Source organism: Piliocolobus tephrosceles, chromosome 2 (genome assembly GCF_002776525.5).
Source record: "Piliocolobus tephrosceles isolate RC106 chromosome 2, ASM277652v3, whole genome shotgun sequence".
NCBI lineage: Eukaryota > Metazoa > Chordata > Mammalia > Primates > Cercopithecidae > Piliocolobus > Piliocolobus tephrosceles.
This window is the reverse complement of record NC_045435.1, coordinates 133,634,024-133,922,381: the sequence shown is the minus strand read 5'-3', so window position 1 is coordinate 133,922,381 and position 288,358 is coordinate 133,634,024. Positions and strand designations below refer to the sequence as shown.

The window sequence follows — 288,358 nt, the reverse complement described above, 5'->3', positions numbered from 1 at the left end:
CTTTGACAACTTTCCAAAATGAAAGTTATTTGAGGCAACTCTTGTGGGTGAAAAGTTATTGATACGGTAGAGTAAGATTATTAGGGACAGGTCTATATGACAAAAGGGGGAGTCTTTCCTAAAAAAGAAAACATAGGATGCTTCATTTCTACTTAATGGAACTTACGTTATGAGGGTCATTATGCTTGGATGATGTTCCTGATTATCTGAGACAGATATAGAAAAACTGTGCCGGACTTAAATAGTTTTCATTGAACATGCTGCCATAACTTAGATTATTCTTGGTTAAAAAATAAAAGTCACTTATTTCTAATTCTTAAAATTTATAATATATATTAATATAGCTAAAATTGTGTGTAATCAATAAAACCACTCTTATTTTTATTAAACTATGGCTTGTGTTTCTAGAAAAAAAAATAAAAAGGAAACATGAGCTCTTTTGGGTATTTTCTTTAGGAAATATGGAGCATGGCAGTCCTTTTGGTGGGAAATCATGCTTTGTGAGTAAAAAATATTTAATTTTTCTTAGGAAAATAAAAAGAGGGGATCTTTTCATTTGCATTTTATCTTGTCCATTGTCCTATAAACTTTAAGTTTCTAGGAAAAAAAATCTATACTGAAAAAGTCTAAAACATAGTAAAGTCCTTTTGCAGTGGACACATTACTCTGATAGCCACATCTAGTTCCCCCTTTCAGATTAACCTATGCTTCCCTTTTCCAACCTCAACATAAAAGAAATTCAGTTGACTAATACATTTTTTTTTCTTTTTCAAAAATACCCTTACAGGAAGAAATAACCCCTTGAAGTACTGTTCTGATTATCATGAAACATCACAGAGTTTTCTGTCCATGGCCTAGAAAAGTTAATTTTTAAAAGAAACTTTTGTAGAATGGATTGAGGAAATAGTTTTATCTGGTAAAAAGCATTGTTATCTAGCGTTCAATATAATATCCCTGTGGAGTAAGGTTTCATCAGAGAGTCTCAGCTAGAAAAAAAAAAAAAAAAAAAATAGAACATTTTCATTTGGAGGCCCCAAAATTGGATTTAGTGCTTTAGAAATAGATATAGACAGATGCATTTTCCAGCACGATGGTTTTCCAGATAATTTCTGAGGAAGCTTTCAGACCTAGGACTCCATTATCTAAATACTTTTAGATCTTGGGGATATTCGGGAAAGCAATAGCAACGTAGGGGCTAAAAACAAAAGACGCATGGAACATATTCTTTGGTTATGGTTTGACTGCCAGCATTCTGGCTGTGGGCTGGATGGTTTACCAAAGAGACTTATCAGTAATACAGCAAAAAGATAGATGGGTTTTACCAATGAGAGTTTTTCTTCTGAAACTTCAGAAATAAATGACTATATAGACATCTATATCTGTCTATATACATACAGTTTTTCCTAAAAATGGTTTCAGAAATACCTTAAATTTGTGTTTTTAATAAAGATAAAACTACAAAGAAATGGCATTTTTTCATCACCTTCTCCTTAGTTGCTTCCAGAATTAATGATTATAGGTTATTCCATGGCAGGGGATTAAAAATTTATAAGGCATGCAGCAAAAGTAATGGGGGACTAAGAAGGAAAAATGGTCACAATCAGCTTACAGTTAATAGTATTTAAATTACCATGTGTGTGTGTTTGTGTATGAGTGTGTCTGTGTATTTCCCCCTCTTCTACAGCTTCTCTTTCATACGGTTGCCATATAAACTGTGAGATTTAGAGGACTGAAACCCTTGAGATTCACAATGCTTACTGGGTTAAGACTGTGCTAAACTTATTCAAACTGCAGCTGGCAACTGTCCTTGGAGTTGCTGTCCTTGAAGTCACTGTTACAGAAGCCTGAAAAGGCAAGCCCTGAAAAATTAATGGAAATAGATATTTCCAAGTGATTTTAGTATAATAGTTACACTTTTTACTGTATTTGAAAGAATTACAATATGTCAAGGACAGAATATGAGTTTTGCACAGTTATCAAAATATGTTTTTGTATACACATATATGAAAATAGAAAAAAAAAATTCGTAAGACTTGAAATGAAGAGAAATAGTTACAGTCGGACATCACTAATGCCTGTAATCCCAGCACTTTCAGATCAAGAGGTAGGTGTTCGAGACCAGCCTGACCAACATGGTGAAATCCCTTCTCTACCAAAAATACAAAAATTAGCTGGGTGTGGTGGTGCACACCTGTAATCCCAGCTACTCAGGAGGCTGAGGCAGGAGAGCTATTTGAACTCAGGAAGCAAAGGTTGCAGTAAGCCAAGATCGCACCACTGCACTCCAGCCTAGCAACAGAACGAGACTCGATCTCAAAATATATATATATATAAAATATTAAAATAATAATAATTTATAACATTTAGTGTCTTGCTAAATGAGATTTTGGGCACCAGTTTAATCATTAGCTGAGTTTTTGAATGTGAATTTTCTTCAATACACTATTAACTTAACTTACCAAAGGATAAATTTCTGAATTATGTTCTACTTTCTTTCCTCTTTTACCTTGTATAGCCAGCATCTGTCCAAGTTCCACTTCTTCTATAAGCAAAACATTTTCCAAATCCACCAACATTTTCTGCACAATTCACAGGCTCCTTCCCGAGTTGAAACTTTTGTCACAGAATCAGGGATTCTTAGAATTTCAAGGATGTGAAATAACATCTAAATCAACCTGCGGTAGAAATCCCCTCTAGACTAGAGCATCTCTGACTGACAGCCACTCAGTCTCCACAGGAACAATTCTAATGAAAGGAGCAAGGGAACAAGACCTAGTTCATGTGAGGCCTCTGTTGCCTACTAACTGGAATGTAATATAATAATCAATTGATTATTATTTGTCAAATGAAAATAAAAACATCCCCCATTTACCTAGACCCTTATGTGAAAACTCTTTGTAACACACAAAAAATGCTGTGAAATGTGGTATTATGATTTAAGTCATTTTTTATTATTTCACCGTCAACCTACTCCACTTCTACTTATCTCTTATTATCCGTCTCTTCCCTAAAGCTTCACCTTGAACAATACAGAACAGTCCAACAGTCCACAAGTATTGTTGCCCCTGAACACCATGAATAGATAGATTGCCACATCAGTAACATTGGGCATAGCTTCAGCCTTAGTAAGGAATGATGCTATTAGATAATAATGATCTGTTAACTTCACAATCTTAATGGAACATTATAGATTGTGCCAATAAGTAGTAATCTCTTAGTTCCTAATTTCTTCCAGCTAGGCTCTACCCCTTTTATGACCAAATGCATGAATTTGAGATATGGTATGCTAAAACTGCTGCTGTAAAAGGTGTCCAGGCTACCATATCTTTGACTACTCTACCAAGGGCTGCTTAAGTTCCACAGTACTCCATTTTCTATAACATTCAAACCACATATAGTAGACATGTTCTTCCTAATCTCATATCCCCTTTTTTTTTTTTTTTTTCTGCAACAGACAGTTTGGTAGACCTTTGCTAGAAGATTTGTGGTCATTTTTTCACCCAACTTCAAATTCTAGCACTCTAATTGCCAGCATGTGTATATCCCTTGCTCCATAAAGCCTTCCCCATTGTCCATCACTATGCTCAATTCTCTCTGCACTCCCACAACATGATTTTCATCCCTTTGTCATAGCACTTACATTCTGTCTTACGCTGTAGTGAGCCATTTCTTTGCCTGTCTTTCCTAATGAGTCATATGTTTCTCGGATGCTTGACGATGTGATGAATGAATGAGGTGAAGAACAAATGAATCATTTAATAAATGACAATTGAAAGCATACTTCTGGTTTTTTTTCACTGCTGTTATATTTTAAATATTTTCTGTGTCCTCCAAATAGGGTAACATTCCTGATCCTGATTAATCAATCAAGAACTCTGAATTTATGTATTAATTATCATTTAATTTTATTTTAATATAGTATTTCAGAACAAATTCAATCTCAGAAAGAGCCTAAGGTTGTCGATTTTTTTATGTGGGAATATCACTCAAGACACTGTTGAAAAATAACCTTTATTCTGAAAATAGACTCTTGTTAAAGAGATATATGTTAATGCCATGTTTATCAGAATTAGAGCGTATGAGAGTTCATAGGATAAGTATAATGAATATGCCTGGATTATCAAACTTCATTGAAGATTTAGAAAAAAACACATTTATAACCAAATAAACCTGGAACAATTATATTTTTATATATTATGTTTTATATAATGTCTATAATAAAATAAACAGAGATAATAGAAGGGAAATTATATGTTATTTTTAAAATACCAAACATAAAAATATGACAATCCCTTCAGACTAACCTTCCAGGCTCTGCAAATTGGAATTCTTCATTTGTAGAACTTTGGTAGGAAACTGTATATCCAGAACATCCAGAACAAAGACAATCAAGATAGTTCTAAGAGCAAATGGATGACAAATAATTAGCACATGGAAATAAGCTGATACAATATACATGATTACACAAAAGTATCTTATCCTCTTTGCTATCAATTTGTTGTTCCTCTTGAATTTGAACCTAGGGTTGATTTATTCCATAGATTTATTTGCTCTCACTATGATGCAGGCACTCACCAGGCAATGGAAGTACAGGAATAAATATGACATGGTCTCTTACCTTAAGGAACAAGTCAGTGATGATGGATATGCATGCAAGTAGCACAGGGGTTATGATACAGTGAGGCCTAAGAAAGAAGGCAGTCAGAATAATCTTCCTGAAACAAATAGATATGCATTGTACTTTAGGATTTTTAAATTGAGCAAATATTAAAAAAAAAAAAAAACATAAATTCTAAAGTCAGCCTCAGAGATATCTTTTCCAAGTTTCCAACACTATCTGTATATTATAAATATTCAGTAGTTGATCTGTTGCAGACAAGATTCTCTAAAGATATTTGGACGTGACCTTCATTTATTTTGTGTTCTGGCAGCAGTAACAAAGCTTCGATAGTCACTAAGAACCCCTGGTTCCACTATAGAAGCAATGCTGGATTCTTAGAAAAGTCATGGACCATTGAGAGAAAGGATTTTTGAATACTTTAATGCTTCTTTTAAAGCCATGGCAACCATGAAACAATTGAAGAAATAGAATGTTTTGAATTCTTGACATCAAAAACAATTTTTAGTGTTATGAATTTGTACTTGAAGAACGCTTATACAATCCATTATATTGAAAGAGAAATACCACATTATATTTAAGATTATACTTAAGATATGATGACTCTAAAGTGGACAAAGCCTCCTTTGTCAGGAACACTGAATAATTTCAGCCTGAATCAGATTTTTTACATGCTTATAATTTGAAAGTATTTATAATATTCTGAAAAAACCATCAGTCACTAACACATTGAGAAATGTCGAGTTTTTCTAGATTTTACTCCATATCTTCATAGGAGCCATGAATGAATAAGACAAATGACTATACTTTTTTACTTCACTAGAAAAGAAAATCTGAACATTGTAGCCCTTGATTTTTACAGACCACGCCCAAAAACCTCAAAAAACTCTCTGAGCTGCTAAATACGTTTTGGGGGATTCACTATTCTATTTAGAAACATAAGTATTATGCTTTCGTAACTGAAGCTAAGAATAAATTCTCTTTCTGTACAACTTTTCTCTAGGCTATAATACCATACTGTTTAGTTCAGTGACCTTTCTTGGCATATTTATCCACATCTGATAGAGGATCTGAGTGAATTGCTAAGCAGAGCAAAAACAAAGGAAGAATTCATTGATCTTTAAAAACAGGAAAGAAAAGAAAAACACATATTTGTCTTTATAAGTGTTCTTATTTTCAACAGCTAACATGTATGTATGTCATTTAGCCTCATAATGAAATTATATATTACTCAGAGAACTATGTACAAATATTTTATTATTAATGATTTTGACATCACAAAGATTACTGTGTTATTACTGGAAAATCAATTGCTTAAAATAAATTTAGAAAATGATTCAGTCTAAAAATGATGGTGGTTACATCTAAACAAAATCTCTATGTACCGGTGAAAAATGAATCATAACTTCTAAGTCAAAGCTTATTGTTTTCCACTTCCCATATACACTCTGATAACAAGGTCAATTCTAGGAATGGAGTGGAAGGTCTGTCTCTATACTTAGTACTGCCATACATTGGGAAACAGACTTCAATACCATCACATTCATAGCAACTTTCTAAATCCAACTGAAAGAATCACCATCAAATCTGGACTTCTACATTTGCTGATTTCCTTGGTAGCACCAGCCATTATGAACACTGAGATTTTGTTCAATAGAAACCGACACTGGCAATTCAATAATAAGGACAACACTGTTAAAACACCAAAACTTTTGCTTTCTTTTTCTTTCCTTGTTATGTTTGTTTGCTCTGTTCCCCCATCACAACTCTCATCCTTAAACATGACCAATAATATTCTACTGTTGGTCACAAAGTAAACTATGACAAAGCCTGAAAAAAATTAACTCAAAATGGATACAATCCTGATTGCAGTCTTCTAAATCATGAACTCCTGGCAATGAGGGACGGTGTTACACTTATTATTGAATTGCCAGAGTCTAGCATGTAGTTTTAATAAATACATGTTTTTAGAATAAAACGTAACTAATGGCTAGTCATATCAATATAAAATATGAAGAATATCTCAAGTAATGAGTTAAGGTTTTAGTACATCCCTATCCTCTCAATTTCTACAGAACTTGTCTAAAAGCACATAAGAAATTTTGTGCTGCCTTGTATAGGAGATTTTTTTTCTTTCTTCTCTTCATTTTCTTTCAAAATCCCATGCATCCTATCCATTTAATGAGGCCATAAACAGCTAGAGAACTACAATCCTGACATGTTTTTCCTGTATTTCCAAACAAGTCATAAATTTCAGTAGATAAGTCCAGATTCATACACAATGTTCTACTTTCTACAGTTATTTTTATCATCATCATACTATTATCAATAATTTGAAAACATACCATAATGGCAATCCACTAACTAAATCTACTGAATCTACATACATGTTAGGACAAGATTAGTCAGGTTCTGATGATGTTAAAGATATCAGGTTAGAAAGAAGATTGTTAAGAGAATATTATGATAGCATAGTGACTTTTCCCCTCCACTCTCAACTTTAAGCTATTTGATTTTCCTGACCCAATGCCTCCTGGGATCTACAATTGAAGTTAGACCTTGGGCTTATCCTGGCATAAAAACTATTATGAAACTTTATCCAAGTGTCAAGCCAAGGTCAGGAATGAAAAGCGACAGGAACTGGGAAGAACTTGCCACTTAAGAGTTCCAAAAGTCAATTTGCCATCAGCTCCTTATGAATATGGCAGGTGTTCCTAGAAAAAGGAAATGGGAGAACTACTATAAATTTTCCTGCACCTGAAGTTTGGAAGGCACAAGAACACAATAACTAGAGGTTTTGCCAGGTACCTCAGCCGACAACAGATAGCCTTCCTGCCTTTGAAACTGAGGGCTACAGAGATAGAAACCTCTCTATGTTCCACCACCTCTGGAGCTCCCACAGTTTGACAGACTCCCCACAGCTAGAGCTGAGCTGTAATGAGTTAACAAAGAAAAAGCATAACCCATCTAAGAGACCATCAGCCAACAAAAATCATAGAACAAATTTACAGTGAAATAGAATTGCTGGACTGGAGAACAGACCCCTGCATAAGAAAATAATGAGAGTATCAAAAGAGATTCCAAAATTTGATGACTTCTCACTACTTCTACCACAATTACCATATTCCATGCAACCATTCTCTCCTGTCAGTGTTATTGCACTTGTCTCCTATTGCTCTTCCTATTATCTTTTCTCCACACAGATTGTTTTATTGGAAAAGCAAATCAGAGAGGAAGTTGTGTGGACTATTTTGACATCCAAGGTTTCATTTATGAATCTCCCAAAAACCTTCATAGAAACAGAGAGAGCAACTTGAAAAGCCAAAACAAAACCCCATGAATAGCATCTCTAACAAAACTAGGTAACAAGATATGCCAACAGATCTCAAAATATAAGGAGGTAGTAAAAACTTTGAAATCTCCATGCTGCATGGTGTTAGCATTTCTGTAAGAGGTAGTGGAGAGAAGACATGTGGTCTTTTGTTTGCTCTGAGAAGAGGAGAATTCTAAAATCAGGAAAAAGTATTCTCCAGAAAGTGTAGTGGATAAGTCTATAAACCACAGTGGAAACTTTTTAAATTCATGCTGAGTGAAGGTTATAATGGACTATGCTGTACTGGTGCTGGAGCAGTCTGGGTCTCAAAAACTCTTGACACTAACAAATCTGACTTCAAAACTTTACACTTAAGAAAAATTGCTGGTAGTAGGATATAAATTTAAAAACCTCAGTAAACATGGAAAGATAAAGAAAGAGGAGATCCATATAACAGTGGAAGAGAAAAACTGAATAATCCAATATCTAAAATTATAAGACCATATTTTAATAACTTTGCAAAATGGTGGAAGGAATGCTCTAACACCCTTGGTGTTATAAATCAATCTGGACTTGCTTATTTAATGTTGTTAGGGGTCAGCAAACTACAGCCTAATGGCCAAATGTGACCTGTGGCCAATTTTCTATGGCCCCACAAGATAAGATTGGAAAGAAGAAAAAGAAAAAAAAAAGGGGAGAAGTTGGGGGGGAAGCGGGAAATGAGAAGGAGTAGGAGGAAGAGGAGGAGAAAAGGGAAAAGGAGAGGAGGAAAAAAGAAAGATGAAGGAGAAGATGACAAAGATGAAGGAAGTGAAGGAGAAGGAGAAAGAAGAGGAGGAGAAAAAGAAAGGAGGAGGGAAAGGAGGGGAGGAGGAAGAAGGTAAAGGAGGAAGAGGGGAAGGAAAGGAAAGTGGAGGAGGAAGAGGAAAGGAAAGATGAGGAGGGGCGGGAGAAAAACGGGAAAGGAGAGAAGGAGGCAGAAACCTTATGTAGCCAACAAAACATAAAGTATTTACTATCTGGCCCTTTACACTAAAAGTTTGCCAGCCTCTACTCTAACAAAATTGAGATACAAATGCAATGTTGGCTACCTCTCACTCCTAAAAGTAGACAAAACTCATATCTTTAAAAAAAAAAAAAAAAAAAAGAAAAACTAGGCAATATAATTTTTTTCTGAAAAATTATATTGCAACAGGTTATTGCTCTGTTGCCCAGGTTCGAGTACAGTGTCACGGTCATAGCTCACTGCAGCCTTGAATTCCTGGGCTCAGGAGATCCTCTCTCCTCGGCCTCTGAAATCACTAGGACTATAGGTGTGCGTCATTGCAACCAGCTGATTTTTAAATCTTTTTAAAGAGACAGAGTCTCGCTGTGTTGCCCAGGTTGTATAATTATTTAATCAAGGTAAAAAGAAGTTGCTACAAAACCAGAGAGTAATAAACAGAATGATGTTCTTACATACTCAAAAAAACAGATTAAAAGTATAAGTAAACTATAATCTAATGTTTCCAAATGAGAATTTAAAAATTAAGAGAAGTATCAAAGTTATAAAAGAACAACAAAAGTTAGAATTTAAAAACTGAAAAACAAGATGGTAAGAAAAATGGAAGATGTAAAAAGAAAGGTAAAATAATATGGGAAGAATTATGAGAAAAGCAAAAAGTTATTTCAGAAATAAAGACTAAATTAGAATGAATACAAGTGTGAATAAATACAACAACTAATGACATAAGAGAATTATTTAAGAGAAATAGAAATAGAAAAGAGAAAAATTTAAAAAGAGGGTACAGGACATATGAGCTTATAGGACACAGTGAAAATTTTAACATCAATATAACAGGGGTCACAGAAGGAGCACTGAGAGAAAAAAGCAGGGGTCATATTTGAGTATACAGTGACCAAGGATGTTCTCAAATTGATGAACATCATCAAGCTGTAAACATAATAAGCACTGAGAAATTAAAGCAAAATAAATACAAAGAAACCCATTATAGTACATCATAGTAAACCTGCTAAATAAAAAGAAAAATATTTAGAAGCAGGCCAACAAAGAAAAACATGCCCATTACCTTCAAGGAAGGAAAAAGATTGACATTTGAATTTTTAAAGAAAGGAAACTATAAAAGTCAGAAGATGATGACATGATATTTAAGCTGCTGAAAGAAAAATAATTTAAACTTAGGTGAAATGATATTTTCTCTTTTTTTTGGAGATGGAGTCTGGCTCTTTTGCCCAGGCTGGAGTGCAGTGGCGTGATCTCGGCTTACTGCAAGCTCCGCCTCCCGGGCTCACGCCCATTCTCCTGCCTCAGCCTCCCGAGTAGCTGGGACTACAGGCGCCCGCCACCACGCCAGGCTAATTTTTTTTGTATTTTTAGTAGAGACGGGGTTTCACCGTGTCAGCCAGGATGGTCTCGATCTCCTGACCTGGTGATCTGCCTGCCTCGACTTCCCAAAGTGCCAGGATTACAGGCGTGAGCCACCGCGCCCAACTGTGAAATGATATTTTCAGTGAAGTCGAGTATGAGAGAATTAGTCATTAGCAGACTTGAACTAAAAGATAAACGAAAGGGAATTCTTTGTTCAGAAACAAAATGATCCCAGATGGAAGCAAAGGAATGAAGAAAGAAATGTAGAGCAACATAAAGGGCAAATATATGTATAAATTTAAATTAATAATAATAAATGTTTACTAGTTATAAAATGTATATAGAATTAAAATGTGTAACAGTGTAACACCAAAAGAGGCAGTACAATAAATGACTTTAGTTTCTAATCTTGTCAGAAAAATCATAGAAATAACAAATTATATTAGGCTAACAGTAAGACATGAATACCTGAAGTAAGGTTTAAGCTAACAACTAAAGAAAAAGTCAAGGATTGTATGACAAGTTAACAGAGAGGATAAGGGAGTAGTAAAATATATTTGATAAATCTAAAAAGTTTCAAGAAAGGAGGCAAAATGAGACATAAAACTAATGAGTCAATTAGAAAACAAGTAAAAAAGATCATATATAAAACCCAATGAATCAAAATTACACTAAATGTAAATTACATGCTTCCTTGCCTTACTAAATTCTAATAAAAATTAGTAGATTTTTAACTTGCTGGACAATGAAAAGACCATAGAACACTTTAACTCCATTTACATTCACCTCACCTGCTTTGGTACTGTTCTTGTGTATTTCAATGCCACCTGTGTGCAAGCGTGTGTGTGTGTCTCTCAGATAGTCACGATTCATTTTTAAATGTTTTAAATATTTAGTATTCATTTAGATTTATTCATGTATCTTCTTGCACGTACTGGGATAATTTTTCTTCTGCCTGAAGAACATCCCTTAGTATTTCCTTAAATGTATGTCTGCTGATAATGGATTCTCTGCCTTTTTTCCCAAAAATATTTTATATTACCTTCATTTTTGAAGGAAATTTTAACTTATTATAGAATTATAGGATGACAGTTATTTTTTCTCAGCACTTGAAAGATTTCAACCCACTCTCATTTATTTCTATTGAGAAATCAGCTGTCAGCCTTAGTGTTGCTCCTGTGAAGGTGAAGGTAATATATTTACCTTCTCGGGATGCTTTTAAGGTTTCCCTTTATTTGGGGTTTTGAGCAGTTTTACTATAGTGGTATGATGTTTTCTGCATTTATTCTGCTGAAAACTCACAGAAATTCTTGAGAAAATCTATGACATTATCTCTATAGTCAATTTTGAAAAATTCCTGGATATTAAATTTTCAAATACTGCTTTTGTCAAATTCTTTCTCCACTTACTTTCTTGAATTCCTACTTTACATATGTTACAAAATGTTATTATATCCATTACAGATATACATTGCTGTGTATTCTTCCTATCTCTGTAATCTAGCCTAATTATTTCTTCTGACTCATTTTCTAGTATACTAATTCTCTGTTCAAGTGAGTTAAATCTTGTATTAAGACCACTGCTTGATTTCTTAATTTTAATTATTGTATTTTTAAACTGGTTCTAGATTTTTCAATTAATTTTTTATAGTATTCAATTCTTGAATTTTTTCCCCTTGCCATTTTCTGGAATATATTAACAATAGCTATTTCAAAGTCAGTGTCTATTAATTCCAATATTCACATCTCCTGTGAATCTACTCTTGGGTTTTAAGATCAAAATTTAAATGTATATATCACATATCTCATATACATCATACAAGATAATTCACATATGTATAACAAAACCAAAAATATAGTATATGTATGTATTACTTTGTGCATGCTTAGTTTTTTTTATTGACTGACAGAAATTGCCTATAGTCAAAGGAAGACAAATTTAAGTCCTGAGTGATGTCATCCTCCACCAGAGAGTGTTACTTTTCCTTCTGGCAGACATTTGATAATGTCTTCATTCATTATCGTTAAGAGAGTAATGATAATATTCATTAATTCATTAAGAGATGACATTATTTCAAGGCTTGGCTTCAGTCATTTTGAGGCTCGGTCTTCTTTTGTCCACTTTATTTCTTTAGGGTCACAATGAAAAGCCTTGTGCGTTATTAGCACCTCATCTTTTCCTGGGTCCTAAACTCCAGTTTTGTTTTGTTTTACACAGCTATCTGGGAATGCCACAAGCTCTCCAGCCTTTCAACCTCTTGGCCACTGATTTCTTATCAGTTTAACTTCTCTGCTGCCACTTTAGAGTTGAAAATACTTGGAAAGAAAATGTAACATTTAACATTATGCTCACTTCTCTGAGCTTTCATTCTTTCCAGACTCTTAGCCTCTCAAGCCTCAATCCCTTCATAGCTCTCTGGTGCTATCAGATAAATGCTGTCTACATGAGTCTTTCTTTTTAGCTGCTTTCAGTGAGAGATTTGATCTATAACAAGCTAGTCTGCTATTACTGGAAGAAAAAGTTTGTTATAATAAATATTGATGTAAAAGAAAAATACATAGAATGAACCATAATGCAAAGAGACTAAAATCATCTCTTAAACACGATAAACTCTTACGTTGACAAATAAAATTGTCTCTGTTTTGAACACAATGGTAAACTAAAATAACTGTATCCTGCTAAAAACATCCAGAATCATGGATAAAATTTTAAAGATTTAAAAGATTTTTAATGGATTGCTGAGCTCACAATTAGGAAATTAAAATTTGCACATAACAGAAATGAAGTTCAAACTGATAATCAGAGGCATAAGATATGAGCTGTTGTCACAGCTCTCTCTCTCATGGTGATAGACTCATATCAGTCCAATAAATTAGAGGTTGGGTTTTAATGTCCACCTGAGGCAGTCAGTAAGGGCTATGACTCTTGCAAAATATAAAATTAAAACTGAGAATTTCACATAAAGTCTAAGCTACTCAATAAAATGATAGATATATAAAAATTCATTCACTGTAAAAGAGAAAATACAGCAAAACTCATCTACCTCTGCTGGGACTCTGAGTAGGAAAAAAACAAACATTTCTGCTAAACATCAAACTCCTGGTTTTGCATTAAGCTAAAAGATTAACATAAAAATCATCCTAGAACAGTTATAGCCTTTGAATATATAACAGAAACAATGCAAAATCAGTCATGGAAAATATTCCTGCAACTCAAGCTACAAAGAGTTTCCACAGGAAAAAAAAATTAAGCCCTACTGAAAATAAGCTCACACACACAAAAATTAAAAGCACAGTAGAAAAACAATTCCTGAGTGAAAGTGAGCAGATACAGCAAAAACAGTGGAGGTAAAGACACATGAACTTCATGTAAATTTTTTTAAAAATTAGAAAAGATATGAGTATTTTTTCAGCGATTAAATACCTAAAACAAGAAACAAAAATGTTAACAACAGTACAAAGCTTATGAAATAAACTGATTTTTAAAAACTGAGTAGAATTTTACAAATACAAAGGTAGACATTAAAATTAAAAACAAAATGGAAATGTTAAGTAAAAGATTAAACAGTTTAAAAATTAATAAAACTGAAGATAAAACTAAGGATAAAAAACAAGATAAAAAAGAGAAAGATAAAAGAAAAATAAATATATTATGAGATGGAGGAACAATGAAGATTAAACCCATAAATAGTAAGAATTCTGAAATTGATTAAAGTCATGTATCTTCATGTAGAAAAATTATAGTGTTCCAAGCAAAATAAAGCAAAATTAAATGAGCACCTAGACATATCTAATGCAAACTATGCAAAAAAAAGAAAGTCTTAAAAATTAGCAAAGAATAAAAAACAGATTATATTTTAAGAAACAATACTCAGACTAACAACAAAGAGGCAAGAAATCAATGAAGCGATATTTTCAAAGTGATGAGAGAAAATAAATGTCAACTTAAAATTTTAAACCAAGTAAAAATAAGTAAAGCAGGGCAGAAATATCATCCAAGAGTGGGGAAGACGAAGAGAAAGACATGGACACTGAGTAATGAATCTTACAATATTCAAACATACAAACACAGTTACCCTTACAGGAATAATGAAAGGCTGGAAATATTTTATATAGGTATAAAATAAAATAGTTTTTGAAATAAAAATACTAAGCTATCCCAACAATAACTAGAAGATAGATGCAAAAAGTTGGGAGAGAGAATAAATTAAAATATTCTAAGTATCTCCTCTGGGGAAGAGGTGAAAGAGAGTGAAGTAAAAGCATTACAAAAATCTCATCCAATTGGGTTTGTGAGACACTTACAGCTATATATAATCATTTGGTAAAGAGTTGGATCTCGTTTTTATATGATAGCTAGCTGTCTGTTCATGACCAAGAAAGGAAAAGTAATCATTGTGAAAATGCAGAAATAAAGTAGAAATTCCATATTAACAAGGAGAAAATAGAATAAATTGCAACTTGATCAGCCCAGCAAAAATAACAAAAAAGATATGGGACTTTGGAGAAAAATTAACCACAAGCATAAAGATAGAAGGAATAATCCAAGTAAATTAGTCATTACACTAAATGTGAACAAACTTAAAGCTATCATTAATCAGAGTGGGTTGAAAAAGGACAACCAAGCTATTTGTGGCTTCGAAGAAATACATGTAAAACAAAGTTATAAAGAAGGATTAAAAATAAAGGGTTAGCATGTTCTCACTTGTAAGTGGGAGCTGAACAATGAGAACACATGGATAGACACAGGGAGGGGTACAACACACACTGGGGCCTGCATGGGGTGAGCGGGTGGGGGAGGGAGACATCAGGATAAATAGCTAATGCATGTGGGGTTTAATACCCTAGTGATAGGTTGATAGGTGTAGCAAACCACTATGGCACATGTTTACCTATATAACCAACCTGCCCATCTGCACGTGTATCCTGGAACTTAAAATTAAATTAAATTTAACTTAAAGAAAACATAAAATTAAAATAAAATAAAGGATTAGGCAAAGAAAAGAAAAAAATACCAGGCAAAGGCAAACAAAATAGTAGAGGGAATAGAATACCAACAAAGTGAAATTTAAAATTAAAGCAATACATAGGATACAAAGAGATATTAAATCAGAATAGAAGAAACAATTTTTGAAGAAGCAATCAATATGCACAAAAAATAAAGCAGCTAATTACAGAAAGCAAAAATATTCCAAATGAAATAAGAATTTGATATGTAGACTGTTAAAATAAAACTCTACAATAGACTTCTTTCAAAATGAGATTAAGCTAGTCAAAAATTAAATAAATAGCATATTTCCAAATTAATGATTTAACTTGCTATAAAGAAAATCTTCTCAGAATAAAATCTAATTAAGTGAGAGACAAATTTTTAAAGAAAACTTTAAGTACTTTGGTATTAGGAAACATGCTTCTGGATAATGCTTCCATCAAGGAAAATATAAAGGTGATGACAAGCTATATAGACAACAATGAAAAGAGAACACAGTGAATAAGATAACATGCAAACATTTTTAGAATATAGGCATCTCTGTGGCAACAATTTTGTGTTTATGTGGTCCTAAGTCAGTGAACACAGTAAATGCTCAATAAATATCCACTGAATATACATCAAAACTAACAGGCCACAGTGAAAACAGTATTCAGGTGAAAACTGAAGGGACTTGGTAATCACCATCAGAAATTAGAAAAAGAATAATACATTTTTAAAAAAGGAGAAAGAAGAAATTAACAAGAGGAATCCTAAAATTATTTTTTTTCAAAATGAAAAAAGATCCAGAAGTTGGTTCCCTGAAAATATGAAAATCATTGATTAATTTCATCAAGAAAACAAAAGAGGAAAACATACTTATGAGTTTAGAAACTAGAGTCAAAGTGAGGTTCCATGGTGTAATTGTGAGCACTCTGAACTCTGAATGTAGAATAGAAATGTAACCACATGGATGATTCCACGAGGATCTAGAACTAGAAATACCATTAGACCCAGCCATCCCATTACTGGGTATATACCCAAAGGATTATAAATCATGCTGCTATAAAGACACATGCACACTTATGTTTATTGCGGCACTATTCACAATAGGAAAGATTAGGAATCAACCCAAATGTCCATCAGTGACACAGACTGGAGTAAGAAAATGTGGCACATATACACCATGGAATTCTATGCAGCCATGAAAAAGGATGAGTTTGTGTCCTTTGTAGGGACATGGATGCAGCTGGAAACCATCATTCTCAGCAAACTATCGCAAGGACAGAAAACCAAACACCGCATGTTCTCACTCATAGGTGGGAACTGAAAAATGAGATCTCTTGGACACAGGAAGGGGAACATCACACACAGGGGCCTATTGTGGGGAGGGGGGAGGGGGAGGGATAGCATTAGGAGATATACCTAATGTAAATGACGAGCTAATGGGTGCAGCACACCAACATCGCACATGTGTACATATGTAACAAATCTGCACATTGTGTACATGTACCCTAGAACTTAAAGCATAAAAAAAAAAAAAAAAAGAAAAGTAAAGGTCTGGTGGCAGAAACCCATTTGTTTGTGGGGATAGTAGGATACGTTTGGTCAGAATTAAAATGTACCTATGATAGGTGTTTAGTAAATATGTGGGAGTTTATGAAATTGTTCTTGAACAGTAGGTAGAATAGATTCAATGGGTCCATCAATACAGGATTCCTTGATTGCCTGAGGAATGTGAACTTTATCTATAAATTGACCACAAGGTCAAGATCAGAAAGGCAGGAAAATAAGAATGGAAAATAGATGGTGAAAAACTAGATTAGTTGTGACTGTTCACTTACATACTTACATTTGTATTGTTTGACTGGAATATGTTCCTGTTGATTTGTGGGGTAAATATTTACAATTAGAGTAAAACATTTACTCCTCTGCAAGAGACGGGCTATAAGATTATAAAAATACAAACTATTTGTCTGAATAGAAGCAGGGATGAGAACATGGTCTTCAAACAATAAAGGGCATTTTAATATGAAAAAAAGAAATATAACCACATAAAAGGAGAATGAAAATAATTATTAGAAAATATTATGTGTAACTCTATAACTTTAAATGTACACACTTCTGGAAAGGATGATATTCCTAGCAAAACTACAACCATTCACTTTGGCCTTAGGAAGAAATTTAAAAACCTGAATAGGCTTATTATAGTGAAGAAATTGGAAAGGTGGAAAAAGAACCCTTGTATTATTGGAAAAGGAATTTTATGAGATATCATTGACTGAGAAGCAACTTAATGATGATTATAATAATAATTAAGAAGAAAATGGGCAATTATGTAGTACTTTCCATTTACCAGGAATATATATTAACTGATTTTACTTCTCAATATCTGTGGGGTTAATCCTTTTATACTCTTATTACAGATGAAAAAATTAAAGCACAAAGAGCCCACACTCCCAGATTTGGTGAATGGTAAAGCTAAGATTTGAACCCAACATGGCTGACTACAAAGTTTGTTTTCTTAATCACTACACTATGTTGAGAATGTGGAAATGTGGTTTATAATGACTGCAGTTCTTGAAACAGTAATATACTGTTATACTTGCATATACTTACATATGTTTATATATATAAATATAACATGTTCATATAGAAATACACAAGCATTGAGGACAACGCAGAAGGGTGTATTGTATTCTCACTTTTTTACGGGACCCACATTATAAAGAAAAAAAAAACGCAGGAAGGGAAAAGACAAGCAAAACAGAAACAGAAAAATCAAAAGACAATAAAAAAAGCACGCATGCCATTAGTATCCAGGTAGTGGCCTTGAAATACAACTTCTCATTCTAAAAACACTAGGACTTCTTAGAGAAAAAGATGATGCCAAGTGGACCTGAAAAATGTACAAAATTATTATATATCGTCTTGATATACCCGTTAACGAAAACTACTAAGATCATGTCAAAAGGGCTCAAGAGCCAAGTTGAAGGGTCTCTCTCTGGCCACATATTAAAATATGCATAACATTTGGGGGATAATTTAAAACTTTACTAGCAGACATAAAGAAGATATAGATTTATAACTTTAAAAGGACCTAAATATAAATATAAATGAGGGAAAAGAGAGGGATATGGCAGATATATTGTTCTTTGAGAAATAAAACAAAATATTATAAAATAGCCAATTCTTACCAATAAATCAATCCATAGATTTGATGTACTTCCAAGCAAAACCAAACAAACTTTCCTATCTCACATTTATGGTGAAATTGTGATCCTATCAAATCAGGAAACAGAAAGGAATACTGCTATTATTTGAAGACAAACTTATTATCTACGTAGGAAATTAAAGAAAGTTTATTGACATGTTTTTATAAGTAATAAGAGAGCTTAGCAGAGTTATTAACTATAAGCTCAACATACAAAATCACTAGCCTTGCACACTATTAATAACAATTAGAGGCGTACCTGAGAGATCCTTCAGACTGTCAATAGCAATTAGAGGTATACCTGAGAGATCAGTGATCTTTGATGTTACTATTGCAATTGTTTTGGGGCACCACAAATTGCATCCACGTAAGATGATAAACTTAATTGATGAATGTTATGTGTGTTCTGATTGCTCCACCAACCAGTCATTCCCCTGTCTCTCTGCCTCCCCTTGAGCCTCCCTTCTGCTGAAACACAGTATTGAAATTAGACTGATTAATAACTCTTAATAGCCTTAGACGTTCAAGCAAAAGGAAGAGTTGCATGTCTTTCACTTTAAATTGATTGTGTTCAGCGAGAAAGGCATATCCAAAGCTGAGACAGGCCAAAAGCTAGGCTTCTTGTACCAAACAAGTAGCCAGGATGTAAATGCAAAAACGTTCTTGAAGGAAATTAAAAGTGCTACTCCAGTGAAAGCATGAATGAGAAAAAAGTAAAACAGCCTTATTGCTGATATGGGGAAAGTCTGAGCAGTATGAATAAAATATCAAACCAGCCATAACATACCCTGAAGCCAAATCTTAATCCAGAGCAAGGCCCTAACACTCTTCAATTTTATGAAAACTGAAAGAAGTGAGATAGCTGCAGAAGAAAAAATGAAAGTAAGCAGAAGTTGATTCATGAGATTTAAGAAGCTGTCTCCATAACATAAAAGTGTAAGGTGAAGCAGCAAGTGCTGATGTAGAAGCTGGAGCAAGTTACCCAGAGGATCTACTAAGATCACTGATGAAGGTGGCTACATTAAATAATACATTTTCAGTTTACATGAAGTAGCCTTATGTTGGTAGAAGATGCCATCTAGGGCTTTCATAGCTAGAGAAGAGAAGTCAATGCTTGGCTTGTGTTGATTCTGTTGTTAGGGGCTAATGCAGCTGGCAACTTCAAGTTGAAACCAATACTCACTTACCATTCCAAAAATCCTAAGGCCCTTAAGAACTATGCTAAATCTACTGTGCCTGCACTCTAGAAGTGGAACAACAAGGGCCAGATGACAGCACATCTATTTATAGCATAGCTTACTAAATAAAAAATTTTAAGCCCAGTGTGAGACCTACTGCTCAGAAAAAGATTTCTTTCAAAATATTATTGCTCATTGACAATGCACCTAGTCATTCAAGAGTTCTGATGGAGATGTATGAGACTAATTACGTTTTAATGCCTGCTAACACAACGTTCATTCTGCAGCCTATGAATCAAGAGGTAATTTTGACTTTCAAGTCATACGATTTTAAAAATGCATTTCATAAGGTTATAACTGCCATAGACAGTGATTCCTCTACTGGATCTGGGCAATGTAAATTCAAAACCTTCTGGAAAAGATTGACCATTGTAGATGCCATTAAGAACATTTGTGATTCATGAGAGGAGGTCGGAACATCAGCATTAACGGTAGTTTGGCAGAAGTTGATTCCAGCCCTCATGAATGACTTTGAGAGGTTCAAGACTTCAGTGGAGAAAGTAACTGCAGATGTGATGGAAATAGCAAAAGTTCTAGCATTACAAGTGGAGCCTGAAGATATGACTGAATTGCTGAAATCTCCTGATAAAATTTGAATGGATGAAGAGTTGCTTTTTATGGATGAGCAAAGATTTCTTGGAATAGAATCCACTACTGGTGAAGATGCTGTGAACATTGTTAAAATGACAACAAAGAACTTAGAATGTTACATAAACTTAGTTGATAAAGCAGCAGCAGGGCTTGAAAGGATTGATTCCAATTTGAAATAAATTCTACTGTGGGTAAAATTGACTCCAATTTGAAATAAGTTGTACTGTGGGTAAAATGCTATCAAACAGCAATGCAGACTACAGATAAATCTTTTATGAAAGCAAGAGTCAATAGATGAGGCAAATTTCATTGCTGTCTTATTTTAAGAAATTCCACGGCCACCCCAAAATTTCAGCAACCACCACCCTGATCAGTCAGCAGCCATCAACATCCAGGCAAGACCCTCTACCAACAAAACAAAATTACAACTCACAGAAGGCTCAGATGATTCTCAGCATTTTTTTTAGCAATAAATTGTCTTTTAATTAAGGTATTTACATTGTTTACTTAGATATAATGCTATGGTACACTTAATATACTACAGTATAGTATAAATATCACTTTTATATGTACTGGGAAACCAAAAAATGTGTGTACCTCACTTTGTTGAGATATTTGCTTTATTGTAACGTGGTTTGGAACTGAACCATCTCTCAGGTATGCCCAGAGAAAGTGTAATAAAATAAAGATTTAAAAGCTCTAAGGTATCTAGGGATGGATATAATAACATATATGTAGGAATTTTACTAAGAAAATATAAACATAATTGAAGGTTAGTTAAAAGACATATGAAATGAAGATAAATGAGCATGGATGGAAAAACTCTGAGAAAGACAATTTTCTATAAAGTAATTTAGAAAATCAATGTAATTTAATAAAAATTTCACCAGTGTTCTTTATGGAACTTGACACACTAATTCTAACATTTATATGCCTGAATAAATGGCTAAAATCACCAAGACACTTGAGAAACAGGAAGATGCCAGATACCAATACTGCTTTAGTTTATTAAAAACTGAAGAGTATATAACAGCAAAAGAATAGGCAAAATGGTCAAGAAAGCTGAAAAGGAGGCCTAAACATAGACTCAAATGTACAAACAACTGTAGAACAGGATAGAGAAGGCAAGGCACAAACTGGGGGAAAATATTTACAACATATAAAACATTAGTATACTTTTTAAAACTTGCAGGTTTGATTATAGACACTAAGTCAAAAAAAAATGCTTGCACAAATCAGTAGAGAAAACAAATAGAAAAGTTGGAAGATGATATAAAAAGATTATTCACAAAGAAAAAACTGAATGGAAAATAAGAATGAAAAGGTGTTTTAACTACCGAGAAAAGAAAAACAAAATACCCATCAGATTGATGAGAATTTTAGAGTCTATTAATCAAATGTTTGTGTAGCAGTGGGGAAACAGGAACACTTTCACAGGCAGGAGAGGAATAAATTAGACCAATCACTGAACAGAATACAGAAAGTGACCTCATGTTCCACATTCTAAGAAATGCTACCTGTGTTGAAGAAGAGCATCTCTGACATTTAATAAATAAGGTTCTATTTCAGGAATTATTCCATTCCTCCTTTGGTTAAGAAGACAGGGGAGTAGAGCGAGGAAAGAAACATTACGAACCTTCATCTTGTAAGAAATGTAATGTTCTTGATTTTACCCCTTCTTGTCATAAAAGCAAAAGAGGCTGCTTCCCTGCTCCAAGGCGAAATAAAGGAGGCAAACTCCAAGAAAAATCACTTAATAATATCAGGGTGCTAGCAAGAAGGGGAAAATGACAGTTCATACCCAAGCTGGTGGCCTGCTGAGCTGCAGAATTCTCATTCAGTCTTGGGATCATTGTAGGAGTGCAAGGGGATGGAGCATGGTGAAGGAGTTCTTGGGCTATGTTGATATATATCCCCTGGAGTTTGAGGGCATACATGATTAATGAGACTATTCTCTGCTTCTCACCTAAGTATTTCTGAAGGATGGAGGCTTGATAGGGTATTTGCAATGTAAGGGCAGGTAGGCACCATGATGTAGTATACTTGGAAATACAAGGATCAGGAGGAACCTATATTATGAAATCGTGTACAAGCAACTCAGTGGTCCCCATAGCAATGTGCATTGGAGAACAGAGCTTACAGAAAAGAGGTACGGCCAGCTAAGCGAGACGTTCTCTTTGAAAGGGATTTAGGATATTGACAACTAGTTGGGTTGAAAGTAGTCATGGCTACCTCTCTGGAACAGTCCTAGATGTCAGTGTGGCTGTGTAAGCTGCACACCAATCCAAAAAAAAAACCCCGTGATTACTTTTTATGTGTTTAACCCCACATAAATGAAGGCAACAAGCAGCAGGCAGAATTACAGTAACTCAATGAGACAAAGAACTCCTCAACCACCTGAGGAAACCAGTTATGTGAGAAGATCTCTGCTTTCACCCATCCTGTTTGTCCTGTCCTCAAAGATGGAGACCTAGAACAAGAGATAGGGAGGAAGTTGTACCAGGTAGATCACGCCCTGACCACTTCCACCTTGCCACTAAGATGTTAAGAGCAAAACAACAGACAATGCTGCCCTCTTCTCTACAAGTCCCTAGAGTCATATCTCTTCACTTTAATGGGGGAGTGGGATAATTCTGAACAGGATGTCATATTGAAGTTTTAACTGGCATGAAATAAGTTGTAATTACTGAAATTAACCAATAAGTTATGAGATCTACCCACAATACCATTAAGAAATCTACTATCCAGTGGGGGGAAAAAAAAGAGTCTAAGGAACAGAGTTGCAAGCATTGATTTAAAAAACAAACAAACAAACAAACAAACAAACACATGCTTGTAGCTGTCCAAGTTGTTATCCATTCAACAAAACAATTACAACTGCCAAGAAGGGAAATTTGTCAATATTTAGCAAAGTAGCCAATGGGCGTATGCAATCCTAGATAGGCTTTCCCACAAGTGCAGAAGGAGACATGAATGACATGAATGTTTATTGCACCAATATTTACTAAATGGCGAAAATTTGAAAATAATCTAAATGTTCATGAGAGGGGGATGAATAGTATATTGTGATGCATTAAAACAAATGAATATAATGCCACCATTAAAGTGGATACAGCTTTAAAATATGCTCAGTGAAAAAAAGAAAGTTGCAGAAAAATATATCAGCATATGAAACCAGTTATGTAAATTGTAAAAAATAGACAGGATAACAACTTCACATTTGTTTTGGACACATATGTATGCAATAAAAGCAAAATAAATATAAACTAATTGTATAGTAACATCACAATTATTGCTCCAGACAAAGAAGCACACACTGGGAAAAGAAAGGAGGTGACTTCAACTTTAATTTTCACCATCAAAAAATAAAAATGATCTGAAATGAATATGACAAAAGTCAACATAATTTAAAATTTGGAAATATACAAAATTGTGTATAATTATGTGTCAAACATTGTAATTTATAATCTCTCCCCGAGCCCTTTTCCACAGTCCTTTTCTCCTGTATGGTTCCACTTTCCTCAGAGGTGCCTAGTGGTGTGTCATTTCTCACCATTGCTTTCCAAAAGGAATCCAATATCTCCAATATCTGCCATTGGTATTTAGTGTAAATCAAAGAAGTTTATTACTCTCAGAACTATCTAATAATTGAATCTACATCCATGTGTACTTTTAAAACATTATAAATATCAAAGAACAGGTGGTTGCATCTTTTTAATTGCAGTGTTGTTTTTCTGAAAAGGTGCTTTTCCCCAGGCTCCTGAAATCACATCTGCTAAGCAGCATTTTCTATGCCTGTGTGCAATTCAAGTCCAGCTCAATGGAATGTAATTAACTTGAGTATTGTTTTAGTATTGATGTGAGAAACTTCCATAAAGAGATGCTGGTATTCGTGGCATCATATAGACCTTCATGAATGCATGTCTCAGTTCCCTAGATAAATAGGGTGCGCAAACACATAAAAAATCTTAGCTTTACTTAGAGGGTGGTCCAGAGGCTATATAGGCTATCTCTGTGTGATGTGCATGCTACTGAGCAGGATCTAAATTGTTGGCTCTTATGCATACAGACAAACTGCCACTGGCTAGAACAAAAAGCCCAATAACTTCCCTATTTGCAGCGGATTTAGATTTTTATCTCAGTTTGTTTTAAGTAACATTTCCTGTAATTTGAGATTCTTTTAATGAAGATAAACAACATTTTTGTAATAAAATAAGCAGTTTATCCACTGGCACATTCACTGGAAAGCTCCCAGAGGCAATTTCTTTTGGAAACTGCTTGATGAGTCTTCCCACTGCCAATACAGCTATAGAAAAAAAAAAAAAATTAAGAAAACTTGATATCATGACCTCAAATAATACAACAGAACATCCAATGCCTGTCATTCTTAAAATGTGGCAAAATAGACTTGATTGAAGCTCACCAGTTAACATTCCCAAAGCTATAAGGAAGAAGCTGATTACAAAATGAATTAGAAATTAAGGAAAATATTCATGTTAACACAGTAGTAAAGGCAGGAAAATGACAATTTATTATGTTGATTTTTGAAAAGAAATGTATGTATAGATTATTGATTGGGTATAAATATAGATATGTATTAAGATTAAATTTTTGCAAGTTTAGAAAAAAGAATTTTAGCTGGACATGGTGGCTCACGCCTATAATCCCAGCACTTTGGGAGGCCGAGGCGGGAGGATTACCTGAGGTCGGGAGTTTGAGACCAGCCAGACCAACATGGAGAAACCCCATCTCTACTAAAAATACAAAATTAGCTGGGCGTGGTGGCACATGCCTGTAATCCCAGCTACTTGGGAGGCTGAGGCAGGAGAATCGTTTGAACCTGGGAGCCAGAGGTTGTGGTGAGCCGAGATCGTGCCATTGCACTCCAGCCTGGGCAACAAGAGCGAAACTTCGTCTCAGAAAAAAAAAAAAAAAAAAAAAAAAATTTAAAAAAGAAGATGTATAGCATATCCTCAATTCTAAGATCTTTACAAATGTCACAGGAGATTAATAAATTTGATAGGTCTTTACAAGTATAATGAAAAATTTTAATACAAAATTACAATTTAGTATTGTACTTTATGAGGTAGCCAGAATAGTAAAAAGAAACATAGGCCCGGGCACAGGTGGCTTATGCCTGTAATCCCAGCACTTTGAGAGTCTGGGGAGGGCACATCACTTGAGGTCAGGAGTTCAAGACCAGCCTGGCAAACATGGTGAAACCCTGTCTCTACTAAAAATACAAAAATTTGCTGGGCATAGTGGCACGCACACCTGCAATCCCAGCTCCTCCAGAGGCTGAGGCAGGAGAATCCTTTGAACCCGGGAGGTGGAGGTTGCAGTGAGCCGAGATCGCACCACTGCACTCCAGTCTGGGCGACAGAGCGAGACTCCGTCTCAAACAACCACAATGAAAGAAACAACATTTTGAACACATTTATGCTTGGTTTATCAATGTTTGAGACACTAAAATGAGAACTAAAACGTAACTTTTTGGGATCTTTATATAATTAACTTTAAAACTTACAAAATAGTTGACACAGAAATGTTAATATTTCCTCTCCCTAGCCTTGGGAAAATTGGTTAGAAAAGATGACAATTGGAAAAAATAATAGAAATAGAACCTTTGATAATATCAGTTAAAATCGTAATCTTTATGTGAATCGTAATCTTTATGTAAAATCATTGTCTTTAAAGACGATTTATGTAATGTTTAATCATTAGCTCATTGTTTGCTGAGCTGGTGCTTCTCTTAGGAAACTGAAATAGTTCTGTTTAGACAAGACGAGTCATTTCCTTAATGCAGGCCAGTTTTATTTAATGATTAAATCGTGTTTTGTATCATTTTTTTTTTTTTCATTTTGTTCAAGATCTCAACTGCACAAAAGCCTGATACATTCAGGAAGAAGCAAAACAAAATTTTCAAAATTTACTCTTTTAGTCAGTTAACCAACTTTATTGAGGGCAGGCACTCAAATTATGTGCTAAGAATTGGAGATACAGCATGGATACTGCCCTGAGAGAGAACTTGGTACATATGGACTTCAGTAATTGCAAAGGTAGAAACACCATCTGATATTATTTCCAGGATCGATATATTTTAATGTATAGCTTCATTCAACTTGAGAAAGGATCTAATTTTAAAAAGTAATTAAGCTTCTCCATGTAACAATATCAGATTTGATATAATTTTACTATATTACTTCCTCTGTGGAAATTATTTGTGTAATGCATTTCAACATTTATTGAGTAGTATGATTATTTAGCATCTTCAACCTCAGTTTTCTAGCCTATGAAAGAAGCAGCTAACAGTATCTAATTGGTGGTTTGGGGAGGGTTAAATGAGATTATATCTATCAGCTTACCCTTACTTCAGACCTCAGTAGAAAAATATTTCCAGCATTATCCCAAAAGGGTTTATTTGCTCATAGTTAAACCAATCACCATCAAGAGGAATAGGATTATTCAGGTTTTAACTGTGATCTATGGGAGGAAAGGTAGAAACACAATTAAATCTCACTTTACCAGGAAGGCAGAAAATAGGAATGGATATTACAGGTTACTATTTGTGTGTGCCAGAGCAGTGATGACACTTTCATCAGATGGGCATATGGTAAAGGTTAGGGAAATCAAACCTAGAAAGGATACTCTGACCAAGGATCTCCTAGAGCATGAATTTATTTAAATAGGCAGGTAGTTAGGTAGATACAATTATAAGATGAGGTGACATGGAGCCCTCGATGCAAGTCTGAAATTCAGTAACCAGAATACAAGGCTTGGGAGAATTGATGAAAACACAGTTCCACTCTTCTAGAAATTAAGATAACTTTAAAGTAATTTATAGATTCAATGCTATTCCTATTAAACGAACAACATCATTTTTCAAATAATTTAAAAAAAAATCTAAAATTTATATGAAATCAAAAAATAGCCCAAAAAAATCCAAAGCAATCCTAAGCAAAAAGAATAATACTGGAGGCATCACACTGTCTGACTTCAGACTATACTACAGGTCTACAGTAATCAAAACAGCATGGTACTGGTAGAAAAAAACAGACACATAGACCAATGAAACAGAATGGAAAACTCAGAAATAAAGCCCCACGCTTGCAACCATCTGATCTTTGACAAAGTTGATAAAAATAAACAATAGAGAAGACTCCCTATTCAATAAATGGTGCTGGGATAACTGGCTATCCATATACAGAAGAATTAAACTGGTGATGGGTAACTCCTATCACAATGTATTGGTGATAGGATACACCTACCTATCACCATATAAAGTAATTAACTCTAGATGGATTAAAGACTCAAATGTAAAATCTCAAACTATAAAAGTCCTAGAAGAAATTTTAGGAAATATCCTCCTCAATAATGGCTTTGGCAAAGAATTTTTGGCTAAATCCTCAAAGGCAATTGTAACAAAAACAAAAATTGACACATAGGATCTAACTAAAGTAACAGGCTTCTGCACAGCAAAAGAAACTATCAAGGGAGTAAACAAACAACCTACGTAATGGGAGAAAATATTAGACCTATGCATCTGGCAGAGGTCTAATATCCAAAATCTATAAAGAACTTAAAAAAATCAACAAGCAAAGGCAAATAGCCCAATGAAAAAATGAGCAAAGAATATGAGCAGATACTTCTCAAAAGAAGACATATAAGTGGTAACAAACATGAAAAAATGCTCATTATCACTAATCATCAGAGAAATGCAAATTAACACCACAATGAGATACTATCTCACATCAGTCAGAATGGCTTCTGTTAAAGTCAAAAAATAACAGATGTTGGTAAGGCTGTGGAGAAAAGGGTACACTTACATACTGTTTGTGGGAATGTAAATTAGTTTAGCTGCTGTGGAGAACAGTTTGGAGATTTCTCAAAGAGCTAAGAGTTGAACTACCATTCGACCCAGCCATCCCATTACTTAGTATATATCCAAAGGAAAATAAATTGTTCTACTAAAAAGACACACACACGTGTTCATCACAGCATTACTCACAATAGCAAAGACTTGGAATCAACTTAGGTGCCCATCAACAGTGAACTGGATTTTTTAAAAAATGTAATACATATACATGATGGAATACTATGCAACTGTAAGAAAAAAAAGAATGAAATCTTCTTTTGCAGCACCATGGATGCGGCTGGAAGCCATTATCCTAAGTGAATTAACACAGAAACAGCAAAGCAAATACTGTAGGTTCTCACTTATAAGTGGGAGCTCAACACTGAGTACATATGCACGTAAAGATAGGAACAATAGACACTGGGGAATACAAGAGGTGGGAGGGAGGAAGTGGGAAAAGGGTTGCAAATCTACTTATTGTGAACTATGATCAATTCTTGGGTGATGGATTCATTCATACTCCAAATTTCAGCATCACACAATATAGCTTTGTAACAAACCTGCACTTGTACCCCTTGATTCTAAAATAAAAGTCGATGACTTTTGGATTGCAAATGTATGAAAATAAGTAAAAGTGATGTGACTGACATTACAGTATGTAAAATTGTGTCACAGAAAAATTATGTGAGTCCATCTCTTTTGGATAATACCCTGGAAGGAATGGGTTAACCCCTGGACTCTCAATCCTCTCTTCTAGTTACAGGAACACTTCAGTAAAACTTGGCCATTGGACAAATTTCTTGCAATATCAACTAAGAGTGTGTCTGATTTGAAATAAATGTCCCTGAGCATATGGTATCTGATTGTCAGGTTTGTCTATTATATAATCTGGTAAATTATGGACCACAGCTAAATTAAAGAATGAGAGCTAAATCCAAGGGGACTAGCAAAGTATTTAAATTGAAAATATCCAAGCCCCTAGGTCTGTCCTGTGCTGATATGACTCAAATGTCTGCCAGTTCTTATATGATGGAAACATATCTCATGTGGTAATAGTGATCATGAAACAGAATCTGGGAGCTTGTGGCCTCCATGACACTGTTTTTATGCATAAGTGTGTGCTCCATGTACTTTATTCTTTCTTAAAGTTAATAACATTTTGCTGAGTGAACCTATACAGCTTTATTAGACTGAAAATAATCTAAAACTAAAACCCACCCTGGTGTCCTTATAGACAATTAATATGGTCGTGAATAAAATGGCTGACTTGATGCTGAGCCAACTACTGAATGGATGTTCCTTGAAGTACTCCTAACTAGTAATAGCACAGGCTCCATGGTCTTGGGTAAGGATGAGCATTAAGATGAGGGGACAGGATTTAAGTGTCCCAGATTCAGGGTTTCAAGAGTAGGTTGACGAAGTGATATTAACAAACAGTAGGAAACTTTAATTCTTGTCATGTTTATATCTTCATGAATTAACACTTCAATGACAGGTGCCCTGAGAGAAGCCATGTTATTGTGTGAAATTAATTATGACCTCTTCTGGAGAAGCTACATAAAAGTACCTTTCTTGGCCAGGAGCGGTGGCTCACGCCTGTAATCCCAGCACTTTGGGAGGCCAAGGCGAGAGGATCACGAGGTCAGGAGATCGAGATCATCCTGGCGAACACAGCGAAACCCCGTCTCCCCGTCTCTACTAAAAATATAAAAAAATTAGCCAGGCGAGGTGGCGGGCGCCTGTAGTCCCAGCTACTCGGGAGGCTGAGGCAGGAGAATGGCGTGAACCCGGGAGGCGGAGCTTGCAGTGAGCCGAGATCACGCCACTGAACTCCAGCCTGGGCGACAGAACGAGACTACCGTCTCAAAAAAAAAAAAAAAAAAAAAAAAAATACCTTTCTTCTGTCGGTTTCACAATTGAGTAACTGCTTACTTCAAAATTTTCCATTTTTTCTGAAGGTATTAGTGATCGTATACTGACTCAGATAATTCTTACATTAACTAGCAGAGTTACAATATGCTGTTTGTTGAACAAAATAATAAAAATAAAATTACCATACTATCCAGCAATTTTACTTCTGCCTACCCAGACAAAAGAATTGAACTCTGGGACTCAAGAGATATTTTCACACCCATGTTCACACCAGCATTATTCACAATAGCCAAAAGGTGAACCCAACCCAAGTGTCTATCAACAGTTGTTCCATTTATCAACAGTTAAATGGACAAACAAAAAGCAGTATATACTGTCAAACTAACAGTTTGAGAAATAGGTTCTCTAAAGGAAAACTATATTTATTGGAAGTAGCATTGCAATGAGAATATGTGTGCCATGGTAAACTATGTGCATATTCAAAGAGGTTGAGGTAAGGGGAAGTTTTTAAAGGCAAAATAAAGACTACATAATTGTTTTGAGATAATTATTCTTGATTACAGTGATCAATAACAAAGATGGCATCAGTCCAAAGTTGGACAGACAGTACCTGGGCAGATGTTGTCACCCAAGTAATTTGTTGTAAGGTTGTGTGGCCTTTGTGCAAGGTTGTGGTATTTTGCAGTCTTGTGATAGTTCTTGTTATCAGGTATACATGCATGAGAACCCTCTCTTCATGGCCTTCACTGGCTCTGCTTGTCAGGGTTTTAACACAAGTGACTCCATTTTGATTCTGACAACTTTTGCAATACAGACAATGGAACATTACTCAGATTTAAAAAAGGATAAAATTTTAGCGTATGCTACAACTTGAATGAACCTTGAGGACATTATGCTAAATAAAATAAACCAGTCACGAAAGGACAAATACTTGTGTGTTGTGTGTGTGTGTGTGGTCATGTCATCTGCAACTGTGTGTATATAAGTTTCCTGGAGTAGGCAAATTTATAGAAAGAGTAGATTAGGCCTTACATTTAAGCTTTTAATCCATTTTGAGTTGGTTTTTGCAACTCAAAATGGTGAGATATAGAGGCCTACTTTCATTTTTCTGCATATGAATAGCCCATTTTCCCAGCACCATTTACTGAAGACTGTCCTTTCCCCAGGAACATACTGTATGCATATGTTTCCTGGAGTCAGCAGGGAATTTATATAGAGAAGAAGTAAATTGGTGATGTCCAGGGGCTGAGGGGAAAGAAAAATGTGGGACTATTTTTTAATGGGTACAGTTTTGCAAGATAAAAAGAGTTCTGGAGATGGGTGATGATGGTGGTTGCACAATAATGTAAACATACTTATGCCACTAAAATATGCATTTAAAAATAGTTAATTTGGTAAATTTTATGCTAAGAATATTTTACCACAATTAAAAACTTTTCATGGAAAAAAAATGCTGTTTCAATATTTCCCACCTCTTCAAATTTACAATCAAATTAAATACACTAAAGATTGGGCAGTTTCCAGAGAAATTTGGCAAGAGAAAGAAATAAAGGCCATCCAAATTGAAAAGAGAAAAGAGGGAGGTCAAATTGTCCCTGTTTGTAGATGACATGACCATTTACAGTATATAGAAAAGCCTAAAGATTTCACACAAAAAAAATAATTAAAACTAATAAATTCAGTAAAGTTACAGGATATAAAATCAATATACAAAAACAAGTAGTGTTTCTATAGGCCAATAGCAAAGTATCTGAAAAAAATCAATAAAGCAATCCCATTTACAATAGCTACAAAAAAATTAAACAGCAGGAAATAAATTGAACCAAGTAGGTAAAAAGGTCTAGACAATAAAACTATAAAACATTGATGAAAGAAATTGAAGATCACACAAATAAATGGAAAGATATTTTATGTTCATGAATTGGAAGAATTAATATTGTTAAAATGTTCATACTTCCCAAAGTGATTTACAGATTCAGTGTAATCTCTATCAAAATATCAATGACATTCTTCACAGAAAAAAATCCCAAAATTCATGTGGAAACACACAAGATCTCAAATAGCCAAAGTAATCTTGAGCAAAACAAACAAACAAACAAAAAATAAAGTTTAAGGCATTTTACTACCAGACTCCAAAATATTCTACAAAACTATAGTAACCAAAACAGCATAATGTAGGCATAAAAATAGACACATAGAACAAAATAGAGAACACAGAAATAAATCCACACACTTCACAATTACATTTTTTTTTTTTTAAAAAAGGTGCCAAACATTGGAGAAAGGACAGTCTTTAATAAATTGTGCTGGGAAAACTGGATATTCATATGCACAAAAATGAAACTAGGCTCCTATATCTTACTGTATGCAAAAACCAACTCAAAATGAATTAAAAGTGTAAATGTAAGACCCAATACTATGAAACTACTAGAAGAAAACAAAGGAAAATCCTTCATTACATTGGTCCAGGCAAGGAGATTTTTGGATAAGAACTCAAAAGTACAGGCAACAAAAGCAAAAATAGACAAATAGGATGACATCTAAAGAAAAAGCTTCTGCACAACTAAGGAAATAATCAACAGAGTAAAGAGACATCTCACAGAATGGAAGAAAATATTTGCAAAGTATGCATCTGGTAAGGAGTTAATATCTAGAATATAAATGAACTCAAAGAGGCAAGCAAATTGATTTATTTATTTGCTTCTGGGGCCAAAGGTCTTGAACAGATATTTATAAAGAAGATATATAGATAGACATTTATTTATTTATTCAGTGGTCATAGGACCTGAACAGATATTTATTAAAAAGGCATATAGATAGATGGCCAATAGATACATGAAAATTTGCTTGACATCACGATCATCAAGGAAATACAAATCAAAACTGCAACGAGATATCACCTCATCCCAACTAGAATGAGCATTAGCAAAAAAGCGGGGCTTCTCAAAATGTCTTCATCATGGATCACATTTTTTTAGTCTACAAATTTACTCACAGGATTGGGGCACAGGATACACATTGGGAATGTTGATCTAGCGGAAGCCACTTAATATTCTGTGGTTAGTATTCAAGTAATTTTTACTTTGTACAAAATAATGTGAAAATTTTAGCTTTATATCCCACACGTGAATTTCTCTTAGTATGAGGTGAAGGGCCTCAGAAATGTGCCAGAATTAGGTTCTAAAGGACTGGAGGCTGCCTGCTATTTACTGTGAAGTTGCTTCTATTGCTATAACTTAAACCTCCTCTGTCATTCTCAAGGATTTAGGAAACTCATTTTTGGCCACAAATGCAGTATTCAAAAGAGTATTTTCAGTGGAAATCCGTGAAAGATCTGGATTTCATATCTGTATCAAAGCAGTAACAAATAGCAAAAGCATGTGTAGAGTTGGCCATGGAGAAGACCATGAAAATATAAGAACAAAACTGGCGGCATCACACTACCCAACTTCAAATTATACTTCACTTCATCTGGTTTCCTTCCTCACATCATCTCACTGTTTCCTTTCTCCCTAGATTCTCTTTACCTCTCAAAAGAAAAAAGGATTCCCCTTATTTTGTCATGTAGAACAATAACCATTTTTATTTCATTATTCCTTAGGTTCCTGCTGAACCAGTGTTCTGAGGGGCCTTATCTTCCACCCCCAAGGGGTTTATATGCACATTAAACACACTGAAAACTGTTGGAAGTCCTGCACTAAGAAACCTGCTTAGCTCTAATGGTAGCTAACTCACCTGATGACGTAAACTTTTCTTCACAAAATGTCTTCTAATGTATGGAATACAGTTTAGGAAACTCTGGGCTAGATGATTTCTAAGGTCTTTTCTAATTGTGATGTTCTGAAATGTTATAAATCTTAAGCACCTATGTGATCAATGAGGAAACAACTGTGAGAGAATCAGCCCAATGCACGGCCAGAATCAGTGCTTTCCTAGGCAGAGTTGGAGCTTTCTTGCTAGAAGAGCCTTCTCAGATGACAACTGCCTCCACTCAGAGCTTTAAGCCATCTGGTCATTCTAAGAATGTGAGGCAGAAACCCTCAGAAACTAAGCAGCAATAAACAACAACAAAAAAGACAAGACAGACTTCCAAGTTGAAACTGAAAGCTTCCTGTAATGTACCTCCACTTTCATCTTCGCCAAGCCTGCTGAGACAGGGCTTTGCTATCTGAAAAATGTGTCCTTCCTCTTTCCTCTCTGTATTCCTCTACTCTGGGATTGCTGTGTTCTTTTGAGATAAGTTGCTTCCACTCCCCTCACCCTGCCCTGACACCCTGCAATACTCCACCTTTCAGGAATCCTCTTCTTCACGTTTGATACTTTTGACCAAAGGTGTTTGGTTATAGCCAAATTTTACAGCAACTCAGCAGTTTAGACAGTAGATGACTTTTACTGCTCCTCCTAACCTTGGCACCATGAAGTTGTTTGATTTTTCTTCTAGTAAAACATATTGATTAGCTAATTAAAGAAAAAAAAATTTAAATGAGAAATACTATTAGCACAATACACTTTTGAATATTGTCACCAAGGCACAGATCCACATACTTCATTTGAAAGTGTCTTGAAAAATACAAAGAATAATATAAATACAGTAAATCATTAGTATTTATTGCCACTTTCTATAGAACTATCCCTGCTTTACTTGGATATTTCAGATGTTGGAATAAATGCATGCTGAAGTTTCATTCCATCTCCTTTCAGATAAATTAATTCTGACTGATACAAATTGCTTTAGAAAATATAAGCTTTGGTGCATTGATTAATTTGTTTTGTGAATTCCAATACAATGTCCTAACCAGTGCATGTGAGAAAATAAGTTTTTCTTTATTGTAAGGATCATAAATCCCTTTGAAAATATGAAAAAGGGAAACTTTTCTACAGAGAGAAAATGTACCCTGTCAGTTAAGATAGAATTTGACAATGGAAAAAAGAAAACCAGACTAGTCACTTGAGCAAAGTAAGGGATTTTTCCCCCCAGAGTTAAGCAATATAGGACTGGTTATAACAGTTCCACAACACAAGCAGACCTGTGGCCTTTCACTTTTCTGCTCAGCAATCTTTAACAAGACATATGATCCACTTCCAACATGAATCTGTATTCCAGACAGGGAAAAAGGAAAGGATAGAGGGCAAAAGCTTTCTTCAGTTGAGTCAATTCCTTTTATCCAGTAACTTCTGCCTCTGTTCTACTGGCCAGAATGTGTCACATGTGTAGTCCTAGCTGCAAGGGAAGCAAGGGAAGCTGAGAAATGTGAATTTCTAGTGGGGTACATTGCTTCCCTCATACAAAATCCAACAGTGCCTGCCACATGTTCATATACAAAACATGAAACTCCTTTAGGAAGATTCCAAGTTAAGAATCATTGATTTAAAGACAAAGCACAAGTAACATTTTATTTATTCAAACTGTTTGTGATCTACATATTAGAAATTCATGTTTTAACATCCAAGGTAGTAAGACAATTGCTGCGTAAAATAGCCTAAAGTAGCAACTATTGAAGGCCACAGTTTCTATTAGATACATCATCTGTGATGCTGTTTCAGCAACATACAGATTATTTGACTCTACCAGAGACCTGATGAATTAGAATCTCTAGAGATGGCACTCACAGTTTTTCATGTGCATTGGTGGTTCTTGTACAAACTAAAGTTAGAGAACTATCAGCCTAGACTCAAAAGCCTGTGGAGGCCATGAAGTAACACAAATGAATCAACACATTGACAATATAGAATACAATAGGGAATGAGGAGGCCGTGGAACAAATGACCCAACTAATAGAGGCTAATACTACTTAGTGCCTACTATGGGCACCATGTGGCAAAGTGGACCTTTTCCAGTTCTTTAAATTTTTTCTCAAGGGAAGATGAACAACCGATTTTTATGTAAAATCTCCTGATTTTTAAACTCTAGGAACCAGCATTAAAATATTTAAAAGAAGTTTTTTTTCAATAAATGTTGCTAGAACAACTGGAAATGAACATGTAAAAAAACAATAAATCTAGGCACGAACCTTATACCTTGAACAAAAATTACTCTAAGCAGATAATAGACTTAAATGTAAAATGCAAAACTATAAAACTTCTAGAAAATAACATGGGAGAAAACCTAATGGACCTTGAGTATAATGATGACATTTTAGATACAACACCAAAGACATTATCTAGGAAAAAAAATGGATAAGCTGAACTTCATTAAAATTAAAAACTTCTACTCTGCAAAAGAAATGTATATGTACGTGTGTATCAAGAGAATGAGAATTCAAGAAACAGACTGGGAGAAAATGCAAATTACACATCTAATAAATAACTGTTATCCAAAATATACAAAGAGCTCTTAAAACTCAAAAATAAGCCAGACGCAGTGGCCCACGCCTGTAATACCTACACTTTGGGAGGCTGAGGCAGGTATATGATGAGGTCAGGAGTTTGAGACCAGCCTGGCCAAGATGGTGAAACCCTGTCTCTACTAAAAATACAAAAATCAGCCGGGCGCAGTGGCAGGCACGTGTAATCCCAGTTACTTGAGAGGCTGTGGCAGGAGAATCACTTGAACCCGGGAGGCGCACGTTGCAGTGAACTGAGATCGTGCCACTACACTCCAGCCTGGGTGACAGAGTGAGATTCTGTCTCAAAACAAAAAAATAACTCAACAATAAGAAAACAAACAACCCAGTTTAAAAATAGGCCAACGATATGAAAAGATATATTACCAACTAAGATACACAGACGGTAATTAAACAAATAAAAAGATGTTCAACTTCATATGTCATTAGAGAATTGGAAATAAATATAACAATGAGATATCACTACACATCATTAGAATGACTAAAAACAAAATACAACATTAATATGCTATTGGGATGTAGAGTAACAGGAATGCTCATTCATTGCTGATGAGAATTAAAAGTGGTACAGCCACTTTGGAAGGCAGTTCAGCAGTTTCTTACAAAAGTGAACATACTTTTACCATACAGTTCAACAACTGTGCTCCTTAGTGTTTGCCTAAAAAAGTTAAAAATTTATATGCCCACAAAAACATGAAAGGGATATTTATAGAAACTTTATTCACAATTGCCAAAACTTGGAAGCAACCAAGATGTACTTCAGTGAGTGAACAGATAAGCAAACTGTGGTACATGGAATAGTATTTAGTGCTAAAAGAAATGAACTATCAAGCATGAAAACACATGGAAAAAATTTAAATGCATATTATAAAGTGAAAAATGCCATTCTGAAAAGGCTACATACTGCATGATTCCAACTATATGGCATTTTGGAAAAGGCAAAATTATGGAGACAGTAAAAAGATCTGTGGTTGCTAGGGGTCAGTGGGGAGGGAGGTATGAATAGATAGTGCACAAAGAACTTTTAGGTCAGTAAAACTATTCTGTGTGAAGTGACTATAGCAGTAAACATCTGACAAAATCCATAGAATGTACAATACCAAGAGAAATCCCACTGTAAACTGTGGACTTTAGGTGATGATGGGTCAATAAAGGTTTGTCAATTGTAACAAATGTACCATTGTGAGGCCGGGTGTGGTGGCTCACGCCTGTAATCCCAACACTTTGAAAGGTGAAGGTCGGAGGATTGCTTGAACTTAGGAGTTTGAGACCAGCCTGAGCAAGATAGTGAGACCCCCATCTTTAAAAAGCAAAAACAAAAAACAAACATGCTAAGAAAAAAATAATGAAAAAATAATGTACAACTGTGGTGCAGGAAGTTGATAATGGGGGAGATTGTGTGTGTGTGAACACAGGGGTTACATGGCACATGGGAACTCTGTAATTTTCACTCAGTTTTCCTGTGAACAAAAATTTCTCTAAGAAATAAAGTTTATTTTAAAAAAATTAAAGGACTGTGTATGGGTAAATCAAAGGAGGCCTACAATTTGCCTGTTAACAACGTTTGTTTGTTTGTTTGTTTGTTTGTTTGTTTGTTTTGAGATAGAGTCTTGCTCTGTCACCTAGGCTGGAGTGCAGTGGCCTGATTTTGGCTCACTGCAACCTCCACCTCCTGGGTTTAAGCAATTCTCCCTGCCTCAGTCTCCCAGGTAGCTGGGATTACAGGTACCTGCCACCACACCTGGCTAACTTTTGTATTTTAGTAGAGGTGGGATTTTGCCATGTTGGCCAGGTTGGTCTCGAACTCTTGACCTCAAGTGATCTGCCCGCCTCAACCTCCCAAAGTCTTGGGATTACAGGCATAAACCACCACTCCCAGTCTGGCATTTTTTTTTTTTTTTTAATAAAAGAGATATTAGAGTTTATCTGGCTCAGGCCAGCTTTATAAATTAGAACATTTACACTCAAAAAAAGTAAATGATTTGACCATGATGGCGCAAGTAGTGTTGACAAAACCAGGCTAAGTGTTTAAACCACCAAACCTCCAATTTACTTTCTTATATAAACTTTACAGGCAGTAGCTCTCAAATGTTAGCTCTAAGAGAGATTATCATTCATTATCATTAGTGTAGTAGAAATATTGGTAATATTTTAAATTAAAATCTTAAGAAGCATGCCTTGCTTCCCATCAGTAAAATGCAGAATATCTCCCCACACACACCCTCTAACAAAATCAAGAAGAGATTAACAAATGTTTTAATTTAAAAATACAAATCTCTTCTCTAAGCCCAGCGAGGTAGCTAGCGCCTGTAATTCCAGCACTTTGGAAGCTGAGGTGGGTGGATCACCTGAGGTCAGGTGTTCAAAACCAACCTGATCAACATGGAGAAACCCCGTCTCTACTAAAAATACAAAAATTAGCCGGGCATGGTGGCCCGCATCTATAGTCCCAGCTACTCGGTAGGGTGAGACAGGAGAATCGCTTGAACCTGGGAGGCAGAGGTTACAGTGAGCTAAGATTGCACCACCGCACCCCAGTCTAGGCGACAGAGTGAGACTCCATCTCAAAACCAACAATAACAACAACAAAATACAAATCTCTAAAATACGTGGGCCAGGAACAGAACAGAAGCAGACACTAGGAGGCAGAACTGGTCCTGGAAACTACTGAGCTGTGGACTGTTAAGGGGAAAAGATACTGAGAGTTTTCTTGAGTAGTGAGTTCTGAGATTGCTGCATACCAGCCCTCTGTGAAACCAGGCATAGAAAGGAATTCTCTGGCCAAGAATTCAGCTTCAAAGAAGTTTGTAGCCATTGTCAAGGGCTGTGGTGGGAGCAGAGATAGCCACTTAGCAGACACCTGGGCTACGTCAATGTCAGACTAAATCTGAACCATCCCTCGCATCATCACAAGATAAGAGGCTTAACAAAAAGTGCAAACCACAGTTTCTCAGCCAGAAATTCAGGTGGAGGCAAACAAGCAAACAAACTGCAAGAGAAAAGGATGAATGTGAAATGCAAACAAAAACACCATTTTACAGATTAATGAATTAATTATCAGAGATGTTCCATATCTTGCTTAAAGTGCCTAAGTAGTGAATTCAGGATTCCAACCCCCAGAGAGTCTGATTGCTGAGCCTATGCTTTTTACCTCTATGGCGTACAGCCTCCCCAGTAAAAAAATTACCTGGTCTATAGAAAGTCTAACAATTTGATTAGCTGTTGTTTTTCACAGAGGCAATTTATTTATTTGTTCATGTAAACATTATGTATACTGCATTTCACAGATCTTTCTATGAGTTTCATAACACCTTCCCATGGGTAGCCCCTGTTTTGATTTCCCTCACCATAGATTAGTTTTGCCTATTTGTGGACTTCACATGAAAGAAATAATACAATTTGTAGTCTTTTGTGTCTGGTTTCTTTCACTCAATATAATGTTTTTAAGGTTCATCCATTCATCCATGTCATAGCACTATTAAGTTTGTTCTTTTTGAGTATTACTTTACGGTATGAATACCACAATTTGTTGATTCTTTTTTTGTTGTTGTTGATAGGCATTTAGGTTGTCTCCAGTTCTGGGCTATTACAAATAATGGTTATAGCACCTGAAAAAGGTGCTACATGACACCTTTATTCATATATAATGACACATAAACATACTTTTATGTGTCATTTTTCTGGACACATATTTTCATTTCTTTGGGACAAATACCTGGGAGTAAAATTGCTGGGTGCTAGGATAGTTACACAGTTAACTTGATAAAGAATTGCCAAGAGTTGTTCAGAGAGATGTTACTACTTTACATTCCTACCCTCATTGTTTCTATTGCTTTTCATCTTCAGCAACCACTTTAGCGGGGGCAAGATGACACTTCCTTGTGGCTTTAATTTGCATCTTCCTATGACTAATGATGCTAAGCAGTTTTTTTTGTGTATGCTTAATGGCTATTTCATATCTTCTTTTGTGAAGTTTCTGTTCAGATCTCTTGCCAAATATAATTGGGAGATTGCCTTCTTAACATTGAACTGTAGTTATTTATATATACTGAATACAAGTCCTGTGCCTGATATATGTGTTGCAAGTATCAGCTAGTCTATAGTTTACCTTTAATTTTCTTTTTATTTATTTATTTTTTATTGTACTAAGTTCTGGGGTATATGTGCAGAACATGCAGGTTTGTTATATAGGTATACACATGCCATGGTGGTTTGCTGCACCCATCAACCCATCATCTACATTAGGTATTTCTCCTAATGCTATCCCTCCCCTAGTCCCCCACCCCCTGACAGGCCCTGGTGTGTGATGTTCCCCTCCCTGTGCCCATGCATTCTCATTGATCAGCTCCCACTTATGAGTGAGGACATATGGTGTTTGGTTTTCTGTTCCTGTGTTAATTTGCTGAGAATGATGGTTTCCACCATCATCCATGTCCCTGCAAAGGACATGAACTCCTCCTTTTTTATGGGTGCATAGTATTCCATGGTGTATATGTGCCACATTTTCTTTATCCAGTCTATCATTGATGGGCATTTGGGTTGGTTTCAAGTCTTTGCTATTGTGAACAGTGCCACAATAAACATATGTGTGAATGTGTCAGTATGGTAGAATGATTTATAATCCTTTGGGTATATACCCAGTAATGACATTACTGGGTCAAATGGTGTCTTTTAAAAAGCAGAGGTTTTAAAATTTGTATTAAGTCCATTTTATTCATTTTCTTCTAGAATATTTATACTTTCAACTTTTATGTTTAAGTATACAATCCATATCAAAATAATGTCTGCAAATGGTGTGAGGTAATTAATTAAGATTAAGATTAATTTTCATGTGCTTATCCAGCATAATTTCCTGAAAACACTTTTCTTTCCTCATTGACAATTCAACATTTTTGTTGAAAACTTTATTGACCATATATGATGGGTTTGTTTCTGAACTCTATTCTGTTCTATTGACCTATTTTTCTATCCTTATACTAATATTACACTCTCTTAATTACCATCACTTCGTACTATGTCTTGAAGTCAAGTGGTGTAAGTCCTCCAATATTTTTCTTTTGCAAGACCATTTTACTTATTCTAGGTTTTTTTGTTTTAAATGAAGTTCAAAATCACATTGACAATGTTTACCCAAAAAAAGAGAAAAAGCCTGTTGCTATTTTAAAAGGGGTTGCATTGAGTTTAAATATCAAATTGGTAGAATTTACATCTTAAAAATATTGAACAGTCTCATTCATAAAAATGGGCTGAACTTCTATTTATTTTGATTTCCTGAAATTTCTCTTAGAAATATTTTTTAGTTTACTGTATAAAGTCATATATACTTTTATTAAGGTTATTCATAAGCATATAATATTTTGATGCTGTTGTAAAGCATGTTATTTTTGTTTTGTTTTTCAAATATTTGTTGCTAGTATATGGAAACACTAATATCTCCATTGTTCATCTGATTAAAATATTTTTTTCAGATTTACCATATGAATAAGATGATTTTAAAAGATAAAACAATAAATTTAACTCTGAAAGCTACAAACCATAATACAGTTTACATGAACATAAAATTGATTTTTCAGAGCTTATTTCCCACTACTGTCTTCATAAATTGACTCTTCATTTATAATAAAGCTATTTAAGGAACTGTACAGATAACATTAAAAATAAAAACTCTTAAATAATTTAACCAAATCTAGTCTTTTCTTTCTATTTCTAGGCTCTCTACTCTCAGCCTAACAACCAAACTTTCTCCTAGTAATGAATCCATGTTGAAAATTATGCTAGCTAATCCTGTAATTAGCTGTTCTTCCTTTTCTTCTCAAATCTCTGAAGTTCTACTTCCATAAGTATTCCTTTTCTTTTACAATATCTCTCCTCATGCACTGATTTTTTTTTCTTACTTTTAGTTTAACCTCTTCTCATGCACCAATTTTTTTTACTATTAATTTAATGATAATTAGATTTTGCTTTCCTTGAATGAACCTTCGTAAAGGTGGCTTCCTCTAGATCCCACCTTTTTAAAAATCTGCTTAAATCCAATGAATGAATGTATAAATGAAATAAATCTAGCTTCTACTCTCACAACTTTCTCTAAATTCTCTAATTAAAATCCCAGTCACCAAATTCAGTAATTCTTTCTCATCCTAACCTCTTTTTAAAAATTTTGCTGCATTTGACTCTTGACTTCTTCCTCCTTGATGTCTTCTGTGTTTGCTTTAATTGCTACCTTCTTTTCACCTTATTACGTTTTCATCAGATAGACCTGTTCGTTCCCTTCTTCCCACTCACTTATAATAGCCTCCTAAATCTCTCCTTTTGCACGTATTCCTCAAGAGTTCAGCCAATTTCCAAATTTAAATTTCTCTTAGGTCATACAGCACATGTGTGAATGCAAAACTGACAAAACTTCTAGGCACCAGATGCAACACTACAGATGCACAGACACTTTCCACCTTGGTGCAGATTTAAAAGATCTGCCCCTTCCTTGGACTTACTCAAGTGTAAAAGCTATTCACAGAAATCCTAGGAATGGTTCCCAATTTTTTAGCCAGGACACGATGCCTTATTTATTATAAAGAGTTCCTGTGAATACTCCAAGGTCATGTGGAATTTGACATGTCAAAAATCAAAGTTAGTTTTTCACACCCAAATTTCCTGTTATTTCAAATCCCAAGATCTCATAACCAGGCCCTCTAATACATACTCAACTTTCTAACATGTCCCTTCATTTTTTTTTCAGAGACCACCACACTAAGGCAAGACTCTACCATCTGATGACTTCACTATTTCAGTAGTATCTTGCTGGAAATGCTTATCTATTCAGTATCTTTACCTGATGACTACATTTGATTTCAAAATAAAGTCCACTAAAGGCTTACAAGCCTTTGCATGATCTGGCTCCCTCTTCCCTGTGTAACCTTAGTATTAGAATTAGTCTCCCTGACATTTCATAAACCTTATGCTTTCCCTTAACAGTCTATTAGCACTGTAATTAAACAACTGCTTATTTGTAAAATTATCTGTTTTATATTTGCCTCCAGCAGAATCACATGAAAGTAAGAAACACCTGTGAAAATGAGGATTGTGTCATCTCATTCAATCTTTATGTCTAGAACTTAGCACAGTATCTAGCACATAGTAGGCATATATATACATAGTAGGCTATATATAAAATAGAGAGAGAGTGAGAGAGAAATAAATACAAATACTAGAATAGCATCATTTTAAAAATCGAAAGTGTCTGGTTAAATATAGCATATACTGAAAAATCCATGAATAATAGAGGGCAAATTCTACCATGTAAACAGAGGAATAATTAGTAGCCATTGGTTATTCCCACGATTTTATAGAGGTCTGATTTCCTTAGAGAACATCATCAGTCATTGCTACTGTTACAGACCTTGTACTTCAGTATCTCGAAAAGAGAATACTCCCTAAAACTTATCATTTAACATTAACATTTTAACTAGTCCATCTCTCTTTATTAATGAGAGCTAGCACTGACACAAACAGCTAGAAGGAAGAAAGAGCTATTTTTAAATGAAACATGACTTTTATTCATCTGTTTAATATTTTAAAAGTTGAGATGGCAGAAAAACTAATAGAAATATACATGAACAGAGTATACAACAGTTTTTCTATTTGTACCAATGGAAGAGAAAATTAATATTGATTTATTATTTGTTACTAAGTGTAGAAACAGAAATGCCAGAGTTAAAACTTCCATAGTCCATTTCTAGTCAGATAGACCTCCACCATGCCCTTTCTGCTGTGACCTTTGGTTAACAGAACCTTTTTTTTTTTTTTTTTTTTTTTTTTGAGTCAGAGTCTTCCTCTTGTGACCCAGGCTGGAGTGCAGTGGCACAATCTCAGCTCACTGCAACCTCTGCCTCCTGGGTTCAAGTAATTCTCCTGTCTCAGCCTCCCGAGTAGCTGGGATTACAGGTGTGTGCCACCATACCTGGCTACTTTTTGTATTTTTAATAAAGACGGGATTTCACTATGTTGGTCAGGCTGGTCTCAAACTCCTGACCTCATGATCTGCCCACTTCGGCATCCCAAAGTCCTGGGATTACAGGCATGAGCCACCGCACCTGGCCAGTGGAACTTTTTTTAATGCAACTTCATTACTTACCGAGTAACTGTGCAACAACGTATCTGTGCCACAGTTTCCCCATCTGTAAAAGCAGGATGATACTAATAGTTAGCTTATATATAATGAGACAATGCATCTAGGACTTTTATCCCAGAATTTAGCACATAGAATCAATAATTACTGACTGTCATTATTGTTAACATGGAATATTTATGGGTAGAGATTTGACAAATTTCTTTGGCATCAAATTGCAGTGCCAATAGCCAGTTCTTTCAGAATATTTTTTTCCAGTTAAGGATAAAACTTTTTTGGTTTTTTTGAGACAGAGTCTCGCTCTGTCACCCAGGCTGGAGTGCAGTGGCATACTCTCGGCTCACTGCAACCTCCACCTCCCAGGTTCAAGCAATTCTCCTGCCTCAGTTTGCTGAGCAGCTGGGACTACAGGCGTGTGCCACCATTCCCAGCTAATTTTTGTATTTTTAGTAGAGATGGGTTTCACCATGCCGACCAGGCTGGTATTGAACTCCTGACCTCAGGTGATCCACCTGCCACAGCAACCCAAAGTCCTGGGATTACAGGGGTGAGCCACAACCAAGGATAAAATTTTTATCTACAATATAAACTCATCGGAACCATTTGCAAAATCATCATTTAGTCCTGTCCACACCAGTCACTGCCCATTTGCTTATTATGATCTTTCCTCAATGAGTTATCCAATTACTCACAATTTGCATTTTTTTGGCACTATAGTAAGTCCTCTACATTTGCAATCACCTTTATGCTACTCGTCATTCAAAGATGAATGACTGATATATGTCATCAGGACAACAAATATTTCTTCTCTTATACTTATTTTGCATACAATGCAATTGATCTAACTCCCAAGTCACTGTGGGATGCAAATTTTATACTGAGCATTTCTTTAGCACAGACATTTTCATCCTTGCTTCTTTGCCATGTTTTCCCTACAACGTGGACACCAGGTCAATATCTAACAGAATTATAAAGTATTTCCCCCTGTTAAAAGAACTTTCAGAAGGTACTCAAGCACAGCCAGTGCCAAGCACTAAGGAGACAACTCAAGAGGGAATGATATCTGCCTCTCCTCCTACTATGCTTATACCACCCATCCAAGCCAGAAATGGGAGACCCAACACCACCGGCCAGTGAAGATGACGTGTCAGCTCCAACTAGCTCTTTCCATGACAATCACATATATGGATCCCACTCCACAGCAGATGATATTCCAAAAAGAAGAACATGAGAAGAAGCAATCATTGAAGAAGCACCTGACCTTTGGCAATACCAAAGATGTTTCTAGGACTCAGCTCATTGGGAATGACATGGGGCAGCAATTCCTCAGAACTCACTGCCTGCCTCAGCAAGTACTATAAACCATCACATTTTCTAACAGTAAACTCGAAATGGAAGTTCGGAGGAAAATAGGAGCCCCTTCTTTCTGGAGTCCTTAAATAGGACAGGTTCACCCAAAAATATGACAGCAACAACATATAGAAATCTAGAATCGGGGGTATCCAAGAGAGACAACACAGTCATGGGTTCTTAGTTTCTGTTTCTGGTTGGGCCAGTAAAGCCCCTTTCTCATCCCTCTTTTCCGCTTATCATTAGAGATAGAAATTAAAAACCATGGTTTCAGGCTGCTAAAAGCCTAAAGTAAAACAAAACAACAAGAACAAAAGAAGGTGGGTTGGATAAGCTTGATAGATGTATTGTTTCCAGTATTTGGCCAGACTCACTTTTTCTCTTGTATTCCCTAACTCTCTGGTCTTTTCTGAATTCTGACTTTGGCTCCAATGGTCACCTTAGAAGAGCTTCACTAAGCGTGCATTTCAGACACACTCCCTGGCTGGATCCTCTGCAGTCATTTGATTATGACTTAGTGTTTGCTCACAGGTTTTAAATACTATTGATGGTAAAAGTTGCTTCTGCCTTCTTCCCAGGTTAGCACGTCTCAAGTAATTCTCCTCAAATTAAAGCGACCTAAATTTTTATATAATTTTAATTAAAAACCAAATATACACTTTTAAAAATATTTTCTTCTTAACTTTCAAATCTCTTTATAGCCCCTTTACAATTTTCATAAAGTAATTTAGAGCCAAACAGTTTTACAAGGCTTGTGGGGGAAAAATATTGTCTCTTTACTATCCCATTTCTTGCCCTACTTAAGCAACTATTTTAAACTCTTTCATAATTTTTAACTCTAAATAACAAGAATATTAGTTGCTTTTCAGTTTTATCCATTTTTCTATTGATTTCTAAATAATCAATAATTGTACAATTTTGAATAAGGATTTCAACTAACATTGTAATTAGAATAATAAGTTTTCTATGAGAAATTTTTGAACGGTTTTTATTACACAATAGAGTGATAGATTATAATTTAATCATTTTCTCTTCTGTTGGATATTTATTTCCAATGTAGAGGAGAGATGGCCCTACGTAAAGTAAAAATTAAAACACAATCCCGGTTTAGAAATCCAGGCGTCAAAGTGACATTAACATTCCCACAGAATGATGGTTATCCCCAATGTGACAATTCCTTTTGGGTTCTTGACAGATGAACACTGGTTTGAAGAACAGGGTTCCATGGAGTTATAAAACCTAACAACGCATTCCTAAGAACTAACACTCAGTGTTCCAGCTAGCTGGGAAATGAAATCCCTGGTGTCCTGCTGGAAAACAAAAGCAAAAATAACTAAAAAGATGGCCCACTGCTGAACAACCCTTTTCATATAATACCAATCAAAAGGCTTATGAAATTTAAGGTTTTCTATGTCAGCAGGAAGGCTGTAGAAGGTGATGAGTCATTTTGTCTAAAGCAATTCTTCATCATTTAGAACAGAATAAAAGTCATCTTAACACTGCCAGTCAGCTGCCCTGCCTTGACATCTGGACATGGATGTCCTACAGGGAGAACAGATGAGTGATGATGAAGATGACAAGCACTGGCATCACCACGAGTCTTGGGGAAAGGTCAGAAAGGCCAGAAGAGAAGCTGTGGCTTAAATAGCCATCACATGGCAGCTTTCACGTTCAGTCATTTTTAAACTTTTTCTTTTATTGTGAGAAGGATCTTTTACTACTCAAGTTTTAAAGAAGTGGTCATAATTCTTGTCATTGTTGGTATCTAGAACAATTTTCAATTTGCTAATTAAAAATTAAAATACACAATGCCATAAATGATAACAGTAGTGTCACTCAACAAGGACTGTAGAAATGCTTTCTCAGACTGCACACATAAGGTATTTTAAGTCTCAATGCCTTTGCATATCCTGTTCTGTCTGTGAGAGTCCTCCCTACTCCTCTCCAAGTCTCCAGTCTCCTTAGCCAGGGAAATACTTACCATTCAAGATGCAGGCTCCAACAATCTCCTCCCCAACAGCTTTACTAGGACCTAATTCTCTACTGCTCAACAGGCAGAAGCTGTTCTACACCTCCTTAGGGCACACAATGAGAATTCTGCCTTGCCTCTTGCCTGTGTTTCTATTCCCCAGCTGCCCTAGCTCACCCTTGTCCCAAGACCATTGTCGGTGTCTCCACAAGTTTTTCCCTCATCCCTGTGAATTTCTCTGAGAACCTCTCACCTTTGTGCTGGAGAGGGCCTAACCCAGAGACCTATTCTGGGAGGCCAAGTGGGATTTTCCTGCAGCATAGGTAAAGGTCCCACATTCTGAGCTCAGAGAACCACCAAAGGCTATGCCATCCTTCTCCTTTCAAGAACCACTTAGAAATGTCAGTTCAAAGACTATCCTAACCACCAAAACTCCACCCACATCCCAAGATATTTTAAGGAAAGGACTAAGGGAAAGAAGGCTACCCTTTTGAGTGCTTCAGGGTTTTTAAAAAGAGATTATTCCCATTGCCACACACCTACCCTCCCCACAGTGGTAGGAATGAAGAGGGGCTTCTTCTCCTTCCCAAAGCAAAGGAGGAGGAATCCCGGAGCATCAATACTAATATAACTTAAAATACAATTTTGGCTGGGAGCAGTGGCTCATGCCTGTAATTCCAACACTTTGGGAGGCCGAGGCTGGCAGATTACCTGAGATCAGGAGTTCAAGACCAGCCTGGCCAACATGGCGAAACCCCATGTCTACTAAAATACAAAAATTAGCCAGGCATGGTGGAGCATGCCTGTAATCTGAGCTACTCTGGAGGCTCAGGCAAGAGAACTGCTTGAACCTGGGAGGCAGAGGTTGCAGTGAGCCAAGATCGTGCCATTGCACTCCAGTCTGGGAAACAAAACAAGACTCCATCTCAATATATATATATATATATATATATATATCCATCTCAAATATATATATATAGATGTACACATCTATATATACATAAATAGAGAGAGAGAGAGAACAATATTATTTTCCTAATTTAGGCTCTTCTAGAAAACACATCTGAGCAAGAGCTCAAATGCAAAATTAATTTATTTGGGAGGTACAGGAAGTATTAGTAAGGGAGAGGAGAAATGCGAAAGGGAAGGGTGGGCAACTGGAGGTTAATCTGTCTGGGAAAATTCAGAGTCAATCTAAACCACATGTCTTAGAGTGTTCTTTAATGTGCAAGGGAGCTGGGACATTTATACACCAACTCCAGTGAGTAATACGTTGAAGACTGCCTACAGAGGAGGGTGGTAGTGTTAGTAGGCCAGCACTCTGAGCCTACTTCAGGTAACACATTGATGACAAACTAGATTATGGTAGCAAGAGAGAAGGCTCTCAGACAAAGACATACAGATGCTGAAAGTTAGACGATTGGCTTGGATGCACTAAGGTGGCAAGGACAAGGATATAGATGAAGCACTGAAAGTATCTGCTATGTTTATTATCATTTTGCCAGTAAATAGTAGCTGTACATCACACTTTATATTGCATATTATCTACTGCATATAGAACATCAGTTTAAGTACAAGGTTAATGCACATTAACACAGTGTGATTCTGGATAATCCCTTTTGGTCTGAGTTACAATGTATGTGTTATTAAGTACGTTATTAATTTTTTAACTTGCCTCACCAGATATTTTCAAGAGAGAGACTACATGGTGTGAAGCATGTATGGTGCCTAGTTGACTGGAATCTCACTAAGGATGTTATCCAGTAACTGAGCAGGAGTTCAATTTTTCTATATTCTAGCAGTGCTTAAACTGTACCTATTTAAAACTTTTAACTCTCAATATCCACTGACTTATTTTATTTGACTTCATCTTTCATATGGAATGACATTTATTTCAATGAGAGAGGAAATTGAATCATATATTCATGAATTTTTCAGATTCACAGCTAGTGACAGTTTAACCTAACATTCAAGACTCCTCTCCATTCAGTTTTCTTTCCATTTGTAAACCTCTTGAGTTCTTCCTTGACTTTCAGTTCTTAAAATTACCCAGAGCCCATGGATATCAGTACAACAGTAACATCGATGTATTGCTATTGCTTTAAAAATAATGTTTATTTTCTTGCCAAACTGATGTTCATTTGATGATATCTCCACAGAAACAATACACACATACAATTAGGATAAAGTGGAGGATCTATATTCACAAGTACATGATCTTCTAAGTTTCTTCAAAAACTTCTTTCAAAAAAGATCCATTACATTTTTAGAATAGGCTTTAGAGTCTTCTCTGGTAGTATAGAAGGTAATAATTTATTTTTATTTCCTGTGCTCTCAGATATCCCAATAATGGGAAAAACATGCTGTTACGAAACAAATGGAAAAATACTGTCTGTACTGAGAGCCATACAACAAGAATGATGGCATTAGGTAGGCTTTCATCTAACCAAATATATTGCTATATTCCTGAAAAGGGGAATTTGGGGGTGTGAGAAATGGAGAAAAATGCCCAGAGCGCAATACAGTCAACAAAAATTTTCCCTATGAGGAGTATTCTTTTTCCCTTTTTGTAGGGAGCTGGCACAAATATTTTGTGTGAATGTTTACTTTAATTGATTTTTGACATTTTGGAGTTTCTCACCTTAGAAGTACCAAAAGTTCACATTGGTTTTCTGTTTATAAACATATATTTCATTTAGCCCTCCATTTAGATGAATACAATGATGATTAATTGTTGTTTAGTAAGTGTATTAGTCAACTGGAGCTGCATAACAGAAAACCATAACTAGGTGGCTTAAACAATAGAAATTTATTTTACACAGTTCTGAAAGCTGACAAGTTCAATGTCAAGGTACTGACTGATTCAGTTCCCCAGTGAGGGCTTTCTCTTTCTAGTTCCCAGTTGGGTGCCTTCTCACTGTGTCCTCACATGACAGAGAGAGAGAGAGAGAGGGAGATTGAGACAACTCTGTTCTCTCCTTTTCCTTATAAATACACTAATCCCCTCATGGAAATCAGACCTATATTAGCTTGTTTGCATGCTACTAAAAAAAAGACATACCTGAGATTGGGTAATTTATGAAGGAAAGGGGTTTAAGTGACTCACAGTTCGGCATGTCTGGAAGACCTCAGGAAACTTACAATCATGGTGGAAAGGGAAGCAAACATGTCTTTCTTCACATGGTGACAGCAAGGAGAAGTGTGGTGTGAAGGGGGTAAAAGCCTTTTATAAAACCATCAGATCTCATGAGAACTTACTATAATGAGAATAGCAGCATAGGGGGACCCTCCCTCCATGATTCAATTACCTTCCACCAGGTCTCTCCTATAACACATGGTGATTACGGGAACTACAGTTCAAGATGAGATTTGGGTGGTAACACAGCCAAAACATATCACCATCTTGATGATGTTATCTAAATCTAATTACCTCCCAGAGACTCCATTCTCAAACACCATCACACTAGGGATTAGAGCTTCAACATAAGAATTTGGGGCTTCAACATATGACACACACACATTCAATTCATAACAGTAAGACTGGGACTCAAAAGAGTGATTCCTGGATAGTTATGTATTTTCCAGAATTTCAGGTATTACACATCTGAAAGAACAGTAACAAGCACCACAGAGAGTTATGAGGTGCGCGCGCGCACACACACACACACATATATAAAAATTTTATTTTACTTTAAGTTCTGGGATACATGTGCAGAACATGTAGTTTTGTTATATAGGTATACATGTGCCATGGTGGTTTGCTGCACCTATCAACTGCAAACCATGTAGGTTTTAAGTCCCACATGCATTATGTATTTGTCCTAATGCTCTCCCTCCTCTTGCTCCCCACCCTCCCATGGGTCCCTATGTGTGATATTCCCCTCCCTGTGTTCATATGTTCTCATTGTTCAACTGCCACTTGTAAGTGAGGATGTACAGTGTTTGGTTTCCTGTTCCTCTGTTAGTTTGCTGAGAATGATGGCTTCCAGCTTCATCCATGTCCCTGCAAAGGACATAAATTCATTCTTTTTGATGGCTGCGTAGTATTCCATTATGTATATGTGCCATATTTTCTTTATCCAGTCTATCATTTATGGGCATTTGGGTTGATTCCAAGTCTTTGCTATTGTAAGTAGTGCTGCAATAAACATACGTGTGCATGTGTCTTTATAGTAGAATGATTTTTAATCTTTTGGGTGTATACTCAGTAAAGGGTCAAATGGTATTTATGGTTCCAGATCCTTGAGGAATAGCAACACAGTCTTCCACAATGGTTAAACTAATTTACACTCCCATCAACAATGTAAAAGTGTTCCTATTTCTCCACAGCCTCGCCAGTATCTATTGTTTCCTGACTTTTTAATGATTGCCATTCTAACTGGAGTGAGATGGTATGGCATTGTGGTTTTGATTTGCATTTCTCTAATGACCAGTGATGACGAGCTTTTTTTCAAGTTTGCTGACTTCATAAATGTCTTCTTTTGAGAAGTGTCTGTTCTTATTCTTCACCTACTTTTTGATGGGCTTGTTTGTTTCTTGTAAATTTGTTTAAGTTCCTTGTAGATTCTGGATATTAGCCTTTTGTCAGATGGATAGATTGCAAAAATTTTCTCCAATTCTGTAGGTTGCCTGATCACTCTGATAATAGTTTCTTTTGCTGACAGAAGCTCTTTAGTTTAATTAAATCCCATTTGTCAGTTTTGACTTTTGTTTAAATTGCGTTTGGTGTTTTAGTCATGAAGTCTTATCCCATGCCTATATCCTGAATGGTATGGCTTATGTTTTTTTCTAGGGTTTTATGATTTTAGGTTTTACATTTAAGTATTTAGTCATCTTAAGTTAATTTTTGTATGAGGTGTAAGGAAGGGGTCCATTTTTTGTTTTCTGCATATGGCTAGCCAGTTTTCCCAGCACCATTTATTAAACAGGGAATCCTTTCCCCATTGCTTGATTTTGTCAGGTTTTTCAAAGATCAGATGGTTGTAGATGTGTGGTGTCATTTCTGTGTTCTCTGTTCTGTTCCATTAGTTCTTATATTTGTTTTGGTACCAGTATCATGCTATTTTGGTTACTGTAGTCTTGTAGTATAGTTTGAAGTCAGGTATCATAATGCCTCTAGCTTTGTTCTTTTTGCTCAGTATTGTCTTGGATATATGGGCTCTTTTTTGGATTCCATATGAAATTTAAAGTAGTTTTTTCTAACTCTGCAAAGAAAGTCAGTGGTAGCTTGATGGGAATAGCACTGAACCTATAAATTACTTCAGACAGTATGGCCATTTTCACAATATTGTATCTTCCTATCCATGAGCATGGAATTTTTTTTCAATTTGTTTGTGTCCTCTCTTATTTCCTTGAGCAATGGTTTGTAGTTCTCCTTGAAGAGGTCCTTCACGTCCCTTGTAAGTTGTGTTCCTAGATATTTTATTCTCTTTGTAGAAAATGTGAATGGGAGTTCACTCATGATTTGGCTCTCTGTTTATTATTGTTGTATAGGAATGCTTGTGATTTTTGCACATTGATTTTGTATCCTGAGACTTTGCTGAAATTGCTTATCAGCTTAAGCTGATACGATGGGGCTGAGACGATGGGATTTTCTCAATATACAATCATGTCATCTGCAAAGAGAGACACTCTGACTTCCTCTCTTCCTATTTGAATACACTTTATTTCTTTCTCTTGCCTGATTGCTCTGGCCAGAACTTCCAATACTACGTTGAATAGGAGTGGTGAGAGAGGGCAGCTTGTCTTGTGCCAGTTTTCAAAGGGAATGCTTCCAGCTTTTGCCTATTCAACCTGAAATTGGCTACGGGTTTGTAATGAACAGCTCTTATTATTTTGAAATATGTTCCATCAATACCTAGTTTATTGATACTTTTTAGCCTAAGGGATATTGAATTTTATAAAAAGCCTTTTCTGCACCTATTAAGATTATCATGTGGTTTTGTCACTGTTTCTGTTTATATGATGAATTATGTTTATTGATTTTTGTACGTGGAACCACCCTTGCATGCCAGGGATGAAGTCGGCTTGATTGTGGTGGATAAGCTTTTTGATGTGCTGCTGGATTCAGTTTGACAGTATTATATTGATGATTTTCGCATCAATGTTTATTAGGAATATTGCCCTAAAATTTTCTTTTTTGTTGTGTCTCTGCTAGGTTTTGTTATTAGGATGATGCTGATCTCATAAAATGAGTTAGGGAGGAGTCTCTCTTTTTCTATTGTTTGGAGTAGTTTCAGAAGGAATGGTACCAGCTCTTCTTTGTACCTCTGGTAGAATTCGGCTGTGAATCCAACTCGTCCTAAGCTTTTATTTCTTTATTTATTTTGGTTGGTAGGCTATCAATTACTGCCTCAATTTCAGAACTTGTTATTGGTCTATTCAGGGACTCAACTTCTTCCTGGTTTAATATTGGGAGAGTGTATGTGTCCAGGAATTTATCCATTTTTTCTAGATTTTCTAGCTATTTGAGTAGAGGTGTTTATAGTATTCTTTGATTGGTAGTTTGTATTTCTGTGGGATCAACAGTGATATCCCCTTTATCATTTCTTATTGTTTCTATTTGGTGCTTCTTTCTTTTCTTTTTTATTAATCTAGCTAGCAGTCTATTTTGTTAATCTTTTCAAAAACCCAGCTCCTGGATTCATTGATTTTTTGAAGGGTTTTTCTTGTGTTTGTCTCCCTCAGTTCTGCTCTGATCTTAGTTATTCTTGTCTTCTGCTAGCTTTAGAATTTGTTTGCTCTTGCTTCTCTAGTTCTTTTAATTGTGATATTAGGGTATTGATTTCAGATCTTTCCAGGTTTCACATATGGGCATTTAGTGCTATACATTTCCCTCTTAACACTGCCTTAGCTGTGTTCCAGAGATTCTGGTACATTGTGTCTCTGTTCTCATTGGTTTCAAATAACTTATTTTTTTTTCTGCCTTAATTTCATTATTTACCCAGTAGTCATTCAGGAGCACATTGTTCAATTTCCATGTAGTTGTGCAGTTTTGAGTGAGTTTCTTCATATGAGTTCTAATTTGATTACACTGTCGTCTGAGAGACTGTTTGTTATGACTTCTGTTCTTTCACATTTGTTGAGGTGTGTTTTACTTCCAATTATGTGGTCAATTTTAGAATAAGTGCTATATGGTGCTGAGAAGAATGTATATTCTGTTGATATGGGGTGGAGAGTTCTGTAGATGTCTATTAGGTCCACTTGGTCCAGAGTTGAGTTCAGGTCCTGAATGTCCTTGCTTATTTTCTGTCCTGTTGATGTGTCTAATATTGACGATGGAGTTTTGAAGTCTCCCAGTATTATTGTGTGGGAGTCTAAGTCTCTTCATAGGCTTCTAAGAACTTGTTTTATGAATCTGTGTGCTCCTGTATTGTGTGAAAATATATTTAGGATAGTTAGCTCTTCTTGTTGCATTGATCCCTTTACCATGCATAATGCCCTTTGTCTTTTTTGATTTTTGTTGGTTCAGAGACTAGGATTGCAACCCCTGCTTTTTTTTTTTCTTACCATTTGCTATTCCTCCATCCCTTTATTTTGAGCTTATGTGTGTCTTTCCACATGAGATGGGTCTCCCGAATACACCACATTGATGGGTCTTGATTCTTTACCCAATTTGCCAGGCTGTGTCTTTTAATTGGGGCATTTAGCCCATTTACATTTAAGGCTAATATTGTTATATGTGAATTTGATCCTGTCATCATGATGCTAGTTGGTTATTTTGCACATTAGTTGATGCACTTTCTTCAAAGTATCATTGGTCTTTATATTTTGATGTGTTTTTGCAGTGGCTGGTATTGGTTTTTCCTTTCCATATTTAGTGCTTCCTTTATGAGCTCTTGTAAAGTGGGTCTGGTGGTGACAAAATCCCTCAGCATTTGCTTGTCTGGAAAAGGTTTTATTTCTCCTTTGGTTAAGAAATTTAGTTCAGCTTGATATGAAACTTGGGGTTGAAAATTCTTTTCTTTAAGAACGTTGAATATTGGCCCCCACTCTCTTCTGGCTTCTAGGGTTTCTGCAGAGTGATCCACTGTTAGTCTGATGGGCTTCCCTTTGTAGATAACCTGACTTTTCTCTCTGCCTGCCTTTAACATTTTTTCCTTCATTTCAACCTTGGAGAATCTGATGCTATGTGTCTTGGGGTTGCTCTTCTCGAAGAGTATCTTAGTGGTGTTCTCTGTATTTCCTGAAATTGAATGTTGGCCTGTCTTGCTAGGTTGGGGAAGTTCTCCTGGATAATATCCTGAAGTGTGTTTTTCAACTTGGTTCCCTTCTCCATATCACTTTCAGGTACTCCAGTCAAACAGGTTCAGTCTTTTCACATAGTCCCATACTTCCTGGAGGCTTTGTTCCTTTTCACTCTTTTTTTCTAATCTTGTCTTCATGCCTTATTTCAATAAGTTGGTCTTCAATCTCTGATATCCTTTCTTCTACTTGATCAATTCGGCTATTGATACTTGCATATGCTTTGCAAAGTTCTTGTGCTGTGTCTTTCAGCTCCATCAGATCATTTTTTGTTCCTCTCTAAACTGGTTATTCTAGTTAGCAGTTCCTGTAACCTTTTATCCAGGTTCTTAGCTTTCTTCCATTGGGTTAGAACATGCTCCTTCAGCTCAGAGGATTTTGTTACTACCCACTTTCTGAAGCCTACTTTTGTGAATTCAACAATCTCATCCTCTGTTCAGTTTTGTGCCCTTGCTGGAGAGGAGCTGCGATCATTTGGAGAAGAAGAGGTATTCTGGTTTTTGGAATTTTCCTTATCTTCATGGATTTAACTACCTTTGATCTTTGAGGCTGATGGCCTTTGGATGGGGTTTTTGTGTGATGGTCCTATGTGTTGATGATGTTGTTGTTGCTTTCTGTTTGTTAATTTTTCTTCTAACAGGCCCCTCTTCTGCAGGTCTGCTGCAGTTTGCTGGAGGGTCTACTCCAGATCCTGTTCACCTGGGTATCACCAATGGAGGCTGCAGAACAGCAAAGATTATAGCCTGCTCCTTCACTGGAAGCTCCATCCCAAAGGGGTACTGGCCTGATGCCAGCCAGAGCTCTCCTGTAGGAAGGGTCTGTTGACCCTTGTTGGGAGGTCTCTCCCAGTCAGGAGGCATGGGGGTTGGGGACCCACTTAAAGAGTCAATCTGTCCCTTAGCAGAGCTCAAGCGCTGTGCTGGGAGATTCACCCTTGTCAGGATCAACTGCCCTCTTCAGAGCCAGCAGGCAGGAAAGACTAAATCCACTGAAGCTGTACCCACAGCTGCCCCTTCCCCCAGGTGCTCTATCCCAGGGAAATGAGAGCTTTATCTGTAAGCCCCTGACTGTGGCAGCTGCCTTTCCTTCAGAGATGCCCTGTCCAGTGAGGAGGAATCTAGAGAAGCAATCTGGACACAGCCTCTTTGCCACTGTGGTGAATTCTGCCCAGTCCAAACCTCCCAGTCTTCTTCAGCACTCTCAGGTGAAAATCGCCTACTTAAGCCTGAGTAATGGCAGATGCCCCTTCCCCCACCAAGCTCAATCGTCCCAGGGCGCCTTCAGAGGCCATGCTGACAGTGAGAATTTCAAGCCAGTGGTTCTTAATTTGCTGGGCTCCGTGGGAGCGGCACCTGCTGAGCAAGACCACTTGGCTCCCTGGCTTCAGCCCCTTTTCAGGGTAGTGAACGGTTCTGTCTTGCTGGGGTTTCAGGTGCCACTGGGGTACAAAAAAATTCCTGCAGCTAGCTTGGTATCTGCTCAAACAGCTGCCCAGTTTCGTGCTTGAAACCCATGGCCCTGGTGGTTTAGGCACGTGAGGGAATCTCCTGATCTACAAATTGCGAAAACCATGGGAAAAGTGTAGTATCCAGGCCAGGTAGCACAGTCCCTCAACGGCTTACCTTGGCTAGGGGCAGGAGATTCCCCAGCTCCTTGCAATTTCTGAGTGAAGCGACTCCCTACCCTGCTTCTGCTCACCCTCCTTGGTTTGTACCCACTGCCTAACCAGTCCCAGTGAGATGAACTGGGTACCCCAGTTGGAAATGCAGAAGTCGCCCGCCTTCTGCATTGGTATCGCAGGGAGCTGCAGACCAGAGCTGTTCCTTTCAGCCATCTTGGCCCGTCCTCCCTGAGGCACACATATTAATGTGTACAGATTCTTCTTAATATCTAGAAAGGAAATAAAATAATTGTTGAGAAGATTATCATTATGTCCATCAGAGATTTGTTTACAATATTAGAACATAATTTGAACATCTATATAAGAGTGGGACAGAATGGAAGTGTTTCTATCTTTAAAAATTGGAGCTGTTTTTGTGGTTTAGCTCGGGATAACCTCCTAATCAAGTTTGAAAGGCAGCTCACCATTATGTCTACAAAGTGTGAGTTTTCTGGGAACAATGTGGTAAATCATTCATCCAGCAAATATTGTTATGAGAAATAAAAGACACAATGGTGAATATTTTATGGTATTTGACTTCTTGGAGATTGAACTCAAATGAGGAAAGCGTTAAACTAAACAGACAAGTATAATGCAAAATAAGTAAAAGTATAATAAGTAGTGGGAATATATAAGAGGGAAAAATAAGTAGTGGGAATACATAAGAGGGACAACCAACCCAGATTTTGAGATTCAGGGAAGACTGGCAGTTGGTGGTGAGAGACATGGAAGAGCTATAAATATATTCCAGACAAGGGCACTGAGGCAAAGGAATGCACAGCACCTTCGGGAAACCAAAACTAGTTTGCTGGGCTGTACAGAAGTGAGTAAGGACTATAAATGCTAACAAATGGGCCAGTTAGGTGAGGACCTAACAAGTCATGTTAAGAAGTTGGAAATTTGTCTGAATATAATAATAATTAATTAAGGGAGCCTAAGGGAGAAAATTTCATAATCTTGTGCACATTTGAATGATCACTCTGGCTATGCCATGGATACTGTTCTTGGAAAATGTTAGACTTGTAGGCGTGGAAATTCTGAAGGGTGTTCTAGAAATAATTCAGATGAAAAAGAATGGTGACCTGAACTAGAGTAGTGATGGTGGGTGTGGGGAGAAATAAATGTAGTTGAGAGATATTGACAAAGTAGATTTTGTAGTCCCTAGTGATTGGTTGGCTGCCAGTAAGAAGGAGAAGAAATATTCAATACTTCTGGTCTGGGCAATTGGACAAGTACTATGCCACTTACTACAGATTGGAAATTGAGGAAGATGTGCAGTTTTGGTGTGTTAAGCCATTCCCTGTAAATAAGAGTAGTATTTACATAATAATATTTATCATTGTTTTAAATTGTCGCATATAATGTATATTTACAGGTAATGAATTCAAAGCTTAAAAACATTAAATATCTTGCCTAAGATTACATAGACCATAAATGATAACACTGGGACTGGGACCAGATATTATATGTTGAACACTTTTGCTTATTGCACTCTGCCTCCCTCCCCTAGAAATTGCATTAACTCATAGGAGGGATAATATCTTTAGCAGTAATATCACTGACTTCTGGAATGATGTTCTCATGACCTGAAAAGGACGATGTTACCTTCAAAGCTATTCAATTTACTCATCCAGCAAGGCAATTTCAACCCCCCAAAGTGTACTGTCTTCAATGGCATCTTCATTTTTAAAAATAACAACCTTGAAATAGCTTTTCTACTTTTCTCTTCAAAGTATTCCACAACTAAGTTGGAAATACAATTTTTTAAAAAAATTCAGAAGTAGGTTTTCTTCAGATACTTAAATTATCTTATTTTTGTGATTGTTGCATGACAAAAATATCATGAAGTCTGTTTCTCTGACTGTAGGTAAATCATTTACCATGGGCAGTTTTAATATATACCCTCTTCTGCAGCAATTTTCCCTATATTACTCTCTCAGCACCACAGAGGCTTTCTGACATCAATATCTAAAGAGGCTTTGCTCATATAAATCAAGTAAAATCTAATTTTCCCAAATTTGTAAGATAGTAACAAGTAATGGATACAATGTCTTCAGTCATCATTTTCTTTCACACAGTTTTATTAAACTTAGTATCGGCTACAAATTATCTATATCAAAATCTAGTAAAAGGGATTCTGGGAACATGGCATCAGCAACAAGCTTTGAATTCCTAGGTAAAAATAGACAGAAAAACTACAAAGAATCAACCATGGCAACATTAGGGAACAGACTATCCTCAGGAATGTCAAAAACACAAGCAGGTGAAGACAGACTATACAGCCACAAGACTTGATGATATTAACATTTGAGCAGGAAACACAAAGGAAAGAAACAGAGCATCTGATGGACCTGATAATAAGAAAAATCCGAAACAGCCAAAAACGAATCACTGGAAAGCACAGTGGGCTGATTTGGAAATAACTTAAAATTTGAAGAGGTTTTGCTTAACTCAAAGTTGGATGAATACAAGGAGTCCATGAGGGGAGCTAAGGGATTAGTTAAAAGTCTGGCCACTAAACCATGTGTATTCTTGCAATTGACTTGCCACATGGCTTCCCCTTCAGAGACTGCTCACATTCAGTAGCAACTCCTGGGAGCAGAATAAAAATCAAGTAGAGTATGTGAAACAGAGATGAAGAAAATAGAAGCTCCAGATAAAAGTGGGGAAGGGGAAGAGAGTCAAGAATTCTCAGAAAGCAAGTCACCATATTTTTGAACACTATGCAAAAACAGGAAAAGAATGAGCACTGGGAAGGTAGAAAGCCTATCTGAGCAAAACCTCCTTCCAAAATGGGAGGAAAACTAATTTCTCTTAAAAATGAGCAAAGACTAAATATTGAGGTTAAATCTCATATGAAGCTATTATAAGAAAACAAAATGAAAAAAAAGTGCGCAAAACAGTATCCTATTTTACACAGAGCTAAAAGATATTAATAAAACTATAAAAGAACAGTGAAAGAATAATGTAAATCAGTATCAGAAAAACCTCAGAGATAAAATGACAGTGCTCAAAAAGAAAAAAACATATATAAAATGAAGATTAAACCGGAGGGAATATAAAAATTAGTAAACACTGAGATGATGAGAAAATCACTTATGAGAACTACATGATGAAAAAAGGAAAAAAAAATTAAATCAAATAAACATGATAAAGATATTTAAAAATTTGAGAGAAAGTGATAAATATTTAAGACAGGTTTTTAAAATATGTACAAATAAAAGGCGTCTCTGAAGAGAAAAACCAAAGGGAATAGAACCAATACAAAAACTATAATTCAAACAAAACTTTCCTTAAATAAAATAAATTTGAATCTATATATTGAAAGAGCAGCCCCTATACTTGAGGTTATCACCTTAGAAAAACCAATACAAATCATATTCAAATAAAACTACTGGATTTTAATGAAAACAAAAAAAATTGACCATCTAGGCAAAAGAAATAAAAATAGCAAATGACTTACAGATATTACATCGTTAGCAGACTTTTCAAGTGTCACACTTTCTTTCACAACAAAATGGAGGATATTCTAGGAAAAAAATGTGAACCAATGATTTTAGATACAATTATCAACATGAAAGACTACAGTACTGTTTCCATAAGTCCTTACTAAGGAATATAGTAGAGAATGAACATCAGACAACCAAATGACTGAAGAGGATTAAACATGTAGAATATACAGTTACTTTTATAACTAAGGCTAAATGAGGGTTAGAAAAGAAAGACTGCAGTATGCATTGGTATAAAGTTCAAGCAATGTAGACATAGCATAACTCTAAAAAATGGTGGAGCATGGGAGGAGCATATGCAAACAGTATTTTAATTGTTCTTGCTAATTATGTTGAGGATGATAGTATAATAGTGTTATTTTAAGACAGATGTGTGCATGATGTAAGATAAAATAAATGGGCTATTCAAATTTTACTATCTCCTGTGCATTTGAGACTGATTATTTGTATAATTTAAATGAAGCTATGTGGAAATTCTGTAGTCTTGAATTTGAGTTGCAAATATCAGGATGAAGCCATGAGGAATTCTCTCTTTAAAAATTGTATATGTTTTCTGCTCACTAAGATGCCAAGAAATAGTGACCTACTCAGTAGCAATTAACATTCCTTGCACCCAGATTGTGGTCTTCAATTGTCATTTCCTAATAAAAGAAACCAGAGCTTCTTGAAAATGGGTTGATTCTAGGCTTGGGACAGGAAAGGCAATCTTGTCAAACCGTATAGTGAGCAAGTTCTCACAAATCTCTAGGATCGTGTTGAAAGGATTCAAGAGACCACTTGAAGATCACTGCCATTACCATCTCTAACATGAGAGACGAGCAGACACCATATGCCATCTGAAGGAACACACAACCACCTAGAGTTTTGCCAAAGGGATCCGATCTGAATTTAATTGAGCCTCTGGTTCCAGGTACCAATTTGCAAAGGACAGAGGTGCATGATGAAGTTTGCCATGAAAATGCAGTCAGCCAAATCTAGACAGTAGGAAACTCTGCAGGTCAAATGTCCTGGGTCTTTTTGCAGATGTAATGTTAGAAAGGTAGAGGGATGAAAGGGGAAACTGTGAATTAAAAGAGACTTAAAAAACACTTCAAATAAAGTTTTTTAATGACAAGACTAAACTATATTTTAAACTAGAGATTCACACCTCAGTGATAACATTGTAAATAAGGCAAAGTTATTACTTTAGAAGTTGAGATAGTGGTAGCCTTTGTGGGGGCCACACACATGAAGGGACATCTGGGAACGCTGGCAAAGTTTCTTAATTTGCTGATGATTGTAAGGATGTTTACTTTAATATTTCAAAAAGTTATCTGTTTGTAATGTTTTTCTATATCTGTATTTTATTTTAAAATAACATGTTTTTAAATTCAATATAATATGTAATGGATCTAAGAGAAATAATATATTTTATTATTGTAAATATTTAAAACACTTCCTTTTTTAAGATTTTTTAAATTCAAGGGTATATGTACAAGTGTGTTACATAGGTAAACGTGTGTCACGGGGAGTTATTGTGCAGATTATTTCATCACCCAGGTATTAAGCCTAGTACCCCCTAGTTGTTTTTCCTGATCCTCTCCCTCCTCCCACCCTCCATCCCCTGATAGGTCCAGTGTGTGTTGATCCCCTTGCTGTGTCCATGTGTTCTTATGATTAACTCCCTCTTAGTGAGAACATGCAGTATCTGGCTCTGTGTTTCTACATTTAGTTTGCTAAGCATAATGCCCTCAGCTCCATCCATGTCCCTGCAAAGGACATCATCTCATTCTTTTTATGGTTTCATAGTATTCCATGGTGTATATGTACCGCATATTCTTAATCCAGTCTATCATTGATGGGCATTTAGATTGATTCCATGTCTTTGTTATTGTGAATAGTCTGCAATGAACATATACCTGCATGTGTCTTTAGAATAGAATGATTTATATTCCTTCGGGTATATACCCAGTGATGGAATTGCTGGGTCAAATGGTATTTTTGCCTTTATGTCTTTGAGGAATCACCACACTGTCTTCCACAATGATTGAACAAATTTACACTCCCACCAACAGCGTGTAAGTGTTCCTTTTTCTCCACAACCTAACCAGCATCTGTTATTTTTTGACTTTTTAATAATAACTGTTCTGACTGGTGTGAGATGGTATTTCTTTGTGGTTTTGATTTACATTTCTCTAATGATCCGTGATGTTGAGCATTTTTTCATATGCTTATTGGCTGCATGTATGTCTTCTTTTGAGAAGTGTTTATTCATGTCCTTTGCCCAGTTTTTAATGGGGTTGTTAAAACATTTTCATACTGTAACTATGTTTCATATGATCCACAGAGACCTCTGTCACTCTAGTTTTGAATTAATCAATTATCTGACATTTGAGAACTACTGTAACCAGCAGTCACTGGTGTTTCCTCGCCTCATGTTGATATTCATAGAGCCTGGCAGACAGTAAATAGTCAATAATATCCATTGAAAGAATAATGGCTGCTTTTCAGATGGCATATTTGGTCTTGAATTTTAAATTGTTGTCTTTAAATAGACACTCCTTCATTTGCCAGCCTTTATAAAACGACTATGGTATAGGGAAGCCAGCCCATTCTTTGTAACATCACCATTAATCTGGGGACAATTCTATTTTTTAAAACAGAAATTCTAATCATTTGAATAATAAATATTAGCCTTTTTTGTATAAAAGTTTTTCTACAGAAATAACATTTATCTACTTTAATACTTTAATCTTTTAAAAAATATAAATAAGAAAGTAAAGAAATTGTATGTGACTTTGTATATTTTCATAAATATCAAGCCCTTAACATTGGCATTTTAAAAATTAAATTCTAGTTGGAGAATAGGGAGCAAAATGAAAGCAGTATTTCATTTATCCCAGGAAAATGTACATCAATATTTTGTAAAGTAAAAAAATAAAAACCAATATCAAAAGTTTAGGAAAAGATTGTGAGCTCATAGTTATTTGATGCTGAAAATGTAGGATCTATTTCAGGTATAGATTCATTTTTAATTATGACCTGAGATTCTTCCAGTAACTTTAATCAGGATTATTTAACTGCCTTCTGCAAATGTTTTCTCCCCTTTGCTCTTCCTCTTTAGAACTCTGGTTTCATTTTCTAAAGTGCAAAATCTATCTCTGTTTTCTAAATATGACTATTACATTTAGATCTTTAAAAAGAGAGCTATTTTGAGCTGTTACATTTGCTTTCCGAAATCATTAACTTTGTCTTGGACAGAAAACTCCGGAATAGGCCAAATGTCTAAAAAGTATTTATCCTTGATGTTTTTTTCCCTAAGAATTCAAAGCCATTTTTATTCAATGCCCTAGTTGGACCTATGTAATGTTTCCCTGATCAGTTCTATTTTGCTCTTTCTGGCACTGTTTGTTACTAACATTTGGCAAATTTATACCACTCTACCTAGAAATAGCCTGGAAAATGCAAAAAACATAAAGATATTATTAAATTGATAATCAAAACTTTGCTAGTTCTTCATTTTGCCCACAAAGTCATTTTTTTCATACCCTTGTGTTTGTGATCACCAACTATCACATCATCCCACGCAGAACTCAGTAAACAGTGATCCGTCAGAACAGGCAACAAATTTACTAACTTTTTAATTAGTATCATTAAATTAAAGCTATTAATGTTATCCAACCATGAAAACTGTAAGAAAATCTGGAGCTTAGAAATACACAAATGGTGTATATGTAGATAGCATTTATTTTATGTCATTACTTGGCATCATATAGATACAATGTGACGTGGGGGAGTGGGGCTGAATTCTGCACAACAATGGAACATATTTAATGGAAAAACTTACTCAGAAGTGCAGGTTCTCTGACACATATGTATACAATGACTAGAGAGGCAGAGGCCTATGGGCAACATTCACTTAAGGAGAACATTTAGAACAATGACACACCTAACAACGACAAATGGAGAGCGTTTTCAGATGTCTAGACCCAGCTCTGCTGCGTTGGGCCTTGCATAAATGTGTCTGAGCAAAGGAGGAAAGAGGGCTAAAATCCATCCCATGCTCTCTTCTCCAAGCTCACACCCTGGCATGGGACTGCCTATCTCAGCATGCCAGCTGATGGCCAAGCCATACTGTCCAAATAGTCACACTCATCAGAGGGATGCTAGTCCTTAACACTCACAAGCTTCTGTTTAGACCAGTGTTGGGCTTACCTCACATCCACCTTAGAACCACTGAATGAAAATATGCAGGAGTGGGCCCAGTCATTTTCCCGAGTCCTCTAGTGATCTCTAATGATGCTCCACGGCTTAGGGCGATTTTAGAAACAGGGTTATTTCTTGTACAGCATTCCTTCCATACATATGAATCAAAGTTTAGGCGTGAGAAGGCATGAGTCTTTCCAAGCTGAATGCTGTCTGGAAGCACTCTCTAAAGCCCCTCCCACTTTAGCTGTCTTTGTTTTCTTTGTCCCTCATGAAATATATAGCATATTTTGTGAAGAAGAAATTGAGTCTGTCCTGCATTGTATCCGCAGTGTCTAGCACAGTCCCTGGCGTGGATTCATTAGACGTTTCTGAATGAATATATGTATGAATGGACAAATGGGTAGTTTGATCATGGATGAATGAATAAATATTTTCTGCCAAACCAAATGTTTTCTATTAACTGCTTTCTCCTCATAATACATAGGTCAAATGCAGGAAGTGCAAAATCAACCCAATGATCATTTAAAAATCTAGTTGCTCTACCTTATGCTAGGTATACATATGATTAAACAGTTAATTTTATTTTCCCTCCATGGATTTCATAATAAACTGGTCATTTTGGCACTATATGGAAACAAATTACAACTTATAGAAATTATAACACTGAGAACGATCACGGAGAGGAAATGACAAAAATAACTTTCAGATATTGAGGCCAGGAGGATTTGGGGAGCACTTTATTTGGATAGTCTCAAATTTGCTTAAAATTGAAATTGCTGGTTCAGGGAAGATGGGTACAGAAGGAAGAAAAGAAAGAAAATTTGTCAGCTGATTTAATAGACTACAACAAAATTAAGTAAGATTTATGTTTCATGTTATCTAATACCATGAGTGGATTTCCCCAGGGAGCCATCAATCACCAGACTTAGGCTTGCATATAAATATATCCTACCAATGGTATAAATATGACTCTTGGCCTAGGTGACAGCAAGAGAAAATCAAGTGTTTATACTTAGAACTTTTTAAAATGTCCAGCGCCATCAGGTGCTACCTATATTTCCCTAATCTTGTTAATTTCCCTCTTCAAAATAAGCTTATTCATCTAGATTTCACAGGATTGTGTGTAAAAGAGACAAAACATGCCAGATATTTCAGAGCATAGAACAAACACAAAGTACATGTTAATTCTCAACCACTGTTTTACTAATTGTCATTGTTACTATTTTATAACACTAAGGGGGCATGGGTCTTTCAAATATAAAAGGAAGCCAACTACATGCTTCAGGAGGACTCAGAGGCAGAGAAATGAGAAGAGCCCATGTGGAATGTTAGGTGTGGAAACTTCAGAGAGAGTTGAGAAAAGCGTGGCTGATTACAATGTCAAAATTTCAGAGTTTAAACTTATAAACCTCCTTAAAATATTCACTTGTGTTTCACTCCCTTAAATCACAATTTCTGTCAATTTGTATTAGAATTTTTTTCATTCACTCTCTCTACTTAACCTCCTCTCTCCATTTTATTTCCTGAAGTATCCCTAATTGTACACCTCCCATGTACTTTATGAAAACAGTATCCTTTGACCCCACCACTGACCATAACACCCTTCATGTTCTTATTTTTCTCTTTATCCAGCTGAATATTGAAAGTTTATCTCTAGTATCACTCTCCCACTTAAACCATGAATTCCCTTACTCCTCTCTCCTCTCTTCCTTCACCTTCCTCTTTTATTTTCTCTTTTGAGACAGGGTCTCACTTTGTCACCCAGGCTGGAGTGTAGTGGCACTATCTCAGCTTACTGCAGCCTTGACCTCCTGGGCTCAAGCAATCTTCCCACTTTAGCCTCCCAAGTAGCTGGGACTACAGGTGTGCGCCATCATGCCTGGCTAATTTTTGTATTTTTGTAGAGAAGGGGTTTCACCACGTTGCCTAGGCTGGTCTTGAACTCCTGAGCTCCAGCGATCCACCTACCTCAGCATCCCAAAGTGCTGGGATTATAGTGGTGAGCCACTGTGCTCAGCCCACCTTCCTCTTTAGTAAAGGCCTAATTCTGGTTAGCTCAACTCTTTACTTACTCTGCACCTGTATTCAAGCAGCTGAACAGAGCAGAAGGAAGACTCACAACTGTGGTCTCTATTCAACTTTGAAAATACAAGTGGCTACCCAACACTGCCCTGCAATCTTGCTTCATTCTCCTAGTAAATTAGCTTTCTTCTTCTCTTAGAAAATTAATTCACACCTTCTTTCTTATACTCAAATTTTCATTATCTCTCTTGACACCCCCCATCCCCCACCTTTCTCACTTCCTCCTGATGACCTTGCCTTCTATTTCCCTCAGAAACTAGAAGCAATTAGCAAAAAAAATCTCCAATTTCCAGCACCAAATCTGCTAAAGTCTCTGCCTCTGTGCCCATGTTCTGTGCCTTCCTTCCTGTTACAACATGTGTTCTTAACCTTTCTGTGTGCCTTGATACCCTTTAGCAATCCGGTGAAGCCTGTAGACTCTTTTCAGAATAATGTTCTCAATGCGTAAAATGAAATGCCTAAGGATACAAGGGAGACTGATTTTATTTAAATTCAGTTATCTACATATTTTTAAACTGTGATTTAGTAACATGTGTACTTCTTTATTAATGTATAATATAAACTGACTTAGCAGGCAGCCTAATAGTTATCCGTTTTAATACAGTGAGCATATAGTTGAAGATATTTCCAACAGCTGTTATGTGATTTGAAAATATCTGTATTAGTAGCTAATTCTGATTTGTTGACAACATTTAATATTGAAGGAAATGTTAAATTTCAGTTGGAGATTAGTAAAAATAAAAATGTCATATTTTGCCCATTCAATTTCACAAACTTTATGTATTCTCTTTATGGGTTTCCCAGAAGTCAGTGGATCTCAGATTTAACATGCCAGATAAGGCCAACCCCTGTATTTGTGCATTAAATATCATTTCTGTAAAGTATTCATAGACAACTGTGTAAGAGTTACATTCCTGAAATAATTCCAATCTCCTTACCTGTCTATTTAATTATTATCATTGGCATACAACAGTTGTCTAATATCTTCCATCTCAAAGCAAACAAACAAACAAAAACATAAATATATAAAAATAATTCCTGTTTCCTTGGGCCCCTCACTTCTTTATTTCCTTTTATGATAAAACTACTCAAAGGGGCTTGTTAGAATCATTGGTTCTGGCTCCACTTTCTCATCTCTATTTCTCTTATGGAAGCTAAAATAAACTTTTCTAAAATATGAGTAATACATTAAAAAACTTTGATTAATCATGCTGAAGGAAAGACTACGTTTATTTTTTACTCCCTCGATCAGAAATGCTATTACCAAATTGTTGTTATATAAACAGAAAGTGGCTTACCAAATTAGTAACTTAAAAATCCAAAGTAGATGGAGGAAAAACATTATACCAAAGTCAAGCAGCTAATCAAATAGTATATTTTGAATTTTTAAAAAGTCTTTGTTGTATTTTGATTTTTTTTTGAAATTTGTTGGGATTTATTTCATTATACTAAATAAGTAATACAATTTGTACCTAACTTTTGTGTTAGTCCATTTTCATACTGTTGTGAAGAAATACCCAACACTGGGTAATCTATAAAGGAAAAGAGGTTTAATGGACTCACAGTTCCACATGGCTGTGGAGGTCCCATGATCATGGCAGAAGGCAAGAGAAGCATGTGCAGGGAAACTGCCCTTTATAAAGCCATCAGATCTCATGAGACTTATACACTATCATGAGAACAGCCTGGTATAAACCTGCCCCCATGATTCAGTTACTTCCCACCAGGTCCCTCCCACAAGGGGAAATTATGAGAGCTACAATTCAAAATGAGATTTGGGTGGGGACACAGCCAAATCATATCAACTTAGTATTCTTATTTAAGTGTTATTATGAAATTGTAAAAGTTTTAGTTCCCAAAAAATCTAGATTCATACCTAAGCAAAAGCAATATTTAAAGAGGTAATGGCTCGGAATATTTCAAAACTAATGGTGGACATCAATACATACATTCAGAAAGGCCAGCAAACCCTGAGCAGTATTAAAAACAAAGACAAAATAAAACACACAGCCATATTGCAGTGAAAGTATTTTTTAAAAAGCAAAGAAAGATACCTTAAGAGAATCTAAAGAGAAAGGACATGTTACTCTAATGCCAGAGTTTCTCAACCTCAACATGATTCACATTTGAGACTGGATAATTCCTTGTTGTAGAGGGATTGCAAGACATTTAGCATAATTCCTGTCTTCTGTGCACCCAATGTCAGTAACATATCCACCCACCAACTTGAAGCAACTGAAAATGTCTCCAGACAATCAAATATTCATTGGGGGGAAAAAAATCACACCTGGTTGAAACTCAGTATTCTAAAAAAGAGCAATAGTAGACTGACAACTGACTTTTCAACAAAAACAATAAAAACTGGGTGACAATGCAGTACTTAACAGGACTCTAACCAACCCTTTAACTTCCAGATTAACACAAAATATAGGAGTTAGAGAAACAAGTCAAATAATATCACAAACAAATCTATACATAGCCTTATCTCTTAAAAAACTCAACATCATAATAGAAAAGCTAGGTTGGGAGAGGTTGTTCTAAATTTTAAAGACAAGAGAACAAAAAGACGTAATAGCCAAATACAGTATGGATGTTGATTGAATTCTGATATGAAAAGAAAGCTATGAAAGAGTTTTGGGGACATTGGCAGAAATTTGAATTTCTGATATTTTATAGATATAGAAAATACCAGAAAAATGAGTCACATTTTTTAGATGTGATAATAGTATTATGCTCAAGAAAATGTCCTTATTCTTGGGATGTGAATAAAATATTTAAGGATGAAGTAGCATGATGTTGACAATCATTATTTTGAAATGGGTTGAAATAAAATATTAATAATATATATTTAACCACAAATATAGGTGCATATATATGTGAAAATGCTAACATTCTGTGCGATTAAATTTTTCATTAAAAACTTTTTAAAACTTCTGAAAAGATTTTCATACTAGACAACACATACATACATATGCATGCACACACAGCTAAATGTTATTTACAAGACAGACACATAAAATATAAAGATATGTAACAATTAAAATTAACAAAATGAAAAATTTTATGCCAGCAAACACTAATCAAGGAAAAGGAAGTGTATTTAAGTATTAGACCATGTATACTTTAAGGCAAAAAGAATTACTGCAGATGAAGATAGTTTATAACAAAATGTTCAATTCATCAAGAAGATGAAACATTTTAAAATTTCCATGACTATTGACAGAACTGCAAATACATTTAAAAATCCGTAATTAACATAAAAATTTCACACATCTGCCTCAATATTTGATTATACAAGAAGAGACAGGATCAGAAAAGATAAGAAAGATTTGAAAAACATGAATAACAAATATGGACAAACAAATATATATAGGACACAAAAACTAACAACTGCAGAAAACATTATTTTCAGGCATATTGCTTATCAAAATTGAACTTATGCTGAATCATAAGACAAATTTCAAAAAATTAAAATCTGGCTTCAGTGGAGTTAAGCTAGAAATCAATAACAAAAAGATAATAGAAAATACCTACATATTTGGAAATTAAAAAATACTAAATTACTCATGCATCAAATAATGAATTACAATAAAAATTAGAAAACACTTTTATCTGAATTATAACAAAATTATATGATAAACTAAATATCAATATTTATGTGATGCAGATAAAGAAGTGTTAAAGAAAATTTATAGCCTTAAATGCATAGATTAGAAAAGAAGGGTTGAAAATTAATGAACTAAGCATCTATCTCAAGATTAAGAGAATAAAAGCGAAAATAAACTCAAGGAAAAAAGAAGAAAGATAAGAGTAAAAATTTAAAATTTTTAAAAATACATATTAGAGGGAATTGACAAAGTCACAGCTTGATTACCTAAAACAACTAATAAGTTGGTAAAACCGGTGAATAAAATAATCAAAAATATACAAAAGAGACAACACATAAAACCAAGGAAATATTACTACAGATTCTTTAGACACTGAAAATATATGAGCATGTTATGAATTACTTTATGCTGATAAAATATTGAAAATTTAAGTAATATGAAAAAATTACAATAAACAGTATCTAACAATATGAATAAAGTAGAATTTTAAAATATAAATATTCTTGTGATTATTAAAGAAATTAAATCCATAACTTAAAACCTGTCTTAAATAAAACTCTAGGCCAAGGTAGCTTCCCTGGTGAATTTTTCTAAACCTGTAAGAAAGAGTAATAGTTATCCCTAATCTTACAAAAACCCTTAGAATATGGAAAAAGTGTCAGCACCATTCTGCTTGTTTTATAAAGCAATTATAATCTTGATACTACAACCGAACAAGAAAACCACAAGGAAAGAAAATCAAGTCCAACCTCATCCATGAACATAGACACAAAAATTCTAGCCAAGATGTTAACAAATCAAATTCAACAAACAGAAAATTAATGAAACATAATGAATAGATTTATACCAAGAAAGCAAGGTTAACACTTGAATATCAATTTGTATAATTCATCACACATTAACAAAATAAAGAAAAGTCATGTGATCTCAGCAAATACAGAGAAAAATGTTTTGTAGAATTTGATATCAATTTATAATCATTGCAAAGTACTCAGCAAGATAGAAGTTTCCTGAATAAGATTTTTTAAATACGAAAAATAATCTGTAAAATATTAAATAAGTTTGGTTAGGTTAATGAGTATGAGATCAACCTTCCAAAAACTCTTTTTTTTTTCCAGAGTAGCAGTAGGAACAATTTATAAAACAGTACCACTCACAATAGCATCAACAAGTATCACATAGGCCTCTTTGCTTCCATTTTCTGAGTGAGTGAAAGCCTAAGGAGCCCCAGAAGAAATGAGTAGGCAGAGACAAAAGTGGAGTAGAGAATGGCATGTGAGTTACAGAGGCGAGAAGGAGGTTGCAAGCATTAATGAGAAAGCGCCACATGCTAAAATTCAAACATGAGGTCCTGCAAAGATGAAGGTAGCTGTGGCAGTGTTTCCACTGACATTTTAGGTTATATTTCAAACACTTGAAATAAGAATAAATGCAAGTTTAGGAAATCAATATGCAAGGACAGGATTATACACAGCTGTGTAGTTTACAAAATCTCATGTATCAAAATATTGCACTGAGAAGCACCTTGTAAAAGTGGGGTTCACTTAGCTATAATATAGATACAATACAATTTACTCTTCTTTTTTATATGAGTTTTACAAACATTCAATCATGTAGCCATCACCACAAGATATAGCATCTTGCTATCACTCACAAAAGCTTCACTATGCTCATTTGTAGAAAATTCTCCCACTCCCCACCAACTCCTAGCCTTTGGCAAAGATTGATATATTTTTTGTTCTTATAGTTTAGTCTTTCACGAAATGTCATGTGCCTCTTTGCTTCCAGAAATATATTTTAAAAGAATGTAGATATTTCTAAAATACTTCAAAGAGGGTTCACTACAGCATCATTTTAATGAAATAATTTCTGATGGCTTCATATTCTAAGCACAATTCTAAGTAAAATTCCCATGCATATTATAGTCATGTTTATTAAATTAGACAAAACATAGCACTGATAAAAATTTATTAAAATAATTTAAGATACTTATATAGACTTTTCTGTGTGCAGATAGCCTTTTAAACACTTTAGAATTTCATTTCTATTACAGTTTCACATGTAATAACTCATTCAATCCAACAAAACTATAAGAAAATTACTATAATCCTCATTTTATGGATGAGAAAATTGACACTCAGACAAAACAATTTGCCCAAGGTCATATGGCTAGTAAGTGGCAAAACCAGAATTCAAACCCAGGCAAGTTGGTTCTATATCCATGCACCTAAAGAAAACAGAATATAATGTTCAACAGTAAAAAAAAAAAAAATAGATCATAGCAACCTGGAAGTGGAGGCTGACCTAGTCATGTACCTGTGTATGTACGCTAATGAATTAGATCCATCAAGTCATGGCACACTGCATATGGAAAGGAACTAAAAGCTCATCGTGCCAAATTCTCTCACATTGTCACTGAGGAAAGGCAGGTGCAAAGAAAAACAAAACTTTATCCCGTATCACTGTCTAATTTATTGTTAATTTGGCAGTAAAATACAGGCATTCTTTTCTAAGCCGTTTCAAAATATCCTGAATCACCTTGAAGCAGATGCTCCATGCCAGTTGTATGTCATGTGCAGTGGTCCTTTCTGAACACCCACCAGTGCCTTCATTCTCACAGACTCCATCTGAATAAAGGGACATGAGGCGCCTTACACATAGGTAGTTATGTTTTATTCCACGTGACCTTGCTAGTGCAGCATCTTTATATGACCAAGAAGACCTATGTGAGATATCTGTTATGAGAGCTGTACCTCACAGAGATACTCTGTAGATACTCTGTACTGAAGAGTGATTAGAATATCTAATCCAACCCTTAAACTCCCCAGGGGAATGCAAACGAGAGGCACAGACATAGTCAGCAGGCACAAAGAGGCACAAAGCCTGGAGTCACAGAGAGCAAAAGTAAAAAGCAGAAGTCACGAGGCACTAAATTTCATAAGGAGCCAAAGACTTGAGATTAAAAATGAGAATTGGTGTCAGAGGATCCAACAGGAATATGGAGGCACAGCTGAAAAAACTAAGTCAATAGGCTTAGACTGTACCAAGGTCAATGAGGTGGCTTTTATACTACAAGGCCAGGGTGCTCAAAGTGTGGACCCTGGTTGATCTAGCAACATGAAAATCACCTAGGAACCAATTAGAAATGCACATTTTCAGAGCCCATTGAGACTTACCGACTGTAAGACGGGGGGGACTAGGCAAACTGTGTTTTTAATAAGCACCTGGGTGATTCTGATACATCATTACAGTTTGAGAACTACTGTATTAGGTTAGTGACAGCATCCTACTCACCTACTGTACTAGGTCAGTGACAGTGGTCTCTATGACATCCCCTTCCCATTAGCAACTCCTGGATGGCTGCACAGATTGCTTTTCTTCTTCCTTACTTCCCCCTCAGTCCTTTAAAATAAATCCTGGAGTAACCCAACAGTTTTTGTTCCTTGCAGTAATCTAATTAACAACCAACTTCAAGTTATGGAGAACTACAAATAATCAATTTTAACGAATTGTTTGAAGTTCAATTATTCAAATTATGCTACTCTTTTGCATATTAATTTCTTCTTTCATTCATTAATTAATTTAATAAATATTTATTTCATACTTACCTACCATGTGCCACCAGTACCTAGCAGTGAACATACAAAAGTCCTTGTCTATAATGAAGAAATTAAAAAGTAAATTATGAAGTATGTCAGATGGTCATAAATGCTATGGGAAAAACAGTAAAGAAACAAGGAAGCAGGTAGAGAGTGCAGAGCAAGGTTTTGTGATTTTAAACAGGGTGGTAAGGAAGATATCTCTGCTAAGGCGACATTTGAGCTAAAACCTGAAGATACGTGGGAGCAAGCCTTGTGTTTTCCTGGGGTTAGGCCCTGTTGGAGGATTGTAGGAACAGCAAGGAGGCCAGTGTGGCTGGGATGAAGGAATGATGGGAAGAGCACTAGCCATAAAACCAGAGAGGCCAATGGGAGGCTAGATGTGTGACTTCACAAGTGGCTATAACCACGGGGTTTAATACATTCGTTTTGTAAGGCATGGATATTTTAGCTCTCTAATCACATAAACGTTGGGATTCTTCACTTAATAGGATAAACTACCCAGTCTTTTAACCTATGAAGTACAATCATGCCATTTGAGAGTGCCAGACTGACCTCCTAGCTTTACGATCATAACTCCAGGCTGACTCTGGCGAGAGAAATGCCAAAACAGCAGTCTAAATTATCTTAACTACTTTAACAGGGAGAATCAAAAAATAAATCTCTCTTCTGGTTCTCTGGAGACAGATGAATTCTGTGCAGCATTTTGAGTAAAGAGACTTTATCTGACATGAAAATGACTCCACAGAGAGAACCATTCTCTTTTGGATAAGATTTGCCATCAGGAATGAGTTGCTTTCTGAAGACCTTTTGTTACTGAACACATAGAAAGTTATATGAAAATGTTCAGCTTGATGTAGCTGCAAGACCTAAATTCACTGGAATAGACATGCATGAAAACAAGAGCGATTGTGGAGAGCACATGTCTTCATTGCAATGTCCCATATACTGGCAGTCAGCAATGAATACTATAAACAACAATGAATACAACAAACAACAGCTCTTCCCTGCCGCATGGAGCTCACATTACAGTATTGGGGGACTGGAACAAAAACAAAAAGCTCACATAAATGAAAAGAAGGTTAATTTTGGATTAATTTTAGATTGTTATGAGTGGTATAAAAAAGGTAGCAGGCAGGGAGTAACTGGCAGAGGCTCTGATTTCTACTTTCAATTAATTCTTTAGGGAAGCCCTGTCTGAGGAGATGACATTTAAGTTAAAACCTAAATGATGAGAAGTAGCCAGGCTTGCAAAAATTTGGGATCAAAAACAATTCAGATGGTTTATGATCCACAACAATCCTTAAGATTTCTATTGTGATCTATGGTTTTCATTTCTGTTTCACAAACATTAATTTTTTAATCCTCATAATAATACTGTGGAAAATATACAGTTGATATTAGAGAAATTAGGCTTCAGAGAGGTCAAAGGGTTTACCAAAGACAGGATTTGCAGATGGCTCCTTGGCAGCCATTCCTTCTTGACCCAGTTTGTTGTTACTGTGATTCCAAAGAAAATGAGTATTCTCAAGTCTGGAAACATCAGTATCATACACAGGATAGAAAACAAGAAAAAAATTGTATTTAGGTTTCAGTTATTTATAAAAGATACAAATAATTCATTTGCAATTGTTTATAGATTTTAACTGCTCTCTATTTTTCACTGAAGGGTTTTAGTTTCGGTCATCTAGATTTGAGGGTTTATAGTACTCTCTTATGCTAATTTTTGACTGCATTTCTCTCTAAATTTGAAGAACAATAGATAAATATCATTTTGTGAATGCCAAAAGTGTAGAATTTACTTTAAAAATTTTTAAGCATATATATTCCCCATATCTAGGAATTTTCAGAATAAATCTATGTACAATTTTCAAAATCTAGGGTTACCCAGGACAGAGATATAGTTGATGATCCAATGAGATTAGTAAAAGAGTTTTGAAATATATAACACAAACTATTATGCTCTATTATTTATATTGGTATTAAGAACTATATAAATATAAGTTTTTCTTCAATTCCTAGAGGCCTATACCACAGGAAAGACTATCTACATTTTTCCTAGGATTTCTTTACTCCCTAGTATTCTGACAACACCAACCATATAAATAAAAAGAATTTTTTTCTAGCTTTTCTGGAAATGTGTGGTTCTCTGTGTCATTTCACAAAGATAAATTTCAAGGAATAGGTGAAGAAATATTCTTGTCATCTTTTCATGAAGTGAGAAATTCTTTTTTTGTCTGATGGATCTCAGAAGTCTACAATAATATGCTTAGCTACTATACACTACAATTATGTGAAAATTATTGCTAAAATGTACTGAAACATGGTATTTTGAAAGTATAGGATAAAATATTTCCAGTTTAACATTAAAGCTAATTTTACCACATCAATCTACAGCAGTATATAATAAGCCGGTATATAACTTCTGGATTTTTTGAGAGTAAATCCTAGGCAATGACTTTGGGTCACAGCTCAAAGCAGGAAAACAGAAGGGTAATGGCAAACATTGGCACTGATAAAATTGAACAATAGATGCAAGTTGTGCTAATAATTATAGTATAATAAAAGATAGTATTTACTACTGGTTATAATGTGCTAGGTGCCAGGCTAAGCACCTTACTTACACTATCTTATTTAAGTCCAACAACTTTTAATGCAGTGACTACCAGAATTATTGTATCTATTTTATATATGAAATACTGATTTGCAAGAGATTAAGTTTACCCAAGATCACACATTTATTGAGTAGTAGAGCCAGGCTACCATTCAGAGAACTGTGAATATAAAGCTATCTTCTATAGTAATCTTATAATAATTCTGTGATTATATATATATATATATATATATATATATATATATGGCACATTTATATACTAGTACAACATTGTTCAACTGGCATCCTATAAATCCTATAAATCCTATAAATAATATCTCACATCAAAAAGATTTCATAACTGAATAACCTTAAGAAGGCCTGCATATTAAATCCCTTTCTTACAGATTCATAATGCATATTATTATATAAAGGCTCAGAGAATATCTACAGTAAAGAAATCTGTTTAACCAGCATTTTCCAAGATGTGTGTGTGTGTGTGTGTGTGTGTATGTGTGCTATATAATACTGCAAGAAATCCTGTGGGAAACATAATTGGAGAAAACACAGCACTAAGTATCTTTTTTACTAATATTCAGATACATTCATTCAGGATAAGAATTCAAATCTATGTAAGTGTAATTCAAAGCTTGTCATTAAAAAACAAACAAAAAAAGCTTCAGAAAATTTTCAACTGTTGTTTACCCACAGCTCTTGTTCCTATGTCACCCACTTCTCACTCACTGGCATACATGTGGAATGTATAATATTCTACAGGGAAAATTATAAAATTGGAAAAATGGGACAAGCTTATTGCTAAGTAATTTTAGTTTAATTTTCAAATCATGTGCTTATATATTTTCAGGTAATATATTCTTGCAAAGAAATGAGAAAGACCATTTAGGATTTGCATAACAGCTAGCTGATTACATGGCACTCAAGTATCTAAGGAGACAGAGCAGAGAGATTGGGCAGATAGGCTGAAAACAAATTTTGCTGTTCCTCATGTACAATACTAATATATTTGGATTTTATCCCATAGTATATACCAGAGGTAGGCAAATCTTTTTTGTAAAGAATAAGATAGTAAATATATTAGACTTTGTGGGCCATAAGGTCTCTGTGACAATACGTAATGCTGTCATCATAGTGCAAAAGTAGTTATAGACAATAGGTGAACAAAGAGATATCACTGTGTTCCAACAAAACTTCAAAAACATTTGGCAGGCTAGATTTGTCTCATAAGCTGCAGTTTGCCCCACTCCTCAGTCCTAGTGGAGATCTTTGTCTTTCAAAGTTTTACCAGAGGTCCAGCAGCAGCAGCAGCAAACTTAGAAATTTGGAATATCAGACTCCACTGCAGACTCACTAAATCTGAATCTGCAATTAACAAGGTCATCAGTTTAATTGTATGCATGCATTCAAGTTTGAGAAGCACAACTAAAAAACATGAAAGGGTTTGAAGCATGAGAATAACATAGACAGCTTTGTTCCATACGCAGTGTGAATTTTTCTGAATATTCCCCATCCCATGTTTTCCATATCTGCAAACTGTCTAAAGTATTCAAGCCTCAGCTTGAATCTAACTCACCCATGAAACCATTTGCCGCCAATCTGAAATAATTACTTCCTTATCTGACCTCTTGGAACACAAACGCATGTTTTATCGTGTAATTGTTTCTCTGAATTTTCATAGGTAATAATCTGTTCAAGCATAAGAATTATCTAAACATTTTTCTGTATTTCCGTCAAAACCTACCAATGCAACATTTGGAGTAAATAGTGTATTCCAAAAGGATCTGCCAGTTAAGTAATTGACCATTGTAATTTAGACTGGGGCTACAGAGTTGTTCATTGTGGCACTGGTATTGCCTTAGGAGAGCATAGTTTCATATCCCACAGAAGCCAATTACAAGGTGAATGTGGTGAAAAGCGCCTGTAGTCCCAGCTACTTAGGAGGCTGAGACAGGACAATTGCTTAAGCCTAAGAGTTCAGACCAGCAACATAATGAGACCCCTGTATCATTTTTTTAAAGCCAAATACATTTGGGCTGGGTAATTCTCTAAAAAGTACACCTCTAAGCCATGAGGTTTTTTTTTTTTTTTGGCTGCAAGAGGACTGGGTCAGAAAAACTGAATGGCTCAGAACAAACTGGTCTAAAGTTTGGAGGAAAAAAAAAAACACTCAGCAAGGGCATCATCTTTAAATATTTTCTCAACTCTTCCAAGTCGGATCTTCAGAAATATCCATCAAAACTTTGTTTTATCATATGAAGAGACTTGTACAGTTCCAAACCAAGGCTCAAAAAAGTAGACTCAGGCTGTATCAACCTGCAACAGTTGTGGTATTTGTAACATTCTCATAACCTTAACCAGGAACGGCATCCAGCCTCCCAGGCTCAGCTCTACTTCATTCCTAGTTCAGAGCCTAAATTATCTCCGGAGACCCTATTTACATAACCTTGGGTCACTCTGCAGAAAAATGAACTTGAGCTTTTAGTTCTCCAGGACAATCTCTAGTCTGGGAACACCCAAGACTCAGGGTACTTATTGACTCCCTGTCTCCAGACTGGGACCTTAGGATGGGGTAGAACATCTCAAGGTCCCTGCCTGGAGGAACATAAAGCCAAAAAAGGAAAAACTGAAAGAGAGACTGTCTAAGGGTGAAACCAGAATTAAGCTGAAAGACTGTCTGCTGCAAATGATCTGAATAGTTACAGAAGAGAGAAACCAGAACCATCAAAGCAAGCAAGCACATGTGATGGGAAGGTGGAAGGCACACCCAGGAGTGATTCACAGAGGTGTGGGAATGTGACTGCAGCTCTTCATGCTGTGCCAGAGACCTTGTTCTTACAAATACCCCACAAATTCAAAGCAGAATAGGAGTCTGTTCTAAGTTTCATATATTTTTCAACTTAGGACAGAGCCAAGTGCAGTGGCACATTCCTGTAATCCCAGTGGCACATTCCTATAATCCCTTGAGCTACTCAAGAAGCTGAGGTAGGAGTTTGAGACCTTGAGCTTGAGCCCAGGAGTTTGAGACCTGCCTGGGCAATATAGTGAGACCCCATCTTTAAACAAAACAAAATTTAAAACACACATACACAAAAGGAAGTTTTACAATACAGAAAATTGAAAGATGGCAGTCTATTTACCAGATGGCTTCTTTTACACAATGGACATCACAATATTGTTTTAAAATGTTTGCCTGAATGGTTTGGGGAAAGTTTAGATTTATTACCTTTGAAAAGGAAACAGCTTGAATATTCCCTTCCCTGGCCATCTAAGCCCTTCCCCAACCTCATCTAAAATGAGGATCGGCGCTAAAACATAGTGAAATCCCATTATAATTGCGGCCTGGAAGCCATAGTTCAATTTAATGCCTAAATATTATCAGGTTTTCTTGAAAGAAATCCCATTAAGGAGGCGTTAGAAAAGCAATGGGTTAGCATTCCAGAAATTGCCTATGAAAATGATACCATGAATTATAGTAATGGAATAAAAGTTAAGTTTGAGCACTTACAACAGGGCCTGGGGACTCCATACAGATGATTTCATTGTTTCCTTACAAAACCCTTTTAAGATAAGTGTCAATGCATTCCCCATTTTATAGATGAGGAAATTGAGGTGCCAATCCGACCCTCTGTTTTTAACCACCACACAAGATGGCACCGCACCATGCTGTGTGCTCAGCAGCCTGTAGACTCCTATCTTTGCAAGTGATCACTTGCCTGACATAAAAGACCATCATTATCAGTACAAAAATGTTTGAGACACTCTCATTTTATGAATAATGTTACTAAGATAAAATACTTTAAATGTACAAAGTTTTCAAATATTAATGACAGCATTTTTTCTTACAAATTCAGCCTTACGACTCCAAGTTTTTCTATTTTTATAGTGCACATAGGCCTAAGTGTTTCCCCAAATGTAACATGTCCATCAATTATCTTTAGATAGCTTTCTGTAAAAAGGAAACTAAAAGATTCCAATAATACCGAACTTAATTATCATACAGAGATTTATGGTATATTTCAGCATTTTGCCCCACACAGAATCTATGTGAATGTTTCAGACTGGAGTATGACAAAACCTCAATGAAAAATAAAGATGAATGTTCTGAAATGCAGCAATTAACTGACTTAAACATGGTAAATGATAACTAAAGAACCTCTTCAGAATGAAAACTTTTATGCTTGCTTTAAGAAATCCACAGAAAAAAACAGTTTACTAAAATATATGTAAGTCATGACCATTTTTAAGAGCATATGTGTCTTTACCATTTATTTAATTTTATCCTCCAGAAATGTGGAAACTATGAAATTCTCTATTTTTATTTATATATTTTTATTTACACATCTAGTTGCCAGAATTTAAAAAAATATTTTAAAATGATTCATTGTCCAATTCCTTTCAAATCAAACTCCCTTTAATTTTGTAATCCGTCTTTTACAACCTGTTTTGCTGTTTTCATAAACTCTAAATGCAAGAGGAACATAGACAACTTCAGAATTTTGATGATAAGGGTGTTATCAATAAATGTTAACCATTATTACTATCATTGAATGCCTTTAAGAATAAGCTAACCACAAATAATAATAATAATAACAAGATGTCCTTTTAGTAGGCGTAAGAAACCATTTTAACAAATGTTTCTTGAGGGCAATATGTCAGATGCTATTCTGAAAAGGAAGGTTACAAAGATAAATGGAACATGGTTACCTACCTTTCATGGAGCTTATAGTTGAATGGGGAAGAAAAACAAGCCCTCAAAAATCCCTTTTGGTGTAATGGAAACAGGTATAAGATTCAATAGGGATATAAAGCAAAGAGCAAATGGTTATCTTAAGGAAAAAGTGATGTTTGAGCTAAGTCTTAAAAACTAAACAGGTGTTCACAAGATGAGAAGGAGAATTGCAAACTGAAAGAAAAGTGTGGATAAGAATAAAGAAAGAGCAAAACAACCTGACATATTTAGGGAACAACTGATCAGTCAGGATGGCTAGAGAATAACAGTAGTCTACAAAGAAGACATAGATTTTTAGATTTAAAACATAGTTATGGTTTAGCTTTGAATTTGAATATGAAGACTTAGAAGTGGGACATCTAGGTATGAAAGCCTAGGAGGCAGTTGCATACAGGTTTCTAGCTGAAGGGAAATATTTGATTAGGAGATGCAGATTTCTCAATCATCAGCAATCAGTTGTCAATTGACATTCTGAAAATAGGTTAAGTCACCTGGAGAAAGTATATAGGATAGTTGAAAAAGAGGCCTATGTTAGAAACCTGGGAAACTAATACTTACGGGACAGTATAAAAGCACGAGATGGGGAAATAACAGTCAAAGTAGCAGTAAAATAATCAGGAAAGTGCACTATTTTAGAAGCGAAGACAGTTGAAAACAGGAACACTAGCACATGCCAATAGTCCCACCTGCTCAGAAGGCTGAGGCAGGAGGATCACTTGAGCCCAGGAGTTTGAGGCCAGGCTGGGCAACATAACAAGACTCCATCTCTAAAATAATAATAATGACAACAAAAATCATTAAATTGTTTTAGAAAGAAGCTAAAGCAATAAAGAGCTCAAGAAGAAGAGAATGGTCATTTGTGCCAAATTGCACAGAGATATCAACTCAGTGACCATGTAGAATATAGATGGTCAAAAGAAACTCATTTTAGTAGGCAAGAGGGTCAATAATCAATTAATACCAAAATTCCTATGACCATCAACTCTTGGTCAGTATAGTTTCCAAATATACACAATATACTTGCCAAATATCACAGAGCTAATGAGTGGTTGAGCAAGCATTTTATTCTGCAGTTTCCAGACCCCAAAGCCTGCTCGTGTACATTGAGTATGTGTAGTGGATTGAAGACATTTCTATTTTCTAACTCTTAGAACCTGTGGATATGACATTATTTAAAGAAAAGGTCTTTGCAGATGTGATTAAGAATCTCAAGATGAGATCATGCTGGATTCTCCAGGTAAGCCTTAAATTCAATGGCCACTGTCCTTATAGGCAACACATAGGCGATAGACACAGGGAGAAAGGGAGAAGGTCTTATAAAGGGAGAGGTAGAGACTGGAGTGAGACAGCCACAAGTCATTCTTTGGAACCATCAGAAGCTATAAGAGGCAAGGAAGAATTCTCCCCTGGAGACTTTGGAGAGAATACAGCCAGTCCTACACCTTCTTTCATACTTCGAGTGTCCAGAACTGTAAGAATATATTTCTGTTATTTTAAACCACCAAGCGTGTGGTAATGTGTTATGGTGGTCCTAGGAAATGAATACGGAGGGTAAAGCTCCCCTTAGCCAACAACCGGCACTCGCTAAGAAAAAGGAATTAGATGAATCACATAAAAAACTGTGAAATAAAAACTTCTAGATTATCGTTATTTAAAGGGCTATTACTATGCATATATTTTACAGAATCAAAGGCATTTGTTTCATTTGAACTTAATATCTATCACTGATGTAGCAAAATGTCATAATAAACCATCAAAACATGACTTTCAATTAAAACTTTTGATTACAACTTATAACAGAATGTTTTCTCCTAATATTTCAGTACCTTACAAAAGTAATCAACTGTGCCTTTTCTAGCAGATCTAATCAAGATTTTTCCAGAAAAAAAAAAAAATCATTGCATTCAACAACATTGAGATAGTCTAGCATCACATAAAACTGACTTTAGTTTGACTACTGGAAAATATATTGATGATCCAAATTAAGAAGTATTATGTGGTGATCCTCAACTAGTATTTTCCCAGTGAGCCAAATTCAAGATTTTTAGCCTACAAAGGAAAGAAATTTCATTTTTAATTTTTAAACATCAATATGTACGATTTTCTCAATGAGTCGCCAAAGATAATACAAATTTTTCACCAAAGACAATACAAATTTTTCTCCAAAGACATTTTATGGACTTCACATACTCATTTCTCAGATTAATAAAGGATAAATGATTTTTGCATTGTATAGTGACTTCATTTCCTTTTCTTATTTGACATTTTGACAGATCCTGCTTTTAGATACTATAACTCATTCAATATAATTGTGCTCTATTTTACAGCTTGCTACATTGTGTTTGAATAGTACATTAAGTATTGTGATCTGAAAACATTATGGAATAAATGTGAATGTATTAATTTAGTTAACAATGGCTCATGCAAAGTGCAGATAGTATTAAAATTGATGTTTTCTTTGACTGCTCATGACACATATATTATGGCAAATATAAAAGTAATTACTTACTTTGAAGGTTAGTCGTGTTATACTCGTATAAAACAACTAAGATAAATACCAGAAATGAGATTTTATTTTAATGCAAAGTACAGTAAATAGGAATAGGAAATGAGATTAGGGCATAAGAAATAAGTACCTTTTTAGGCTCTTAATGCAGTTTTGAGGTAATGCGTGTTAACGGAAATATTATGAACTTTGTACTCAAGCAAACATGATTCTCAGTTTCTGTTCCACCACTAACAGACTGAGTGATACAGTATGTAGTAATTAACCTCTCTGACATGTTACCCTGATCTGCATAACAGGAGAATATCTACTGCCTCTGGACCATTGTGAAGATTAAATCCAGTAAGTGACTAAGACATCTAATAGCAAATGACAGATAGCAAATGATCTTTCCATGATTGACAATGCTATTTTTGCATCTTTCTTTAGAGTGTGAAGTTTTAAAAGGACATTTGTATGACTTGAGAGTCTTCTTAGACATGAAATCATTTCTCAGTTACTCTTCTCAGACTCTGCTACCATTTCTTGAGAAATTTGACTTGTTACTTAAAGATTCTTTTATGGGGAATAAATCACGATTTTTAAACCTGTCTTAACTGGTTCTGTCATTATTATGTGACTTCATAATTTTTTCTAGGCAACTAAGCTCTAGCTCATCAGAGATATGCTATCCATGATGAATGAAGAGATAATATACCTAGGAAAATATTTGACCCATGTTTTACTTTTACCTGATGTAAGACAATGATAAAATTTTCTGTCCCTCCTTGGATATAGACAGGAATGTAACAAAACACTGGAGTATGATAATAGCCACAGTAGAATTAGACAGATTGAGCATCTCTCCTTTAAAACTGGTAACTAAGTTGAAAGATTTTAATTTAAAAGATTTCTTTTTTATGTGTTAAGAGTTATTCTTTAGAAATATCTGGGACCAGGAACAGTGGCTCACATCCATATTCCCAACACTCTGGGAGGCTGAGGCAGGAGGATCACTTGAGCCCAGGAGTTCAAGACCAGCCTAGGCAACATAATCAGACCTTGTCTCTACGCAACTTCAAAAAAAATTAACCAGGTATGGTGGCATGCACCTGTAGTCCCAACTAGCTTGGGAGACTGAGATGGTAGGATCACCTGAGCCCAGAAGATGGAGGCTGCAGTGAGCTATGATCATGCCACTACACTCCAGCCTGGGTGACAGGGTACCACTCTGTCTCAAAAAAAAAGAAAGAACAAAAAAATATATTTTTATATATACAATTATATGTTATTAGTCCAAAGATGGTATCTTTCTCCTTTCACAAAAACCTAGGGGAAATCTTCATGAGATCACCTTTTCAGACATATTACTGATTGTGAATCACACTATTGAGAAAATGTCAAACTCTTCTTTAAGAATAAGAAAGGACAAAGTTCTGCCTTGGGTGGGGCCTTGGGAGACTCTTCTGGGCGAGGAGTGAGGTGGGGTCAGCCCACCCTGTGCAGCAAGAAGCCTAGGCAGCGGGGAAGGATAATATTCATGGAGGAGGGCAGCTTAATGCCAAATAAACTACTCACAGACAGAATGAAGCTCAAAGGGGTCAGGAAGAAAGATGAGAAATTGTTCCAAGGCACTGTGTCTATACATAGAACTAAACATGTTAGGAGGATAGATGAGACTGAAAAGCTTCCAGTAAGAAGAGCCAGGGACCACCTGTGACATTATCTATGGAGATGAATGGAGCCACTGAATGTAATTCAGTCCAAAGATTACAATTAGCAGAGGTCATCACCACTCAATAGCTCACTTCCCAAATGCTGGTTTAAAATACAGTCCCCAGTAATATATTTCTTCTCCAAATATTTTTTGGCCACTTGTGTTGCAGGACTATCTATTATGTGACTTTATCAGTCACATTAAGCTGACCCTGAAACTTACCTTGACTAAAAAATAATTCACTGACAGTTTGGGTGCAGCAAACATGTAAAATGGGCCTAGAATATTACTTCTTATCACACCAAAGAGAGGAGGCAATTAAAGAATACAAATCCAGTCTAGATAATTGTTTTTATAAGAACTTGTTAGTATTTTTATGTTTCATGGTATGATTTTAACAAGCAATGTTTATCTTTGAAAAAGACAGTACATTCTAAAATATTTCCAGATGAAAAGCCATGGTATCTGGAATTTGCTTTAAAATAATCTAGAAGGAAGTGGTGGACCACAGATGAAACAAGCTTGACCATGAGCTAAGAATTGTTGAAGTTGGGTAATGGGGGTTCGTTATCCTCTTCTCTCTACTTTTATATGTATATAATTTTTCATAATAAAAACTGTTTTATTAAAAATCCTTGACCTTCACCTTATTGCCATTTAGTTGGGTTGACTTTTTATGGTTAGAATCACAATTCAAAGCTCATTAGAAGGTTATTACAAGGAAAGAATATTTCTATGACCATTGCCTCACAGAATAGACATGAGGTTACAAATAATAAACATAAAAAAATCCTAGCCATTTCCTTACACATCAAAGATGTCCAATAAATAGTGGTTATTATTATCATCTGTTTGACTAATATAGTCCAAAATGAGTACATCTGAAAATACAAACTGGAATCTTCCTAGAAATGTGGTAAATTGAAGTTATGCCAGAAGCTTCTCTCTCCACTCCTTGCCTCTGCCTCAGCTAGTAAAATTTGTTGACATGTATTGAGAGCTTACAATGTAGCGGGCACTGTTCTAATAGTCCTCATAATAACCATATGGAATTGCTACAGAGTTAGAAAAACTGAGGTACTGCTGACAGAGTAAGAATATGAAGAAATAGCTTGTGTTCCTAACCTTGGGTTAGATTGTCTCTCCTACATGAACACAACTGAAGAAACTAGAATATAGCTAAATGAAAGTAAAATTATTTCACAGTATGCTGAATTTGGATATTTTCCCAAAAACAACAACAAAAAGTAAACAACACTGAGGCTACCTTAGAATCATGTGTTGTCAGACAGTCAATCATAGTAATCCCATTTGCCTTGTCATGATTGGTTTAGGAATGGACCTACAAGGAAATTTTGGCCAATAATACATGACAGAAATCCTAGCGGTAAGATTTTGTAAATGGTGTTCTTTGATATTACAAAGGAAAATTAACTTTTCTACATTTAGACATTGTCTGGTGACATCTGGATGCATGGCAGCCATCTTGAGACCATGAGGTGAACCTAGCTCTTAGCTAAGTCTACACACTGCAGAAACTAGACGTCCAATAAAACAAGGTAAACCCTAGTTCTTTGATGGCATGTTGCACCACTGATTAACCAACCCTCGGCACTGTCATTTAGATCAGTTGACTTCAACCATTTTCTTCCTCACTTCCTCAGGTTTCAAAATTACAGGAGGGACCAGCCAATGGGCTTAGCTTGGGCCACATGCACACCCCTTAGGTCATGGAGAGTGGAACACCTCGAATGATATCATCATCATAATGCTGGCGTGCTTTACCACAGGTGGGAGAGCTGATTTTATCCTATGGTGAAAATAGGAAGCTTCTGCTTTTAGCCCAGTATGTGATTTTTATATGAAGATTCAGTATTTATACAGTAACATTGGCCTTTAATAAATTTAAGTTCATCCTAAATCCAAACTAAATTTATATGCAAATATTTAGATAATACATAATGGTGATTAACATTACAATCAGATAAAAATTTATTTAGGGTTTCAAATTGAGCTCTTTTAAAAATACATTACTATCTTCTTTACAATTTCAATTTGAGAATCTGTCTACTCCCCACAATTTATGTAAATGGAGTAAAATGTCACCATCAAAGTTACAGAATAATGTTTTGAATGATATGTCTATTACTGTCACAAATACACCTCATTAATGTAGGATCACAATGTAGTCTGCGATACCATTACAAAAAGTACCCGACTGTGATGAAAATCAAACCCTAAACATTTTAAATTATGTTTGCATAATAGCTTACAATATTTTGTTCTGGAAGAAATATTGACATTTTTAGATAGTTACGGTTTCAAAGCTCTTAATTTCTTTCAAAAAGCAGTCTGGGATGGGGCGCAGTGGCTCAAACCTGTCATCCCAGCACTTTGAGAGGCTGAGGCAGGCAGATCACCCGAGGTCAGGAGTTCAAGGCCAGCCTGACCAACACTGTGAAAACCTGTCTCTACTAAAATACAAAAATTAGCTGGGCCTGTAATCCCACCTACTCAGGAGGCTGAGATGGAAGAATCACTCGAACCCAGGAGACAGTGGCTGTAGTGAGCCGAGATCACGCCACTGCATACCAGCCTGGGTGGCTGAGAAAGACTGTCTCAAAAAAAAAATGCAGTCTGAGTGAAAAAATACCGCTACAGTGCCACTGTACTTTAGCCTGGGTGACGGAAGCAAGAAAGACCCTGTCTCAAATAAAACAAAAAGAAAAAAAAGAGCTGGAGGAACTTGGAGTAAATAACTTTAAAAATGCAACCCACTCACTCGGCAGATATTTATTGGACTCTTCTTTATCCCAAGTACCACAATAAATCCGTGGTATATAATGATAAGCAAGATACATTACCTTACCTCCCTCCACGGTGCAGAAAAGAATACTCCTGTCTAAATAACCACTGTAATAAATGCTATGTCAGAATTCTACACTCAATTCTGTGCAAGATGGAGGAGTGCCAAGGTTCCCTTGGGCACCAAGAAAGAATGAGCTGGAGGTGGAAACAATATGGATTAAGTAGTAGAAATGTAGTTTGACTATAAAATTCATGGAATTTCACACTTCAAATTAATAATTCAAACCTGTAGAACCACGGTTATATAATATACATATTTTTAGAAAGATAACTCTGGCAGCAATGTGGAAATGAATTAGCGTGGGGGTAAGACTGGAAACAAGAACACAGGGAGAAAGAAGTTTCAAGAGGGGAGATTTAGGACAGAGGCAAGTAACTGAAGAGGAGACTTGCATATGAGGATATTTAGAAGGTAGGATTCAGGGTATTTTGTGAGTGACTAGAAAGCAGAGGAATGGAGTAAGAAAGGAGGTTAGAACAGTGATTCTTAAATGGTACCTGGGACAGCAGCAGCAGCATCACCTGGGAAATGTTTGAAATAAAAACTTCTCAGGCCCCACCCTAGACTGTCTGAATCACAAACTACTGGTTTTCAAATATATATGCACCTTGGAATGACCTGGGCAGCTTAGAAAAAGAGTGTACTCATCCTAGAGATTCTGATTTAATCGGGCAGACTCTCTAATTGGGCAAAAAGGGGCTGGGATGTGGGAGACCTAAAATCTCAGAAAATCATTATTGAAACACTTTGATTGCCAAGCAGAAGAGTAAGGAAACTTCATCATCTCAAAAACGCTGCCAGAAAACGAAAGCATTATCTGAGGCTTAGTGGGCTTGGAATCAAGGCCAGCTCTGCCATTAGCTAGCTTCTAAGCTTGTGTGAGTCACTTAGCCTCTCTGAGCCTCAGTTTCCTCCTTTCCAAAATAAAGCACTGACTAATAATCTGAAAGGTTACTTGCAGTTCTTTGATTCTAACAGCAGATTGAAATTTTAAGCTCTTTCAAGGACAAATCAAACACTTTCTTTTAAATTCATTGAGCTATTGCAGGGACTCTATATCTCATTTGTGTGTAATAATACTGTCCACTCTTAAAATTCACTATGTGTTTAAGACTTTTATTTATAATAATAGAGACTGATACCCAGCTTAGGATAATTACCAACAAATTCAGCTAATGCACTAGATCAATTTATTTTTGACCTTGAGCCACCCAACTCAATTTTATAATAGCAAAACACTATGAAAATTCTAACAGTCACTAAAGGGTCATTGTGAAAACTAGCCTGAAAATATTGTAATGCCTATTTAATTCTTGAACAATTTATTAGGAAAATTTTAAAGGTTGCATCCATTATCTGAGTTATGATTTTTCCGTAAGCCTACAAAAAAACTCAGCTACTAACTCTGAGGTGGGTAGATAAGAATAATGAGTCACAAGACTATGACTTTTATGTTTAGATGCAATTGCACATATCACATTTAGGGATTTGTGTCAAACTTGGGTTTAGATGGTGACAACTTATTTCTCTATTTTGAATTGATTCACAAAACGTCAGAGCCCTCAAAAATAAATCTCTTTGCAAAAAGACATCAAGTTATTTGAGATTTTTACTACAAAATCTACTATGCCTCAGATATGCTATCTCTAACTGTTCTTAAATGAAATCTTAGTTGGCATAAAAGTTCATCATACCAGGACTCTTGATGGCTTCAGAGAAACACTTTATTAGATTCTAAAGCACTCAAGTCAAACCTCCAAAGAACAGGCTAACCTACAGAGTCTCCATAAATTTCTCATAGCCCAGCTACTACTAGGGCCATGAAAGACAGCCTCAGGCTTGGCACAGTGGCTCATGCCTGTAATTCCAGCACTTTGTGAGGCCGAGGCGGGAGGATGACGAAGTCAGCAGATCTCGCTAACACGGTGAAATCCCGTCTCTACTAAAAATACAGAAAATTAGCTGGGCGTGGTGGCGGGGGCCTGTAGTCCCAGCTACTCGGGAGGCTGAGGCTGAGGCAGGAGAATGACGTGAACCCGGGAGGCGGAGCTTGCAGTGAGCCGAGAATGCGCCACTGCACTCCAGCCTGGGCGACAGAGCAAGACTCCGTCTCAGAAAAAAAAAGACATAGCCTCAGAACCACAGAATTAAGACAGAAATTATTTATTCTGTTACCTTTAAAAGGATTATTTTTTCATGTTATTAAGATCTCTAAAGCACTGTAAAATATCATGTTCCTATCAATATTGACTTTAGATAAACATTCTCAACGTGAAATTAGTTCCCAGCAACTTAAAGTCAGTTCTTTATTTGGCATATAGTTAGGGCTTACCATTCCCAATGAAACATTCTTCACATTGAATATTTCTAACCAATGTAGAAGGTTCATGCTATCCATTAATTTATCAATATTTTTGCCTATCTACATGACAAATCTTTTGCACGGAAGTGAGAAATTTAACTATTAAATGAACTAGCTGAACACACATTTTTTTTTTTTTTGCGTTCCTAATCTCAGTCTTCTTTTATTAACCATTTTTTAGTTCTATTGAGGTATAACAGACAAATAAAATTTTTATGGATTAATAGTATACAATGCAATGTTTTGATATACTACATAGACATTGTGAAAAAAATTGACACAGTCAAGCTAATGACACATTGATTGATGCACATGGTTTCCATTTGTTTCTGTCATTAGAACATTTAAGATCTACTTTCTGAGCAAACTTCAAGTACATAATACTTTTTTTTATTTTTAATTTTCTAATTTCAATAGGTTTTAGGGGAAGAAGTGGTGTTTAGTTACATAAATAATTTCTTTAGTGGTGGCTTGTGAGATTTCGGCACACCAATCACCCGAGCAGTGTACCCTGTACCCAGTGCGTAGTCTTTTACCCTTCCCCAGTCCCCACCCTTTCCCCTAGCTCTCCGAAGTTCAATATATCATTCTTATGCCTTTGTGTCTCATAGCTTAGCTCCCACACGTGAGTGAGAACATACAGTGTTTGGTTTTCCATTCCTGAGTTACTTCACTTACAATAAGTGAAGTCTCCAATTTCATCCAGGTTGCTGCAAATGCCATTATTTTGTTCTTTATTATTGCTGAGTAGTATTCCATCATATATATATACCACAATTTCTTTATCCACTCATTGATTGATGGGCATTTGGACTGGTTCCACACTTTTGCAATTGCAAATTGTGCTGCTATAAACATGCGTGTGAACATACAGCATCTTAAAAAATGTTTTTTTAAATCTACTTGCAATTCTCATGAAGTCCTAAGAAAATTTTTTTATAAAAATGGCCTCTGAAAGAGAGTCAATTGCTCATGATGGTAATTAAACTGCAGAAGAGTCGTAGGCTGCCCAAAAACAGATAGTTCTTGACTGGAAAAAAATTCTATGGGGGAAATTACATACCATAGGAAGTTATTGTATTGTACATTCTGAATATTTTGGAGTATAGCTATTGCAAATGTTAAAGGTTTGTTGTCATATAAAAAAGACAAATAATAAAGAATCCTAAGGATTTGTTAAATCAACTACACTGTAGTAACAGTAAACAAGAATCCAGAGGCTGAGGCAGGAGAACGTCGTAAACCCAGGAGGCGGAGCTTGCAGTGCAGTGAGCTGAGATCCTGCCACCGCACTCCGGGCGACAGAGCCAGACTCCGCTCAAAAAAAAAAAAAAAAAAAAAAAAGAGCAAACAAGATCACAAGGTGAAATTACATAGTAAACTGTATCACTTTACAGATATTAAAAACGGTAGGAGCTACATAGATAAAAATAGTAAGATGCACCATGATTTTAAAATGCTAGGGTATAATAAAAGACAGAGACCATTTTGTAGTCCTGAGAAAACAAAAAATTCTAGGTACATTTTGCCTCTAGGCATTTATGTTTCCACAGGTTTCTAAAAGAGAATTCTGTTTGGAAGAACTAAATGAGAAACAAAATTAGAAGCATTAGGGGAGATGGAGAAAGAGAGAGAGAGAGAAATCAATCTAAACTAGAGAACTAGAAGATTTGTGTATTGCATGTGTTTAATTGTGGATAAGTGGAACTACAAAAAGAATATTTTGTAGTCTTGTGTCGTTCTTGTCTTTAAATAAACTGGTGGGAGTCGTACATTGGGTATTGGCTATGTCAACAGAAGAGTAAAACTCTTCTGGGGATATGTTTAAGAGACAAGGGTCTTTTGTTGGTTTTATTAATCAAATATTAACTAGCCTACAATTTTATTACTTTAATATGTGTCTCAAAGTCTAGTGGAATAATTTAAATCTAGGAATAGCTGCAATATCTCATTATTAAAAGCCTATATTTTTATTCCTAAGGAGGCATTACCTTCTTTAATGAGATTCAAGAAATGGATTCTAGAATTACAGAGTTTCAGAATTGGAAGAGGCCTTCAATGTCACTCAGTCTAACCTTCAACTGAAATCATGAATCATTTCTAAAACTTCCCAGGCCAATAAGAATCTAGGTGCTCTTTGACATTCCAATCATAGGAAATCTCACTACTTCAGGGGATTCTCATTTGAATTTCAGTGAGTTCTGGTCTTTTTTTTTTTTTTTTTTCATTCATGTATTCACTTTAAATCTATCCCTTTCTAATTTCCCTTAGTTCTAATTTTCCCATTTGGAGAATCAAAGACTAGATCTAAGTTCTCTATTCTGTTCCATAAGCCATAAGCCATTATCCTCAGCAAACTAATGCAAGAACAGAAAACTAAACACTGCATGTTCTCACTTATAAGTGGGAGCTGAACAATGAGAACACAGGGACGTAGGGAGGGGAACAACACTCACTGGGGCCTGTCAGGGGAGGGCAGTGGGAAAGAACATTTGGGAAAAGAACTAATGCATGCTAGGCTTAATACCTAGGTAATGGCTTGTTAGGTGCAGCAAACCACCATGGCACACATTTACCGATGTAAAAAACATGCACATCCTGCCTGAAACTTTTAAAAACTAAAATTAATTAATAAAAAACCATAAAAAAGAAATAAATCTAATATCATTTCTCTAATAAAAACTCCATAAATGTTCAGAGATAACTAGCACAAGTAGAACCCTTGGAAGAGACTCTAGTATGAAGTAACCACTCAATAAATGCAAGCTATTATTATTTTTATCATGAAAATCCCAATTTTTTTATTTCTCTGGGCTCTATAACTACTTTATTCAAAACCCCCTTATTTAGAATGTCTTAAAGACCTCTCTCTCTCTACCTCAACCTGACACCATGTTCAGGACACTCAAATTATTCGCAGAGAGTTTGAGAACCTCACATGAGGTGACAAGATGCTATGTTTTCATCTTTATTTTTTTTTTTTTGCTCTCCTTCCTTTTTTTTTTTTTTTTTTTTTACAAAGGCAGCTTAACTCAACCCAAAAAACAAATATTTGTTGAAAAAGTTATAATCTGTTCGTGACACTATACAGTCTAGTCTTCTTCCTACGTGGCTGTAAAAAGAGAAAATTATAATGTAGATTTTCCCTTACTCTTTTACAATCATTGTTTACAGAACTTTGATCCATTATCAATATACATTAAAATCCATTTTCATTCTTTATATTGTCATCAGTTGATACTATTCATCATCTTTAATGTCACTATAATATGTATATTATATTATATTGTAAACATTTATAACATATTATTTTTATAGGACAAATTCCATTACATCCAAAGCCTATAAAAAAAAGTTATTTCAGGATTCATTTTAGAATCCTCTAGGAAGACCCTAAAGATCTTCAGAACAATAAAATCCAATACAAAGAGAAGATTGGAGGAATCCTATTAAGAATTATGAACAATTTTTATTATAAAACTTGCCTAGTTCAGGCCACAACTTAGGCTCTTTGTTTTGACTTAAAGTAAATACATTCTCACATTCAAAATGGTTAACTTGGGCATTATAATCATTATCATCAAATTGTATTTTAAAATAGTTTTAAAGGGACTTCCAATCAAAGATTGTGAAAACGTAATTTTGCTCAGTTCTTCTCTACAAAATCAGCCATCCTTCCTTCCAAAAATAGAATTAAAAATAGAGACAACCTGTAATCCCAGCACTTCAGGAGGCCAAGGCGGGTGGATCATGAAGTCAGGAGATCAAGACCACCCTGGCTAACATGGTGAAATCCCGTCTCTACTAAAAATACAAAAAATTAGCCAGGCATGGTGGCGGGCGCCTGTAGTCCCAGATACTGGGGAGGCTGAGGCAGGAGAATGGCATGAACCCGGGAGGCAGAGCTTGTAGTGAGCCAAGATTGCACCACTGCACTCCAGCCTGGGCAACAGAGCGAGATACCGTCTCAAAAAAAAAAAAAATAGAGACAAAAAAACTCCATCAGAATTTTTTGGTGAATGTAATGGGAAGATGACAAAAGCAAGCATGTCTCTGTAGTTGTCCAGAAACAGACTTATTCAAAAGTCAGTGCCAAATGCTCTATCAAGAGGATATATCTTCTTTTCAAGTGCCTGTGAAGATTTCATAAAAACAAATCAAATATTAAACTATCAAGAGAACCTAAATTCATTCCAAAACTTAAAATAATAGGTCACCTTCTCTCATCCAATATAATAAAACCAGTAATTATGTTTAAAAAATATGAAAACATATCCTCCCACCTAGAAACCAGAAAAAAAATCTCTCTCAAATAATTTTAGGTCCAAGTGAAAAGCAGTCTAAATTGCACATAATTTTTGAAATACAGATTATGCAAGCAATATGACACCGCTACTTTCTCCTTCATCTGCCTCCTCCTGTGCTGCTCAGTCTGTGCAAATCTGATGCATGTTTTACGAGGAGGCACCTTAAAGAGACGTTGACGTTCACCATACCCAGGGAAGAGGCCAAGGAAGTAACCAAAGCTAACAACAGAAAATTATCCAGTTTTTAAGCAGAAAAAAATCGTATTGTGAGTGGAAAATTATGTCGTTGAGGTCAGAATATAATTCCAGATCGGCATTCAGTCATTCAGTGAAATAAATAAATTCACACAGTTAGAAATAAAAAAGCAATAATCATTTGAGCTCAAAAGAAAAGATGCTAGTTTACTCAATAACTGTTTTTCCATAGACAACAATAGAATCACGGTTGGAAAGTTACCATTTGGTTTCAGCACATACAGACTAACACTTCCATTCTCACTTCAAATCAGAACCCAGGGGATTCAGCTATAATGGAGTTCAGCTAAAATAAACAAATAAATATCCTCAAGCATCCACATTACTTCACAAGAACAAATGAGAATAACTAATGAAATATGCAATCCAAGTTAAAAAAAAAAAAGAATAATTTGACTTGTCAATATAAAGAGTTTTAAAAAATGAAAACTGAATTAGTAAATAATCCAGAAGCTGGTACTTTGAATAAAACAATAAAATACACTAACCACTGCAATCTAATCCAGAAAGAAAAATGCCAAAACACAAATATTCAAAAAGGAATTTAGAAGGAGAAAAATAGCTGAGATACAAAAAAAAATTGTAAGAATTGTTACAAAAAGCTTTTCCCAACTGTATGTAAATATATTTGAAAACCCAGAAGCAATGGATGATTTTCCCCCTTTCCCCTTTATTTCTATCCCTCATTGCTATTTCCCTTACACCTTAGGCATCTAATCTATTGTGTTTAATATATACACTGTTGTTCGCATGTGTACTTACAAAATATGAGTTAAGGTTTTAGTGTATTTCTAACATCTGTAAATAATACTGTGTCGTACATTTTCCTTTTCTTTCTTAAATTTTGCTTTTAAACAACCAGCTTTCTAAGATCCATCTATATTGCTCTGTGTACAAAGCACTAATGTTGTTTTTTTTTTTTATTTTGTTTTTCCTTTTTTTTTTTTTTTTTTTTTAATTTTGGCTAACACCAGTGCTTTTGACTGCTGTATGTTATCTGCCACATTTTATGTATCCTCTTTTCCAGTTATGGACACCCAGGTCACCTCAAGTTCACCACCCACATAACTAAAGTATAATGAACATCCTGTTACATGTCCACTTATTAATCCATAAAAAATTTCACGTTCCTACCAGGTTATAGGTATGGAATTAAGGAATTAATTTCCCTAAGGAGTGCTTTCCTAGAATGCATCACTCTATACTCCCGCCAGCAATCAAAAATGTTCCCATGTTTTCATAACCCTGTCAAATCTTGGCGTTATTCACCTTTCCTATTCTCGTTGGTCTAACAAGTGTAAAATGATATCTCATAATTGTTTTAATGTTTAGTTCTCTATTTTTAACTCCTCTTCACATACTTCTTGGCTTTTAGTATATCTTCTTTCATAAATTGCCTGTTGGTACACTTTTCTCATTTTTCCATCAGGACAGTTGTCCTCCTACTATTGATTTGGAGCTATTCCTTTCAATAGATGCTAATCATTTGTTTTTCTTCAGTTCTAGCAACTATAAAAATATTCTTTCCTTTTGTCACCTCTCCATAAACCTTGGGCATGGTATTTACTTTTCAGCAAAAATTCTAAATTTTGATGTAAAAAGCTTCATCAATATTATTGCTTTGTAGTTTGTGTTTTAAGGTTTAATAAATAAGATCTTCACTCTACCAAATTGCAAATAACTTTTTTTTTAATTTTCCTTTCTATGTTTAGGTCTTTAATCCATCTAAAATTACACTTCCTTGTGTTACAATGTCAGGAGCCATTTTTATTTTTCTCCATAAAGTAAGTCAGTTTTCCCATTATCACCTATCCTACAGCCTGTATTTCATGCGGTCATGCTTGAAATACAATAAGTTAAGTTGTCATATACATTCAGCCTGTCTCTGAACTGTCTTCTGCTGTATTGGTAGTTTATATGTTCTTGTATTAATACCATACTACCTTTACAACAATAGCTTTGTTGTATGTATTGTGGTTTTTTTATAAAACTGACTTAGCTTTTCATGGACTTCTATTTGTTCCAAGTAATTTAAGCTTACTGAACTTCTCAAGAAATTCAACTCGAATTTTTATGTGGATTGTATTTAGTATGTAGATATTTTTAGAAATAATTTATGTCATTTTAATACTAAGTCACTTTATCCAGAATCATGGAATCTCTCTATCTATTTAGATCATCTTCTATGCCTTTTTTATTAACGCTTTCAAGTTTTCTCTAAGTAGAGTTTGAGTGTTACTGGTTAAACTAATTCCTCAAATGCTTCATAACTTTTAGTGTTTCAAGGAATGAAATTATGAAAATAAGTATTTTATTAGATTTTTTAAGTTGTTTGTTCCTGCTACTGATTTTTTAAAATTGATCTTATACCTGACAATTGAATTCCCTTTGTAGCTGTTATAATGTATCTATAAATTCTCTGGGTACTTTTATGCTTACGATAATTTCATCTGTACATTATGATAATTTTTTATTTACATATATCCTTTTCAAACTCTGTTTGTATTTTTCCTCATAGCACTGGTAATATTATTAATGATATATTAAATAGCAATGCCAATAGTGGATAGCCTTGTCCTATTCCTGTGGGGAGACAATTCTCCATGGGTCTCTCATGTTTCTGCATGTTTTGCAAGAAAAGAAACCAACTGCCCTTTTTTCTAGATTCTCTTTTCAGTGCGGTTTGTATACTAAACAGCTTGGGAAGAAAAATAAACTATCTCCTTCCAAAATAAAGGGCAAATTTGTTTACAGCCTTGGAAGAAAGGGATAGTGTCTCCAGAGTAAGGGCCAGGTATTCTCATTATAAACTGCAATCAGGTGTCACTTAATGATAGGGATATGTTCTAAGAAATGTGTCCTCGGGCGATTTTGCCACTGGATTATGCTAGTATCATAGAGTGTGTTTACACAAACCTAGATAGTATAGCCCACTGCACATCTAGGCTAGATGGTTCAGCCTATTGCTCCTAGACTGCCAACCTGTACAGCATGTGACTATACATGTTACTGTACTGAATTCTGTAGGCAATTGTTAACACAATATTTGCCTAAATATTTGTGTATCTAAACATATCTAAACGTTAAAAAGATACAGTAAAATAGTGGTATAAAAGATAAAATGCTATGCTTCTACAGGGCATTTACCGTGAAAGAAGCTTGCAGGACTAAAAGTTGCTCTGGACGAGTTAGTGAATGAATGATGAGTGAATGTGAAGGCCTGGAACTTCACGATACACCATTGTAGACTTCATGTACACTGTACACCTAGGCTATACTAGATTTATTTTTAAAAATTATTTATTCAATAATAAATTAACCTTAGCTTTCTGTAAGTTTATAAACTTAAAATGTTTTTCACTCTGACTTTTTGTGATAACACGTAGCTTAAAATGCAAACACATTGTGCAGTTAAACAAAAATATTTTCTCTCTTTATATAGTTATTCTACAAACTTTTTATTTTTTTTTTTTACTTCTTAAATTTGTTTTTAAACTAAGATCCTACACATTAGCTTAGACCTACACAGGGTCACAGGGTCACAAGGTCAGGATCATCAATATCACGGCCTTCCATGTCCACAACTTGATCCACTGGAAGTTCTTCAGGGGAAATAACATGCATGGAATTGTGATCTCTTATGATGACAATGCCTTTTTCTGGATTACCTCCTGAAGGACCTGCCTGAGGCTATTTTACAGTTAACTTCTTTTTTGTTAGTGCAAGATGCAAAATCTAAAATAACAGTTAAAAGCATAGTACAGTATATATGTAAACTAGTAACAGTCATTTATCATTACTATCAAGTATTATGTCCTGCATGTAATTGTATGCACTAGACTTGTATAGGACTAGCAGCACAATAGGTTTGTTTACACTAGCTATTTATTAAAGAGACTTCCAAACAAAGATGGTGAAGACATAATTTTACCCAACTCTTCTCTACAAAATCAGCCATCCTTCCTTCCAAAAATAGAATTAGAAATAGAGAGAAAAACTCTAGCATCACTACAAACATGTGACTAATGCTACAGACATGTGACTAATGTGCTACAATGTTATGACAGCTACAGTGTCACTAGGCAACAGGAATTGTTCCACTCATATGGGGCCACCTTTCTATATACAGTCTGTCATTGACTGTTGACTGAAACTTCATTATGACCAAAATGTCTTTATGTGGCACATGACTGTATTTGCATTCTCTAAACTCAAGGTTCCTCTTCTCTAACATAACCCTTAAGGTATGTATGGATGTTACCTGACCCTCTGCACCTGTTCCTCTAGGAATTTGGGGTTGGGAAACTGGCAAAAGAAAATGATAGTATAAAAAGACTGCTGTTGCAGTCTTTTATTTCTGAACCAAGAATTCTATGTTTTTTGCCAAGAAACTGTAGCAAGCTCATTTATTAGCTTGGCAAGTTAGCTTGCAAAGGTAAACTGTACCAACATTTCTTTGAAATATCCCCCAACTGGCAAAAACACACATGTTCATCTGTGTTGGAATTAATAAATGAATTGTGGAAGGTTCATAAACTTAAATACTATACATCAAAGAGAAAGAACAAACCAGTATGTTCCAAAACATGAATACATTTTACAAGCATTATGTTGAACAAATGAAGCTAGACATACAAAATTACGTTATCATTCCAAGGAAACCTAATCAATAATACAGATTAAAAATCAGCATAGTGGTTGTGGGAGAAAAGGTAGTAACTAGAAGGAGAACAACACGGCTTCTTACACTCTGCTAATGTGTTTTTCTTCAAGGTTAGTTCACTCTGTGAAAACTTGTTGATTTGCACATTTATCATTTGCACACTTTTCTGTATTCATGCTATACTTCAATGGAATTCATTGAAAAATATTACTTCTTTGGATAAATCAACAGAAAATAATCTCTAGCACAGAAAAGAAAGTCATAAATAGACCTAATTCATATGGGAAATTATTATACCTGTATATTAAAGGTGTCATATCAAATCCATTGGGAAAATATAGAATACATAAAATTATGTTGGTGCAACTGAATAGCTTCTTGGGAAATAAAAATAAAATAATGTTCTTTTCTAAGTTCTTATGCCAAAATAAATTCAACAGGTAAAAATTTAAATGAAAAAGTGATAGCAAAGACTACTATCAATAAAAGAAAATAGCAAGTGTTGGCAAGGATGCAGAGAAATTTAAACCCTTATGTATTATTAGCAGGACTATAAAACGGTGCAAACACTATGAATAACAATATGATGATTCCTTTAAAAATTAAAAATAGAACTACTATGTGACCCAACAATTTCACTTCTAGGTATGTATCCAAAGAATTTAAAGCAGAATCTCACAGAGATATCTGCACATGAATTTTTATAGCATCGCTATTTACAATGACCAAGAGATGGAAGCAACCCAAATGTCCATCAACAGATAAACTGATAAACAAAATGTGATGCATACATACGATGGAACATTATTCAGCCTTGAGTATTTTTTTTTTTTTTTTATTTTGATGAGGCTGAGTCTCTCTCTGTTGCCCAGGCTGGAGTGCAGTGGCACGATCTCAGCGCACTGCAACCTCAGCCTTCCAGGTTCAAGCAATTCTCCTGCCTCAGTCTCTTAAGTAGCTAGAATTACAGTCATCCACCACTACACCCGGCTTTTTGTATTTTCAGTAGAGATGGGGTTTCACCATGTTGTCCAGGCTGGTCCTGAACTCCTGACCTCAAGTGATCCACCCGCCTCGGCCTCCCAAAGTGCTGGGATTACAGGAGTGAGCCACCGTGCCCGGCCCAGTTTTGTATATTTTGATGGTCTGATATTAGATTCATAAACATTTTTTATTGTTATGTATGCTTGTTATATTGACATTTTTATTAACATACAATGTCCTTTTTTGTCTCTTGCAAGCATTTTTTTGTTTAGTCTCTAATGTCTGGTATTACAATAATCTGCTCTCTTTTTTCTTGCTATTTGCATGAAATATCTTTTTCTATCCTTTCACTTTTACCTACTATGTCTTTGGCTCTAATGTGAGTCTCTTGTAGACAGCATTTGGGATTGTTTTGTAAAGCAAAATAAAAGGAAAAAACTAATACGTACTTCAGTGAGAAAATAATTAAATAAATTATAGTTTATCCATAAAATAAAACACAAAATAGTAATATAAAAATAATTAAGTGATATGATGCGGTCTCCAATGATATTTGATTCATGAAAGAACAAGATATTGAAACATATGTAAGTGTAGATTTCATTTGTGTGTGCACGTGAAACTGCCAATAGTCATAACTTCTGCAAGAAGAGAAGGTAGTGTTTTTTTGTACTTTTGTGACTGTTGTTTGCCATATTTTTAGTTACATTTAGCCTATTTTCAAGTCTGACTTAATGGCATTCATCTCAAATCTTTTTTGAAACAAATGAACTTTAAAATGTGTAATCTTTGTCTATTAACTTGTCTATATCCCTAACCTTTCTAGGCTGGCCATATTTCTTTAAATTCCAATGCCTTGACACAAGCACCAGAATACATCTGCTCGGACACCTCAAATTCAAGTCCACTATGTATTATCTTTCTTCCTTCCCTTTCCTCTCCTCTCCTCTCTCTCTCTCTCTCTCTGGTTTCCTCTTCCCTTTCTCTCCTCTCTTTTCATTGCAAAGCTTATTAACCTGAGCATCAAATGGAGAATTTAATTGTGTATATACAGTGACTTTTGTTATTCTGATCTGCTTTTCATCTGAGCTTTAAAAGTTCTTCAAGATAGATATTACTATGTTTATGATGATAGTGGAATTCAGCCATAGATTAAGTGACTTGTTGAAGGATTCAAGGAAATCCACAATGAGACATTTGGGTTATCAGATTCCAACTTTTCCACTACAGAAACTAGAGAAATGATATCACTTTTCACCTTTGCAGGACTCTTAGTTTTAAGCCCTCGTCATGTTTTTCTTTCATTCAAAAATTTTAAAAGTCCTTCATAAATGCTTCACTTCAAATGCACCTAAAGTTTGGGCATGGTGGCTCATGCCCCTGTAATCCCAGAACTTTGGAGGCCAAGGCAGACAGATCACTTCAGCCCAGGAGTTCAAGACCAGCCTGGGCAAGAGAGTGAGACCTCGTCTCTACACAAAAATCAAAAAACGAGGTGGGAGTATGGCTTGAGCTTGGGAGGTCGACGCCACAATGAGCCATGATTGCACCACTGCACTCCTGAATACACCAAACTAGGGGTATTTCTCACTACAGATCTTAAAGACACTTCCACCTTTGTGAGTAGACAAGGCATGAGGAAAATGAGGGAGATCAATTTAATTTCTAATTGTTACTGAATTGCAGTGAACAAATGATTTTGTTTGCGTGCTTTAACATCTCAAGTGCAGAGTTTGGACAAAACGGAACTTTTTCTTAGGAAACTAAAAGCTACTGCGGTAATTTTTGTAAGACCTTGGAGCTCAATGATACTAAATGAAAAGAAATAACAGGAGGCCATCTGCTGATTTAGGAACTGTAAAATGTGTATTGCCTCAAGAACTTCTCTTTGCTAGCAATCACTCTGATTTATTGAGGCTCACAGTATGTTTGGAAAGGCCAGAAATCCAGAAAATAGGGCAGAAAAATAAAGCACTTACCATCCTGTCCCTATAAGCCAGGGTTCTGTCTCTGAATAATCAGGTTCAATCCTAACCCCTTCGATTACCAGCAGTATGGCTATAGTTTGGTCATTTTACCTCTGCTTCAGTTCCTCTGTCTGGAAAATGGGGCTAAACCTAATACCCATATTATAAGATTGTGAAATTAAATTAGTTAATACATGTAAATAGCTTAGAAGAATGTCTAGCACGTTGTAAGAACTAAAATATTAGCCACTGATGTTGTTCCCATTAATGTTATTATTAATAATTATACATAATTTATGTATAAATATAACATATTTTATTACATAATATAGCATATTATTATGTATTTTAGAATAGACAGGGTATATGGACATGTCTAAATCTCACAAATGACCCAAATATTCTACCAATAAGAGAAAATTTTACATTGAAATGTTCCTCCTTCATATAAACCAAGAATCAACAAAATGTTTGTTGAAAAGGGCTTTCTTGTTCACATAGCACCTTTCAGAGCTACTCAGAGTTCAACTCTGTTGTTGTAGCTTGAATGCAGCCATTTAAGAAAAAGTAAATGAATGGATGCGACTGTGTTCTGATAAAACTTTATGTACAAAAACAGGTCATAGTTTGCCAGCCCCTAAAATAAACCGAGAAATCTTTCAAAGTCCTTGTTTTCACTTAGTGAGGAAAGCTTAGACTCAATAACACAGTTGCTTTTTGCTGAAAGGCATAAGATAAAATATATTTCCCATTACATGCTCCAGATATCACCTCAAGACAAGATAATGATCCTTAAAGGGTGCACAGAGTGCTCAGGTTAAAAAGTAAAGCTATAGCACTTAGCAAAATTACTTCCAGGGCCATGTATGTCATTCATTTTGCAAAGAATTGAAAAGAGCAACCATCTTTGAGAACACGGTTGATTAACTTTTGGTACTTAAAGCAAATGTTGAGCAATTGTAGGTGTAAAGAATGAGATATTTCTGAAAATGCTAAGAAAGGCATTATTTTAAAAGGAGCAATACCCCAATACATCCCGGTATGGGACAGAAATAATGAGAGTGCAGGGGATGGCACATAATCATCATGGATTAGCATAACATAAACCATGCAAGATGAAGAGAAAGGGACTATATCAGAACCGAAAACTATTCTCATAGCTACATAACAGCATTCACCAGCTATCTAATGAAAAAGAAACTAAAAATTAATGGCAGAACTCCCTTGCATATCATTTATAGTGATAGTAATTAACTCAGGATAATATTCTATTTTTGAAATACTGAGATGTTAAAAGAATTTCTTTGAAATCTTGTAACTCAAACGGACCTCATAATAAGGCACAAGGGTTCCCCTTGCATTACCTCATTACTAACTTAAGGCTTAGTCAACTTTTTTTTTTTTTTTTTTTTTTTTGCATCAGGATATTCTCATCCCAGGCATTAATTATTTAGTATATTGAGTCCCTTGGGATGAGAGGTTATTTTCAAAAAGAGGAATTTAAGGAAAGTGATAATATGAAAAATGATTAAACTGTAAGATTCACAAGAACAGGAACTACAATGTTCTGTTTACCACTAATGTACATTGTCTGATTGCTAAACACTCAAATAGTTGTTGAATAAATGAATGAATGAATGTTTATAGTATATTATTACACTTAGGATGGCAGTATGTTATTTATATTTTTATTCTGTGGGATGAGTTGAGTCATTCCCAATCCATTTAACAGCTTCACACAGCTCTATATAAAAGCTCTCCTCCAGATATGTTTATTATACGGCTAGGTAGAAGTTACATAACTACTATGGTTAAGATCCATGTCCAGAATGAGTATTATTAAAATTGAATAAACAACACCCACTAATGATAAAGCTTTTTCTCTCTAGGTCGTCTACTTTTATACATAAACACACATCTCTTTAACATTTTTGTGTCTTATCCATGGAATCAGTAAAAAAAAAAAAAAAAAAGTAGTTTCCCATTTGAGAGACCTTTAACACAATCCCCACAAATGTCAAGTACTGTCTTTGAACTGACAGCATATTAATCAGATTTCTAAAGATTATATTCACAAAAAAGTCTCTCTGACTTGGAGTCATGTGAAATTATGTCCTTAACTCATAGTTATTAGATAGTACTAAGATACTGTAGGTTTTGAATGATACAATGAAAAAGAAGAAAATAAATCACAACATTTGGGTTCTCCTATGATGCCAAATTGCTAGTCACCTTCTTGGAAAACTATCAGCTGAAGCAGAGTATGCATGTATTTTATATAATGCAGATATATATACAATTATATAAATTATAAATTTATATACTCATGTATTTGCATTGATAAGATATGAATTTTATTTATATGTTTTATGCATGAAATTAAATAATTTATGGATCTTTCACTTGAGATTTGTTGATAAGTTTGTAAGCATCTTATGCTAAGCCAGTACTCTAAAATGTTTTGGGTACATAGCACGCTATTTCTAAAAACAGAAAAAAAAAAAAAAAATACCTTCATGATTAACTTTATCTATGATGCTTTATTTATTTTTATAAAACAAACTAAACCATTTCATTTGGTCCTGTGGTAACTTTTTTGTTGTTAAAGCCCCACATTGCTAAGAATGTTATTTTATAATATTCAACTATAACTTTTTACACTATTTCCTAGTCTTTGAGGATTTTCAGATGTGATGCTCTGAGAATTTTTAGATATAGTGTGGACTTTTAGAGAAATAAATTGCCTGTAGTGCTTTGCAAAGATATAATTATATCAGGGCTTCATAAACTATGAGCCTAATGGAATTATTGCCATGTAATTTTCTGTAGGTTGTTTAAATTGTCTGCAATTTATTCCTGTAAAATTTCTGTAATTTAGCACTCTGTAGGTTGTTTAACAGTTTATAATGCTATATTATATATGGTCCATGTTTTAAAGTAGCCAAAGCAGCAGTGGGATAAAAATAAATGTCTTCACCTAAGCTGTACTGGCAGAACCATAATTTTTATTTAAATTAATGTAAATTTGCATTAACAAATTTAAAGACATAATTTACAATCATTGAAGATATAAAGTTCTATTATAGATGAGAGAGACGAACAAAGCTCACTCACAGGAACTGAGTAAGATTTTTTAAGGCACAAAGAATCTTCTTAGAAATCTTTCTTCATGGTCTCCTAAAAGTTATTTTGGTTATTTAAAATGCATTGAGAGTGATTTTTTTTCCCTCAGGAGGATATCTTAAAGAAAATGAAATTATGGCTCAGGAGAGGGTTTACAATTTTCAAGAAACTCTTAACTGATCCATAATAATGTTCATGAACTCAATTTACAAACCATCTTTTACCAACCTTTATGTTTTATAATATATATAATGCATTATAAATACATATATACATTTATAATACATATAATGCAGTATAAAACATTTATATATGTTATAGATACATATGTAATACATTATAAAATATAAAGCCTGGTAAAATATTGCAGAGTAAAATTTTATAAAATGAGACATTTCAAACATTCTTTGAAAGAAAGAAAAGCAGAAATGAAACTTTATGATTATCAACATCCATTGGAAGTGTTCCCAAGGATGGAGAACTAAAAGGGAGTTACTAGTAAATATGTATCTGTTGTGATTAAGAATACAGAACTAAACTACAATGTTAAAATCTGACTCCACCACTTAATAAATGTGTGACTTTGGACAAATCAATTAATCTCTCATGCCTCTGTTTTCTCACCTATGAAAGGGGAGCAATAATACATCTAACAATATTGGGATGAGCTAGGATATTATCCGGTATCAGTCAACTCCCCAAATTCAGTGATTTACACAATAAATTTTACCTCTCATTCATGCAAAACTTGCTTTAGGTTCATACAGATCTCCAGAGCAAGCCTTAATCTCTCAGTTGGCTCGGAGATTTCAGGCTGCTTGAATCTTATACTACCTTCATATAGACAGTTGCCTCCATGCTATCACTGAGAAGGAGAAATCAGGCAGACCCAAGCATTAGTTCTTGCTGGCTTCTACCTCTTATTAGATGACAATGATGATTATTGTAAAGTAGGCAGGAAATAAAATAGCGATAAGATTAACCTGAACTTAAAAATTATATCATTTAATTTTAGAACTGGAAAGGTCTCTAAAAATAATCCAGTCAAACCCCTCACTGTGCTTTGAATGTGTCCCCCAAAGCTCACGTGTTGAAAACTTAATACAAGTGCAAGAGTCTTGGAAAGTGGGGCCTAAAAAGAGATGATTCGATCACGAGGGTTCTGCTCTCATGAGTGAATTAATGCCACTACCTCAGGAGTGGGTTAGTTACAGAAGGTGGGCTTGTTATAAAAGTGAGACCATGTGCAGAGGCTCACGCCTAGAGTCCCAACACCTTAGGAGGCTGAGGTGGGTGAATCACTTGAGGCCAGCCTGGGCAACATAGTGAGGACCTTGCCTCTAAAAAAATACAAAAAAAACAAAACAAAACAAAACAACAACAACTCGGCATGGTTGCTTAAACCTGTAGTTCCAACTACTTGGAAGGCTGAGGCAGGAGAATCACTTGAGCCCAGGAGTTGGATGATGGTGCCACTGCACACCAACCTGGGTGACAGAGCAAGACCCTCGGTCTTTTAAAAAAAAAAGAAAGAAAAAAGAAGTGAGTTCAGCCCCCTCTGTCTCTCTCGCTTTCTCTCATGCTCTCTTGCCCTTCTACCTTCTACCATAGGATGATGCAGCAAGAAGGCCCTTACAAGATGCTGGCACCTTGATATTGAATTTCCCGGCCTTCAGAACTATGAGAAATAATATTTTTCTTTATAAATTTCACAGTTTGTGGTGTTCCGTTTTGGCAACCCAAAATTGACTAAGACGCCTCTTTATTTTACAGATGCAGAAACAGACACCCAGAGAAAGTACTAGAATTTTTGTCCTAGGTTACCTATCCTGCAATAGCAGAGTCTAAAGTTAAATTCAGATATCTTGACTAGCTCTCTCCTGGCTGCAGTTCTACTACCAACCTTTGGAAGTGTGCTAAACATTCTTGTTTCTTCTGTAATATCCTAAAGAACAGTACAATATGGTGATTAAGTATCTCTTATCCTAATTTATATTTAACGGAAAACCCAGAAATGATAGTAATAATAGAGGAAATGTTCTCAGACCTGAAATGTCACTACAGTAGCTATTATTAATTTCTATTCATTGCATATTAACAATCTGAAACTTACTGCCCAAACTAACTGAAAATGCAGGATTCAGTACCATATTGAAGGATAATATTTTTGCCATGGCAAGGAAGAATAAGGTTTGTGAGAAGAGGCAGAATGGCATGTCAAACTTGGAAGTCTTCAAAAATAAGATTTGTTTTTCATCATGCTTTCTGAATCAATGTTATTTTAAAATGAATGTATGCCCAACCTTTCTTTCTCACACAGCCCTACACAGTCTATACTATCAGCAGGGAGAGCTAGAGTGCTGAGCTAGCTGTTACATGTGGTTTTTGTTTCCATTTGCTGAGTGAGGGGGAAAATCAAACAATCAACATATCAAGATAAGTGAAATACCTGCTGTGTTTATTGAAGGGTGTGACTGGCAATGACTAATGCAATCATTTTCTACTTGAACAGATTCAGGTTCAAAATGATACTTCAGTTATTTCTAAAATGAAAAGAATGATTGCAGTTCCATTACTACTTCCAGTTATTAAATCATTGTTATATCAACTGTTTCCTTTCCCTTCCCCTGTTTCCATTTAGACCTCCAGCACTATGTGGGAGAATGCAACCATTTGGTCATGAGGCTGAGCTGAGAAGAATGCTACCCTACAGCATACTGGGAAATGCTGGACCAGAAGTACTTCTGTTAGTTACTTCTTTGCTAAATCACTCATCTTGCAAAATCGACCATTCAGAGATACAAACTATTGTATGTCCCAAATACTCTGTTTAAAAATGTAGGATGATCTTCCTTTTAGGCCCTGTATAATATCATCTGACTTTATGGATAGTTAGACATATCATTTTTTCGAATGACAGCCTGCTTACTTGATGCCATTGACAGAAAATAAATAGCTATAAATAAATGTCTAAAGCTAGTGTGACTCTATCCAAAGATTCTGCATAATCCCATTTAGAGTAATGAGGACTATAATGACAATCTTAAGTACACTAATTTTTTAAAAGAAATCTCCTTCATCTTATCCTTACACATAGCACTGATTATATTCTTCCTCCATTGGATTAAGAAGCAGGAAGTCTAGATAAGAATAAAAGCAGTCCCTTAGTTACTGGAATAGCTTAGACCTCTCACAGGTGATATTTGTAGTTCACTTCAAGCCTGAGCAAGTATTTGGACTAATTTTACATGTTGAAACCAAAGGGGAAGCTTAGCAAGAACATTGTTTCTTGCTTTGAAAGAGGTAGGCTAAGAGATATGTGTATCATTTTGTTCACACACTGAACTCCCCTCCCTTTTTTTCCTGCTTCTCTCCTGCTTGGAGCTGACTCCTCCTTCCTGCAGCTCTGAGGATCACAGGCTGATTGAAGAACACAGCAGTTCAGATGGAATTCTGTGCACAAGCTCCCTCTGACTGGCTCACGCTCGCCCTCTCTCTCTCTCTTTCTTTCTCTCTACCTTCAAAGCTGAAACCTACCTGACAATCTCTTGCCTTTGAGTCCAGCTCTGCAACCAAATGCATCATTTTACTGCTCTTAAAAGTGAACAGAGTTTGATTATCTCAAGCTACAAGCTGCTTTGCTCCATAAGAAGAACCCCAAAGGATCCAGACATCATTGGTTTTCAATGTACCTGAAGAGTTTTGTTTTGTTTTGTTTTGTTTTTTTCTTTCTTCCCTGAAACTTGATGGTGGGAAGGAGATTTTGCTTTGTTTTTAATTGGAATGTTGAAAAGTTGTTTGCTCGGATTTTTTTTTTCTTTTTTTTTTTTTTTAATGCTTGAAATGGAACCTAATTTTTAAATATAGCTTGAGTCAGATCTAAAGGAGACATGCCTGACCATTTGCTGCAGGACTGACCGGGAGAACATCTAGAGGGGAACTTGGTAGGAGAAATGAAATCTGATTTACAGCAGCCAGTCTTTCTTTTGAGAAAACTATCAGACTCATTGATAAGAGAAATTAAATATTGACCAAGGACAATGTCTTTATTTCTCAGTAACTTATCAACAAATGACTCTAGCCTGTGGAAAGAGAATCATAATTCTACGGACCTTTTAAATCCGCCAGGAACTCTGAATATCTATCTTTTTTGCTTGACATGTCTCCTGACTTTTGCAGCCTTGGTGGGCAGCATTTATTCACTAATTTCCCTGCTGAAGATGCAGAACAGAACTGTTGTGTCCATGCTTGTGGCTTCCTGGTCTGTGGATGATCTCATGAGCGTCCTGTCGGTGACCATCTTCATGTTTTTGCAGTGGCCAAACGAGGTCCCTGCTTACTTCCAATTTCTATGCACCACATCTGCCTTATTGTATTTATGCCAGGGCCTCTCTAGCAACTTGAAGGCGACTCTCCTAGTCTCTTACAACTTTTACACGATGCACAGAGCTGTAGGGAGCCAGACAGCCTCCAGAAGATCGGGCCAGGTGCTTGGCGTGGCGCTGACCGTGTGGACAGCCAGTCTGCTGCTCTCGGCGCTCCCGTTATGCGGCTGGGGCGCCTTCGTGCGCACGCCCTGGGGATGCCTGGTGGACTGCTCCAGTTCCTACGTGCTGCTCCTCTCTACCGTGTACGCTTTGGCCTTCGGACTCCTCGTGGTCCTCTCGGTCCCACTTACATACCGATTGCTGTGTTCTGAGGAGCCGCCGAGACTCCACGCCAACTACCAGGAAATTTCCCGTGGAGCTTCAACTCCTGGGACCCCTCCTACTGCGGGAAGAGTGGTTTCTCTGTCCCCAGAGGATGCTCCCGGCCCGAGTCTGCGGCGCTCTGGGGGATGCTCCCCGAGCTCAGACACCGTGTATGGACCGGGTGCGCCCGCTGCCGCTGGGGCTGGAGCCTGCAGGCGTGAGAACCGGGGGACTCTCTACCGCACCAGGAGCTTCACCGTGAGCGTAGCACAGAAGCGCTTCGCTTTGATCCTAGCACTTACAAAAGTCGTCCTTTGGCTGCCCATGATGGTAAAAGTGCATTTGCTCACAAAGCGCGAGTGTGGGTGCCAGACAGTGTAAATGAGTGTCGGGACCGGCGTCGCTGGTTTGGGGAGTCACCAAGAGACACACAGTGAAGTCCGCTTGCAAGTGTCTCTCGCTGGGTTTTAGAAATGCACTTAGAGGAAGGCAGTCCGGGATAGGGCTAGTTGGCCGCAAAACCTTTGCTACTAAATGCTTCTCCTTTCAAAAGTCAGGGGAGTAGAGATCGCTTTCCGTCGCGAGCGACTTAGCTTTCCATATTGGTGGTGGCCAAGGATATTGTCTCACACAGCAAAATCTGGGAGTATTCAGAAAAGGAGAGAGGGAATTAAAAGGTTTTTTCCCTTCAACCTTCTGTCATCCCTTTCTCGCCGTTCCCTTCCCGACTAGTAAGGACGACGCCCATCCTCAGCAGGGAGGGATAGAGGGGAGGAGAGATCAGTTGTGGAGGGAGAAGACAGGGGACAAAACAGGCTTTTGTCCCTCCTTCTAGGAGGAAGCCGATTAAAAGGTGGCAGAGTGGCGCCCCGCTGTGAGGAGCGCGCATGGGCGGAGGTGAGGGTCCAGGGAGGCGACAAAGACCATTCGGAGAACCAGACGCAGGTTTCCCGGACGCCTGTTTCCCAGCTAGCATCCTCCACGTTGTAGACTGTGCCTTTCTGGTGGAGTCTTGAATAGGCAGCGGGCGCAGACCCGGCACTCAAAAGCAGAAACTCCTCCCAATCCTGTGCTGTCTGGCGTAGCGGGGTGCATCCCGCCGTTCCCAAGAGCCCACCACCAAGGACAGGGCGCCAGCTCCGTAGCAGAGCTCCCCTCTCGCTGTCAATCAGGACAAGGAGCTGGAAAGGGAACTGAGGCAGCGTGCGTGGAGAAAAGGCTTGGGAAGTACAAAGTATAATTTTTGGTTAGATCTGAAGTTCTCTTGCCCTTGCAGATGCACATGGTGGTCCAGAACGTCGTGGGGTTTCAGAGCCTTCCCTTGGAGACATTCAGCTTTCTACTTACCCTGCTGGCCACCATTGTAACCCCAGTGTTTGTCTTGTCCAAACGCTGGACCCACTTGCCCTGTGGCTGCATCATCAACTGCAGGCAGAACGCATACGCAGTGGCATCCGATGGGAAAAAAAGTAAGTCCTCAACACCGCGGTGATTGGCAGCAATACTCCTTCAGTGACTTTCAGAAAAGTAGTCTATTAACAAAGCTGCCTCAGTAGGGAATGGAGAGTCCAAGGATAAATGTAAATGGTAAATAGTGAGAGGAAATTATGAAACAATCACTACCACAATTTGGGGGTAGATTTTAAATGAGGCTGGTTTTGAAAAACCCCATGAAGTGCTGTGGCACTGAATAATTATTTTAGGCAGGAAAAAAAAAAAAAAAAAGGAAAGACTAGAATTCATTTAGCACATCATGTCAACAAAGGCACTTAGACGATATATTCACCATATTGCCTAGTCCAGAATAGAAAACAAACTCCTCTCCCAAGTCTAGAATGAGATGCAGCATTGCCATAAGAAGCTTGAATTTGAAAAAGGATTATTAACCTTCTGAAAGGAGTTGACAACTTATTACACTATAACCCATTATTATGCAATCGAACAGTAAAGAAAGGCATTTTTGTTGTTTTACTGCTTGTATTCTTCCAGGGTTTTGGAAAGTTTTCAGAGTAAGGAATCAGAGTACTTGAAAACAGTTCCAAAACAAATTGCAAGTGTAGGCCTCTCTCTCTCTCTCTCTCTGTCACACACACACACACACACACACACACACACACACACGGGTGCCCTGGACCAAACACAAAAACAAACAAAACCCTCAGTTTAAAAAAAAAAGACACAAGTGACAGTTTGTTACTGTGTGTTCATGTATGAATCTAGCCAAGTTATTTACTTAAAGAAGATTCTGTGTTCTGAAGAGTACACTTAGAATGAGAGTGGAAAGTAGGTCCATTCCAGAACTCCCTACAGTGTCATTGTTTCCATATTCTAAGAGAGGAAAAGTGTTGAGGAGTGAGCTGTATACTTTGACTCTGTCAGGAAGAAAAAGGATATTATTGTATTATTCCAGACAGAATATAGGATGTTTTATCACTTAATAAATCTGAGAATGCATTAGTGTATGCTGCATTAACTGTCCTATTAATTGTCCTTTGCTCAGATCATGCAAGTATATTATTCTTTAACGGAGATGTAGGATAAATAAAAACAGTCTATCTTAGGCTATTTTAGGGTTGCAAAATCTAGAGAATATCAAAGTATACTCTGCAATCAATTAAATAACAAAGTTATTTGATGTAATTTGCCATGAACTGGCCATTTTTCTTATGTCATAATAATGGCATTTAAAATTTAGAATGTCTAGATATTTTTCAAATGACCAGAAAATTTTTTATTGTTAAGAATATCATTAAGTTTTATTAGTAGTAGATGACAGATGCATTTATCTTTAGAATAACCTTAGAACTTATAATAATGATGTGTCTCTAATATCCAGAGCAACAGTGACAGGGAAAATTAATAATAAACCCTTATGGACCACTTATAAAAACATGTAACATAAAGGAAACAATTCACAAGCCTCAAAACTCTAACATTCTAATAAATCTTAGCATTTTGCCACTGAACTAGTAAACTAGCCCAGTTTTGCGACATCTAAAATTGTGAGAGGGATGAGTCTAGTGTCAGTGAAAATGAAAAGTCTTAGTGACTTAGTTGAAAGCAGTCATTTTTAAGAAGTGGGGACCATCCATCTCAGAGCTGAAAACAAAGCAGACAACAGACTTATTCTTGTAAATGACCTATGAAATATTCTACTTTCTGTACTGCACAGACAGAAGAGTCTTACGGTAGGCTAGCAGAATCAACAGTCACACTCATATCACAGGTTTGAAATTAAAAATATGTCTTTTGAGATCAAAATAATGTTTTTTTCTAAAATTACCATTGCTTTTATTTGTGTTTGTTTTAAAATTCCAAAGAAGGACTTATATGAAGGCTTATAAAAAAGAAGCATGGCTTCACAAATAAAACATTATGATAAACTTTAGCTTAAGATACTTATAGTTCAAATGACTCCATTCCCCCCATAATCCAGGCTGTGATATCAGAACTTTCTGATAATAACAGTGATGTGTTTCTACTGTCTGAGAAGCCACCATCAATTTTTGCTATTGCTAGTATAACACAACAAAATTTTAAAACCCCAAACATAGCACATGCTTAGGTGGACCAGGTGGTTGGTCAGCTAGAGTATCTTAATTCTTCGATGGTACGAGTTTTATGTTTAAACTTTTTGTCCATAACAAACTAAGATTCCCTCTCTTTATATCCTTTATCAGTCAGCAAACTTCAGAAGCAAGGGAGAGAAAATATTTTTTCCCTAACATATTTATCATAGGTTAATTTTGAAGATGTAAATATAATTATAAAGCTCAACTTCACTAAATGGGAACTGAGAGATGTGCAACCAGAAAATGAATGTGAGCAGTGGAAAAATAATTTGCAGAAATAATAATCCTCTCCTGTTTCCAACAAGAATCTGTACTACTAGTGTCTCAAAAGTGTTTTTTTTTTTTTTTTTTTTTCAAATGCTTTTAACATAGAGGTCTGGGGCAGTAGACATATTGGTTGGATATAGCTTTCAGTCCCATTTTGTTTGCCTGACATGATGTTTTTTAAACAGTTAAATGTCACATACATTATATAAAAAATAGATTTTTGATCTTTATTTTCTGACAAAACAATAGTATCTGGTAAGTGATATTACTCTGAAGAATGATTTTTTTTACAAGTTGATATAATTACTCACATCTAAAATTGTAATTGGCAAGATGTGATTAAAAGCAGAAGATTAAAGCTAATTCAGGTTTTATCAAGGATTTTGGAAGAATAAAGATTTTGCTTTTAAGAACAAAAAGTTATATTTATTTTTAAGATGTTTAGTATAAATTTCAAAGGATTCTGGACAATATTCTGATGGTTTTTAAGTTTCTTGAAAATTATTAATCAATTAAAGATCTCTGACTTTCACAGACAGAAATACAAAATACAAAAAATACAAGAAAATACAAAATACACAAAATACAAAAAAAGTTTTTAAAACATCTCAACTATGTAATTTTTCAGTGAAATAAAACTATAGCACTGTCAAGGCCTTCCTCCTATAAAGAAATCAATATTATAAAGATACCACTTTTTTCAAATCATATTTTATTCGGCTAGCATCATGGAGTCAAGGCTAACCTAGCAAACCATTCCTATCTCATCAAGCATGATTCCTACAGGTTGTTCCATTCATTCATTCATTCGCTCACTCAATAAATAAATATTTATTAGGGAAAACATCACTACGTGTCTAGCACTGTGCCACATGTTCAATAAGGAACAGAAATTCCCAACAGAAATTCTGTTCAATAAGGAACAGAAATTCCATAAGGGTCATTCAGCGCATGACCCATGCGCTGAATTTGGTTCAAAGATCTAGTTTTTAACCAATGTTTATAGTTACTTATAACTAATTTTAATTATGGACCGAAATTTTAAGATCAGGATATTTTATATCAAATCTATGAACCTGGTTTGTCTGAAAAATTAGAATTCTTGACAACACAACTCCTAATCTCCCCACAAATGGCTGGAGCTGAGAATCCTGCTTTAGGTGGAGAAAGCGCTTTCCCATTTGTCTTTGTTAATAATTAATGTTAGCTAACTGGCCTCATAGACACTTTTTATTTTCTGCTTTTGGTTCATTAAAAAAAAAAAAAAAAACCTAGTCTTTACCCTCAAAGAACTTAGAAATGATTAGTTTTGACTCTGATTCTCATATTTTCTTCAACATAATTTTGAATATTAACTATATTAATGTATTTTTATAGGGATTCACCCCCTTACAACCAGCCTCTCATCTTATATTGTCAACTTTGTGATATTGTTATAACCTATTATCTCAACTTAAGTATCTCAGGTACATTAGTTACTTCAGGCAGAATTTGCCATTTAAGTGATAAGTCACTAACAAGAAATGTTTCATTGATTATACTGCACAATTATTGTATTTCCTCTGACTTAAAAACAGCACATTGTGTAACTCTGCTTCCATTAACATAATTCTTTCATGAGTCTGATTAGCAATAAAGCAATTTCAAATAAAGGCAAATAACTGCAATTCTGAAAACAGCTAGCTTTAAATTCAGATCATTTTACCTGTAAGTAATCTTCAGTAGCTTTTGTCTGTCACCCCCAGTTTTCTCCAGCGTAAAATAGAATCAATAAGATTTTTACTACGTAGGATTGTTGGTGTGTTAAATGAGATATTCGATGGGCAAAACGACTTCAGAATGTTCTATCGCATCCTGGTCTTTTGATAATCCTCCTTTCTTTTCATAACCTACCTCACACAGCCCTTTGTCCCTTGTGACATGGAGGTGAAGTCCCCATTAACACATTCTGCACACTCCTTCACAAACATTACTCATTTTTGCTTTATATATTTGAAATTACAATGTGCAACTAATAAAATTATAGTCATAGACATCAATTTTATCATGTTATATCACAAAATTGGGATTTTATGATAGCATTTGTCTTCTTAATGGCCTTGAATTGACAATTTGTCACTTTATATCTTTTTTGGAGAAAAATAGAAACCCATCAATAATTTAAACATCATTTTAGTTCCTTCACCTTTCACATTCTTAAAGCAAGTTAAACAGCATAACTTGATTTTACTTGACTACAGTACTAGAAAAGGTCAATACAAATATAAATGAGACAGTATATAAAATATGAACATCTATTTCTACTTTTATTTTTTCTTTGAATCAAAATTTTTCTTGTTTGTGTTCTGGCTCAAACAACAATGAATGATACTGATAAATTCTACTTTTCAGTCAACAGAATTGGTTTACAAATCTTAGATTCTGAGAAACATCTCAGTAATAGAATCTGCATATGAATGACACTAGGGTATATTGCAAAATGAATCAAATTTTACTAATTTTTATAGAACGCTTAAAACTTTTCATACATTTTTTTCTACCAAAGACAGCTAAATGTCTCACTATAAAACACAGAGCTATCAAAGTAGAAAATTTGTTTGAAACAAACCATGTTTTCACAGATGAAAGTAAAAACATTAAATTATATCTTGTCTACCACGTTAATATAACTTGATTCTTAATATGTAAAACTTATCTAGCATTTAATGACATTCAAAATAAAAATTGTATCACTTTCTGTTACTTTCTTGCTTTTTATTCTAAGACTTTGCATCACTCCACCAACTAATAGTACTTTCTTGCTTTTTATTCTAAGACTTTGCATCACTCCACCAACTAATAGTACTATAATTAGTATATCATCATATTTCACCTGATTTAAATCATAAAAATTTTATGCATTCCTGCTAAAATCTTGTAATAATCAGCTTTATAGACATTATAAAGTGCTTCATTTGTTAAAAATATGAATCCGCCTAATTTTTTACCGTTCAATTCACATTTACTTGTATCAGAAATGTACATGTTATTTTTTTAAATTTAAAAGCTACTTAGCAGCATGGTCAATTTTAAATGTTTGCATTTATAGACATACAAATGACAAAAATTATACACCAAAATATTTAAACAAGTTATATTTATTGGTGGTATTCTCAGCTGAATAACTCATGTAATATTAAGACTACTTAATAATTAATTTCTAGCAAAATAAAATTTATAAATAATATATCTTATCCCAAAATATAAGGAAATGTGCAAAATAATTGGTTAGTTAGACTAAGATAAGCTAAAACAATGTATTTGAGAATTTCCTAATGTATGGCTAAGTTTTTGTTATATAAGGCTTCTTTAGTGACCAAAAGAGTTTTTAAGATTGTATGTGTTTCAAAGACCCTCATTGTGTAAATGAGAAAAATTAGGCACAGGATAATATGATAATTTTGTGAAGCATAATTTCTTTGCATAATTGACAAAAAGTAAATGCAGATAGTTTTAAAACTTAAAATAATCAAGTTGAATGCACTGTCTATTTTTATTTGCTATATATAGCCAATGTAGTTTATATCTACCTTACTAGCCATAAACTGTTGTTTTTATTTTTACTCAGTCAAGAGGAAAGGCTTTGAATTCAATCTATCATTCCAAAAAAGTTATGGGATTTATAAAATAGCACATGAAGATTACTATGATGATGATGAAAATTCCATATTCTATCACAACCTGATGAACTATGAGTGTGAAACTACAAAAGACCCTCAGAGAGACAACCGTAACGTCTTCAATGCTATAAAAGTAGAAATCAGCACCACGCCCTCTCTGGACAGCTCCACACAAGGCGGCATCAACAAATGCATAAATACTGATATTACAGAAGCTAAACAGGATATCAACAACAAAAAGGGTGCGTTTTCTGACAAAACAGGAGGGAATATTCACTATGAAGAAACTACCTTTTCTGAAGGGCCAGAAAGAAGACTGTCTCATGAAGAGAGTCAGAAACCAGATATTTCAGACTGGGAGTGGTGTAGGAGTAAATCAGAAAGAACCCCTCGTCAGGTACAGTAAAAATTGTTCTTGCTGTTAAATTAAAGGTGATACTAAATGTGATAGCCATGAAAAACATTATCAGTTGTTTATTTTATTCAATCTAGTCCAACATTAACTTCACTTGCCTCAATTAATTTCCATGATATTTAATTTTATTTCAAGATGTCTTTTGAAGGACTTTTTAATTCTTTTAATCAGTTTAAAATCTATACATTTTATAATAGGAAGAGTTAAACAGGCTCTTTAAGAAGAGTAGGGCATTCTTTTTTAACCTCAAGAAACCTGCATAAATTCAGATTAGATTCTCAGAACTCACAGTTCAAATTAATTTAGTTTGTAGATTTTATTTTTCCCTCCTCCATTCCAAAGGTATCTCTTAAGTCTCCCAGGGAAGTTTTTTTTTTTTTTTTTTTTTTCCATGCAAAGGCAAATATTTATACAACTTGCAGTGAGAAGTGTTGTTCTGTTGAAAGTATATTAGGCAGCTTGCCTATCAGTCTTACTAGAACTAATCCCTCCAGTACCCAGCAGAAAAAAAATTATTCCAGAGTACATTCAGGTGAGCATTTGCAAGCCCTTATGAATGTTCCATCTCCTTAAATATGGAAGAATGGTTTTATAGTATTTAATAAAGCTAAAAGAATTCGCATTTGAATTTCTCGTCCTTTCCTAGATTTCAGCCTTCCTAAAATGGTGAGGGATCCTTCTTATTTATTGAAATGGCAGTGTGAAATTGATATGAGATTTTTTTCTTTCTCCAAGCTCTCATATGTGATAATTAAGTTGCCCTTGCTTTCCACACTATTGATTTTCTAGGAAAAAGGAGTCTTTTTTCTACATGAGTTAATGGAAATCAGAATCTACATGCACCTAATCTCTGGAATCAAAAGCATTATTTTAGAAATACACTGATAGGAATAATGTATTCATTGATCAAAAGTATGATCATATAACACGAACTATAAATATGAGCAGAATAATTTGAGATTTTCTTTATTCTCAGTAAGTAAAACTACTAGTCTCCTGATATCATTGTTTTTAAAGTGAGTTGAATAGTAAAAGGTGGTGTATAAAATATATTATAAGAGGAGATAGCCGGGCGCGGTGGCTCACGCCTGTAATCTCAGCACTTTGAAAGGTCAAGACAGGCGGATCACGAGGTCAGGAGATCGAGATCATCCTGGCTAACACGGTGAAACCCCGTCTCTACTAAAAATACAGAAAAATTAGCCGAGCATGGTGGCGGGCACCTGTAGTCCCAGCTACACGGGAGGCTGAGGCAGGAGAATGGCGGGAACCCGGGAGGCGGAGCTTGCAGTGAGCCGAGATCCCGCCACTCACTCCAGCCTGGGTGACAGAGCCAGACTCCGTCTCAAAAAAAAAAAAAAAAGAAGAGATAATTGTTCATATTGTTTAGAGATTAGAAATCAAAGGAAAATATCACTAAATATTTGTCATAAATTAAATAATACAGTAAAAGGTGGAGGCCAAAGAACACAACACTCCATATGTTTAGAAAAAATGTGTTTTCCCAGCTAAGAGGGGAATTCCGACACTTTCATCAATTTGCTCCTGAATAATCTAAACCTCTTAGTCTTGCACTTAGAAATTGTTTTAAGTTATGTTCATAATGAAGCAAGTGTGTGTGTGTGTCCATCCCAATAACTTGTAACTACCTTCAGTGCTAGTCACCTATATCATCCTCGTGATTACCCCTTACGGATTACAGCTATCTTGAATCTTACTCATATTTTTGTTACATTCTTTTATCACAAATGTATACTTCTAACATAATACATTGTTTAGCTTTGCTAATTTTGAGCCTTCTAAAGATGGTATCATGCTGTATATAGTCTTCTGGGGCCTGCTTTTGTTCATTTAACATTACTGAGTAGCTCAATTTTCTTATTTATTTCATCAAAACAGTTGGAATTATTATCTAAAATACCACAACTAAATGCCTTCATTTAAAAGCCTTGGTTATAGTTTGGAAAGTAGAGTCAAATAACTATAACTAGAACACGAATAATTGTAACTAGAATGTGAAAGAATCAGACACTGTTTGCACATAAGAATGATGAAGAAAAACTTACCCAGAATCTTCTTTAAATCAAAAATTAAAATGATTTATGTGAAGTATAAAACTTTGATCAATCCAGATATCTTTCAGCTATGAATATTGGCTTGTTAAATATAGATATTTAAACAACTGTAATGATCAAGTCTTTCAGGAAACTTCTCTGAAATGGTCACCATGAAAAATAATGATTAGAGGTAAGATGGATAATACAATATTCTGGAAAGGTAAAACTTTTTATTTCCAGGGACTAATTAAAATTAAATAAAATACTATCATAAATTTTAAAACAACAGGAAGAAATCCTAAACCGCAGATTGACGTTTTTTGTATAACCTTCCCTTAGTAAAAGTACCTGTGGTCTTTAAGGTTAGCCTCAAATATAAATACAAAATTTTAAATTAAAAAGTGTTACAAAATTACACGGAACATTTTAAAGCACAAAGTTTAAAATGTTCACATTGTAATTTCAAATGTTAGCAAAAAACGCATTTGGGACTGAAAACCTTATGAGAACTTTTCCTAAGACCAAAACAGCTTTTAATTCTTACCCTTTTCTTCAGCAGCAAATGTTACATGGAAGTGAATGATGACTTAGAAAGGACTTTCATTTTTATCTTTTTCTTCCCAGTGCCGTTTGTTGCTCTCAGCTATGTTAACATATGTATCTTATATAGTGATGCATTAAACTGTGTGGTAGACACTGCAGTTACTCTATAAAAACACTACTTCTTTTGATTGTTTTATGGTTGTACTTTCAAACATTTAGGCTCAATTTATCAATTTGTGTCTAATGGTACTACATTTAATAGTATGTGTTCTCGGGATTTTTTAAAAAAACGGATTTGATTTTAAACATATTTAGTGAGCTCTCCTTTATTTGTACAATATGCTTTGTTTAATTTTTTATTGAAGTTTATGTTAACAATTCTCAGTATATTTTCCTGGAAGTCCTGGTAGGAGTCAGACTATCATCACATCAAGGTTAAGGTGTAGAAATGATGGTAATAGAATGGCCTCAGTAGATTTAAATGTGATCCAATAAAATTTACAAGAATTGGAGGTATTCATAAGACTGAAATTCAATTTTAACCTGGTCACATAATTGCTTCTTTTTGAACACCTAATAAGTAGAAATCTAAGCAGTTTACCATTTTGAAAGTTCAGAAGGAATAGTCAGAAGTGTCAGAGATTTTTAGTTAGAAAGTCTTAATGCAATAGCCACTGGTATGACTCTTTCTGAAATGAAATGATAATTTTCTAGAACCCCAAATTTTGTCATCTATGAATAAAGAAAATTAGACTTATAAAATAATCAACTGGCCTGTGGGTGATCACTCTATTTTCTCTTTTAATACTAAGTTCATAAAATTACCTGGATTCCATTTTCTTTCCTTTTAATGTTCTGTTTTAGAGTTCCAGAAACTCACTCATTTATTTTTGTGAATCAAAAACATAGATATCCTGAAACTTTTAATCTCTTTACAATCCTATCATTATAGGATCTGTAAGGTACAAGGTCCTCCATTTTGCCAGTAGGATGTTTTAAAAACAGATTCTGAAACGTTCCCTCTCAAGTGAAAGACAAATCAGGGGGAGGTAATTGTGTTTAAATTTGCTACATAATCACTTAGCTTAAGGGATAAATAAGGCCAACAAGAACTAATTTTGATGTCGCCTGAGAATCAAGGAAATTTTATTTTCATTTTAAGGAAAATGTTTTAGCTGTCTAAAAACAGTTTTCTAAAGTTATGTTGTATCAGTTGTTAATAGAGTTTAGTAGCAGTATTGGTTTCTATAGTATTTTTAAAATATTACTGTTTATTTAAGTAATGTTCATAGGAAACTACAGAATCTAAAAGCTAGCTAGACTATTTTGAGTTATTTAGATCAGAGCCTCTCAGGCTTTAATGTGCATACTAGTCAAATGGGTATCTTATTAAAATGTGGATTTTGATTGATTAGGTATGAGATAGGATCCAAGATTCTCCATTCCTAATAAGCTTCCAGATGATTTCTGTACAAAACCAAGGTCCCACCTCAGACCTACAGAATCAAAATCCCGCAGTAGGCTAATATACACATTAAAAATTTAAAAGCACTGCTTTAGATTCTAATTGCTAGAGAATGGGCATGAGTTTGAAGTGCAGGGCAAAATTAATTCTTTCTGTTTAAGATATGACCCATTAAGTATAAAGCTGGAAGAAAATACACAATACACATATCTCTTCCCTCTTCCTAAAAACTGTGCATCTTTTCTTTTCACTTTAAAAAACAAACTATTTTTAAAATGAGGACAGCATATTGCTGTTTTCAGTGACACTATTAGCTTAAAATGAAGATGCCTAAACTTGTCTCTGAGTAATTTCTGACATTTTAACTGAAATGACCATACTAGAAAAAATGCACTTAAAACCTATTTATAGCCTCCACCTGATCATCTTAACAAAATGATCATCTGGAATATACTTTAATTTTGACTACATTCATTTGTTTGAAGTGCTTAGTTTATTACTCGCTGTTCAGAAATTTGAAAATTTGCTACACTGCCTAGTTTTTATAAAAGTATAAACTTTATTGTTTTTATAATTATTAAACTAACTTATAATTATTGTAGAAAATCCAGAAATTGCTGATAAGCAAAGAAAAAAACTCATTTCCACCTACCCAGAGTTAACCACTGTTTACATTTTGTTGTATAAAATATCACACTCTTTCTATGCATATATTTTTACTTTTGACAAAAACAAACAAACAAACAAAAACAGTCCTGCTGTATGTACTGCATGCGCTCTGCTTTTCTCCACTTAACAGCATAACTTTAACCTCAATTTAATTGTTTCATCCCTTTGTGCCATCATCTGGGAACCTAAGGGAATTTTATTCTAAACTACTTCAGTTATTTCATAGTACATTTTGTGATCCTCACAGCATGCATCATTTTGTCGCAATGAGTAAAAATAGCTCTAACTGCTCACGTTCTACAAATTCAAGGGAATTAGCATTGGATCAAAGCTTGCATTGAATCATGTAATTTACCTGTTAGCTAAGAATTCTGTTAACATTCTCATAAAAGTCTCCTGGCTTATGAAACCTAAAAGATTGTGTACTGAAATGACCCAGCTGTGGCTTAAATCTCTTCTTGATTACTCTCTACTTGAACTCAAGTAACTAGGAACTCACTATATTTTTAAAACTTTTTATTGTGAGCTAATACATGACCTACAAAACAGTTGCAAAAAATAGTACAGAGTTTCAATATATCTTAATTCAGTTCCCACTAATGTAAACATGTTACACTGTACAATGCAATTATCAAGAAATTAATAACTAATCTCTAAATTTTATTTCAGTTTTACCAATTGTCATCTTTCTGGTTCTGGATCTAATCCCTGATGATATATTGTACTTGTTTTTATGACTCCTTACTTCCAATTTGTAACAGTTTCTCACTCTTTCTTCATCTTGCATGATGTTTACTCTTTTGAAGACTACTAGCCAATTTCGTTTTTGTTTTTGGAATACCCCTCATTAGTAATTGTCTTATTTTTCAGTTGATAGAATTAAAGTCAAGAATATCACCAAAGTGATGTTTGTCTTTTCTAGTTCGTCATATCAAAAAGTACATGATGTTGATACATCTTATGATGGTGATGTTCCCTTCATAAAATTGGTGTCTGCCAGATTTCTCCATGTAAAGCTTCTATTTTTCCCCCTTGTGATTTTTAAGTGTCTTGCGGACAGATATTTTCAGGTTATGCAGATATTATGCTTCATATCACAACTTGCCCACTAACTTTAGCATGCACTGATGAATCTTACCTGCAACAGTTATTACGTAATGGTAATTTTCTATTTCTACCATTATTCTTTTTGTTTCATTCTTTGCATATTACGAATAAGGAGGTGGTAAACATTTTTATACATGATTCCTGATGCACATAAACACATTTAAAAATTTTTTTTATTTCAATAGTTTTTTTTTTTTTTTTTTTTTTTTTGATATCGAGTCTCTGTCACCCAGGCTGGAGTGCAGTGGCGCCATCTCGGCTCACTGCAAGCCCCACCTCCCGGGTTCACGCCATTCTCCTGCCTCAGCCTCCCGTGTAGCTGGGACTACAGGTGCCCGCCACCATGCTCGGCTAATTTTTCTGTATTTTTCGTAGAGACGGGGTTTCACCGTGTTAGCCAGGATGATCTCGATCTCCTGACCTCATGATCCGCCTGTCTTGACCTCTCAAAGTGCTGAGATTACAGGCGTGAGCCACTGCGCCCAGCCTATTTCAATGGGTTTTTAGAGAACCTGTGGTGTTTGGTTACAAAAGTTCTTTAGTGGTGATTTCTGAGATTGCGGTGCACCCATCACCCAAGTAGTGTACACTGTACCCAGTGTGTAGTCTTTTATCCCTAGCTAACCCCACCCTTTCTCCTGAGTCTCCAAAGCCCAACGTATCATTCTTACACTTTTGCATCCTCATGGCTCAACTCACACATATGAATGAGAATATATGATGTTTGATTTTTGATTCCTGAGTTGCTTCACTTAGAATAATAGTCTCTAATTCTATGCAGGTTGCTGTGAATGCCAATATTTTGTTCCTTTTTGTGGCTGAGTAGTATTCCATGTATATATACACCACAATTTCTTTATCAACTCGTTGATTGATAGGGTTTTGGGCTGGTTCCATATTTTTGTGATTACAAATTCTGCTGTGATAAACATGCATGTGTAGGTATGTTTTTCATATAATGACTTCTTTTCCTCTGGGTAGATACCTACTAGTGGGATTGCTGAATCAAATGGTATATCACTTTTAGTTCTTCAAGGAATTTCCACACTGTTTTCTATAGTAGTTGTACTAGTTTACATTACCACCAACAGTGTAAAAGTGTTCCCGTTTTACCACATCCCTGCCAACATCTATTATTTTTTAATTTTATAATTATGGCCATTCTTGCAAATGTGAGGTGGTATCACATTGTGATTTTGATTTGCATTTCCCTGATCATTAGTGATGTTGAGCATTTTTCTGTGTGCTTCTGGCCATTTGTATATCTTCTTTTGAGAATTGTCTATTCATATCCTTTGCCCACTTTTTGGTGGGATTGTTTATTCCTCAATGACCTATTTGAGTTCTTTGTAGATTCTAGATATCACTCTTTTGTCAGATGTATAGACTGTGAGGATTTTTTTCTCATGCTATGGCTTGTCTGTTAACTCTGCTGATTATTGCTTTCACTGTACAGAAGCTTTTTAGTTTACTGAAATCCCATCTGTTTATCTTCATTTTTGTTGCATTTGCTTTTATGTTCTTGGTCATTAAGACTTTACTAAGCCAATATCTAGAAGGGTTTTGCCAATTTTATCCTATAGGATATTTATGACTTCAGATCTTAGATTTAAGTTGTGATCCATCTTGAGTTGATTTTTGCATAAGGTGAAAGATGAGGATCCAGTTTCTTTCTTTTACATGTGACTTGCCAATTAGCCCAGCACCATTTGTTGAATAGGATGTCCTTTCCCCCACTTTATGTTTTTGTTTACTTTGTCAAAGATGAGTTAACTGTAAGTATTCGGTTTTATTTCTGGATTCTCTATTCTGTTCCATTGGTCTATGTGTCTGTTTTTATGCCAGTACCATAATATTTTGGTGACCATGGCCTTGCATTATAGTTTGAATTTGGGAAATGTAACTCCTCCAGATTTGTTCTTTTTGCTTAGTCTTGCTTTGGCTATGTGGGCTCTTTTTTGGTTCCACATGAATTTTAGGACTGTTTTTTCTAGTTCTGTGAAGGAATGATGGTGGTATTTTGATGGGAATTGCGTTGAATTTGTAGATTTCCTTTGGCAATAAGGTCATTTTCACAAAATTGATTACACCCATACATGAGCATGGGATGTGTGTCCATTTGTTTGTGTCATCTATGATCTCTTTCAGCAGTGTTTGGTAGTTTTCCTTGTCTTTCACCTCCAAGTATTTTATTGTTTTTGCAGCTGTTGTGAAAGGGGTTGAATTATTGGTTTGATTCTCAATTTGGTTGCTGCTGATGTGTAGCAGATCTACTGATTTGTGTACATTAATTTGTATCCTGAAACTTTGTGCATTTATTTACCAGTTCTAGGAGCATTTTGGATGAGTCGTTAGGGTTTTCCAGGATCATCGCAAACAGCAACAATTTGACTTCCTCTGTGCCAATTTGCCCTTTATTCCTTTCTCTTGTCTGATTGCTTGGCTAAGACTTCTATGTTGAATAGAAGTGATGAAAGAGGGTATCCTTGTCTTGTTCCACGTCTCAGGGCGTATGTTTTCTACTTTTCCCTGTTCAGTATAATGTTGGCTGTGGATTTGTCATAGATGGCTTTTATTACCTTAAGATATGTCCCTTCTATGCTGATTTTGCTGAGGGTTTTAATCATAAAGAGATACTGGGTTTTGTCAAATGCTTTTTCTGCATCTATTGAGATGATTATGTGATTTTTGTTTTTAATTCGGTTTGTGTGGTGTATTACATTTATGGACTTACATATGTAAAACCATTCCTGCATCCCTGGTATGAAACCCATTTGATCATGGTGGGTTCTCTTTTTGACATGCTGTTGGATTAAGTTAGCTAGTGCTTTGTTGAGGATTTTTGCATCTATGTTCATCAGGAATACTGGCCCATAGTTTTCTTTAGTTGTTATGTCCTTCCCTGGTGTTGATATTAGAGTGATACTGGCTTTGTAGAATGATTTTGGAAGAATTCTCTCTTTCTCTATCTTTTGGAATAGGGTCAACAGGATTGGTACCAATTTTTCTTTGGATGTCTGATAGAATTCAGCTGTGAATTCGTCTGGTCCTGGACTTTTTTTGGTTGGCAAATTTTTAATTACATTTTAATCTTGCTGCTTGTTATTGGTCTGTTTAAAGATTCTATATCTTCCTGGTTTAATCTAGAAGAGTTGTATAGTTCTGGGAATTTATTCGTCTCCTCTAGGTTATCTAGTTTATGTGCATAAAGGCATTCATATTAGCCTTGAATAATCTTCTGTATGTGTGTGGTATCAGCTGTAATATTTCCCATTTCCTTTGCAATTGAGCTTATTTGGATTTTCTCTCTTCTTTTCTTGATTAATCTCGCTAATGGTCTAGAGATTCTATTTATCTTTTCAAAGAACCACCTTTTTGTTTAATTTATCTTTTGTATTTTTGTTTGTTTGTTTGTTTGTTTCAATTTCATTTAGTTCTGCTCTGATATTTGTTATTTCTTTCTTTCTGCTGGGGTTGGGTTTGAATTGTTCTTGTTTCACCAGTTCCATGTCTATTTGTGTTCTTTCAGAATTTTTGGTGTAGGTATTTAATACTATAAACTTTGCTCTCAGCACCACTTTTGCTGTATCCCAGAGGTTTTGATAAGTTTTGTCACTATTATCATTCAGTTCAAAGAATTTTTAAATTTCTATCTTGATTTCATTTTTGACCCAATAGTCATTCGGGAGCAGGTTATTTAATTTCCATGTATTTGCCTGGTTTTCAGGCTTCCTTTTGGAGTTGATTTCCAATTTTATTCCACTGTGGTCTGAGAGAATACTTAATATAATTTCGATTTTCTTAAATTTACTGAGACTTGTTTTGTGGCCTATCATATGGTCTATCTTAGAGAATGTTCCATGTGCTGATGAATAGAATGTATATTCTATTGGGTAGAATGTTCTGTAAATATCTGTTAAGTCCATTTGTTCTAGGATACATTTTAAGTTCATTGTTTCTTTGTTGACTTTGCATCTTGATGACCTGTCTAGTGCTGTCTTTGGAGTATTAAAGTCCCCCACTGTTATTGTGCTGCCATCTGTCTCATTTCTTAGGTCTAGTGGTAATAGTTTTATAAATTTGGGAACTCCAGTGTTAGATGCATGTATATTTAGAATTGTGATATTTTCCTGTTACGCTAGTTCTTTTTTCATTGCACAATGTCCCTCTTTGTCTTTTTAAACTGCTGTTGCTTTACAGTTTGCTTGTCTGATGTAAGAATAGCTACTCTTGCTCACTTTTGGTGTCCACATGAATCCTAATGTGTTAGGTCAGTCTCCTGAACATGGCAGAAACTTGGTTAGTGAACTCTTATCCACTCTGCCATTCTGTATCTTGTAAGTGGAGCATTTACACCATTTACATTCAATGTTAGTATTGAGATGTGAGAAACTATTCTATCCTTCATGGTATTTGTTGCCTGAATACCTTGGTTTTTTTTCATTGTGTTATTGTTATACAGGTCCTATGAGATTTATGCTTTTAGGAGGTTCTGTTTTGGTGTACTTTGAGGATACGTTTCAATAGTTAGAGCTCATTTTAGCAGTTCTTGTAGTGCTGGCTTGGTAGTGGCAAATTCTCTCAGCATTTGTTTTTCTGAAAAGGACTGTGTCTTTCCTTCATTTATGAAGCTTAATTTCAATGGATACAAAATTCCTGGATGATGATTATTTTGTTTAAGGAGGCTAAAAGTAGGACCCCAATCCCTTCTAGGGTGTAGGATTTCTGCTGAGAAATCTGCTGTTAATCTGATAGGTTTTCCTTTGTAGGTTAACTGATGCTTTTGCCTCACAGTTCTCAAGATTATTTCCTTTGTCTTGACTTTTGGTAACCTGATGACTATGTTCCTAGGAGATGATCTTTTCACAGTGAATTTCCCAGGTGTTCTTTGAGTTTCTTGTATTTGGATGTTTAGATGTCTAGCAACACCGGGGAGGTTATCCTGGATTATTCCCTCAAATATGTTTTTCAAACTTTCAGATTTCTCTTTTTCCTCAGGAATACAATTTGTTCTTAGGTTTGGATGTTTAACTTAGTCCCAAACTTCTCGTAGGCTTTGTACATTTTTAAAAATTCTTTTTTCTTTGTCTTTGATGGATTTGGTTAATTGAAAAGTCTGTCTTTGAGCTCTGAAGGTTTTTCTTCTGCTTGTTCAATTCTATTGCTGAGACTTTCCAGTGCATTTTGCATTTCTCTGAGTGTGTACTTGATTTCCAGAAGTTGTGATTGTTTTTTCTTTATGCTTGCTATTTCACTGAAGAATTTTCCTTTCATATCCTGTATCATGTTTTTAATTTCTTGAAGTTGGACTTCACCTTTCTCTGGTGCCTCCTTGATTAGCTTATTAATCAACCTTCTGGATTATTTTTCTGGAAATTCAGATATTTCATCTTGGTTTGGTTCCACTGCTGGTGAGCTGGTATGATCTTTTCTGGGTGTTAAAGAAACTTGTTCTGTCATATTACCAGAATTGTTTTTCTGGTTCCTTCTCATTTGGGCAGACTATGTCAGAGGGAAGATCTGGAATTCAAGCACTGCTGTTCAGGTTCTTTTGTCCTATGGGGTGATTCCTTAATATGGTGTTCTCCTTCTTTCCCTAGGAATGGGGCTTCCAGAGAGCCAAACTGTAGTGATTGTTTTTGCTCTTCTGGGTCTCGTCACCCAGCAGAGATACTGGACTCCAGTCTGGTACTGGGGAGTATCTGCAAAGAGTCCTGTGATGTGATCATCTTCAGATCTTGCAGACATGGATACCAGCACCTCCTCCGGTGGAAGTAGCAGGGGTGTGAAGTGGACTCTGTGAGGGTCTTTGGTTGTGTTTTTGTTTAGTGTGCTGGTTTTGTGTTTGTTGACCTTCAGCCAGGAAGTGACACTTTCAAGAGTGCATCAGCTGCAGTCCTATAGGGAGGATGCAAACTTGCCCTAAGGACACCTGGTTAAATATTCAGGCCTCTCAGGTGGTGGGCGTGGCTATAGCGCTCCCAAGAGACTATTGCTTTTGCCTTGACTACCAAGGCAGGTAGAGAAAGACCACTAGGTGGTAGCAGGGATAGGCATGTCTGAGCTTAGCCTCTCCTTAGGCGGGGCTTGCTGCAGCTGCTGTGGTGGATGGGGGTGTGGTTCCCTGTCCAATGGAGTTATATTCCCAAGGAGAGGATTATGGCTACCAACGCTGAGTCACACAGATCACCAGGGAGGTGGGGGAAAGCCACCAGCCACAGGTCTCACTCCACTCCCAAATGCATCCCACAGTCCTAGAGGTCAGTCTCACTCCCACTGTGTCCCCCTAACAGCCTGGCATCTAATTTCCAGGCAGCCAGTGACCAGGCTGAGAACTTGCCTCAGACCACCAGCCTCCCTGATAAGAATGCAAGCTGACTCACAGGTTTTTGGCGTCCTAGGGAGCCTGCAGTGGTGATCCAATTCCTTCTAAGGATGTGTGAATTTTTTTGGCTTTCTTGGTATGTTCCTGCAGTAGTTCTCGGAACAAAAGGTCATGATGTGAGTCTCCACATGCTGCTCTGTCCATCTGAGTGGGAGCTGCAAGCTAGTCCTGCCTCCTATCTGCCATCTTCACAAGGTCTTCTACCATTCTTTCTATATTTAGTATGAGAATTCTACTATAAGGAAAAGCTATCTCTTCTCCTTCATTTACCTATTTATTTATTTATTTATTTATGTCAGTATGGACTCATAGATGTTTATTTTAACTTATAGATCATAAAACTGTACTATCATTTATTTTGTTACCCCCAACTATCCTATATTTGGCCATTGGGAGCTCTTTCATATTGGTATCTCTATCTATCCAACATGCCATAATCATTTTTTAACATTTTCTGACTTTCCGACAGCACGACATATTCCAGCATCATTGTGTATTTTCCTTAACCTTGCCTCAGAATCAACAGTTTTTCCAAGGAACCCTGATTCCTTTAACTGGAAAATAGTATTGAGAAGCCAAAATCTGGGTGCTAGATATGCTTATTGCCACTGAGGTATCTTGCTTCTAGCCCCTATCCTACAGAGCTGGGAAATTGTGTGTGTGTGTGTGTGTGTGTGTGTGTGTGTATGTGAAATAAATACACATGAACATATATATACACATGCTGGTGTGTTTATCTACATTTCTACATTAATTACTCTATATTAGTAATTTTAAAACGAGTTTATACTGATACCTCCAATTCCAATCAACTACTGCAGAGTTCTTTCAAGTCTTTCTTTTTTCTTATATACTTCCTTTCCTGACAGTGAAAAAACAGGCTCTTATTCACAAATATGTTTACTTTTTTGCCCAGTTCTGATATACACATAAAGAAATTTAGAATTGCTAACCCACACCCCTGTAGGAAAAAAATATTAAGAATATAATAATTATAAATGATTTTTACCTTTAGCTTACAGGTTACAGTCAAAACATTATCTTTCAAAGTTACTTAGATTAGTTCTTTGCTTTTCCATTTTTCCATTCCCTTCATTTTATGTTACATTTTTCATGATTTATATTTGACTATTGAAGCATGATTAGGTTTTCAAACATCAGAACGATATAAAACATGATGTAGTTTGGCTGTGTCTCCACCCAAATCTCGTTTTGAATTGTAGCTCCCATAATTCACACACATTATGGGAGGAACCCAGTGGGAGATCATTGAATCATGGGGACTGGTTTCCTCCATACTCTTCCCATGGTAGTGAATAAGTCTCACGAGATCTGATGGTTTCATAAGGGGAAAATCCTTTCACTTGGTTTTCATTCTCTCTTGCCTGCCACCATCTAAGACATTCTTTTCCCTGTCTGCCATGATTGTGAGGCCTTCCCAGTCATGTGGAACTGTGAATCCATAAAACCTTGTTTACCCAGTCTCAGGTATGTCTTTATCAGCAACATGAGAATGGACTAATACAAAAGGCATATAGGCTTCATTCATTTTTCTTCCCTGATTTTATTTTTCTCATTCTTTCCACCTTGTTCCTACATACCCTCTATAAGTAACCAATCATATAGTTTATGGTTTAACATTCCTGTATTTCTTTTTGCAAAACTGGGTAGATACATGTTTATCTTCTTATATTCTCTCTTCTCTTACATATAGATACGCTTCATGCTTTACTTTTTTCCTTAACAATAAATACTAGACATCACTACATATTAGTTCATAGACATCTTCCTCATGGCTGTGTAATAACCCAGTGTGAATATACCATAGTAAATTTAACTACTCTAGCTTGTTTCCAATATTTTACAGTAAAATCAGTACTGCAATGAGTAACTAACCTTGTATGTATGTATTTGTACATTGTTGGAGGTATAGTTTCAGGATAAATTCTTAGAATTAGAGTTTCTTGGTCAAATGATAAATGTAGTTTTGTTAGGAATTGCCAAATATCCCTCTAGAAGGATTATACCAGTTTCTACTCCTATCAGCAATGTATGGAGGAGGATCTTTTTTCCCACCACTTCAGTGACAATGTATATTATCATACTTTTAAACTTTTTCCAGCGTGATAGGAGAGAAATGATATCTCAGAGTTTTTAAAATTATAATTATCTAATTGTAAGTAAGCTTGAATAGTTTTTATATATTTAAGGGACTTCTTTTTCTCTATTATAAATTGTTATTATTTTTTCTGACTTTTATAGAGATTTCTTTTTCTTCATCTTCTAATTTTTAAGAATTCTTTACATATTAGAAATATTAGTTCTTCATCCATTATATACTATGTTACAAATATTTTTCATCATTTATCAGATGCCTTTTGATTTTTGTTTATGGTATTTTTTACCATGCACAATTTTGTGTTTGTTTATAAAAAAATTATCAATCTTTTTATTAATTGCATTTGAATTTTTTTAGTAATAGTTAGAACTACAGTTTAAAATGGAATTCACCCATGCTTGTTTCTAAGTACTTGTATGGCTTAATTATTTATATTTTGATCCCAGGTCCATTTGTATTTTATTTTTGTGGTATATATAAGATATGGGTATAATTATATGTTTTTTCCAAATGGTTGCTTACAATTACTAAAAAGTATTATTTATTTAAAGATCAATCATTACCCACAATGAGTTATCATCTTTATCTTACGCATTTCTATATCTACTTGGATCTATTTCTGGACTTTCTACTCTTTTTTTTTTTTTTGAGATGGAGTCTTTCTCTGTCACCCAAGCTGGAGTGCAATGGTTCAGTCTCAGTTTACTGCAGCCTCCACCTCCTGGGTTCAAGTGATTTTCCTGCTTCAGCCTCCTGAGTAGCTGGGACTATGGTGCAAACCACCATGCCCAGCTAATTTTTTGTGTTTTTAGTAGAGACAGGGTTTCACCATGTTAGCCAGACCTCAATCTCCTGACCTCATGATCCGCCCACCTTGGCCTTCCAAAGTGCAGGGATTACCAGTGTGAGCCACCGCACCTGGCCATATTCAATCTTTTTTGTCTTCAGTATAAACGAGGCTTTCTCTGTCATTGTACCCTCTCATTGGCTATTGTTTGTGTGTGTATTGAAGGTATTGATTTATGCCTGTAAATTTTATATCTGCCACATTACTGAATTCTTTTATTGTTTAAATTTATTTTATCATTATCAAAAATTTCTAGGCATAATATGATATCATCTGCAAATAAAAATTGCTTTACTGCTTCTTTATTAATTTATGCCTCTGTTTAATTTCCCTTGTCTGATTATATTGGCTAACACTCCTAAAACACTGTTGAATAGTAGAGGAGGTGGTAAGCATTCTTGCCTTTTTCCTGATAGCGGAAAGGTTTCTGATGTTTTCCTATTAAGAAAGATGACAACTCTCACTACTTTGTGAGGCAGCTAATTTAAATTTCTGCTGCTGCTGCTGCTGTTGCTGATGATGATAGCTAGCATTTATTGAACACTTGCTATGTTTCACATGAGGTTCTAAGTACTTTACATAAAAATTACTCACTTAGTAGTCACAGCAACACTATGTGGTTGGTACCGTTACTCATTTTTACAGATGAAAAAACTGAAGCACAGAGAAGTTAAACCTAAGGTCTATCAGAGCCTGTGAACAAACTTAGGTTATTTGATTCCAGAGACAGTCCATATGTTCACTACCATACACTGTTTCAGAGAGATAATTTTGATAGTTAGCAATCCTTTCTTACACTAAGTTTAAATCTATTCCCCTCACAATGGCAAATTGATATCACCTAGGGGATCTTTAAATATGTCACAATGTCACCCACAGAAGCTATGATTTAATTGGTCTGGAGTGAGATTTGGGTATTATTCTCTAAAACTCTGTGTGTGGATATTTAAAAAATAGACAACACAGAGCTTATATTTAGAGTATATAACTTATAAAGAACACCAATAGCACAAGAAAACACCAGGCAACCCAATAGTATGTGAGCAAAAGATTTAAACTGATACTTCATGTAAAAGGAAATTCAAATAATCATGGCTGTGTGTAAAGGTATACCATGTCATTAGTAATCAAGATATCTCAATTAAAGTAACAGTGAGTGACCACCGCACACCCACACAAATAATTCCGATTAAGCAGTCTGAAAATTTCAAGAGTTAATGAGAATATGGAAAAACGTAAACATATATAAACTGTTGGTAGGACAAATTGTTAAAACCACTTTGTAAAACAGGTTAGCAATATTTCCAAAAGTTAAATATGTCCATGCCTTATGCTTCAGCAATGACACTCTTAGTTACACATCCTAGAATTGCACTGTCCAATACACTAACCACTAGTCACATGTGGTTGTTTACATCTAAATAAATTAAACATTTTTTAAATTTAAAACTTAATTCCTCAGGTGCACTCACCAAAGCTCAAGTACTCAGTAATGAGATGTGGCTGGTGACTACTGTACTGAACAGCACCCAAATGGAAAGTGACCATCTTGCAGTTCTGTTGGACAGTGCCACCTAAATCATATTTACATACTGGCAGCCCTGTTTTTTTCATAGAGTTAGCATTTAGGAATAGACCAAAAGTCCATCAACATTAGAATACATTGTTGAATTATTTTACAATAGAATATCACATGCAGAATTATATTTTTTATGAAGCCAGTGAAGCTAAAACTTTGGGCAACTTGCTTGTGCTGTTCTCTTCCAAGGCTAGGAGGATCCCTATCAATGTGTTCATGGGGAAATATGTTTTCATAAGGTTAACAAAAAGAAGATTTCTGTCCTTTTTTAAAGAACAAAGCTAGGTAAGCTTTCAAGTCCCTTGAAATCTGGTTCTACCTCTATCTAAAAAAGAACAAAACAAACTAAAGCTAACAAAACATGAATGAGTTTTGAAAATATGATGACAGCAATGTAGCATAAAAAGAGCTGACACCCTCAAGCCCTTTTTGCCCATGCTACTGCCTAGCATAAAGTGTCCCATGTTGTACATTTGTCATCTGTTGTTTGGACCCAATTATGTCTTATCTCTGTTAAATTTCATCCTGCTTTCTTTAGTTTACTCTCCTGTAATTTCAATAGCCTTTTCGATGCTGTAAAAAATACTTTCAGATGCTGATCCTAAGATCTGGCTTCTATACTGTGATTCCAAAATTTGTGTCACCAAAGCTATGCTTCATGTTTCTATCCAAACAGTTGATTGCAGATCAAGACAGGGCCAAAGATAGAAGCCCTGCTGTACACCACTAGAAACAAGTCCTCTCAATCAGTTTGATTTATTTAAAAACACTGTTAATATTGGCTGGGCATGGTGGCTCATGCCTGTAATCTCAGCACTTTGGGAGGCCGAGGCGGGCAGATCACAAGTTCAGGAGATCGAGACCATCCTGGCTAACAATATGAAACCCTGTCTCTACTAAAAAAAAAAAAAAAAAAAATACAAAAAAATTAACCAGGCATGGTGGCTGGCGCCTGTAGTCCCAGCTACTCAGGAGGCTGAGTCAGGAGAATGGCATGAACCTGGGAGGTGGAGTTTACAGTGAGCCAAGATGGTGCCACTGGACTCCAGCCTGGGCAACAGAGCGAGACTCCATCAAAAAAAAAAAAAAAAAATCACTGTTAATATTGTGGGTTCCAATAGTTATAATTTCCCAGTTGCCCTTGCAGTTAATATATTTTTCCTCCCTCCTGTTCACAAGGATGCCATTAGGAAATTACAAAATGTTGTAATGGAATACTAACATAAAATTTTCAAAGGCATTTTTTTCATCTGCCATTAGTTTATTCAGTAAATATTTTTCATAGAAGCACTGTGGATATAAAGATATAAGCCTCCTGCTTTCAAGCTCCTCACAGGCATGTATGTGAAGAAGATTTTCAAACAATTAGCAGCACTTCAGTGAGAAAAAAAGTGTACAGGATATAGACAATGCACTTTACAGACCACAGAAGGTAGAGTGGTAAGTCCAGCAACATTAAGGAAGAAAGGAATTGATACACAAAGATTTAGTTGTCAAGAACTCATACTGTGTTTTGGTCTTACAGCTTTTTTTTCTTGGCTTTCAAACTCTGTCCTTTCATCTTAGAAAGATGGATCTTAGAAACTTTCATGGATCTTAGAAACTTTCTAGGAATTGATGTAAATATCACTTGTCTACTTTGTTGAATTCACTGCTTATTTATTTATTTATCTATTTATTTATTTATTTGAGACAGGGTCTCACTCTGCCATCTACGCTGGAATGCAGTGGTATGATCATAACTCGCCACAGCCTCCAACTCCTGGGTTCAAAAGATACCATGCCTTTGCCTCCTAGGTATTGAGATTACAGGTGTCAGCCATGGTAAAATTTCCCATTTTAAAAATTGAAAATATTTGCACAGTTTTAGTGTTCTCATTTGCTTTAAGGACATCAGCAACAACCATATTCATATAGAAACTTTTCACGCTAACTTTGAGTATAATTATTTTCAGAGAGAAATAATTCTACAGTATGCTTCATACTGTATGAAGCTACATAATGCTACAGAAATGCTTCTACAGTAGCAAGGATCTCTCATTATTTTTATTTTAAATTTGTCTTTCTTAATGTTCACAAATACTTTCTTAGTGCTTTAAGATTCATTTATAAAGGACACAGAAACAAATTAGAAGCTGAGGATATCAGCTTCTTCTTTACCATCCCTTAACTTGATGGCATTAGCTGCAAGAAGTGGGACTATTCCTTTTTTTGACCTTTTGATTTAACACAGGTTTCCAAAGACCTACTTTGTTGTTAGAGTATTTTTGCAAGCCATAGGTTATTATGTTTATTTAGACTTCTTAACATCAACCTTCCCATCTTTTGCAATGAGTAATTTACTGTATAAATCTCCCTCAGGCCTGACCTGATCTGCATTAATTTTAAAGATGAAATTTTCCTTTATCCCATAACTGGATCACTTATGATTATACAGCCAAAATTGCAGTCTTGACACTTATATGTGGGATTTTCTTTCCTGTTTTCTCCCCAAATTTGCCTTCTGAAAGTTTAAATATATCTAGCCAACTAAGTTCAGCATTCTTCTTCTGGATATCACATACTCTAGGAATTAATAGTTGTTTTTCTCCTTAGGTGTCCAACTCTTCTACTTTCACTAATTATTTCTCTCTTATTGATAAGAATTTTATTCTAAGAAACTGTTCCTTCTTGCTTCCTGTACTCTCTGTGAGATGAAACTGTTAGCAAGGCAAGGCAAAAAATATGCCATCTGATTTGCTTTATAATTTAATAGATCTCAGCAGAATCATTTGAAAACATTGCCTTGCTACTGAGCAAACACAGATTTGATTCTCTCTACCTTCATAAATAATCTCTGTTCAAGAGCCACCTTTTCTATACCTTAAGTTGTGATTTAGAAATCTTTATTTAGTTCAGTGGCACCATCTGCAAGGCCAGAAAAGTGTCAACACAAAAAGCAAATTAATACCACTTACTTACAATTATTAGTAATTTATAAGAGTCACCAATTTTAAGCAGTTATAGGAATTAAAAGATAAAAATTTCAGAAATCAGCTCATAGTTTTTTGCATTTCATAGCTTGAACCAGCTTTCTTCTCTCATGAATCATACATTAAGTGGTAAAACCAGGACTCAAACATATTTGTCATCCTGTGATACAACAAAAAATTCTATAGTATTTTAGTATAAAAGTCTAGTGTGTGTCCATTCATTTTGGAACAAACATTACTCTAGATAAAATGATCTTTAACATCCTTTGTTTTAATCACTAATTATCATGTGTTTTCACTTTAGTAATGGCTAGTCTCTTATGAAATGTCGCAGGCAGAGCACGGGCTTTGGAAACAGGCAGGCCTGAACTTTAAATCTCCTTCAAATATTTCAAGATTATCTATAACTCTTACCAACTGCATAAAACTTAATTCTGTAACCTTAGGAGGGTGGTTTTACAACTTTTGATTCATTGCAATAAAAATGAAGCGGAAATTACTCAGAGATGATGTCATGTAATTCAATAGAACATAGAACAGTGATATCAGGGCGTGCTCCAGGATTTCTACATAGAGAGAGCATCGGAATGACAATCTTGTGGAAGGAGTGTCTAGATAAATTATCTTAAAGTGCTTTGCATATAAACCTCCTTGATTTTCATTAGAGAACATGTTTATTGAAGTGGCTTTGAAACCACCAGTGAAGAATATTGAAAAGGATACTAAGACCCTCTTCAAGGTTGTCCATTGACACAACCACTACATATTATATGAAATATTACTTAAGGCAAAAAATATAATCTCTGATCCTTAGTAAGCTTATAAAACTATGAGGATTCAATTTTGTGATAATTTGTACGTAATTTCAAATACAATTATTGACACACGTACATGATAATAGTACAGAAGTACTAGTGAGAGAACCTTCAGATGTGCATGTATTTCATAGAGTAGGGGCTCTATAATATGCTGTGAACTGAATGAATAAATTTCAGTGAAAGCAATTGAGTATTTCAGGCTGAAGTGTGGAGGTGATTTAGGTGCTTTTAATAGAGTTGTTTCCTTGCTCTTTGGTAAAGAACCTCAAAGGATATCAAAGACTTCCTAATAATAGTGCACCAAAGATACCTCAGGCCATGCCTTCAAATATTTCTACAGTTTTAGATGACTAAATGGACCATCAATCTGTAGACCAGAGGAAAGTTGCTAACAGCTCTGAAAAGGCTGAGGGAATTTTGATTCCAATATGGAGACTTAAGTTCCACATTGAACTTAAAGTTCTATCTGGAACTCTAGGTTCAAAGTAGAATACAGAGTGATTAGAAAGAAGGATTACACGCTTAGACTAAGGATAAAGGTGATAGTTATGACACTAAGTGATGACTGACAATTTTTGAACATTTTGGGGGAAAGAAAGGTTATAACTGGCCGTCTTTATGTGAAAAATATTAATTTATAATAGCATTTGTTAGTTTTCTAATATTACATAAGTTTAAGGTTTATAGGAGAGTTGCAGTACTTTTTACAAAAGTATGAAGAAAAAATTATTGTAATCTGAATCTTTGACAAGATATTCACATTACAGGTATAAGCTCTGACTTGTCTTTAATGAGCCTGACCTCTGGAGAAGTACTTACTATAGGAATATATCATAAATCCAGCCAGTGGTGCTCAACCTCCTCCAGACGTTAAAACTTAAAATAAATACTAATACCAAGGCCCAACTTCTGAATTACCAAATGAGGATCCCAGCAGGTTGGTACTGGCATTTAGTGTTTCTTAAATTAATGATTCCAATGAACATCTTAGATTGAATAACACTAGTCTGCATTTTATAAATCTAAGTTATAACATAATGAGGGAAAAAGTGTTCCAATTTTAATTAGAGTTCTTCTCTTATGTTTATTGGAGTCACATTCAGCTCGATGAATAGGACGAGACATTATTTTGTACTTTAATTTGAGCAAATGGTGAAAATTAAGCAGAGTTGACTTGATCCAATCTTCCTGCTGTTTGCCAAGTCATCAAGCGGTGATAATCATGAGCATCCATGAACAAATGGTATTGGTTTCTCTGAGTCAGTTCCTACATTGATGAAATGAGTCATGGCCATTTTTAATTATTTAAGATCCAAGAGCACATATGGAAATAGTTGGGTTTTTGAACTTGTCATTTCAGCCAAATTTCAATTTTAGTAATTATTCTGCTTACCTCATTTCCCCATGATATTATAGGGTTGTTGTTGTTTCTTTCTTTTTAAATTGTATTCAAAGCTTCCTGTTCTCAGCTGTGTAAATTGAAAAACCACAATAGTTTCAATTCAGATGCAAATAGAAATAACCATTCTGAATGATCTATTTTATAGTTTAGGATAAAAGACCATTAAAATAAGCAAGAAAAATATCAGAGATAGAGAAAATTGACACAAGTTACTATAAGCAACTTTCTTCTCCAGTGAAACTTTTTTGTTTCAGAAAGTCAAGATATTGTCATTGCGAAACCTTGAAGAAAGCCTGGACCAGAAAAGGAAAAGTGGTTTCCCTAATCATTACCTTAATTGTTATTTGTGTAGTACTTAGCAGTGTGTAACAAACTTTCACATGCATTGCCTAATTTAATCCTCTTTCTAGATAGCCAGGGAAGATGTTTTCTTCTGCTTTGACAGATAGTTGAACTGAGATTAATATCCCAATGGTGTGTTGATAAATGTTTAATAACTGAAACTGGCACTGTGGGGAAAATGTGTGTGTGTATATATATATATATATATAAGCTTATACGACCTTTACTGATACAAAGGATGTGTAGCACATAATTTACAAATAATATTAACATAGATATTGCTTTGTATTGTAATTTCCATATAGCTACCTGATTCTCATAGAGTGCTTTGGTTGATTTTTACAAAAATCTTATAACCAGTGCCAACTTGTAGTTACAACTGACAATATAAATGTCGGTTAACATTTATATGTACTAATGAGTAAGATAAAAATTAAAGAACTAAGGTATATGCTAAACTCACTTGTCAACGATATAAATGATTTCTTTACTGAATCACACAGTAGTTTTCAAATACACAATTTCCCGTGCATCTCTTCCCAAGTCTGCATTCAATGATGTCACAGTAGTAGCTATAACTCAGCCATGGTGGGAGTATTTATAGCATGCAAGTCAGAAATTGCAAAAAATTAGGCAGCAACACAATATTGTATAGTATTTCCAACATACAGATAGAATAGATGGACATAGTCTCAAGAACATGAGTAATAACAAAATATATTAGAATAATTGGGAGTGATGAGTTTTGAGTATTTATTGCCTTTGTTTTTAATATAATTCAGTTTAAGCTTTTATAATTTATTTTTAATAATCAGCTTGCATGATTTCTAAAAATTGCATGAGCCAGTCTGAGTCAACTCTAGCTCACTCCTGACATAATCCATTCTTTAAGAAAATACAGCATAAAATGCATTCAAAAACAGCCAAAGTCTGATCATACAAGCCATAGTCCCTCCAAGCTGGCTGTCCTGAACTGCTCTTTCCCTCTCTGCCCTCTCTTAGAATGACCTTTTCTGACCCTTCTTAAAATCTGATTCTTGCTCTGTTTTTTTCATTTATGAGCCTGTCCTTTACCAGACACCTCACTTGAGAATTGGTTTAGGTATCTGGTCTTCCTAGTTTGACGCTCAACTTTCCCCAAGTAATAGGGGTTGGATTTGCTTCCATTTCAAATTCAAGCTCTAATTCAGCAACACTTCTCTCCTTCCTCTCAGCATATCCAAAAGACAGAAAAATCAGTGGGAAAGACACAAACACCCAAGTTTCAAGGCAGCATTATTTTAAGTTTTATACTCAAGGCCATATCTTCTGACTCAATGTTTAGTGCTCTTAAAAAAACAACAACAATGACAAAAAAAAAAAAAAGGAGATAACTAACACAAAAGACTACCTACTTTTTTTTTTAACCTCTATCTCCCTCACTACTCCAGTCTGATAGAAATGATTCATGAAGAGCTGAAGTGTTAAAAAGACAAAGGGAAGAGCAAAAGGAACTCACACCTACCAAGTTCTTACATACATAATAAAGTCTGATCTTAATATTTATATTCCTAAAAATATTTTGTTGATATCAAGCTTTATTTGTAATTGTGTTTTTTAGAATATTTCGTTTACATTTAGATATATTATAATTTAGATTTAAACTCCCTAAAAATGATACCCTACCAGATTATATAATGATTAATTTAAACTCTCTAAAAATGATACCCTACCAATGCTCTCATACTAAGTTACAACAAATTTAGATTTGTGGAGACTTTGAAGCAAAAGAAGAGTAACAAAGTCATCTAACTGCAGACGGAAACATTTTAAGCCTCTCATTGCTACAAGTTAAAAGTAATAAATCAAAAGAAAATGTATTTCAAGCAGATATATTTGTAATCAAGAATACTGTTGCTTTAGTAATGTCTTAAACAAAAATGAAAATTTCTTAATAATGGAAATAAAAAACATGTGAACTCTAGTATCCCTCAACAATTCGTTAGTTGCTTGAATTTGTTTCTTAAGTGTCTGTTACCTATCTTGTAAAATGAGAATAGTTATGTTGATCCCACAGTAAACAAACATTTCCTAATTTTAAAAATGGGAGTTGATCCAAATGAAAAATTTACATAATTTTATATGATTTGTAAGTTAAAATTCAACTAGGCAACATTTAAAAAAATTGCATGGAATAATATGTTCCAATGAAAATCTCAGAATTCAGACCGCCTCCATGCTTTTTAGACTTAAGTTCAAAACTAGACACACATTAGCATATTTATAATTCTTGATTGCTGTTTCCTCTATCTGAGCCTAAGGAATCAGGAAAAATATTGAATAGTCAAGAAATTATACACTTTCAAATATTAAATATTTTGAAGCCCCTGGGTGTGTTTTTTTATAAGGAAATCATATTTGGTTTGTTTGTTTGTTTAGGAGAGACAGGGTCTCCCTCTGTCACCCAGGCTGGAGTACAGGAGTACAGTGGCACAGTCATAGCTCACTGAAGCCTCCAACTTTTGGGCTCGAAGATCCTCCTACCTCAGACTCCTGAGCAGCTGGGACTACAGGCACACACCACCATGCCTGGCTAACGTTTATTTTATTTTTTAGAAACAGGGTCTTACTATGTTGCCCAAGCTGGGCTCCAGCTCCAAGGCTCAAGCAATCCTCTTTCCCTGGCCTCCCAAAGTGCTAGTGTTACAGGCATGGGCTGAAGCCCAAAAAGCAACTTTTAAATGATTTCCTGCTTTCCTACTATTTTTAAAATTATATATATATATGTAATTATATATATTGTGTTTTTAGAATCATATTGTGTTTACATTTAGATATATATATATATCAAGGTTTAGAAAACATTATCTTTAACTGGCAGAGTGTACGTGTTTTTTAACGTATTCATGGTTTTAATCTTGCTCTAGAAATTACAATAAAACTTGATTTTAAATATACTTCCCAAAATCTGCCTTCTTAACTTACTGCTCACCCAAGAATAAGTCAGTTCTTCTTAGATGTATTGCTCTTTGTTTTTTTTTTGTTTTTTTTTTGTTTTTTTTTTTGGTATCTCAATCTTCATATCTGTTCTGGTTTTCTACCAAGTTAGTATCCCAGTGCTCACTATTCTTTCTAAAATATTCTGATATTTAAAAATCCTTCCTCAATATAGTTTTTTACCTACATGAACTATAGACTTGTTCCATTAGTCTATAGGTCTGTCTTTATGCCCGTACTATACTGTTTAAATTACTATAGCCTTGTATTATATTTTGAAAATCAGGAAATGTGCTGCCTCCAGCTTTGCTCTTCCTTCTTAATATTGTTTTGGCTATTTGATGTTTTTTGTGATTCCATATGAATCTTAGAACTATTTTTTTTCTTTCTGTGAAAGATGTGATTGGGTTTTTTGGTAGAGATTGCATTGAATCTCTACATTGCTTTGGGTAACATAGACATTTTAACAATATTAAGTCTTCCAACACATAAACATGGGATATCTTCTCATTTGTTTATATTCTTTAATTTTTTGTCAGTGGTTTATAGGGTTGAGTATATTAGTCTTTCACCTCCTTAGTTAAGTCTATTCCTAAGTATTTTATTATTTTTGATGCTATTGTAAACAGGATTGTTTTCCTAATTTCCTTTTCAGATAGCTCATTGTTAGTATATAGAAACACAGCTGACTTTTGTATGTTGATTTTGCATCCTGCTGTATTACTGAGTTACTTATTAATTATAATACTTCTTTGGTAGAGTCTGTAGGGTTTTCTATATATAAGATCATGCCATCTGCAGGCATGGATAGCTTTAATTTTTTCTTTCTCACCTACATGCCTTTTTTTTTTTCTTGCCTAATTACTCTGGCCAGGATTTCTCTACTAGGCTGAATAAAAGTGGTGAGAGTGGGCATCCTTGCCTTGTTCCTGGTCTTAAAAAAAAACACTTTAAAAAACTCTTCACTATTGAGTGTAATGTTAGCTATGATAATCTCATGTATGGCCTTTTCATGTTAAGGTAATTTCTCTCTATTTCTAGCCTGTTGAGAGTTTTTAACATGAAAAGATGTTGAATTTTAACAAATGCTTTTTTTGCATCTATTAAGATCATGTGATTCTTATCTTTTATTGTGTCAATATGCTGCATTACCTTAATTGATTTTCATATGTTGAACCATACTTGCCTTCCAGGGATAAATTGTGCTGGTCATGGGTGTCTGATCCTCTTAGTAAGTTGTTGAATTTGGTTTGTCAGTATTTTCTTGAGGATTTTCCCATCTATGTTCATCAAGCATATTGGCCTGCAGTTTTCTTTTCTTCTGATATTTTTGTCTGGCTTTGGCATCAGGTAACACTGGCCTCATAAAATCAGATTGAAAGTGCTCCATCCTCCTCAATTCTTTAGAAGAGATTGAGAAGAACTGGCATTAATTCTTTTTTGAATGTTTGGTAGAATTCACTATTGAAGCTATTTGGTTCTAGGCTTTTCTTTGGTAGGAAGTTTTGGATTACTGTTTCAATCCTGCCACTGGGTCTAGGTCTGTTCAGATTTTCTGTTTCTTCATAACTCAGTCTTGGTAGGCTGTAAGTTTCTGACAATTTGTCTATCTCTTCCAGGTAATCCAATTTATTGTTGTATAGTTGCTCATAGTAGTTTCTTACAATCTTTTATTAACAGTTTGGTTCCATCAGTTGTAATGTCTCCTGTTTTATTTCTAATTGTATTTATTTGGGCCTTCCCTCTTTTTTTTTTAATCTGCTAGTGGTTTGTCTATTTTGTTTATTCTTTCAAAAAATAAACTCTTACTTTTGTCCATTTTCCTGTCACTTTTTTTATTCTCTTATTTCATTTACTTTTGTTCTAATCTTTATTATTTCCTTCATTCTGCTAACTTTGGCCTTAGTTTGTTCTTTTTCAGTTTCTTGAGACACAAAGTTAGGCTGATTATTTGAGTTTCCTGCTTTTTAAATATAGGCATTGATTGCTGTAAACTTCTTTCTTAGTACCTCTTTTGCTGCATCTCCTAAGTTCGGATATGTTGTTTTAGTTTGTTTGTTTGTTTGTTTTCATTTGTCTTAAGAGACTTTCTAATTTTCCTTTTGATTTCTTCTTTGACCCATTAGTTGTTCAAGAATGTATTTAATTGCCACATTTTCTAAGTTTTCCAGTTTTTCTTCAGTTACTGATTTCTAGTTTGATCTATTGTGATTGGAAAAGAGGAGAATGTATATTCTGATGCTGTTTAGTAAAATGTTTTGTATAGATCTGTTAGATTAATTTGATCTGTAGTGTTGTTCAGATCCTGTTTCCTCATTGATTTTTTTCAAATGTTATATTATTGAAAGTGAGATACTGAAGTCTCTCACAATCATCATATTATTTCTTTCTTTTATCAGTAATGTTAAATTTTTCATTGTATATTTAAGTGCTCTGATGTTGGATGTGTATACATTTATAGTTGTTATATCTTTTTGGTGAGTTTACCATTTTATCTTTGTATAATATCCTTCTTTGTCTCATGACAGTTTTTGACTTAAAGTCTATTTTGTCCAATATAAGTATAGCCAGTCTTTCTTTTGGTTAAAATTTGCAGCATAATTTGTTCCATCCCTTCACTTTCGGCCTATATGTGTCCTTAAATCTAAAGTAAATATTATGTAAACTTAATAGGTTGTCAAACTTAAGAAGTTTACATAAATTGATCCATCATAAGTTGCATCTTGGTCTTTTTCATCCGTTCAGATACACTATGTCTTTTGATTGAGTTTAATCCCTTTATATTTAAAGTAAGTAATGCACTTCGTTTTGATGGGCAAGTACTTACTATAACCAGGTTTTTTTTTACTACCTTGTAGTTGTTTCTTTCATCTTTTTTTCCTTGCTGTATTCTTTTGTATTTTGTTTTATTTTGTACTTTTTGCTTTACTTTGATTTCCTTCTCTTTTTTTATGGCTTTTCTGTATGTATTTTCTTTGTGGTTACCAAGAAGCTTGCATAAAACAACTCATAGTCATAACAGTTTATTCTAAGCTTTTGACAACTTCAACTGCATACAAAAGCTACAGTTGCTTCTCCCCCCACCCCTCCCACACATGTTATGTTCTTGACATCATGATTTATATCTTTTTATATTGTGTATCAATTAACATATTTTATGATTATAATTATTTCAGTACTTTTGACTTTTTTATATTATGATTAAAGGTTTACCCACTACCATTACAGTATTAGAGTATTTGTCTTTACATTTACCCTTACCAGCAAGTTTTATACTTTCATATATTTTATAATTGCTGTTTAGCTTCCTTTATTCCTTGAAGAATTTCCTTTAGCATTTCTTGTTAGGTATAGTAGTGATGAACTCCCACAGATTTTATTTGTGAAGAAAAGTCTTTATCTCTCCTTTATTTTTGAAGGATCATTTTTATCAGGTATAGTATTCTTAGCAGGGGTCTTTTCTTTCAGCACCTTGAATTTATTCTCTCTGCCTCCTCTGACCTGCAGTGTTTCTGCTGATAAATCTGTTGATAACCCCATGGAGATTTCCTTGTATGGAATGAGTCACTTTTCTCTTGCTGCTTTCAAATTTTCTCTTTGTCTTCAAATTTTGTCAATTTAATAATGTGTCTTACTGTGAATTTCTTTGGGTTTACTGTCTTTGAATTTGTGGAACATCCTTGATCTGGGTATTCATTTCCTTTCCCAGATTTGGGAAGTTTTCATTCATTATTTCTTTGAATACGCTTTCTGCCTCTTTATCTACATTTCATCTTCTTCTTACACTCTCAAAATGTGTGTATTAGTCCACTCAATGGCATCCTATAAGTCCCTTAGGCTTTCTTCATTATTTTTTCTCTTTGCTTTTCTAACTGGATAATTTCCAGTGACCTGTCTTGAATTTCACTGATTCTGTCTTCTGTTTGATCTAGTCTACTGTTGAACTTCTCTAGTTAATTTTTCAATTTGGTTATTTACTCTTCATCCCTATGAACTGTTTGGCATTTTCTTATATTTTCTATCTCTGTTGAAATTCTCCTTTTGTTTATATGCATTATTCTTCTGAACTCAGTGAGTACCTTTATAAGCATCCATTTGAATTTTCTATCAGGTAAATCATATCTCTGTTTTATTAGGGTTGATTCCTGGAAGATTATCACGTTGCTTTGTTTGGAACATATTTTCCTGTGTCTTTATTCTCGACTCTTTGTGTTTGTGTCCGCACATTAGACAAACTAGCCACCTCTCCTAGTCTTCATGGATTGACCTCTTACAGGAGAAGACTGTCACCAGTCAGACCAGCCAGAGATTCCAGGGGCCCCTCAAATCCTCATGCAACATAAAATTGTGGCCTTTGTTCTCACTGATCATCAGGCATCTAGAATATGCTAGGTCTCGTCAGAGTTCTGGGACAGGTAAGACAGACGTCAATGCCTCTGGCAGCCCTCAGCACAATCAGACTTTTGGAAGTATGTTCCAGTTATTTTCTTCCCTCACAAGGGAAAAGCTGGAGCTAAGGTTTTTTCCTACCCACTCACTTTGCATTGAGCAAGGGAGTGGGGCTATGGCATGTGTTAACTTACTATTTCAAACTATAGTCTCTGGTCTCAGCAGCTCCCAGGTAGCTATAATATGCCAGATTTCATTAGTCCTCTAAGGCAGGCAAGACAGGATTCAGTGCTTTCAGAACCCTACAAAAATATTAGAGCATTGGATTCATTGTCCTATTCTTTCTTACCCTTCCCATGGAGACACTGGGAGCTCTTTTGTTTGTTTCTGATTGCTTCCCTTGTGCTGAGCTAGGCTGCTTCATGTGTTAGCTTGCCATTTCAAAACACAGTCATTATTCTCAGTAGCCCCAGGTGGCCGGAGTGTTCCTGGTTCCATCAGCTCTCCAAGGTAAGTGAGACAGAAGCCAGCATGTCAGGTGGCCTCCAAAAAAAATTTAAATGCTGAATATATGGTCTTGTCCTTTTCTTCCATCCTCAGAGAGAAGCTGGGAGCTAGGATCTCCCCCAGTTGTATGGCACCATGACCATGCCAGGGGTAGGGCCCTTGGCAAGAGGGTATCCCTGTCTCTCTTGCTGGTTTTCATGTAGTTGATTTTACACTTGCTCCAGGATGCAGGAGACTTGTGACTAGTTTCTGGATTTCTCACAAAATAAATTAGTTTGTGCTTTATTATAGAATCATTGTTTCCATTGAGGAAAGAATGATCCAGGGCTTCTGTTCTACCATCTTGCTGACATTACTGAATGAATTTTCAAATCTTTGTATCTCCAAGATCCTAGTATGGCGCCTAGTGTGAAATTAATACTCCATAAGAATGAATGAATGAATGCTCTGGGGTTCAACCACTTTCTCCCATATTTCCCTACAAGTGATTTACCTTTCTATTGAACTTTGAGGAAATGCATTTGTTCTTCCTCCTCACCTGGATTAACTCCCATTCCCATTCAGGGGGAAGTGCTTTTATGCAAGACGCAGTGTTTCTTTGTGTGCGTGTGTGTGTGTTTTTTATATGTGTGAAATGTTTACCATAATCCTGGTTCTTCTAACAGTAGTCAATTTATCAGAAAGAATTCTGTTTTCTAGTGTCTGTGCCATGAATGATAAAGTTATGTGTTAGGATAGTCAACCTCTAGGACATACGGATAGACCGGAGTCAAGTTAAAGGCAATAGAGTCAAGTGGAATAGAGTTAGGGAATGTCGAGTAATGGATCACAGCCTGCCTGTCAGCTCCACACGCCTTGCTGGGAAGGAGGCAAGGACTATGCTTTCTGAATGCTGTTTCTAAGGTACCAGAAAATTACTCCTAAATTAGCCCTCAGGTAAAAGCACAATTGGAGGCTCAAGTATACAGAAACGGAGAAAAATGCAGAAATAGTAGCTTAGATAACAGTGGGAAGCTGCAGAGAAAGATAGACAGAGACAGAGGAAAAAAGATGTAGAGAAATTATTTGAATTCTCCTAACACACTTAGGAAAAGCAAAAGGAAAATTGGATTCCAAATTGGCACTTTTCCCACAAACAACAGTTCATAAGGGGGTGTATGTATATATACATATATACATATGTGTGTGTGTGTGTGTGTATATATATGTATGAATACTGCTGTTTACTTATCAATTTACAGTGTATTTTTCACGACTAATTTTACAGATGAAAAAACAGTAAATGTAAATGCACTATAAATGTAAGGTAACATAGATCAGTGGATTTTTCTAAATAACTCATTAACTAAAGCTTACTTTTCCAAAATAACCTGAAAAACCAGTGTTTTTAAAAGTATTTTATTAGAAACTATATAGTTCACATATCAAAATGCTTTCCTGCAAATCAAAATAGGCAAAAATGATTATTTCTTTATTTTAAATATCTCTGCACATTGAGGCAAGTTATAAAAATCAATGTCCCCACACATAAAAAAAAAAAAAAAAAAAAAAAAAGCTATGCTTAGGCTTGTTTTTCTTGCTGTTTGTCTTATTAATTTTTTCAGTTTTTTTAAGGTCATGCCATAGAGGTTCACAAGACGTGTACTGTTTAATAATAGAAACAGCACAGGTAGAGTAAAAATGTTTCCAGTTTTGATTTGTTTTGTTTTTCCTGAAGGTAGATTTTTTAGCACTCTAGAGAATGCCTGGAGCTTGCTTGATATAATGATAATAATGTACTCTCTAATAAGAAATCCTGGTTCTTTAGATGTGATCTCATTTATTTTTTACCATTCCCATGAGATGGAAGAAGGCACAGATTTGTGAAGTTTAATAAGACACCCAGAGATAGTAGATGATTGAACTAGGGAAATAATTTAGGCTTACTGACTCATACTCTACCAAAATTGAAGGAGACATGGGATCTGACCTATACTTGGCTCCAGACAGGTTTGAGCTTACGTCAGGTCACTGCATTTCAACCTCAGACACCTGAGAAGAATATGAGTATACTTGTGACATGGCCTATATTATTCACTCAACAAACATTCATTGAGCCCAAGGCTGGGTCTGAAACATTCAGAGCCAAATAAGACCAAGCCCTTGTTCTCAAGTAACTCAGAGATCAGAAGGAACGGGAGGGCACAGATAATGACAGTACCTCAAGAAAATTGAGTTCTACAGTTTGTGCAAAAGTGTTACAGGCACAGATAATCTTGCCAAAAGGAGAAGTGAAATCATTACAGCTTTCACCGTAAGCCTTGAAAGGAGTAATAGTTCACCCTGCAGAAAAGGTGGGAGGAAGAGAGTGTGTTCAACACCCAAAAGCTTGAAATGTCCAGGAACTTTTCGCATTTCTTTTCAGTATAAAATGCATATTCAAAAATTGTCATAATAGGTATTGTTTTATATATATTCAGTTAGTGGTTTTAAATGTTAACATATGTTGTAGCATAATCCTAGATTCTCTTGGCTATTTCCCTTAATAGGGAAAAAAGAAAGAAAGAAAGAAAAATATACTTTAGCTCCTTCTTCCAAAAAAGAAAGGCTGAATTTATCCCAGTTGAATAGGAGGGAAATACATACATTATTATAAAATTTTTAAAATATTGGCTCTTCTATTCAGACATATTTAACCTTATTATTGGAAATGGTTTTGTAAGAAAAAATTATAACAATAATTTTTAGCTATCCAAATCTTAACATCAGCTCTATGAGAATTCAATCCGCAGTGGTTTTGCTTCTTTTTTGTCCCTAATCTTATGTTTTCTTCAGCAATGTCTTTTACAGGAATAGCTTGTCCATAGAACACACAGTGTCTCTAAGGCAGGTTCTAGGTGAAATCAAAGAGTGGGAGGTGGTGTCTCCTGAGGGGATGACACATGTTGCCTGAAGGAATTGGTTTGCACTGCAAAGGGCTTCCTGTGCAGTAAAGAGATGAATACAAGCTCAACCTTGGAACTCTGATCTTCTCTTTTTAAATGTCTGCACAAACAACATTTTCTTACGACAACAGAGTCACACTATGAGACAGTGCCACCCACGTTCCTCAACAGAGTATGCCCTTGACATCAGGTATGAATCTCTGGTGGGAACTCATCAGGCTGAGTCTGTACTGTTGCAAACAAAGGTAGACAGACATTCTCGGGTCTTTAGAAATGATGTGTAGCTCTTTGCAATTGTGTAAGTTATAATTGCAGGTCTTTAGAGTCAGATCCAGGTACTTCAAAACTGGTATTGTCTAGTCCTGATTCACAACTATTGTTAGACCTCTTTTTGACTCTCAATTCCCTTGACTAAAAAGGAGGATGAAAACACTCACTTCACCAGATACTAAAGTAAAACAAGATAAAAGTATGAAATGTCCTTCAAATATTAGATATTTGTTGTTCATTAAATATGTATTTAATAATGTATTCATTCAACTAATATTTGTCACAAGTCATTAGTCATTTCCCTTACCTGTACCTGAAGAGACCGAGAGTTATAGAAATTCGTGAAAGTTATTGCACTGGAGATCTTTGAATGTGTGACTGTCCCTTATACGGCTCCTAAGAATGAAGTTCTTGTGTAGATGTGATTGTATAATAAAAACAAACAAACCAAAAAGAGTTTCCTTAAAGTCACGCAGCTGGTAAAAAGCCTAATCAACATTCTACCCAGAGTGTCAGACTCCAGTATTTACTTTCAACTCTGTTTTTGCCCTACTCACGCCCCAGGAGACAAGGCAGTAATTCACAAAGAGGACAATTATTGGTTTATTGGAATTTTACAAAGCATTTGTACTCAAGGGTGTTGTTCCTGTATGAAGAGTGCCTCTTCTGATTTTTAAGCTTCTTATTGTGAACAGCCATTACAAAAAGTATGAAAGCCCGCTCTGAATTTTCCAGCTCCAGAGAATTTGCGAAGATTGGAGATGAAAGCCAGGTGAAATAAACTCCAATTCCATCGTTCTGCCCTACAGCAGACATAGCATGAATTTCTTTTCAGCAAATTAGCTGAAAATCTAATCATATCTAGTTAAAAATATCTAAACACCAAGTCCCCAGGCACAAACAGATCCAAGTACAACACATAAGCTCAGCTATGCATTTCATACTTGTATCCTTTAGGAAACACACACATATCCTTTGAGAAACAGTATTTCTGAAGCACAGGTATGTACTCTACCACACACAAAAGATATTCATCAAAGGCTTTAGTTTATTTATATATCCATTTGGAGAAAGTCCATAGGAGTATTTGCCAGGAATGAAGATGAAGAAGAGGCAGCAATGATTCATATTTTGCCCTCTTCTGCCCAGGAGAAATATTGATAACTATTCTATAGTTGTTCCATAGCCAAAAACAGTGGTCATCCTGATGATAGAATTCCAATGACAAACCCTAAATTAGCTCTAACCTGGCACAGAATAATTATACCTAAGGGCACATAAACCCCAGAACTTTGGATGGCTTCCTTGTTGCTGGGTAGATTTTGGACTCTAGCTCTGGTTCTGGGACTGATTAATTGTGTAACAGTGAGCAGGCTCGTTGCCTGTGTTTTCTCATCTGAAAAATGAGGTATTTGAGAAAAACAGGAAGATTGAAACTAAATAGCCTCAGGTCTTTTTCAGCCCTAAAACGCTATTGTTTGTGATTATTTCATACATTGCACAGTCCCCAACTTCCACTTTGAAAAGCTTCTGTCTCCATAGTATTAGGGTTTTCCCCATCCCAGTCACATCAACACAACTTTTAGGCTTCCATGGTTACTATATAACTGTCTCAGTTGGTATTTTTCACTGATGTTGTTTAGAAGAGCTGTAGAGGAATGCACTTTGATTATCGGTGCAGTTATGGATGAGGCAAATAACCTTGGTCTTGAATAATTCTTTTTATGCTTGAGGTGTTCCTAATTGCTAAAGAGCCTGAACATATAGAAGCTATGAGAAAGTGTCTGTACTTTCACTTTATTAATAATAGCTATTTATAACTTTGCTTTTTGAGTTTAGTTTACTGAAAATAAGATCTCACCTGAGGCTTTATGTAAATGCCTGGGGCTTTTTAATCTTCACAGTTTTCTAAATCTCCTTTAACTTTCAGCAGTCTGAGTGCAAAGTACATTGTTCCAACGCAGTATCTTGTATGTAAATTTCTCTCATCTTGTCTTAGTTGGCAAGGGCTGTTATAACAAGATACCATAAATAAGCTTATAAATAGCTTATTTCCTCCAAATAGTTTATAAACAACAAAAATTTATTTCTCACAGTTCTGGAGGCTGGAAAGTCCAAGATCAAGGCACTGGCAAAGTCGGTGTCTGGTAAGGGTCTGCTTTTTGGTTTGGAGACAGCTGTCTTCTCACTGTGTCTTCACATGGTGGAGAAAGGACAAACAAGCTCTCTTGGGCTGTTTTACAAGGGCACTAATCCCACTCATGAGGGCTCTACCCTCATGACCTAATCACCTCTTAAAATGTCCCCCAGTACCATAACTTGGGGAGTTAAAGATCAACATACAAATTTTGGAGGGACACAAACATCCAGACCATAGCATCTCCTCAAATATCAAGGAATGATTGTAGTACCTCTGTTTTCCAAGCATATGCCTATGAACTCAAAACACTGGAAAATTTGCCACACACAGTATAAATCAGAACTCTGTCATGGAAGTGTCCATAAATGACTTGAAAAGAGTCTGCAAGTGTCCACATATGACTGTATCAAGTTAATGGGCTTTTTTTTTTTTTTAACTACTTCGATGTGGCCAGCAGTGTGCCCCATATTCACTGTGAAAGACTCACACAAAGTAATAAATAAAAATACTGCCTCCTTCCTAGGAAAGAAATCTATAGATTCAGGTGCCCCCAATCTCAGCCAAACCTTCCTTGAATCATTTCCTATAATGGAACTGCCCATGATTTCAAAGAAGCAGAGATGATATGTTAACTCTGAGATGGCTTAAATTTGGTCTGCTCAGTGAAATGTCTCGCCCTTATTCCTGTTTCCCCAGCTTCTGCCTTCCCCAGTTCTCCCACAGCTGGGTCAACTCATTTAATCTTCTACAGATCCAGCCTCACTATTTATTTTCAGAGCAATTTGGGTTTTAGCAGGATATAAATAAGTAGCCTCAAGTCCAATGTCTCCATTTATCTAGGCTTATTATAGCACCCCTTTTCCTGCAGGCTGGCCCCAGCGATGGGCACAGGCACCATGTCCTAGGCTGCCCTCGCTTCTTTCTCAATGAGAGCCATTCTGTATTGTTTCCAGATCTCACCACCCTCATCCCAGCCCTAATCCTGCCCCAGCAATTTCAGTCCACATTGAAAACAGACCAAGTCATCAAAAATCAGTTCCCTGAAGGAGCAATTTTTTGAATGACTAATTCCCTGAATGTAATGACTTTTCTAATGTGCCAACAATTTTGTTGAAACATTTATTTTGAGTATATTAAATTAATTTGGTTATATTCTTGTTGAGACTATATTGAAGACACACTTTGTTTAGATATGATTAAGAATGTATTCTTCTTGAATATATTAAATATGAATATTCTCATCAACCTATTCTTCAGGAACATACTCATAAGAAAACTAAATGACTCATGATCTTCAGCATTTAATAAATTTGAACATATTTAAAATACAGCTGAGTAAAATATATTAATTGAAGATATTCAAAAGGACTATTTTTCAGTATGAGATTTTGATAATTGAAAAATTTGATCAAGTGGTCATTTAACTTTTGACCCTTCAGTGAATTAGCTGTCTGCAAATTGACTTGTCAGTGTCATCTCGAGCCATCTGGGTGCTGTGTTCATACTTCTATACTTACCAGCAGCCTTCCTTGATTTCTGAGTGTTTCCCACACCATCCACCTTGGTTGAGCTCTGCTATATCTGGCCCCAGGTGTTGACTGGAGAATGTCATTCCCTGAAGTAGCTGATGTGACTGAAACACCATTGCTAGATAATTTGCCCTACTCAAATGGTGCCACATAGCTCTAAGACCCAACTCCTTCTCTTCCAATCTCCTGCTCAGCATCACTGGTGGATCTTGAGCTATGACAGAACCCATACCCTATGCTCTTCTACTTTCAAAACCCAGATTTTAAATGTCTTCTAGTCTCTCATAATCATGCAAAGGGGATAGGAAAACTTGAAAACTCTCAGGGATATATATTAAGATTGACTCACTATGTTGAAAAAAATCTCTGGTTTTTAGCAGACTATCTCTATTAGAAAAAGCCTTATCATTTAGGGTATGATAGAAGTAGTTGGGCAAGAAAGTGGATCATTTTTAGCATCTATTTGATGCATCTGCGTTAAGAATAATATTTTCCCTTACTTCCTGATAAAGACAAATATGTATTCCTAAACGATTTATGCTAGGAAGTAATCACATATTTTTTTAATAGTGCACATCACCAAATTCAATTTTGGGTATTATGACTTATCAACAAGGCTTTCCTGGTCTTTCATAAACAGACTTCAAATAATTACCTTTATTTCTTCAAATAGACCTAGATAAGTTGTTAGAATAGTTCCACCAAACATCCTAAAGTCTGTTTTACCTTGCAGATCCTCATCCTCACCACGGATATAATGACTTTATATTAAATATCTTAAACCAATTAGAGATTTCTGGTATGGTGTGAAACATTTCAAAATAATTATCAGTTATATATAAAAAAAAAAAAAAAAACTAAACCCTAACAACTTGGAGACTAACAGAGCTGTATTAATTTGTAAATACAGACATTAAAATAGTAAAACCTTATTTTTCTTGGCACACAAGAAAAATGCTAGTTTAAAAAGCTTGATTTCTCAGATAAAAGTATTGTAGTAATTGTTGAACTGCCACATGTGTAAGGTATAGTTATCAGAAAAGCAAGTATATAAGGAGCAAAAAGAACACATCAATTCTTTGGGTTATTTTCTGTTAGATTGCGACAACGTGATTGGAACAGACGAGTTCATGTGAATAGCAACAGGTGTTGGGGTCCAGTGAATACACCATGATGGTCTACAGTGAGCTTCTCCAAGGGTATCCATGTTTTATTCAGTATAAGAATTTTAGCCTGGAAAAAAAAATTCAATTGCATCTATCATGATGGCATGCTTAACTGCCTTTTGGAGGCTTTATTTATAATAATGGTTTTCTCAAACTGACTACATATTAGAATTATCTAATGATGTCCAGTTTCACATAGACTAATTAAGTTAAAAAATTCTGTGTGTGGAAACCCGATCTTTGTATTTTAAAAATTTTCTCCAAGAGATTCTGATGAGTATCTAGAGTAGGAAAACACTGGTTTTGAGCATAATATCTGCTGGATTCAAAAAGTAAAACAGCTATAGGAATTTTCCTTCAGCTATTTCTGCTAATGGAGCCTGGTCATTGGTTTTAATGCTCCTCCTTTGAAAATCCCATATCTGACATTGTCTTAGCTCAGAAGATACTGAGCTTGAATTTGCTTGGGACTTATTTGGACACCTGGTCTAATAGCAAGTGATTAAGTTAGTAGGTTTTCATTTAAAAAAATCTCTATATGAATAATGTAATCCTTAAATGTTTTTATAGTGTTGGATATTGGCAGTTTGAATTTAATTGATTTAGGGACAAAAAAATTGACCTTGAAATAATTTATAGGGCTGGGTACTGTGACTCATGCCTCTAATCCCAATACTTTGGGAGGCTGAGGCAGAAAGATCCACATAAATAATTTAGTGCAATCATATAAATGTAGGAATAGTGTAGAGGCAGTTCTGTTGCAAAATATGGTTTGTGCCTTTCTTGTTAACTTTGTTTTGTTATTTTCCTTATTTCTGTTAAATGACTGGGATAGCAGTGGGGATTAGGAGAGATGGACATCAATTCAAATAGTAGAGAAACCTTTACACCAAACAATAAGTTTTTGATTTTGAGGTTTTCTGCAGTGCAATATAATGCATGCAGTGAACTTCCTGGAAGCACAGTGAAAGCATCAAAGCTAGTTCCAGTCCACTGCACACCATCGATACTTGCAAGCTTAGCCAATGGGAAATTCTCAATCTCTCTCTCTCTCTCTCTCTCTCTCTCACACACACACACACACACACACACACACACACACAAATTTTGTCAGAGGTGTTAATGAATAAGAGCTAGCAAATATAAACTGTGTACCAAAACAAAATATATATGTATATTTATTCAATTGTCATATGAGCCTAATTATTCGATTCTCTAGACAATTAGAAGATTATTCTGGGTTTTGTTGGGGGAGTTGTTTATTTTTGTTTGCTTGCTTGCTGGTTTCTACCAAAAGATGAACAGAAAACACACATATACGTATATATCCCCAAATTTATCCTGTGCTTAAATCTTGTAAGAAAAAATACATAGAACTTACACTATCTGACTTCAAAACTTGCTATAAAAACATAGTAATTATGACAGTTCAGGACTGGCATAAAGATAGACACATAGACATAAATGAAACAGAATTAGAATCCAAAAATAAATTCTTACATTTATGGGCAGTTGGTTTTTGACAAAGATGCCAATTGAATAGGCAAAGTTTAGACTTTTCAACAAATGGTGCTGGGACACTTGGATATCATTATGCAAAAAACAAAAACAAAAACTTAGGCCCTTGCCTCATACCATACACAAAAATTAACTCAAAATAGGTCAAAGATTTAACTGCAAGAACTAACAAAACTTATAGAAGAAAATTTAGGAAAATATTACTGTGACCCTGCATTAGGAAAAGAGTTCTTAGATATGACACCAAAAGCACAATCCATAAAATAATAAATTGGTAAAGTTTAACATCAAAGTAAATAAATAAGTACATTTAATTTATAAAAGAATGTAAACAAATAACTTTGTGCTCCAAAAGACATCATTAAGAAAGTGTATAGATAAGCCACAAACTGGGAAAAAAAAAAAAAAAAAAAAAAAACCTTTGCAAGTGATATATCTATCTGATGAAGGACTTTTATATCCAGAATATATAAAGAACTCTTACAAACAAGACAACCTAATTTAGCCAGTTTTTAAAATGGAGAAAAGATTTGAACAGATATTTGATCAAAGATATAAGAATGGCTAATAATCACATAAAAAGATCCTCAAAATCATTAGACAAACAGAAATTAAAACCACAATGGGATACCACTACACACCCACAAAAATGGCTACAATCAAAAAGATATACAGCAATAAGTGTTGGTGAGGTTAAAAAATGAAACATGCATTGCTGGTGGGAATGTAAAATTCTAAATTTCTGTACAAACTATTGCATGACAGGTTTGGAAAACAAAGTTGTACAAACTAATTGGATAATAGTTGAGCAGCTTCCTTAAAACTTAGACATAAACTTATAACACAACCCAGCAATTCCACTCCTCTCATTCTACCAAAAAAAATTAAAAACATGTGTCCCTACAAAGGCAGCTACATGAATGGTTACAGCAACATTGTTCATAGCAGTCAAAGATTGTAAATAATCCAAATGTTCCTCAAGTAGAGAATGGATTAAAACTGTGGTATATAGTTCGGGCGTGGTGACTCACATCTGTAATCCCAGCACTTTGGGAGCCCGAGGTGGGCAGATCACTTGAGGCCAGGAGTTCAGTACCAGCCTGGCCAACATGGTGAAACCCCATCTCTACTGAAAATGCAAAAAATAATAATAATAAGCCAGGTGTGGTTGTGCACACATGTAATCCCAGCTACTCCAGTGGCTGATGCTCAAGGATCACGGGAATCTGGGAGGCAGAGGTTGCAGTGAGACAAAATCATGCCACTGTACTCAATCTGGGCAGTAGAGAGGACTCCATCTCAAAAAAAAAAAAAAGTGGTATATCAATAGACTGGGATCCCATTCAGCAATATAAAGAAATGAACTCCTGATATATCTTACCACATGAAAAACTTCAAAAACAGTATACAAAGTAAGAGAAGCCAGACCCAAAAGACTACATATTGTGTGATTTCTTTGATATAAATGTCCACAAAATTTAAATCTATATAACCAAAAGCATGTCAGGGATTATCAGGGCTGGGAAGTTGGAACCAGGAATTAACTAGAAATGGGCGTGAAGCAATTTCTGTGGGGTATAATGGAACTGTTTTAAAACTGGATTGTGGTGATGGTTTCACAACCTATAAATTTACTAAATATCATTGAATTGCACTCTTTACAATGAGTTAGTTTAGTGGAATTCAAATTATATTACAAAGAAGTTGTTAGTAAAAATAATTGCAGAGTGGGCCGGGCACAGTGGCTCACACCTGTAATCCCAATACTTTGGGAGGCCAAGGTGAAGAGATCACGTGAAGACAGGAGTTCAAGACTAGCCTGGCCAGATGGTGAAACACCGTCTCTACTAAAAATACAAAAATTAGCCAGAAATGGTGGCACACAGCTGTAATCCCAGCTACTCAGCTGTGCGCCACCTGAGTCCCAGCTACTTGCTTGAACCCAGGAGGTGGAGGTTGCTGTGAGCCAAGATCACACCACCGCACTCTAGCCTGGGTGACAGAATGAGACTCAATAATAATAACAATAATAATAATAATTGCAGAGCAGATCAAGATCTTCTAGCCCAAAGTTCACTGTCCAATATTAGCTTACAAAGACATGCTTTATAAATTTAAAGACAAAACATCCTTTGCCTAAAATCCCCTTTATTTAATATTCTTGTTAAAAGGCCACACTATCAAATATTCACTAAGTCATAACACATTTCTATTCCATTTACTTTAAAATTATGTTCCACTGCCAATTCACGTCTTTTTACTTTATAAATGCCTGCTATGATTTTCTACTCCCCTCTACCCCATGTATTTTATTGTTTGTTATGCTCTGTTTTTTTTTTTTTTTCTTTTTTAATTCAGGGCTACCAGTGCTAACACTAAAAGCTAACATTTTTGAAGTTTAGACTCTTCTAAAAACTTTACATGTTTGTTTTATATCATTATTTCACCTTACTTTATTTAATTCTCAAAATAATTCTATGATGTGGTCATTATCGTTATCTTTTTATTATGTAAAGGCAACTGAGGCACAAAGAAGTTACCTCACCACAAAGTGGTGAGGCCGAAATATGACTCCTCTACCCAACCTCTTAACCATTGAGCTGCACTGCCTCTCAGGAGCAATGCAAGAGAGGGAGTGTTTTGCATTTTATCTTCCCTATTATAATAGACATGTATGTTTTTAGACAAAGCTCTCCAAAACAGGAATGCCCTGTGAACTGTATTAATATACTGTTCCTTTTCTCCAGTTTCTCTAAGACAAAACATGAAATATGTGAACACATTATATGAATTTGTTTTCCATTCCTCCAGAATATTTGTTTGGTGCTGGTAACTGGAAAAAAATTGTAAATTCACGTACTATATGAATACACATACATGTACACACTTACAAATTTATTTGACTTCATTGTAGAACTTTGACATTAATCCCAATAACTAATCCCTTTATACACAGTGTTTCATCCTGACATACATTTAAGGAAGAACAACCTGAACAGGGAAAATTGACTTATATAGCACGTAGCTACTAGAGATGTCTTTTTAGAAACTGATTATTGATATATAGCAGAGAAACTTAAAATATCTTTAACTAACTTGAAGTCCTGACCATATGACTTCTTTACAAAAATGAGATAAGTACCGTGAGAGATGCTGCTTCCAGCAACTAAAGATTGAATTAAATAATTAATAAATACATGATAAAAACAGGAATACATTGTATACATTTTGTATTAACTAGAGTTTCCTAGAGAAACAGTAGATAAATGATAGATGATAGATAGATAGATAGATAGATAGATAGATAGATAGATAGATAGACTGATTAATAGATTCATTATAGAATTTGGCTCACATGATTATGGAGACTGAGAAGTCCCACAAATTTCTATTCAGAATATGAAGAAGCTGGAAAGCCAGTGTATAACTCAGTTCAAGTCAGAAGGCCTGAGAACCAGGGGAGCTGATGGTGTGAGTTCCAGTCCAAGGCCAATGGCCCTAAAAGCAGGAGCATGGATGTTAGAGAACAGGGAAAGATGGATGTTTCAGGTAAAACAGGGAGCAAATTTGTTTTCTATGGCTTTTTGTTCTATTTAGGCCCTCCGTGGATTGGATGATGCCTACCAGCATTGGTGAGAGCAATATTGCTTGCTGGGTCTACTGACTGAGATGCTCATCTCTTCTAGAAACACCCTCACAGACCACCCATACCCCCCAGAAAATAATGTGTTATCACCTATCTGAGGATCCCTTAGTCCAGTCAAGTTGACATATAAAATGATATACTTTCCATAATCAGGGACATGAACATCTGTCTGTTTTCAACGTAATTCATCTGTTAAAATGTTTGATAAGACTGACTGCAACTGGGGAATATGAGATATGAGAAAACATAATTTTATTTGTGATAAATTTCAGTATTAGGATTTATTCAGCATGTTAAAAGTTTACATTCTGGAACGTATAGTCCCCTGGTAAAAATAATGTTTTAGTTTCAATTTGGCAAAATAGCCTACAGGTACTTTGGACAGGAATTTATAGAGAGTTAATACCAACAAAAATGCCCTGTGGTAGGCTACGATGATGGTACTGAATAGAGTTCGATAGAGGAAATAGAGGGAAAAACTCTCTTTAAAAGATTACAGTCATTTGAATTAATACAACATGTACATAATGTAATGTTTTGACATGGAACTATTGAAGACGAAGGGTCCTCAAATCATTTGTTAAATTTTTTAAGGTAATGTTTCCTATTTAACCCAAATAAAATTTGATATTGACACAGTGTGCCTCTAGTAGGAAAAGGAGAGTAAAGGAAAAGAAAATGAAAGAAAAAGAAGCAAGTGATATTAAAAAGTGGCTCTTGGGTAAACATTTTAATTAGAATTTCATATTGAATATTTCTTAAGGAGCATATGAAATGTGAATTTTCAGGAAAAAACATCTGCCAAAAGCTACCATATAACTAATTCTAAATATTTATCTTTGCTCAAACTGTACCACGTTATATAGCTTGGAAGGCTAGTCAGAGGAAACAAGGCTAAGTAACTGTTAATAGCAGTCTGTTAGAAAGGATGGGTGTGTTATTGGAAATGCCAGTAGATTTGCTTAGCGCATTTCAAGTGTTTCTCTGAGGACCAAAGGCTGCCTCACTAATGATGGTATCAGAAAAGCACAAGGCAAGCCAGCAGTCAACTGCTTTTCAATCTTCTCTTGGTTCATAAGATTTGCCATGATTTCTTCTAATATATCTTCCTTTGGACCTATATCATGACCCAAATAAATTTAGCATACCAGTGTTCCTCTTCTTTGCTTTTTAAAAATCAGGATATTAACTTTTATGCATTTTGACTAACCCTAGTTTGAGTCTAAAACATCCCTCTGTTTCTGGATATTGTGAGGGACTAGAGAGCCCTCACTTCCACCTACCTACCATTTGGGGACCCTTGGGGAATATTAAAACTTTTGGACTGGGTGTGATCACTCATGCCTGTAATCACAGCACTTTGGGAGGCCAAGGTGGATGGATCACTTGAGTCCAGGAGTTTGATAGCAGTCTGGCTAACATGGCAAACCCCATCTCTACAAAAATACAAAAATGATCTGGGTGTCATGGAGCACACCTGTCATCTCAGTTACTCAGGAGGCTCAGGCACAAGAATCGCTTGAACTCGGGAGGCAGAAGTTGCAGTGAGCCAAGATTGTGCCACTGCACTCCAGCCTGGGCAACAGAAAGAGACTCTGTCTCAAAAAAAAAAAAAAAAAAAAAAGGAAGAAAATAGAAGAAAAAAAAGACTTTTGTTGGTCATTTAGATATATGATTGAGTTCTCAAACAGCTCATAAATTTCTTAAACTGGTCAGGAAAACAATAAGCACCCAAAAGATATTTTCTGTGGCTGCTTTTGTTGTTTTGTTTATTTTTGCCCTTTTTTGTTAGACACAAAAATCAAAATTTATTTTCCCCTTTTTCTTTCATTCATTAATTGAATGAACATTTATTAAGTGCCTACTATATGTCAGACCTGTATCAGGCACTGTGAATACAGCAATGAACAATCATCTACTCTATTCATGGTATATTAGCTTTACCTAAAATCTCACACACCATACTGGTGCAGAAGACTTGAGGTATAGAGGCCTGAACAAAGGAGTCCTGAGAGAAGTAGAAGACAGAGAATTCTAGATGCAACCCATGTATGTTCTTGTCTAAGCCATTTAAGTACAAGAAGGTAGAAAACAGGATGAGTTGTATCTCTTGTTCTAATCATGTCTATTCCTAAAATATATAAGCACCATATTTCCTTGAACAAAAACATCTACTGATTAGTTCTGACAAATACAAACAAATATAACAAGAGAGGATTTTATAAAATTGAAACTGTCAGATAAAACACAGACTATTTGATTAAAGTACTTGGCAATCAGTGATGAAAGCTCGTGGTTTCCTTTTAAAACTTTCCAAGTGCTTTTCAATGTAGGTTTCATCAGCCAGTCCCAGTATGGGCCCCTGGTAGTAAAGAATCTGTATGTTCATCTTTGCATTGATTCCATTGTAGTAGCCTAATTGCTTATCTTTTATTCCCTGCTCTTTCAGGGATCAATGAGCTTTTCAGTTCTTATCCTACCTGATATCTAAGCAGCATTTGACACTGTTCTACTCTGTCCTTGACTTTTATGACATAACACATTCCTAACAATCCTCTTACCTCTTTGGCTCACTTTTTCTCAGCCTCCTTTCTTGTCTCCTTTATCTCTGCCCATTCTTTAAATGTCCATGTTCCTTAGTACCCTCTTCTCATTTCACACAAACTCCTGATTCAATTTGATTTCAAATATATACCCAAATATTTACTGAAATATATATTCCAGAAAAAGTATCTCCTGAGCCCCATGCCCCAAGCCCAGTCTCCTGCTACTGAATTTCTAAAATTGGACATTCAATTTCACCACAATTTTAGCTTTACAACACTGAATGTGTTATCTTCTCCTGAACCCACTATCCCATCCTCCCAAACTTACTTCTCTTCTGTGTTTCCTATCTCTGAAAATAATACCCATCATCATTCAGTTGCCCAAGCCAGATACTTGGTCTACATTCTTAACTCCTCTTCCTCTGCCACAACTCACATCAAAGCAGTGACCAAATCCTACAACCTAGATATGTCTTGATATACCAATATCTCACTATAGCCACTATTTCTCATCTATCCTCATCACCATTCTCTCTCCATGACCTCCATACTGGTCCTCTGGCCTCTAGGTTTGAACCGCTTGCTCTGGTTTGAAAATAATGGTGTCTCCTTCAAAACTCATGTTGAAACTTAATCCCCAATACAACAACAGTAGTAACCTTTGGAAGGTGAATAAATCATGAAGGCTCTGCCCTTATGCAACTTTATAAAAGAACTCAGAGTTGAGGCCGGCGCAGTGGCTCACGCCTGTAATCCCAGCACTTTGGGAGGCCGAGGCGGGTGGATCACGAGGTCAGGAGACGTAGACCATCCTGGCTAGCGCGGTGAAACCCCGTCTCTACTAAAAATGCAAAACAATAGCCGGGAGTGGTGGCGGGTGCCTGTAGTCCCAGCTACTAGGGAGGCTGAGGCAGGAGAATGGCGTGAACCCGGGAGGTGGAGTTTGCAGCAGTGAGCCGAGATCACGCCACTGTACTCCAGCCTGGGCGATAGAGTGAAACTAAAAGAACTCAGAGTTGAAATGAGTGTCCTCTTGCCATTCCCTCCCTTCGGCCACCTAAGAACATATTATTCACCCCACTGGAGGATGTAGCAACAAGGTGCCATCTTAGAAGTGTAACGCCAAAGGTTCTCGCCTTAGCGGCAGCCCGCAGTAAAAAAAAGACATGGATCGGACCAAGAGAATAAAAGCTGTAGACTTTATTGAGTAGAGTGGCAGTACAAAGCTTCCACAGCGTGGAAGGGGTCCCAAGCCGGTAGCCAGTGTTAGATTTTTCAATTACCTTTAAACTCTTTAAGACGGGAAATATTTGCGTGCAGCAGGAAGATGTTACCAGAGGAGAAACAGAGACAATTAACATGTCTCAGATCTAGAGGAGAACCGGAATTGTAACTTAACTTTCATCTATTTTATAACCTTGCAGTGGCATGGCAAAGGACACAGGATCTCACAGGAGTTTACACATTGTATTTACAAGGAATTGGAATTGGGAGCATAGATAAGGTCTGCTGATCACAGAAAAATGGACTTTTAACATTCCTTTTAGTTTCAGGGGAGGGGGAAGGGAGAGAGGACACAGGGAAGCTTACAACAGAATGTTCGCTGTTTATAGCTTTCTTGGGGAAGAAAACAGAGGCACAAATTCTGATGTTAGGAATATTTTCAGCTTATATCTTCAGTATTATTCGTCCAGAACCAAAGTAAGTCCTGATGCAGGAAAGGAGTGAGTTTCACAGCTTTCTGAGCCCCTACTGGACCCAGGAAGCCCTCTCAGTCCCCCTCTAGATAGGACACCCCAACTCCTGTTGGGAACTGGGCGGCGGCCCTTCTGGCTACTTTCTGCTGATTAGGGGCGAAGAAGGGGCCCTGCAGTTGTGGTGTCCTCCAAAGACGAACTTTTTAAGTTAGTGAGGGTCCAACGGGTCAATCCAGGGGTCCACAGTAGAAGTCATCAGTTGAGCTCATTTGAGGTTCCATTTCTAACACCATTTGTAGCTTGATGGCCTCGATCCTGGAGGAAACAAATTTGACAAGGAAGTTAAAAATGCAAGGCCCAAAAGCGAGTAATAGTAGGATGGCTGTCGCGGGGCCTAGAAAGGGAAGCAGCCAAGGTATCCATTGGTTAACCATATTCCAGGACCCTGAGTGTTCAAGCTCCTTTTTTCTACTTTCTATTCATTCTTATTTATTTGACCTTTTCAGTAATGATTCCTGACTGGTTAACGAAATAGCCACATTCTTTTCCTAAGAAGAGGCAAGTTCCTCCTCTTTCAGCTGTTAATAAGTCTAGGGCTCTCCTGTTTTGAAGGACTACTGCAGCTACAGAATTAAGCTGGCTTTGTAGGGTCACTAGGGAGTTGGCAATTTGTTCCATGTCATCATTTAATTTTCGTGATAATTTATAATAAATTGGGTGGAGGAGGTTATGCCTCCAATTCCAGTCCCAAACCTGCCCAGTATTCCGGCTCCTACAGTAAAAGGGACAATAAGGGCTCGTGTGTGGCGAGATTGGGGTATAAGGAGAATTTGTAGCTCCTGTTCCGTATATATGGACATGGGAGGTGCTAGAAATGAAAAAAGCATAGTTCTTTCGGAGTGTCATTTAGGTATTGATAGGATGTGTTTTTATATAAATGAAAAAAACGCCTGAAGTTAGGTGAAACCTGAGGTTTTGCACTAGCCTCTACTGACTATTTGTTTTTTGTATTCCTAGGATTTGGGTGTTGCAAGGACTGTTACATTTTCTTACTAACCCTTGAGCTTTTAAATATCTAACAATATCCTGTAATCCTCTGAGAGCTTTAGGCCTTAAGGTATATTGCCTCTAATAAGGAAAAGTGGTGGGGTCTTTTAGCTTGATTTGGACAGGATGGGCATTCTTTGCCCTTCCAAATTGTCCTTTTAAGGCCCAGACCTCCAAGTTGATTCCTTCTTTAAGTAGGGGACAACAAATGGGTAATTTGTTCTCTATATTCCTGTAGATAATGGCCCCAGCTTTGGCTAATATGTCCCTCCCTAAAAAGGGTGTGGAACTTTTGGGCATAACAAGAAAGGCATGTGAAAAGAGCAAAGTCTCCTAATTGCAGCTGAGGAGGCAAGAGAAATACCTGGTTACAGGCTGTTCTAAGATTCCTCGGATAGTAATAGACTTTGAGGACAGTCGTTCAGGGCAGGAGATTAAAACTGAGAAGGCTGCGCCAGTGTTCAGAAGGAAGTCCACTTCCTGGCCTGTTAAGTCAACATTACCAGGGGCTCTGTGAGGGTGATGGCATGAGTTGGCACACAGATTGTACCACAGATTGTACCTGAGAGGTGCTAAGGAAGGGCAAAGCCTATCTGGGGGGCAATGGAGGAAATGCCTTAAGGCTTTTACTATTCACATGAAAATTACAGACCTGTCTTTAAATTGTCCTGATGTAGGCAACCATACCCTATGGTGCAGAACTGGCCCTTTAAAATAGCCATCGAAAGGCGACACATGCCTAAACCCTGGAAGGCACCATGAACGGGGATCTTCTGGACACCACCCCCAAAATTTAAGACTTCTAAATAGGGAATCTTGATTTTGCCTAGCGGGAATAACCTTGCTTGTGAGATGAGGAAAGAAGTCTTGCCGGTAGACATTAGGACCCAGGAGGCAGGGGTCAGAAGATGTGGCAGTCTCACACTCAGTAACCCTTGCAGGGGGAGTCTCTGGCGGGGCCATGGTCTCAACCAGGAAATCTGGGAGACTAGAATGTCTGCTTATAACTCCTGGGTGTACTTCGGGACCACCACGGAAAGTGAAAGAGTAGGAACTGGGTCCAGACTAACTAACGTTCCCAGGCCCGGAGGGTCGGGGGTTGTTAAGGAGCGCTTTTCCAGACTGCCTGACACCCGTGTCTTTAGTCCAGCAGCTGTGCTAATCGCCTTTAAGTGGCCAACAGGTGCCCACTTTAGCCTCCGAATTCTAAGGAAATACAGGACAGAATAGCAAGCAAAAGAGGTCCCATTGTACTCACTACCTGAGGATCTAGATGCCTTTCCTGGAGATCCTCCTGGCTGGCTCGCCACAATGTAACGCCAAAGGTTCTTGCCATAGCCACACCAAAGATTCGGTGAGGCAGCAACCCGTGGTGAGAAAGAGACACAGACAGGACCAAAGGAAAAAAAGCTGTAGACTTTATTGAGCAGAGTGACAGTACAAAGCTTCCACAGAGTGGAAGGGGTCCCTAGCAGGTAGCCAGTGTTAGATTTTTCAATTACCTTTTAAACTCTTTAAGGCGGGGAAATATATATGGCGGGAAGATGTTACCAGAGCGAGAAACAAAGACAATTAACATATCTCACATCTTGAGGAGAATCGGAATTGTAACTTAAGTTTTATTTACTTTATAACCTTGCAGCGGCATGACAAAGGAGACAGGATCTCACAGGACTTTACAAACTGTGTTTACAAGGAATTGGAATTGGGAGCATAGATAAGGTCTGCTGATCACAGAAAAACGGACTTTTAACATTCCTTTTAGTTTCAGGGGAGGGGGAAGGGAGAGAGGACACAGGGAAGCATACAACAAAATGTTTGCTGTTTATAGCTTTCTTGGGGAACAAAACAGAGTCACAAATTCTGATGTTAGGAATATTTTCAGCATATATCTTCAATATTATTTATTCAGGACCAAAGTAAGTCCTGATGCAGGAAAGGAGTGAGTTTCACAGCTTTCTGAGCCCCTATTCCACCCAGGAAGCCCAGCTGGAACCTTCTCTCAGAAGCCAAGTGTAGCCTCCAGCAGACACCAATCCTGCCAGAGCTTTGATCTTGAACTTTCCAGCCTCCAGAACAGTGAGCAATACATTTCTGTTCTTTATCCAGTCTCAGGTATTTTATTAAAGCAGCACAAATGAACTAAGATGGAAATTTGTTGACAATAAAACTAAATTATGTAAAATATTTAAAAGAGGTTTATTCTGAGCCAATATGAGTGACCATGTCCTGGGGAACAGTTTCAAGAAATCCTGAGAATGTGTGCCCAAAGTGGTGAAGTTACAGTTTGGTTTTACAGATTTTAGAGAGACAGAAGTCACAGACAAATATATATATCAATACATGTAAGGTATTGATTTGGTTTGGCCCAGAAAGGCAGGACATCTCAATGCCAGGGCTTACAGGTCATAGGTAGATTCAGAGATTTTCTGACCAGCAGTTGGTTGAAAGGAGTAAAGCTTTGTTTAAAGACTTGAAATCAGTGGAAAGACATTCTTGAGTTAAGGTAAGGGGAGTTGTGGAGACCAAAGTTCTTGTTATTCAGATGAAGCCTTATAGATAACAGACATCAGATAGAACAGATGTAAATGTCTCTTTTTGGACCTTAAAAGGTGTCAGACTCTTAGTTAATCTTTCCTAAATCAGGGAAAGGCCTGGCTGCATTCATGGAGATTGTCTGCTGGTGCAAATTTCCCCCACCAAAGGCAGCTTTGCAGGGCCATTTTAAATTATGTCACAGAAATGTATTTTGGAGTAAAGTATTTTGATTTCCTTCAGGGTCTGCTATCTGTCATGTAATGCTGTACCAGAGTAGGTTGGAATTTAATATCTTATTGCCTCAAAGAGGCAGGCTTATGATCTCTATTTTAATGTCAATGCTGGTCAGTTGTTCCTAAACTCCAACAGGAAGGGAGTATAATAAGGAGTGCCTGACCTCCCTTTTTGTCATGGCTGAGAATTTAGTTTTTCAGATTTCTCTGGGGTCTCTTTGGCCCAAAGAGGGTCTGGTCATTTGGTTGAGGGCTAGGATTTTATTGTTGGCTTACAAGTTGGTACCATAAGTAAGGTATTATTATAACAAATACCTGAAAATATGGAAACAGCTTTGGAACTAGATAATGGGTAGAGGCTTGACCAGTTTTTAAGTGCATGCTAGAAAAAGCCTAGATTGCTGTGAATGGAGCATTAAGGGTAATTCTGGTGAGGGTTCAGAAGAGAAAAGCTTCTGTGTTAGATATTATCTAGGTGGTCATGAACAGACTGTGGGTAGAAATGTGGAGAGAAAAGAGCATTTTGAAGACATCTTAGATGGAAATAAGTCATATCTTATTGGAAACTGAAGGAAAGGTCATCTTTGTTACAAAGTGGCAAAAAACTGGCTGAATTATGTTCATGTCCTAATCCTTTGTGGAAGGCAAAATTTAAGGGCCATGAACTAAGACATTTGGTGGAAGAAATCTCTAGGCAAAGTGTTCAGGGTAGTGCATGGTTTTTCTTAACCACTTATAGTAAAGTGTGAGAAGAGAAAAAATAGCTCAAGATGGAATTTACAATCCAAAGTAGAGCAGAAGGTAAAGATCTGGAAAACTTTCAGCTTGGTTATATAAAGAACAAAAGTATGGTTAAACAAGGAAAACTGAGGGTGTGGCCAAGCTACTTATTGATAGATAAAGAGATTAGTATGAATGGAGGGAAGCCAGATGCTGTTGATCAAAACAATGGAAGAATCATTCTGAAGGCATTTTGGAGATCTTTGAGACTGCCACTCCCATCACAGGCCAAGAATGACAGAGCCTTGAAGGCAGAAGTTTCAAAGGAGGGGCCCAGGGCACCTGTGGAACCTTGGGGCTTGCTGCCCAGGGCCACCTCAAGTCTCTCCTCCCCCATACTCTAGTGAACTGCTCCCAACTGTGGGGTTAAAAGGTGTCAACATTCATCATTGAAGTGGTGCTAAGATTGCAAGCATGCAAAGTACACAAGCTGTGGAGGCATTGCTACCTCCACCTAGATTTCAAAGGATGACTCAGAGAGTCTCAGGAGGCCAGGCAAAGAAATGCCACAGGAGCAGGGTGGCTGCAGAGAGTCTCCAGTAGAGCAATGCCTAGCAGAGTCATGGGGTGGGGCCACTGCAAAAAGTCCCCACCAGGGCAATGCCTAGCAGATCTGTGAAGGTGGAGTCACCACAGAGTCTCTACTCAGGCAATGTCTCACGAAGCTGTGGGAGTAAGGCTGCCCTGAAACTCCAGGACTCTAGAACTGCCAGAGTGCAATCCCAGCTTGCAGGCACCTGACTCCAACTTGTGAGAACTGCTACATGAGCAGCACCCAGCAAAGTCACAGGGGCGGGATCCCCCAGGGCCTTTGGAGCCCAACTTTAGTCTCAGTATGTCTATAAGACAGGAGATAGAGCCGAAAAAGATTATTCTCAAGCTTTGATATTCAACGTTGTTTTCCCTTTTTGGTTTTGGACTTACTTGAAATGTATTACTTCTTTCTTCTTGCCTATTTCTCCCTTTTGAGATGAAAATGTCTGTGTCATGCTTATCCCACCATCATATTTTGGAAATGGATAATTTGTTTGATTTCACAGGCTCATAGCTAAAGAGTAATTTGCCTGAGATGACTCATATCTTGAGGCTCACTCATATCTGATTTAGATAATATTTAGATAAGACTTTGGACTTAGACTTTAAAGTTGATTCTGAAACAAGTTAAGACTTTTGGGGGCTATTGGGATGGAATGATGTATTTTGTATGTGAGAAAAACATGAATTTTGAAGATCCAAGAGTGGAATGCTATGATTTAAATCAGATGTCTTCTCCAAAACTCATGTTGTAACTTAATGCCCAATGCAATAGTATTAAGAAGTATGACTTGTGAAAGGTGATTAGACCTGTGGATTCTGCCCTCGTGAATGAGACTGTTGCAGCTTTTTTACTCCAATAGTTCAGCAAGCAGGAGGGAGTGGCACCAGTGGCTTCGCCTCTTCACTCCTATACCTTGGTGAGTAGGAGGGAGTTTTGTGCCCAACAGCTTCACTTCTTCTCTCCTATTGTTTGTGAGAAGGAGAGAGAGTTATAGATTTTTTATTCCAACTGCCTGCCGCTCAGCATGGTTTCCATTCCTGCATTTCAGTGAATTCCAGGTTTTTGTCCCACAACGAAGAGGAATAAGGTACATGAACACTGGAGAGTGAGTAAGGCAGAGTAGACTTTTGTTGAGCCACAGAAAGAAAGCTCTCAGTGGGAGGGAGACCCAAAAGTGGGTTGCTGTCTGTGAGGCTGAGTCTGGGGTTTTTATGGGCTTAAAATAGGGGAATGCATGCTGATTTGTCCATGAGTGGTCTTGGAAAAAGTACCTTTGGATTGAAAAGGCATCATTCGAAGGAACCAATCAAGAGAGAGTGGGCAAGACAGGGATGGAAGTTCTCACTCCTATCATGGACTCTATCCAGAATTGGCAGTTTGGTTTTCAGGTTTTAGACTGTCTTTGGCTTGAAGGTTGGGTTATAATGGGGATTGCCCCTGTCTGCCTAAGGAATTTGTCTGTCTCCTGTCACTATCAGGATTAGCACCCTTATAAATGGGCTCAAGGTTGAAGAAAGCACACTCTTGCCTGTCACTTTTGCTATGAAAGGACACAGTGTTTGTCCCTCGGGAGGCTGCGGCAATGGGACAGCATCTTGGAAGCAGAGAGCACCCCTTACCAGACACTAATGCTAGAATCTTGATCTTGAACTTCCTAGCCTCCAGAACCAGGAGACCAATTATTCAAGACTGAATAATTTGTAAATTATTCAGTTTGTAGTATTTTGTTACAGCAGCAAAAGTGGACTAAGATAACCCTCTGATCTACACATCACAGCCCAGAATAAATTTGCAAAAATGTAATTTTTATCCTGTCAACTTTGTGCTTAGAACACTTTGGTAGTTCCTTTCCCCTTAAGGACAAGGTTGAAACTCCTTAATGTGGCTTAAGTGGTTGACTCCTGTGGTTTCATGTCTCCTCAACCTCCCCTTGAACTATTTGCTTCAGTTTCTAACCTATTATTTCCTTGAATATGTCATGCTCTTTCTTTCTACAAGACCTTTGCATCCTCTACCCAAATTCATCTTAGAGGATTCTTCAGAGAATATCTGCTAATGTGTATTATCAAGTGATCTCATGTGTAATCTTTTTCCAACAGAATATCTCTAAATAGCCCTGATATTTCTGCACTGAATCCTTAATACTGACCATTGATACATGGGTGGATCCAGGTTATATAGGACTTGAATAGTGTTTGTTTGGAAAAGACAACTGTAAGGAAAAGTATGCAAATCATGAATACAAAATTAGATACAAAAATTAATATTTATTTGCAATAAAAACAATAATAAGTGCATTGGTGCCTTGGAGATTCAGACACATTTTTTCTGAGATTCTGAGATCTCTTTAGACCATTTCCCAGATACACTTACAAATAATGCATTCAGATTGCAACCTGGCTTCCAGTCTTCACTCAGGGCACTGCCACTTTCAACAATAATCAGCATTCAGAGTTGCCCATGCATGTGATTGGTTGTGGAACTTAAACTTCTTTAGCTTCAAGATAAATGTTTCTTCCCACTGAAGTTCTGATATTTTAATAGTTTTTAAGTGTTTCAGCTAATACAAATGCTTATTGGCTTCTTTAGTTGTAATTCTGACTAAAACTTGGGATACAGGAGAATACGGAAATCTAGCAAGATATTTCTCCATGTCTTTTTTTGGGGTGTCAGTAAATTAACCAAGAAAGTGCTTGCTTCCATGTAACATCACAGCTCTCTCATCATTTTTAGGATATTCTAAGTCAAGTGGTTCTCAAATCTGGCTATATATGAAAATCATCTGGAGAACTCTTCACAAATATAAACTTTGGCTTCCAATTCTAAAATACTAAGTCAAAATCTCTCAAAGTAGAGACTATAAATGTATCTTTCTAATAAGCTCTGCTTGTATTTGTATGTGGTCAGTCCAGCACCAATCTAAGACTGGCATTTGGAAACAACATGTCTAAAGAATAAAGATTAGAGGTCTGGATCCGGGAAGAACAAATAGGCTCAATCAGTGCATTTAATGTTCCTCGAATACTTTTGTAATAAAGGGAATTATTGGTTCTAAGAAGCTGGATACCCAGATTCCTAGACTTCCACATTAGGATGGCCAATTTATTCTGAAACCCTAACAAGTTTTGGTAGAGAAAAGAAAAAAAGCACCCCATACTGGTCCAAATGTTTTGAAAACAAAAGCTTTGGAGTATCACAAATTTTCACCCTGTAAAATTAAAATATACATTAGTGCATATGATTGTCCTATCCACTATATAAACAGTGAATGTGAATTTAAACCAAAACTGAGAAAAATTTTAAAGGCAAATATCTTAGTAATTCCATCAATTGAAAAAGCACTATCTATCAGGTTACAAAGAAACATGTAGATTTTATTAGGACACATACTTTCATGTATTCCTGATGTTGTTAAAATGCGTATGCTATTCTCTCCCCAGGAATAAGAAGAGTAGTTGAATATGCCATTTTCACTTTCACAGAACTCATTTCCTCTGAAGGCAAGTGTCTAATTTCTGAAAAGTGCGCATATGAGTGATGTTCTACGTATAACTTCATCATTAGCATTCTTTTTATTTGAGATTCAATAATACCACTAGAATTTTCAGTTAATTTTTTCTAAAGAATCTTTGTAATAATGTATTTTAAAAAGAATTGCTTTAGTATCTTCTGTGTGGGATGGGAAGATTTTGGAGACCTTGTCTTCTAAATCAGGTTTAGAAAAGAATTTTCCACATACTATATTCTGTTACTATGTAAGTAGTGGTGAGAAAGAATACTTAAAAGTGGAAGAAAGAACAGGGCAGTCTTTTCATACTCCTTTAAGTTTAAGACTTGAAATTTTACTTTGTATTTTCTTCAAAAGAGAAATTAGTTGTGTTCAGTTTTGTCTTTAGAATAATTACTTTATTGTTTTTAATAAAAATAGCATTTGCTCATTATTTGTAAAATTCAAGCAGTACAAAAAACTACCAAGAAGAGAGAGGCTTCTAACCTAAAATTATACTACCCAGAAATTACCATAGGTCTCTATGCACATATGCAGAGAGAACAATGAATGGATGTTTGCCCAGACTGGAATTCCAGTTCTACCACTTATTGGCTGTTTGACCTTGAAAAAGATACTTAACATCTGTGCATCTCAATTTTCTCATCTGTAAAATGGAGATAACCGTAATACACACCTTCATCAAGGACATTCTTAAGTGAAATTGTTGGTTTATTTTTTACTTTATATGTGCGATGATTAGATATATAGTGGCTACCAAGAAAATGTGGTGCCACTGCCTTGATTCTTGTTAAACTGCCAGCAGTTTTACCACCATTGCTTTAGTACCTTTAGTAAAAATGTTAACATGGCGAAAATGACAAATAAAACCTTAATATAGTCATTAAAGTAGTTTTGGCCATACAGACCCCCTGAAACTGTTTGTAAGATGGATGTTGACCACAGATCCCCTGAAACTGCTTGCAGATCTCATTTTGAGAATCATTACTTTAAACCATCTCTTGGCAAAATGGAATCCCATTCATAGCCAGAATTCTCAGGTTTTTTTCAACTCGTCTTCTTTCTGGGCAACTGCTTACGGAAGTGGATGAATGTTTCGTTTCCGTTTGGTGGCCACCACTCTTAGAAGCTTTTGCATGAGACTGGACCCTTTCCTTATTTGCTTGCTGCTAGTGAATCTATGACTGTTCTCTTTCTTCATTTTACTGGATAAGAGAGATTCTGTGATTGGACTACCTTCCACCACCTTCATCCATAAATATTTTTGGGTTTTTAAATTAATTAAAATCATCATATTTTCTCTTCCGTTGATTAGGAATTTGTATCTACTAAGGTTTAGTCTAAGGAGCAAAAACACTATGGGTGTTGTGGGATAAGATATTTCATTTAGAATTGTGGAGAAAGTTGGAGAAGAAGAGGACTTGAAGAGAAGTTTGAGGATCAGAGACAAAGTTACCACTCAGTCCCCTTGAGAAACCAAGTATGTCTAGCCAACAAAGTAGGACCACAAAGGGGAAATCTGTGGAGAGGTCTATGAAAAGTTGTTGCCTCTGAATAACCACGACCTCTGTGTGCCCATAGCCAAGCATCTGGGGTGGATCGGAGGCTCTGTTGGTCAACAATAACAGTAGTCAAGAAAAGCTAGATGTGGAGCAGAAAGGCGTGATGACAATCTGGCCCCTGTCTGGTACTCTTCTTCTGTCTGTCTCTGATTCTGCCTATGAGAAGATTTTCAAATGGTTATGGCCATTGCTTTTTACACCTTCTAAATAGCATATAACTTCCTTTCTTGGCCGACTTCAATCTGGAGAGATACAAGAAAGAGACTTAGGGAAAATGTAATTAATTCCCAGCTTAGCTTCACTGACAAGAATACAAACTACCAGAGTATAATATGCCAGATGTTATGTTTTTAAGGCATAAATATTAAACTTATCAAATTATTTTCTAGATAAGAAGTATCACAGAATTTTCTAAAGAATGTCCCTTATTTTGCATGAAAAAAACTGAGAAGAAAATTCCATTGATTTAAATAATGCTATCCATATAGGCTCTATGGAGTTAAATGATTTTTTTCACAAGAGTTAAAACTATTAACATTATCATCATGTAGAAGTCATCCTTAATTTTCTATAACCTAAGGCACTTCTTGGTGCATGTTCTTTAGATATATTTCAATAGCAAAATGAAGCAGTAATGTATTCTTTCTATCACTAGAAAAGAGTTAACTATACATTATATATACAAACATGCACATGCAAATATATAAGACATGCACATATCTGTATATACTCATATCTACAGGATATTACATGGTCTCTTACCTGTATTCAAGCTTAATAAGTGTTTCCTATTGAAAGAGGATATAAATTAGAAGTGTATGCGCTTCATTAAATCATCCTTATAGGTGTTCTAGTTCATAAAGGTCTATGAAACACATAAACATTGGTTTATAATCTGCTTTCTTTTCTTTCTTGTTGTATCTTCCCACCTCAGACATTTTCATTATAGACTGTGTAGTGGCTTATATTTCATATGTTTGGGAAGGATACAAATATTCCCTCAACAACAATGCTTTATTGATAAATAAAGTTTCTTTTGAAGTGTCTCGGATCCATAATTTCTTTGGGGAAGTTTTTAAAGAAGGTTTTGTGATTTTAATTTTTTTCAGAAGAGATTTTATACTTAGATATTTTTCAAGGAAAAATAGTGCTTTCATTGAGGTTACTTTGCCAAAATAGTCACAGAATGTTGGAATAGGAAGAGATAAGAGATATGTTGGGGTTTATTTAGCTCAATTCTTTATAGATAATGAAACACAGATCTTTAATGAATACACTACTTGTTCATACAGGGTCATACAGCTATTTAGCGGAACAAGTGCTGTCTTTCATGGTCTCCTGAATGTCAGTAAAATGCTTTTTTTTTTTTTTTTTTTTCTTTGAGACAAAGTCTTGCTCTGTCACCCAGGCTGGAGTGCAGTGGTGCTCACTGCAACCTCAGCCTCCAGGGTTCAAACTATTCTTGTGCCTCAGCCTCCCAAATTGCTGGGATTAGAAGTATATACCACCATACCTGGCTAATTTTTTGTAATTTTTGTAGAGATGAGGTTTCTCCATATTGGCCAGGCTGGTTTCGAACTCCTGGCCTTAAGTGATCTGCCTGCCTCAACCTCCCAAAGTGCTGGGATTGGAGACATGAGGCACCTTGCTTGGCCAAAATGCTCTTTTCTTAAGAATACTTGATTGAGGAATATGTTACATAGCCTTTGATATAGTTTGATTATGTGTCCCCACCCAAATCTCACCTTGAATTATAAACCCCATGTGTGAAGGGAGGGACCAGGTGGAGGTAATTGAATCATGGGGGTGGATTCCCCCATGCTGTTCTTATGATAATGAGTGAGTTCCCACAAGAGCTGATAATTTTATAAGCATCTGGCATTTCCCTTGCTCTCACTCATTTCTCTTGCCTGTTGCCGTGTAAGATGTTGCCTGTTTCACCTTCTGCCATGATTGTAAGTTTCCTGAGGCATCCCATGCCATGCAGAACTGTGAGTCAATTAAATCTCTTCTCTTTATAAATTACCCAGTCTCAAGTATGTCTTCATAGCAGTGTGAAAATGGACGAACACAGCCCATAAGTCATCCACTTCAAGTGAATAAGTCAATGATTTCTAGTAAGTTTACCAACTTATACAAACATCACCATAAATCAGTTTTAAAACATTTTCATCACACCAGTAAGGTCCCAAGTGCCCATTTACTCTTATTCCCTGTCACTAGCTTCCTCTACCCTAGGACACTGCCTAGTGTATTTGCCTCTGTAAATTTGCTTTTTAGTTTGATGCTCTTTGTACCACAATATGATGTTTGATAAAAGTATTCTTGCCTTCCCTACTTACATGAATATCATCAATGTAAACTTTAACACCTTTTCTGGAGTATAGCAATCTTACAAAAGCATTGTATTTATCCTTTTAAACGGTCTTACAAATGAAAATATATCATTTCTGACCTAATTCTGGTTAATTACGTATGAGAAATTTTTTTCTTGCAAATATTTTTGTAGGGTATTTCTAACATCCAATCGAATGACTGCTTATCATTAAGATATAAAAAATTATTTCATTTCTTAGGATTCATTTATTCCTGATGAAATTTTGTTTTCTTGTAAAATAGAATCAGTGTATGCTTACTTTCAAGCTAGTTTATCTTCTTTTATTTTGTTAGAAAAACAGAAATAATGGATAAAATATGGAAATAAATTTGGATACACATCATATCTGATTTGAAATGCCCTTTTAGGAAATAAAACTAGAGATTTCATTTCTATTAGAACTGAGAATGGAGAACCCTGTCTAATAATTCCAAGAGCAACAGCACACTTAAATCCAAAATTCCCTAAGGATTTTTTGTAGCCTGTGATGATTGTACACACGGATTCACACAGGGCTAAAAAGTATGAATTCAAAATACGAGAATACAAATTCCCATAATAAGAAATAAAGTGGCGAGTCATGGTGTCTCACACCTGTAATTCCAGCACTTTGGGAGCCCAAGGCAGGCGGATCACAACGTCAGGAGTGAGACCAGCCTGACCAGTATGGTGAAACCCCATCTCTACTAAAAACACAAAGATTAGCTCGGACTGGTGGCACACACCTGTAATCCCAGCTACACAGGAGGCTGAGGCAGGAGAACCGCCTGAACCCAGGAGGCGGAGATTGCAGTGAGCCAAGATCGCGCCACTGCCCTCGAGCCAGAGTAAGACTCCATCTCAAAATAAATAAATTAATTAAATAAATAAATAAATAAATAACTTAAGTATTACAATATATTTATTTCAGAAGCTTATGTTTTGGCCATAAAATCAATGTAAAATGAGGTTTCATGCAGAAATTTGATCATTTTTCATCAGAATGGTTCATCATTTTCAATATCAGTATCATTTGAATAAAGCATTAGTCCCGGCTTCCTTCTACGCTGTCGCTGACTGCAGGTGGTTGTGGCCCCTGTGCCCGGAGGGAGGCAGTGGTGGCCAGTAATGCCTGGGAAACTCCATGGGGGGACATTATGGAGCTAGAAATACCCTCGGAGGAGTCTGAGAGCCAGAAGAAGGAGAGGCAAAAGGCATTTGTTGACCTCAATTTGTACCATACTCTTTGCTGAGCACCAAGGAGCTTAAACTAAGTAAGAAATGGTCTGGTCCCTGACCACAAGGAGCCTGTAGAGGAGTTGTGGCATCTTTCCTCCTCCTACCCCCCTTGCCCTCCAAAAATAAAAAGGGGGGCAAAGGAAAAAATTCCTGAAACACTCAGAGGATCACAAGATGCTGGAAAATGCACAGATAAAATTTTTACTGGAGACATTTGACCTGGAAAAAAGAAATCAGCTGAAGCGGCTAAGGTGGCAGTATTTGAAGGCTGACATTCAACAAAAGAATGAGACTTATTTTGTATAGCCTTAGGAAGTGTAATCTATCCCTCTGACCTTATCACTAAGAGCTCTATGGATATCGCAATTTTGGATAAGGGATTATAGACCTGTACTTCCCTTATAGGGTTGTTATGAAGATTTAAACAAGATAAACTGAAAACACATTACACAGTGCTGGAGCGACAGAAGGAAGTCAAAGCACCATTATAGACTCGGATGAGCAATCAAAAACAAGAGAAAATGGTGTTACAGATGACCTGGATGCTCCCAAGGCCAAAAAAGAAGGAAAAAAAAAAACCTAAAATGAAAGAAAAGCTAAATGGAGATACTGTAGAAGGATTTAATAGACTTTCAGATGAATTCTCTAAATCTCATAAGAAGAAAAGATCTACCAAATGGAAATACTGATGAATATGAAAAAAAATCAAAGTGAGTATCATCCTTAGATAGTTCTACTCATAAATCAAGTGATAATAAACTAGAGGAGACCTTAACACGTGAACAGGAAGAAGGAGCCTTCTCTTATTTCTATATTTCTGGAGAGACTATAAAGTTTCTGAAAGGTCAAGGGGTAACATATCTCTTTCCTATTCAAGTTAAGACCTTGTCCTGTATATGAAGGAAAAGATTTAATAGCTCAAGCATGGACAGGAACAGGAAAGACTTTTTTTTTTTTTTTTGCCATCCCCTTGATTGAAAGACTCCAAAGAAATTAAGAAACAATTTTTAAAAAGCTGCTCACCAAAGGTACTTGTTTTGGCTCCAACTAGGGAACTGGCAAACCAAGTAGCCAAAGACTTCAAAGATAAAACTAGGAAACTCAGCGTGGCGTGTTTTTATGATGGAACACTATATCAAAGCCCAATTAATCATATGCAAAATGGTATTGACATCTTGGTTGGAACCCCTGGTCATATCAAAAACCGTCTGCAGAGTGGCTGATTGGATCTTTCTAAACTGCACCATGTTATGCTTGATGAAGTGGATCAAATGTTAGATTCAGGTTTTGATGAGCAAGTTGAATATATGATTCACGAATCCTACAAAACTGATTCTGAAGACAATCCTCAGACTTTACTTTTTTCTGCAACTTGCCCACAGTGGGTATACAAAATTGCAAAAAAATTACATGAAATCCAGATATGAACAGGTTGACCTTGTTGGAAAAATGACTCAAAAGGCTGCAACTACTGTGGAATGCTTGGTCATTCAGTGTCATTGGTCTCAGAGGCCAGCAGTTATTGGAGATGTCCTTCAAGTCTACAGTGGGTCTGAGGGGAGGACTATTATTTTCTGTGAGAACAAGAAGAATGTAACTGAAATGGCCATGAATCCACATATAAAACAGAATGCCCAGTGTCTACATGGGGATATTGCACAGTCACAAAGAGAAATTACACGAAAAAACTTCAGAGAAGATAGTTTTAAAGTTTTGGTGGCAACCAATGTGGCTGCCCATAGTTTGCACATTCCTGAAGTAGACCTGGTGATTCAACATTCTCCTGCTCAGGATGTTGAGTCCTATATCCATCGGTCTGGATGCACAGGTAGAGCTGGACAGGGATTTGTATATGTTTTCATCAACCAAGAGAAAAAGGTCAACTAAGATATGTGGAACAAAAAGCAGCAATTACTTTTAAACGTGTAGGTGTTCCTTCTACAATGGGTTTGGTTAAATCTAAAAGCATGGATACCATCAGGTTTCTGACTTCCGTTTCTTATGCTGATGTTGATTTTTTCTGACCATCAGCTCAGGGACTGATAGAAGAGAAAGGGGTGCCGGGTGCAGTGGCTCATGCCTGTAATCCCAGCACTTTGGGAGGCGGAGGTGGGCAGACCACGAGGTCAGGAGATAGAGATCATCCTGGCTAACACGGTGAAACCCCGTCTCTACTAAAAAATACAAAAAAATTAGCCAGGTGTGGTGGCGGGGGCCTGTAATCCCAGCTACTTGGGAGGCTGAGGCAGGAGAATGGCGTGAACCCGGGAGGCGGAGCTTGCACTGAGCCGAGATCGGGCCACTGCACTCCAGCCTGGATGACAGAGCAAGGGTCAGTGGATGCATTGGCTACAACTTTAGCCCACATTTCTGGTGCATCAAACTTTGAACCACGATCTTTGATCGCTCCTGAAAACCATGACTCTGGGAAGCCTAGAGGAAATACAGGATATCACCTGTGCCTGGAAAGAACTTAACAGAAAGCTGAGTAGTAATGCAGTGGCTGGAATTACCAGCATGTGCCTCCTGAAAGGAAATATATGGGTGTTTGCTTTGATGTTTCTACAACTGAGTCAGAAAGGTTACAGGCAGAGTGGCATGATTCCAATTGGATACTCTCAGCACCAGGCAAATTACCTGAAAATGAAGAATATTATGATGGAAACAACTCTAATCCCAGACAGAGGAGTGACTGGTCAAGTGGCTGGTCGGGTAGGTCAGGCGGATCAGGTGGTCGATCTGGTGGCTGGTCAGGTAGACAGAGTAGATAAGAGTGTCACTCAGGAAGTTGACAAGATGGTAGAAGAGGAAGTGGGAATAGAAATCGATCAACAAGTGAGGGTCACAAATGGAGTTTTGACTGAGTATTTGATAGTTAATCTGCCAATATCAGCTTTCCTATTTCTGCCTAGTTATGTACATTATCCACCAAAAATTAGCCCGTGAGAGTTGAGGTATGTGTCTGCTATTTTCAAAGAAGTTGGTCATATTTTTTTTAAAAAAGTATTTCACAAGAATGGTTGTAAACAAATCTACTTATCCGGTTATACCTTTGAATTAAGAAACCTTTTATTGTCTCTTTTTAGAAAAAAAAATAGAATATTAGATAATTAAAGACATTTGAAAAGATAAGATTTTGTTTTTCATTTTATGCAGCTATAAAGTTGGGTTTTGAGGTGTTTCTATTATTCCTTCAACTGAAATTATCTCCTCTACTTCTCCAAATTGTGAACCCTATAAAATAACAAAATTTATTTATCCATTAAATTATTTATCCCTATAATTTTAGGACTGTAAGGAGCCAGAGTGTTTGTCTTCTGCTATTCAGAGGGTGGTTCCTACACCAGCAGCTTCAGCATCGTTTGAAAACTTTTAGTAAGTGCAGAATCTTAGGTTCAACCATAGACCCCCTGAATCAAAATTTGCATTTGCACAAAACAAGTTTTTAATTTAATGAAATCCAGTTTATCAAATATCCTTTTATGGATCATGCTTTTTGTGTCAAGTCTAATAACTCCTTCCTAGCCTTAGATCTCAAAGATTTGCTCCTATATTTTTCAAATAAAAATTTTAGTTTTACATTTTACATTTAAGTTTACGATTCATTTTGAGTTAATTTTTAAATAAACTATGAAACAATTGTAGCTTATTTTATTTTATTTTTTGCATATGGATGACTAATTGCCCTACCACTGTTAGTTGAAAAGGCTAACTTTCCTCCATTGAATTGTTTTTGTACCTTTGTAAAAAGGCAGTTGGGTATATTTGAGTGAGTCTACATTTGGATTCTCTATTCTGTTCCATTTTTTTATGTCCCTATCCCTCTAGCAACAACACAATTTTGATTATTGTAGCTATATTGAAATTAGATATCCTGATTCCTCCCATTATACAGTCAACTCTCCGTATCTGTGGGTTCCTATATACGAATTCAGCCAACTTTGAATCAAAAATATTCAAATACAAAATTATGCCTGAACTAAACACATACAGACATTTTTTCTTGTCAGTATTCCCTGAACAATACAGTAAACAGCTATTGACATAGCATTTACATGATATTAGGTATTATAAGTAATCTAGAGATGATTTTAAAGTATGTGGGAGGAGGTGCACAGATTATATACAAATACTATGCCATTTTATATAAGGGACTTGAGCATCTGAAGATTTTTGCTATCCACAGGAGGTCCTGGAACCAATCCCCCACAGATACCAAAGATCAACTGTATTTATTTTTTCAAAATAATTTTAGTTATTCTGGTTCATGTACCTTTTCATTTTAATTTTAGAATGATGTTGTCTATAACTGCAAAAATATATTGCTAGGATTTTGATAGGAATTATATCAAATGTATAGATCAGTTTCTACAGAACAGATATCTTTACTGTCAAATCTTCCAGTCCATGAGCACAATATGTCTCTTCATTTATTCAGATTGTCAATTAAAGTGTCATGTAGTTTCCAGTATATTAGTCCTATACATGTTTCATAAGATTTGCACCTAAATATTTAACCTTTTTAGCAATTGTAAATGGTACTGCATTTTCTATTTTAATATCCATGTGTTCATTGCTAGTACATAGAAGTACAGATGATTTTGTACATGTATCTTATATCCTGTGACCTTGCTTAGCTCAATCATTAGCTTAAGGATTTTTTATCCATTCCTTGGGATTTTCTACATAAATCAATCATGTCATCCACAAGTTGCAACAGTTTCGTTTCTTCCTTTCTGGTCTGTACAATTTTTGTTTCCTTTCCTTTTCTTTTCTTTTCTTTTTATTTTTGAGACAGGGTTTCACTCTGTCACTGAGGCTGAGTGCAGTGGCATGATTATGGCTCACTGCAGCCTCGAACCCCCAGGCTCAAGTGATCCTCCCACCTCAGCCTCCTCAGTAGCTGGGATTACAGTCACGCACCACCATGCCTAGCTAAATGTTTTTATTTTTTGTACAGAGAGAGGTGGAGGCTACAGTGAGCTGTGAGCATAGCACTGCACTCAGCCTGGGTGACAGCGCAAAACCCTATCTCAAATAAGTAAATAAATAAATATTGACACAGCCTTGAATTTCTGAAAGAACCCCTGCTTGATTATTGTGCTTACTTCTTTTTATAGTTTGCTGAATTCTATTTGCTAATATTTGTTAAGGATGCTTGCATCTATATTCATGAGTGATACTATTCTATAGTTTTATTTATTGTACTGTCTGTAGAGTTTTATTATTAGGGTAAAACTAGGTTTATAAAATGAATCAAGAAGTATTCATTCATCTTACATTTTCCGTAAGAGATTGTGCAGAATTTACATTAATACTTACTTAAATATTTACTAGATTTCTCCAGAGAAAATACATGAGCCCAGAGAGATTTCTTTTTGAAGGTTTTTAAACTGCGAGTTTAATTATCTAATGGTTACAGGGATATTCAAATTATCTATTTTGCATTAGGCACATTGTAGTAGTTTGTGTTTTTCAAGGAATCAATCTATTTCATGTAAGTTGTCAAACTTAAATGTGTAAAGGTGTTTGTAGTATTCCCTTATGATACTTTCAATGGCTGCAGAGCCTGCAGTGATATCCAGTTTCATTCCTAACACCGGTAATCTGTGTCTTCTCTTTGTCACTACTGCTAGAGATTTTTCAATTTTATTGATCTGTTAAAAAAATAACTTTGTTTCATTAATTTCCTCTTTGTTTTTCTGTTTTCAATGTCATTGATTTCAGCTTTTATCTATTTCCTCCTTTATATTTGCTTTCAGTTTATTTTGCCCTTCCTCTTCTAGATTATCAAGGTGGGAGTCTAGACTATTGGTTTAAGACTATTCCTCTTTTCTAATGTATGCATTTAGTGCTTTAAATTTCTCTCTCAGATCTTCCCTAGCACAAATTTCAATAGGTTGCATTTTCATTTTCATTCACTTTTTTTTTATTATTTCCCTCAAGAGTCCCTTTTTAACTCTTAGATGATTTAGAAGTGTTTAGTTTCCAAGAGCTTGGAGATTGTCTTGCTATCTTTCTGCTATTTATTTCTACCTTATTTCTGTTGTGGTCAGAGAACATACTGTTTAATTGTGTTTCTTTTAAATTCCTTAAGGTTTGTTTTATGACCTAGATACGGTCTATCTCAGTGTATGGTTCATGGGCACTTGAAAATAATGTGTATTCTGTTGTTGTTGGATGGAGTGTCCTATAAATAAACATTTTCTAGCCATAACATTTTCTACAAACGTTGATTAGATTTTATTGATTAATGGTGCTCTTCTACACTCTTGCTGATTTCTTTCTAGTTATCCTATGAATTGTTGAGAGACAGGTGTTGAAGTCTCCAACTTATTTGTAAATTTGACTATTTCTCCTTTCAGTTCTATCAGTTTTGCTTTATAGATTTAACAGTTCTGTTGCTTGCTCTATACATATTTAGGATTGCTATGTCTTCTAAGTGGATTGATCACTTTATTATTATATAGTAATTTTCCCTGTCTCTGATAACTTTATTTGGTCAGAAGTCTGTTTTATCTGGTATTAATATAGCCACTCTTATTTTTCCTTTGATTGATAAATCTTCTTTTTTGCATGATAAATCTTTTTTTTACTTTCAACCTGCTTATATTATTATATTTGAAATGAATGTCTTATAGACAATATATAATTGATTTGTGTTTTTAATCCATTCTGCCAATGTCTGGCTTTTAATTGGTTTATTTAGACCATAAGAGTAAACTGCCGCAGAGGAATCTGCTGTCTAATTCGGAGATAAAGATTGTAGAAATCATGTTTTATTATCTACCTCTTCCTAGTCTCAACTATTGGCACTAGACACTAGGATTAGAAATCTTAAAAACATCTTAGATTCCTCTCTCTTACTCACCTTCCAATAGTAACTAACATTTATGGAGCACTCACTATGTATGAGGCACTCCCCTAATCATTTCATGTGCATTAACTCATTTAATTTTTATATTTTGCAAATGAGACAACTGAGGCTTAGAGAAGTAAGGATTATAGAGATAGTGACTCAGGTGTATGCGACTCCACAGCAGTACTTCCCCACGAGCCTCCCCAGCCTCAATAGTTTTGCCTTTGCAATACTTCTATAGTCCATCCCATGTTTGCCACTTTTGCTACCTAGGGAAGTTCAGATCTTGTTTTTGCTCTCCATGTATGATTCTAAAAACCTTCTATTGGCACTCCCTTCCACCACACTCTCCTTTCTCCAATTCATCTTAGACCCTCAGTGGCATCATGGGAAGGATTTGGAATGTGAGTTGAATTTAGATCACAGTTAAAACTTTACCTTCCTGTATTACCTGGGCAAGTTAGTTAATCTCTTCATATTTAAATTTATTCGTCTGCAAAATGTAAATAATTTTACCACCCACGTGATAATATTATATATTTCACCTGTAGTAGATTTCACATGTAATATGATTTGGCAGTGTCCCCACCCAAATCTCATCTTGAACTGTAGTTCCCGTAATCCCCACATGTCATGGGAGGAACCCGGTAGGAGGTAATTGAATCATGGGGACAGTTACCCCCATGCTGCTGTTCTCATGACAGTGAGTGGATTCTCATGAGATCTGATGATTTTTATAAGGGGCTTTCCCCCTTTGTGCTCAGCACTCCTTGCTGCCACCATGTGAAGAGGGATGTGCTTGCGTCCTCTTCCGCCATGATTGCAAGTTTCCTGAGGCCTCCCCAGTCACGCTGAACTGTGAGTCAATCAAATCTCTTTCCTTTATAAATTACCTAGCCTCAGGTGTGTCTTTATTAGCAGCATGAGAACCAACTAATACAATATGTAAAATGCCAAGTGCAGTGCCAGCACATACTAGACACTTAATATATATTCATTACCTTCCCTTATTACCTCCCTATGACTCAATTATATCATCTACGAGTTCAAGATAATTACTCTTTCTATTTTATAAGGTTATTGTGTATATTAAATAAGAAAGTACATAGAAACTGCTTAGCAAGAAGGTTGATAAATGGCTGTTATTCAGCAGGATCAGTAAATATTTTGGGGAATGGATATCAATCCTAAAAATCTGTTACTCAGTTGTTAGAGTTTTCATCTTTAAAAAGAATAAGCTGGCCGGACGCTGTGGCTTCAAGGTGGGCAGATTACCTGAGGTCAGGAGTTCAAGACCAGCCTGACAAACATGACAAAACCCTGTCTCTACCGAAAATACAAAACTTTAGCCAGGCATGGTGGGGTACGCCTGTAATACCAGCTACTTGGGAGGCTGAGGCATGAGAATCACTTGAAGGAGGTGGAGATTGCAGTGAGCGAAGATCATGCCACTCACTCCAGCCTAGGTGACAAAGTGACACTCTATCTCAAAAAAAGGAAAGTAAAAAGAAAAAGAGAAGAAAAGAAAAACCTTAATTTGTAACTTGAAGGCCTTTGAGGATTAAATGTGAAATGTGTTAAAATTCTTAGCACTTTTCATGCCTCTTATAGACCCTTGATGAAGGCCCTCATTTTCTTGCCCTTGTTCTCTCTTTCCTTGAGGAATTCATGTGTTTTCTCTAATTTGTGTTCATTAAACATTTAAATGAAAATGACAGAATGACACAAGGTATATTCTGCGAGTTGAATATGTGAAAACAGTAACCACATAGTTTCACATATTGAATAAAAAATAAATTCCAAAAAGTAAATTATTAAAAATCTACTTTTGTTTTTCTCACAAAGTTCTTGTTCTTCATGCTATTTTTTTCCCCTCTCAATGTCCCTATCTCTACTACCCATCTTAAATGGTCGTGTTCCACTTTAATTCCTCAACGTCTGTACTTTAAGAGGCCTAAAGTCACCCAAGTCACCTAACAATCATCTATATGAGTTTAATTGAGATTAAAATAGTCAGTCATTTGGGTTACTCATGAGTTAGTGACAGAATTCTACCTTGCAGGGCAGAAAACCTACAGCTGACTCTTAGCTAGAGCAGATTTCTTTTAAAATAACAACATGATACAAATAATAGAAACAGTACTTAACTGAGAGTTAAGAAAACTGAGTCCGGATGTCAGTCCTGATATGACCTATGTGACCCTGGGCAAGTGTTTGATCTCTCTGGCTATGAGTTCTTGTTTCATAAAATAAGAAATTTAAATGCCATAGTTTCTGCTAAGTGCCATGATCCTAGGTGCTATATTATGTCTTTCTAAAACTGGAATGATTCAGATTATCAACAGACTACTTCACTTTCTTAGGAAAAAAATTTGCAGCAACTCTTTTTATATTAAAATTTCACCCTGAATTCACCCGGAGGCTCATAGTGAAGAAATCAAAACATTCAATGTGCCCAAGGTCAGTAAGTCTGAATCAACTATCACAGGAGATTATGGGTGCTGATGTGTTTACATGGCATGCTCTCTTCTCCTGGAGCCTTTGTGTGGCTTAAAGACTGCTCTTTATTACCAAATAAAAAAGCTCCTTGCCACCTACACTCAAGAATATAGCAATAATGGATTATCATTATTCCTGACAGCATATGCTAATTCATAGACTTTTAAATGAAAAGAAAGCAGGGACTACAAAATGAATCGTTCTATGCTCTCTGAATCTATCATTCTTTGTCATGCAATAACTTTCACATACAATTCAGTGCCATAATATTTTATTTTGATAAAAACAATCTGTTCTAATATGACCTTCTGATGTACTTGTAACTATCATCATTTATTATATAGGGCTGTTTAAATATAAATGTTAAACAGCAATGTTTTAAAAGATGATCCTATTTTTGTGCGAAAAGTTAAAATATGGAATCTGGAAAGGACAGTAGGTCAGTTTTGCCAATTTATGCACACTTTTGTTTATCCATTCTACAGATATTTTTGAGGGCCTGTCATATGCCAGACACTGTTATAGGTAGCAGAGAAGATAAAGATCAACAAGGGAATGTTTGCTTCCTTTGAAGAGATTACATTATATGTGGATTTGACAGAAATGGCCACATAGCCCCAGTGTCCAGAAAAAGATGGTCTGTTGTAGGACTTTTAAAAATAAGTTTTTTTCCAAATGTATTTTTGTACATGTTTGCATACAAGATTGAATTAGTTTCCTAGGGCTGCCGTAACAAATTATCACAAATTAAGACGGTTGAAAACAACAAAAACGTGTTGTCTCACATTTCTAGAGACCAGAAGTCTGAAATAGGGTGTCATGAAGACCATGCTCCCTCTGAAAGCTCTTGGGGAGGATCCTTTTTTGCCTCTCCCTCACTTCTGGTGGCTCCAGCAATCCTTGGTGTTCCTTGGCTGGTGACAGCATAATTCCAATTGTTATCTGCATCTTCACATGACTGTCTTACCCCAGGTACATCTGCGTCCAAATTTCCCTCTTCTTATAAAGATAAGAGTCACTTGATAAGGCCCATCCTCATTCAGTATGACCTCATACAACTTGCTTACACCTGCAAAAACCCTATTTCCAAATAAAGTCATATTCACAGTTTACAGCGGGACACGAATTTGGAAGGGGTTGCTCTTCAACCCATTACAAACATGAACAGAAACCAATATTAACAGTTTTTGTATCATATTCTACTTCTTTCAATTAATGTTCATTTTCTGTTAAGATACTATTGCCTTTTACTTTTGAAGTCTCTTTTTGAAACTGTCCTTAAACTTTCTGAATGATTTTCAAATTTGTTGGCTACATTGTGGTTTGTGACTCAAGATGTATAGTATTTCCTTGTTTGTTGTTACTGTTTCCTGAGATGAGACTCTTTATTTGAACTTTACATTGACGGCTTGTTGGACTCAAATGTTTATAACAGTTTTCCAGTAAAATTAGCGAGGATAATCTGACTTATTACAGACACTGGACACTTTGAGAGTGTTATACATATTTGTCTTACTAGAACCATAGGATTATTTTAATCACTTTTCCTTTTAGATAATTTTAAAATATTTCTTTTCTGTCAATAAGTGCCATTCTCTACATTTTTTCTTTTTCTTTGTTTTCTTTTTTAAATGTGAATGGGAAATTAGCTATACCCCAATTGAGACTCTCATTCTAGTCAACCAAACCATTAGGGCAAATTTTTGAAATAGTGCCCTCTACCTAGCTTGTCTCTTGTCTCTTAACCTAAAAATAGAACAAACCCCAACACATACTCCAGATGATGAACCCTGCGGCTAACTACTAGCATCCAGCATCAGCAACACACTCAGTACCCTACCCCTACATCCTGGATGCCTTTCTAGCAGTATTTTGTAATCCCTGCCTCCTTGCTACCTAATAAACTTCCTTGATCAAGAGTAATCATGATCATAAGAAAATAATTTAGAAATATAGAAATACTGAAAGTGAAATGCCAAGCCACTATTCATTCCCAGAGGAAACAATTCTTGGTGTGTAGCCTTTCAAACTTTTTTCTATGCCTGTCATATATAGGTATGCTTGTATGTCTGTGAATCTATTTTCATTCCTATACATGTTTAATTTTCTGGGCTGATTTCTCATGATTATTTTTAACAAGAAAACTAGATCATACTGTACAGATTGTTTTGCAATTTGCTTGCTTTTATATCTTAAAATGTATGGAAATTATTTTACCCAGGCAGAACTTACAGCCTTCCCTCAGCTGTTCAAGATAGCTTTTCAGGACATAACTGTATCACAATTTATTTAACTATTTTCTAAATGTAGACCTTTAGACTGTTTCTAATTTGGGGCTTACAAAAGTGCTGAAATAAACTAACATTATGATGTTCTGGTATTTGGAGGAAGCAACTCACAGATATAGGGTCAATGGTAAGCATATGTAATTTTTATTTTATAGTCAAATGTAATCAAAATGTACTCTAAAGATGGCATCAATCTTTTTATTTCTGCTGGGTTTTTTTTTCTGTTTATCTTTTATGGAGGGCATTCTGAAAAGCTAAAATGACCATTGTTTTTACCTATTTTTAAAATTGTTTGTAAGGCTGGGCACAGTGGCCACAGCTGTAATCCTAGCACTTTGGGAGACTGAGGAGGATGAATCACCTGAGGTCAGGAGTTCAAGACCAGCCTGGCCAACATGGCAAAACCCTATCTCTTCTAAAAATACAAAAATTAGCCGGTACTGGTGGGACACCCCTGTAATCCCAGCTACTGGAGAGGCTAAGGCACAAGAATCACTTGAACTCGGGATGTGGAGGTTTCAGTGATCTGAGATCACATGTACCACTGCACTCCAGCCTGGGTAACAGAGTGAGACTCTGTCTCAATAAAAATAAAATAAAATAAAATAATAAAATAAAATAAAATAATTGGTAAAATTGCACATATTTTTATGTGTTTACTCTCCATTTTTCTTTAATTGTTTTGCCCACTTCCCTTTTCCATTTTTCTGCTAGACTGTTTATCTTACTGATTTAGAAGAATTCTCCATAGCATCACTATTCAACTTTGTTCTATATAGATTACAAATATATTCTTCTAGGTTGCCTTTAGTCTTTCACTTTTGTTTATAGTATATATTTCTATGTAGACATTTTAAAGTTTTTTGCAACCAAATCTGTCCATCTTTTACTTTGTGGTTTCCAGTTTTCATTCCAGATTTGGAAAGATCTCATTCACTCAGTACTTTAATTATTAAGAAGAATTTTTTTAAATGTTTGCATGTAGCATCAGAAAGCTACCTAACTTAATGTTGTAATGGATAATGAATAATATGTAAAAAGTTGATTTGAATAACTTATTCTGTTTTTTGTTTGTTTCTTTTTAAAGTATAATTACCCTGCTTATTTTGAAATGCCATCTTCAGCGTATACTATATCTACTTTCTTGGCTGTATGTTTTCCTTCATGGATTTACCAAATCTTGCAATGAACACCCTGTATTAATTGCTGTAGCTACATATTATACTTGGGAATCCACCTTATTGTTTGTTTCCAAGTGTTCTTGGTTATCTGCAAGCATTTACTCCTGAAACTATATCTTAAGAGAAACTTCTAAAACAAAATTTCAGTGGAACTTTTATTAATATTGTATTAAATCAATAAATTAAAAGAAAACTGCCATGGTTGTGAGAAAGTTTTCTCATGCAGAAACATTATTCTTTCTCTCTTATTCAAGACTTCTTTTATTATTGCTGGTTTTTCTTCATAAAGTCTCACATACTTCTATAGTATTGTTGCTATTTTGGATGGTACCTTTTAAAAATTATTTTTTGACTGGCAATAACTATTGATTTCTTAATATTTTTTACCTAAAATTCAGCCACCTTGCTAAACTCCCTAATATTTTTAGATTACTTCTTTAGAATTTCCTAGGAAGATAATATTTTCATCCGTAAATTACAATAATGTTGTCTCTTCCTACTCATTATATATATGTCTTATTTTTTTCTTGATTTTTTGCACAGCTAGGACCTCTAGAACAATGTTAGACAATAATGTGGATATTATCTATAAAAATTGAGCCCTGCTCTGGGAAGAATTCTCAAGTCTTCTTTTTTCTCACCCCACCTACGTTAGGCACCCCATTCCATTGTCTCATAATACCCCAGCCTGGGTCTATTTTAGCATCAAACACATGGACATGCAATTGTTCATGAGCTTGAGCATTTCTGTATTATATGGGCTCTTAAGGTATGAAAGTCTCATTGTTGCATTGCTATGGACTTACCGGCTAACCCAGTTCTTACTACATAACAGTGGTTCAATTAGTTTGTTCTCTTAGCTTTTTTGTTTGTTTGTTTGTTTGTTTGTTTGAGATGGAGTTCTGCTCTGTCGCCCAGGCTGGAGTGCAGTGGCGCAATCTCGGCTCACTGCAAGCTCCACCTCCCGGGTTCACACCATTCTCCTGCCTCAGCCTCCCGAGTAGCTGGGACTACAGGCGCCCGCCACCATACCCCTCTAATTTTTGCAATTTTAGTAGAGATGAGGTTTCACCGTGTTAGCCAGAGTGGTCTCCAACTCCTGACCTCAGGTGATCCGCCCACCTCGGCCTCCCAGTCTCTTAGCTTTTAACTCTAATAGTCTTCACCCCACATTCCTAAGAGAGATGGAAGATTCTGTCAGCTTCCTCCTTGTATCATACAGATATTACTTCTTTTCAGTTTTACTTCTCTTTCAGTTCAAGCTCCTATTTTCTCTTACCTAGAGAAATGTTTCTCTAACTTAAATAATATACTAGTCTCTTACAAAGAAAAAAACTTTATGAATCTTGCTGTCAAATCAAATTTTTGTGATTTTGCTTAAAGATATACAAATAAAATTGGTGTAAACTTCTTACACTTACAGTTCTTATACAAATCTAAAACCAAACCAAATTTTTACATTTACTACTTTCAAAACTAGCATAACTAAAATGACCAAATTAAAGTCAGTACTGTTTTGCCAAAACTAACCTATCAATTTTGAATTAATAATATAAAGATGTACACTTAGATCTGTTTCTATATAATCTGTCTCTGTGTTTTTCCCTCATTTTTTAGTTGTGGTAAAATACACATGAAATTTACTATCTTAACTATTTTTTTTGTTTGTTTGTTTGAGACAGAGTCTCGCCCTGTAGCCCAGGTTGGAGTGCAATGGCGTGATCTCGACTCACTGCAACCTCTGTCTCCCAGGTTCAAGCAATTCTTCTGCCTCGGCCACCCAAGTAGCTGGGATACAGGCGCGTGCCACCATGCCCAGCTAATTTTTGTATTTTTAGTAGAGACGGGATTTCACCATGTTGGTCAGGCTGGTCTCGAACTCACAACCTCGTGATCCACCCGCCTCAGCCTCCCAAAGTGCTGGGATTACAGGCGTGAGCAACCGCGCCCGGCCGTTATCTTAACTGTTTTTAAGGGTAGGGTGCAGTGGTATTAAGTACATTTATATTGCTGTGCAACTATCACCACCATTCATCTCCAGAACTCTTTTCCTCCTGCAAAGCAGAAACTCTACTCATTAAACAAGCACTCTCCATTCCTTCTTCCCTCCAGCCCCTGGAAACCATCCATCATTCTACTTTCTGTCTTTATATTTTGACTACTCTAAGTACCTCATGTAACTGTAATCATACAGTATTTGTCTTTTGGTGACTAGCTTATTTCACTTAGCATTAATATCTTCAAGTTTCTATGTTGTAGCATATGTCCAATTTTCTTTCTTATTAAGGAGAATAATATTCCATTTTACATATACTATATACTAATATTATATACATGATATATAACATATAATTAATAACATATTTATATTAATGCATTATTATATAATATATAATAATATATATGCTATATATACACCATATTTTGCTATCCGTTTATTCATCAATGGATATGGGTTGTTTTCATATTTTGCCTATTATAAATAATGCTGCTATGAACAAATATCTCTTTGAGACCCTATTTTCAATTCTTTTGAGTATCTGCCCAGAACTGGAATTCCTGGATCACTTGGTAATTCTATTTTTTTAATTTTTTGAGACAATGCCATACTATTTTCCATATCAACTGTACCATTTCACATTCCCACCAAAAGTGCTCACATGTTCCAATTTCTCTACATCCTTAACAACACTTATTTTCTATTTTGATGGTAGCCATCCTAATGGGTGTGAGGTGGTATCTCATTATAATTTTGACTTACATTTGTCTAATGATTAGTGATGCTGAGCATCTTTTTATGTGCTTCTCAGCTTTTTGCATATTTTCTTTTGAGAAATGTCTATTCAAGTTTCTTGGCCATTTTTTAATTATGTTGTTTATTTTTTGTTGTTGTTGTCTGTGGTTTTACCTCTATAACTCTCAAATAAACACTACTCGTTTGAATATGAATGTTTCACGGAATGATTTCAGTAACTCGAGACTTTGCGTGCTCTTTCAGAAAAATCAGACTTCATATATAGCCAAACTCTGGCACTATGCATTTCTCAAATGCCAATTTTAATGAGCTGTCATTTGATAACTCAGTAAAGCTTGTTTGTTCATTTTAACGTAAGTTTAGCATGGGGAAGTTACTGAAATCTGCGTTGTATGGATGCATAAAATCAGGTGCAGAAAAATTCTTTGTTACTTTTGCCTTTGTATCAACTACTTATGAGTGAAGCAAGTTGCCACATATAATGACATAATTATGCTGTTAAAGCTCTAGCAAAAGTTTCTTTAAGCTAGCCATGCCTATACTGCTGGGTACTGTCTAATAACTCATTTTTTTCATCACATTATTAAGTTTTAGAAACATTTTTTAAGCACCAAGTTTGGTTTTTTTTTAATTCTGTAATAAATTAAAATGTCAGAAAGTTCAGCTTTCAAATTAACTATGTCTCTTAGGCTGTATTTATAATTCACATTATTAAATAATACTATTATTCTTAAATTTCTAATTCACATTATTGAATGATATTATTAAATGACAGTCAAATTTTCTGACTGAATAATGTTTCAGTCAATTTTTATTCAGAAAAAAACAGAAGTTTCAGTCTTTGATAACAAAAATGTTTTCTCAGGATGGAAAGTTTTCAGTATAACCCTTTAACTGGTGATTTATCACTCAGAAAGCAAGGTTTTAAAATTGTAAATCTTGACCGAGCATGATGGCTCACACCTGTAATCCCATCACTTTGGGAGGCCGAGGCAGGCAGATCACAAGGTCAGGAGTTCGAGAGCAACCTGGCCAACATAGTGAAACCTTGTCTCTACTAAAAATACAAAAACTAGCTGGGTGTGGTGGCATGCATCTGTAGTCTCAGCTACTCAGGAGGCTGAGGCAGGAGAATCACTTGAACCCAGGTGGCAGAGGTTGCAGTGAGCCGAGACGGCGCCATTGCACTCCAGCCTGAGCAAGACAGACAGCAAGACTCTGTCTCAAAAACAAAGAAATGAAAAAACCTATAAATCTTTTTTTGATTTTTAAGATCAATTTCACATGACCCCCTCCACAATATGAAATCTCCCTACCCGCAATAGTCATTCCTTGGACCTTATAGAATTTGGTACCTATCTCTCAATTACTACATTTAGAACTAAAATTTTTATTTTGTTTCTTTATGTGACTTTTTCATCCAATCATCTGTGGGGTCTTAAGAGCTAGCATCTCCATACATCCAATGCAACCTCAGAATCATGTACATCCTTACTTAGCAAATGTTTAATAACTGGATGTATAATAATAGGAATGAAACCTACTTTTCTTTTGCCAGAAGTTGCCACCACTCAAATATTAATAGTCTGATGCTGTGATGAACCTGTGTGGTTCTTCTGTCTCTCTTACTTCAGCCAGCATTACACATGTAGAGTCAATGAAATTCTTTTCCTTGGCAGATGGCTGAACTGAACATTATAGTGTAAATTTTCAAAATTTCCAAAACTTTAGAGTGCAAGACCCTACAGTTAGGTTCCTAGGTCTCCTTATGAGTAAAGAGAATTCAAGACCCCCTCACAGAGAGTAACCAGGAAAGAATGATCATATGTCTCACAGCCCACATTATATTTTTTTGTAGTCTCTCAATTCAAGAAGTAGAGCATGAAGGCACCCCCAATGAAACTCATCCTCTTTAAAACTTCTTTAAATAGAAAATAATCTAAACTGTTCTCCAATAGTGAGAACCTGTCTTCCTCCAGCCACTGTTGGGTCCAGATTGAAAATGCCCATAGCAAGTAGGGTGATCAATTTCCCACTGCCCCGACTCCTGCCCATTTGTCTAAGACTGGGGGATTTCCTGGGATGCAGAAATTTCAGTGCTAAATATGGGACAATACCAGGAAAATTGAGAAAGCTGGTCATCCTAAGTTGGAAAAATGCCATTATCTCCCATGCCAGTTCCCCAGGTGGACAGACACATTTAGGCCAATCCAATTAGTAACTGTAGGCTTTACAGGTGGTAGGCACTTACATAAAAAGTGTCTGTGTACCTCCATCCCTCCCCCTTTTTTTTTTCTTTTTGGACTACAACATTTCTTTAGTTAGAGCAAGCGATCCCAAACTTTACTATGCAACAGAATCACCTAAAGGGCTTGTTAAAATACAGATTGCTTGACCCTGTACCTGGGTTGAGACCTAATTGAGTAGGTCTGGGATAGTGCTAAAAACCTGTATTTCTGACAAGTTACCAGAAGCTGCTGATGATGCTGAGTTGGAGACTCAGTTTTGAGAATTACTGCTCTAGAAGTTTTGCACATTATCATCTTCTGGGACTAACACATAATCAAAAATCAAAACATGTCAGTTGAAAGTATGAACACATGAATCAGCAATAAAAAGTACAGACTATTTTAAGAATCAATCTTATTTTCTACATTTCTGAAGCACCTCTCAGTGGTAAGTACAGTTTTTAAAAAATCTTAATACACAAAGCATAATAGAAAAGGTTTACACTTTTAGTCAAGTTTTTGAAAGAGGTGGAATAGTATTCTTTATTATTGGGTTTACTTTAATGACTGATTTCTCTGTGGAAAAGTAAGCACACCGTAGCGTAATTCTGGTGACATTTGGTTCCTCTTATGTATACTCACACCTAACAGTTGAAATATCTTTTGTCCTTAAGTCACAGTTTCACAATTATCATTTACTCTGGCATACTAAATAGAAAAAAAAAGTTCATGTTGATAACAGTCTACATTTCTTCCAACTTTTGCAAACATTTTAATGTAACTGAGTATGTATCACAAATATAAAAGCAATTTCAGATTGTAAATGTGCATTCAATTTTATGTTCGAATTCTGCCTTTGAAAACATCTATTGCTTCCCATCAGTACATACCTTTGCCTTTAACTGGGGAGATATGCCCCTCATCTTCAAATAAGTGTTCCTAACTACCCTCATTAAATGTCTGATTTGACCTAGGAGAAACTGACGTATGGTGCTTCGGTGGCAGTATTTAAATCCCATATCTATAAAATGTTTCTAGGGAAATTGATCTGAAATCATTCTGATGAACAAAATGAATTTCTAAACGTCTCAACCTTAGAAACTAGCTTTCAATAATAACAATTTTGTTTTTGTCCCCAGCGTTCCGGTGGTGCCCTTGCCATTCCCTTGTGTGCATTCCAGGGGACTGTGTCTCTCCATGCACCTACAGGGAAAACCCTATCTCTTTCTACCTATGAGGTAAGCGCAGAAGGGCAAAAAATAACTCCAGCCTCTAAGAAAATAGAAGTCTATCGATCCAAAAGTGTTGGCCATGAACCAAACTCAGAAGATTCTTCATCCACGTTTGCAGACACCAGTGTGAAAATACACTTAGAGGTTCTTGAAATTTGCGATAATGAAGAGGCCTTGGACACTGTGTCAATCATTAGTAACATCAGCCAGTCCTCCACACAAGTCAGATCTCCATCCCTACGTTACTCCAGGAAAGAAAACAGATTTGTTTCCTGTGATCTAGGCGAAACGGCCTCATACTCCCTCTTTTTGCCCACCAGTAATCCTGATGGTGATATCAATATCTCCATTCCAGACACCGTAGAAGCACACAGGCAGAACAGTAAAAGGCAGCATCAAGAGAGGGATGGCTATCAGGAGGAAATCCAGTTGTTAAATAAAGCTTACAGAAAAAGAGAGGAAGAAAGCAAGGGTAGTTAATGGGTATTTAGTCTAACAGCAGCAAGAATGGATCTGCAACGTCAGCTGTGAAACTAACACCTTTGTTATGAGACTGATTTCCTTTTATTTGTTGGTTTACATAAGTTTTACTGATTTAATAGTTAATTTTTTGTGGGACCAACTAGAACTAGTGTAAACAATTAAGTGCATTTGATGTGTTACCTAAAGATCACACACTATGGTAATTAAAAGATTTTGCTTCTTATCTGATTTCTAAAAAATCTGTTCTAAATCAAATCTTGGCCTACTTTACTAATGTTTTTGCTTATGTTTGTCAACCTCCTAGTAAACAGAAAATTGTATAAATTCAGTGATTATACTGTTTCATGCATATGTTCCTACATATAATGTTGGCCTTTACTGCAAAGGGGTAAAAAGAGAAATTTTGGGAATGGAAGAAATGTAACAAAACTCCAAATTGTATTTGAAGGAACTTGCCTAAATGTGCCTAGCAAAACAAGCTTATTACACTTACTGCTTTAGCTTTACATTCTTCTGTAAAATGAAAAATTAGCTTCCAACTGGGAAACGTGCATGTTCCTAGTCTATAAATAGTTGTTTCCTTCATTTCTACCAAATACAAATTGTTTACTGTTTTTTCTTTCTTTCTTACCTATAACAGTTTTCTTTTCATCTTTTCAGTATGTCAAGACTGTCCCATAAAACAAATATGTTGTGTGTTAGAGGTGGAATTAGAAGTATCTTTAACTCAAACATTATTGGAAAAAAGTTGTAATCGTATAATTGTATACTTTTTCCTAAATTCTTTTTTTAACTTGAGTGGAAATTGGGGGAAAATACTGGCAGATTGAGCTCTGAGAGGTGCATTCAAACATGGTAGGCTTCTGGATACAGCAGTCCAAAATCCTATAAGTCTAAAACAGAAGTATCTGTTTTTAAAGCTATGGATTGGGCAAACTTGCTTAGTTATTCTTGAAATAGAAAAGTTTACTTCAAATATCATATCAAGTTTAGGTGCTTATTTCTTCTCTAAAGACGTGTTGTCTCAAAGAAACAACTGAACCTATTTTATTAAGTGATTGTAAGATACACATTTCAAGACAATTCTAGAAGGCATTACATTGCAAAAATGCAGGAATCAACTTGGCAGAATAATAGCAATGTGTATTTCAAAAATTATAAAGTGATTTTTCTTCACATTGCTTTATTCTAACCTTCCTGTAAACATATATGGAATATATTACCTAAAAGTTTATTTTCCAAAGTTACTGAGTTGACACTTTACATGGTCTTAGACTTTGTGCCCCTCCCCTCACTCACATACTTTATTTATTTATTTACAGATTGAATGAATTGTATTTTAGAATGATTTATTTTTGTGTCTATTTTATTAGCTTGAATTAGAATTCAAAATTGCTTGACATGGGCTTTCAGAATGTTTCATCTTCAGAGGCTGTTTTGTTGCCACAAGGACAAGTCATTTTCAAAATAATTATCTCAATGGACTTTCTCGACCTTTAACTTCTCATTATCTAGTTGTCTAAATTTGGGAAACATATGTATTACCATTAATAATGTTCGTAAAGCAAGCCTCAAATAATGTGTAACATATGAATTCAAAGTCAAATGTATTCTCATTACAAATATATTTTATTTTAAAAGACTATCACCAATATTAACAGCTATTTTAACACAGTGACAAATGAACAGATCAATCAGATATTATAAATCAGTAGCATTAAATGTCTTTATAAAAGAAAAATTGAATTGAATATTCTAATAATGCTTTGTAAAAGATAGGCTTTGATATCTTAAACTTAGATGTATAATTTTCTGAAAGAGAAAAGTGATATTGCTGCTTTAAAATGCGATTTCAGGCAAAAAGTAAATTAGACACAGGATCATAATAAAGCTGAAAAATAGCAAAGATTTGGAGGCAAACACATTCTTTATAACTGCACAGTAATTTGAATGGGACAGAGATTCTAACAGAAATCAAGGTTTAAAGAGCATTAAGAAATAGATAGAAGATAATAATGCCCGTTTTCCCTCTCATTTTAACTGAACAAGAGCTTAAACTAGGGGAATTGGAAAAATAATTAGGATATTCCCATTTAATTGCACTTGGTTGTTGAATTAACTGTATAATGGATGCACATAAAAATTCTGCTGCATTGAAACAACACCAGGATTATTTAGCCCAAAGTCATAGTTTGAAAGGCTAATCAGCATCATATTACTAACACGTAACACTTCAAATTCCAAGCCAACAATAGCTAAGTATACAAGAAAAATCTACTAGAGCTGTGCTTAAGCATGAATGGCACTCCAAATCCTTGTTAAGGGAGGAGAAGATTAAACTACACAAGTTCATTTAAGTCTACTTACTCTTTAGAGTGATTGATTATAAAAGTGTTTCTAGTAGAGGAAATAAATACCTTTATAGATATCTTGTGATATAGCCAAATACCTTACCCTTGTATAGTTATATTGTTCTTCTTATTAATAAATACTCTATTTTGTATGGTTATCTCTTTTCTCTGTAAATTGATGTATCTGAAGGCAAAAACTTCTTGTTACCTAATAAAAATATCACCATCTGGTGGTGACTCCTATAAACTGCATACGTAATCCCCAAGACTCCCTAATAGTATAAACACCTAATACATAATCCCTAAGCCTTCTGAGAGTTGTGACTGACGGAGGCAACTCTTTGACGATAGCAAATGCCACCATATTACTTAAAATATAATAAAGAAGTCTTAGTTATGCATTTTTGGAAGCTTTTCTTGACATGTGTCTGTAATATTGGATTTTATAAATCAATTTTCTCTTAATTTCTTATACTTTTCAGCTACCCTAATTCATTTCTTCATTCCAATGTTTAATAAATGACTACGACATACTAAAAATTGTTCTAGGTACTTGGTTTTACAACTTTTGAACAAAACTCAAACAAAACAAATATATGTATTTATATTTACTGAGTTTGAGACAAAAACAAAGTCAGAGAACACAGCCCACACAAGATTGCTCTCACTCGTGACACAAATTGCAAATTCAAGGAGTTCCCAAAACCACTGCCAGTTTCAATAATTCACTAGAAGGGCTCACAGAATTCATAGAAAACTGTGTACTCATGGTTATGGTTTATTACGGCAAAAGGACACAGAATAAAATCAGTCTAGAGAAGAGGTCACAGAGCCAAGTCCAGGAAAAGTTGTAAATGTGGAACTTCTATGGTACCCTCTCCATGGAGTCATGGATGGCATTACTTTCTTTGGTGTCGATGTGTGACAACTTGCACAGAATACTGCCAAGCAGAAAATCTCAACTGAACCTTGGTGTCCAGAGTCCTTACTGGGGCTGCATAATGGTGGGAGCAATGGTAAGCATGGCTGACTACTCACATGACTGATGTCTCTTTCAGGCTCTCCAGGAGGCCAAGTTGATACAGAATGCCCAAAAGTCCCCTCTCCAAAACACATTGTTACTATCTGCTGGTCCAAAGCCCCGAGACAAACAAAGATACTCTTCAGCCATGACATTCCAAGGGCTTAGAAATTACCTCCCCAGAAGCTGAGGACAAAGGCCAAACCTCTCTTTGGATAGGTTATGTTCTTTTCTATACATTTACATATATACATATGGTAATGATAAGTGTGTGGTACATATATATGTATGCTGGTATTAAGTGTATTGACAGAAAATAGGGACCAGAGGTAACAATGGCCAAAGAGTAAAATTAGAATAAAGGGACAAAGATGGAAAGAGTGTTTGTTTTCAATAATTTAGTCAGAAAAGTCTTCATTGATAAAGTAACATTTCATCAGAGCCTCAAATAAAGTGAGGAAACATTCTATGTGATTATCTAGGGAAATCACAGTCCCAGCAAAGGGAACAGCAAGTATCCAGAAGTAGGAGTGTGGCTTTTGGAATCTGTGAAACCATTAAGGAGGTCAATATGAATGCAGCTGAGTGAGAAAGGGAGAAAGTGGTTGGAGATAAAGGCAAACAGATAATGGCAGGAGGAGACAGGCTATTAGTGCCGTGCAGACCAGGTATGAACATTGAGTCTTGTTTTAAATGAAGTGAAAAGCCACTGGAGGGCTCTGAGCAAAAAAGTGACATGATCTGATTTCAAAAATGATTGTCTATTGCAAAGGCCAAAGATTGTACAGACACAAAAGCCACCACAGAAAGAACACTTAGGCTATTCTAATAGTCTGGGCTAGAGATGATGTTGGTTAGGTTTAGGGTGGTAGTAGTAGAGATGCCATCAGAATTGTATTCTGATGCAATAAGTGGAGAAGATTTCCTTGGTAATATGAAATAAATTACACATTTCTTAAAAGCCTATGAAGCCTATAGCTTGAGGGAAAAACAATTATCACATTTATTTTCTGTCAATACTCTGCAATATCTCAATGTTTCTCCACTCCTCTATGTATCACAGAGGCTAGAAGACAGAAAACTTTGTTTCCAAGACCCTCTTTTCAGCAAAGTTTGGGTTTAGCATCTAACAATGAAAGGCATTTGTACAAAATTTGGAAGGCAGAGAGCAGCAGCAGTTAAATGAATGTTCCTTATCAGCAGAGCCTTTCTTCTTTAAGATATGGCTCAGGGGTCTAGTTCATGTAGTTTTACAATGTTAATGTATAGTTCTTATGATCATTTTGCTCATCTGCCTCAGCTGACAGATGGGAAAAGGACATGAAGGATTCTGCACTGGAGTGCTTGGTGAGACTGGCTTGGAAGAACTGCACCTCAGTCATTGCAGCCTCTGCTATTGAATAGAACTCAATACAGAACCACAGCTGATTCCAGAGAAGACTAGGAAATATATCTAGCTGTGTACATGAAGAAGAACCCAAACTATGGCGAAGAATTAGCAAGTCTGTCTCTGTTGCATGCCCTATAACCAACTAGACAATCACATAATGTACCATAATAGAATGTAAATAGCGCTCCCTGCCCATTTTTATAAGCCGCAGAGGCAGAGGCATTGCACACAGTAATTGAACAATGATACATTTTCCCAACTTTGAATTGTACGGTCTTAACCCTGAATCTGTGATGTCAACACTCTAGTTCAGACTATAGTGCTCCAAATGTAAGGTGGTTTGTTTATACAATCTCTTTTATAGCTTAAAATACAAAGATCATATCTGCTAGTCTTTCCTACAGCCTTGAAGTCTTAATTTCAAATACATAGAGAATACATATACACAAACATTCATACACAGGCATAGAAACATATATTCCTCTCAAGAATAGGCAATCACTTTCCAGAATTGAGCAAAGATCCAAATATAAAACAACTTTGAACACAATCTGTTGCAATGTTATATAGAGCAGTTTAGATAACCGAAGGCATGCTGTTTTTGAAACACTTTGTTACAGAGGAGGACTTTTGCTCTACCTTCACATATACATAGTCTCACTGGATAATTTTTCAAGAATAAGGGAAAAAAATATGCCTCAGAGGTAAATTGTATTCTCTACCACTTAGTAAAAATACAACTTCTAAATACTTTCTTTTTTTTTTTTTTGAGACAGAGTCTCATTCTGTCACCCTGGCTAGAGTGCAATGGTGTGATCTTGGCTCACTGCAACCTCTGCCTCCCAGGTTCAAGCAATTCTCCTGCCTCAGCCTCCTGAGTAGCTGGGATTACAGGCACCTGCCACCACACCCAGCTAATTTTTGGTAGAGACGGGGTTTCACCATGTTGTCCAGGCTGGTCTTGAACTCCTGACCTCAAGTGATCCGCCTGCCTCAGCTTTCCAAAGTGCTGGTATTACAGGCGTGAGCCACCATGCCCAGCCCCAAAAACTTTTTAATGTCAGGTCAAAAAATATTAGGAGTTTAGACAAAGACATGGTTAACTACTTAGCGTGGTAAAGTTACATTATGTACTTGCTAACTGAACCTTATAAGGCCTTATATTTTCATTACCCTTTTTAAATTAAAAAAAAGTTCTATTCATTAAAGTTTCTTAGCACTCTTTCACAATACTTTTTCCTAAGATCTAAGATTGCATGTTTACACTGGGTGAGGAAAATCCACCAATTTAATGAGATTGTGTAGTTTTAAAAGGAAAATATGTTATGAAAATCTCTCAAGAAGGTTTTTAATGTGGATCTTGAAACCCTATGACCTTACAAAGTCACAATTTTTGTTTTCTTTTTTGTGGGAAACAGATGGAATTAGTAGGCAGACATGGCATTTGTTCATACAAATATCTGGTTCACCTAGCATGGTGCTATTTTAGAATTGTTTTCCTTCCATCCCACATGCTCTTCCTTTTCTTCCATTTTTTTTTTTTTTTTTTTTTTCCTGAGACAGTCTTGCTCTGTTGCCCAGGCTGGAGTGCAGTGTCATGAGATCACTGCAGCCTTGATCTCCTGGGCTCAAGCTATCCTCCCACCTCAGCCTCCCAAGTTGCTGGGACCACAAGCTTTGCAACATGCCACCTGGCTAATTTTTGATTTTTTGTAGAGACAAATGTCATGTCATGTACTTCCACCTTGCTTGGTGACACCTGCTCTTGAATCCAGCTGCAATGCTGTGAGGAGGCTCAAACTAGGCCACACAGAGAAATCAAATAGAGAGGCTATGTGTAGGTGTTCCAGTCCATAGCCAGACTTTACATTCTATAGAAGGGTAGGGTCACTTTTATCAGCATGTCCCTATCCTCACCTCCAAGTGGAAGTAGAAGTTAAAGGTTTCATTTTCCAAGAACACTGAAGAAAATCTCCTTCACCCCCATGCCTTTATGAATATTACACCTGTGAATAAATTACATAAGAGTTGTTTCACAGGGTTCAGATTAAAAAAATGAATAAAAGATTCCCTGATCCTGAGAAAATTGTGACAGTTTCCAGTGGTGGTGTGGTTCTGTGTGGCTCACCTTTGCTGCATTCCAGACTGGACAGCAGGTGTGATGGGGAGAGCAGAAGCTGGACACCAAATGCTGTGGGTTTGAAAGCAATGGCTATGCATTCTGTGGCCCAGGCCATCATTAATGAAGAGGACATTTGAAAGAGACATCTTGGTTACCTGTCCAAAGAACAGCACACAACAGAGGACCAGTAAGAGAAACAATGGCAATTATAACGAACCATTCTGTTTGTTTTCTGGCATTAGGTAATGTAAAAAATTTCATGGTTCTGATGAAGACAGGGAAAAAAGAAAAAGCAGGTAACAACTGACATTTTCCTCCCCATCAATCTCTCTCAGGTCTTTCATTGAAAATCTTCCTTTTGTGCAGATTTTTACTACAGTGACATTTGTCCTAAAGTTTTCACCTAAAGGAATAGCCTCAAGTAATACCTTAAGTACTAGTTCATGCTGAAGAAGTATGGAAAACAGCAATTTCACATTTATAACTAAGAATCGACTTAGGATCAGCAAACATGAGGTAAAGGGCAATAAAACAGTGTATCAGAAAATAGAGATAACGCTAACTTTCTCTGGGGCTGTCATGAGGATTGTGTGAAATGAGATAAGAAATTGTATTACTTTTCTAGTGTAGCCATAAGAAATTACTACAGAGTCTTAACTAACACAAATTTACTATCTTAAAGATCTGTAGCATAATGTTTTGACAACAGTCTTCATTGGGCTAAAATCAAGGGGTCAATATGGTTGTATTTCTTTTTATTTATTTATTTTTCTTCATGTTAGATGAGCAATGTGCCGATGTCATAACAAAGTTAGAGGGTGGCACATCTCACACGTGCATACGAATACCCAATGATCATGCTCATGAACTACAAAAGGATCAGCATGGTTCTATTCTTTCTGGAAGCCCTGGGGGAGAATCTATTTTCTTTTCTAGTTTCTAGAGGCTGCCCAAATTCGTTTGCTTGTGACCGCTTCCTCCATCTTCAAGGCCAGCAACAGTTATGTCACATCACTATGACCTTCTGTTCTGCCACCCTCTTTTACTTTCAAGGACCCTTGTGATTACATAGGGCTCACCCAGATAATTCAGGATATCTTCCTACTTTAAAGTCAGCTGCATTCATCAGATTTCCCAGAGAAACAAAACTAATAGGATAAATATAGATACACAAAAACTGAGCTATATCATGAGAGATTGGATCACATGATTATGGAGACTGAGAAGTCCCACAATATGCTTTCTATAAGCTGGAGACATAGGAAAGCTGGTGGTATAGTTCTAATCCAAGCCTAAAGGCTTGAGAACAGAGTGCTGATGTCCAAGAACAGGAGATGGATGTCGTAGCTTAAGAAGAGAGAGGGAATTAGCCTTCCATCTTTTCGTTCTACTTGAGCCCTCAATGGATTGGATCAAGCACACTTACATTGATGAGGGTGATCTTCTTTACTTAGTCTATGAATTCAAATGCTAATCCCTTCCAGAAACACCCTCACAGACCCACCTATAAATAATGTTTTACCGGCTCTCTAAGCATCCCTTAGCCCAATTAAGTTGACACATAAAATTAATTATCACATCAGCTGATTAGCAACCTTACTTTCCCTGGCCATGTAATATATTCACAGTTTCCAGGGAGTTTCCATGAACATCTCGGCCGGGCACAGTGGCTCACATCTGTAATCTCAGCACTTTGGGAGGTTGAGGTGGGAGGATCACTTGATCCCTGGAGTTCAAGACCAACCTGGGCAGCATAGCAATACCTCATCTCTATAGATTAAAAAAAAAAAAAAAAAAAATAGCCAGGCATGGTGGTGTACACCTGTACTCCTAGCTACTTGGAAGGCTGAGGTGAGAGGATTGCTTGAGTCTGGGAGGTCAAGGCTATAATGAGCCATGGTCATGCCACTGTACTCCATCCTGCGCAACAGAGTGAGAGCCCACCCCTACCCAAACCCCACCAAAAAAACACACAAGGACATCTTTGGGGCCATTATTCTGCCACAAATGAACTGTCACCTAGTCTAATACCTAGCAAATGCTAAGTGACAAATAAACACTAATTCTCTTCCAACCTTACTCTCTGTACTAGTCTGTTTGTGTTGTCGTAACAAAATGCCACAGCCTGGGCAGCTGAAACAACAGAAATGTGTTTCTTAAAATCTGGAAACTAGGAAGTCCAAGATCAAAGTGCCAGCTAATCCAATTCCTAATTAGAGCTGTCAACGAAGAGTGAAACTGTAAAACATTTGAAGAGATTTATTCTGTGCCAGATGCCAATGACCATGGCCCATGACACAGTCCCAGGAGATACTGAGAACCTGTGTCCAAGGTGGTCAGGCTACAGCTTTATTCTATATATTTAGGAAGACACGAAACATCAATCAATACATGTAAGATGTACACTGATTCCATCTGCAAAGGTGGGACAACTCAAAGGAGGAGGGAGTTTTCCAGGTCATAGGTGAATTCAAAGATTTTCTGACTGATTGAAAGAGTTTATCTAAAGACCTGGAATCAACAGAAGGGACTGTCTGGGTTAAGATAAGTTAACCCAGTTATGAGTTGTGGAGACCAAGGTTCTTATTATGCTGATAAGGCCTCCAAGGTAGCAGACTTCAGAAAGAATAGATTGTTACTATTTCTTATTCAACTTAAAAAGGTTCCAGACTCTTAGTTATTTCTCTCCTGGATCATGGAGAAGATCTGGAAAGGGAAGGAGATTCTCTACAGAATGTAATTTTCCCCATGAGAGATAGCTATGAAGGGCCATCTCAAAATATGTCAAAGAAATATATTTTGGGGTAAAATGCTTTCTATCAGGGCCTACTGCTATGTTGATATCATATTGCCACAAACAGTCTGTTCTGTCAATCTTAAGGTCTCTACTTCAACGTTAATACAGGTCTGCCGTACCTGATTCCAAAGAAGGAAGGTATAACGAGGCATGTCCAACCTCCCATTCCTATCATGGCCTGAACAAATATTTCAGGTTTACTTTAGAATGCTCTTGGCTGAGAGGATGGATCCATTCAGTTGGTTGGGAGGGCTTCCAATTTTATTCTGGGGCAAGGTGTAGTGGCTCACACCTGTAATCCCAGCACTTTGGGAGGCCAAGGCACGAGGATTGCTTAAGCCCAGGAGTTCAAGGCCAGACCAGGCAACATAGGAAGACCTCATCTCTACCAATTTTTTTTAATTAGGTGGGTGTGGCAGTACATGTCTATGGTCCCAGCTACTCTAGGGGGCTAAGATGGGAGGATAGCTTGAACCAGGGATTTCGGGGCTGCAGTGAGCCATGATCGTGCCACTGCAACAGAGCGAGGCTCCATCTCAAAAAATGAAATAAAATAAAATAAAAAAGGAAGAATTTTAGTTTTGGTTTACAGAGCTATTCCTGGAGCATAGATGGCTGTTTTGTCCTCACATGTCCTTTCCTCTGAGAGGGAGGAACTAGCTCTCTGATGCCTCTTTTTAAAGGGCAGTAAACCTTTTATCAGGATCTCACCTTTATGACCTCATTTTGCTTTAATTACATTTTTTTTAGAGGCCTCTTCTACAGCCACACTGGGAGTTAGGGCTTCATGGTGAATTTTGCATGAACACAAAGATTTAGCCCATAGCACTCTCACCATTTTCTTCCCACTTTGCCCCTATCATCTTCAGTATGCCTACTCAATCTCATCTCTCAGACAATTGACATACTTTTCATATTAGGAGTGTCCAATTGGGATGCTTTTATAAAATTTATTCCTATGACCTTAATCACATGTGCCAAGGACTCCCAAAACATATAATTTCAGTCTACTCTCTTTGTGCTTTTCACTTTTCAACTTTTCTTTTCTTTTCTTTTTCTTTTTCTTTTTTTTTTTTTTTGAGACAGAGTCTAGCTCTGTTGCCCAGGCTGGAGTGCAATGGCATGATCTTGGCTCACTGCAACCTCTACCTCCTGGGTTCAAGTGATTATCCTGCCTCAGCCTCCCGAGTAGCTGGGATTGCAGGCATGCACCACCATGCACGGCCAATTTTTGTATTTTTGGTAGAGACAAGGCTTCGCCATGTTGGCCAGGCTGGTCTCAAACTCCTGGCCTCAAGTGATCTACCCACTTTGGCCTCCCAAAGTATTGGAATTACAGGCATGAGCCACCACACCCGGCCTCTGTGCTTTTAACTCTTATAGCCAACTGCTTTCCAGATACTCCATTTGTATGTTTCATAAGTTCCTCAAAGTTGACATGTACAAATAAAACACATTAACTCACCCTGCCCCCCACCCCCAAAATGTTCCTTGTCCTATGTTTCTCATCTCAGGATATAATGTGCCGCCTCATGTGTTAATAATTCAAATCTTAAACTTGGAGTCATTTAACCCTTCTAATTCTCCACATTCAATGAATCATCAAATTTAAGTAATTTATCTTCTAATGTCCCTTGATTCCAATTATTTCCATATGTAATGCCCTGTCATCCCATTTTGCCTCCTCGACATCACAGCACATTAACTAGTTTCCCTGTATCCACTCTTGTCTCCGCTATTTATTTCTAAATGAGTAAGTCAAAATAATCACTCCTCTGCTTATAACATACTACTGTTCTTGAAGTGGCACATAAGGTTGTCCATAATCAGACCCCTAGCTACCTCTTTGGCCTTCCCTATCAGTCTTTAAGATTCAGGGTAGTTGTCTATGCTCTCCGATGTTTCACATCATCATCTGTCTTTACATATTGTTCCCTACACCTGTCATACTTTTCTTCTGCCATTAGTCTGGCAAAAGTCTACTTATGTCAAAAGTTGTTGCATAACTCACCTAACTCCAAAATTAAATTCTTTTTCTGTAATATCTCATGCCTCTTAGGGAGGAAAACTTTTTGTCTACTCTCTTAGATTCAGTGTTTGCAGGTCCCAGAGTTAAAGTGACAAAACAGATTAGCAAAAGACAGACTTAACCACATACATAATAGAGTTCACAGACAAAGGTGATTCAGGGAGGCAGAATTTCGGCTTATCTGCTATCTTAAAAGGGGAAGAGAAGGGGAAAACAGCACTTATGGAAAAAACAAATGACTTTTAGTAAAAATAAATGGCACCTTAAAACAGATGCCAGATATGATAGCTTTGTGACAATGTCTATTCAAGCGTGTTGCCAGCTTCTAGCATCCAGCCATAAGAGTCGGTCTTCCCTGGTTTCCCTCCCAGGGAGGAGATTGATTTGAATTCTTCCGTGTGGTTCTGCGTTTAGACAGGTAGATTTCAGAAACTCAAATGTCTTTGCTCAAAATAATTTTTAGGTCACAGTGGTGTATCGTAGACCCCTTCCTGGCATACAACATTTCCCTTTCTTAATTCACTGCACAAAGATAGCCTTTGTCTTTCCCTTAAGACTGTAGGCAAATGAAAGTTAATACCATACTTGCTTTGTTCAGTGAGTATTCCCAGTACCTTTACATTAGTTAACCATAACATGAGCTGGATATCTCCTGGTGAACATCCAAGCTTGTGTGGCCCAATTACTTCATTATTCAAGAACAGCTTGCACAAAACATTCAAGTGTTCTGGTTTATAAACAGTTTATGGTTTCAAATGAACATATGAATCTTCAAAGTAGTTTATTTACATTGCCTAAGAGCTCTGCACTGAATTTGGCAAGACATGCTCATCTTACACTATTGGATAAACGTAGTAAATAGTGACAATACTTTCAAGGAGGTTAAGGGTATTTTAAATTACATGTTTGAAAGATTGTCAGGCTGTTTTCAAGACTTAAGAAGAACTCATTTTTTAGAGACTTTTAGAAGATGGCGAATTGATCCACGGGTTCTTTCGTTTCAATCAACGTTTACTACCCTAGGACCTAAGTGCAAGAAAACTGCGGATTTTACCAGGAGTAAGAAAGTAAAAACCAAAAGCCATTGGTTCACTTGCTGGGCCTAGGGAAAGAAAATCTACGGGTCTTTGGCTGGCTGTTGTTCCAGAGGTACAAGGGTAAACAACTCAGGGGGATCAGACAAAACCCAAACCCCGCCACCGTCCAGATCACCGGGGTCGTCACGCCGTGACGTCACCAGAAACCGCTGCTTGTGATGCTAAATGGCCCGCCCTCTTGCGCTGCGGTACGGAAGCAAAACGGAAGTGGGGGCCCAGTGCCTTCCGGGACCGGACGCCATTTCCAGCGGTTGCTGGTTCTGACGGGTTGTAGTCCGCCAGGACAATGAGTTATGACTACCATCAGAACTGGGGCCGTGATGGGGGGCCCCGCAGCTCCGGTGGGGGCTATGGAGGGGGTTCGGCAGGGGGTCATGGAGGGAACCGAGGCTCCGGAGGAGGCGGCGGCGGCGGAGGAGGTGGTCGAGGCGGCAGGGGCCGGCATCCCGGGCACCTGAAAGGCCGTGAAATCGGCATGTGGTACGCGAAAAAACAGGGACAGAAGAACAAGGAAGCGGAGAGGCAAGAGGTAATCTCGGATTCTATAGTGGAGGGGATGAGGCAGCACAGGATTTCTTCTCTCTCCCGCTGCCCTCTTTTTCCTGGTTTTGTTTCTTAAGTGATGCACGTGCTTTGTGAAATGCAAATGAGGCGCAAATATGTCGTGTGGGCGCTCCCTGTAGCGGGTGTACTGCTTTACATTAGCCATGCGCATCTGACGAAAAACAGGCAGGATTTATGCAGGCTGAATATATACTTTGCTTAGAGGACTTGAGAACTGTGACAAAGCAAATGTTAAGTTCACGTTCCAACCGAAATTAACTTTATTAATTGTCGTTGTCGTATCCTCTGGCCATCCTTTCAGTTAGAATAATAATTGTCACTTTAAGGTCTTTGCCTGGTGAAGAAGCAAATAGCGACCTTTCTACATTTGAGATAGGTTTGCGCGGAACAAAAGCAGGCAGACACTATTTTGGCTGTGGATCGTTCAGAAAAATAGTCCAGCTTTTATTATTAGTGTTAAAATTATCCGCAAACCTAAGTTTTTTGTTTTGTTTTGTTTTTTGTGTTGGGGTGGAGAAATTTCTATTCATTAGCAGATTCTCTTTGAAAAGGAAAATGAAAGGAATCTCCAGAGATGATTTGGCTTACTCTCCTCTCTTCAGGTGATTGTCAGGTTGATTTGTATCTTGAAGATCTGCAGTAAAGGAAACAAAGTTCTAGGAGTGACTAATAAATAAAATTATAATAAAAATAATTTTTATCATTAAGTAGGAACTTAGTATATGCCTTTGGTGATTTATTTTTAAAAAGCACCTTATAAAATGTATTGTAGAGTGTAATTAGATCATCATTTAGGCTACTTTTTTTTTTTTTTTTAGACAGAATCTCACTCTGTCGCCCAGGCTGGAGTGCAGTGGCTCAGCTCACTGCAACCTCGACTCCCAAGTTCAAGCGATTCTCCTGCCTCAGCCTCCCGAGTAGCTGGGATTACAGGCGTCCGCCACCCCTCCAGCTAATTTTTGTGTTTTCAGTAGAGAGGGGTTTCACCACGTTGGCCAGGTTGCTCTCTAACTCCTGACCTCAGGTGATCCACCCGCCTCGGCCTCCCAAAGTGCTGAGATTACAGACATGAGCCACCGCGCCCGGCCTAGACTACTATTTTAAAACCATTCCATTTCTTTTTATTTCTTTAACCATGTCATGTTCATTCAGGTGTTTCCGGGGGACTTATCCGTTTATCTTCATAACTTAAACTTCTTTAATAAACAAATCCACTTCTTTTACAGCCCCAAATTAACTTTTTCGTTGGGCAGACTGGCTTTTGAAAATCAGGATAGGGACGTCTAAGTAACTTTACAACTTTTGTTTATTAAGGCTCTGTTTCAAACAAGGTTTTATGCATGTTGCTCCAGGGACTTGAAGAAATGTGGTATTCAAGGAGCTTACAGTCTAGCTGGGAAAATAATACCTAAACAGATGAAAAGTTAAATAAGTCAGGAAAAAATGTTCATTATTGTTTTCACAGTTGTGAAAAGCCAGTTGTGCAGTGGATGTTATGAATGGAACTTTTGATTTCTACTTGCGTTCCCGTCCTCCTTTTAGTGGTGACATGACCATTTATTCACTCGCCAAGGCCAAATGAGATTTATCTTTGCTGCTTCCCCTTCATTTCAGCAAATCTCTGCCTTCTTAATATATCCCAATCTAACTGTTCTTAACCTTCTAACTAGTCATCTATCTTCCATTCCTGCTCTGCATTGTCTGTGCTTTGCAGAGCCGCCTATGGTGATCTTTTAAAAGGAAAAATTAGATCATTTCATTCCCTAATTCACAACTTGAATTTGGAAGTCAGGTCACTTCTGTCTCAGTCTAATACATTTCATTTGCATCTTGACATGTTTTCTGGAAATCTTGGTAATGTGGCTTCAACATAACAGGTTTACCACTTTGTGCATTTCTCCGAGCCCACTTCCCCAGTCTAATTATAGCTTTTGTAAACATAATTTATTTTTACTTTTTATTACAGTGTCACACTGTTCTCCTGTCTAAAATGTACCTTTCCGTCTTGTTTTAATGTGAGTATTTTTCAATGGGCTCATCCCAGTTCTTCTTTGACCACCTTTAGCCTAATGTCATTGCTTCCCAGTCAGAATTTCGGTAACTTTTACTTTTAAAGTCATGTCATGTGTTTTCAAAATGAATAGTTTGTTTTTTTTTTTGAGTCGGAGTCTCACTGTGTCACCCAGCCTGGAGTGCAGTGGTGTGATCTCGGCTCACTGTACCCTCTGTCTCCCGAGTAGCTGGGGACAGGCGGGCACCACCACACTCAGCTAATTTTTGTATTTTTAGAAGAGACAGGGTTTTGTTATGTTGGCCAGGCTAGTCTTGAGCTCCTGACCTCAGGTAATCCACCAGCCCAGGCCTCCCAAAGTGCTGGGATTACAGGTGTGAGTTGTGTCGCCAGGCTAAAAATGAATGCATTCTAATGATGCATTCTTGAACAAATGTTCTCTCAACAAATATTTATTGAGGACATTATTTTTGTGATGGTATCTTAAGTACTGTATTAATATAGGCTCTACAGAGATTGTGGTTTGTTTGGAGTGATAAATATAATACAGTATTAGGGTATTAGAGAATATGGGCTATCACCTAACTCAGGTCAAGGTATTTTAGAAGATTTTTCAGGGATGGTAACCCTTAAGCTGAAACTTGAAATATAGTGTGTGTGTTTGAGGTTTGGGGTTTGGAAAAGATTCCAGGCAAAGGCAGTAGCATGTGCAACAACACCGAGATCAAGGAAGCACATGTTCAGTTCAAGAAACTATAAAAGATAAGAACATGGATGTGGAGAGTAGTGAGATGAGGTTAGGGCAGTCAATTTGAAACTTGTTGGCTGCTTTGCACAGAAAGGAATATATTTGAATTTACAACCCAGTACACACATATGTATAACTAGATGAAAAGTTTTGTAAAATAATATTTAATTACCTGCACATTGCTTTGAAGTTTTTTTGTTTTTGAACTTCTCTGTTCTCTTTTAATGCTGTTCGTGATCCTTTAATATAATTTCAGAAACAGCAATTTGAAAATCTCTGGGCTAGAAAAATAAGCACAGCCTTGAGATACATTGAGTCTTTCTAAGGACTGTAGCAAGCCGGTAAAACATTTTAAACAAAGAATGAAATGACTGGATTTTAAATGTTTAAATTCACTCTGGTAGCAGTATAAGGAATGGATTGAAGAGGGGCAATCCTGGTTCAGGGAGACCAGTTAAGTAGCCCTTGCAGTAACTAAGGTGAGAAATGACAGCTTGAATTAGCACGTTGGCAGTGGATGTGGAGGGAAGTGGACAGATTAAAGTGATTTGGGAGGTAGACTCAAAATGATTTTGTGATGTATTTTATCTGAAGGGATAAGTACAGTGTTAATGATGACTCTTTTATGCCTGTCTGTAAGGATCAGGCTTGTTGGAGGAAGGTAATTGGCTCGGCTATGGACACTATGAGTTTGATATTGTTATAGGGCATACAAATGAGGATTTGCAGGAGGGAGAGGGCTGTGTAGATCTGATGCCTAGAAAAATCTAGACTGGAGGTAAGTATTTGACAGTTAATGGGCTCATGGGTGGTAGTTGGAGTGTGGGAGTGAATAGTCAGAAACGGAATGGGCCCAGCCTGAATTCTATAGACCATTGCTTCTCAGACATGAATGTGCATAGGAATCACCTGACATCTTGTTAAAATGTAGGACACTAGTGGGATCAGAGATTCGACTTTTGTTACAGTCTCCCAGGTGATGCCAGTGTTGCTGGTCTGTAGAGCGCTCAGGCTGTCAAATACAGAAAATGAAAATTTAAGGGACAGGCTGAGGAATAGAAGGTTACAAAATAATCTAGGAAGGATCAGCCAGAGAAGAGAAAAATAAGATGTGTGTTGTTTTGAAATCTAAGAGTAGTGTTTAAAGGAGAGAAGAGTGTATCAACAAGAGGAAGTAATTGATAGTGGCAAGCATGCACAAATGACGTAAGAGCTGAGAATGTCTATTGGATTTATCAACAAGGTCGTTGATGATCTTAATGGGAGCCCTTTCTGTGGCATTGTAGAAGTAAAAGCCAGACTGCAATAGGGTGGCAAGTGAAACAGAGATTAAGAAGTGGAACTTTTTCCAGCAGTTTTGCTGTGAAGAGGAGGAAGAAAAATAGGGCAGTAGCTGATAGGGGTAAGGGAATTCAAGAGAGGGTTTTTTGTTTTTGTTGTTTCTAAGGTGAGGAGATTTGACCATGTTCATGCCCTGATGGGAAGCACCCGGTGAAGAGGAAATCAAAGTGGGCCAAATTATGCTGCAGTAATAACCGACCCCCACATCTTAATGGTTTACAACAAGCAAGGTTTGATTTTCTACCACATTACTAAAAGAGGCAAACTAGAATATCGATTGACTGCCTAATGTCTACTGGAGAGGTTAGAAATTTAGGAAAGCAAGGTAAATTTCAATGAATGAGGTAGCCCTGAGGACATGAAAGGAATTGGACTGCAGAGCTCAGGTTGAGGGGTTAGCCTTTAAAATGCACTTCTTTTTTAACAGGAAAGAAAAAAGGATAAATTCTGATACAGGTGGGTTTAGGTTTGGTGATAACCAACTGAGGACCTTTTCTTCTTGGGGCTTTTGTTTTGTGAAAAACTGTGTGTGAATGCTGAGGGCAAACAGAAAGGTGGTGCTGGCCTGTTACAGAGAATGGGGAGACAGTTTAAAGTAGTTGCACATGATTAGAAAGCTGATAAAATAAATTTGGTGGACATCATTTAGGGTCTCTTGCGAGGAACTGAAAACTAGAAGCAGGATATTTGAGAATGTCCAAGAAAGCAGGAAATAATCAAAATTCTATGACAAAAGAAAATAGTTATGAAACAAAATGTGTTTCTGAGATTCTTCAGGCAAGCAGTGAAATAAAGTGAAGTGTGGTAGAACTAGAAGGAGGTTGTTGAGTGGGAGAGAAGTATCCTACAAAAAGGCAAGATCCAAGTTTGGAATTAAGGTATATTCTCTGCTATCTGCAGTGTCCAGAAACTCATTGTGGGGGGAACATCGTTAAAAATACGAATCTTTTTATTTAGAGTGTAAATTATGTTTTCAAGAGCTAATCATACATGTTCATTGTAAAAGATAGATTCAGCTGTTCATTCCTGGGGCATATACCATGTGCCAGAATTATATCTGGCAGAGGCACTGCAAAAAGTATAGGATATGGAGAGTGAATAACCTCTTTTTAAATTAATAGTAATAAAAACAAGATCCTACTGCACAACTGACTTTTTTGATTTAATACTTTGGTCATCTTTCCTGTTTGTATACTTGCAGAAAGATCTACCCACTCTTAACCATTGGGTGTACTACAATTCAACTAATTCCTTATTGATTAGCAGATGCTTACTTGGTACATATGCATTGTGTAAGGTATCTTAAAGACTACCAACTGATGTTGACTTTTTAATTAAAACTAATTTTGTTGTGATAGTTTGGACTGAAAGATTGTGTAGATCTGTTTATTTTCTGTAGACTTACGTTATCCAGTAATTCACCTTTCCCAACGGGTGTGAAATCTCATAAAATTAGAATAATCTTTTGTGCTGTTATGGGCAGGAGGTGGGCAATGTGTTGTGAAATGTCCATATAGGAAAGTGTTTACTAAACAAAATACAGGGTAATGAGTTAACATGGAAAAGTGAGAACTGTAGGAATAGCAGATACAGGTTATGTTCTAACTAAACAGATACATCAAGAAACCTTAAGAGGACTTTTGTAGACACATTTTATATCCTGACAACTGAAATTAGCCACTTGTTTTCACTTCAAAAAAGGAGGTAGCGTATAGTTAATTGGCTTTTCTTCCTCACGTTTGTTTTATCACTAATTTCTTATTTTTATCACATTAGGTTATCCTCCTACTCATGCAAACTTATTTGAGCTTTCACAAAGCATGTAATACTGATTAGAATTAGAATGTCTCATAAAACCCTGTCTCTTGTCTTAAACATGCTTATGTCTTGTTCTCCTGGGACACATACTCCCCCATCCACCCTGGGTTTTCAAGCTTTATGTGAAACTTTGTTATGACCAGCTATTTTGGTGTTTGTTTAATTGGGATAGAATACAGTGAAGAGAAGAGTTGCACTGTACAGAGTAAGGAAAGTATTTTGTGAAATTACTTATTCGTGTATGTGTGTACTGGGTCATTAGTTTTACTGCAGATTGCTATGAAAAAAATAAAAAACAATTGAAATCTGTTGCTCTAGATTTTAGAGTATTTTACACATTTGCCATCTGCTTTCATCAGTCTCCTTACCTTAGCTCCTGCTTCTCTCTTTTCTCCTCAAAAATCGTAACCAAACCTCAAAAACTAAAAACACCTTGAAGAACATTCCCAACTGCCTAGTTGTTGGATACAGTGGTAATTTTTTCAGTTCTCTGCCTTAGTTACGTCAATTTTATACTTCTGATTCCTTTTTTTAGCACCTTTCTTCACTTCATAGGGGTGGTTTGTCACTGTGTGCTCCTAGTCTTTTGCTTGTTCTCTTGATTATTTCTCTGACTTATTTTCTTGCCTTGGCACCCTGAATGCCGGACTTGGTCAACCATCTGTTCTCATCTTTGGAGGTGGTGTTATTTGTAAATTAAAAGAACTCCTGTGTCTGTGTGATTCCAACTTTGCAGAACACTCCAAAATTTCTATCATAACTCTAAAAACAAAACCTTTCAGAGATCCATTTCCATATATTCATCTGGCTAATCATTATTACAAGTTGGGAACTTTCATCATTGTTCTTAATTGCCTAAAATCCAAACTTAGCATCCTGTTTTGACCTCCATCACCTCTACATGTACACAAAAATGTACAATAACACAGAGCAGCCTCCTCCTAATGATTCATCTTACTGCTGTTTTTTCATGATCCACCCTTGAATTTGAAAACAGTTGTCTTGGATTCTTTCTTCCTTTTTGTCTGTCCCCAACTTCCACCAAATAGTCATTAAGTCCTATGGTTTCTATCTTTCGATTTTTGACTGTTTTCTTTTCATTTATACTTTTACCTTCCTCCTCCTTTGGTTCTTTAACCTAACACACTCTAATTTTCACCACCCCTCGTGTGTTTCCTTTTGCCTGTGGATTTATATGCACATTAGAACCTAACGTTTGTAGACCCATAGATTTTGAAGAATCTGTTTTTCAACTTACTATGTCTAAATATAAAAGTCTCCAAAGAATTGGGTTTTGGCAATTTTTTTTTTTTTTTTTTTTTTTTTTTTTACCTTGGACATTTCTTAAATGCGTAAAGTTTCTGAAAATTTTCATAGTTCACCAAGGACCTTTATCTTTGTCCAATTTGTTGTGTTTTATTCTCATTCTTTGAAGCAACTGCGTCATTTGCCACATTGGATCACCTAATGAGCACTGATCAATTTTATTTACTCCTTCTGAGCTCAGCCTTACTTACCAATTTATTCTTCTGTTTAGTGTTAAGAACTTTTAAATGTTCGTTGCAACCAAACTATTTCCAGTTTTCAACTTTTTTCTTAAACCATTTGAGTTGTAATAACTTCAAAATTTTAAGATAAGGAGAAATTCATAATAATTAGTATGTGAGGGTTGGGAGTAAGAGAACCAGGGTTGTAGGAAGAGGCATAAATGAGCTTTCTTTGCCAGTCACAATAGGGCTAATTTTATAAATGCTTGTTGGAAAAGGTCTAGAAGGATATGTACCAAAATTTTAACATTAATTAATTAGGTCTAGGAAGGGGGATTGGGCTAGAGGACAAGTGTGAATAACTTTCTTTTATATGTATTTGTTGAACGCATATTACTTAGACTTTATTTTCTTTAGTATCAGATAATTTTTACATATGCTTTCTTATGTTGACAAGATGCTTTTTTCTTGGCACAAACTAGAGAGCTGTAGTACACATGGATGAACGACGAGAAGAACAAATTGTGCAGCTACTGAATTCTGTTCAAGCGAAGAATGATAAAGAGTCGGAAGCACAGATATCCTGGTTTGCTCCTGAGGATCATGGGTACGACAAGAAGTATTTTTTTAAAGAATAGGCAAAGAGTAACACTTTAATAATAAAAATAACATCTTTATTTTCTTCAATAAGTGAAGTTTAACCTTGATGTACTTTTTTTTCTTATGTAGATTAAACAGATTTAGAAAATGACTTTTAAAAATTTAGATGGCATGTTTCCACAGGAAAGCTAAATGGTATGAATAATAGTGTGTCTGGATATGAGATGTATTAAGTTGTTATTTATTCTTCTCCCTACCTGTCCTCTTTGTATTTATGAAATTATTCTATCTGGGAGATCTGCAAGAAGTGAAATTGCTCCTGTTTTAGAAAAGTTACAAGAACTGTATCATTTAGAGGAAAAATTTGTACAAGTATTTCATGGACTGTGTATTGTAGCATCCTATTTATAGCTCAGAAAGGGTGGCAAGAAAAAGATGTTGTGACATGAAACAAGTTCAAGAAAACCAGAAAAAGAGAAACACTGTAACTAACCGCAGTGAAGGAATGACTATTGTGTGGATTTTTTATTTTTAACTACCACAAGGAATAACTTAATCTGGCAATATCTATTTAAAGGAAGGAAAAATTTGAATTTGTTATAAGAATCTAAGTATATTTTCATAATTACTGTACTAAGAGAAAAGCTTTGGATTTGGATGACTGTGAAATATTTCAACAGCATATTGTTTTGTTTTGTTTTGTTTTGTTCCAGGGTTCGAGTGAGTCTTCATCTGACCTTTCTTGTTTTCTTATTTTGTCAAAACAGATACGGTACTGAAGTTTGTGCTAAGAACACACCATGCTCAGAGAAGAAACTTGACATCCAGGAAAAGAAGTTGATAAACCAAGAAAAAAAAATGTTTAGAATCAGGAACAAATCATATATTGACCAAGATTCTGAATATCTCTTGCAAGAAAATGAACCAGATGGAACTTTAGACCAAAAATTATTGGAAGATTTACAAAAGAAAAAAGATGATCTTCGGTATATTGAAATGCAGGTAGTAGAAAAATGTCAAAAAATATTTTGTCATTTTTTTTCTTATACTTTCTAAAAATGTGTATATGGTTAGAGGTAGCTGCATGGCATAGATCAGTGAGATCCTCAACAAGACATCCTTTGTGGGAATTACTTCATTTTGGAATGGTAGAGAAAAGTGGGAATGGAAGTTACACGTAACCTACAGTATCCTGTCTCATCCACAGAAGCTTATGTGGTGAGGAGAAGAAATGTTTGAGAAATGCTGGTGCAAATGGAAAAAAAATACTTACTCTTCAGCTTTTCTAGGCCAGTTTAATGAGGTGCCATGTACAGTAAAGGCAGTTAAAATTGTAAAGCTTGTTCTAGGTTACTTAAGACATCTCTTTTTTTGTAGATGATAAAATTAAATATTTCAGAAGTTATGTGATGTGCTGTGTTCAATAACATTTTAAATACAGGACTATCACAAGACCTGAGAGTCTCCTGAATTCTGATACTTTCTTTCTACGCTAGGCAAGATATTTTAAGGTCCCTTTCAGTTAAAACATAAAATTGTATGATTTGTGGGTGTTCTAGAGATGTAATAAAGTGGTCGCGTGTATGTGTGTATATTTTTAAAAGAAATTACCAAGGGAACTCTGAGGGCCATATCTTTAATACGTAAATGCACAGTGCTGTTTTTGATAAAGAAAGGATATAGCACCTCCTATAGGAAAGAAAGGATCCCTCAGCTAACTGATGAAAGCTGAATTTCCTTATTAGGAAAGAATGATCCACTGACTGTTACTGATGAAAGTTAGATTTCCTTATTAGAATAGATAAGCTGAGGTTGTCCAGGGCCAAATTGTGTAGCTCTTTGATGCCTGTTGGGTAAAACTGTGATTTGAAAATGGAGGAAATTTCAGGATGAATTAATTCAGAATCTTCTAGTTGAGAAGAGCTGCTTGAACAGCCTTAAGAACAAGGAGAATTAGTGTCTTTCTCTTTGCTATATATGGTAGACAGAACTCATATACTAAAGATGGGTGATTGATCTAGTTCAGAGAAAGAAAAAAATGTGTAAAACATTTGAAAAGTTGATGGTCTTCGTATTTCTCATGTGTTGTCATAAATGCTTCATGTATACTGCATTATTTAAGCTTCTCAACAACCTTGAATAAGAGACTACATGTCTGTCTGTTATAGATGAGGAAAAAGATTTAGGTTAAGTGACCTACCTAAGGTTGCATAGCTCATAACAGAATCAGATCTAAAATTCAGCTGTGTTTAAGAACTCAACTTTTTAATCATTTTTAGCCATGTGCAATATTTTTTCTTGATGTTCTTTAATAAACATTAATTTTCTGCTTCCTGGATACCAGTTATTGTGCTATATATGTGTGTGTGTATGTGTATATATATTTGAGGCAGAGTCTCAGTCTGACCCAGGCTAGAGTGCAGTGGTGCCATCATGGCTCACTGCAACCTCGACCTCCTGGGCTTAAGTGATCCTCCCACCTTAGCCTCCTGAGTAGCTGGGACTACAGGAATGTGCCAGTACGCCTGGTTAATTTTTGTAATTTTTGTGGAAATAGGGTTTTGCTTTGTTGCCCAGGCTGGTCTTGAACTCATGGGCTTGAGCGATCCTCCCACCTCAACCTCCCCAAATTCTGGAATTATGGGTGTGAGTCACCGCGCCAGCCAATTGTGCTTATTACTCTTTTTTAAGAGTAATAAGATATTTCCTGTCCTCAGAGAGCTTACAGTTGAACTATCTCACATCTTGGTGATGGTCAAAAGTTAGCACATAGAAACTTTGGCTGCCTTGGGAAAGAATATTGGATTATACCTCTCTTTCCAGTGGCATTTACATGTATAAATCATATATGGTTAATGCCAGTTTGAAATGCAGTGGATAGCTTGTGTATAAGTATGTGTTAAGATGGTAACATTTGACTACCTGGGGTGTTAATACTTATGTCATTAAAAAATAGTTTTTAAATAATTTAAAAATTATTACAAGATAAGTTATTATAAGGTAAGGTAAGTGTGGTAGCTTTTGTTATTTTAAAATAGCTAGAATTCTTTTCAGTCATCACAGTGATTGTTATTTTTATGGTGCTGATAAGAATTACCTGACCATGACAAACATGGCAATAATATAATACTAGATTACTAAAGACAATTCTAATTTTATTAATGATATATATATATTTTTTTAATTATTTCCCTTTTTTTTTTTTTTTTGAGATGGAGTCTTGCTCTGTCACCCAGGCTGCAGTGCAGTGGCGCGATCTCGGCTCACTGCAACCTCCACCTGCCAGGTTCAAGTAATTCTCCTGCCTCACTGTCCCAACTAGCTGGGACTACAGGTGTGCACCACCATGCCCAGCTAATTTTGTGTAGTTTTAGTAGAGACAGGGTTTCACAATGCTGGCCAGGCTGGTCTCAGACTCCTGACCTCATGATCTGCCTGTCTCGGCCTACCAAAGTGCTGGGATTATAGGCGTCAGCCACCACACCCGGTCAGTTTTTTCCATTTTAATAAAGGGTGTTTGTTAAAGCTGACTTTATTTTTATGCCACTGAAGATTCTTTTTTTACATTATATGTACTTAGTTGAATGTAAACTACAGTACTGCTTCTTATTTTTATGTAATATGGGTATAGAGTTCCATAAAAGTTTTCAGAATTAGGAAGAAATTGTCACATAAATACAGGAAAGAATAGTCATTCCTTTTGTAGTATTCTAATTGTAATTTAACACATTGGAAATCTATTGAGTAGCTTATATGTGTCAGAAACTGGTATTTGCTTTTTATATAAAGGTTTTTCATTTAGACGTTGTGGCAACCCTATGAGATAAAATCTTTTAGACGTTCACACTTTAAGTATGACTTAACTGAGATCACAGCTCTAAAATGGCAGTACCAGATTTTCTGACTGTGCAGATATTACTTTTCTCTTACACTCAAAGGCAAGTATCCTGAAATAATTTCTGAATCTGCTCCAGTGCCTAATGTGTTAGTAAATAGTGTATTGTTGGGTGGGAAAAGATAATACAGAAATCAAATCTAAGATGAATATATAAAACATATTGAAAAAAAGTGGAAGTAATTTAGCAATCATTAGAATGCTGTTAGGACAGATCGGATTTCATTTTACTGCCACTGACTTTAAAGCATTGTCTCCATTTTGCTGGGAATGGAGTTCTGGTTTTGAATGTTTCAGATATTAAAGGAATTGGTAAATTATTCTTTATAATTTTTTTACACAAGCCGTAAGATAATAAAAATACTTTTGGATTCTAGAGAATTTACCCTATGATGTATCCTAATTACCATGATTATAATTTAATTACATATCTTTTGTGAAAATTTAAAACTTTTTTTAAATTTCAGCATTTCAGAGAAAAGCTGCCTTCATATGGAATGCAAAAGGTAAAGTGTTTTTTTCCACTATTTAATTTGATTTGCAAATTAAATACACTTTTTTTTTTTTTTAAAAGAGCTCTGTAACAAGAAAAAATGTAAATTAATGAACTTTCTTCTACAGTATAGTATTGGAAGTTAATTTTATTATTTTGAATTAAGGACAGAAAGAAAGAAAAGGACATAAACAATTTTCCTGATGTTTTCACCTGTTTTTGTTCACAATTGAAATCTTTGAAATTTAAAAAGTAAAATTTCCTCTTATAAGTTACTTTGGATAAATACCTTGCACTTAAGTCAAGACCAGACACTTCAGTTAAGATTAATGTACAAATTAATGTATTAATTAAAATCAAGGTGTGAAATAATTAATGTACTACTAAAAATACAGTTCTTTAATTTATTACACTGTATCTTAAAATATGATTACCCTATATAGAATAATATGGTCTTTCATCCCTCTCTGTTTTCCCAACCTTATTTTACTTTATTTTTTGCTTTTCATAGCACTTATTACCACCTGACATTTGTGTGTCTTCCCTTCCCAGGCCAGTGTAAGTTCTTGAGCATAGGATTTGTTTTGTTCACTCTGTGTCTCTTGACTCAGAACAGTGCCTGGCATTCTAAAGATTTCCAGTAAACAAATACCTATTGAACGGATGAATCACATTTCACTTCTTGGTATTTACCAGCTGTAATTTCAGTGTTCAAACTTAAAACTTTTTTCTGATATATATACATCTATATATATGTATAATGTGTTAGAATAAGTGGGGAATTTTTTTTTTTTTTGAAAGGGAGTCTTGCTCTGTCACCAGGTTGGAGTGCAGTGGCATGATCTCGGCTTACTGCAACCTCTGACTCCTGGGTTCAAACGATTCTCCTACCTCAGCTTCCTGAGTAGCTGGGGTTACAGGCGCCTACCACCATGTCCAGCTAATTTTTGTAGTTTTAGTAGAGATGGAGTTTCACCATGTTGGCCAGGATGATCTCGATCTCCTGACTTCGAGATCCGTCTGCCACCGCCTCCCAAAGTGCTGGGATTATAGGCGTGAGCCATCATGCCTGGCCTAAGTGGGGAATTTTTAAAAGGTAGGTTTTCAAATTAAATTGTTTTGTACATGAAAATAACCCCTAACGTCCCTTTGAGATAGTAAGATGACTGTTTATACAGTGAATATTATTATTAAAAATACTAATACATACAATTTTGTAGAAGAACATCTTCCCCAAATATGAGGTTTTCTAGATAGCTTTGGTTTAGATATTTAATGACTTTATTTTAATTATTTGAAAGGAAGTCATTTTAAACTATAGTATTTTCTTCCTTGTTCCTAAAATGGCATGCAAAACTTGTTCTGCAGACAAAGCCGTATTTATGAATTATGATATAAATTCGTAATATCATCAGTAGTTGTTTAGGCTGGGAGTTTGCTTCTGTAGTCAGTAGCCCCACATATCAACATTATTTTAATTCTGCGTGGAACTTACAGGCTATCTCTTCTTGTTTATGTCAGTATGTTTTTCTTTAGCAGTGCTTTGGCTTTGTTCTTTATCGTTTGGTGCACTTATCTCTTGCAGATTGGTAGATCCAGATATCCAAACTGCCAGTATTGGATGTGACAAAATTTAGAAAGCATTAATATATTTTTTAAAAATAATTATCTTCAGTTTGGTCGAATTTTGATTAATATCTTTTTTCAGACTTAGTCAACATGTGATATTCTTTATTTTCCCTTTTGAAATAGGAATTGGTAAATTTAATTGATAAACATCAGGTAACAGTAATAAGTGGTGAAACTGGTTGTGGCAAAACCACTCAAGTTACTCAGTTCATTTTGGATAACTACATTGAAAGAGGAAAAGGATCTGCTTGCAGGATCGTTTGTACTCAGCCAAGAAGAATTAGTGCCATTTCAGTAAGTAATCTCTTAACTTATTACAAATGTCTTTTTTAAAGTAATCTTGCTAGAACCTACTGATTCTGAAGGTATAGAGTGATTCTTAATTAGGCTTAGGATTTGTGACTGCGAAAGCAAATATTTGCTTAACATGTTTAATAATAAAGGCCAAAAAATTGAGTAACCGCTGTCTTAACAGATAATAGATATTTATGAATTCAAGATAAACTTTATATCCAGGCAAATTTCAGTGTGTATTCACAAGAATGAAATAGATAAAATGTTTACAGAATTGATTACAAGCTTCAAGTAATCTCCATCATTTGATTCTTTACATTTTACTACTTGGTTTATTTAATTTTTTTTTTTTTTACTTCTGTCATTTTTTCAGTATAAGTATACTGAATGGTGGTGAAAGTGGGAAATCTTTTAAGTTGTATTTCTATAATCAGTGATTTATTTAATTATTTTTGGAGACAGGGTCTTACTTTGTGACTTAAGGTGGAATGCAGTGGTGGTAACATGGCCTCGGTGCAGCCTCAACCTCTAGAGTTCAAGTGATCCTTCTGCCTCAGCCCCCCAAGTAGGTGGTACTATAGGCATGTGCCACCACACCTGGCTAATATTTGTATTTTTTATAGAGATGGGGTTTGGCCATGTTGCCCATGCTGGTCTTGAATACTGGGCTCAAATGATCTGCCCACTTAAGCCTCCCAAAGTGCTGGGATTACAGGCATAAGCCACTGTGCCCAGTCATAGTCATTTTTGAATGCAGCTACTCAATAAGAGGAAATTTATCATTAGGAAAAATAAGGTATTGTTTCTGGTTTGTCAAGTCCAAAATTTTGGGAAGGCATACATAAGTAACACTTATAAATAACTTATTTCAGGTTGACTATACGAAATCCAGAATGCTCCCAAATCCAGAACTGTTTGAGTACCAACATGGAAATGCTCACTAGAGCATTTCACATTTTGGATTTTCAGATTTGGGATGCTTAACAAGGGCAAGTATAATGAAAATATTCCAAAATCCGAAACCGGAAACACTTCTGGTCCTGATCATTTTGACTAAGGAATATTCAACCTGTACATTGATTTTGTTGTTTTGTTTTTAGTTAGATGACCTAGTTAAATATGTGAGTTATATATTTTTTAAAGGTGTTTGGGGTTTCTTGTCATATTTCAGTATGCATAGTGAATTTATTTATGCTGTATAATTTTGTGTATAAATTATAAAGGTTTGTGTTTGTCTTTGGTTTTATGACAGTGCTGTTTATCACATGTCTAAGTCATTTAATATAGAATCTGTGGTTGAAAACATTACCAATTACGACAATATTTCTCAGAAAATACAGTATATGTTTTAAGCTTTGGTTTCTAAGAAGTACTATAAAGAAAGATCAGTAGACTTCACTGCTTTTTTAAAAAAATTGTGTAAATTTATGGGATACAAGTGCAATTTTGTTATATGCATAGATTGTGTAGTGGTTAAGTGAGGGCTTCTAGGGTGTCCATCACCCACATCATATACATTGTACCCATTAAGTAATTTCTCATCATCTGTCCCCCTCCTACCTTCTCTTCTGAATCTCCATCGTTTGTCATTCCATACTTTATGTCAACATATACCTGGTTTTTAGCACCCACTTATGTGAGATATGATATTTGTCTTTCTGTGTCTATTTCGACATGATTTCACTCTTACAGTTAAATAGTATTATTCCATTCCTTATCCAGTCATCCATTGATGGGCACTTAGATTGATTCCATATCTTGACTATTGTGAATGGTACTGTGATAAACATGCAAGGCAGGGTTTTTTTTGTTTGTTTGTTTGTTTGGTTGGTTTTTTTTGATACATTGATTTCTTTTCCTTTGGGTAGAAACCCAGTAGTGGGATTGCTGGATCAAATGATAATGCTATTCTTAGTTCTTTGAGAAATCTGCATACTGTTATCTATAGAGGCTGTACTAATTTACATTCCCACTAACAGTTTGTAAGAGTTCTCTTTTATCCATGTCCTGGCCAAGATCTATTATTTTTTGACTCTTTCATAGTAGCCATTTTGACCGGAGTAAGATGATTTCTCATTGTGGTTTTAATTTGCATTTCTCTGATGATGATGATGTACATTTTTCATATACCTTTTGGCCATTTGTATATCTTCTTTTGAAAAATGTCTGTTCTTGTCTTTTGCCCTCCTTCTAATGGGATGATTTGTCTTTTGTTGTTGTTGTTTGAGTTTCTTGTATATACTGGATGTTTGTCCACTGCTGAATGAATATGAATAGTTTGTACATATTTTCTTCCATTCTGGAGATTATTTGTTTACTCTGTTGATTCTTTATTTTGTTGTGTAGAAATTTCTTAGTTGATTCCCATTTGTCTATTTTTATTTTTGTTGTCTGTGCTTTTGAGGTCTTAGTCATAAATTCTTGGCCTAGACCAATGTCTGAAAGAGTTTTTCCCTAGGTTTTCTTCTAGTAGTTTTAGTTTCAGGTGGTCTTCACCCTTTTATGGGGACGATATTCCAGGAAATTGCATAAAATTACGGAATGGTGAAAAATAAACCACTTCTGTTATAACACAGTTTTGTAGCTAGACTTAAATATTTTCACTAATATATGGCCGTTATCGTATATGCAGATAGTAGGAAGAAATGCTAAGTAGGTAATTTTTTTCTTCTTTTTTCACCATCTGTTGGAATTTGAGTAGACAGGTTAATGTGGTCTGTCAGGGTGTACTAGGTATACTTTGGAAAGTTTTACTTCCAAAATACTATTTCTTAGAAATTATGCCATTTTCTATTTCTGATCCCTTATTATCACTGTTCTGTCGTGAAATAATTGTCAGTGACTTTTAGTTATACAAATCAGTATTAGATTATAACATTTCATCTTTCCAAAGCTTATTTTTGGCAATCGTAACTTTCAAAGCATGACCAAGAACTAGAAATTCAACACCAGTCCCTACCACAAACAAAAACACAAGGGAAGAGTATCAATATGTAATTACTTTCAAATTACACATAACTTCTACAAGTTTAGATCTTGATTTGCAACTCTTAGAAAAGACCAAACATGTATACATTAATGAGAGGATGCTATAGAAAGGCGCTTTGAAACTAATGATAAGAGAACTTGGCCTTAGAAGATTTTATAAGAGGAAATGAAAAATAACCATAAACAGCTCTTAAGAGAGGCACACACTGTTTTAGATACCTCAGATTTTAATATCTGGGTTTTTTTTTAACTCATTTAGAAATCTGAAGAGCAATTTTTCAACAGTACGAGATTTTCATGGATATTCAGGATATTTGTTCTAAAGGAAATTATATTCTCTTTATATTTTATTTGAATTAAAGGTTGCGGAAAGAGTGGCTGCAGAAAGGGCAGAATCTTGTGGCAATGGTAATAGTACTGGATATCAAATTCGTCTCCAGAGGTAAGAAATGTTCACTTCTTATATACAAGCAGATTTTATGAAACTTTGAAGCTGGAGATTCAAAAGAAAGGATATTTTCCCCATTTTTATGATGGTTATTGCTATTACAATTATCATTTAAAGTAATTGCATCATAGATGGCTTACTGCCACAAACTTATCTTCACAAATTTATCTTTCAACCCAAATCGGACTTCAATTGCTTTTTTAAAATGGTGCTTTTATATTTGGAATGATTAGATAAATAAACATTTTTCCTGGACGTAGATTAGCAGACCATTACTCTCTCTGAAAAGATTGTGTTCTACACCTTTCAGTACCACCTCCACACACTTCTGACTGACTTTTTAAATTGATTTTGGTATCTTAACCCCCTATCCAACTCCACTGTGCAGTACATATTTGGTCCTTTTCTGGAGCTTAGGACTCCATTTGCCTTTTTATGTTTTAATTTACTTAATGTTTTTTAGAGATAGGTTCTCATTCTGTCACTCTGGCCGAATTGCAGTGGTGCAGTCAGCTCACTGCAACCTAAGACTCCTGTGCTCAAGCAATCCTCCTACCTCAGCCCCTCAAGTAGGTGGGACTATCAGCGCACACCACCATGACTGGCTAATTTTTTTATTTTTCAAGACTGGATCTCCCTATGTTGTCCAGGTTGATCTTGAACTCCTGGGCTCAAGCAACCCTCCCATCTCGGCCTCAAAGTGTTGGGATTACAGGTGTGAGCCACCACGCCTGACACGTTTGCCTTTTCAAATGAGTGAACTTTCCAATTATGAACCAAATATTTAGGCCCTGTAAGTCAGTCAGTTGTTATCTCAATGTCAATGGTCATATCTTTTAAAAGAAATTAACATTGTATCAATGACAACAAAGATAATGTATAATGAATTTGAATGAAGTATTTCCCGTTACCCCATTGTGGTGGATGTTCTTATAACTAAAAAGTATGAAGATTTTCATTAAAACTGAAAGCATTTCTAAAATTGAAGATATAAACCTTTGTGGTAGTTAGTTAATTACTAGGAAAGAAAACCAAGAATTATTAGTTCATGTCTTTCATTCACAGTCGGTTGCCAAGGAAACAGGGTTCTATCTTATACTGTACAACAGGAATCATCCTTCAGTGGCTCCAGTCAGACCCGTGAGTATGTTACAATTAAGGAAATATAAGTATTATCAAAAGATGTAATTATTGCATTGGATTTTACTAGTTGTTAAAGAAAAATGGTTTTAAAATTTTGTACTTCACACTTCTGCCTTAGGTATTTGTCCAGCGTTAGTCATATTGTACTTGATGAAATCCATGAAAGAAACCTGCAGTCAGATGTTTTAATGACTGTTGTTAAAGATCTTCTCAATTTTCGATCTGACTTGAAAGTAATACTGATGAGTGCAACGTTGAATGCGGAAAAGTTTTCAGAATATTTTGGTGAGTAAAATGTGTAGTTACTACATTAGAAAAGGTACTAGAAAACCACTTAATTTAAAAAAGTTAATATGGTACTAGGTAAAGAGTAGTCAAAATGAATGTTTAGCTATTAATTTTAATATTATTCTACCCTCCGGTTTCATGGATTAGACAATTGGGTCTATTTTTTAATAGTGACATCATGTCTGATAGTGAGGACAGGTAGCTTCTTGTTGCTACCACCACACAATTAAGATGGCATCGCTGAAGTCAAACCACAGATTTGCATAATTTTATAAACTTCTTTCTGTAATTTTTCTGTGGCTGTTATCTACTATCACAGGTTAGGGTGGCAGTTTTCTGCTAATACTGCTAGTGACCACTTAACAAAACATCTTCAATGTTCTACGTAGTATATTCGCCACTTTGTCTTCCTTAGTCTTTATAATACTTTATGAGGTAGGTACTATTATTCGCATTTTTACAGATGAGAAAGCAGCCTCAGAGCAGTTAAGTAGCTTTCCCAAGCTGAACATAGATTGGACCAGTTGCAAAGCACATTCTTTTAAAATCAGTCCTCACTGTCTTTCCTGCTTATACTTGTGAAGGAAAGAATGGGGAAAGGGAGGGAATTACAATGTAATATAGTTATGTTTAATAAATGTTCTTGTCATCGGCATTATAAAAGTCCTTTAAAATACATCCCAGTTAAACTGAAAACCATGTAAGATTAGTTGGGGTAGGTGTTATTATTTTTTTTTTAAATGAGACTTCTAGAACTAACATTGAGTACCTTGCTCAAATGTATGCACGTCATATGTAGAGCAGTGATACCTACTTAGATATTTTGACCTCCCATGTGATGTTTGATTTTTACCGTGTGTACTGCTTGTTTTCCTTGTTATGAAATGTAGAGAGTATTTAAATAACAATGCTGAAGTGATTTTTTTATTAGTAATTTTGAAATAGTAGCAATTTATTTGTTTAGGTCTTGTTTTGATTACTTTTCTCCACTAATTCTGGGTGCTACAAGTAGTAATGCTTATCTGGAATTCAGTAAAACTTTGATATTCTGGATATTCTGTTATGATACTATCTGGGTTAATGATGAAGAGAAAATAGACTTCTAACTAATGGATTTTGAGTTCAACTTAAAACTCTATTCTTTGATATTCTGTGTTATTTTGTAGAACTGTGAGATGTGTGTACAGTTTGGTAGCAGTAAAATGGTATTGAGTGAAGACTAGACTGCTGCTTTTTATTAAAGTAGATATGGAAAAATAGGGTAGAACTATAAAAGCTACAGGACCATTTTCTGGAATTAATAGTAAGTAATAGAGTCATTGTCCTATTGATAGTATATTAATTTTTTCAACATTTGAGTACAAATTTATGCTTATATTTTGTCTGCCGTGATAGGTAACTGTCCAATGATACATATACCTGGTTTTACCTTTCCAGTTGTGGAATATCTTTTGGAAGATATAATTGAAAAAATAAGGTAAGTAAACATTAGAAAATAAAAAAACATTAAAAAGTACTAATATATCACTTTTCTCATGTCAAACTTTAGTCTCAGAAACCCACCATTGACTACTTCCTTGTAAAAAATTTGCTGGGAATTAGCCATACTTGGCTACACATTAAAATTACCTGGAGCTTTTTAAACTCCAGATGCCTGATTTATACTCCCTACCTAAATTACATTACAATGTCTGAGGTAGTAGCCAGGCATCAGTGGTTTTTTTTGTTTTTGTGTTTTTGAGACAGAGTCTCTGTCACCCAGCGTATAGTGCAATGTAGCCATCTCCACTCACGGCGACCTCCGCCTTCCAGGTTGAAGTGATTCTCCCGCCTCAGCCTCCCAGGTAACTGGGATTACAGGCACACACCACTGTGCACAGCTAGTATTTGTATTTTTAGTAGAAACGCAGTTTCACCATGTTGGCCAGGCTGGTCTCAAACTCCTGACCTCATGTGATCTGCCCGCCTCAGCATCCCAAGGTTGTGGGATTGCAGGCATGAGCCACCACCCCTGGCTGGCATCAGTGTTTTTTGAAGATCCCTGGGCAGCAAAGTTTGGGAACCCTTGTCTTTAGTGTTTGAGCTGTTTTGATGGTTCTGCTACCTGATTTTTACTTTCCTTTGTTGGCTTCCATTGCCCAACATTTAAATATAATTTCCCCCAGGCTTCTCAATCATTTATGTTTTCACTGTGCAAACCTGTTTATATCCCTGACTGTAGTTGTATATTTTCACTGCTTTCAGTAGTATAGCTTCAGAACTGAAGCTTCTTCTGATCTTTGAACTGGCTTTCTACTCAGTAGTAGTCTAGTACCACAGGTGCCTTGAACCTAACGTTTCTCAAGCCTAAATCATTATCTTATAGTCTCCCACCAAAAAAAAAAAACAATGTTTTATACTTTATACTTTACTTTATAATGGTTAATGATTATCCTCCACTCAGTTTTCTAATAACCTATAAATCAAAAGCTAGTGTGTATCAGGCAGTTATATACCAGGGTATGGCAACTGTTTTACACGCTGAGTAACCAAGTTAACCCAAGTCATTTTGTACTTGCCTTCAAACAGGCACAAACTGTGGGAACTGTCTTCTTGAACATGCCTTTTCACTTTTATTTCTTTGCCAAGGTCCTTACTGTCTCTCCTGTGCTATATAATAGTTACTCTTTTGGTACTGTATTCTTCACTCTTAGGATTGCTGCCATATATTTTCCTAAAAACAATTTGTTCATGTGAGCTTTCTTCTCCTGGGCAAGCTCCTTGCATATGTGATATCTCTTTAAAAAACTGTTAAGAGCCTTTTTAGGTTTGCCATGGCTATAACAGAGCACCTCAGCTGGTATGGCCAAGTTACTGATTCCCTCAGCATTCTGACCACTGGCCTTTTGCTGCTAGCAGACTTCTCCAGGAGCTTGTGTAGAATTGTGTTTGTATTCTTTGATGGGAAAAAGACTGAGAAGCACAGCCCCATAGGATCAGGTTCAGATTCCTTAGCTGGTCATTCCAAGGCCCTTTATGTTGTGCCCCCATCCTCTTTTCTAGCCTCATTTCCCAGTCATGTGTCCTATGGCCTGCTTGTGCTAAGTATACCATTCCATAATGGTATATTTAGCATGCCATGCCCTCTCATTCATGAGTTTGCACTGTTATGTTTTTCTTCCTCTTAGACCTTTATATGCCATCTTCTCCATCCTTTCATTTGTAAGCTATTGATTATATAAGAAAAATCCCAGCTTCATTGCTTGCTAAGCCTTCCCTAATACCTCTCACAGACTTGAATTCTTTCTTTCTTTCTTTCTTTCTTTTTTTTTTGAGACAGAGTCTCGCTCCATCGCCAGGCTGGAGTACAGTGGCGTGATCTCCGCTCACTGCAACCTCCACCTCCAAGGTTCAAGCAATTCTCCTACCTCAGCCTCCTGAGTACCTGGGACTACAGGTGCACACATGCCCAGCTGATTTTTGCATTTTTAGTAGAGACGGGGTTTCACCATGTTTGCCAGGATGGTCTTGATCTCTTGACCTTGTGATCCGCGCCCCCCCCCCCCCCGGCCTCCCAAAGTGCTGGGATTACAGGTGTGAGCCACCACACCCGGCCTTTAATTCTTTCTCATCTATATTCCTGCAACATTTGTATCATATATCTCTTATAACCCTTATGTTATTTGTTGTATAGTGTATCTCTTTGTATTTGCCTCTTGCACTAGCTTTCAGACTTTTCGGGGTCCAGGATTTTGTCTTGTTTATTTTAGTAACTAGTACATAGCACAGTGCCTGACCTATGGTAAATCTGAATAAAAAAAGGATAGCCAGGCATGGTGGCTCATGTCTGTAATCCCAATGCTTTGATAGGCAGAGGTGGGGCAGATCGCTTGAGCCCAGCAGTTCAAGACCAGTCTGGGCAACATGGTGAAACCCCGTGTCTACAAAAAATACAAAAGTAAGCTGCATGAGGTGCCATGCGCTTATAGACCCAGCTACTCAGGATGCTGAGGTGGGAGGATTTCTTGAGCCTGGGAGGCTGACATTGCAGTGAGTAGAGATCACACCACTGCACTGCAGCCCAGGTGACAAAGGGAGACCCTGTTTCAAAAAAAAAGGGGTTTGGGGACTAGATGTAGAAACACTTGGGATGAGATTTTTCAAGACTCTAAAGTTCTCTTAAGCCAGGAAGTGAGAGTGGAAGGTGAGAGCAGAGTTCCTACAACCATTTTTATATGAAGAAAAATCTGCTGAGTTTTGACCAGACATTTATTTCACTCAATGCTTTGCACTGTGCTAGGGTCTGAGCATTAAGCAAGGGGAGACTTGGTATATGCTCTCAGAATTTGTTTGTAGAGAGGGAGACACATAAGCTGTTATAGATAAAGTCTGAGGGAAGTGAAGAGTGTATTAGAAATTAGATTTTATATGTTAGGTAGAGACTGGTCAAGTTAGGAAAGCAGTTGAAGTCAAAGTAGGAAAGAGGGAAATGTGTATGTCAGAGAAGATAGAACATACTAAAAGCCTCAGACAGACAGCGTGTAATGGTCTTCCATGTCCTGATTTTATCATCAGCCGCCATAAATTTTCTATATCCTCCCTCTTCATTTCCACTTTTTACCATGTGTGCCACATCCTATCATGGCACATTTAGCAATTGCTTGCCAGTAAAATAATAGGCAGCTGCTTGGCAACAATGAAACAAAGTTTTGAGGATCAATAATCTGAAGGCACCTGATGGAAACTTGCTTTCTTAAGCTCCCTGGATGTTAGGGAATGGATATGGAATTGTAGCCAAGCAGTCTCTTGAAGCGAAAAGGTGGTATCTGTGCATTTGTCATCTGCTGATCAACTCCAAGAGGAGAGTTGAATGAGGGTATTCCTTGGTTAGAGATTTTCATCAGAAACTCCTGGCTGTCCGCTTCCCAGAAGAAGAGCTGCACAGCAGGGAGGTAGCAAAGAAAATACAATGACCAGAACAAGAGCAGGGCAAGATGATATGGAAGGTTGTGATTGGAGGTGGGAGGATTGAAGGTTACCTCGGTTTTGCAATTTCTGGGAAGGGAGCCGACTGTGGGTCCATCCTGCTGACTAGAACCAGTCTGTGTCTCAGGTTGCCCTACCTCAAGTTGGTGCCTCTGTATGTATCGAAGACTTAGGGGAGTTCTGGGTTACAGGTACTGAATAGGGAAGGGGATTAACATTTTCTGGGTGTCTGCTATACATGAGGCTTTATCACTTTTTTTTTTTTACTTTACCACATTTTTAAAAATCTCATGCCAGTACTGTTATAAACATATTAATCTCTCAAATAATATAACTAAAGGCCAGATATTTAATGCCTTATCTAAGGTCACACAGCTAGTCAGTAGCTGAGCAAGAATATCAATTCTGACTTCGGAGTCTATGCTCCAGCCCCTCCCCCATTCCATCTAGAGGCTGTCCTGTACTTGAACTCAGAGACGCCTTGGGTTTAAAGTGTGGGTTCATTTTTGTCTTTTCCCACCCCATGCCTCGCAGGACTGACAGTGATAGGTAGAATTATTGTCCAGATGTGCCCTCTATGGTTTTAGCAGTCACTACAGGATGGTAGTAGAATCATAGTACAGCACTCGATTGACATATGAGAGACTTGAATGCTGATTCTGGATCTGCCATTAGCTACAACTGTGTGACTGAGCAGAATTAAATAGTTCTATAACATGGGTCTGTAGATCTGGATATACTCTCTGAAGCTCCTGCGGGCACTAATTAAAATTCTTAGATTAATAGACCCAAGGCATACCTACCAAATCCAAATCATCAGGGATGGGATTTAGGAGTCTGTGTTTTACAAACTCTGAGGGATTCAATTCTTGCGTGCAGTCAGGTTTGGACTTACATTAATGTTAACTATTATTCTAAAGCAAACTTAAAATTGAAGGTATAAGTTACTCTAGTATTTTTTTAAAATTTTAACTACTAAAGATGGTCTATAGGTTTATATACTTCAAGAGAGAAGAATGATTTTTATCTAAAATATCAGGTTTTATAAGTTAATGAACACAAATTGATACTTTAGCTAGCATTCACTTGAAAGTAAAATGAAAATGTTCTTTAGAATTATTTTTGAAAATCCTAAATATAAAATATCACAGATTTTAGCTAAAACTAGAGTTTCAAAAAAGTGAAGATATTCAAGAATGTTTTTATTTTAGGTATATTCCAGAACAAAAAGAACACAGATCCCAGTTTAAGAGGGGTTTCATGCAAGGGCATGTAAACAGGCAAGAAAAAGAAGAAAAAGAAGCAATATATAAAGAACGTTGGCCAGATTATGTAAGGGAACTGCGAAGAAGGTGAGTTTATTTTGTTTGAAGGTGAGAAATCAGTGGCTAAATAACTAAAACAGAAAGCCAGGGGCTGGGAGCATCTTCTTGAATCTGTACATACTTAAAGGAGAGCACCGTGAATCTCTTACTCCAGCTAAATATTGTGCTGATTTGACTTTTAAGCACTCTTAACCCAGTAATTCTCTCCGATGTGTAGATTATGTTCCTCCATTTGCAGATTGAGTTAATTTTAAGCTTTTATAGCAAGTTAGTAGAAAACTTGATTAAGTATTTCATAACTTTGTGTTTAACTTTGATAGGTATTCTGCAAATACTGTAGATGTTATAGAAATGATGGATGATGATAAAGTTGATCTCAATTTGATTGTTGCCCTTATCCGATACATTGTTTTGGAAGAAGAGGTTAGTTTTGTTTGTTTTTCTTTCTTCAGTTAACATAATTTTAATTTTATGTATCAAGGCCATGAAAAATACAATTTTCTTAAATGTTTATAAAATAACCTGGAAGAAATTACTTTTGATACTAGAAATCATCTCATAGTAGCAGAAGATTTAGGCATTTGACCTGTTTGAAGAAAAGACTAAACAAATATCTGGATTATAAGTCTCATTTTTTAAAAGTGAGCTTAGCCAGGTGCAGTGGCTCACGCCTGTAATCCCAGCACTCTGGGAGGCTGAAGCAGGTGGATCACTTGAGGCCAGGAGTTTGAGACCAGCGTGGCCAACATGGCAAAGCCCTATCTCTACTAAAAATACAAAAATTAGCTGGGCGTGATGGCGCAGGCCTGTAATCCCAGCTACTTGGGAGGCTGAGCGTGAGAATCGCTTGAACCCAGGAGGCAGATGTTGCAGTGATCCGAGATCATGCCATTGTACTCTAGCCTGGGTGACAGAGTAAGACTCTGTCTCAAAAACAATAATTAAAAAAAAAAAAAGTGGGTTTATATACTTTTAATTATTCACGAAAATTATCCTGAGCTAGTGTAATTTTAATGGAGACTTAAGTGTGCACACAATTTTACTGTTACTGCATTTTGTTGATATGATCCTTTGTAATGGTTATTTCCCCTTCATATAGGATGGTGCGATACTGGTCTTTCTACCAGGCTGGGACAATATCAGCACTTTACATGATCTCTTGATGTCACAAGTAATGTTTAAATCAGGTATTATGTAAATGTATTTTACTATAATTCAAAGAGTGGTATTTGAATTATATGTGGGATGTGTATTTTTTTTCTTTTATTTGAAGAAGTGTTGCTTCTACTAGGTCACAGATGAAGGGAAAGCTTTTTATTTAGTATTTTGAAGAGAATATTTTCTTTCTTTTTCACAATTTGCCTAATAAAATTGGCTCTTAAAGCATAGGTATGTGGGGTTTTTCATTTTTTCACTCACTGCTGCAAAAAAGAAATCCCTTAGCCCAGTGTTTCTGAATTCTGACTATACAACAGAGTCACCCATGGAGCTTCTTTAAGATTCAGATACGTAGACCCCATCATCACCCCAAATCTAAGAATGTGACCTGAACATCTGAAGTTTTTAAAATTCCTTAAATGATTTTGATCCTGTATGAGCAGCATATTTTGAAACATATAAACTTTAGAGGAATGAATGAGAACATTTTTTTTCTATAAAATTTAGAGTATTTTCAGCAATCATTAACTTCGAATATAAAAATTACAAAGCAAATTCTATTTAATTTTTACAGTTCTCAATATAATTTTTTTATTTTGAGATGAAGTCTCACTCTGTCGGCAGTCTGGAGTGTGTTGGTGCCATCTCAGCTCACTGCAACCTCTGCCTCCTGGGTTCAAGCAGTTCTCCTGCCTCAGCCTCCAGGGTAGCTGGGATTACAGGCACGTGCCACCATGCCAGCCGACTTTTTGCATTTTTAGTAGAAATGGGGTTTCACTATGTTGGCCAGGCTGGTCTCGAACTCCAGACCTGAAGTGATCCTCCCACCTCAGCCTTCCAGAGTGCTGGGATTATAAGCTTGAGCTACCGCGCGTGGCCTCCAAATATAATTTCTAGAACCTCACTCTGTTGAAGCGCTTTTGACAAAATTTATTTATTTATTTATTTTTGAGACAGTCTAACTCTGTTGCCCAGGCTGGAGTGCAGTGGTGCGATCTTGACTCACTGCAATCTCTGCCTTCCAGGTTCATGAGATTCTCCTGCCTCAGCCTCCTGAGTAGCTGGGACTATAGGCATCCACCACCACGCCTGGCTAATTGTTTTGTATTTTTAGTAGAGACTAAAACACAAAAAATTAGTTTCACCGTGTTAGCCAGGATAGTCTCGAACTCCTGACCTCATGATCCACTCGCCTCCCTAAGTGCTGGGATTACAGGCATGAGCCACCACGCCCAGCCAGACAAAATTTACAGGAACCAGAAAATATTTTGATCTAATTGTATTGACTAAAATAATAAATGTGTGTTTTTATTATTTGTTAAATCCTGTTGTCATGCTCTGAAAGCATTCTCTGTAATTAAAATTATTTACTATCTAGCTGGTGAGGTATTTTGATCTAATTGACTTCTCTATAAAGAAACACTGTTTTCTGTTTTCTTTTTGTGTGACAACTTTTCTCTGTAGAAAAGTTTGTCATGATTAGACAGGTGAATTTTTTTTTCAAACAACTAAGATTTTTTATTGGCTAAATCTTCTAACTCTGGCCTTTCCTTCCCTCATTATAAACATTATTGTATAGTGTACTTATAATTTTAAAAAGTGTGTGCATATATTTACCAATAAAGATAAGATATATACCAAAATATTATCATTTAGTGTATGTGATGGGGAGTGGGAAAAGGGTGTGATATTATAAATTATTATAATTGACTTCATTAACTTTCTAGTTTCAATTAATTATTCTCAAGGAAAGAGTTACTGATGTATATACTTCTACTACCAGCTCAATTCCTTTTAAAGGAAATCTTTCCAGAATTTGAGTGTTTTTTCTCAAATTACGTTGAAAAAAGCTTAGCCTTGATAATCAGTTGTATAGTCAGTCATTGTCATGGGGAAAAAATTGGCCTAACTCTGTGCCAAGAAGTTAAGTTTTGAAACTCAGTTTATTAAATGCTTATCAATTTCTTGTTTCTTTCTTTTCATAAGGGTGTAGATTTTGTTCTCATTAACTCTGTTAGTTGTATGGTATCAGCAATATAAATTTTTTTTTCCCGATTATGTAGTCTTCAAGAAAATTGTTTTTACTTTTATTATGCCTGGCTAACTTTTTAAGCTGTTTGTAATGAAACATTTTAAACATACAAAAACTAGAGAATCTTTTTTTTTTTTTTTTTTTTTGAGATGGAGTCTCTGTCTCTGTCAGACTGGAGTGCAGTGATGCGATCTCGGCTCACTGCAATCTCTGCCTCCCAGGTTCAAGCAGTTCCCTGTCTCAGCTTTCCAAGTAGCTGGGATTATAGGCACCCACCGCCACGCCTGGGTAATTTTTGTATTTTTAGTAGAGACAGGGTTTCACCATCTTAGCCAGGCTAGTCTTGAGCTCCTGACCTTGTGATCCATCTGCCTTGGCCTCTGAAAGTGCTGGGATTACATGTGTGAGCTATTGCACCCGGCCAAAACTAGAGAATCTTAATGAATACCATATATATATATATCCACAACTTCAGTGCCAACAATTATTTTTTCAGTCCTAGTTTTTTCCTAAAGTCAATTGCAGCTGTCACATTTTATTTCTAAATGTATAAGCAAGAATCTCAAGGCAATTTTCTATATAACCATCATGTCTTTATCATAGCTAATCCTTAATACCATCTAATAATCCAGTCTGTAATCAGATTTTCCCATTTTTCTGAAGTGTCTTTCACAGCTAGTCTGTTCAAACTACAGAAAATGTCAAACCAAATACATCTTTTGATCTGGCTGTAGAACATTGCTCCCCTCCACTCCCTGCTTTTCCTCATGGTAATAAGGTCATGGAAAAGACCAGGCCAGTTGTTCTCTAATAAGTCCAACTTTCTGAATTTTTCTGACTCTTTATGCTATCATTTCATTTGATTCTGTCTTACCTGTATTTCCTGTAACTTGGAAGTTATATCTGAAGGCTTGATTCAATTCAAGTATTTTTGGCTTGAATATTATAGTTGAAATATTTCATACTGTCACGGAGACAAGTAATTCAGAGCATTCTTTTTTAGGAACATCAGTTGCTTGACAGCTGTCTACTACTTTTTATTTTTTAAGATTCGTAAAATCTTTTCACAGAGTCCATAGGGATCATCATATCTCCTTTAGATAACAGCAGTTCTTTTCTGGGGAAATATAACTGACTTGAATCATTTGGGCATTTAAGTTAGATTGTATTTTTGTAAGCATACTTAAATGTGAAATTAACCCTTGTTTTCTTAATACTCTCCCTTTCACCTATCACTGTATTATATCAGGTATATATGTTGGCTGATAATCATGAATGGGCTTGAGCTATTTTATTTGGAAACTTAAAAAGTAGGAATTTCTTATATTTTTAACAAAATATATTTAAAATGTGGGTCACTCTTGGAATGTATTATTTTTAACGAGGAGTATTTCATTATTTTCTAAGTAGGACATGGGTATTTAATAAGTAATTTGCTTTAAAAATTTAGATATTATTGTTATGATTAGAATAGTGAGGATTGCCAGGTACAGGGCTCATGCCTGTAATCTGTAATCCCAGTACTTCGGAAGGCTGAGGCAGGTGGATTGCTTGAGCTCAGGAGTTCAAGACCAGCCTGAGCAACATGGCAAATCTCCATCCTCTACAAAAAATACAAAAATTAGCCACAGTTGGTGGTGCATGCCTGTGGTCTCAGCTACTTGGGAGGCTGAGGTGGGAGGATCACTTGAGCCCAGGAGACAGAGGTTGCAGTGAGCAGAGATCACACCACTGCACTCTCCTGGGCAACAGAGTGAGACCCTGTCTCAAAAACAAAAAAATAGGATCACCCAAAGTGTACAAACATATTCATGTTAAACAGAATTTTTGGCTATTCATTCAACTTTTATTGGTGTAATTTGAAAAAGTTATTCCCAACTTTTGAGCATTCTTTTAAGAGTTTGGGGAAAATACTTATCAATATGAAATAACAGAACAAAATGTTAGCTTGAACTTGGAGCACTCAGAAAACAAGACTATAAAGAAATTAAGTTGGTCTGTTTGTATGTGGAAATATAAATTAAGAATTGTGTGGTTCTCTTAAACACATGGGCAATTTGTCAATAACTCAGATGGTTTAGCTATTTTCATTAAACAATGTTCAATGTCTTATCAAAAAAAGAATTATGTGGTTCAGCATCTGAATTCATTGTCTCATGTGTTTGATGGAGCTTTTCTGCAACTCTTTATCTTAAAATTCGATTCTTTTTAATTTTCAGATAAATTTTTAATTATACCTTTACATTCATTGATGCCTACAGTTAACCAGACACAGGTATGTTAAATGGATACATTTGTTAATGTATTTAAAACTGAGGCAAGCTTTAAGGACTGCTTGTTACATGTTTTCCTTTATTTTTTTTAAGGAGCATTTTCAAATAGTAATTCATGTAAAAAATATTTATTTGAGAACCTTTGCAAATGAGTCTTCAGGGGATGATTGCTCAAAAACTTGAATATTAGAGGATAACCCACAAATTAGATTAGTTGTGTCTATATTCGGGAAAAGTTTAAAGAATTGGTTTCACCAGTAACTTGATTGGGTTTCCTGAATAAGAGAAAAAGGTATGTGAGTACTACCAAAAGTAACCAAACCTAGAAATTAATGATCTGTGACGTACTACAGTTTGATGATGATTTGAGATTTAATTTCACAAAATTAGTATATTCACAGTATTATGAATGTTTTGACTCCATCAGATGCAGGCGCTTTCCTAATTAGAGTGAACACTGCATTCTTAGAGGCAAGATAATGTTACGATCTATAGTATTTGCAGGCTCTTGCAAAATTAAATTGATTAGAAAACCTGCTCCTCTCCCCGTTTCTAGTTTCTCCTTTTCTCTTTTTGTAAGAAAATATCAAGATATTTTTCTCTGAGACCCTTTTAATATTTTTGTTGCTGGTACCTTAGTCACGAATTACAGAGTACATACCTGAGAGAAGAGAAGGGGCAAGAAAGAAAACTCTTGATTCCAAAGACTGAAAGAGTTTCCAGCATGGAAGTATTCATCTTCTACACCATAACCTAGTAAACTATGTATTCCTTTGCTGGAGAGTATGTGAATAGCCTAGGAAGCATTTTCTCTATTGATTGCCAGTTTTATAAATGAAGGGATAAGTTTATGCTTTTTTTTGTTTGTTTGCATTATTGCCAGTGGTACTTGATTACCCATCTTCTTTCTACTTGAGTGACTTTGTCGGGGTTGTGGGCAGTATTTGTAGAATTCCCCATTTGAAGAGGATTTTTTTTCACTCCAATCTGATCTGAAGCTAGTAGACAGTGGTTGGTACAGCTGCACAGTTGACATTTATTCTGCTGGGTTGGGCATCTGCCTGATTGTTTATTGTTCTTACCCATGGAGATTTGGCTTCATTATTCTTGTCCTTAAATAAATATCCCTCCCTCTACTTTATAACCTCCAGCTTTTGTTAAAAACCTGCTGTATATTAAAATAATGATACCTCATTGGAAATGTTGTTTGTGATAAGATTATGACATCTGTGGGGGCTTTAGTTTGGTTTACCAAAAGATAATTTTGTAATATTGAAAATGATCTATACTTTATAAATACATCAATAAATATTAGATGTATATGTCAGTGACTGAACATAGAATGCTAAAAATGAACAGTATCTGAAGAAATTCCTCTAATTACAAAAATAATGTATTAGAAATTAGTGTTCTTTTGTGATTCCGATGTATTTATTTTTACAGGTGTTTAAAAGAACCCCTCCTGGTGTTCGGAAAATAGTAATTGCTACCAACATTGCGGAGACTAGGTAACAGTTGTTTTAAATATCAAATACTGATGATTGCAGAAGTTTTAAACACCATATTTACATGCCTTCATCTGTTTTCTCTACTACATGCCTTGTAATTTATTAAAAATAAAACCTTTTTTATGGCAGTGAGCATAGTTTTATTTTTTGTGGGCTTTTTTGAGACAAGATCTCATTCTGTCACCCATGCTGGAGTGCAGTGGTACGATTATGACTCACTGCAGCCTTGACCTCCTCAGCTCGAGTGATCCTTCCACCTCAGCCTCCCAAGTAGCTTGTACTACAAGCATGTGCCACCACACCTGTCTGATTTTTAACATTTTTTGTAGAGATGGAGTCTCACTGTGTTGCCCAGGCTGATCTCTAACTCCTGAGCTCAAAACGATCCTATTGCCTCAGCCTCCCAAAGTGCTGGGATAACAGACCTGAGCCACCATGCATGGCCAATTTTGTGGGGGTTTTTTAACCTGTAATAATGCTTTAGCTCAGAAATAGCATTTTAGGTGTTGGGTTTTGTTTGTTTTGTTTTCCTAAAGAAGCACGGGAGCTGAGGTAAATTTTGTCCTTTCGCCTGTTTCTGGTTGGGGGTGGTATTTGGTAATTAGTTATATCCAGCCTTTAAATTTTCTTGTATTCTCTTGGAGGTACTAAGACATAGTTTAGTCACTGAAACAGATTCTTTTATGGAAGCTGATATTAAACCATGCTGTTGGGGCTCCCATGGAGCTAGGTATGAGGCAATTTGTGATATTTGGCTGTAGACAAGTAAGAATTTAGTATATAGTCTGAAGAACTAATACTGTGCTGTCACTTACAGTGCCTGACACTGCCTACTGTTAGGTACTCGATCCCTATAATATTGGTAAATGTGGGTGTGAAGAGTAGTGAACATCCTGAATGGCTAAAATCATTTGATGCAATAAAAAAAAAAAAGCTCTGAAATGCCTATCTATAGGTCTTTTATAGGTTAATAGTGCTTTTGATGTGTGTGTGTGTGTGTGTTTTTAACATTTTATATATCTGTTTTCCAAACAGCATTACCATAGACGATGTCGTTTATGTGATAGATGGAGGAAAAATAAAAGAGACACATTTTGATACTCAGAACAATATCAGTACAATATCCGCTGAGTGGGTTAGTAAAGCTAATGCCAAACAGAGAAAAGGTCGAGCTGGAAGGTAAGATGGGAACTCTGTCCAAAGCTTTTACAACACACAAAAATTTTGTGTAACAAAGTGTGATGCTGGCATTTAAATATATTTATTAGAAGAGTTACCTTTCTTCTTATTTTGAGCTTACTGCAAAACATTTTTAAATAGAAAGTTATTTTAATCATAGTTTGGAAAAGTATCTGCCAGGTTTTCTATTTTATGAATCCTTTGCCTTCAACTTCTGAGTTTGGTTAATAAGTTATGTTATTTACAATAGTTGGTTTTCATTTCTTTTTTTAAAAGCATATATTGTGTAATAATAATAGCAACTAATACTTTTTGAGGGTCAGATCATCTCCTAGACACTTGATTCATATTAACTTTCTTAATCCTCACTACAGTACTATGTATCCATTTATTATATCCATTTCATGGATAAGGAAATTAAGGTACAAGGAAATTAAATGACTTGTCCAAAGTGCCATAACTTTCTAAATTACAGACCCAGGATTTGAATCCAGGCATTCTGACTTCACAGTCTAGGCTCCTAATCACTAGATTTTATAGCAGTACTGATTTTTCACCAGTAGTTTTCAATGAAAGCACAAGGAAAGTACTTTTCCTCATAATGGTACAATAACTTAAGAAGTAAAAATATCTCTGTCTTAAAGGTAGGAAAAATGATTTGTCTTGAACTTTTACAAAGAATTGGACTGTAATGCATATATCACAGTATTTCTACACTTACATGAGTGATAGAATCATATCTGGACTTTCAGAAGAGGGTTTTTCTTTTACCTTTTATAGATAGAATAAGAGATTTCCATTAATCTTTCGATACAGACTTAAGAAAAGGAGAGTTGAAAGAAAACTTTACAGACCATCTGTCAACCCCTCGTTTTAAGTTTGTACAATATCTATAAAGCTCTGACTTAACTTGCGTAATCTTTGCACATTATCCCAGTATAACTTGATTTTGAGACAGTTTATTAGAGAGTTGATGCTGTTGAACCAAAATTGTGGTTTAGTCAAAGAAGTATACCCTTCTAATAATCAATTATCAGGGAATAACTTGATAAGGGACCCAGAAAGACTGAGGTTTTCCCATGTAGACCCATCACCAATAAATATTGATTCAAAAAGTATTCACCATAGTGACCAAGTTTTGGCACACCTTTATATATGAATAGTAAACATACTAAGCCTTAGATTTGTTCCATGAAACAATAATAGAACTAAACTAATAGAGTATTGCATTTTAACTAATCCTGAAATTGGTGTTTTAATTTAAAAGGAAAATAGTCGTTTGTAGACTCCATGGATTAAAATTCCTTTAGCAAAGCCTTATTTTGGAGATCAGAAAAAGCTGTACTATGTGGCTCTCAATGGAGGTACTCTTATTTTAGTTTCTACTGGAGAGAGATTCAGGTATATTATATAATAGACAATGGATCTATGTAGACTCATGGCAGAAATAGCTAAGATTTTTAGAATTCATTTTTGTTCCTATAGCAGCAAGAGCCTATAGAAATATTTATTCTGCTTGAGAATACTTGGATATGGTCACCACTTCCCATCTAGTCTTTTTTTTTTTTTTTTTTTTTGAGACAGAGTCTTGTTCTGTCGCCAGGCTGGAGTACAGTGGCATGATCTCGGCTCACTGCAACCTCCGCCTCCTGGGTTCAAGTGATCCTCCTGCCTCAGCCTCCCAACTAGCTGAGACTACAGGAGCATACCACCACACCCAGCTAATTTTTTGTATTTTTTTTTAGTAGAAATGGGGTTTCACCATGTTGGCCAGGCTGATCTTGAACTCCTGACCTTATGTGATACACCTGCCTCAGCCTCCCAGAGTGCTGGGATTACAGGTATGAGCCATCGTGCCCAGTCTACATCTAGTCTTATCATTGTCCAAAAAATGATATCATTTAAGGCTCTAGTTACAAACATAAAACAAAAACTTTTAATATCTCTCTGAGAACTCGCTAAATAGAATATACTGTACTTAAAATATTTTTCAGTATTATAGACAGGTTAGCATAATGCCAGGATTCATTACATAATATAATTGATCACAACGCATACTTGAGGTTACTATTCTTAGCCTTAACCTAAGTAGACTGCTGTTACTGAGCACAGTAATCTGGAATCTGTCAGAAATAGGGAAGCAAATTATTGGCGTGGGGAGGAATTATTGTGTATCTTTCTTAAAACTGTGACAAGAGGGTAGACGGTGTAGGGTTTTTCTAAACAGAAGAAATACATGATTCATAAAAAGGGAGAAATAATTATGTACATTAGCTATTATGTGGCTTATAAGAAACAGATATTGGCTACTTCCCTGCCTACTGTTTTCTCTGGAGTTCTAAAAAGTCATTGATGACTGTCCCTCTTTGTTTTGTTTTGTGTGTGTGTGTGTGTGTGTGTGTGTTTTTTTTTTTTTTAAGAGTTCAACCTGGTCATTGCTATCATCTGTATAATGGTCTTAGAGCAAGTCTTCTAGATGACTATCAGCTGCCAGAAATTTTGAGAACTCCTTTGGAAGAACTTTGTTTACAAATAAAGGTAAATTAGGTGGGAGAATGAAGAAACTAAATGGAAGTGATCTCATTTTCAACATCTATTATAGAACAAAGTACTGTATTAATCTCCAAGAAAGAATTATTAACTCACAATTTATTTTGTGTGTGTGTTAGTGAATTGTGTATTTAAACTTCCTTCATATGTGTATTAAGCAATTTTAAATTACATACTGCTCTAGAGGAGGCAGACTGCCTGTATTTGAATCCTGCTTCCACCCCGGAAAAGCTAGTTCTGTTATATTGGGCAGGTTGTTTAAATTAACCTCCTAAAATTCTTAGAACAGTGCCTGGCACATAGTAAGTGCTCAGTAAACATTAGCTACTATTATTACATGTTAGCATGTTATCCTTCATTATAAACTACTTATTTTTTCAGTATCTTGTGTCTTTTGATATAGTTAGCCTTATTTTGAAGATAGTAGGTAATCAACTTGTTCATTAAGATTTTAGCCAGCTACTTTTCCTATTAATAGAGTTGATGGTAGAAAGTAGTAATATATATATGGGCCTTTAAACATGTTTTTATAGAAATACAAATATAATTTTAATTCATTTTGGTAAAATAACTTGAAAATCATGTGTAAATTTGATGCTTTGAGTCATCAGTCCCGGTAGGGCTAAGTTGTAATGCTAGTATATTAATATTATATGTGTTTAATTATATTTGTCTTCCTCCCACCCCCCCAGATTTTAAGGCTAGGTGGAATTGCTTATTTTCTGAGTAGATTAATGGATCCACCATCAAATGAGGCAGTGTTACTCTCCATAAGACACCTAATGGAGCTGGTAAATTTATTTTCTTGTTTTTTAATTCTAACTTACAATACTAGAGCATGTAAGCTGATTAATTATAATGTTTACTCTCATTACTGCAAGGAAGACCAGTGATGTCCAATGCCAAATTTGATTTGCTATTTGACTATCAATTTAGAACTATCAGGTTATGAGATAGGCATTAGAAAATTATAAAGTGATATATTTTTAATAATTCTTAAAAGACTAGGATCTTTCTGCACTTTTTTTTTTCATTGTAAGCCTGATTTAAGATTACATAAAATTTGAAATTTTAAAGTTACTGGTCTTTAATTACTGGCGAGTAAAACAAATGTGCAGCTAAATGATTTATCACAAAGGAAGGACTATGTAGTAATTACTTACGTCAAGAAGAACATTCCCAGTATGCTGAAAGCCCCCTTCCTTCCCTCTCCCAATCACTCCACTGTCCCTTTGTCCCAATCATGATAGATAACGTCTATCATGACTTTAACTATAATGGCTTGCTTTTGCTTTTTTTTTTTTTTTTTTTTTTTTAATTTTTTGATGGTTTTACCATACAGGTATGCATCTTCGTAAAGAGTTCAGTTTTGCTATTTCGTGAACTTTACCCATACGGAATGTGTGTGGTTTTTTTTTGTTCTTTGAGGGAGCAGAGCTCTGGATTATTTCACTTAATATTATGAGATCCAAAGGTATTGTTGCTTTTAGCTATGGTTTTCTTGGTTTTTTTTTTTTTTTTTTTTTTGTCTTTTTCCTCTTTTTTTTTTTTTTTCTGAGACAGAGTGTCACTTTGTCACCCAAGCTGGAGTACACTGGGGTGATCTCAGATCACTGCAACCTCCACCTCCTGGGTTATAAAGTACGTATATGATCAAGTTGGGCAGATAACACCCAACAGTTTTCCATAGCTGCAAACCACTTAAACTCCTACCTGTGGTGGGTGAGGGTTCCCATTGCTTTGTAGCTTCCTTGGTATTAATCGGCCTTTTATTCTAACCATGCTGGTAGGTATGTAGTGGTTTTAATTTGCATTTCTGTGACTATCGTTGAATTTTTCAGCAGCTTTTATGTTTATTATCCATTTGTGTAGTCTCTTTAGTAAATTGCTAGTGTCTGTTTTTCTATTAGATTGTAGGTCATCATAACAGTTCTTGTGTACTCTTCATCTGCACCTTTTATTGGTTGTATATTGCATTATTGCATATCTGTTTTCAACTTACCTGTTTTTAATACCTTGATAAACAAATTCCTTTTTTTTTTTTTTTTTTTTTTGAGAGAGTCTCACTCTGTCACGCAGGCTAGAGTGCAGTGGCGTGATCTTGGCTCACTGCAACCTGCAACCTCTGCCTCCAAGGTTCAAGCAATTCTCCTGCCTCAGCCTCCTGAGTAGTTGGGATTACAGGCATGTGCCACCAGGCCTGGCTAATTTTTGTATTTTTAGTAGAGATGGGGTTTCACCATGTTGGCCAGGCTGGTCTGGAGCTCCTGTATGATCCACACAAGTTGGCCTCCCAAAGTGCTGGGATTACAGGCATGAGCCGCCACTCCCAGCCTAAATTCCTAATTTTAATGCCGTCAAATATATCATTCTCAAAGGTTATTGCCTTTTAGCCTTTAATAATAAGTCTTTTCCTGAGGTCATAAAGATACATTTTTAAAAATTTTACTGTTTTTGTTTATAATGCATCTGCAGTTGATGTGTGTTGGGATTGAGGTAGAAATAAAAGTTTTTACATATGTAGAGCATTGACTGAGCACCATTTATAGAAAAGTCCATCTCTTTTTGTCCTTGGTCTGCGGTCTTTGATAGGTCAAGGTCTGTGGATTTGTTTGTCTGTTTTTAGGCTTATTTCTCATCTGTCGACCTGTATTTCTCTTCTGAGCTGGTATCACATTGCCTTAATTACTCTAGCTTTATGATAAGTCTTTCTTTCTAATAGAACAAATCACTCCCTTTCATTCTTCATCAAGAATGTCTTGACTCTAGAGACTGAGGTGGGAGGGATTGCTTGAGCCCAGGAGTTTGAGGGTCGCAGTGAGCTGTGCTTGCGCCACTGCACTCCAACCCAGATGACAGAAAAAGACCCTATCTCTAAAAATAATAATAATAATAATAATAATGAATTGTTTTAAAACAGGCGAGTGTCTTGGCCCTTCTTGGTGCTTTGTTTTTCCAGATACATTTGAGAATCTTGAGAGTTTGATTTTGTTTGAATTCTGTCTATAAATCATTTTGGGGAGAACTGGTATCTTTACAGTATTGAGTTTTAGCAAAAAGATCATCATCTACTACTCTGTTTATTTGGGTATTCAGTCTCAGTGTTTTAGAGTTTTCTTTGAAGTTTTATATGTCTTTATTTAGATTTTTAAAAATTTAGATTTCAAATATTTAAAAGCAGAATCCAAAATACCACTAACCTAGAAGATAAGTGGTATTTCATCATCTTTTGAGTATGATAGTTTACAGAAATAAAGTTGCTTGAATGATTGACTTTGTATTCATTAATGCTGTAAAGTCCCCTTATTCTAATCACTTTATGTAGATTTTTTCTGCATATATAATTGCATCTCTAAATAATTACAATTTTATTTATTCTTGTTCAAGTTTCTGGGACCCTTAATACATTGTTGAGCAGAAGTGATGTGGTAGTGTAAAGGAAGAGCCATCAGCAAGTCATTGAGAGTATAATGTCTGTTGATTTTTGTTTTGTTTTTTTTGGTGTGTGGAAGCTCTTACTACATTCAGTTTACTAAGAAATTTTTATCCTGTATGGATAATCAGTTTTATCAAGTATCTTCTGCTTCTGATGAGATTATGGTATGACTTCTTTAGTTGGTTCATGTATTCAGATACACTGATACTTCAAATATTAAACGAATTTTTATCTTAGAGTAAAGCTAACTTGCCAGCATTCAATTTGCCATTATTTTGTTTCGTGATTTTTGTATCTAAGTTTATTCACTTTTCTTCAGATATCCTTGTAAAATTTAGATATCAAGCTGTTCTAGGTTCAGAAAACAGGTTGAGGGTTTTTCTTTTTTTTTTTTCTTTCATTTGAAAGAGGTCTTAAAAAAAAAAATAAGGGTATTTTCTCCAAAACTGTTGAGTAAAAATCTGTGTCTGATGGGATGCTTATGGATTCTTTTATTATTATTTCTTATTTACATCTCTATGCCTCGTTATTTTAATTGTGCACTGGAAATTCTGTTTACAAAATTCTTTTTTTTTTTTTGAGACAGAGTCTCGCTCTGTCACCTGGGCTGGAGTGTAGTGGCCGGATCTCAGCTCACTGCAAGCTCCGCCTCCCGGGTTCACGCCATTCTCCTGCCTCAGTCTCCCTAGTAGCTGGGACTACAGGCGCCCGCCACCTCGCCCGGCTAGTTTTTTGTATTTTATTTTGGTAGAGACGGGGTTTCACCGTGTTAGCCAGGATGGTCTCGATCTCCTGACCTCGTGATCCGCCCGTCTCGGCCTCCCAAAGTGCTGGGATTACAGGCTTGAGCCACCACGCCTGGTCAAAATTCTTTATAGATAAAAATTTGAAGCTCGGGTCGAGGCTAGCTTTTTTCCGGCAAGGATTTATGTTCCTTTTGTGCCAGGAAAAGAGGCCCCAACCTCTATACTCATCTCCCTTAGATGTCTGTCATTCCCTAACCTCTTGACTTGTAATTCTTTGTTAACTCCTTGGTATCTTCAGGCTACTTTTCTAGCTGTCCACAGTGGGGTGGTTGGACCAGATGACCTAGGGAATCAGAGCAGAAGTCACTCCCATTTTCTAGAGTTTTAGATAGTTCCTTTTTCTTTAGCTTTTCTGTCTCATGTCACCTAAACTACGAGAACCTAGAGAGTATGCATTATGCATTCCAAATGTATGATGTGTATCTTTTGTTTTTGTTATTTGTTTCTACAACTTTTATACTTTATTAGGTGATATCTTTATTTAACAGAAAGTTTGTCATTTCTGGTATTTCTTCTTAACACAGAAAAGCCAAGATGTGCGTTAATTTTGGTTTCGTTTAAATAAGTTTGTAACCTTTGCTGACCTCACAACTTATGTTTTGGTAGGGAAAACTGAAGCTGAACAATTTTCCGGCATTTGGACTTAAAAGAGAGAGTAGTGGCTTGTTACTCTTTTTAAAGCAACCTAAAATCGTTTTAAATGTAACGCTTTACAGGATCGATTTTAAACACACACTCTTCCTTTACAGAACGCTTTAGATAAACAAGAAGAATTGACACCTCTTGGAGTCCACTTGGCACGATTACCCGTTGAGCCACATATTGGAAAAATGATTCTTTTTGGAGCTCTGTTCTGCTGCTTAGACCCAGTACTCACTATTGCTGCTAGTCTCAGTTTCAAAGATCCATTTGTCATTCCATTGGTAAGAAAAATGGAAACAAAACCAATTTATTTTAGATATGAACAGGAGTTGCTTAGATATATTTTTCATTAGCATTTTATTAGAATGCCTTTCTCTGTTACAGCATCAGAGCAATTAAATTGCCTATATCTGCTCTTTTTAAGGGAAAAGAAAAGATTGCAGATGCAAGAAGAAAGGAATTGGCAAAGGATACTAGAAGTGATCACTTAACAGTTGTGAATGCGTTTGAGGTAAAAAAAAAAATCTTGTTCTGGATTATGACAGTTTATCCAAATGGAATGCTGATAATAGAATAAGGATCATATTTAACCTTTTGAAATCTGTGTTATCATAAGGCCGGGCGCGGTGGCTCATGCCTGTATTTATAGCACTTTGGAAGGCTGAGGCAGGTGGATCACCTGAGGTCAGGAGTTTGAAACCAGGCTGACCAACATGGCAAAACCCTGTCTCTACTACAAATACAAAAATTAACTGGGTGTGGTGGCGGGCAACTGTAATCCCAGCTACTCAGGAGGCTGAGGCAGGAGAATTGCTTGAACCCGGGGATGCAGAGGTTGCAGTGGGCCGAAATCGTGCCACTGTACTTCAGCCTGGGCGACAGAGTGACACTCCATCTCAATGAAAACAAAAAAACAAAATATATATTATATAATCATGAATATCAGGAGTAAATTGCTGAGAATGTTGAAATGTAGCTGAACATTTGAGAAAAGTTATAATTCATAGTAGTTTTTGGTAAGAATGAACAAGTGAATCATTTATTTTAAAATTTTATATTTAATAATTTCTTTGTATCTTTGGCTTATTAACACTCATGACAGTCTCTTTCTATTCATTAATAAACTACCCTGTATTCAGATTTAACATATAATAGAGGATCATAATCATGTGCATAATTCAGATTAGAGAGACATTTTCTGTTCCCAAAAGCCAGGTGTATCTGAGGGTAAACACTTATCACCTATCTTGGTAAAATTTAAATGTAATTTGGTTTTTAGAGGCAGTATCTTTTTTCTGTAGCTCTACATTCTGTTTCGTATGGCATATTATGGGGAAATTCATGTTTTTTGGTCTTTGAGCTTATTCAGCTTGTCTTTCCTTTTTACCCCATTTCCCTCCTCTAAAAAGAAGCAAACCATAAAGAAAAGTTGTAAATTTGAAAATATGTAATAGCATTTAAGTCAGTTTAATAGTGTGCTCTGTTTGATGAGTGTATTACATACAGTTTGGATGTCATTTTATGTAAAATACATAATATATTACTGTATACTTAATTGTATAAAGGTCTGGAACTTCAGTGGTGGTTATCTCTTAAGGACTAGGATCATGGGGAGCGTATGTGTTTTTAGTTTGTCAGTTATAACATTTTTCGAATTTTTTACAAAGAAAATTAAATATTAGTAGAATATTAAACTTTTACTAAAATAAAGAGGGAAACCAGTAGTAATCTTCGTTTGCAGGAAGAATATATATTTCTTCATTTCTTTGCCCCATAGGGTTGGGAAGAGGCTAGGCGACGTGGTTTCAGATACGAAAAGGACTATTGCTGGGAGTATTTTCTGTCTTCAAACACACTGCAGGTAATGGTGAATGTTTTGCAATAATTATCATATATGCTAGATTACAGAGTATGTGTATCCATTTTGTACAATTAGATCTATAGCAAAAAAGTCAAATATATGGAAATTGAGTATATTTGTATATATACCCAAAATAGTGGGGGATCTTTCTTAAATCAACTGCAACAAAACAAGGAAAAGAAACACAGTTCCAGAGGATAAGAGCATAGCACAGTAAGGTTCAATTTCTGTTTCTGTCCCCACATTCTAGTTGCCGTTTTGATGATTCAGACTGAGAATTTTTGCTAACACTTCTAAAATCTGTTGAAAAGTATCAAATAGGATAGATATCTTTATGTTTTCTGGTTTCATACAGTGAAACACCGCAGGCAAACATTTGTAAAACAGAAGAAAACAGTAAAGAGGGTATGTACCATTATATTTCAGACTACACTGAACTGGGGATTCGAAGCCAGTGGGAATAGAAATATCCTCATCTTCTCCCAGGACTCATACACCCCAGCTATGTGACGTGAGGCCTGATACTGGACGTTTAACAGATGTACAAAGTAATAAACAAAAAAATCTAACATACCGAATCAGAAGTCCCCAGTCATTAGCAAAATGGAAAAAAAGGATCACCACAATTCGGAAAGAAAGGAAAAGAAAAGCAAAAAAAATGGAATGCCATGTTTCAGTAGAAGACAACTTACAACTGTTTCGTAATATGGAATAACTAATAAGAATATGAATCCAGCAAAACAAAGGTTAGAAAATAAACAATAGAGTGAATGAAGACTCCCGAGCTGAGAAAATAAATTGAAGAACAAAAGAAATCACAAGGAATAGAATGGACACCCCTTAAAAACAAGTTATTGCCATAGGAAAAAAGCTTGAACTAATCACAGTTTATGGAGGTACCTGAAAAAGACAAAAATTAAAGCAATAAGTGAAATCTTAAAGACGGGAAGACAGGACTGATCCATCATGAGAACAGTAGATATTAGCATCTGCATAGAAATCCTGTGTAATTGAATATTTATTTTGAGCTGTATATAAGAACATTTTTTTTGAAATGGAAAAAATGAACAGAAGTATGAAAACATAACTGAATCCAAGTGTTTGAGAATGTCATGTTCAGTCAGGATATGAATTCAGGTGTAAAGAAAAACAACAGGTATTCAAGAAAATACTCAAGAAATACTATAACCCTGATCTCTTCTTGAAAAGCCCATTGACAGTGAAGTGCTGTCAGTTAAAAGGGGAATCACAGTGGAGATTTCAGGATTGGAGAGTGCATGCTTAATCAGCTGGTAGTATACATTAGAAGTATTTAAATATAGAGCTAATAATAAAATGGTGTTAGGAATTATACATGCAAAATAGAATGTAAATTATCCTGAATGGTATAAAATAATGGCAGTAAAAACCAGGAGGTGTCTGGGGTAAGAAAGTCAGGTGTAAGGAAATTAGGTGGGGAAGTCACACCTTTCATAAAAGGGATATATACTTAAATATAACCAACTTTATATTTCATAATCTCTAAAAGGAATTCCTTAGGAAATATTTCTGTGCTTATGAAAATTTAAGATTCATCTGGTCATTCACTTTCATTTCTATTTAATTTTTCTTTAAATTGAACTAAAGTTAATTGTTGTATAAAGAATTTCTATACTATGATTCTGTCATTAGGATACATTTCTTCTATCAGTATATATGCTTAATGGGTGTCTGCAATCTTGTTTATTTAGAAGACTGAGTATTGAGGCATGGGAAGTACTTTTCTATATTACTTGAATGCTTTATAATTACTTGAATGCTTTATAATAAGCCATGTATCGTTTTTTTAAAAAAAAAAAAACCTTAAGTTTACGTGCCATTGTGAACCATATTTAATTCTCAGTAATAGAAATATGGATGTTGATTATTTTCTATATGCTTTTCTATATTTTTTTTAAAATGGGGATGGAAAGTAATTTTAAAAATTCTGTTAGTCTTTAACAAAATGGAGTAATCCTTAAACATCGGTGGCTATTCCTTACAACATGCAAACTTTTTCTATGAAAAGTCAGGTAATATTTTAGGCTTACAGGCCATAAGCTCAGTTACAAGCATTGACCTCTGCCATTGTAGTGCAAAAGCAACCAAATGTAGATGAATGGGTATGGCTGTGTTCCAATAAAATTTTATTGACAAAAACAGCTTTTGTAGTTTGCCAGCCTTTGCTTTAAAACATGTTTGCAAAAGTTTTCATAAAGCAGAGAGAGCTTACAACTCAATTTATCTATTAGTGTATATTTTGTAGTCTCAATGTGTGAAAGATATTCTAGTTCTATTTGTTACCATTGCTCCCTAGATGCTGCATAACATGAAAGGACAGTTTGCTGAGCATCTTCTTGGAGCTGGATTTGTAAGCAGTAGAAATCCTAAAGATCCAGAATCTAATATAAATTCAGGTACAGCAGAAAACACAGTGTAAATAAGTATCTTTTGTCTATTGTATCAGTATTTTACTTGTTTTCCCTCTACCTTCTCACCCCTCCCCCCCATAGATAATGAGAAGATAATTAAAGCTGTCATCTGTGCTGGTTTATATCCCAAAGTTGCTAAAATTCGACTAAATTTGGGTAAAAAAAGAAAAATGTAAGCATTGAAGATTATTATGAATTACTTGTAATTCTCTTCTTAAACTTTTGAAATCTAATGGAGCAAGGCTTATATTATAAATTTGTTCTTATTCATATGTGGGTTATGTTCTTGTTCTTTTAATCATTTCAGAGAATGTGAACTGTTTAGCATTGGTATCACTTTCCCTCACAACATATCCTGGAATCACCTCTCTGATAACCCATTATTCACAAAGAATGCTACCACATCATGCCAGTGTAAATATTAGAAAAGCCAGCCTGCCAGTAAATACCAGTGCCTGGATAGAAATTGCTTAGAGCAGATTTTATTTCAGAAAACTTTTTTCCTCTTGTCTTATAAAATGGATAACTTAGCTCTTTGAATAAAACTGTTATATCACTATTTTGAGAAATAAAGTATAATAATATATGTACAGATAGTCTCAGTAGTAATTGGAGACAGCAATGAAGCATAAGCTAGAATGAGCTAATTCTAGCTAAAGGATACAGAGAAACTAAGAGTCACAGATGGCCAGTGGTGTGGTTGCTACTATTTTGGAAGGCACTCTGGGTTAGAATTATGTATTGAGTCGGCCGGGCGCAGTGGCTCAAGCCTGTAATCCCAGCACTTTTGGGAGGCTGAGACGGGCGGATCACGAGGTCAGGAGATCGAGACCATCCTGGCTAACATGGTGAAACCCCGTCTCTACTAAAAATACAAAAAAAAAAAAACTAGCCAGGCAAGGTGGCGGCCGCCTGTAGTCCCAGCTACTCCAGAGGCTGAGTCAGGAGAATGGCATAAACCCGGGAGGCGGAGCTTGCAGTGAGCTGAGATCCGGCCACTGCACTCTAGCCTGGGCGACAGAGCAAGACTTCGTCTCAATAAAAAAAAAAAAAAAAAAAAGAATTATGTATTGAGTCATTAAAATAGTCACTGACCCAGTGCATGGATGAGTGAGTTTTTAACTTGATAGACATGTCTTCAGGAAGTAATTTCAAATGTTTTCTAACAGCTGTATTGTAAATAATACAGAGTTCTAGTAGCAAATGGAAAATTGTGGTTTTATAATACTATATAATGCATCTCCATAGGTGGGCTTTAAAACAGTCATTGTGTAGTAACATGTAAAATATTTAAACTGATGTTAAATGAAAGTTGGATGTTCTAGAATTACAAACATGAAAAAAATATAGACTTTACAGATAGGCCAAAGTGCAGACATTGTTCTTGGGCAATGGTTCTCAACCAGGGTGATTTTGCCCCCAAAGGGGACATTGGACAGTCTCTAGAGATACTTCTGGTTGTCGTAACATTGTGTCAGTAGTACTAAAGTCAAGAAACCCTATTCCAAGGTATGAAGGAATGGGTAACTGATGAATTTTAATCGTTATGATTGGATTATTTACATTTTAAGTGATCTAAGTACTTTTTCAAAATTAATACTTGAACATTTTTTTTTTTTTTTTTTTTTTTTTTTAATGTGTACCTAACTTTACAGGTAGCTTAACAGAGAGTTACTTTGAAATTCATTTTATTTTCCTCTCTGCCATCCCAGGAGGACTTTATGAACAAACATAGTTTTCCTTGGAATGGTGCATTGTTTTTGTCCAGACTAGGGGTCAGCAAATTTTGACCTATAGGCCAAAAATTCGGTTTTGTACATTTTTTGTTGGAACACAGCCATGCCCATTTGTTTTCATGTTGTCTATTCTGCTTTCCTTCTACACTAGCAGAGTGAAGTGGTTGTGACAGAAATTATAGACCCCCAAATATAGACCCTAAAATATTTACTATCTGGTCCTGTATAGAAATTTGCTGGACCAGGCACAGTGACTCACACCTGTAATCCCTAGCACTTTGGTTGGCTGAGGCAGGCAGATTGCTTGAGCCCAGGAGGTGGAGGTTGCAGTGAGTCAAGATTATACCAATGCACAGTGAAAGGAGATCATGCTACTGCAGTCCAGCTTGGGTGACAGAACAAGACCCTGTCTCAAAAAAAAAAAAAAAGAAATTTTCCAACTTCTACTGCTCTAGTTATGCAGGGTTGCAGGGTGGCATTGGTAAATTGACTTGAAGTGAGAAAAAATAATTTTTGGTTATTCTCAGTATTTGAGCTATGAATTCATAACTATGATTCATGATTTTGACTACAAGTGTTATGAATTCTTAGAACTCCAGAAGTGGCTGGGTGCGGTGGCTCATACCTGTAATCCTAGCACTTTGGGAGGCCGAGGTGGGTGGACCACCTGAGGTCAGGAGTTTGAGACTGGCCTGGCCAATGTGGTGAAACCCCATCTCTACTAAGAATGCAAAAACTAGCTGGGCGTGGTGGTGGTACATGCCTGTAATCCCAGCTACTGGGGAGACTGAGGCAGAAGAATCACCAGAACCTGGGAGGCAGAGGCTGCAGTGAGCTGAGATTGGGCCCCTGCACTCCAGTCTGGGTGACAGACCAAGACTCCGTCTCAAAAAAAAAGAACTTCAGCAGAGACACTCGTAAAAACAAATAGGAAAGATTAGTGGATTATTAGCTTTTATGCTGTTAATTTAATACAGGTAATTAATATTAACTGTTTAAAAATTATTAAATATCTCCCTGTTGAATAACATTAAAGATGTTTACAAATTTAGATAAAATGTATATGACTATAAAAAAGTATATGACTATCAAATGTATATGACTATGTATATGATTATCAAAAAAAGATTGAATTAGAACTGTCAACATGAATTTAAACAGAATTCTTAACTTTTCATTTTTTATTCATCTGGGTCATACTCTGTAAAATTTTTAAGTTAATAATTTTACAGTTATTTTATAAGTCAAGGGCTGTTTATCAATATGATTGTCATAGTAAAATGTATAGACTCTTGATACGAATCACTTAATTATTTTAGATATTTATTTTGTTCTTTATTCTTCAGTGGAATAGTGTACCTTGACATAATGGAAAAGAATATTCTGTCATTTTTCTAAAATATTGAGTAATTATACCTGCAAGAAGAAGATAAGTTACATGATTTAAATTATTCATACTGATAGCATTTTTTCATATATTTTTAAGGAAATTGTGCTCTGTCCTCAAATATAAATACATTTTTTGCAAAAATAAACTGAATTATTTTCTGGAGTGTTTTTTTTTCTTGAGGCGGAGTCTTGCTCTGTCGCCCAGGCTGGATTGCAATGGCGGGATCTGAGCTCACTGCAAGCTCCGCCTCCTGGGTTCAGATCATTCTGCTGCTTCAGTCTCTGGAGAAGCTGGAACTACAGGTGCCCGTCACCATGCCTGGCTAATTTTTTGTATTTTTAGTAGAGACGGGGTTTCACCATATGAGCCAGGATGGTCTTGATCACCTTGACCTCGTGATCCGCCTGCCTCGGCCTCCCAAAGTGCTGGGATTACAGGCGTGAGCCACCATGCCCGGCCATTCTCTGGAGTTTTTTTCGATTCCGGGATTTATTTGGTTTTTATCAAGCTCTTCTATAAGGTTTTCAAGTAGTGTTAAAACAAACAAAAAAAATCCTCTAGAAGACTTCTTTTTAACAAACTGCATTTTAACTTTTTTTAAAGGGTGAAAGTTTACACAAAAACCGATGGCCTGGTTGCTATTCATCCTAAATCTGTTAATGTGGAGCAAACAGACTTTCACTACAACTGGCTTATCTATCACCTGAAGATGAGAACAAGCAGTGTAAGTGAATGCTTAAAATAATTAAGGATCCGATTATCTGTCTCATTATATTTTTATGAGTGTTTTAATAATTATATACAAACTTTTCTTTTTTATTGTTTCTTATTCCTGTGACATGAATAACTTTGTCCCTCAAACAAGCTATTCTTTTAATTTTCAGGTCTGTAATGATGGATCTTTGTAATTTAGTTAGGACAGTTATTAGATTGCATAATTTTCTTTCAGAGCTTGCTTTCAAGGAATATTGGCATATTTTATGGTATACAGGAGCTTACATTGTATAGAGAATTTTGTTAGCATGTCAATATATCTTATATAAGTATTGTTCAGCATTTTAAGTGAGATTCTGTTTATATTTTTCTCTTTAGAACCATAATTTGAGATGATTTATAAAAAACTGGATAAAAGTAACTTCAGCTATATTCGTGTTTTGGTTTTGTCACTCAGAAAATATTTTGTTCAAACAGTAGCGCTTAGTTTAAACTAAAAAATATTCCTGTGTTCTCTGAATAATGAAGATGACTCATTTAAAATGGTATTTCTTACAAATTAATCTCTGTAATTACAATAGCAGGTTGATATTTTAGAAGGAAGGTACTTATTAATTAATACTGGTAATATTGTTGAATTTGCATAGTAATCTTTTCAGACTCCTGAATGTATTAATTCACTTTAATTTTCATTACAGATATATTTGTATGACTGCACAGAGGTTTCCCCATACTGTCTCTTGTTTTTTGGAGGTGATATTTCCATCCAGAAGGATAATGATCAGGAAACTATTGCTGTAGATGAGTGGATTGTATTTCAATCTCCAGCAAGAATTGCCCATCTTGTTAAGGTAACTGACTTTATGTGATTATCTTTAATCTACATGTAAGTCAGCATGTGGTCAAGTGGTTTTGTTCAAAATGTTACATATATTAACATTTCTTGCTGTATTTCAGCAGAGCAAATAATTTTGAAAAAATGGTCCCTGGTTTTTCTGAATTGTTTTTTGAGATGGTAACAGACCAGCCATTCTAAATGGCTCAATGTGATTGCATGTGAATTTTAACCTTAGTTATTCGCTCATAACCACACTTTAGTTGATTGCTCACTAATTATTTTAGCTTTTGAGACATCACTTTTGAAACTCCTTGTATCAGGTAAATCAATTTCATTTATTATGTTATTTGGTAATATATCTGCCTTTGTTGAACATGTATAATTTTTCCAACCTTAGGAATTAAGAAAGGAGCTAGATATTCTTCTGCAAGAGAAGATTGAAAGTCCTCATCCTGTAGACTGGAATGACACTAAATCCAGAGACTGTGCAGTACTGTCAGCTATTATAGACTTGATCAAAACACAGGAAAAGGCAACTCCCAGGAACTTTCCACCACGATTCCAGGATGGATATTACAGCTGACAACTTTTCAGGGGTGGTCTGAAAAGTCTGGTTGACAGCCGTTCTTCATCATTGTTTAAATTTTGGCTGGATGCCAAACCCTGGGACATGACCAATTTTCATGTGTAAGGTAGAAACTTTCAGTAGGTAGTAAAGACTTAATGTGCATGACGTGATGTTATATGGCGCTATTTCATACATATATATATACACACACACACCATAAAAGCAATAAATTTTCTGATCATATACTCTGCTGTGGTCATGGCCACTCTTTGGGAGTATATTCCCTTTATATATATTGAGTATTGTCCACTTGAGAAATTTCTTTGTTCTGTTATACAAAATTAATCTTTCTTATAATGATTGATGATACCACCAGTAAAAATTGGATGTTTGCCCAAAAAAACAGTGTCAGTTAAGAATTTGAACACAACCACATTTTTGAAAATGAAACTTCTATCGGAAGTAAATTAATTTGTTGTAATAAAGTCCAGTATTTAATAAAATGTACAATGTTAAATCTCAGCCAACTTCTTGGATTGGTTTCTACATTTCCACCTATGGCTTGGTTCATTTGCTGTTTTTACTATTTTTAAAACATGTGCCTTTTTTACATCACCCTGTAGCAGCATAATACAGCAATTGAGAGCATGGTCTAGAGCCTGATTACCTCAGTTCCAGTCTCAGCTCTGTCACTTAGTCAGTGTCTTGGCTTCTCTCTCTTTTTCCTTGTCTGTAAGATAACAGTTGGCCCTCCATATCCATGCGTTCCACATCTGTGGATTCAAACAACTGTGGATAGAAGATAATTTGAAAAAAAAGGATGGTTGCGTCTATACTGAACACGTGTAGACTTTTTTTTCCTTGTCATTCCCTAAACAATACAGTTTAACAGCTATTTATATAGTATTTACATTGTATTAGGTATTATAAATAATCTAGTGATGACTTAAAGTATATGGGAGGTTGTGCCTAGGTAACATGCAAATACTGTGCCATTTTATATAAAAGACTTGAGCATTGATGGATTTTGGTATTTGAGGGGTTGAGGTTGGAAACCAGTCCGCCACAGATACTGAGGGATGACTGTAAAGGTAACAGTTGGGAGGATGAAATACATTAATACATGTAAAGCACATAGGCTAGTGCCTGGCACATAGCCTAGTGTCTGTACTGTCTGAATCTTGTGTTAGTTGTCCCTGAAGTATTTTCGTAAATATCGAATGATTTTTTATTACACTTTTTATTTTATTGCTACTTATCTTCTTAGCCAAGGAATAGTGTAACAACACATGCTGTACATTTTCAGCCCTATCAAATAGTGATAAATACTTTTGGTTGCTGGCCAGCAACTGTTTTGTCCCTCCCTTCTTGTTTGCTTATTTGGGTTCCCCTCTGTGCGGCTTTGTGCCCCAGGTATGTTGGACCCTTTCCCCAAGAGTGAATCTTGCTGTTCTAAATGAATCACATGTGGTCTTATCCCCCTTAGAAATAATTGATAAGGCGTGAGTACATAAACATATCCTGGTGAATGGCAACTGAGAAGTGATCTTCAAGAGGGTGTCTGAAAAATGTTTTACTCACTAATAGAGGAGGAAATCTTGCTCTCTCTGGACATTGTCTTGTCTGACTCTGATAGTTGGAACTGCTGCAGCCACCTAATGATCACAAGGGGACACAGACTCATAGACTGAGGTTGGCTTAGTGGAAAGATAGAACTCACCAGAGCCTTTGATAATGCTGGTAAGCTTCAGAATTAATCCATTCTAGAACTGCTCTACATGTGGACTTATTTTGATATGATAAAAACTCTTCAACTGTTTAAGCCACTTTTCATAGGATATTGTTAGTTTTTTGTTGGTTTTTTGTTTTGTTTTGTTGTTTGTTTTTTGAAGACAGTGTCTTGCCCTGTCACCCAGGCTGGAGTGCAGTGGTGTGATCTCGGTTCACTGCAGCCTCGACTTCCTGGGTTCAAGTGATCCTCCTGCCTTAGCCTCCCAAGTGGCTGGGACTACAGGCTTACACCACCACACCTAGCTAATTTATGTATTTTTTGTAGAGACACCGTTTCACCATGTTGCTCAGGCTGGTCTCAAACTCCTGTGCTCAAGTAATTTGCCCACCTTGGCTTCCAAAAGTGCTGGCATTACAGGTATCAGCCACTCTACCTGGTCCCTAGTAGGGTATTTTTAACTTGGCAAAAAGGATGTTAATCGGAAACATACACTATCCATCACTGAGTATTATACTATTGATTTTGCAATATAAGAATTTTAACGTATTTGTCTGACAGAAGGTGTAAAAGTGCTGGACATGCTGCAGAAAGAAACAGGAAAAGTATCTTTCTGCACTCTAAAAAATGGAAATTTTAATGTACCTTCCAACAAATACAAGGAAACCAAGAGAGTAAGGTACCATACAATGACTGGGATGTATTGATAATGCTACAATGATCCATTAACAGCTCTCGTTCAGGTACTGCTTGCAATACTGGGAATGTATGTTACCTGTTATATCTTGAGTCCATTATCTTGGCTGTTCTTCTAAAAGTGATCTGTCTCTCATTGAATTCTGGCATTAGAGTCGTGTCACAAGATTAGAGCGTACTGGTTTTGCCTATAAAGTCGAGGTGACCATCCGGTCTTTCTTGCTCTGTAAGAGTTTATGTCTGTGCTTTTTTTTTTTTTTTTTTTTTTTTTTCCTTGCTTTTATTATCCAGTTTAAATCCAGTGAGTTGGCCAGAATGGTCTTGGAAGAAAGGATTTAGAGATTCTGTAAAAAAGATTGTTAGTTGGTTCTGTGTTTGCAAACCAATATTTAATTCCCATTTGAATGGGAAAAATGTTCCCGAGGAATTATTTAATTGATGAGGTATTCACAGAGATTAAAGCAGTTATTGTTACCTCCAATTTATGTCTTCTGTACAGCTGATCAGAATGGACAATTTAATCCAAGGTGCTACTTACGTTCTGTTTCTTTTGTTTACAAAATAGGGCATTACTGAGTAGAAGATACATTCCAGGTCTAAGAACTGTTCGTTCTTTAGGAGTTTTTAAAGAATAAGACATTAAATTAAGAAGCAAAATCTGTTTGATTCATCATTTTGAGTAATGCAGAGAATAACTCTTGGAAAAAAAAAATACCTGAAACAGAGATTTACCGGAAAAAACAAAAAGAAATTAAACTACTGAATAATCTTTCCAAAGCATCTTTGAAAAGTGAGCACATGTGATGCCTTCCCAATTAATTAATTTGGGCAAAAGCTCTGGATAAACTTACACCAATTATTGCAGGGCATTCTCTGTTACTGCATTTTTAAAACAAAGTCCTCCCCTAAAAGTTATGAATTATACAAAAGCTTTAGGAGGAATTTTAGTACTCCTTTACCCATAGTAAATAGTGGTAAATTTCTGTTTATTCTTAGCTCTGAGTTTTTATTTATTTATAAGTCATTGCGATCATGTATATTCATATATTTGTAATATGCTAATTGTTCTTAAATGGGATTTTTGTTCTTATTTTAAAATAATACATCCTCACTGGAAAATATTTGGAAATGTAGCAAAGTAAATCATGTTACCATTGTTCCATTTTGATATATGTAAACTTTAGGTATTATTTTATATATAATAAATTTTAAGGTATTATATATAATAAAATTAACCAATTTAAGTATATAATTCAGTGAATGTTGTCGAACATGTAGTCATGTAATTACCACCACCACAGTCTTGATACAGAACATTTCTTTTTTTCCCCCCCGAGACGGAGTTTCTATCTGTCACCCAGGCTGGAATGCAATGGCACGATTCCAGCTCACTGCAACCTTCGCCTGCCCGGGTTCAAGCGATTCTGTGGCCTCAGCCTCCTAAGTAGCTGGGATTACAGGCACGTGCCACCACACCCGGCTAACTATTGTATTTTTAGTAGAGACGGGATTTCACCATGTTGACCAGGCTGATTTCGAACTCCTGACCTCATGATCCGCCTGCCTTGGCCTCTCAAAGTGCTGGGAATACAGGCATGAACCACTGCGCCTGGCTGATATAGAACATTTCTATCACCTAAAAGTTTCCCTTTTACCCCATTGTAGTCAATCCCTTGCCCCCACTTCTACCCCCTGGCAACCTATTGGTCTGCTTTTTGTCACTTTTGTTTTGCCTTTTCTAGAATTTCAAATAACCAGAATCAGATACAGTCTTTTTATCCAGCTTCTTTCACTGAACATAATACTTTTGAGATACTGACACTGTTAAATGTATTAGTAGTTAGTTCCTGTTTTATCTTTTATCATTCAGTAGTATTTGCATTGTATAGTCATACTAGTTTGTTAATTCATTTACCAGTTGATGGACATTTGAGTTATTTTCAGTTTTTTTTGCTGTTATGAAAAAGCTGCTATGAACATAAGTATGTAAGTCTTTGTGTGGTTACGTTTTCATTTCTGTTGGGTAAATACCTAAGATTAGGGTTGTTGTATTATAGTAAGTGTGTTTGTATAAGAAACTGCTAAACTTTTCAGAATTTGCTGAAATTTTACATTCCCAACAGTGGTATGTGTTGGGAGGTTCAGAGTATTTATTCCACGTCCTTGCCAGTACTTGGTATTTTTAGCTGTCGTTTTAATTTTAGCCTTTAGTGAATGAGGAGTCCTGTCTCATAGTGGGTTTAATTTGTGTTTCTAAAATGATTAATGATGAGCACCTTTTCGTTTGTTGTTTGCTGTTTTCCTTAGTAATCTTATGTATTTCTGTTTGGGTTTTGATATTTCATCTCATGTCAAATGATTGGGGTTTTAAGGATATATCTGACCAGGGAGAAGGAGGATTACTAATTAGTTTTAGAGATACAGAAAGTTATTATTTACATTCCTTGACATTTATAATGGCCAGATGTGCTACTCTTGACTTAGTTGGTAAAGTATAAAGAGTTAAGCTGGTGTTATTAAGTGCCAGGAGAGACTAGCACCAGTGTTATATAGTTATGAAGGCAAGAATTCATCGTGAGGTGAAGAATGGGACATAAGAAAAAATATTTATTGGTATTGGGAAAGTCATGGGAAATAAGGAAAACAGCTGATATGGAAGCACTGTAGAGCCAAGAATGACAGAGAACTTTTAAATTGTGACTACTTTTTTTTCTGGTTCTTAAATTTGATTCATATCTTAATGGTCTGGTATAAATTTTCGAGTTGTATTTTTCTGAGTCCTTATATAGTATAGTATGTTACCTTTATACAGTGAACGTCATGGTTGGGAATAAAATTAATTTTAGCAAAGCTTTAATTTGATGAAAAAGTGATTCCTTCATGACTTATCTTTTAGGCCCTTTTAGCTGTATATTTTAAATATTTCAATACTTAATCATTCCCATAGTCTTCATTCACCTCACTTTCTCTTAATGGCTGTTTCTCTTGTTAAATGAGAGAGTTTGATTATTTTTACTTGTTCCAGAAGCCAAATTTTTTTTCTTGTTTTTTTCACGCAAAGGCAAAACAGACCTTTCTCTAACATTTTTGTGGTGTCTGAAGTTAGAATATAAATGGAAGCCAACATAGTAGATCTCTAAATATTTTAAAATTTTAAATTAGTTTAACAAACTTAAATACAACATCCTTTTGGCCAGGTGTGGTGGCTCATGCCTGTAATCCCAGCCCTTTGGAAGGCCGTGGTGGGCAGATCATTTGAGCCCAGGAATTCAAGACCAGCCTGGGCAACACGGTGAAACCCTGTCTTTACAAAAGTTACAAAAATGAGCCAGGCATGGTGGCATGTGCCTATAATCCCAGCTACCCAGGAAGCTGAGATGGAAGGATTGCTTGAGCCTGGGAGGTCAGGGCTGCAGTGAGCCACTGCACTCCAGTCTGGGCAATAGAGCAAGACCTGTCTCAAAAACTCCTTTTGACAGATACACATTAATAATGACAAAATCAAAAGTGGCATAAAACAATGTTGAAGATGACTTTTAGCCATAGTTTCTTATTTTTCCAAATACTCTTTTTTTGCATCAATTCATATAATAACCATATGTTTTTTTTTCTTTAGCTTGTTAATATTGTAGATTGCTGTCTTAGTCATTTTCTGTTGCTGTAACAGAATATCAAAGACTGGTTAACTTATAAAGAAAATACATTTTTTTCTTACAGTTCTTAAGTCCAAGACCAAGGTGTCAGCATCTGGTGAAGGCCTTCTTGCTATGTCACAAATGGGTACATCCCATGGCTAGAGGGCAAGAGAGTGTTTGTCATCTCAAGTCTCTTACAAGGTCACCAGTCCCATCATGGAGACTTCATCCTGTTTAACTTAGTTAAGCTTAAAATTACATCCCAGAGGGCCCACCTCCAATCAACATATGAATTTGGGGATTAAGTTTCCAACGCATGAAATTTATGGGACATATTCAAATCATAGCAATCATATCAGTTGATTTTTAAACATTGAGCAATCCTTGCATTTCTGTAATAAACCCCACTTGGTCTCAGTGTGTAATTTTTTAAATATATTGCTGGATATGATTTGGCCTGAAGATTTTTGTCTCTCTATTCGTGAAAGATACCAATCTATAGTAGCTTTTGTTTTAATAATGTAATGCTGGCCTCATAAAACATGTTGGGAAATGTCTTCCTCATGTTTTCTGAAAGAGATTATGCATAATTGCTGTTAATTCTTTAAATGGTTGTAGAATTTTCCAATAAAACCATTTGCACTTGGAGATTTTTTTCAGACATTATTTTAAATTGTGAGTTTATTTAGTTATTACAAGATTATTCAATGTCTTGGTAGTTTCTGGTTTGTATTGGTTCATTTTCTCTAAGTTGTTAAAGTTATGTGTGGAAAGATGTTTTGTATTGATCAGAAGTCTGGGAAGCATTAAAAATTTTTGAGTTTTTTGTAATGCCCCTTTATTATTTTTTAATGTCCGTAATGTGTGATCTTTAATGATAGATTCATTTTTCATTGATTTTTCTCTCGTATTCTGTTTTCAGTTTTATTGATTTCTACACTTTATTTCCCTCTTACTGCTTTTTTGGGTTAATTTTGTCTCATTTCTTGAGGTGAAAGATTAGATTTCTTTTCTAATACAAGTTTCCTGTGCTGTAAACTCTCTAAGTACTGCTTTAGCTGCATCCTATGTGTGTTGATATTTTGTATTTTCATGTCATTCAGCCAATGTATTTTTTATTTCCCTCTTTATATATTTTTCTCTTTAATACATATATTATTTAGGAGTGTGCTGTTTTAAGTTCCCAGTGTTTTGAGATTTTCTTGTCCATTATTAATTTCTAGTTTGATTCCGTTATGATCAGAGAAAATACTTTGTATGATTTCAGTCCTTGTAAATTGGTCAGTTTGTTGTATAACTCATAATTTGGTTTATCTTGGTGAATATTCCTTAGCTATATTTAAAAAGTGGATAATCTTATGTTGTTGGGTAGTATACTGTAAATGTCATACTACCCATATATCCCATGTGTTGGCGTTCTGTTCTATACTGTTTTTAAGTTCTAGGGTACGTGTGCACAATGTGCAGGTTTGTTTCATATGTATACATGTGCCATGTTGGTGTGTTGCACCCATTAACTCATCATTTACGTTAGGTATTTCTCCTAAGCTGTCCCTCCCCCATCTCCCCACCCTACAACAGGCCCCCGTGTGTGATGTTTCCCAGCCTGTGACATCCAAGTGTTCTCATTGTTCAGTTCCCACCTATGAGTAAGAACATGCGGTGTTTGCTTCTCTGTCCTTGGGATAGTTTGCTCAGAGTGATGGTTTCTGGCTTCATCCATGTCCCTACAAAGGACATGAAGTCATCCCTTTTTATGGCTCTGCATAGTATTCCATGGTGTATATGTGCCACATTTTCTTAATCCAGTCTATCATCGATGGACATTTGGGTTAGTTCCAAGTCTTTGCCATTATGAATAGTGCCACAATAAACATACGTGTGCATGTGTCTTTATAGCAGGATGATTTATAATCCTTTGTGTATGTACGCAGTAATGGGATAGCTGGGTCAAATGTTATTTCTAGTTCTAGATCCTCGAGGAATCACCAGACTGTCTTCCACAATGGTTAAACTAGTTTGCAGTCCTACCAACACTGTAAAAGTGTTCCTATTTCTCCACATCCTCTCCAGCACCTGTTGTTTCCTGACTTTTTAATGATCGTCATTCTAACTGGTGTGAGATGGTATCTCATTGTGGTTTTGATTTGCATTTCTCTGATGGCCAGTGATGAAGAGCATTTTTTTTCATGTGTCTGTTGGTTGCATAAATGTCTTCTTTTGAAAAGTGTTTGTTCATATCCTTCACCCACTTTTTGATGGGGTTGCTTGATTTTTTTCTTGTAAATTTGTTTAAGTTCTTTGTACTTTCTGGATATTAGCCCTTTGTCAGATGGGTAGATTGAAAAAATGTTCTCTCGTTCCTGTAGGTTGCCTGTTCACTCTGATGGTAGGTTGTTTTGCTGTGCAGAAGCTCTGGTTTAATTAGATCCCATTTGTCAATTTTGACTTTTTGTTGCCATTGCTTTTGGTGTTCTAGACATGAAGTCCTTGCTCATGCCTATGTCCTGAATGTCCTAGAAACTCTAGGTTTTCTTCTAGAGTTTTTATAGTTTTAGGCCTAACATTTAAGTCTTTAATCCATCTTGAATTAATTTTTGTATAAGGTGTAAGGAAGGGATCCAGTTTCAGCTTTCTGCATATGGCTAGCCAGTTTTCCCAGCACCATTTATTAAATAGGGAATCCTTTCCCCATTGCCTGTTTTTGTCAGGTTTGTCAAAGATCAGATGGTTGTCGATGTGTAGTATTATTTCTGAGGGCTCTGTTCTGTTCCATTGGTCTATGTGTCTGTTTTGGTCCCAGTACCATGCTGTTTTGATTACTGTAGCCTTGCAGTATAGTTTGAAGTCAGGTAATGTGATGCCTCCAGCTTTGTTCTTTTACTTAGGATTATCTTGGCAATGTGGGCTCTTTTTTGGTTCTGTATGAACTTTAAAGTAATTTTTTTCCAATTCTGTGAAGAAAATCCTTGGTAGCTTGATGGGGATGGCATTGTATCTAGAAATGACCTTGGGCAGTATGGCCATTTGCCCGATATTGATTCTTCCTATCCATGAGCATGGAATGTTCTTCCATTTGTTTGCATCCTCTTTTATTTCATTGAGCAGTGGTTTGTAATTCTCCTTGAAGAGGTCCTTCACATCCCTTGTAAGTTGGATGCCTAGGTATTTTATTCTCTTTGAAGCAACTGTGAATGGGAGTTCATTCGTGATTTGGCTCTCTGTTTGTCTGTTATTGGTGTGTAGGAATGCTTGTGATTTTTGCACATTGATTTTGTATCCTGAGACTTTGCTGAAGTTTCTTACAAGCTTAAGGAGATTTTGGGCTGAGACGATGGGGTTTTCTAAATATACAATCATGTCATCCACAAACAGGGACAATTTGACTTCCTCTTTTCCTAATTGAATACCCTTTATATCTTTCTCCTGCCTGATTGCCCTGGTCAGAACTTCCAACACTATGTTGAATAGGAGTGGTGAGAGAGGGCATCCCTGTCTTGTGCCAGTATTCAAAGAGAATGCTTCCAGTTTTTGCCCATTCAGTATGATACTGGCTGTGGGTTTGTCATAAATGGATCTTATTATTTTGGGATACGTCCCATCAATACCTAGTTTATTGAGAGTTTTTAGCATGAAGGACTGTTGAATTTTGTCGAAGGCCTTTTCTGCATCTATTGAGATAATCATGTAGTTTTTGTCTTTGGTTCTGTTATATGATGGATGATGTTTATTCATTTGCGTATGTTGAACAAGCCTTACATCCCAGGGATGAAGCCCCCTTGATCATGGTGGATAAGCTTTTTGATGTGCTGCGGGATTCGGTTTGCCAGTATTTTACTGAGGGTTTTTACATTGATTCATCAGGGATATTGGTCTAAAATTCCCTTTTTTCATTGTCTCTCCCAGGCTTTGGTATCAGAATGATGCTGGCCTCATAAAATAAGTTAGGGAGGATTCCCTGTTTTTCTATTGATTGGAATAGTTTCAGAAGGGATGGTGCCAGTTCCTCTTTAAACCTCTGGTAGAAATCAGCTATGAATCCGTCTGGTCCTGGAGTTTTTTGGTTGGTAGGCTATTATTGCCTCAATTTCAGAGCCTGCTATTGGTCTATTCAGGGATTCAGCTTCTTCCTGGTTTAGTCTTGGGACGGTGTATTTGTCCAGGAATTTATCCATTTCTTCTAGATTTTCTTATTTGCGTAGAGGTGTTTATAGTGTTCTCTGATTGTAGTCTGTATTTCTGTGGGATTGGTGATGATATCACCTTTATCATTTTTTATAGCACCTATTTGATTCTTCTCCTTTTCTTCTTTATTAGTCTTGCTAGGGGTCTATCAATTTTGTTGATCTTTCCAAAAAGCCAGCGCCTGGATTCATTGATTTTTGAAGGGTTATTTGTGTCTCTCTCCATCAGTTCTGCTCTGATCTTAGTTATTTCTTGCCTTCTACTAGCTTTTGAATGTGTTTGCTCTTGCTTCTCTAGTTCTTTTAATTGTGATGTTAGGGTGTCGATTTTAGGTCTTTCCTGCTTTCTCTTGTAGACATTTAGTGCTATAATTTTCCCTCTACACACTGCTTTAAATGTGTCCCAGAGATTCTGGTATGTTGTGTCTTTGTTCTCACTGGTTTCAAAGAACATCTTTATTTCTGCCTTCATTTCGTTGTTTACCTAGTAGTCATTCAGAAGCAGGTTGTTCAGTTTCCATGTAGTTGTGCGGTTTTGAGTGAGGTTCTTAATCCTGAGTTCTAGTTTGATTGCACTGTGGTCTGAGAGACAGTTTGTTATAACTTGTTCTTTTACGTTTGCTGAGGAGTGGTTTACTTCCAACTATGTGGTCAATTTTGGAATAAGTGCGATGTGATCCTGAGACGAATGTATATTCTGTTGATTTGGGGTGGAGAGTTCTGTAGATGTCTATTAGGTCCACTTGGTGCAGAGCTGAGTTCAGCTCCTGGATATCTTTGTTAACCTTCTGTCTCGTTGATCTGTCTAATGTTGACAGTGGGGTGTTAAAGTCTCCCATTATTATTGTGTGGGAGTCTGAGTCTCTTTGTAGATCTCTAAGGACTTGCTTTATGAATATGGGTGCTCCTGTATTGGGTACATATATATTTAGGATAGTTAGCTCTTCTTGCTGAATTGATCCCTTTACCATTATGTAATGGCCTTCTTTGTCTCTTTTGATCTTTGTTGATTTAAAGTCTATTTTATCAGAGACTAGGATTGTAACTCCTGCTCTTTTTTTGTTTTCCATTTGTTTGGTAGATCTTCCTCCATCCCTTTATTTTGAGCCTATGTCTGTCTCTGCATGCGAGATGGGTCTCCTGAATACAGCACACCAATGGCTCTTGACTCTTTATCCAGTTTGCCAGTCTTTGTCTTTTAATTGGGGCATTTAGCCCATTTACATTTAAGGCTAATATTGTTATGTGTGAATTTGATCCTATCATTATGATGTTAGCTAGTTATTTTGCTCATTAGTTGATGCAGTTTCATCCTAACATCAATGGTCTTTACAGTTTGGCATGTTTTTGCAGTGACTGGTACCAGCTGTTTCTATCCGTGTTTAGTGCTTCCTTTAGGAGCTCTTTTAAGGCAGGCCTGGTGGCCACAAAATCTCTCAGCATTTGCTTGTTTCTAAAGAATTTTATTTCTCCTTCACTTCTGAAGCTTAGTTTGGCTGGATATGAAATTCTGGGTTGAAAATTCTTTTCCTTAAGAATGTTGAATATTGGCCCCCACTCTCTTCTGGCTTCTAGAGTTTCTGCTGAGAGATCTGCTGTTAGTCTGTTGGGCTTCCCTTTGTGGGTAACCCGACCTTTCTCTCTGGCTGCCCTTAACATTTTTTCATTCATTTCAACTTGGTGAATCTGACAATTATGTGTCTCAGGGTTGCTCTTCTCGAGGAATATCTTTGTGGCTTTCTCTGTATTTCCTGAATTTGAATGTTGGCCTGCCCTGCTAGGTTGGGGAAGTTCTCCTGGATGATATCCTTCAGAGTGTTTTCCAACTTGGTTCCATTCTCCCCATCACTTTCAGTACACCAATCAAACATAGATTTGGTCTTTTGACATATTTCTCGGAGGCTTTGTTCATTTCTTTTTACTCTTTTTTTTTTTTCTCTAAACAACTTCTTGCTTCATTTTATTCATTTGATCTTCAATCACTGATACTGTTTCTTCCACTTGATCGAATCGGCTACTGAAGCTTGTGTTTGCGTCATGTCATTCTCGTGCCATGGTTTTCGGCTCTATCAGGCCATTTAAGGTCTTCTCTATGCGTTTATTGTAGTTAGCCATTCATCTAATCTTTTTTAAGGCTTTTAGCTTCTTTACGATGGGTTCAAACATCCTCCTTTAGCTTGAAGATGTTTGTTGTTACTGATTTTCTGCAGCCTACTTCTGTCAACTCATCAAAGTCATTTTCCATCCAGCTTTGATCCATTGCTGGTGAGGAGCTGTGATCCTTTGGAGGTGAAGAGGTGCTCTGATTTTTAGAATTTTCAGCTTTTCAGCTCTGGTTTCTCCCCATCCTTGTGGTTTTATCTACCTTTGGTCTTTGAGGATGGTGACCTACAGGTGGGGTTTTGGCGTGGATATCCTTTTTGTTGATGTTGATGCTATTCCTTTCTCTTTGTTAGTTTTCCTTCTAACAGTTAGAACTCTCTAACTGGCCACTTTGTTTACCTAGTCAAGCCTCAGGAATGGTGGACGCTCCTCCCCCAGCCTTGCTGCCACCTCACAGTTTGATTTCAGACTGCTGTGCTAGCAGTGAGCAAGGCTCCATGGGCATGGGACCCTCTGAGCCAGGCATGGGATATAATCTCCTGGTGTGCCATTTGCTAAGACGGTTGGAGAAGTGCAGTATTGGAGAAGTGCAGTATTTGGGTGGGAGTGTCCCGATTGTCCAGGTACTGTCCAGTCACGGCCTCCCTTGGCTAGGAAATGGGATTGCCTGACCCCTTGTGCTTCCCCGGTACACCAGTGCCCCACCTTGCTTCGGCTCACACTCCTTGGGCTGTACCCACTGTCCAACAAGTCCCAATGAGATGAACCTGGTACCTCAGTTGGACATGGAGAAATCACCCATTTTCTGCATCATTCATGCTGGGAGCTGTAGACTGGAGCTGTTCCTATTTGGCCATCTTCGAAATCCTGTTCTATACTCCTAATGCTATATTATCATTTGTCTATGTTTTCCTTTTAGTTCTGTCTTCTACTTCATATATTTTAGTTCATGTATTCTGTCCTAGTTTGTACTTCATGTATTTTAAAGCTCTATTACTTGCTGCATACACATTTAAGATTTTTATGTCTTCTTGGCATACTGACCCTTGTATCGTTATATAGTGTCCCCCTTTGTGCCTGATAATTCTCTTTGCTCTGAAGGCTTTGTCTGATACTAGTATAGCCATTCCAGCTTTTTTTTTTTTTTTTTTTTTTTTGAATTGGTATTTGCTTGACATGTTTTTCCATTCATTTATTCTAAACCTACCTATATTAATTGTATTTGAAATGTGTTTTGAGTGGATAGCATATGGTCAGGTAAGTTTTAAAGTTTCTGTGAATATCTGTCTTCTAATTACAATTGAGACACTTAAATTTTATATATTCATTCATATGTTAGGAGTGAAGTCTGCTGTTCTGTTTTTGCTTCCTTTATATAGTTTTTTCATTCCTGTTTCCCTTTTCCTGCCTTCTTGTGGGTACCTGATTTTTTTTAACTTCTGTTTTGCATTGTCTATTGTGTTTTTAAATATATCACTTTGTATAATGGATTACAGTATACGTATATAACTTATCAGTTGCCTAGTATCAACAGTTTGACACTTCTAGTGAAATACAAGAACTTTGCAACCACTTAGGTATTTAGCTTACTGCTTTATAATTTGTTTTCTTAAATATTTCCTTTACATACATTGACAACCATATCAGATAATACAGTTTTGCTTTCAGCCATCTCACATTTTTAAAACTCAAGGATAGCCTATTATATTTACCCAAATGTTTACCCATTCTGTTCTTCATTCCTCATCTTCCAAGTTTCATTGTTATTTCCTTTCTTTGAAATACTTTCTTCAGCAATTCTTTTTTAAAAATTAATACTTTACTTTTTAGAGCCGTTTTAGGTTTACAGAAAAATTGAGCAAAAGGTACAGAGGTCCCATAAACACCTTTACCTCCTCCCACCAGTTTTTTAAATTAACATCTTGTATTATGGATTATATTTGTTATAATTAATGAGCCAATTTTGATACTTCATTATCAAAGTCCATAGTTTACATAGGGTTCAGTTTTGGTGTTGTACATTTTGACACATGTGTAATATGTATCCACTATCACCATATCAGAGAACACTTTCACTGCCCTAAAAAATCCTCTGTGCTCTACCTATTTTTCCCTCCCTACCCCTGAGTCCCAGGCATCCACTCTCTACGTGGTTTGCCTTTCCAGAATGTCATATATTTGGGATCATAAAGTGTGTAGGCTTTTCAGATTGGCTTCTTTCACCTGGCAGGTGCATTTAAGGTTACTTCATGTCTTTTTATGGCTTGATAACATTGATTTTATTGCTCATTAATATACCATTGTATAGATGTAACACAGTTTATCCATTCATCTGTTGAAGGATATCTTAGTTGCTTTCAAGTTTTGACAATGATGAGTAAAGCTACTATGAACAAGTTTTCCTGTGGGCATATTTTCAACTCATTTGTATAAATACCAAGGAGTCTAATTGCTGGATCATATGGTAGGTGTGTATTTCTGTAAGAAACAGCCCAACTGTCTTCCTAAGTTGTTTTTGCATTTCCATCAGCAGTGAATAAGAGTTCTGCTGTTCCACATTCTCATCAGTATTTGGTATTTTCAGGGTCTTAGACTTCAGCTATTCTAATGAGTATAATAGTATCTCTTTTAAATTTATAATTCCCTAATGTATGATCTCAGATATCTTTTCATATGTTTATTTACTAATTGTGTATCTTTGGTGAGTTGCCTAGTTCCCCCACCCCTCAACCCCCGAATTTGAACACTGGGTTGTTTTCTGTTGAGTTTTAAGTTGTTTGTATGTTTTTGATTGCTAATCCTTTATCATTTATGTTTTGAAAATATTTCTTGTCTGTGGCTTTTTCTTCTAACAATGCCTTTCACAGAACTGAGTTTTACTGTAAAAGCTCAAGTACTAATTTTTTTTCTTCATGGACTGTGCTCTTCATGTTGTAGATAAACAATATCAAACCCAGGGTCACCTAGATTGTCTCCTATGTCATCTTCAAGGAATTTTATACTTTTGCATTTTATATTTAGGCCTAACTTTCCAAATAAATTGATAATTCGTATTTTTTATTGTTTTCTAACCTACTTATGTTACAGTCAAAGAACTCACCACATAACTTCAGTTCTTTAAAATTTGTTGGAATTTGCCTTATGCCCCAGGGAATAGCCAAATGTTGTAAATATTTTATGTGCTTGAAAAGTATGTATATGCTGAAATTGTTTGCAGAGTGTCCTGTATATGCCCATTATGTTTAACTATTTCATTAAAATTTTCTGTACTTTTCCTGATTTGTATCTGTTCTTCCTATCAAATTCTGAGAGATGTGTTGAAGTCTCATGCTATGATTTTTAAATTATTTTTTCTTATATTTCTGCCAACTTTAGTTTGAGGCCATATAATTTAAGGCCAGGTTATTGCTAGAATATATATTTAAATTACTCCGTCTTCCTGATTAGATGAAACATTCATCACTATGTAGGCACTCACTTTATCCCTAGTGATACCTTTTACCCTAAAGACCATTTTATGTAACATTGATATAGCTCCATGTAGTGAATGTTGTGATGTTCTGCCCTGATCCTCCATCAGGACTGAAGGACTTTTTGCTTTAGGTGCTGGGAGTACAACCAGATGACAGCCTTCACCCATCAGCCCTCTATGGGAATTGTCCTCAGTTGAAGGGAGCCACCTTACCCGAGACCTCTCTCTTTTCCTGGGGAGAGTCTGCCTCCCATATCTGTTCAGAACAGGGTTATAAAGGTCCAGTCCCCTTGCCAATGCTGCTTTCTCTCTCTGCTCTCCTCTGGGATTCCAATTAAATCCCTACATTCTCCAGGTCTCTTCTCTCCATGCCTCCTTAGGGGTAGAATCTTCTAGCCTCTCTTCCCATTCCCCAGTATCTCTTTTATCTAATCTGGCATTAAACCCAGTTCCATAATTTCTAGGTTTTTTCCTTCTGTTATGCAACTTTATGTAGTTCAGTTCTGGCTTTATCTCCGTAAACAGCAATGCTAAGTACTTTAATGTCTGTATCTGATGATTCTATAGACATCATGTATTTGATGATATACAGTCCCTGTGTTTTTTTCTGGATTACAATGCCATGTCTCAGTGTTTACTGAAACTTTGATAATTTGCTTTTAGAAATAACAGAATTCTTAGTTCTGACAATGCTGGTTTCTTTCAGAAACAGGATGTGTTTTCTTCTACCAGGACTTTAATATACTAGAAACCCAGAAAGCAAAGCTTTAGATATTTCAGATTCATACTCCCACATCAGAATAAGTCCTTTAGGGACCAAATCCATGAGAAGTGTTATTAATGGTACTGAACACTGACCTGGATTATTTTTTAGCACTGTAAGTCCACCAAGTAGCTCTGCCTCTCTGGTGCTTGCCAAAGCCTAGGAAAAAGCAGCAGTGATTTGGGATAGGGGATGGAGCAAAGAGGAGGATGCATCCTGCTACTTCCAGGGATGGTATTCCCTATCTCTTTCCTCTTCCATCACTAGCTTGAGTGAAAATCCAGGAAAGAAGCCTTTGATTGGTGTATTCTAAGATAGAGGTAGTTGATTGCTGTTTCCTATCACATAGCTAGCTGTATCTTAGCTGCAAGAGATGCTGGAAACTCTAAGCCTCAAGCATCTTAAGGTTTTATAGGTGTTACAGGCAGAAATCTAGGATGTCCCCCAGTCTCACTCCCCGATACTACATCCGTAATTCTTTCATATTGCATGGCACAGGAATTTAGCAGATGTAATTAAGACCCCAAATCATTTGATTTTGAGGTAGTCATAAGGCACTTATAAGTCTAACCTAATTATGTAAGTTATTTAAAAGCAGAGTAGTTTTCTCCCACTGGTAGCCTAAGAGGGAGTCAAACAGATTCCAAGTGAGAAAAGGAGTTAACATGCCACTGCTGCCTTGAAGATAGAAGGAGCCTGTGGTGAGGATATGAAGGTCCTCTAGAAGCTGTGAGCAGCCCCTAGCTGTCAGCCAGCAAGCAAACAAGGACCTCAGCTCAGCAACAGCAAGGACATAAATCCTGCCAATAACAGAAATGAGCTTGAAAGAAGACACCAAGCTCTAGATGAGAAAGCAGCCAGCCAACACTTAACAGCCTTGCGAAACTCTTAAGCAGAGAACCCACCCATGCTATTCTAGACTTCTGACTACAGAACTGTGAGATATTAAATGGGTATTGTTTTATGCCACTAAGTGTGTGGTAATTTGTTGTTATGCAGCAATAAAAAACTAACGTCAAAGAGGTCATTTTTTTTACTTCTACCAAGGCTCACAAGGTGGCAGAATTTCACAAACACAAAGGTTCAGATATGAGGTGACCAAATGAATGGTAGGATATGCTCCAGGGGATCAGGGAACTGTGCACTATGTAAGAGAAGCGATTTAGTCCTGCAGGTTTATGCCAACTACGAGAAGAAACAGCACAACCCATCTCTTAAAAATGTTCTGGTCTTCTAGGGCAGCTGATGCCAGCATGTACCCAAAGAGAAAACATTAGTCCCCTGAAATGTTAGCTACAGATACCTTTTAAATAGAGCTCTGACTTGGCCAAAAATCCAGGAAACTGTATACTTAACTGAAAACAACCTAGAGTAAAATAAATCACACCAGCACAAAAGGACAAGTATCTACAAAATCTTTATAAATTCACATTTTTCTGAAAGTATACAAGCAGTCTCAATTTACTGGGACAAAAATGAACATTTTTGTTCTTTAGTAATGAAGTCAATGTACAATTCAGAGCAGGTGTTCATAGAAACAACTAGGTTTGTAAAAACTGTGTTAAGACAATTCACAGCTGAAATCAAACACTGTGTTAAATACTTGCCATAAAACAACACTTTAATACACAGCATTGATCTTGCTAAATAAGGCTATGATTCATAAGATGCACGTATTTCCAAAGCTGTTTAACATTCTTATAAATTAACTCACAGGATTCATATAATTGCTTTTTAGCTTCAACTGGGTATTAGCAAAAATAATACAAAATGATCCCCATGCAAGCACAAATTTGCCTTCCTTCCTAAATAAAACATGACAGATTATATTACAACTTGTTAGCCTCTCCTTTAAAATGTCTGTGACATTAAAGAGGAGACAGAATTTTTGTTTTGAAAACCCCAACACATCTTTCACTGTGGCCCACTGCTGTTACTTCACTAACACAGTTGCTCAGATCTCAAGGTACTCACGGTCTAAAATTTTACAATTAGAATGTATGCACAGGTCAAAAAGAGCAATTCAAGGGTTAGAAGTCCCCAGTGCCCCACACTGGCTCATTGCCGAGGTGGCAGGGTGCAGGCTGTGTGAGTCAGGCACACTTACCCCTCAACTGGGTTTCTGTAGCTTTACAATTTGGATAACTAGTTAGCAGACAGTAGTTGGGACATGTCACATACAGTTTTGAGTCCTCCAATAATGTATACTTTGCCAGGTTTTATCCCTTTGTTAAAGAAAATAGGGAATATAGCTGCCAGTAAAAATCATTTCCCCACTCTTAATCTCCCATTCTTCATCATCTCCATGAAACTAACTATTAAAATAACCTTTCTCTCTCTGCACTAGTGGAAAAAGTTCTACAGAAACTTAACAGTTAAGAGTGAGTGACTCTGGATACTGCAAGTTAAGGCTTTTAGTGCAAATAGAATGAATTCCCACTAAGGTCAAAAGGTTTCAATTGGGTACCATGCTGACTTCTTGATATCTTTTAAGGCCTAATTTTCCCTTCCTTGAGATTACTGTAGTGTGTTCCAGCTAATTTCTATTTGGAAACGAGTTGCAACAGCTGAAAACCAGGTATTATTGAAGGCAAAGCAGCCTCACGTCAGTTTTTTATCAGCTCATTTGGGAAATTTTTTTTTTTTTTTTTTTTTTTTTTTAAGAAAGTGGGTTGGGTATGGTGGCTCACGCCTGTAATCCCAGCACTTTGGGAGGCTGAGGCGGGTGGATCACTTGAGGGCAGGAGTTAGAGACCAGCCTGGCCCACATGGTGAAACCTGTCTCTACTAAAAATAAAAAAATGAGCTGGGCGTGGTGGCATACTCTTACATTCCTAGCTACTTGGGAGGCTGAGGCAGGAGAATCACTTGAACCCAGGAAGCAGAGGTTGCAGTGGGCCAAGATCACACCACTATACTCTAGCCTGGGTGACAGAGGTGGGGGGAAAAAAGTAGGACCCCTGTCCTATATTCAGGATTTTCTCACATATGTGAAACCATCTAAATTCTACATTGTTAAAGGTAGCTTTGGTTAATTAGTCTATACTTATTTAAGACCAATATGGGGTGAGATGGATTTTTTTAAAAAAATCCTAAAGTAAGGCTTTCTACTTTCCTTCTAATGAGGAAAAAGGTGACAAAAATTCAAGTGTCAATGTCCCTTTCCTGGGAAGAGGTTTAGAAAAACAGAACAGCTCATCTTCTGAACTCTACCAGTTCCTTTTGAAGTTAACAAAGCATTAGAATCAGATGTAAAAAAAGAAAAAAAAAAAAAAAGGGAAATATTTACAAAACTGGACATTCTTTACAGATATAAAATCTTGCTAATAGTGGGAGAACCATACAAGGATGTTTAAAGAGAGACAGTAACCTTAGTAAAGCAAGGATGGAGAAAACCAGGATATAATATGTGCTTTTTATTGCCAGAACATGGTGAAACTAGGAGGAGCAGAGATGACCTGATCCCTGAACTGAACTGCTCAGCTATTCTGTGTACCTCAGGAGGTCTGCAGGTGTGTGGTTAGGTAACAACTGAGCTGTGCAAACTCACTGTATCCAAGTTCTTCTCATGAGAGAGCAGAACAACCTGGCAAGCTTAAAGGCAAGTGTTTTCATTCTTTTAATTAAATAGGCTGTGATAAAATTAACAATAAAACTAGCCCAGAACCAACCAGCCCGGTAAGTGTCGTGCAAATCTTGCAGTAACAAAAGACCACGTAACAGACTACACGTTGGTCTCCAGTCCTAGCAAGCGTCCCATTCTCTCCACATTCTTATCAATTGTAGCTTGACACGTTATCTCCTTGGCACATTCCATAGGAAACCATCCTCTTTCTCCATCTCGCAGTCGTTCCCCCTCATACCAGCCTGTCAAAAAGAACAGAGTCCACATCAAACAAGTATTTGGAGTGTGCCAGGCTCCAAGGAGGATATGAAAAAGCCGAGAGGCAGCATCCTCCCCAGGCTAGATGCTATGGTGAGAAGAGAAAGTGAGACAGGGACAGGTTTCAAGGCGGAATGAATGACATGGCAGGGAAAGGACATGAGCAGAGGCCCTTAAGTGAGAAGGCTGAGAGTATTTGAACCTGGGCTGAGCTGGGAAAGGAGAGGCTTTGGGTAAGGATAGCAGGAAGAACAATACTTTTGAAAGGATGAATATTTGGATATGAGAACTAGGTCACTGGGGGACTGAGGAAAAAAGAAAACTTCATGGTTTCCTTTTGAATAACAAACCATATGACTGCATCTACATTCAAAACCAAATTAGATCAATCGTGGAGTGTAGATAGCTGAGGCAGGTGCACATGAGAAAGCTGAAGGGAAAGCACATAAAGGGAAGAGACAAATGTTTCAAAGTCCCCAAAACACTTCTCCAAGTCATCTTTATGCCTCTGATTTAGGAAATAAAGTCTTGGGGAAGAGGAAAGGAGTAAGAACAGAGAAGCAGCAAAATTAGCCTTAGAGATGAGAAGACAGTACATGTATGTGATCTGAAACATTAACATGTCAAGATTTGGAATATGGGCAATGATGACAAAATGACACTCCTCGGGTCTATAGCACTCTGCATCCTGGACCACGACTGCCCCATAAGAACGCTCCCACTCACCATCGCTGACACGTTGATAGATGAGGACGACGTCAGCCACCTGCAGGGAGAGTTCATCTGGCTGCTTGGCAGTAAATGACCTAACGATTTCCACCTGCGTCAGTGCTGCGGCAGAAAGAGGACATAGTCAGTTTCCAGTAGCAGAGAAAAAAATGTGCAATCCAATAGTGTACACTTATTCATTTTTCTCTGCAATTCAGTCCCAGCATTGAGAGAAACAAGTTGGGCTTCTAACAAAAAGCAGAACATCTTTTCTAGCAGCTCCCTTGCTTGGCTATATGCTTTAGAATTTTAGAAGCTCAGATTTGCGAGGCCTTTTATGATGCATGAATCCCCTCAATAACAGGTTGATCAGGAGTCATTAGTGATGTCACACAATGGAGCAGAAAACAGCCATTTTGCATTAGGGAAACTGAGCCATGAAAGAGTTGCTGATGTGCCAAGGCCATGCAAAATCTGCAATAGACACAGTTCTCCTGGCTCTCATCAGAGTGGGTCTCCCCATCCCAACAGCAGCACATGAAAGCTTCCAAAAAGAAGTTCAAAAATAAAATGAGCTCCAACCAAAAGCTGAGAAGACATGTTAGAGCTCCTCAGAAATGCTGACATGTGACTTCTTAATTTGCTTTTTCATACAAAGCTTGATTTTAGGGAACTTTCAAACCAGTCATTTTGGCTTTTAATCTAATTAAAGCTATAATTTTTGAGTGTTCCAGGATAGTGACGTTTTGTCCTAATTCTGTGGATTTGACCTTGCAACTGTAACAATCTAAGGAATCACAGCATCAGTTAGGAAGCTAATAGGCATACACCATCACCCTTTACTGCACCAGTTTCTCATTCTCTAGAATAATGAAACACACTTTCTTAGAAGATCGAAAAGAATTGTGAAGTAATTTTCTTTTAGATTAAAAATACTTTCCAGCTTAAATCTAGACTGTCAGTACAGAGAAGGCTTAAACATTATCAACTATTGCCCATTGATAACAGCTAAAAATTTAAGAGCTTTACAGTTCAAGTAGGGCTTTTAACATAGATTATTTAACTTAATCTTCACAATAACCCCGTGTTGTATACAATGCTGTAACCGACTTGCAGATGGGGTTAAATAGGCTCTGTAACGCTAAGCAATGATTTGCCATGTTAACGCAACAAAGAAATGCACCTCGGATTTGAATTCAGACCCCTTGACTTCCAAAGCAAGGACCACACACTTCCGGTGTAAAGCAGAAGGAAGGAAGCCTTGGAGGTTTGAAACTTAGGCCTGAGTATTGAGTGTAACTCATTAGCAACCTAGCGTCCAGCAGGGGGCAGAGCCTGTCCATGTTCCCAAGTGGGCTTCCCCTTGAGAGAACTTACAGGTTCGGTCTGCAGGCGGCTTCCCGCTGCTGTGTCCCAGGGCAGTTATCCAGCGGGCTCGCTCGCTCCTAAAACAGAGAACAGATCCAACTGAGAGATTCAAGGTGTAAAAACGCAGAATAGTGTGTGTTCTAGGCAGTCAATGCAAAGCCATTCCCAGAAAACGAGAGATTCTCCAGAGAGGTACGGTAAAACAGGGTGAGAGTTGTTTAAAAGAGATAATCTGGAAAGCCTAAAATAAGTCGGAGACTAGTAATCATTGTCAAAAGAGTCTGAATGAACTTGGCTTATTATTGATTAAAAGGAACTTCTCCTGTGACACTTTAAAAGCTAATAAGGAGCTGATTACACTAACACATTATAACCCCAATAGGTATTTATCATACCTGTAATTTGATGTTTAATATTTCAAAAGCAGTAATTTCATTTTTAAAAAATCCTACTAATTTCTCTGCTTCCTTCTCACTTCCCTTCCCACACACTCAAACCTTTCAGAAAAGATGAGAAACTTGACATACTTAGTTGTTCATCCCTCATACAACTTTTGCCAAATATGAGCCTGACTGAAAGAGAAATTCTTTGGCTATTTTTACACTGTTCCCAAATGCTTATAATGGTTTAATGAGTACAGGGAAAATGATCAATACTTTTAATATAATATTAAGCGATAATTACACAAAAATCATTATTCAACTAAGGGATCAAAAGTTTCAGATAAGCAAGCACTTTTCTACATATTGAAGTCACGCTAGTTTTTTATTTTGAGCAAGTATTAAAATTACAATTAATTAAATACTGCCCCCGCTACACACATACTTTTAACTCTGTTATGTATTTATTAAACACAGGTACAGGTCAGACACTGCACTCGGCATCCACTATTCCACGTCATCCTCCCCAAAGCCCATCTGAAGGATGCTAAGATCAGACAGAAGTTCAGAGGCAAGCAATTCAAACCAAAGTCAGTTGCTACTGTGCCACTCTACATTCTTAAGAAAAAATGCTTCATGACCAACACCTGGGGAAAAAAAGTCTTTTCTCTCATAGCAGCCTGAACCTACAGACGCTTGTCGCTGTCACCCTACCTTCATCCCCATGTGCATCCTTCCAACCCAAGCAGAGAGGACGACTTACGACACCGGAACACAGCACCCTTGCCCCAGCCTTTCCTATTCCTTCCCTCTGTTTTTACCCAGATAAGCCCATTCATTATTGCCATTAAAATTTCTTAACATATGTAACATAAACTGAGTTAATCATAAGCGAGTACAGTTCTGTGTTTACTTACCAAGATATAGATGCGCCGGGCATTTCCACTCTGACTCTTTCCAATCAATAACCTCTGTCCAAAGGTAACTGCTCTTCTGTTTTCCATTACCATGGAATTTCTATTACCATGCTTCTTTTGTACTTTTTGCAAATGAAATCCTTTAGTATACATGCTCTTGTATTTGGCTCCTTTGGCTCAACATATATCCACTCAGTGTTGAAAACAC

At 36.1% G+C, this 288,358-nt stretch overlaps 4 protein-coding genes, 1 non-coding gene and 1 pseudogene across 10 annotated transcripts in view; 4 read left to right on the top strand and 2 right to left on the bottom strand.

The window, feature by feature from the left end:
• The window catches only part of LOC111526530 (ribosome maturation protein SBDS), a 1,512-nt gene extending 1,103 nt beyond the window's left edge, over positions 1-409 (top strand). The window contains exon 1 of the mRNA XM_023192285.1: positions 1-409. This exon is cut by the window's left edge and continues 1,103 nt beyond it. The gene's annotated coding sequence lies outside the window, so the exon portion shown is untranslated.
• A 109,832-nt stretch (positions 410-110,241) lies between these two features.
• Positions 110,242-203,207, top strand: GPR149 (G protein-coupled receptor 149). Its single transcript, XM_023192286.2, has 4 exons — positions 110,242-111,805; positions 112,752-112,944; positions 118,922-119,370; positions 199,752-203,207. The coding sequence occupies exons 1-4, from the start codon at positions 110,825-110,827 to the stop codon at positions 200,322-200,324; spliced, it is 2,196 nt and encodes a 731-aa protein (XP_023048054.1). The 5' UTR covers positions 110,242-110,824; the 3' UTR covers positions 200,325-203,207.
• LOC111526531 lies at positions 180,692-183,666 on the top strand (annotated as a pseudogene).
• Positions 203,208-207,987: 4,780 nt separating the features above from the next.
• LOC111526550 lies at positions 207,988-208,091 on the bottom strand. Its single transcript, XR_002726419.1, has one exon. It is a non-coding gene; the product is annotated as a small nucleolar RNA U13 (small nucleolar RNA).
• Positions 208,092-213,339: 5,248 nt separating this feature from the next.
• On the top strand, positions 213,340-264,839 carry DHX36 (DEAH-box helicase 36). 4 transcript variants are annotated; one of them, XM_023192256.1, is made up of 25 exons: positions 213,340-213,663; positions 221,586-221,710; positions 222,471-222,705; positions 226,066-226,104; positions 227,844-228,014; positions 231,365-231,444; positions 232,516-232,590; positions 232,712-232,878; positions 234,277-234,358; positions 239,058-239,198; positions 239,492-239,594; positions 240,271-240,358; positions 244,581-244,636; positions 246,078-246,142; positions 247,178-247,321; positions 249,742-249,859; positions 250,564-250,662; positions 254,863-255,036; positions 255,180-255,266; positions 256,533-256,616; positions 258,952-259,051; positions 259,148-259,238; positions 262,796-262,916; positions 263,605-263,757; positions 264,142-264,839. In XM_023192256.1, exons 1-25 carry the CDS (start codon positions 213,421-213,423, stop codon positions 264,325-264,327), a joined length of 3,027 nt encoding a protein of 1,008 aa, XP_023048024.1. In that variant the 5' UTR covers positions 213,340-213,420; the 3' UTR covers positions 264,328-264,839. The 4 variants fall into 4 exon arrangements, with proteins under 4 accessions (XP_023048024.1, XP_023048026.1, XP_023048027.1 ...); XM_023192258.1 differs by having other exon boundaries at positions 234,319-234,358; positions 264,142-264,834; XM_023192259.1 differs by lacking the exons at positions 259,148-259,238; positions 263,605-263,757; positions 264,142-264,839 and having other exon boundaries at positions 213,421-213,663.
• Positions 264,840-283,556: 18,717 nt separating this feature from the next.
• ARHGEF26 (Rho guanine nucleotide exchange factor 26) overlaps positions 283,557-288,358 on the bottom strand; it is a 136,864-nt gene continuing 132,062 nt past the window's right edge. For 2 of the 3 annotated variants that reach the window (XM_023192300.1, XM_023192299.1), the window contains exons 13-15: positions 286,863-286,930; positions 285,504-285,608; positions 283,557-284,761 (exon numbers count right to left, since the gene is read on the bottom strand). In XM_023192300.1, coding sequence (XP_023048068.1) covers positions 284,619-284,761; positions 285,504-285,608; positions 286,863-286,930 — 316 coding nt within the window. In that variant the 3' untranslated portion in view covers positions 283,557-284,618. The remainder of the gene's footprint in view (positions 284,762-285,503; positions 285,609-286,862; positions 286,931-288,358) is intronic. The other variant, XM_023192301.2, reaches the window with a different exon arrangement.

Coding starts and splice junctions, on each gene's coding strand:
- GPR149 (XM_023192286.2), top strand. CDS start 110,825: ATGTCTTTATTTCTCAGTAACTTATCAACAAATGACTCTAGCCTGTGG. Junction 111,806..112,751: donor TCCTTTGGCTGCCCATGATG/GTAAAAGTGCAT, acceptor TTGCCCTTGCAG/ATGCACATGGTGGTCCAGAA. Junction 112,945..118,921: donor GGCATCCGATGGGAAAAAAA/GTAAGTCCTCAA, acceptor ATTTTTACTCAG/TCAAGAGGAAAGGCTTTGAA.
- DHX36 (XM_023192256.1), top strand. CDS start 213,421: ATGAGTTATGACTACCATCAGAACTGGGGCCGTGATGGGGGGCCCCGC. Junction 221,711..222,470: donor TTTGCTCCTGAGGATCATGG/GTACGACAAGAA, acceptor TTGTCAAAACAG/ATACGGTACTGAAGTTTGTG. Junction 249,860..250,563: donor AACTTTGTTTACAAATAAAG/GTAAATTAGGTG, acceptor CCACCCCCCCAG/ATTTTAAGGCTAGGTGGAAT.